General features: G+C 44.8%; 14 protein-coding genes across 28 annotated transcripts in view; 8 read left to right on the top strand and 6 right to left on the bottom strand.

Moving 5' to 3' along the window:
* The window catches only part of LOC121551240 (prostaglandin E2 receptor EP1 subtype-like), a 9390-nt gene extending 7401 nt beyond the window's left edge, over positions 1 to 1989 (bottom strand). The window contains exon 1 of the mRNA XM_041863800.1: positions 1745 to 1989. The gene's annotated coding sequence lies outside the window, so the exon portion shown is untranslated. The remainder of the gene's footprint in view (positions 1 to 1744) is intronic.
* Positions 1990 to 60537: 58548 nt separating this feature from the next.
* On the bottom strand, positions 60538 to 81803 carry LOC121551764. Of its 2 annotated transcripts, none has more exons than XM_045212392.1 (17): positions 81621 to 81803; positions 80848 to 81044; positions 80512 to 80695; positions 80105 to 80180; positions 79743 to 79891; positions 77891 to 79642; positions 75142 to 75591; positions 74582 to 74962; positions 71204 to 71323; positions 69070 to 69615; positions 68511 to 68954; positions 67881 to 68372; positions 67204 to 67746; positions 65197 to 65411; positions 64099 to 64390; positions 63840 to 64005; positions 60538 to 63524 (listed from the first exon to the last, which is right to left on the bottom strand). In XM_045212392.1, the coding sequence occupies exons 2-17, from the start codon at positions 80971 to 80973 to the stop codon at positions 63155 to 63157; spliced, it is 6306 nt and encodes a 2101-aa protein (XP_045068327.1). In that variant the 5' UTR covers positions 80974 to 81044; positions 81621 to 81803; the 3' UTR covers positions 60538 to 63154. The 2 variants fall into 2 exon arrangements, with proteins under 2 accessions (XP_045068327.1, XP_045068328.1); XM_045212393.1 differs by having other exon boundaries at positions 74594 to 74962.
* Positions 81804 to 84470: 2667 nt separating this feature from the next.
* On the bottom strand, positions 84471 to 88714 carry LOC121551010 (N-acetylmuramoyl-L-alanine amidase-like). The gene is made up of 5 exons (XM_041863518.2): positions 88556 to 88714; positions 87440 to 88285; positions 87009 to 87219; positions 84982 to 85276; positions 84471 to 84552 (listed from the first exon to the last, which is right to left on the bottom strand). The coding sequence occupies exons 1-5, from the start codon at positions 88635 to 88637 to the stop codon at positions 84538 to 84540; spliced, it is 1449 nt and encodes a 482-aa protein (XP_041719452.1). The 5' UTR covers positions 88638 to 88714; the 3' UTR covers positions 84471 to 84537.
* Positions 88715 to 89307: 593 nt separating this feature from the next.
* LOC121551011 (trafficking protein particle complex subunit 5-like) lies at positions 89308 to 91617 on the top strand. Of its 2 annotated transcripts, none has more exons than XM_041863519.2 (3): positions 89308 to 89392; positions 90086 to 90373; positions 90501 to 91617. In XM_041863519.2, the coding sequence occupies exons 2-3, from the start codon at positions 90104 to 90106 to the stop codon at positions 90795 to 90797; spliced, it is 567 nt and encodes a 188-aa protein (XP_041719453.2). In that variant the 5' UTR covers positions 89308 to 89392; positions 90086 to 90103; the 3' UTR covers positions 90798 to 91617. The 2 variants fall into 2 exon arrangements, with proteins under 2 accessions (XP_041719453.2, XP_041719454.2); XM_041863520.2 differs by having other exon boundaries at positions 89327 to 89392; positions 90101 to 90373.
* Positions 91618 to 91992: 375 nt separating this feature from the next.
* Positions 91993 to 106724, top strand: LOC121551009 (mucolipin-1). Of its 3 annotated transcripts, none has more exons than XM_041863516.2 (14): positions 91993 to 92291; positions 95210 to 95445; positions 95548 to 95709; positions 95918 to 96074; positions 97206 to 97290; positions 97541 to 97637; positions 99825 to 99924; positions 100091 to 100197; positions 103534 to 103683; positions 103817 to 103918; positions 104069 to 104191; positions 104314 to 104520; positions 104766 to 104928; positions 105027 to 106724. In XM_041863516.2, exons 1-13 carry the CDS (start codon positions 92258 to 92260, stop codon positions 104895 to 104897), a joined length of 1692 nt encoding a protein of 563 aa, XP_041719450.1. In that variant the 5' UTR covers positions 91993 to 92257; the 3' UTR covers positions 104898 to 104928; positions 105027 to 106724. The 3 variants fall into 3 exon arrangements, with proteins under 3 accessions (XP_041719450.1, XP_041719449.1, XP_041719448.1); XM_041863515.2 differs by having other exon boundaries at positions 91993 to 92297; positions 104766 to 104938; XM_041863514.2 differs by having other exon boundaries at positions 91994 to 92297.
* A 4906-nt stretch (positions 106725 to 111630) lies between these two features.
* On the top strand, positions 111631 to 140364 carry LOC121551012 (mucin-17). Of its 8 annotated transcripts, none has more exons than XM_045212391.1 (6): positions 111631 to 112005; positions 125253 to 125969; positions 126340 to 126427; positions 135328 to 135554; positions 135862 to 136310; positions 136362 to 140364. In XM_045212391.1, the coding sequence occupies exons 2-6, from the start codon at positions 125348 to 125350 to the stop codon at positions 139332 to 139334; spliced, it is 4359 nt and encodes a 1452-aa protein (XP_045068326.1). In that variant the 5' UTR covers positions 111631 to 112005; positions 125253 to 125347; the 3' UTR covers positions 139335 to 140364. The 8 variants fall into 8 exon arrangements, with proteins under 8 accessions (XP_045068326.1, XP_041719461.2, XP_041719459.2 ...); XM_041863527.2 differs by adding an exon at positions 113017 to 113099 and having other exon boundaries at positions 111632 to 111857; positions 135862 to 140364; XM_041863525.2 differs by adding an exon at positions 113017 to 113099 and having other exon boundaries at positions 111632 to 112005; positions 125258 to 125969; positions 135862 to 140364.
* A 12974-nt stretch (positions 140365 to 153338) lies between these two features.
* LOC121551016 (serine/threonine-protein kinase N1-like) lies at positions 153339 to 185156 on the top strand. 3 transcript variants are annotated; one of them, XM_045212390.1, is made up of 23 exons: positions 153339 to 154162; positions 171989 to 172110; positions 172218 to 172399; positions 172551 to 172693; positions 172917 to 173037; positions 174128 to 174273; positions 174476 to 174689; positions 174932 to 175123; positions 175204 to 175313; positions 175631 to 175774; positions 176889 to 176961; positions 177595 to 177727; positions 177862 to 177949; positions 178621 to 178700; positions 179024 to 179096; positions 179191 to 179282; positions 179571 to 179747; positions 179974 to 180036; positions 180160 to 180236; positions 180489 to 180631; positions 183331 to 183438; positions 183696 to 183776; positions 184014 to 185156. In XM_045212390.1, the coding sequence occupies exons 1-23, from the start codon at positions 154139 to 154141 to the stop codon at positions 184215 to 184217; spliced, it is 2790 nt and encodes a 929-aa protein (XP_045068325.1). In that variant the 5' UTR covers positions 153339 to 154138; the 3' UTR covers positions 184218 to 185156. The 3 variants fall into 3 exon arrangements, with proteins under 3 accessions (XP_045068325.1, XP_045068323.1, XP_045068324.1); XM_045212388.1 differs by lacking the exon at positions 153339 to 154162 and adding an exon at positions 169501 to 169866; XM_045212389.1 differs by lacking the exon at positions 153339 to 154162 and adding an exon at positions 169502 to 169806.
* A 14484-nt stretch (positions 185157 to 199640) lies between these two features.
* On the top strand, positions 199641 to 213464 carry LOC121551612 (transforming growth factor beta receptor type 3). The gene is made up of 18 exons (XM_041864314.2): positions 199641 to 200114; positions 201420 to 201535; positions 203967 to 204136; positions 204232 to 204369; positions 204605 to 204779; positions 204879 to 205044; positions 205213 to 205357; positions 205839 to 206031; positions 206234 to 206406; positions 206566 to 206721; positions 208623 to 208709; positions 208846 to 209037; positions 209454 to 210005; positions 210096 to 210174; positions 210298 to 210357; positions 210665 to 210766; positions 212628 to 212712; positions 212927 to 213464. The coding sequence occupies exons 2-17, from the start codon at positions 201469 to 201471 to the stop codon at positions 212708 to 212710; spliced, it is 2538 nt and encodes an 845-aa protein (XP_041720248.2). The 5' UTR covers positions 199641 to 200114; positions 201420 to 201468; the 3' UTR covers positions 212711 to 212712; positions 212927 to 213464.
* A 781-nt stretch (positions 213465 to 214245) lies between these two features.
* LOC121551432 (zinc finger protein Gfi-1b-like) lies at positions 214246 to 218825 on the bottom strand. Its single transcript, XM_041864083.1, has 5 exons — positions 218276 to 218825; positions 216295 to 216467; positions 215798 to 215941; positions 215513 to 215678; positions 214246 to 215297 (listed from the first exon to the last, which is right to left on the bottom strand). Exons 1-5 carry the CDS (start codon positions 218661 to 218663, stop codon positions 215101 to 215103), a joined length of 1068 nt encoding a protein of 355 aa, XP_041720017.1. The 5' UTR covers positions 218664 to 218825; the 3' UTR covers positions 214246 to 215100.
* A 14392-nt stretch (positions 218826 to 233217) lies between these two features.
* On the bottom strand, positions 233218 to 238508 carry LOC121551018 (SUN domain-containing protein 1). 2 transcript variants are annotated; one of them, XM_041863536.2, is made up of 16 exons: positions 238430 to 238508; positions 238073 to 238175; positions 237864 to 237985; positions 237321 to 237530; positions 237072 to 237149; positions 236881 to 236981; positions 236679 to 236732; positions 236347 to 236400; positions 236100 to 236173; positions 235659 to 235797; positions 235433 to 235555; positions 235248 to 235323; positions 234622 to 234737; positions 233979 to 234149; positions 233762 to 233851; positions 233218 to 233421 (listed from the first exon to the last, which is right to left on the bottom strand). In XM_041863536.2, the coding sequence occupies exons 2-16, from the start codon at positions 238171 to 238173 to the stop codon at positions 233308 to 233310; spliced, it is 1623 nt and encodes a 540-aa protein (XP_041719470.2). In that variant the 5' UTR covers positions 238174 to 238175; positions 238430 to 238508; the 3' UTR covers positions 233218 to 233307. The 2 variants fall into 2 exon arrangements, with proteins under 2 accessions (XP_041719470.2, XP_041719471.2); XM_041863537.2 differs by having other exon boundaries at positions 236881 to 236978.
* Positions 238509 to 239325: 817 nt separating this feature from the next.
* LOC121551765 (volume-regulated anion channel subunit LRRC8D) lies at positions 239326 to 244685 on the top strand. The gene is made up of 5 exons (XM_045212387.1): positions 239326 to 239529; positions 240232 to 241325; positions 241432 to 241682; positions 242079 to 242456; positions 242586 to 244685. The coding sequence occupies exons 2-5, from the start codon at positions 240399 to 240401 to the stop codon at positions 243706 to 243708; spliced, it is 2679 nt and encodes an 892-aa protein (XP_045068322.1). The 5' UTR covers positions 239326 to 239529; positions 240232 to 240398; the 3' UTR covers positions 243709 to 244685.
* An 8681-nt stretch (positions 244686 to 253366) lies between these two features.
* Positions 253367 to 259336, top strand: LOC121551019 (ATP-dependent RNA helicase DDX39A). Its single transcript, XM_041863538.1, has 10 exons — positions 253367 to 253471; positions 254421 to 254633; positions 254908 to 255035; positions 255143 to 255419; positions 255675 to 255793; positions 255939 to 256070; positions 256169 to 256278; positions 256464 to 256608; positions 256788 to 256935; positions 259100 to 259336. Exons 2-10 carry the CDS (start codon positions 254426 to 254428, stop codon positions 259114 to 259116), a joined length of 1284 nt encoding a protein of 427 aa, XP_041719472.1. The 5' UTR covers positions 253367 to 253471; positions 254421 to 254425; the 3' UTR covers positions 259117 to 259336.
* A 698-nt stretch (positions 259337 to 260034) lies between these two features.
* LOC121551020 (CCN family member 1-like) lies at positions 260035 to 268860 on the bottom strand. The gene is made up of 5 exons (XM_041863540.2): positions 267915 to 268860; positions 266581 to 266794; positions 265475 to 265891; positions 264919 to 265097; positions 260035 to 262542 (listed from the first exon to the last, which is right to left on the bottom strand). Exons 1-5 carry the CDS (start codon positions 267963 to 267965, stop codon positions 262237 to 262239), a joined length of 1167 nt encoding a protein of 388 aa, XP_041719474.2. The 5' UTR covers positions 267966 to 268860; the 3' UTR covers positions 260035 to 262236.
* Positions 268861 to 280742: 11882 nt separating this feature from the next.
* On the top strand, positions 280743 to 283427 carry LOC121551021 (thioredoxin, mitochondrial). Its single transcript, XM_041863541.2, has 4 exons — positions 280743 to 280847; positions 281437 to 281699; positions 282828 to 282951; positions 283226 to 283427. The coding sequence occupies exons 2-4, from the start codon at positions 281437 to 281439 to the stop codon at positions 283340 to 283342; spliced, it is 504 nt and encodes a 167-aa protein (XP_041719475.1). The 5' UTR covers positions 280743 to 280847; the 3' UTR covers positions 283343 to 283427.
* The last annotated feature ends 3246 nt before the right edge of the window (positions 283428 to 286673 follow it).

Genomic DNA, 286673 nt, shown 5'->3' with positions numbered 1-286673 from the left:
TGTCGTTTATTAGGCTACGCATTAAATAAATGATGATGAACTTCAGTGTGGTGAAAGCGCACCGTGACGCTCTTGATGCTCCTTTCCAATAAATATCTAGGGTCTTATTCTGGTGACGTAATGATGATGCTTGGCTGCCATTTGACAAATACAAATAATCTCGCTCTTCTCTATAAATAATTGCATCATGTAGGTAGTCTACCGGACTGTAGGCCTATCTGGGAGCTAGCTAGTGTCCTTTAAATAGCCTATTGTAGACAAATGCCAAACAGTTTCCCCTTCATGGTACTCTGCAACCTGAGAATGCAGGACAAGTCAAGACAGTTCTTGTGAAAGGTGCTCCATCAAGTCTTGACCATGTCTGACAGTCACACAGCACACATTCTGTGAAAGGTGCTCTATCATGATAGCAGACCCGTAGGCCTAGCAGCTACACGATGACAATCAAATCAAAATGTTCCTTCTTCTTCACACCCTTCAATGCAGAACAACAGAACAGAGAGTCACAATATTTATTCCAAAATACATAAAATCCTATACTGTGCCTAGTCTGTGTAGGGTGTGTTTTCTCATGAGTTACTCAGAATCGATGTAGCAATGATTTCGGATTGATTGTAGCAGAGAGACCTTACCATTGTTAATGAGAAACACACACACACACACACACACACACACTCACACAAAGGTAATGCCCCTGCCTTGCCAAACGCCACATAGGCTACTACAGTTTTATAGGGTGCATTTGCAGTCCTTGTTCTTTGGCTTTTCTAATCGAAAACAAAAATGTCTAACAAAGGGTGCGTTCGTAAATTAACTCTGTCTCTCTACTCCGAGTTCAGAGCACTCTCGTCTGAGTGTGCCAGAGCACAGAATAATTGATTAATTTACGAACGCGCAACACCCGTTGAATATGACCGGTGTCAGTAAAGGTCTTCGGAAAAAACGTAATTAAATTGTTGCCAGCAGCACAGTTACAGTCACTAACGCTCTAGATAACATGAAAACAGCCTAACCAACTCTGCTAGGGTGAGTAAAATGGTCAGAGTGAGGTGTTCTCTCGTTTTTGTCTGGAAGTAGCAAGCAAGCTAGCCAGCTTTAGCCAGTTAGCTTAGGTGCTTGACTGCCGTTGTGAGGTCAGAACGCTCGGATCAACCCTACTCCTCGGGCAGAGCGTCCAGTGTGGACTCTGAACGCTCCGAGAGCGAAGCGCTCTGAATTTATGAACAGATAATCTGACAACACTCTGAATTTATGAACGACCCAGAGCCATTCTGACACACTGGAGGCAATTTACGAATGCACCCAAAGACATTGCTGAATGAGAGAGTTGAAAACGATTTCTTCTCATGAGAGAATTTCAGGTTTAAAAAAGAAATGAAATCATACTAATTCAGCACAATACATGTGCACTTATTATTGGTAAAACAAAAAACATGTATAGTTCTTATAAAAAGCCTTATTAACATGAACAGTGTATGTAACTACTAATTACATGGAGTGTACATTTTGACCAGGGAAAAAATATTTCCCCCTACTTTCACCCATTTTGTTCGAAAAAACAAACAAACAATTGTTCATTGTAAATATCCTGAATGATTTATAAATATAAAATGACCCAATGTGCTATTCAATTAATTTGCCATGTACAAATTAAAAGGGATCTGTGTGCATTATCAAAGCTAGTTCAGCAGTATAGGCTACAAGAAGATCATTAATGTTGTGAAATAAGTAATAATGATATTACCTGACCAAACAGTGAATCCATAGACACAAATGAAGAGTTATTCCTTCGGTTTTCAAATGTTAAATCCTTTCACTGTGAACCATGAAATTCAAATGTTCCTTAAACTCAGGGATTAATCCACGAGAATGTTACTTATTATCAACAATGATTCACCTGAGCTGATAGTGAAGTCATGTATTCCGAGTGCCTCATTCTCTCCTAAAGAAAATAAAACGAGCAACAGCATGAGAAGTCCGTCACCAAGATCAAGACCCAGTCTCCAAAAGGTTGCACAGCCAACCATGTACTATTCAACATTTGTTTCGTTGCTCAGCCCTCTTTATAGACTTGAACCGCGTCGACGCAGCCCCTGGGCGTCTTGGAGTCCGCGAGATGAATGCATGTATCCTTATCACAGCAGTTCAGTGAAAGGGAACGGGGAGTGCTACCCAATAACTTATTGGAAACTAATTAGATATTCCATTAATGCTGCCATTTTATATAACGACCAACTTTACACATTGACATGTAACTATAACATCCAAAGATCATGTAATGTAGCCTAATGTCAAAGTACAGTATCTTACAGCGTTAAAACAAAACAGGTGGCAGGAGTTTGACCAATGTTTAGTTATTACAACATTATTAAAGGGCAATTCCGCCACTTTTCAACCTTATATTCATTATCTCCAGCACCAAACCAGTGTCTACATATGTGAAAACAGCGGGTTTCTATGATCTGTGGTTAAAAAGATAAGAATAAAGGTCTTTAAAAAATTTCTCTGTGACATCACAGGGTAGCATTAAAAGTAAAAAATAAATAAAATTCTTGCTCTCCACATCACTGCAGATATCATAGTGTTTTAAAATCACAGTTATTTTTGTGGTACTTTTTACCTATTTTTATCCCTAATTTTGTGATATCCAATTGGTAGTTACAGTCTTGATCTCGCCATCACGGTTGACAACTCCGTTGTGTCCTCCTCCCAGAGTGCGAAGAGCCTTGGCGTGACCCTGGACAACACCCTGTCGTTCTCCGCTAACATCAAGGCGGTGACCCGATCCTGTAGGTTCATGCTCTACAACATTCGGAGAGTACGACCCTGCCTTACACAGGAAGCGGCACAGGTCCTAATCCAGGCACTTGTCATCTCCCGTCTGGATTACTGCAACTCGCTGTTGGCTGGGCTCCCTGCCTGTGCCATTAAACCCCTACAACTCATCCAGAATGCCGCAGCCCGTCTGGTGTTCAACCTTCCCAAGTTCTCTCACGTCACCCCGCTCCTCCGCACACTCCACTGGCTTCCAGTTGAAGCTCGCATCTGCTACAAGACCATGGTGCTTGCCTACGGAGCTGTGAGGGGAACGGCACCTCCGTACCTTCAGGCTCTGATCAGTCCCTACACCCAAACGAGGGCACTGCGTTCATCCACCTCTGGCCTGCTGGCTCCCTACCTCTGCGGAAGCATAGTTCCCGCTCAGCCCAGTCAAAACTGTTCGCTGCTCTGGCACCCCAATGGTGGAACAAGCTCCCTCACGACGCCAGGACAGCGGAGTCACTCACCACCTTCCGGAGACATTTGAAACCCCACCTCTTTAAGGAATACCTGGGATAGGATAAAGTAATCCTTCACCCCCCCCAAAAAAAACAACAACAACAACAACAACATTGTAAAGTGGTTATCCCACTGGCTATAAGGTGAATGCACCTATTTGTAAGTCGCTTTGGATAAGAGCGTCTGCTAAATGACGTAAATGTAAATGTTGTCCCATCGCTGCAACTCCTGTACGGACTTGGGAGAGGCGAAGGTCGAGAGCCATGCGTCCTCCGAAACACGACCCCGCCAAGCCGCACTGCTTCTTGACACACTGCTCGCTTAACCCGGAAGCCAGCCGCACCAATGTGTCGGAGGAAACACTGTACAGCTGGCGACCGAAGTCAGCATGCATGCGTCCGGCCTCCACAAGGAGTCACTAGAGCGTGATGGGACAAGGACATTCCAGCCGGCGAAACCCTCCCCTAACCCGGACGACACTGGGCCAATTGTACGCCGCCTCATGGGTCTCCCGGTCGCGGCTGGCTGTGACACAGCCTGGGATCTAACCCGGATCTGTAGTGACGCCTCTAGCACTGCGATGCAGTGCCTTAGACCGCCGTGCCACTCGGGAGGCATCACTGTTGTAAAAATGTTTAACGTTTTGATGATGTCATCGGGCAGAACTTTTTAACTTCATATTTTTTTCTACCAAACTTGCTTTCACATACACTTTACATACAAAAGTATGTGGACACCCCTTCAAAATAGTGGATTCGGCTAATCAGCCACACCCGTTGCTGACAGGTGTATACAATTTCACACAAGCCTAAGATCACCATGCACAATGCCAAATGTTGGTTGAAGTGGTGTAAAGCTAGCCGCCATTGGACTCTGGATCAGTGGAAACGTGTTCTCTGGAGTGATGAATCATGCTTCACCATCTGGCAGTCCGACTGATGAATCTGGGTTTGGCGGATGCCAGGAGAACACTACCTGCCCGAATGCATAGTGCCAACTGTAAAGTTTGGTGGAGGAGGAATAATGGTCTCGGGCTGTTTTTCATGGTTCGGGCTAGGCCCCTTACATCCAGTGAAGGGAAATCTTAACACTACAGCATACAATGGCATTCTAGACTATTCTGTACTTCCAACTTTGTGGCAACAGTTTGGGGAAGGCCCATTCCTGTCTCAGCATGACAATGCCCCCGTGCACAAAATGGTTTGTCGAGATCGATGTGGAAGAAATTGACTGGCCTGCATAGAGCCCTGACCTTAACCCCATCGAACACCTTTGGGATGAATTGGAATGCCGACCGCGAGCCAAGCCTAATTTTCCAACATCAGTGCCCGACCTCACTAATGCTCTTGTGGCTGAATGGAAGCAAGTCCCCGCAGCAATGTTCCAACATCTAGTAGAAAGCCTGTTCGACGAGCAGATGACCACATGTTTTTGGTCATGTAGTGTATGTTGGTATTGTGCTGGAGATAATGAAAATCAGGTTGAAAAGTTGTGGAGTTGCCCTTTAAAGGTGTAGTAAAGTTTCCACATGCAAATAGCCATCATGTTTATACTATCTATTTTAAAGGAATTCAATTCCTTGAGAGAAAATATTCAAAGTGGTTGGTCCAAGCACCTTTATTGTATACAAACATTACCTTTCCGGATTCACTAGCATATTGGTTCTGCTTTTGGAAACCGAAAACATAGCCTGGATAACTTTTCATGCTCTGCAAAACATTTTTTGGGGTTATGGTAAGGAAGAGGTATGCAAGGTACAGTATATTTTCAGTAAAATGAAAATAAAACATTTTACAGATGTCTGTCACAGATGTCTGTCAGGTGTTATGTTGAGCAACTTTATAGTAACATAAGATGCCACATAATGTTCAGTGGAAAAATCCCATTCCAAAACATCCATAACAGCTCGACCTCCATCTAGCTTTTTGAAATTAGTGCTAATGAAATTCTATTTAGACGATGTTCTCCCATCTGTATAGAGGTTGAAGAGGATCATCAATGCAAACCAGATCTGCCCCTGCCTCTGCAAACATCCCTAGGGTGAGTGCCTGTAGTTACAGCTGTGCTGTGCATGTAACCTGTGTTAGCTTGCCAGAGAGTCAATTCAGCCTTTGGCCTTGTAAACATTGGGGTAATACAGATTTTCCGGGACAGAGATTAAGCCTTGTCTTGGATTAAAAAGCATCTCCAATAAAGATTCTACATTTCAATGTATCACACTTCCTTTTTAAGCAAGTAAGTACAATATATTTTCATAATAAGCCACGGGCTGACAGTGAACCTATAAGGCCCTCAGACATAGTCCTATACACAGTACTATGTGTGCTCTTTTTGAGTAGCAGGGGAACGCCTCAGATACCCCATGTCCCCATCATCAACAATTAAGCATTTATTTTCTACTATATCGGAAATCCGCAGAAAAACAAAGGTTGGTTTTGATATGCCATTCTATGTCAAAACAGCAGAGGTCTATGGTATATAAGATATATTCATCTACAGTATAGTCTTTCAGCTACTACAAAATCAGACAGAGAAAACATTCTCCTTGACTGACAGCCTAATGAAGCAAGCAATGGAATCCATCAGGTTATGTGAGTCCGCCAGCCAGCCAGCCAGCACACTACACAGACCAACATCAGAGACAGGTGAAGCTATTTGCTTGGTTTAATCAGGCCCAGAAACTGACAGGTCAAGCCAGTATGGAACCTGGAAGGCAGCTAAGATCAACACCTTATAGGCAGGGTATTAACTCTGTGGTCATGGAGGAAAGAGTAGTGAAAAGAGAGGGAGCAGAAAGGAGAGGAGGCCTTTTCACCCTGCAAAAGTGCTCTACTCCAAAAATTTGCAAGAAAAGCTTTTGTTCAAGTACAAGGTGTGCTTATTAGGTGTTTAATGTTATATTTACACAGCTAGAGCAACATAATCATGACTACCACAGCTGAGACTCCAAAGACAGGTGGGAAAAGGCTAACAGCTATTACTGTCAGACAAAAAAACCTTACTTTTCTTTAGGTGGTAGCCCAGATAAATCTGCTATGACAGGGCCTTGACTGCAACTGAGCAAATGCTCTGCGGTATTATGTCCCAATGAATGTTTCTTTGCACCAGCGAGGCTTTGATTAACTCGCTGGCACACTTGCGAAGGAAGCATCTTGGGCACTGGTAGTGCTTCACTTTGAATGGTAGGAGAGGATTCGTGTGGTGCAGGCCAGGATCTGATAGCGAAGGCAGATATCGCATCACACCAGCTTTTACCGGGACCATCATCACTGAGAGGTTACGCTCAGAACGGCACTGGGTGCTTTTGGTTGTTGACATTGGACCCTAAGGCGAGAACCTTCTGAAACATTGCTGGTTTCAATGTTTGTGGTCTTCAGCCACAAGCCCCAGAGCCACTTTGACCCACTAACTTTACTCCAGAAGTTTAGGATAAACTTAAGCTGGAGTCTGTATTACTTGGCCTCAGACAACATTTTCCACTGCCTCGTTTTGTAGTGGACGCCATTGTTCCATCTCTCGCCATAATTAGCGATTGAAAAAATCAGCATTTGGCCCCAATAACCCCAGGGTCCTCCAACAGCATGTCAAAGTCTTGTAACCTAACTCCTCTAACCCTGTCCCATTCACCAACCACTACTACATGCAGGGCAAATCTCTGTTTCTTTCAGGACCTCAACCTGCTAACATACAAGACATATAAGAGAGGATGGTCAAAGTTAATCAGATTGTTCTTCAATGCCTTTGAAGTGGTATTTAAATATATTTGACAAAAAAACGGTCCCTTTGCTTTTGGTCTTGCAAGCACAGATCCTAGATTGCTGTTTCGCCATTGAGAGGTGCAGTTGTTTTTTGGCATGAGGCTCAAATCCCTAATAGAGGCGGTCTTGAGTGTTGCTACTGTGATGTGTATGATGTACAGGACCATAACGGTATCACAACAGCAACACTCTTGACACAGTTATTTTCATATGCTGTGGCAAAATCAGAGACAACTTGTAAACTTGTAATGCAAGTTGTGTAACTCTCCACATTTGTAAGAGAAACACATAAACATGCCTGTGTTTTTTACAGTATTACTTATTTTGTCCTCTGAAGCGCTGCCTTGTCCTCATTTCAAGACCTCAGACTGAGAGGCAGAAGGCCAAGATCAGGGCCACATGTTTTAGGGGTTTTGGAGCTGAATGACTCACCTGGACGACGCATTATGGCGTCTCATCTCGTCTGCAGCAATCGTTAAACAGCAACCGAGCGGAGGAACACGTCCTATTGCTTAGTGAAACACCCAAGTGTCCAACAGTAACTCTGGCCCTGGGGATCCAATTGGTAGCGGAGCAACATTGGAAGAAAGCCATATGTTCTTGAAAGTATTTTTATTGATGTGTTTCGATGTGCACTGTATTTCACAATTTATCTCGTGCTCTTCTAAGTCTGTGAGCTCATATTCCACTTTTTGCAGTTTCACAATTTTACCCAATAATATACTGTTGTGACAACGCTTCCTTAGTGTCACAATGTCCACTTCCTGAGGGCAGAAAAAATACAGTTTGGTCAAGTCAAGTAAGACACTGCTCGATGAGCCTCCATGGTTGCAGTATCTCATGGTGTCAGTACCTCTTTATGGTGTCAGATAGAATATATGGTTAATCGACAAAAGTAATCATGACACCAGACACTTTATAGCTGCATGTCTGGCTCATGGACCTTCATGCCATTCATACTCACTCACTTTGGGGAATTTGGTCAATGCAATCTGGAACTGGACACTGGAACGCCTTGATTTGTGGTAAAAGGACAGGACCAAAAATACTCTCTAGACATGAATGTTATTTCCGCTCACCTAGATCCTTCTATTTCAACTATCTGATGGAGATACTTCTGTGCCTGGATAAGAAAATGTGTTTAGTGGGCGTCCACTGTGACATTCAGGCCATGAGGTCTGTAGGCTCTTCAACTTCTTGTGTGTATCCAAACGAGTGCATACTGTCATCTCACAGAACACCTTTTTCACACAAATTATCCACTTGTGATAGAGGCTTGAGCAGGAGGTGCTGTAGGCATTTCTTGGAGACAGAGTTAACAGAAAGCTAAAATGTCTGCAGTTCCACGCCACTGTCCTCCTCCCCACAGATTCCTGACAGTTGCACTGAAGCTCCACTAACCACCCGTCGGTTTACCACTACGCAAAAAAAAAAATCCTTCCCATGCTGGGCCCTAGACAGAGAGCCAATGTGGTTGTGGGGTCTGGAAAAGAGGGCCGATGGAGGGAAGGGTTGGTGGGATGCCAGGAGATGAGGGCTGTTTAGATCTGCAGAACTGGTCAGAAAGTCAGGGGTGACTAAAATATTTATCTTTAAGTAATGGGAAGAAGAATAAATAACATGGACTGAAGTTCTATTCATAGAAAGATCCAGTTACACTGTAGTTGTTGGATTGATAATTCAACTCATAAATGTAGGGTGCAACAGAGTGTCTATGTCTGCAGTGGTGGAACAAGTACCCAATTGTCATACTTGAGTAAAGGTAAAGATAACTTAATAGAAAAGGACTCAAGTAAAAGTGAAAGTCACCCACTAAAATTGGGTACTAAAATACTACTTGAGTAAAAGTCTAAAAGTATTTGGTTTTTAAATATACTCAAGTATCAAAAGTAAATGTAATTGCTAAAATAAATGTAAGTATTGAATGTAAAAGTACAATTATAAATCATTTAAAATTCCCTATACCAAGCAAACCAGACGGCACCATTTTCTTTTTTATTTTATTTACGGATAGCAGGTGGCACACTCCAACATTCAGACATAATTTACAAACGAAGCATGTGTGTTTAGTGAGTCCACCAGATCAGAGGCAATAGGGATGAGAGGGATGTTCTCTTGATAAGTGCATGAATTTGACAATTTTCCTTTCCTGCTAGCCACTCAAAATGTAACGAGTACTTTTGGGTGTCAGGGAAAATGTATGGAGTAAAAAGTACATTATTTTCTTTAGGAATGTAGTGAAGTAAAAGTAAAAGTTGTCAAAAATATCAATAATAAAGTAAAGTACAGATACCCAAGAAACCAATTAAGTAGTACTTTAAAGTATTTTTACTTAAGTACTTTAATCCACTGTATGTCTGTCACCAAGAAGCTAGCACATGGTCACAGAGAAAGATAAACAGAGTTAAAAGGGAGGACCTAAGGATAGGATGAATAATACAAGATGTGCCAGGAAGTTTAGAAGTCACTGTTGAAGGGGTAATTTTTGTGGAATTGTGAGCAATTCCAATGTACAGTGCCTTGCAAAAGTATTCATCCCCCTTGGCGTTTTTCCTATTTTGTTGCATTACAACCTGTAATTTAAATGGATTTTTATTTGGATTTCATGTAATGGACATACACAAAATAGTCCAAATTGGTGAAGTGAAATTAAAATAACAACTTGTTTCAAAAAATACTAAAAAATAAATAACGTAAAAGTGGTGCGTGCATTTGTGTTCACCCCCTTTGCTATGAAGCCCCTAAATAAGATCTAGTGCAACCAATTACCTTCAGAAGTCACATAATTAGTTGAATAAAGTCCACCTGTGTGCAATCTAAGTGTCACATGATCTCAGTATATATACACCTGTTCTGAAAGGACCCAGAGTCTGCTACACCACTAAGCAAGGGGCACCACCAAGCAAGCGGCACCATGAAGACCAAGGAGCTCTTCAAACAGGTCAGGGACAAAGTTGTAGAGAAGTACAGATCAGGGTTGGGTTATAAAAAAATATCTGAAACATCCCACGGAGCACCATTAAATCTATTATTTAAAAATGGAAAGAATATGGCACCACAACAAACCTGCCAGGAGAGGGCCACCCACCAAAACCCACGGACCGGACCAGGCAAGGAGGGCATTAATCAGAGAGGCAACAAAGAGACCAATGATAACCCTGAAGGAGCTGCAAAGCTCCACAGCAGAGATTGGAGTATCTGTCCATAGGACTACTTTAAGCCGTACACTCCATTGAGCTGGGCTTTACGGAAGAGTGGCCAGAAAAAGCCATTGCTTAAAGAAAAAAATAAGCAAACACATTTGGTGTTCGCCAAAAGGCATGTGGGAGACTCCCCAAACATATGGAAGAAGTTACTCTGGTCAGATGAGACTAAAATTGAGCTTTTTGGCCATCAAGGAAAACGCTATGTCTGGCGCAAACCCAACACCTCTCATCACCCCGAGAACACCAGTCGACCAGGTACTGGAGAGACCCCGCATGACGCCTTAAGCCCAACAGGCTGAGGACGGAGTACGCCGGAGCTCCCTCGATGTCCAAGGGAGGGGGAGGTGCATCGTGGGGTCCAGCACTAGCCAAGGGACCAGCTGCCACCGGCCTGAGGAGAGATACATGAAATGAGGGTGAGATACGGTAACTGACGGGGAGCTGTAATCTGTACATCACCTCATTGATTCTCCTCAGGACTTTGAACGGCCCCACAAACCGAGGGCTCAGCTTCCGGCAGGGCAGACGGAGGGGCAGGTCCTTCGTAGAAAGCCAGCCCCTGTCACCGGGGTGAAAGACCGGGGCCACACTGCGGTGACGATCGGCCTGCTCCTTCTGCCGGAGGATGACGTGCTGGAGACGGGTGTTCGCTGTGTTCCATACCTCATCGGCGTGCCGGAACCAATCGTCCACCACAGGAGCCTCGATCTGACTCCGGTGCCAGGGTGCCAGGGCCGGCTGATAGCCTAAAACACACTAAAAGGGTGTGAGGTTAGTGGAGGAGTGACGGAGGGAGTTTTGTGCATATTCTGCCCAAGGCAGAAACGCAGCCCACTCCCCCAGCCGGTCCTGACAGTAACTTCGAAGGTACCTTTACCCTTTCCACCTGCCCATTAGATTGGGGACGGTACCCGGAGGTGAGGCTGACCGTGACCCCCAATCATTCCATGAAGGCCTTCCGGACACGGGAGGTGAACTGAGGACCATGGTCAGACACGATGCCCTCCGGGATCCTGTAGTGCCAGAAGACATGTGATAAGAGAGCCTCCGTGGTCTGCATGGCCGTAGGGAGACCAGGCAGAGGAATCAAACGACAGGCTTTGGAAAACCGGTCCACAACCACCAGGACGGTGGTGTGCCCCTCCGAGGGGGGAAGGTCTGTGACAAAGTCCACGGAGAGAGGGACCAGTGTCATTGTGGAACCGGCAGAGGGTGGAGTTTGCCATAGGGGAGGTGTCTCGGTGTCTTGCTCTGTGCGCAGGTGGAGCAGGTAGAGACGTAAACCCGGACGTCCCAGGCCAAGGTGGGCCACCAGTACTTGGCGGAGAGACAGTTGATAATACGGACTATACCCAGGTGCCCTGAGACAGGTGCTGTGTGTGCCCAGGTGAGGAGACGATCCCGCACCTCAGAGGGCACGTAGATATGCCCCTCGGGACAGTGGGCAGGAGAGGGCTCCTGTCGCAGGGCTCGACGGATGTCCGCATCCATATTCCACACGACATTAGCCACAATGCGGGACAGGGGCATAATGGGTGTCACTTCCTCCCTTCGATCCTCTGTGTCATGCACCCGGGACAACGCATCTGCCTTAACATTCTTAGATCCCGGCCGATAGGAGAGGGTAAAGTAAAATCTGGTGAAGAATAGGGCCCACCTGGCCTGACGCGGGTTCAGCCTCTTCGCAGCTCGAATGTACTCTAGGTTCCGGTGGTCCATCCAGACAAGGAATGGGTGCTGAGCACCCTCCAGCGAGTGCCGCCATGCCTTCAGCGCCTTCTTGACGGCCAACAACTCACAATCCCCCATGTCGTAATTCCACTCCGCGGGAGACAGCTTCCATGAGTAGAAGGCGCATGGATGGAGTTTAAGCGGCGATCCAGTACATTGGGAGAGAACAGCCCCTACTCCAACCTCGGAGGCGTCCACTTCCACGATGAAGGGCAGAGACGGGTCAGGGTAAGCCAGAACCGGTGCATTCGTAAACTGTTCCTTGAGCGCACGAAAGGCTTCATTGGCCTCCCCAGTCCAGCGCAGGAGGGAGGCCACTACTGTGCTGAAACCCCTAATGAAGCGCCTGAAATAGTTGGCAAAACCTAGGAAGCACTGCACCGCCTTGATGTTGGAGGGAACAGGTCACAACCGTACTGCACTGACCCTCTGTTCTTCCATCTCCACTCCCGCAGTGGATATCCGATAGCCCAGGAAGGAGACCGCCTGCTGGAAGAAAAGGCACTTCTCCGCCTTGGCGTACAGGTGATGCCCTATCAGCCTCTCCAAAACGGACCTGACAAGGGACATGTTGCTCGTGTGTAGTGGAGTACACCAAGATGTCGTCTATGTACACCACTACATAGAGACATGTTGGGTCGCTCAACACCTCGTTAATGAAGGATTGGAACACCGAGGGTGTATTTGTCAGGCTGTAGAGCATTACCCTGTATTCGTAGTGCCCGGTGCTGGTGCTGAAGGTGGTCTTCCATTCATCCCCCTCTCTGATGTGCACCAGGTTGTAGGCACTGAGTAAATCCAATTTGGTAAAGTACTTTGCACCGTGCATCTGTTCAATCACAGTGGGTATGAGAGGCAGGGGATAACTACATTTAACAATAGCCTTATTCAGTGTCCGGTAATCGATACAGGGGCGGAGACCTCCGTCCTTCTTCTTCACGAAAAAGAAGCTGGAAGAGGCCGGAGAGGTGGACGGACGGAGGAATCCTTGGGCCAGTGCCTCCTAGATGTAGACCTCCATGGCTTTGGTCTCTGCATGCGAGAGAGGGTAGATGTCCCCCACGGGAGGGTAGAACCAGGCAGTAGGTCGATAGTGCAGTCCCATGGGCGATGAGGGGGCAGGCACATGGAGTCTTCGAAAAATCCACCTGTAGGTCCCGGTATTCCTCCGGGATAGGGACGTGGATGGCCTGGTCTGGACTTTCCACGGAGGTGGCACAGATAAACACAGAGCGACACCTCCCCTGACACTCCTGCGACCAACTCAACAACCTCCTCTCTGTCCACGATATACTAGGGTTATGCAACTGTAACCAGGGGAGACCTAAAACTACAGGGTGTGCAGGAGAGTCAAAGATGAGGAACGTGATGCGTTCATGGTGGTTGTGATCAACTGTGAGGGAAATGGGAATCGTGGTCTGGCTCACCAGTCCTGTTCCTAGGGGACGGTTGTCTAGGGCATGGACTGGGATAGGGGGTTGTAAAGGGACTAGTGGAATGTGTGGTCCTCTGTAGCTCAGCTGGTAGAGCACGGCGCTTGTAACGCCAAGGTAGTGGGTTCGATCCCCGGGACCACCCATACACAAAAATGTATGCACGCATGACTGTAAGTCGCTTTGGATAAAAGCGTCTGCTAAATGGCAATAAAAAAAAAAAAAATGCGTAATGATAAGGCCACTGACCGGTCTAGGAAATTGCCTGCAGCACCTGAGTCCACTAGGGCAAGACTCAGTGGGGGACCAGGATAGTCTGGGAAGGTGACAGGGAGGAGGATGGGCTGGGTGGACAGAGAGGAGCAAGGCACGTCCACGCCTACCTGGGAAGGTGCAGGAGTGCTCCTCGGCCTGTCGCTTCCTCGCCTGGTTCTCCTTCTGGGACAGGTGTTCCAGGGGTGGACCGACTCCCCGCAGTAGGAGCAGAGACCCTGTTGACGGCGGCATTGACGTTCCTCTGGGTTCAGTCTTACTGGAGGTTCCTGGGAGAGACCCAAACCGCTGGGATGGGCGACGACGGGCACGCAGGAGATTATCCAGGTGGATGGCCATGGCGATGAGCTGGTCCAGCGTGAGGACCTCATCGCAACAGGCCAGCTCGGTCTGGACGTCTGCCTGTAGCCCGCTGTGGAAAACCGTAAACAGGGCCTGGTCGTTCCAGCCAGTGGACGCAGCCACCGTCCGGAAATCCAGAGCGTACTCAGACGCTGTCCTCCCTTTCGACCCTCTGTTGGGTGGTCGAAAAACGGCACGGAAGAGTTGGGTGAAGCGCTCACTGTACTTCTGAACCATCCCTCTCCCAGACGGCGTGAGCCAACTCCAGAGAACGGCCTGTCAGCACTGAAATCACCAAGGCCACCATGTCCCTCTCGGAGGCCGTCCCGGCATGATGTGCAAGGTGGAGGTCCCACTGCAGGAGAAACCCCCTACAGTGAGCTGGGGTGCCGTCAAACTGCTTCGGGAGGGGCAGGTGGACGTTGCTGATCGGACCGGGTGATGTAGATGGTGGTGGGGTGGCTAGAACAACCGTGAGGAGCTGGGAAGGTGTAGGTGTAGCCGGCAGTTGGCATACGGTCTGGATCACCTCGTCCATGGCAATCCCGAGGTGCTCCAGGCACGAGTTGGAGAGGTCGGGATGTCCTGCTGCCTCCTGTTTTCTTGGGTTGGTCGTTCTGTAGAGAGGAGTAGGCAGGATGCAGTCGCAGGTTTAGAACTACTGAATTTATTAAAGCGCCATAGCTTAAAGCAGGACGAAACCCACAGTGCAAAATATAAAGTACTCAGGAAATAGTAGGAGAGATTCCTCTCAGTAAAACAAGCAACATATACAATGACCGAGAAAGACAAATGACAGAGGGAGTATATATACAGTGATATAGTGGGGATTGGAACCAGATGTGTGTAATGATGACGAGACAAGTCCGGGGTTGATGAGTGAAGGGCGTTTGCCAGCAGCAGGTTTGGCAGCAGCTAGAAGGCCGGCGACGCCGAATGCCTAAGCTGGACAGGAGGGGGAGCCAAAGCGAAGGCTGGTGTGACATTCTGAGTGTACTGCCAATTGGTCTGAGGAGGAGGTCACAGTCACCTGCACGAACCAAGATAGAGGGAGTGCTATCCCTGTAGACAACCACATTTTCCCTCACATTAGCCTTCTGATTTCCCCAACTTATCAACAGACGCCCAGGAGTTAGAAGCATGTGCGGGTTTCTTCAGAAGCCATTTCCATTTCCCTGTACATAAGGTGTCATGATTGCTTTGAATATTGACATGTCTCTTCTAACCAGCCAAACTAGCACATTGAAAAGAAACCCCTGTCCCTGAGGCTCTCGACTGAGTCCCGAAAGTCAGGAAGAGCATTTGTCCTAAATTCATTCCATCTGTATGGAGTGATTGCCCAGGTAATGTCAGGTCATTTTATAGAGCCTGTGCTTGCATAGGTCTTGGTGACCATGCGTGTAGGTGTAAAATCAAACATAACCTTAGTCACGCTGCATGCACTTCTTTTTGGTTTTCTATTCTACAGCAATGTTCCATGAATGATGGATCCCTTTCCTTTATCATGTCTATCATTATTGTGATCTGTATCATGCTAAGTTCCATCCTGTTCTCTGAACTCCTGAGTGGCGCAGTAGTCTAAGGCACTGCATCGCAGTGCTAACTGTGCCACTAGAGATCCTGGTTCGAATCCAGGCTCTGTCGCAGCCGGCCGCGACCGGGAGACTCATGGGCGGCGCACAATTGGCCCAGCGTCGTCCAGGGTAGGGGAGGGAATGGCCGGCAGGGATGTAGCTCAGTTGATAGAGCATGGTGTTTGCAACGCCAGGGTTGTGGGTTTGATTCCCACGGGGGGCCAGTATAAAAAAATATATATATGTATTCACTAACTGTAAGTCGCTCTGGATAAGAGCGTCTGCTAAATGACAAAAAAAAAAAAAAAAAAGCAGGACAGTAGTCTTTTCAAGACATGCTCCGGAAATTTGGTGACTACTAAGTATTTTTTAAACCTCCCGCTTTGGCCTGGATGTGTCAATGTGTAGTTCATACATGCATAATCTATGAGCAGAATTACTGTCTTACCTCAATTAGCCACAAAATCCCTAGTTTGAAAGCAACTGTTTCTCTGGAAGCTGTGCTGTGCCATTTTCCCTAGATTTTCCCCCACGTGGGCCAGAATTACTGTCTAAAACAGGGATAGCAACTGGCCCCCCTTTTGTAGTCCTGCGGACCAATAATAGTTTTGGTCTGAGTACGCAGACCCACGAGCAACTGCGGCCCCTCATGATGAGTTCTGTTTTTTTGTGGCACCCACCCCCATCAAAGGTGCCCATCCCTGGTCTAAAAAGTATACAAAAGTACCGGAGAATCTCTTTAATGTCGTATCCAATGCATTCCATTCTGCATGATCAATGCTCAGTCAGGGAGTGCAGGCAGCATTATACTGTATATGATATCCATAAAGCACTAAACATCCTGTCTGGAGATAGGGCTCTAATTCAGATTTGTGTTTTTTCAGTTCTCTTATTAACCACAAGATCAATTTGTCATCCATTTTTCATAGATAAATGTGCCCCGGTAAGCAGAAACTGCCTAATGTAATCTCTCTTTGAAGCTGTCCAGGAGAAGACAGATAGCAGCTTTCAGAAGTCAATACATATCCTCACAGTTCAAACTAAACTCTCCAATATTAGTAATCTCAACGTGCATGGTTAGAACCAATATGAAAAGTCACAATACAGTGCCCTGCATATCAATTATTCTCCTCCTATCTCCTCCCTCCACTCTGTCCCTGTCCACCTTGCCTTTTTGGCATGTCGACAATGTAGTCTGAGGTGCCTGAATGAACCACAGTTATTGAGATGACAACATTATCATTCCTGTCTTTCACCAAACCTGTAATGAACAACCTTCTCCACTGACTCACTGGAGTGTGAAATAGCCAGAATGCAGAGCAAAGACCCTGCAATCATTAGGACATAAATCAGCTGAAAATGTCATCAGCAGCGGATCTGAATGTGAATGTTGATTAAAATAAACTCAGGCTGAATAAAAGACTGGGAAACTGCTAAAGGTCAGCCAGAGAGAAGTGGCCTGTGGCATAAAGCTGAGATGAATAATAGTCCCTTCAGTCCCAAGTAGCTCTCTCTGTAGTTAGGGCTCAGGCTCGCTCTGGTAGCTACACTGATAGACATGAGTAATAACATTGGTTTATGGAACCAGCGATAAACGATCTCTGATAGTGTTTTGTGACGTCAACCACTCAGGACCTATAACGTATCAAGTCCCATGGGAAAGATACTGTATGTACTTTGGTCTGGAGTCCAAATTTTAGATTTTTGGTTCCAACCACTGTGTCTTTGTGAGATGCGGTGTGGGTGAACGGATGATTTCCGCATGTGTATTTCCCACCGTAAAGCATGGAGGAGGAGGTGTTATGGTGTGGGGGTGCTTTGCTGGTGACACTGTCTGTGATTTATTTAGAATTCAAGGCACACTTAACCAGCATGGCTACCACAGCATTCTGCAGCGATACACCATCTCATCTGGTTTGGGCTTAGTGGGACTATCATTTGTTTTTCAACAGGACAATGACCCAACACACCTCCACACATTTTACCATGAAGGAGAGTGATGGAGTGCTGCATCAGATGACCTGGCCTCCACAATCCCCCGACCTCAACCAAATTGAGATGGTTTGGGTTGAGTCGGACCGCAGAGTGAAGGAAAAGCAGCCAACAAGTGCTCAGCATATGTGGGAACTCCTTCAAGACTGTTGGAAAAGCATTCCAGGTGAAGCTGGTTGAGCGAATGCCAAGAGTGTGCAAAGCTGTCATCAAGGCAAAGGGTGGCTATTTGAAGAATCTCAAATATAAAATATATTTTGATTTGTTTAACACTTTTTTGGTTACTTCATGATTCCATATGTGTTATTCCATAGTTTTGATGTCTTCACTATTATTCAACAATGTGGAAAATAGTAAAAAATTAAGAAAACCCTTGAATGAGTAGGTGTTCTAAAACTTTTGACCGGTAGTGTGTTTTTTTTAAAGGCAGTAAATGAGGCTGAATGTACTGTTTCGCTGCCAGACAAGGCTCCGCTGATAGCCACGTGTAGCGGTGGTAAAGATTTACTCCATGGTGCTGAAAAGAAAGCTCTGCTGTTGGGACAGCTTTATGTAGGCCCTAACAGTTTGTGGGCACCGTTTGTCACCGTTATAGTGCAATTAATGTATTGTTTAGTATTGTGTTGTGTTGTGTAGTGGCTTTGCTGGCATGCATCAAAAAAGAAAATGTTGAGTTTGCCCCACCAAGATTCACATGCTAAAATCGCCACTGGGAATATGGAACCAAATTCTTGACTTTTGACTGTTTTAATACACTATAAGTGAATTTGTCCAAATACTTATGACACCTTCAAATGGGGGGATTAGATACATAAAGTGCTTTAATTTCTAAGCGGTAAAACAGATATGTATGATAATACCCTCAAATAAAAGGTGGCATTCTGTACTGTCACCTCAAATAAAGCAATTGATCTCAAATCCAAAATGCTGGAGTATAGAGCCAAATTAAAAGTTTTAGCTTCACTGTCCAAATAAATATGAAGGGGAGTGTACATTGCAAATGGGTGGTTCAATAGTGTTCCCAACCTTAAATGGTGTCACGATCGTCATGAAAAGTGGACCAAGGCGCAGCGTGATATGAGTACATACTTTAATAGGTACTTTTCAAATACAACAAAACGATACGTGAAGACCTCGGTCAATAACACAAACCTACACGGAACAAGATCCCACAAAACAAAAGTGCCAACAGGCTGTCTAAGTATGGTTCCCAATCAGAGACAACAAGCAACAGCTGATTCACGTTGCCTCTGATTGAGAACCACCCCGGCCAACATAGAAACACATAACCTAGAACAGAACATAGAAAACGAAACATAGACACTACACAAAGAAACTAACACCCTGGCTCAACATACAAGAGTCCCCAGAGCCAGGGCGTGACAAAAGGGGCCACACTACACAGCTCATATAAAGTCATTGCTAATGGAGAATTAATGAGTGAGTTGAGATAGCAAAGAGTGTTGAGACAGTACTCTTTGGCATACCGTGAACATAGCCCGGCATGGGAACCAGACGAAGAAAGATTAAGAATCTAAGTTCCCCAGAAACATGAACGATCATTGGTCGTGTTTGTTTTCTCACACACCACCCCCTCATTTATTTTTCCACAGAAAAACATATTGACGGGAGTTAGAAAGGGTGACTGGGGGCCTTCATTCAACATCATCAGTCAATGCATCAAGCTGCTCCCATTAAAACACATATCCATCCACTTGCTTCATTTTTTTGTGTACAATTATTATTATTACTTTTTTTTTTACAAAAGACAATAGACAACTTCACATTTCATAGACACGGACCCACTAAACTAGACATGACATTTCCCATAATTCTATGGGAAAGCTGTCCATACCTGGTGCTTTTCTCCGCTCTAATATTTTAACAGTGTATAATATTTATTTTTGGGTGATTTCTGTTTTTAGTGATTCCTTTTTGTCTGCTGATAGTTGCTTCAGGGTTGTTGAGTCTAAGAAGGCTTTAGGATCAGTCCAACTGTTGTTTAATTCTGATTTATTTTCATAGCCACTTTTAAAATGGTAATTAATAGTGTTGTTGTTTCCACTTTGTCACGCCCTGGCTCTGGGACTCTGTTATGTTGAGCCAGGGTGTGTAGTTTCCATGATTTTGTGTTCTAGGTTCATTATCTAGCTGATGTGTTTTCTATGTTGGCCGGTGTGGTTCTCAATCAGAGGCAACGTGAATCAGCTGTTGATTGTTGTCTCTGATTGGGAACCATACTTAGGCAGCCTGTTTGGCCACAGTGTTTGTGGGATCTTGTTCCGTGTATGGTTTGTGTCTGTAAACCAAGGACTTCACGTATCGTTTTGTTTCGTGGTGAATAATAATTAAAGTATGTTCACTCATCATGCTGCGCATTGGTCCACTTCTATCGACGATCGAGACAGAAGATCCCACCATAACTGGACCAAGCAGCGTGTCCAGGAGCCAACGCCAGAGGTGAATCTAGCGGATATCCACCTCGACTGGGTCAAGCAGCGTGAGGAGGAGAGAGGTTGGACGTGGGAGCAGAGGAGCGAGAGTCTGGCGAGAGCCATGGAGGCCTGGTCCACGGGGAGGAGAGACGGCCAGAAATTTTTTAGGGGGGGGGCTCACGCCTTGGACGACGGGGCAGCAGGAGGTCGGGATAGAGTGGTTCAGCGGGTTGGCAAGGGAGGCCGGCAGGTTACGGGAGTCACTGGTCACCAGGGGGAAGGAGAATGTAGAGGCACGGCGAGAGGTACTGGGGTGTGTTGCCAGTCCGGTCCGGCCCGTTCCTGATCCCCGCGTAGGGCCAGTGGTGTGTGTCCCCAGTACGGTCCGGCCCGTTCCTGAACCCCGCGTAGGGCCGGTGGTGTGTGTCCCCAGTACGGTCCGGCCTGTTCCTGCCCCTCGCACCAAGCCTATGGTGCGCGTCGCCAGCCCGGCCCGGCCTGTTCCTGCCCCTCGCACCAAGCCAATGGTGCGCGTCGTCAGTCCGGTCCGGCCTGTTCCTGCCCCTCGCACCAAGCCTATGGTGCACGTCGCCAGCCCGGCCCGGCCTGTTCCTGCCCCTCGCACCAAGCCAATGGTGCGCGTCGTCAGTCCGGTCCTGCCTGTTCCTGCTGCCCGCACCAAGCCTGTGGTGCGCGTCGCCAGCCCGGTTCGGCCCGTTCCTGCTCCCCGCACCAAGCCTGTAGTGCGCTTCGTCAGCCCGGTTCGGCCTGTTCCTGCTCCCCGCACCAAGCCTGTGGTGCGCATTGTCAGCCCGGTCCGGCTCGTTCCTGCTCCCCGCACCAAGCCTGTGGTGCACGTCGTCAGTCCGGCACAGCCCGTGCCTGGGTCACCGGTGCCTGGTCAGGTACCGGTCAGCTGCTCCACATCGGAGCCTAAGCAATCCGCTCCACCGATGTCCAGTCCAGCTCCAGCCAGCGGGGCCAGACCGGACCAGGGCGCTACGGGGGATTGTTGGAGGGTGGTGGTCAAGCCCGAGCCGGAACCGCCTCCGAGGAGGAATGCCCACCCGGCCCTCCCCTGTTCGGTTTATGTTTGGCGCGGTCGCAGTCCGCGCCTTTGGGGGGGGGTACTGTCACGCCCTGGCTCTGGGACTCTGTTATGTTGAGCCAGGGTGTGTAGTTTCCATGATTTTGTGTTCTAGGTTCATTATCTAGCTGATGTGTTTTCTATGTTGGCCGGTGTGGTTCTCAATCAGAGGCAACGTGAATCAGCTGTTGATTGTTGTCTCTGATTGGGAACCATACTTAGGCAGCCTGTTTTGCCACAGTGTTTGTGGGATCTTGTTCCGTGTATGGTTTGTGTCTGTAAACCAAGGACTTCACGTATCGTTTTGCTTCGTGGTGAATAATAATTAAAGTATGTTCACTCATCACGCTGCGCATTGGTCCACTTCTATCGACGATCGTGACACACTTGCTTTATATACTCCATGTTCCCATCTGTCTCTGCTCTGGGCGATGATTTATCTACTCCCTCCTCGCCCATAACCAGCTTCCCATTGCAGACAGGCTGGCACAGAGGGTCAACCAACCATGTCTGCGACCAGCCTCCTCAAAACCCACTTCCTCCACCCTGACCCCGTTCCCAAACCATTTCCCCATTATTCAGACAATGCCACTAATGCGGTAATACTATTGATATCAGCCCTCCCATTCTGATTGATCAATCTATAATTCTCCATTAGGATTAGTTAGGATTCAGGCCACAGTTCATACGCAGCACAGAAAATGACAATCAAGGCCTGTTTGTCATAGGAAAAGTACTGGTGACTGCTCCAACATCCTGCTGGTATGCCCTCTTCTCCCCCGGGGTTTACGGGAGTATGTTTGCTTTGGTATTATGTGAAATAATAGTAACATATACAAAAAGGAATAATAACTCTGCTAGTTTAGTGCCAGATGTACCATATGTGGATGAAGCCCATGGTAGGAATTACCCACACTTAGTGCTCATATGTGATGTGTAATAATAATATTTCTCTCTTCCACAATGAGCCATCAGCAGTGAAGTGCCCTGTAGGCCAACAATCTGAGTGGATAACTCATAAAGGCATTGAGTCACTCACTATCCAAGGCTACAAATCCATATAAGCTTGGAACTTAATGACAGGCAGTGCATACTCAGCCAGATAGCCCAATATGCTGGCAGAGGCAGGGTAGCGCAACGTTCCACAGGACTCATACAGCCCCAATACAATAATGAGCCCGTGAGGAATCTCTGCAGTGACGTGTTGACACACATAAGCCTGCATCTGTTCCCAAGAGATAGGCCTGTGAATTGTGGGTACATAAATATATACCTTCACTTTTAGGGCAAAAGAGGCTGGGGTAGGAGAGGCCACCGCGGATAGAGTTCCAGTTGTATCCATCTGAATATACACCATTTGCAACATTTCCATGTTGGGAGAAATTATGGATAGTTGTATTTGAGATGCCTCATACAATGGTATTAACTAGTGAGGTTGGACCAGAAATCTAACTTAGCAGTTGCTTGAGGGTGAGGTTTAGTTACAGGCCCATATCGGCCGCCAGGATATTTTAAATTCTGGAAAGTTTAGTTTAGAACACTGGCATCATGATGTAGTATTAAATTATTCCATGTCTCTAAACTGTGCCAGTAACAGAACTGGGGGAGGTCCGACTGCATGGGCTAGAAATGGTTGTTGTTCAGACTGAACTTGAGCCAGGCGATGTTATGCATAATAGGGGTTTTCGAGGGGTAAAGAAAAACAAATAAACATCTCAACTCAGTCTGTACCAGTGAGGTAATAAACCCCTTTCCCGCATTTTAGTTCTGAAATGTTTCTGGCCTTTCATTTCTGGTGGAAATACACTGAGCTTGTGTACACCACCCAACCAGTCAGTGGCTAGGTTCCAGTTAAGAGAGGCACACAGATGCTGCTTGTTTAATTCCAAATCTTATGCATGGTTCCATTGTTCCTGTCAATATTAACTTATTAGTCATTAATTTATTTATTTTTAGCAAATAAACACACTCATGGGAGATGATTACGACACTGTACGTTTTCATACTCCATCCTCTAGTCCCTACCCCTTAAAACACTAAAACATACTGTATCTCTGAAGCTGACTTACTTGCTTTTTTTGTGTGTAATCTTTTCCCGGAGACTACATAGGTTTATACATACCTTCCGAGAACAAAATTCCAACATGAATGCATCTTGTATCTGATTGATGGAAATTCTATTTAAATGGTCTTGATGCAAGTACGGGACCAGAAAACGTGTCAGGATGGGTGCATTTTCCTCTGCGGTGTTCTGTAAACACTCTGTGTTTTGGCTTGTTGTAATGGGATCCATGTATCTCTCCGCCTGTCTAACTTTCTCTTGATACTGTACAAATGGCCACATTGTGTGCTGTTCTTTCAAAATATGAATCAGCTTCAGAAGAGATGGGGACATGAATGGCACTGCACATAAAAACCCAGGATGGATATTACAGAGGTATATACTACAAAGCAGGATCAATGAGCTAGCCAGCTGACTTAGATAAACAACCAAAAATAACTATAGATTTTCTGATTCATTAACAAAGCTAAACTTAGATATGTGTTTTTGGTTGTTGAGTCAATTGGACCATGCCCATTTCAAATGTATCCTTCTTAAAAAATAAAAAGTTATTTCAGGATATTTAGGCAAGTTAACTGGCTAACTCATTGCTTCTGCTTTGTAGTATACCCCTCAGGCCTTGACTAAAATTGTTTGCTGTTGTTATAAGGATGACTTTGTGCTGACACATTAAAGGGCATTGATTATAGAAATGAAAGTGCTGATTCTCACTCAGCTGTGTTATGATACATATAAAAGGAGGTGGGATATTTCAATATAAGTGGTATTTCAGCCTCCCATTGTGTTATGTAATAAGATCCTTTCCATCCATCTCTCCTGGAGGAGATGACATCGCACAGAGTTCACTTAGTCTGTGTGACTGGTCTGGGAGTTAGACGCACTCCTCTTCTGCCCTGGCACTCTGTTCCTCCTCCCCAGAGTCCTCCCTAAAACCTTCTCTCTCTCTTTCTCTCGCTCTCTCTTTCTCCATCAGATAGACGGGCCGCCATTCCACTCCATCCGCTGCCAGATAATTTGCTGTAAATGCCTGTGATATCAGGGGCATTATAACTTCTCAAAAAGGAGAAGTGCCAGGCCGTCATTGTACATTTGTTCTTAATTGACTTGCCTGGATAAATACACACAAACAAAAATTATTGAACACAAACCCAAATCTTTGCTGAAGTGAAAACAAACTTTGAATCAACAACTCCAGAGTACCCACCTTTCCACAGTTTGTTTGTGCCAGATTCTAAGTATCTATATATCTGTAAGCCAGATAATTATGTTGTTCTGTGAATAAATGTGAATAAATAGCTTTTATGATTCACATTACAAAACAGGAGCCAGAGAACTGTATAAACAAAGTTGACCCTGGACACACTGTTATCGAATGAGATCTGTGAAACTCCTCAATGGATCTTTTTTGTCCAAAAGGTTTTCTCTGTTTGAACAGATTCCTTGCATAAAGTGCAATCTTGCCGAGTTATTGGGATCTATTGATAATATGTTGATGTCATAGGAAGTTGTCCTATTGTTCCCCTCTGGGTTATCTACTGACTGTACCTGTGCTCATTATGTACAGTAGTTAACCTGGATTCTCAAGGGAACATAATCTGGTGTTCTGTGGTAACCCTGGGTCATCACAGAGCATTGGTCCCTGTGGTTTTATTTCACATGGATATTATGTGGTATTAGTGGTTCTGGTTAAATCATCTATTAGCACCAGTGGGGAAATGGAGCCGGAGCTACCCAGAGCCAGGCTCCTGCACTTTGGGTCAAAAACAGAGCCAGGCTCCTGCACTTTGGGTCAAAAACAGAGCCAGGCGGACACCTTACGGGTACAAATAGGTACTAACCCAAAAGTACTAACACTAACCTTAATCTTGGCATAACCCTAACCCTAACCCTAACCGTATGTTCAACCCTGGCTCAACCTTTACCCGAACCCCTACAAATACGGCTCCTCCACCTCTGAATTCCCAATTTAACCCCTGATTAGCGCCATTACATTGCCATACAATGTCCAATGCCATACAATGCTGGGACCTAACCAAAAACCAACCAAGACATTCAAGTAAGGTTTCTTACTAAAACCAACAAAGACATTAAAGTAAGGTATCTAACTAACAGAGACTGCAGATTAGTATTTGATGATCCAGACATTTTCAGTTTCAGGTTCTAATAGACTCCATCTACAGGAAGGATTATGGCTCTAAAGTCTCTATTTTGACAGTATTTCCCAGGAAGTCCTCTTGTTGTGACTCCCTTGTGTGACACTGCATCCATACAGGATATTAAAAACCACAGGTGTGCACACAGTCCTGCTTGTTCGGCACACAATGCACCGCTCATGTAATTTCTTGGAATAATGCTCAACGCACTGTGTAGGTGGTCTTTGATAACCCCATGAGGCAAATACATTTGTAGAATCATAAGAGAAATCTGGCTTTAGCATTGACTGATGAGTGGAGGGGAGTGAGGGTCAAGGTGTGTACTGGACTATTACCGGAACTGTGGATTCTGCACCACAAAAACACACTTAATAATACAGACAGAAAGGAGAAGCACATTTACACATTCAACACGCCATTATATCTTAATTCATCCCCAGTCTGTAGAATATACACTGCAGCATCTGTACAGTGAGGGAAAAAAGTATTTGATCCCCTGCTGATTTTGTACGTTTGCCCAATGATGTCAGGGACAAGATTGTAGACCTACACAAGGCTGGAATGGGCTACAAGACCATCGCCAAGTAGCTTGGTGAGAAGGTGACAACAGTTGGTGCGATTATTCGCAAATGGAAGAAACACAAAATAACTGTCAATCTCCCTCGGCCTGGGGCTCCATGCAAGATCTCACCTCGTGGAGTTGCAATGATCATGAGAACGGTGAGGAATCAGCCCAGAACTACACGGGAGGATCTTGTCAATGATGTCAAGGCAGCTGGGACCATAGTCACCAAGAAAACTATTGGTAACACACTATGCCGTGAAGGACTGAAATCCTGCAGCGCCCGCAAGGTCCCCCTGCTCAAGAAAGCACATATACAGGCCCGTCTGAAGTTTGCCAATGAACATCTGAATGATTCAGAGGAGAACTGGGTGAAAGTGTTGTGGTCAGATGAGACCAAAATCGAGCTCTTTGGCATCAACTCAACTCGCCGTGTCTGGAGGAGGAAGAATGCTGCCTATGACCCCAAGAACACCATCCCCACCGTCAAACATGGCGGTGGAAACATTATGCTTTGGGGGTGTTTTTCTGCTAAGGGGACAGGACAACTTCACCGCATCAAAGGGACGATGGACGGGGCCATGTACCGTCAAATCTTGGGTGAGAACCTCCTTCCCTCAGCCAGGGCATTGAAAATGGGTCGTGGATGGATATTCCAGCATGACAATGACCCAAAACACACGGCCAAGGCAACAAAGGAGTGGCTCAAGAAGAAGCACATTAAGGTCCTGGAGTGGCCTAGCCAGTCTCCAGACCTTAATCCCATAGAAAATCTGTGGAGGGAGCTGAAGGTTCGAGTTGCCAAATGTCAGCCTCGAAACCTTCATGACTTGGAGAAGATCTGCAAAGAGGAGTGGGACAAAGTCATGTTTTGCAGAGGGGTCAAATACTTATTTCCCTCATTAAAATGCAAATCAAATTTTTTTCTGGATTGTTTTGTTGTTATTCAGTCTCTCACTGTTCAAATAAACCTACCATTAAAATTATAGACTGATCATTTCTTTGCCAGTGGGCAAACGTACAAAATCAGCAGGGGATCAAATACTTTTTTCCCTCACTGTATATACATTTTACACTACCATCATTGGCACTGTTGTTGGGAATGTAGTGTGCTTGAGTGTATATCACATGTACACTGAACAAAAATATACTGTAAGTGTTGGTCCCATGTTGGTCCAATGCCCCTACCTTTGTTTTTAAGGTAGCTGTGACCAACAGATACATATCTATATTCCCAGTCATGTGAAATCCATAGATTAGGGCCTAATGAATTTATTTCAATTGACTGATTTCCTTATATGAACTGTAACTCAGTAAAATCTTAGAAATTGTAGCATGTTGCGTTTAGATTTTTGTGTATATCCGAATTTGTATATCCGAATGTTTTTTTGTTTTGTACTGTATGCATCGTGAGATGTATAGGGTATGTGTGTGTCTGTGTCTGTGTGCACAGTGCATGCGTGTTAATGGTAAAGTGCTTATTTGTATATATCAGAGTGTGGCTTGAACTGGGTGTTTGTGCTGTGCTGAGTCCAAGCCTCCAATAATAGCCCCATTCATCAGGTGCCAGCCCTCTCCTACCTGCAGGGTCCCTGGGACAGACTGAACTGAAACCAGATGCTCTGGCTCCTCCACTGCACTGTGCATCCATGTAAAACTTCCCCTGATTCACTCTCATCTACTCTGAAGTGTTTTCCACACGCCTGTTATTTTCCCTTTATCCCCTGTGATTGGTTCACTCTCTGCAGTACCTTACAGTGGATTAAAATGCTGGGTCAACATCGAGGCTGCACCTGAGGGGGTTTTGGGGTTAGCCAAACTAGGCCAGAGAGATGTAATGGCAAAATGATCACTGTCTGGTTTTTACCATTCGATGACGTGTCCTGAGTGTTGCAGTCTGTCAAAGTTGTGCCTGATTGTAAAGTGATTGAACATTGTGGATACTTAGATACTTCCTCAGTCTACTCCCTCAGTCCCCAGAGGAAAGCTGGGTCCTATAGCATTTCTAAATTATGTGTTCAATGATACATCAATTAATCAATGATACATCTTCATGGTTATTCATTCCTGCTTTTAGTCCACACATAAGTCATCATGTAACCAAATAAGTTGTCATATATGCCTAAGACATAATATTAGCATATGTGTGGAAGCAGGAAGCTTATAAGAAATCCCGCTATGCCCTCCGACGAACCATCAAACAGGCAAAGCGTCAATACAGGACTAAGATCGAGGGGCGGCAGGTAGCTTAGTGGTTAAGAGCGTTGTGCCAGTAACCGAAAGGTCGCTGGTTCTAATCCCCGAGCCGACTAGGTGAAAAATCTGTCGATGTGCCCTTGAGCAAGGCACTTAACCCTAATTGCTCCTGTAAGTCGCTCTGGATAAGAGCGTCTGCTAAATGACAAAAATGTAAATGAATCATACTACACCGGCTCTGACGCTCGTCGGATGTGGCAGGGCTTGCAAACTATTACAGACTGCAAAGGGAAGCACAGCCGCGAGCTGCCCAGTGACACGAGCCTACCAGACGAGCTAAATTACTTCTATGCTCGCTTCGAGGCAAGTAACACTGAAACATGCATGAGAGCATCAGCTGTTCCGGACGACTGTGTGATCACACTCTCCGAAGCCGATGTGAATAAGACCTTTAAACAGGTCAACATTCACAAGGCTGCAGGGCCAGACGGATTACCAGGACATGTACTCCAAGCATGCGCTGACCAACTGTCAAGTGTCTTCACTGACATTTTCAACATGTCCCTGACTGAGTCTGTAATACAAACATGTTGCAGACCACCATAGTCCCTGTGCAAGAACACTAAGGTAACCTGCCTAAATGACTACCGACCTGTAGCACTCACGTCTGTAGCCATGAAGTGCTTTGAAAGGCTGGTCATGGCTCACATCAACACCATTATCCCAGAAACCCTAGACCCACTCCAATTTGCATACCGCTCCAACAGATCCACAGATGATGCAATCTCTATTGCGCTCCACACTGCTCTTTCACACCTGGACAAAAGGAACACCTATGTCAGAATGCTATTAATTGACTACAGCTCAGCGTTCAACACCATAGTGCCCTCAAAGCTCATCACTGAGCTACTACACCTGGGACTAAATACGGGCCGCCCCCCAGGTGGTAAGGGTAGGGAACAACACATCCGCCACACTGATCCTCAACACGGGGGCCCCTCAGAGGTGCGTGCTCAGTCCCCTCCTGTACTCCCTGTTCACTCATGACTGCATGGCCAGGCACGACTGCAACACCATCATTAAGTTGCCGATGACACAACAGTGGTAGGCCTGATCACCGACAACGACGAGACAGCCTATAGGGAGAAGGTCAGAGACCTGGCCATGTGGTGCCAGGACAACAACCTCTCCCTCAACGTGATCAAGACAAAGGAGATGATTGTGGACTACAGGAAAAAGAAGAGGACCGAGCACGCCCCCATTCTCATCGACAAGGCTGTAGTGGAGCAGGTTGAGAGCTTCAAGTTCCTTTGTGTCCACATCACCAACAAAATAACATGGTCCAAGCACACCAAGACAGTTGTGAAGAGGGCACGACAAAACCTATTCCCCCTAAGGAGACTGAAATGATTTGGCATGGGTCCGGAGATCCTCAAAAGGTTCTACAGCTGCACCATCGAGAGCATCCTGACTGGTTGCATCACTGCCTGGTATGGCAACTGCTCGGCCTCTGACCGCAAGGCACTACAGAGGGTAGTGCGTACGGCCCAGTACATCACTGGGGCCAAGCTTCCTGCCATCCAGGACCTCTATACCAGGCGGTGTCAGAGGAAGGCCCTAAAAATTGTCAAAGACTCCAGCCACCCTAGTCATAGACTGTTCTCTCTGCTACCGCACGGCACCGGAACACCAAGTCTAGGTCCAAGAGGCTTCTAAACAGCTTCTACCACCAAGCCATAAGATTCCTGAACATCTAATCAAATGGCTACCCAGACTATTTGCGCCCCGCCCCCTCTTTTACACTGCTACTCTCTGTTTATTATTTACATTTAAGTCATTTAGCAGACGCTCTTATCCAGAGTGACTTACAGTTAGTGCATACATTTATTTTTATACTGGCCCCCCCTGGGAATCAAACCCACAACCCTGGCGTTGCAAATGCCATGCTCTACCAACTGAGCTACACGGACTATGCATAGTCACTTTAATAACTCTACCTACATGTACATATTACCTCAATTACCTCGACTAACCGGTGCCCCCGCACACTGACTCAGTATATAGCCTCGCTATTGTTATTTTTACTGCTGCTCTTTAATTATTTGTTTATTTTATTTCGTATTATTTTATATTGTATTTTTTTGTGTGATTTTTTGGGGGTATTCTTTCTTAAAACTGCATTGTTGGTTAAGGGCTTGTAAGTAAGCGTTTCACTGTAAGGTCTACACCTGTTGTATTCGGCGCATGTGACAAATACAATTAGGTTTGATTTGATTTGATTTGAATTGTGTGTACTATGAAATTGGTCAGAGACAATTCTATGACTTCAAGGTTCAGCTATAGTTGAGGTAATCAGTGAGGTTTTCCTGGCTTGATAAGTGCAGTTACCCCCCATCCGTATAGGCTATTTTTGGCCTCTTCAATATCTGGCTCAACCTCAGTGCTTGAACAATGCACAACAAAAGCACATCTAAACAATCAAGGGAAGGGTACAGTTCCCCTTCCTTGTAATGTCACTAAGTCTGATTAACAGTCACTCTCCATTTCTATATAATATAATCTTTCATTTGATCTAGCAGTGGCATTTCTTCTCGACCCCCGAGGTCAAGGGGCCGTCCCGTGGTCCTCTGTAGCTCAATTGGTAGAGCATGGCGCTTGTAACGCCAGGGTAGTAGGTTCGATCCCCGGGACCACCCATACGTAAAATTGTATGCACACATGACTGTAAGTCCCTTTGGATAAAAGCGTCTGCTAAATGGCATATTATTATTATTAAACAACTCATCCTGCGCTGCAAACATGGGACAATTTGGGAGCTTCCAGGACATCCTATTTGCATGGGTTTGTGTATCAAGGGACGCAAGCTAAATCTTTGTTTATTCCAGATGATGCAATCTCTATCGCACTCCACACTGCCCTTTCCCACCTGGACAAGAGGAACACCTACGTGAGAATGCTATTCATTGACTACAGCTCAGCATTCAACACCATAGTGCCCTCTAAGCTCATCACTAAGCTAAGGATCCTGGGACTAAACACCTCCCTCTGCAACTGGATCCTGGACTTCCTGACGGGCCGCCCCCAGGTGGTAAGGGTAGGTAACAACACATCTGCCACACTGATCCTCAACACGGGGGCCCCTCAGGGGTGCGTGCTCAGTCCCCTCCTGTACTCTCTGTTCACCCATGACTGCATGGCCAGGCACGACTCCAACACCATCATTAAGTTTGCCGACGACACAACAGTGGTAGGCCTGATCACCCGACAACGATGAGACAGCCTATAGGGAGGAGGTCAGAGATCTGGCCGTGTGGTGCCAGGACAACAACCTCTCCCTCAACGTGACCAAGACAAAGGAGATGATTGTGGACTACAGGAAAAAAAAGAGGACTGAGCACGCCCCCCATTCTCATCGACGGGGCTGTAGTGGAACAGGTTGAGAGCTTCAAGTTCCTTGGTGTCCACATCACCAACGAACTATCATGGTCCAAACACACCAAGACAGTCGTGAAGAGGGCACGACAAAGCCTATTCCCCCTCAGGAGACTAAAAGATTTGGCATGGGTCCTCAGATCCTCAAAAAATTCTACAGCTGCACCATCGAGAGCATCCTGACTGGTTGCATCACCGCCTGGTATGGCAACTGCTTGGCCTCTGACCGCAAGGCACTACAGAGGGTAGTGCGTACGGCCCAGTACATCACTGGGGCAAAGCTCCCTGCCATCCAGGACCTCTATACCAGGCGGTGTCAGAGGAAGGCCCTCAAAATTGTCAAAGACTCCAGCCACCCTAGTCATAGACTGTTCTCTCTGCTACCGCACGGCAAGCGGTACCGGAGTGCCAAGTCTAGGTCCAAAAGACTTCTCAACAGCTTCTACCCCCAAGCCATAAGACTCCTGAACAGCTAATCATGGCTACCCGGACTATTTGCACTGCCCCCCACCCCATCCTTTTTACGCTGCTGCTACTCTGTTAAGTATTTATGCATAGTCACTTTAACTCTACCCACATGTACATATTACCTCAACTACCTCAACTAGCCGGGTGCCCCCGCACATTGACTATGCAACGGTACCCCCCCTGTATATATAGCCTCCCTACTGTCACTTTATTTTACTGTATATATAGCCTCCCTACTGTCACTTTATTTTACTTCTGCTCTTTTTTTCTCAACACTTTTTTGTTGTTGTTTTATTCTTACTTTTTTGTTTAAAATAAATGCACTATTGGTTAAGGGCTGTAAGTAAGCATTTTACTGTAATGTCTGCACCTGTTGTATTCGGCGCATGTGACCAATAAAATTTGATTTGATTTGATTTGTATCAAAACAAGAGCAGGGGGGAAATAAGTTCTGCTGGCTGGAGTTTGCAGGCTATGGGACGCCTGTGAAGAGCCAACCAGCCCAAACAAACAGCAGTTCCTCTGATTGAGTCACCGTCCCTGGGAATCTGCTGTAAACAAGGCTGTCAACAGCAGCCGAGGCTTGATTGATCAATCATAATGTTCTGACACCCTCCAAAATCTCTCTGTGATACCTAGAGCTGGAGGACTGTAGCACAGCAGGTGTAAAAGTGTGTGTAATCAGAGGTGTAATCAACTACTGGGTCCATTCAGAAACGCCTTGAGAGATGATGCCACCAATCAAATATGGCTTGGCTACAGTAGTGAAGGCCATCATACTGAACCCTGTTCTGCATCGGGTGCCCATCTCTTAAATACGCTTAGGCTTCAGAGTGAGAGACTATTTACGTTCAAGGGGCTTATCTAACTGAGTGACTGCAGATGTCAATACCACTTCCAAAGATTTTCACCCCTCGGCAATCAAACACCTCAAACTGAAAACACATAACTTATCAACGTCATTAGCATTGAGCATAATGTGTGAGCAGGTCATTTGGGGAAACATAGTCTGACAGACAACTGCTCAGCGGATGTATCAGTCCCAGTTCCTTGGTGTGTTGCCAACCATGATAGGATCTCTCTTAAGGCACTTTCTAAATATCCATAAAGCTCTCTATGAAAGTTACTCCACTGACATAACCCTTGTAAAACATTAATGACTCTAGAAGCTTCTTGACCATCAGTCCCATCCAAAAACCTTAGCCTACAGAGAACATCTGACACATGTCTCCTATTGGAATGCGTGTCTGAGTTCTTTTTTTGCAAAAATACTGGTGGGGCTCACAGCCTTGCACTTTGAACCGCTCTTTTAACTAGGTCTGAGGAACACGTCATGGTGTGAGCCTGTTTTTCCTATGGGGAACTGGCCATGCCTCCAGATGCCTTGGCATTTAGCGCTGATGCAGTAAATCATCTAACGGCTGAGAGACGATCAGAGTATGATGATGAGCTCATTTGCCCTGTACCACCTGGGTGAGGTAACTCATGCTTTAATCTGCAACATCATCATAGGGCATGTCATCATGATGCTCTGTTGTCAGCATTGCTGCAGGTGCATTATTGGAAGGATAGGCCCATGCACAGCATTCGAAACAAAGCGGCACTAGAATAAATACTGTACCTATGAGATGATGGGCAAGCCGGCCAACAACTTGAGAGGAGAGTTGAAAAGGTTGACATTGGTTTCTTTGACAGGCTCTTGGCTTAAGTGTTTATAGTTATTCACCCTGTGTCTCTAGACTTCAGTCTGTCTTGTGACCAGAGAGGACCCATCAACAATTAGGCACCGTTCACATTATGTCCCTTTAAGGGTTTCGGGGAGACGTCATCTCACTGACGTTCTGAGAACGTTCTAGGAACATTAAAACATGACATTAACCTCTGGACCATAAGACGACATTCAGTGCAGGTCCCCGTTTGGTTGCAGTATAACGTTATAATAAGGTATTTTGATGTCCATTAAGGAACGTTACGAAAAGGTTCCTATTTGGGTCTGATAGGATGTTATCCATGGGACATTTCATTATGGTCAAGGGGACGTCACATGATGATCCATTTTCTCTGGGGAATATTTGTTTAGTTCCCTGTAAGTTACCAGGACATCATTGAGGACCATGTCAGGACCTTTTTATGATGTTCTCAGGGCTTTCATTTTACTAGTCTTCAGGACGTCACGTGATGGTCCCAGGTGTCCCAAACCGTTATAAATAAAGTAAGGAAATAGTATGGGGGGTTTTAAGGTAAGTGGTATACTGTTCGGCTAAAATAGTGTGAAAAAGCTTTAATCAATGACTAAATGTCACGCCCTGGCTCTGGGGACTCTAGTATGTTGAGCCAGGGTGTGAGTTTTCATGTGTGTTGGTTCTAGTTGTTGTATATCTATGTTGGCCAGGGTGGCTCCCAATCAGAGACGGCTGTAGCTCGTTGTCTCTGATTGGGAGTCATACTTAGGTAGCCGTTAGGCATTCATTCATTGTGGTTTCTTGTTCCGTGTTGGTTTGTGTATGTAACAGGGACGTCACGTTTTCGTTTTTGTTCGTGTGATCATTATCTAAATAAATTTGTTCGCATTCAACGCTGCGCCTTGGTCCTCCTCTCTTAACGACGATCGTGACAGAAGAAACCACCAAGACTGGACCAAGCAGCGTGTCCAGGAGCCATCGCCAGGAGATCTCTAGCAGATCTCCTTCGCCTCCTCGACTGGGTCAAGCCGGGTGAGGAAGAGAAGGGCTTGACATGGAAGCAGAAGGGGCGAAAGGCTGGCGAGGGACATGGAGACCTGGTCCACGGGTAGGAGAGACGGCCAGAAAATTTTTAGGGGGGGGCTAACGCCGTGGACGACGGGCCAGCAGGAGACCGCGGCAGAGCGGCCCAGCGGGTTGGCAGAGGAGGCCGCCAGGTTACGGGGGCCACTGGTCGAAGAGGGGATGGAAGGTGTAGAGGCACGGCGAGAGGTACTGGGGTGTGTTACCAGTCCGGTCCGGCCCATTCCAGATCCCTGCGTAGGACCAGTGGTGTGTGTCCCCAGTACGGTCCGGCCCGTTCCTGCTCCCGCACCAAGTCAGTGGTGCGCTCGTCAGCTCTCGGCTCGGCCCGTTCCTGCTCCCCGCACCAAGTCAGTGGTGCGCTCACGTCAGCCGGCTCGGCCCGTTCCTGTTCCCCGCACCAAGTCAGTGGTGCGCTTCGTCAGCCCGGCTCGGCCCGTTCCTGCTCCCGCACCAAGTCAGTGGTGCGCCCGTCACAGCCCGGCTCGGCCCGTTCCTGCTCCCCGCACCAAGTCAGTGGTGCGTTTCGTCAGCCCGGTTCGGCCCGCTCCTGCTCCCCGCACCAAGCCAGTGGTGTGCGTCGTCAGTCCGGCACAGCCCGTACCTGTTCCACTGGTGCCTGGTTCAGCACGGGTCAGCTGCTTCACGCCGGAGCTAGAGCAATCCGCTCCACCAGTGTGCAGTCCAGCTCCGGGCAGCAGGGCCAGACCGGACCAGGGGTACCTTGGGGGGTTAGAGAGCGAGTGGGGAACATGCCCGGAGCCGGATCCGCCGCCAAGGCGGAGTGCCCACCCGGTCCCTCCCCTGTGGTATTTGGTTGGCGTGGTCGGAGTCCGCGCCTTTAGGGGGGGGGTACTGTCACGCCCTGGCTCTGGGGACTCTAGTATGTTGAGCCAGGGTGTGAGTTTTCATGTGTGTTGGTTCTAGTTGTTGTATATCTATGTTGGCCAGGGTGGCTCCCAATCAGAGACGGCTGTAGCTCGTTGTCTCTGATTGGGAGTCATACTTAGGTAGCCGTTAGGCATTCATTCATTGTGGTTTCTTGTTCCGTGTTGGTTTGTGTATGTAACCAGGGACGTCACGTTTTCGTTTTTGTTCGTGTGATCATTATCTAAATAAATATGTTCGCATTCAACGCTGCGCCTTGGTCCTCCTCTCTTAACGACGATCGTGACACTAAATAATTACATTTGACATGATCACTTAGTACTGACTTTTTAATATGACCCACAAAGCACCACAAAGTCTGTAGTATTCCCAGAAGTCCCCTACATATTCATTACCTATAATACATCTCTGCACTTAGCAAAAGAGTGCTATCTGCACTGCTATTTTAGTTATCAGTTAATCTGACTATTCTCTCATCATTTATTGAATTTACTTATGTCAGCAATTTGAGAGTTTTCTGTATAGTTGTTTAATGTTGGTGGGGCATATGATTTTGTTTTAATGTTACTCCTGAATCACTATGATAAATGTAATAGGTTTTCTTGAGTGTATTTTTAACAGCTTTACTTTGAAGTGCAAAGTGTAGTAACACAGGTGAAATCAGTCATTGAAACAGACGGTGGCGGAGCAGGAAGATCGGAATGCCGTGATCCAAGAAGTTGTGAGTTCAAATCCGACATGTTAAATAATAATTACTGTATAAATAATCATTTTCAATGTAATCGTGTGTCAAATATGTATGTTAAATGCACAGTTTGTGTGTGTGGGGGGATGTCCCTAACATTGCCAACAGGCAAAGAGATGTGAATGGATCAGTGGTTCACCAGCATGGGCTTGGCAACAGTAACAAGGGGTGATGTGTAATGAAACTAGTGCGCGTGTGCCCTAGGTAGAACACCTCCATGTCACCATGACCCAACGTCCTGAGAACGTTCTAAAATTATCCTTGGGGACGTCCCCGGAACAAACTGGGAACTAGACAAAACCTCCACAGGACCATAACACAATGTCCCGAGATCATCCTAAAATCGTCCTGGGAACTAACCGGGAACTAGACAAAACCTCCAAAGGACCATGAAACAAGGTCCTGACGACTTTAGGTGACCATTTCGTGAGCTTCCGGGGACGTCCTAACAACAATTGTTGTTTGCAGGGCAATAATAGGAGTGCAACCTGATGAAAGAGTACACTTCTTAATGAATCCTTAAATCACACAAACATCATTTACTGTAACTACTGGAAGACACTGTTGAGGAAGTGGACCCCAAAGATTTCATCCATCATATGACATCAACTAAACTAAACAAAGTCAAATACCAAACTATTTCCTGCAGGAATTAGCTCCTTTTTTTCAGCCAAAAGTCTGAGTGATGGAATCATTTTATTTGTGCTCTGTTCTGCAGCCCATTCCCTTTGGCCAGACCAACTGTTCTCTAAGCTTCTGGACCAGACCCACATCTGTCCTTCCAGATCCCCTGATTTCAACAAACAGGCACACTCACAGTAGAGCACAGGTGTCAGTCCATTAGATCTGTTATCAAAAACAAATTGTTTTGATTTAGGTCACAAAATAAAATGTGCATATTGCTGAGTTCTGGTTAGTGTCACACAGTTTTAAACAGTGTCACATGCACTTCCTCTGAAACACTTGGTTCAAACCAATCATGGAAAAAACTGTATCAAAGATTATGTTGAAAAGACGTGCAAACCATTGACCATTCAACTGTTGTGATTCTTGTCTGCTAAATGGCATATTATCTCTCCCACCTGCATAGCTTTATGAATCAACATGTGACTTCACCCTGCATAACCCAGTGACCCCATTAGTAGGCCTAAGGCCTTATGGGAAACGGATAAGAGTGCGAAACAATAGTCATATGAAGACAATATGCACTTAAGAAACAGTGGCTTGCGAAATTATTCACCCCCCTTGGCATTTTTCCTATTTTGTTGCCTTACAACCTGGAATGAAGATGGAGTTTTGGGGGGTTTGTATCATTTGATTTACACAACATGCCTACCACTTTGAAGATGCAAAATAATTTTTTTTGTGAAACAAACAAGAAATAAGACAAAAAAACAGAAAACTTGAGCGTGCATAACTATTCACCCCCCAAAGTCAATACTTTGTAGAGCCACCTTTTGCAGCAATTACAGCTGCAAGTCTCTTGGGGTATGTCTCTATAAGCTTGGCACATCTAGCCACTGGGATTTTTGCCCATTCTTCAAGGCAAAACTGCTCCAGCTCCTTCAAGTTGGATGGGTTCCGCTGGTGTACAGCAATCTTTAAGTCATACCACAGATTCTCAATTGGATTGAGGTCTGGGCTTTGACTAGGCCATTCCAAGACATTTAAATGTTTCTCCTTAAACCACTTGAGTGTTGCTTTAGCAGTATGCTTAGGGTCATTGTCCTGCTGGAAGGTGAACCTCCGTCCCAGTCTCAAATCTCTGGAAGACTGAAACAGGTGTCCCTCAAGAATTTCCCTGTATTTAGCGCCATCCATCATTCCTTCAATTCTGACCAGTTTCCCAGTCCCTGACAATGAAAAACATCCCCACAGCATGATGCTGCCACCACCATGCTTCACTGTGGGGATGGTGTTCTCGGGGTGATGAGAGGTGTTGGGTTTGCGCCAGACATAGTGTTTTCCTTGATGGGCAAAAAGCTCAATTTTAGTCTCATCTGACCAGAGTACCTTCTTCCATATGTTTGGGGAGTCTCCCACATGCCTTTTGGCAAACACCAAACGTGTTTGCTTATTTTTTTCTTTAAGCAATGGCTTTTTTCTGGCCACTCTTCCGTAAAGCCCAGCTCTGTGGAGTGTACGGCTTAAAGTGGTCCTATGGACAGATACTCCAATCTCCGCTGTGGAGCTTTGCAGCTCCTTCAGGGTTATCTTTGGTCTCTTTGTTGCCTCTCTGATTAATGCCCTCCTTGCCTAGTCCGTGAGTTTTGGTGGGCGGCCCTCTCTTGGCAGGTTTGTTGTGGTGCCATATTCTTTCCATTTTTTAGTAGTGGATTTAATGGTGCTCCGTGGGATGTTCAAAGTTTTGGATATTTTTTTATAACCCAATCCTGATCTGTTCTTCTCCACAACTTTGTCCCTGACCTGTTTGGAGAGCTCCTTGGTCTTCATGGTGCCGCTAGCTTGGTGGTGCCCCTTGCTTAGTGGTGTTGCAGACTCTGGGGCCTTTCAGAACAGGTGTATATATACTGAGATCATGTGACACTTAGATTACACACAGGTGGAATTTATTTAACTAATTATGTGACTTCTGAGGGTAATTGGTTGCACCAGATCTTATTTAAGGTATTCATAGCACCACTTTCTGTTATTTAGTTTTTAGAATATTTTGAAACAAGTTGTTATTTTAATTTCACTTCACCAATTTGGACTATTTTGTGTATGTCCATTACATGAAATCCAAATAAAAATCCATTTAAATTACAGGTTGTAATGTAACAAAATAGGGAAAAACGCCAAGGGGGATGAATACTTTTGCAAGGCACTGTACAGTATACACATAACTGCCTACTTTACCTCCTCATTCCATTGTTTTCCTCTCACCCAGGTAATGTGATAAGTCAGAAGCAATAACATCGCTGATCATGGGAGCCTTGTTTAGAGATAAAGATAAACAGAGCAGGGTGGATCTGTGGATTAGGCTACACTTCACTCAACAGCTCTAGCTGCGCCTACGACTGGCACTGGATAAAGGCTAAATACTAAATGGAAATGTTTTAGTACTTATTTTTAGTAAAGAGAACAAAGAACAAAGAGAGTAAGGTTTTTAACGGGGAGCACTTTCTGGTACAACGAAACATGATGGTAAATGGTTTAGCTTAGTTACTATAATGTGAATGTATCAGTTGTTGACATTTTAAGTACAGAAAATTGTCGTTTTCAGCCTCAGGGCTGTGCACGTTAAAGCTGGGCACGTTCTGAATGGTGCACCAGCTGATCCTGGAATGGGGATTCTGTGTAGAAGTGGAGGTTATGGAGGATATGGCTGGGAGTGAAGGTTACAACTTCAAAGAAACCACTAAGAAAGTTTTGCTCTAACCTGTTTAAAAGTCACCCTACCAACTCTTATGTCATATAAATCTGAAATCTCAACTCCAAATAAAGAAATCATTTTTGACATTTACAGCATTGATATTGAAGTCCAAAAAACATTTATGAAGCGCAAGAAGCCCTTTGTATTACTTTAAATCAAACGTCTTTACTAGAATTTTCCATTTGAAAAGACTCTTCTATTGAGGATGACATGTTAAAAGCAATATTTCCCAATTACTTCATGTTTTCAATACTTTTGGATTTATGAGCGGTGGGCTTCCATCTGTCTGTTCAGGAGCTCAACGATTGGATGTCCAAGTCCCTTGTAAATAACATGGAATCGTAAAGCTTTTCACTCAGTATTGCATGATAGCAGACACACCAAATTCTTCAGTACATAATGTGCTCATCTGGAGTTAAGAAGCTACCACTGGGTCACAGTGAAAACGGCCAATAATGAATCTCTAGTCTGTTACCTCAGGCATACAGTAGCACTGAAACCTATTGAACGATAGCTTTGAAATAGATAGACCTTCTAAAAGAAACAAAAAATTAAAAAAAAATGTAAGTGGGCAAGCAAATATATAGATTAATGTCTGCACGGAGGAGGGAAATAATACACAATATCTATACAGTACATAGTGTCTACAAAGTCTGACATAAAGATGGGCAACATTAGGCAGGTTTGGACGCCATCTGTATTTTGTGGTGCAATGCATCATTCTAGCCTTTCTGGAGATTGATGGGTTCATAGTGACCACCAATGCTCCTGTGCGTGTGTGCGTGTGTGCGTGCGTGTGTGTGTGTGTGTGTGTGTGTGTGTGTGTGTGTGTGTGCGTTAGTCATGGATGGAGATAAGTCTCAAGTGAGAGGAGGCATGGGGAATAAGGAATGAGGAGATACGGTATTCTGGAGACATCCTCTACAGTACATGATTTACATCAGTGAAGGTCTCTTACTGGGGAACCCACACTGTTCTTACCATCCTCCATGGGAGTCATTACATACAGTATATCCATATCTTTGGACCCAGTCCTGATATGAGTATAGACCAAAACAGACCACTGATAACACTAAAATATGGCTCTAAATCTGTAGTGATCAGCCTCTCTCATTGACTATGTGTTCCTCGTCCTTTTGTGGTCAGGCAGCGGTCAGAGACACCCTACTAATCCACACAGCTGGGTAGTGTCATTCAGGCAGACTTCTGTGCAACGGCACATAAAGAAAGAAAAAAGAGAGCAGAAGGCTAACACTGCATCCCACACAGTGTTCTGAGTCGGGGGAGGACTGACGAACAGAGACATTTAGAATCATACTTTTCTGGCGCAACCTTATATGGACTTCATTCATCAACAACCACGCATTGACCAACATCTGTGTCATTTTGTAACTGAAGATTCAAGAGGAAGCATGTGAAAACTATGACAAAATTAAGAGGATATAAATACTCAACAGAAAAATGTTCACAGTGTGACAGAAAATCTAAATAGGACTAGTCACAGGGGTTTGATTTAATGGTCTTTAAAAGTTCTGCTGGCTATTCTGTCCACACACATTGTTCCCTGTCTCTCACGTACAATCAATATTCCTCTCCTCAGATCCATCGACTGCCATTGACTGCACCTAAATTACAACTGTCTGTCAGCAGTTAGCCAATAGACCAGGCTAAAGGACTTATGCACAAAACATTATCTTCAATCTCTGGGTGAATGGATGGCAGCGATTCACTTTTCACATTCCTTCTTACTTCAGAATCACTGAGTTCGTTTTTGGCATTCCTCTATTTCAATGTGGGAGTTTATATTTAACTATGCATCAAGATACCTACAGTATCTATAAATGATGGAATAATGGCTACGCAAATTCTCTGAATAGACTCTGCTACGGTAACAGAGTAGGCTGTAGGGACTGGGTGTTACATATCTGTGCGGAATGTTTCTGTGTTAACATAGAGTAAACACCCCAAAATACAGCACTCTTAGGAAGTGTTGTACTTTGAGATTTTATCACCTCCTGTACTGGTTTTAGTTTTACGCTTTGTGTTTAAAACTGTGCAGTCCTGTTTAAAGTCTCAACCAAGGCACCCGCTATGTGTCACTGTGATGTAGCAGTAGTCCATTAGGGAATTATAAGATTTACGTAATCTATTTTTACCAGAAGTTCCATACAGTCTCGCTTTTATTCCTTCCTGAGGGAAAGATTTGGGTTCATCCAAGGATACAGTACATGGCAAAACTTTGCATACTGAGCCATTCCTGGTTTGATTTTGAAGTTATGCATTTATTTTTTATTCTTTTTCATATTGAATCATTACTTTAAACTAAATGCTTCTCTTAGTTCCCTCTATTTAGTTGCATTTGACTGCCAGCTGCCTCAATGGCCTCACTATCCTCTGCAGTAGATGGGGGGGAACTGCAGTTACTGCAGTTTCTCAATAATTGGATTAAACACCCAAAAATGTATCACATTGTAACTAGATGAAGACAGGGCATGATCTGTCAATCAAACAAATTACATTAATCCAACATGAAATAAAATGTATGACTAAGTCAGTCAGTGAGAGCAGGAAACACCTCGACATATGACGTAATAGTAGTCAGAATGTTTTTATGACGGATGTCTGACAACTCTTCTCATTTGGCTCAGTAAAAAAAAAAAGAGAATCCATGGAATACGTTTCGCTCAATATCTTAAGCAACCTGTTTGGGCCTTGTTGACTCCATTTTAATGTAACGAGGCAGAGGAATTAAATAAATCAGGCACATGAGAATAACTTTGTGGTGAAGCAATATGAGGGTGTCACGATCGTTTACGGACGAGACGGACCAACGACAAAACAACAAACGAAACGTGAAGTCCAAGGTAGACAAATAACATACCTCACACGGAACAAGATCCCACCACTGACTGGTGCCAAAAGGCTGCCTAAGTATGGTCCCCAATCAGAGACAACGAGCTACAGCTGCCTCTGATTGGGAACCACCCTGGCCAACATAGATCTAAACGATCTAGAAACTAAACATAGAAATAAACACAACACGAAATATACACACCCTGGCTCAACATTTAAGAGTCCCCAGAGCCAGGGCGTGACAGAGGGTCAGAGGTGACTAGAAAGGGAAAGACGAGTTCGGCTGAGAATTTAGTAGAATCATTAAATCTATCATAAATAAACCCACATGCTTTTTCAGTCAAAGAGTAGAAAATAAGCACATGATAATCCTGTTGTTTATGTTCATATTGTTTTAATGGACTGTGATGAGAGAGACCATCACTACTAGAACAGTCCCAATTGAATCATGCCGAACTGTGAGTGACCACAGAAATATTGTTTAGAGATGAGCCTACCCACTGGGAAAAAACTGGTTGAATAATTTAAACCCAAAAATATATGCGATGACGTTGAATTAACGTGGAAAACTAATTGGAGTTGCAAAAAGTCATCAACGTAAGGGCATTTCATATTTTTTTCACCTAACTTTTAACCTAAATCCAATGACACAGTGACATGTTTTGTTGATTTCACATTGAATTCACAATGGTTGACAACTCAACCAAACGTAAATCAAAACTAGATGTTGAACTGATGTCTGTGCTTACATCCAACAACATAGTCAGTCCTAATTAAAATTTGCTCACAGGCGATTTTCATAAGCACTGAAATGCAGCATTCAGCAAAATGGAGCTGCTAAATACGACACTATCAATTATGCATGTTGAGGTAATGAGACATGGACTCATGAGAGCAGCAGCTAACTGGAACACTGATACTGTATGATGTCTCAATAGGAGTTTATTAGATTGCAGCTTACCATGGGGCACAACTACCTCATTGATTCCCATCACAGCCAGGAAGAAGCCCAGCCTATAAATAAAATATGGTGTCCCGTGTGGATGAGCCCCAGACAGCAATTAAAACAGGATGCGGAGAAGACCTGGAGGAAAAAGGTGTGGAGGACACAACTGAGCAAATTATCACAATCAGGGCTTTCCCAGAATAGGAATCATGCAGGGTGGCGTTCTGAACATCTTGTCAATGGGAACATCTGAGCGGATTGGTGTAAGTCGCTCTGGATAAGAGCGTCTGCTAAATGACGTAAATGTAAATGTAATTGGCTGCCATCCCTACAGGGGACATAGCATGTATCATTATCCCACATAGTACATGTACAGGACAGGTGTAGGATCTAAAATTGCGGCAGTTTGCTACAGCAGGAAAATAATCCTGCAGCAACAGGAAATTTGAATTATTATGTAGATTATTATTAATGGACATTTTTATAGGGGTTAATACATTTTTCGTAAGGGAAAATCTCATCTGAAATTTCAAAGTGTAAATTACAAACTTCAGAAGCCTTTTTAAACCTCAAATACACTACAAGTTTTAAATGTCCTGCATTGCAGGAAAGTTCTCCTGCAACAGGGTTGTGACGAGTACTGTACATCTGTTATATCCCACACATTAGATTTACCACCAGTGGGGTGTGAAGAAAAACAGGAAAAGGGCAGAAACAGAAAAATGTGTGGAAATCTCCACTGGAACAATATGTCTCAGCAGTGTGTTACCAGTTCCAATTGGATTTCATTTGGATACTCCCATCAAAGGCTTTCAAACGGTTACATTGATTTGGAAACACATCTAATAATCAGAGATCATGTTCACGAGTGCATGTGGAGAGGACTCATTACATTTATATTACATAGAAACATAAATGGAGCAAGTAGTTATTAACTTGTTTTTTAGCGTAGCCTTTGGTTTAGAGGGCAACAGAGACTGATGATCTGTACTATGGTGGAATCTAGCCCTTTATAGTGAAAGTATAAAGCTGAGGAGAAGCAAACAGGCCACATTAAGCCCCCTACTGAGTTCATGTATTTTGAACAGCATTATTACGCAGCATCGTAACACTGTCTATTCCATTCGTTTTCTATTCATTTCCAGTCAGAAAAGACATGAGCTCTGTGCTGTAAAACAATTTCACAAATCTGCATGATGTACTCTATACTGCCATGAGAAGAATCATTGTTTGACATGCAGAGAGGAGATATGTAGCTTCTGTTGACCCAACTCTCCATCCCAACTGTGATGGATGAAGCAAAAGCACACATATCAGTAATATCTGTATTGCATGAACTTTCCACACATACACAGTTCATGTATATGTATGACCAGTCTCTGAGTATGACACATGCCTTCATTTCCTCTGCTATACAACAATGGAGCAGAGAACATAATGATTTGAAGGCTTCCAGTCCTGTGTTCCAAAGGGTCTGGTCTGATGTATGGAAAAGGATTATCAAAGAGGGATCCCTCTGACTCCTGTACAGAGAGCCAAGAGCATGAATCAGAGTTACGAGAAATAGATCTGAACTCTGTTGCACTCAATGGAACAAGTGACAATTACTGAACCATAAAACTCGATTTCTGACCCTAATGTGTTGCTCTAATGTTCCACTCGAGTGATCACAGACTTGGCCCCAGAAAAAAGCTGATCATTCTGGGTTTTCTCTCCCAACCAGATGTAGTAAACCCCTCTGCATCTTGGAAAAGGCCAGTTCAGTTTGATAGTGGGAATACGAAGAATTTGCTTCACTATTAGCCCCTTGGTTGCTGATCCTGATCAGAAGTCCCTTACTACTGTCTTTCCCTAAAGGGTAATATCTAGAAGAGGTTAATGTTTTGAGGCAAAATTCACAATCAGTGAACTGCAACTCATGTGAAATTGATGGGTTCCTTCGAATTTCATTCATACGCCTGATGGGTTCCTTCGAATTTCATTTGTAAGCCATGGCGCATGCAAAAAAGTTTCCAGTGTATTTTCAGTTATACTGACAACAATTTAGAAGATATTACTGAGTTATAGTTCATATAAGGAAATCAGTCAATTGAAATGAATTCATTAGGCCCTAATCTATGGATTTCACATGACTGGGCAGGGGTGCAGCCATTGGTGGGCCTGGGAGGGCATAGGCCCACCCACTTGGCAGCCAGGCCCACCCACTGGGGAGCCAGGCCCAGCCAATCAGAATGTGTTTTTCCCCACAAAAGGGCTTTATTGCTTAGTTCTATTGATTTAAAGGACTACGCAATCATGTTTGGTCAACGAAAACATTTTCCATAATCCATTTTTATTTCCATAAGCAAAGAAAGCTCTCATACCTAAACTAATGTCAGAGCATCTCTCTACCCCAAAAGCAGGAGATGATGTATACTATCACCTGCTAAATTTAACAAAGTGAAGAAGCGATGAGCGACTATTTACTGAAGTGGATGCTGTTTCTCTGTCAGGTTTGTTTAGACACGAGACTATCCTCTCCAAACAAATGTGCTCTCCTGAGACAAGAAAAGTGTGTTTTTCTCTAAACAGAATGTAGTGTTTTCAGCACAAGTCACAGGCCCAGCATGTGGCCAGCATAAACACTTATTCCTGTGCCAAACTAAGAGAGAGAGAGAGAGAGAGAGAGAGAGAGAGAGAGAGAGAGAGAGAGAGAGAGAGAGAGAGAGAGAGAGAGAGAGAGAGAGAGAGAGAGAGAGAGAGAGAGAGAGAGAGAGAAAGAGAGAGGGAGACAGAGAAAGAGACAGAAAGACAGAGAGAGAGAGAGAGAGAGAGAGAGAGAGAGAGAGAGAGAGAGAGAAGAGAGAGAGAGAGAGAGAGAGCGAGCGAGCGAGAGAGAAGAGGGGTGCAGCTAGGTCATGACTGCGACATTAGATCCCCTTCACCTTCCTCCGCTTGGTGCCGGGCTGGGTGTTTTGGCGGAAAAGGAAACGGCAAGGCCTTGCGTCCTTGTACTATGTCCCAGGGAGTGGACAGCCTGTTTCCATTTAAGGGTGAGTTACCTTGCCAGTGAGCTTGCTGTCCTGAACTCCAGGCAGCCGTGTTGCTTTTGCATGCATTTCAGACTGAATGGGTGTCTTGGCTCAAGCAGAGGAAAGAGGTTGGAGGCACGGCACAAAAAATATTTGTTTTGTGTGTCCTATTAGACAACACGCCAGAAATGTCAAGTACACCTTCAGTTGGAGAAGATGCTGAGGAGAAGAGGAGGGAGAAGAGAACTAGACATCCTGAGAGAGAGAAACACATACAGGCTCAGGCTGACAGTGTGGAGGTTTAGTGTGTGACAAAGAGCAGGCCTTCTCCTCTGTCTGTCTGGAGGCGGACCGCATCAAAGAGACAAACAGATCCTGAAGGTTTCATCTTCACACTCTCTCTGTTTAGAAGCCTTGTCGGACAGCCCACTCACATAATCCTGTTTGATGAATGCTCTCACTGGGCCTCTGGAGACACCACTGCCAAACCCTGACTGGCTCACGGCTGAACTTCTTCATGCCAATGCTACGCTGTTGGTCTCTGTCAAAAAATGATTGAGATAAGAGTGGCAAGGCAAGGGGGACTCGTAGAGATTTTGAGTAGCAGAGTTTCTACCTCTAAGATGAGGTTTCAACCACATCTCTGCAAATTGCTATTTACAGAGTATTTCATTGGACACCTTTTCCAGTGACAGCATGTTTGATGCTTGTTGCCAATATGTGACAATATCTCAACCTATCCAAGCTGTACCAATGAACCATACATACAGTGGGGAAAAAAGTATTTAGTCAGCCACCAATTGTGCAAGTTCTCCCACTTAAAAAGATGAGAGAGGCCTGTAATTTTCATCATAGGTACACGTCAACTATGACAGACAAATTGAGAAAAAAAAATCCAGAAAATCACATTGTAGGATTTTTAATGAATTTATTGTCACGAACGCTGACAGATGAAGCAGACCAAGGCGCAGCGTGATAAGCGTACATTCTTTATAGAAGTACACAACACGAACCAAAACAATAAACCAAACGATACGTGAAGTCCTGGGTTAAACACAAAACCTTTCGGAACAAGATCCCACAATAAACAGTGCCAAACAGGCTGCCTAAGTATGGTACCCAATCAGAGACAACGAGCTACAGCTGTCTCTGATTGGGAACCACCCTGGCCAACATAGAAATACACGAACTAGAACACAAACCTAGAAAACTAAACAAAGGAAAATCCACACCCTGGCTCAAAATTCAAGAGTCCCCAGAGCGCGGACTGCAACCGCGCCACACCAACACAAGAGGGTAGGGGTCGGGTGGGCATTCCGCCTCGGAGGCGGATCCGGCTCCGGGCGTGACCACCCCTCTATCTCTACCCCCCCGTAGCGCCCCTGGTCTGGACTGGCCCCGCTGGCCGGAGCTGGACTGGACACCGGTGGAGCGGATTGCTCTGGCTCCGGTGTGGAGCAGCTGACCGGTGCCGGACCAGGCACCGGTGGAACAGGCACGGACCGTGCTGGACTGACGACGCGCACTACTGGCTTGGTGCGGGGAGCAGGAACGGGCCGGACCGGGCTGACGACGCGCACCACTGGCTTGGTGCGGGGAGCAGGAACAGGCCGGACCGGGCTGACAACGTGCACCACTGGCTTGGTGCAGGGAGCAGGCACAGGCCGGACCGGGCTGACAACGCGCACCACTGGCTTGGTGCGGGGAGCAGGAACGGGCCGGACCGGGCTTAAGACGCGCACCACTGACTTGGTGCGGGAAGCAGGAACGGGCCGGACTGGGCTGATGACGCGCACCACTGGCTTGGTGCGGGGAGCAGGAACGGGCCGGACCGGGCTGACGACGCGCACCACTGGCTTGGTGCGGGGAGCAGGAACAGGCCGGACCGGGCTGACAACGCCGCACCACTGGCTTGGTGCGGGAGCAGGAACAGGCCGGACCGGCTGACGACGCGCACCACAAGCTTGGTCGCGGGAGCAGGAACAGGCCGGACCGGGCTGGCGACGCGCACCACTGGCTTGGTTCGGGGAGCAGGAACGAGCCGGACCGGGCTGACGACGCGCACCATTGGCTTGGTGCGGGGAGCAGGAACAGGCCGGACCGGGCTGGCGACGCGCACCACAGGCTTAGTGCGGGGAGCAGGAACGGGCCTGACCGTACTGGGAACACACACCACTGGCCTTGTGCGGGAATCAGGAACGGGCCAGACCGGACTGGTGACACACACCACTTGCTTGGTGCGAGGAGCGGGACTGGGTTTCCTCATAAACCTCCGCTCCCTCTGCTGCCTACTCAGTTCCTCTCGCCGTGCCTCCACACTCTCCTTCTCCCTCGTGACCAGTGACCCCCGTAACCTAGCGGCCTCCTCTGCTAACCGGCTGACTCGCTCTATCGCGGCCTCCTGCTGCCTCGTCGTCCACGGCGTGAGCCCCCCCCTAAAAATTTTTGGGCTTGTCTCTCCCCCGTGCTCATGGGCTCCATCCCTCTTGCCAGACTCTCACTCATCTCCTCCCAGGTCAATCCTCTCTCCTCGTCACGCTGCTTGATCCAGTCGAGGTGGGATCTTCTGTCACGATCGTCGAAGGAAGTGACGGACCAAGGCGCAGCGTGATAAGCGTACATTCTTTATAGAAGTACACTACACGAACCAAAACAATAAACCAAATGATACGTGTTAAACACAAAACCTTTCGGAACAAGATCCCACAATAAACAGTGCAAAAAAGGCTGCCTAAGTATGGTCCCCAATCAGAGACAACGAGCTACAGCTGTCTCTGATTGGGAAACACCCTGGCCAACATAGAAATACACGAACTAGAACACAAACCTAGAAAACTAAACAAAGGAAAATCCACACCCTGGCTCAACATTCAAGAGTCCCCAGAGCCAGGGCGTGACATTTATTTGCAAATTATGGTGGAAAATAAGTATTTGGTCACCTACAAACAAGCAAGATTTCTGGCTCTCACAGACCTGTAACTTCTTCTTTAAGAGGCTCCTCTGTCCTCCACTCGTTACCTGTATTAATGGCACCTGTTTGAACTTGTTATCAGTATAAAAGACACCTGTCCACAACCTCAAACAGTCACACTCCAAACTCCACTATGGCCAAGACCAAAGAGCTGTCAAAGGACACCAGAAACAAAATTGTAGACCTGCACCAGGCTGGGAAGACTGAATCTGCAATAGGTAAGCAGCTTGGTTTGAAGAAATCAACTGTGGGAGCAATTATTAGGAAATGGAAGACATACAAGACCACTGATAATCTCCCTCGATCTGGGGCTCCACGCAATATCTCACCCCGTGGGGTCAAAATGATCACAAGAACGGTGAGCAAAAATCCCAGAACCACACGGGGGGACCTAGTGAATGACCTGCAGAGAGCTGGGACCAAAGTAACAAAGCCTACCATCAGTAACACACTACGCCGCCAGGGACTCAAATCCTGCAGTGCCAGACGTGTCCCCCTGCTTAAGCCAGCACATGTCCAGGCCCGTCTGAAGTTTGCTAGAGTGCATTTGGATGATCCAGAAGAGGATTGGGAGAATGTCATATGGTCAGATGAAACCAAAATATAACTTTTTGGTAAAAACTCAACTCGTCGTGTTTGGAGGACAAAGAATGCTGAGTTGCATCCAAAGAACACCATACCTACTGTGAAGCATGGGTGTGGAAACATCATGCTTTGTGGCTGTTTTTCTGCAAAGGGACCAGGACGACTGATCCGTAAAGGAAAGAATGGATGGGGCCATGTATCGTGAGATTTTGAGTGAAAACCTCCTTCCATCAGCAAGGGCATTGAAGATGAAACGTGGCTGGGTCTTTCAGCATGACAATGATCCCAAACACACCGCCCGGGCAACGAAGGAGTGGCTTCGTAAGAAGCATTTCAAGGTCCTGGAGTGGCCTAGCCAGTCTCCAGATCTCAACCCCATAGAAAATCTTTGGAGGGAGTTGAAAGTCTGTGTTGCCCAGCGACAGCCCCAAAACATCACTGCTCTAGAGGAGATCTGCATGGAGGAATAGGCCAAAATACCAGCAACAGTGTGTGAAAACCTTGTGAAGACTTACAGAAAACGTTTGACCTGTGTCATTGCCAACAAAGGGTATATAACAAAGTATTGAGAAACTTTTGTTATTGACCAAATACTTATTTTCCACCATAATTTGCAAATAAATTCATTAAAAATCCTACAATGTGATTTTCTGGAGAAAAGAAATCTCAGTTTGTCTGTCATAGTTGACGTGTACCTATGATGAAAATTACAGGCCTCTCTCATCTTTTTAAGTGGGAGAACTTGCACAATTGGTGGCTGACTAAATACTTTTTTCCCCCACTGTAATATCATGCTAAGTGAATGTTGGCTAAGATTTTCTTTAAAATAATTTCCCGATATTCATTCTATTATCATTAAATGCTTAGTAGGTTTCATTAGCTGCTATGAGCAAAGGGAAACTCTTTTGGACTCTCTCCCAAAATGTCGCCAAGAGAATGACTGGAAATCCCTCATGCTTTCCCACAGCCTTCTAATCGCTTAATTAAAACCAACTCTCTGACATCCTTCACATCTGCACACACACATGGTGAACAAATGACTTTCTCTCTTGAAAAAGAGTTAAAACAAGTGGTACTGGCACAAGGGTGTGTACTGGTGCAAGTTTGAAATATTACGTTGACATATTATACTGAACAAAAATATAAACGCAACATGTAAAGTGTTGGTCCCATCATCTCATGAGCTGAAATAAAAGGTCGCCAGGGTTGTGGGTTCGATTCCCACGGGGGGCCAGTATGAAAAAAATAAAAAATAAAATAATGTATGCACTCGCTCTGGATAAGAGTGTCTGCTAAATGACTAAAATGTAAATGTAAAAACACTTAATGAAGTATTCCTTAAAGAAGAGGTCTATCTGTCAGCTATCCCAGAGGATCTTCAGTAATAGCAGAGAGAGCTGAAAATACACCTGCAGCCAAGTCATGAAACTAATAAATCACTGTGGATTAAAACATGTCTGGTATCAAATGTCTGATGGCTTGTGTGTGAGAGAAGACACCAGAGACCAGCTTATCCCATGACATCCATCATACAACCCCATATCCATCTGAGACCCAGCAAATTATTTTTGTCCTCTCTAGTGGTTCTTGGTCCGTATCTCGGAGGCCATAAAAGCCACTGTATTAAGTCCTGTTGTCCCTTTGAGAGGACATTCTGGGCTTTTCAATTATATCACATGTGTGGGGATGTGAACTTGACAACTGTATCTTGCTGGTTCTTTAAAAAATGGCTGCCGTCAAAATTAGCACATTTTATGGACATTTTAAAAGAAGCGTGTATAATTATTAATTATAATTGTTGTGAGTTTGACATTCAAATTGTTTCTAGTAAGTGAATATCTCAGGAATAGTTAAGTGAGTTGTCAGGACTCCGTAATAAATATGAGCTTATCAAGAAATGTCCTCTGTAGTGGACATCCGGATGCCGCAACTATGTTTTTCACCTTCTGTACCCATTGACTGTAATGTTCATATTTATGTCCTAATGACCACTACAGAAGACAATTTTGCATTTACAATAAAAGATAAATAACAATATTGTTTTGGTTTTCTCTTTCTTGGTAACATGTTTTTTTCCACCCCAAACACTTAAGTTATGTAAAAAAAATAACAAATCACATAGTAAACTCTATTTAATCTACATGGTTCACTTCAAGTGGGAATTATAGGCCATATTTAATGAATTGTGTACATTTATGTGCAAACAGATAGCGACCTCAGACAATCTGCTGTGCATTCAGTTCACTGATGGCGTGTGCTATTTTAACATGGGACAAAGTAGTCACAAGCAGACCTTGTGTAGGTACCAGGTAGGAGTTGCGTGTCAGGGCATAGGCTAGGCTTTTATAGTTTCTGCTTCAAATGTACCTAGCAGATTGTCTTTTGTTTTGTTCTGCCTTTCAGATAATTCACATCTCTTATCGGAGTTTGAGCTGGTGTCCGTTTTCTGCAGTTCCTCCATTCACAGTCAACAGGCTGTAACATCTCAGATGTCCTCAAACATAATGGGGCTATATTCACATAGCTTGATTCAAGCATTGCTTTGTTCCATCCAGTCAATGGGAAAGTACACATGAGGACAACCCAGCTGGAACATAACGTTCTGAGAACCGTTTCTTAGAGCTTGGTGAGAGTGTGGCTGTCCTATGGTTATTTTGCATACAACTTTGCCTGAACTTTCTGGTAATGGTGCAGGATAGTTGCTTGGCTTAGGAACAATCTCAGCACATTTAAGGAACTTGACAAAAAACATACTTTTCTTGGTATTTCACTACTTTAACAGAACATTTTCAAAAATGTCAAACATTTAATTTCGATTTTGGTAATGTCCTAGGAACGTTCTCCAACTGGTTTTACATTGGGAATGTTCTCAAATTGTTCCAAGAGCATTAAGAAACAACGTTCTTCTGTGGGAATTTCAGTACTTCAGCATAATGTTTCTTACAGGTTTCCTCATGGTTCTATTTAAAGTCATGTTCTCAAATTGTTCCGAGAATGTTAAGAAAACGTTCCATAAAAACCACAAGAAAACTTTAGTAACGTTCAGAGAACGTTCTAAGAATGTTATTCAAATCAAATTGTATTTGCCACATGCACCGAATACAACAGGTGCAGACCTTACAGTGAAATGCTTACTTATAAGCCCTTAACCAATGCAAATAGTCTGGGTAGCCATGATTTGCTGTTCAGGAGTCTTATGGCTTGGGGGTAGAAGCTGTTTAGAAGCCTTTTGGACCTAGACTTGGCGCTCCGGTACCGCTTGCCGTGCGGTAGCAGAGAGAAGAGTCTATGACTAGGGTGGCTGGAGTCTTTGACAATTTTTAGGGCCTTCCTCTGACACTGCCTGGTATAGAGGTCCTGGATGGCAGGAAGCTTGGCCCCAGTGATGTACTGGGCCGTACGCACTACCGTCTGTAGTGCCTTGCGGTTGGAGGCCGAGCAGTTGCCATACCAGGCGGTGATGCAACCAGTCAGGATGCTCTTGATGGTGCAGCTGTATAACTTTTTGAGGATCTGCGGACCCATGCTAAATCTTTTCAGTCTCCTGAGGGGGAATAGGCTTTGTCGTGCCCTCTTCACGACTGTCTTGGTGTGTTTGGACTATGATAGTTTGTTTGTGATGTGGACACCAAGGAACTTGAAGCTCTCAACCTGTTCCTCTACAGCCCTGTCGATGAGAATGGGGGCGTGCTCAGTCCTCTTTTTTGTCCTGTAGTCCACAATCATCTCCTTTATCTTGATCACGTTGAGGGAGAGGTTGTTATCCTGGCACCACACGGCCAGATTCTGTCCTCATCGTTATCGGTGATCAGGCCTACCACTGTTGTGTCGTCGGCAAACTTTGTTTATTATTATTTATGTTTTTTTTCCCGCATATATATATATACATATATACACATACACACATATACACACATAAATACATATTCATACATATCCTTTAAAAAATATTTCCCTTTATTACTTTCCAACCCCACCACCCCTTCCCTAATTGGAGTAAACTAGTGAACAACAACGCTTAGGCCTCTACTTCCAGCTTATACATACTATATACATTTTATGGACACAGTCAATTTTGCAATCATTCTATTTTGTTTGTTTTTACTCGTGAACTTCCTCTACCCTCAATCCCTCCGATCATCTTCATAATGTCCATCCGGTTTGCCTCTACATGCCATATCTTTCTAACTGTGCTCTTTCACAAAAGCTCTCAACCTATAACCTATATACTTATTATGGACACAGTATGCTTTACATTAGTTATCTTGTTGTTATTAGTTGTTATTAGTCCCATCCTTCAGCTCCATTCAACACCTCCCTTCTATCTCTTAACACCATCCATATTGGATTTCTATTTGCCATATATTTTTTTACTGTACTGTGATGTTTCACAAAAGTTCTGAACCCTTCTATTCTCATTGTTTCTACAGATTGTAAATTGAATATAAACATTTTTGCTAAAAGTATTATTATATTATTGATTGATTGACTATGACTTTTCAGATCACCCAGTAGTGCTATCTGCAGGGTTAGCTCCAGGTAAATATTGTAATCCTTCAGCCATTCCTGGACCTGTGACCAAAAACAAGCTACAAATGGACAGTACCAAAACAAATGATCTAATGATTCTGTCTCTTCGCAGCAAAATCTGCAGAGCTGGGAAGATTGTATCCCCCATATAAATAACATTATATTGGTAGCAAGAATTTTGTATAATAATTTAAATTGAAAAATTATAAGTTTTGAATCCGGCATCGTTTTGCGTATCAGTTCATAAACACTATGCCATGGAATCGGTACGTCAAAAATCTCTTCCCAACTATTTTGCAATCTATATGGGACGGCTGTCAATCCTTTGATCCTTAAATGAAACTGGTATACTTTTTTATTTATCACAATTTTCTTTAACCAATGATGTTCTTTAATGCAGGGCCGACAGACAAGTTCCTTACTTTTTCCCCCTTCCACTTTCCTCTTCCATTTTTGCGGTAATGCTGCAATTATTTGGTTGTAATTTTGGGTCGTCTGCAAACTTAATGATGGTGTTGGAGTCGTGCCTGGCCATGCAGTCATGGGTGAACAGGGAGTACAGGAGGGGACTGAGCACGCACCCATGAGGTGCCCCCGTGTTGAGGATCATCGTGGCAGATGTGTTGTTACCTACCCTTACCACCTGGGGGCGTCCCATCAGGAAGTCCAGGATCCAGTTGCAGAGGGAGGGGTTTAGTCCCAGGTGTCTTAGCTTAGTGATGAGCTTTGAGGGCACTATGGTGTTGAACGCTGAGCTCTAGTCAATGAATAGCATTCTCATGTAGGTGTTCCTCTTGTCCAGGTGGGAAAGGGCAGTGTGGAGTGCAATAGAGATTGCATCATCTGTGGATCTGTTGGGGTACACGTCCTGGTAATCCATCTGGACCTGCGGCCTTGTGAATGTTGACCTGCTTAAAAGTCTTACTCACATCGGCTATGGAGAGCGTGATCACATAGTCATCCGGAACAGCTGATGCTATCATGCATGCTTCAGTGTTGCTTGCCTCGAAGCGAGCATAGAAGTGATTTAGCTCGTCTGGTAGGCTTGTGTCACTGGGCAGCTCGCGGCTGTGCTTCCCTTTGTAGTCTGTAATAGTTTGCAAGCCCTGCCACATCCGACGAGCGTCAGAGCTGGTGTAATACAATTCAATCTTAGTCCTGTACTGACTCTTTGCCTGTTTGATGGTTCGTCGGAGGGTATAGCGGGATTTCTTATAAGTGTCCGGGTTAGAGTCCCGTTCCTTGAAAGCGGCAGCTCTACCATTTAGCTCAGTGCGGATGTTGCCTGTAATCCATGGCTTCTGGTTGGGGTATGTACGTACGGTCACTGTGGGGACGATGTCATCGATGCACTTATTGATGAAGCCAGTGACTGATGTGGTGCACTCCTCAATGCCATCGAAGAATCCCGGAACATATTCCAGTCTGTGCTAGCAAAACAGTCCTGTAGCTTAGTATCTGCGTCATCTGACCACTTTTTTATTAACCGAGTCACTGGTGCTTCCTACTTTATTTTTTGCTTATAAGCAGGAATCAGGAGGATAGAGTTATGGTCAGATTTGCCAAATGGAGGGCGAGGGAGAGCTTTGTACGCGTCCCTGTGTGTGGAGTAAAGGTGGTTTTTCCTCTGGTTGCACATTTAACATGCTGGTAAAAATTAGGTAGAACGGATTTAAGTTTCCCTGCATTAAAGTCCCCGGCCACTAGGAGCGCTGCTTCTGGATGAGCGTTTTCCTGTTTGTTTATGGCCTTATACAGCTCATTGAGTGCAATCTTAGTGCCAGCATCGGTTTGTGGTGGTAAATAGACAGCTACGAAAAATATAGAAGAAAACTCTCTTGGTAAATAGTGTGGTCTACAGCTTATCTTGAGATACACTACCTCAGGCGAGCAAAACCTGAAGACTTCCTTAGTATTAGATTTTATGCACCAGCTGTTGTTTACAAATATACACAGACCGCCACCCCTTGTCTTACCAGAGTCAGCCGTTCTATCCTGCCATCTGTAAGTTATCCATGTCGTCGTTCAGTCACGACTCGGTGAAACATAAGATATTACATTTTTTTATGTCCCGTTGGTAGGATATCCTTGATCTTAGGTCGTCCATTTTGTTTTCAAATGATTGTACGTTGGCTAATAGGATTGATGGAAGAGGCAGATTATTCGCTCGCCGTCGGATCCTTACAAGGCACCCTGACCTATGTCCACGATATCTCTGTCTCTTTCTCATGCGAATGACGGGGATTTGGGCCTTGTCGGATGTCTGTAGAATATCCTTTGCGTCCGACTCGTTGAATAATTTTTTTCCGTCCAATACGAAGTGAGTAATCACTGTCCTGATATCCAGAAGCTCTTTTTGGTCATAAGAGACGGTGGCAGAAACATTATGTACAGAATAAATTACAAATAACGCGAAAAAACACACATAATAGCACAATTTGTTAGAGGGCCGTAAAACGGCAGCCATCTACACCGGTGCCATCTTTTCAGTCTTTCCATTCTCAGCATCAACAAAACTCTCTCTATCTTCTAACTTGTTAAATCAAATCAAAAAATCTAATTTTATTGGTCACTGTCACGCCCTGGCTCTGGGACTCTGTTATGTTGAGCCAGGGTGTGTTGTTTCTATGTGTTTTGTTTCTAGGTTCTTTATCTAGTTATTTGTTTCTAGGTTGGCCGGTGTGGTTCTCAATCAGAGGCAATGTGAATCAGCTGTTGCTTGTTGTCTCTGATTGGGAACCATACTTAGGCAGCCTGTTTGGCCACAGTGTTTGTGGGATCTTGTTCCGTGTATGGTTAGTGTTTGTAACCAAGGACGTCACGTTATCGTTTTGTTGTTTTGTTCTCTAATAAATAAATAAGTATGTTCACTCATCACGCTGCGCATTGGTCCACTTCCTCCAGCGATCGTCACAGTCACATACACATATTTAGCAGATGTTATTGCGGGTGTAGCGAAATGCTTGTTAAGTGTGTTCAGGTGTGTTGGCCGCGCCCACTAATTGGCCACACCTGATCTTAGTGAGTGCTTGTTTCCTTTGAAATGGGGTCTGTTTGAATATACTAAAATGAACAGCTTTGTATGCATAAAAAAACATGACATACTAGCTCCATCCTAGTGGCCCAGAGGACTAAGTCCATGGATAGAAAACTGAAGATTATAGGTTTGAATCTCATTGATGCTGTGTCACAATAAAAAATGTGTTTGAACGATTCATGTCTAAGGAAATTAATTTCTGTATGTTCTATCTGTGCTCGGAATTCAGAAAAGTTAATTCAAAATAAGATAGCAGTGTTATTGAAAGTTTTAAGGAAGTGATTCAAAAACTCAAAAAAACCAATAATTTCCTTTCAGAGTGTTAATAAAACCTCCCAGGAAAACTTTAAATTTGTACATTTGACATTTTAGTCATTTAGCAGACGCTCTTATCCAAAGCGACTTACAGTAGTGAGAGCATACATTTTAAAGGAATCAGAGTAAAACATTCTCAGAACCTCCCTGCAACCTAAAGACATTTTCGAAGAACAGGCAAAATGTTTACTTCTGTTCTCAGTTTTTTTTTTATTTATTTTTTTTTTTACAAATGTTCAGTTTTAAAGGTCAGGAAATGGATGGCTTCGTTCCCACAACCAATGTGAAACCAAAAACATACGTTCCCACAACTTCCAAGGAACCAAATGTGCTAGCTGGGAACGCTGCCTTGTGCACCAACACAGAATGCATTTGTAATTTACTGTGAGACACTTTATGAAACATATTCAGGAATTAATCTAAAAATAGGTCTGATCACATGGGCTTTTTACGCATTTTGCATGATGAAGGATTCATTGTGTTGTTTATGTATCATGCATACAAACGTTTTCTCTAGTGTGTCAACTGACAAATTACATCCTGGAATATATTTCTTCATATGTCAACATTTACAAAATGTTATAGAATTTCCTTGTTTACAAAAATGCTGAATTTTTCATAAATAAATACGGAGTATGCTAACCAATAAAAAAAACGTCCTAATATTGAGTTGCACCCCCCCCCTCCCTCCTTTGGGTGGTGGACCATTCTTGATTCACACAGGAAACTGTTGAGCGTGAAAAACCCAGCAGTGTTGCAGTTCTTGACACAAACTGGTGTGCCTGGCACCTACTACCATAACCCGTTCAGGCACTTAAATATTTTGTCTTGCCCATTCACCCTCTGAATGGCACACATACACAATCCATATCTCAGTGTGGATTTAACAAGTGACATCAATAAGGGATCATAGCTTTCACCTGGATTCACCTGGTCAGTCTATGTCATGGAAAGAGCAGGTGTTCTTAATGTTTTGTACACTCAGTGTATAAAACAGATTTATGACTAAGGTGCGGAGTTAAGTATAGAGTAATCTGTCTGACAGATACAGTGACTTCATGTAGTCTATGGATGTCGGTCAGATTGGTACTGCATCTTTCACAATTCAAAGGAAGGCCCCTGACCTTAGTGTCATCATCTGTTTGCGCGGGTGGCTGGATAGTCCTGTTGTTTACCCATCCTGTATCCACAGTACGTAGATCAATATTCCTGATTGTTGTTACACCCCCTCGCTGTTTTGGCTGCCTCTTTGTTTGGTTCAACCCATTCTATTCATTGCAGGGTTAGTGACCCTTTTATTTTCCTCTGAAACATCTCCAGTCCACATCCCATGGGTTCCATCTGTCAGAGTTTCACACTAACATCTGGTGGGAAACGCATCCCTCAACACAGGAATTTGAAAGGAAAGTTGACACGAGTGTCAACAAAAAATGGGAGCCTGAAGTAACAAAGCAATATTTAATGTAAACAAAAACCAAGTATGTATAAAAATGCTTTCCATCCGTCCCTATGTTTAGTTTTCATGACTGAATTCATCTTGTCAAAATAATGACTCTATTAAGATGTTGGTATTATAAACACGGAAAACCATATGCCAACAAACTATCTAAGAGGCTGGGAGGGAAACCAGAGGGTTGAGATTTAAGTACTTGTTCACACACCACAAAACATGGCCAACAGTAACCAACCATGGACAGTAGCTACAAGTTTGTGATCTCCACCACTTTCAGCACCTCTCTCCACAGTAACCCCAGCAGTTGATAGACATCTACTGTGTGATAAAGTTATTCACCATATGAGGTTCCACCTCTGCTAGGATTCCAGAAGGAGAAGTCAGAAACCAATAGAACCTACAGCAGGTGTCAAACTCGTTCCATGGAGGGCCGAGTGTCTGCTGGTTTTTGGTTTCTACTTTTAATGTGTCCAATTAAGACGGATTTGCAGTCAAAGAAAATGTCAATGCTTTCAACAATTGTACAGCCATTCTATTGTAACTCGTTACTCACCGCATTGACTAGCTAGCTACATTAGCTCATTGACTTGAAGACACTGGGTCACAATGTAGGTTAATTGGAATTGATCTAGGAAGTGGCTCCCTGGGTTTCAGGAAGCAAGAATGTTGTCTTTAAATACTTTTTTTTATTTTTTTTATCCCAATTGATTATGACAGTTGTGCAGAATCTCAGCATAATAAATTGGGGTAGTCAAGCCTGATAAATGTGTCACAAATCATACATAACATTTTCTTTCTTGACCTATTTTATAATCTTTCCTATTTTCTATATTGGATGTGCCTTCTGTTCTCAGGACAGAATACTGGTTGATCTTGTATTGTAAAAGCAGCTTCTTGATATTAAACATAGGGAGCCTCTTCAGGATGACTGTAACATAACCTGTCATTTAGCTCCTCCTGCTGGCCCAATACATGTTAGTAAAGTGTACTCCAACATTCTTTCCCTCTGAAGCCTTTTTGTCGGAAAGACATTACATTAACATGATCAAGCATTTAAGAACACTAAATTCAAAAGTGGCTGAGTTTGAAATCACATTTAATGTTTGTTCAGGAGCTGATTCACATGAACCTCAACCCTTTGTGTTCAGTACAATTCTTTAATCTTTTCATTATTATCATCAGATAATGGTCTTTGCTCTCCACAGACACTCACACACTCATTCACACACACACACCAACCCTCTGCAGCCAGTCATACCAGCTGAGGGGTATAAACAGGCAATCTTAAAGGGGACTTAGATGTAACACCAGCGGCAACTCATCTTACACGGTAACAGTCACATACCTGCCAGAGGCTAACCCTATCACGATGTGAACACTCACTGGTGGAGAAAAATCTGAACGTGCAAAAGTGGTCCCCTTTAAAGACTGAAGTATTTAGAGTCCTCTGATCTTGGGACATGACAATCACTAATTTTCTCCTGTCTTCAGTCACTCCCTATCCTCACCATCCCATTCTCATGAGCACCAATGTTCAGCTTAGAGAAACTAGCTAACAAAGAAAATAAAAAATACTCATCTAGGTTTCACCTTCCTGGACTGCAAATACAGAAATGCACAGAGCAATAAAAAATACATGGCATAGAAGGTTGAAACTAAATCACGATAAAAGGAATCAAGATCTTTTTTTTTGTAACTAGCTGTTAATATAACTGTTAATAGCTCTATTAGCATCAACAGTTTCATAAGTACATGTAGTTATATATACGTATCTATACTCCATAAAGGTATGGGGAATTGTTAGGGTCGAACAGTCATGTTTTCAACATAGTTTAATGCTGGACCAAACTTGAAAAGTAAATTTCACTACGGACTCTTCAGTTATTGCGTCACTCTGCAGGCAATATAAACAGTTATCTGAAGCAACGTGAAGACGCCCCAATTTAGAAGCTGTTCCACCAGAGGACATACGTAATACGTCTGGATTTAAGGGCACCACTACTTCACAGAGCTCTGATAGAGCAACGCGTCAGTGTCCTGGGTGCAATAATGCAGTAGTGTAACAGTTCCATGAAGCCAAGGCCGCTTATGTATGTCACTGCAACAGTCAGTCAACTCTGTGGTTCACATACTGGGAGACACTGGATCCAGATGTACACCGATACATGTCCCTCATCCAACGAGGAGCCTTGGTTGCTCCGTAGCTGTGCAGAGCTCCTCTCTATGAACAGGTCCCATGTAAACAGCTTACAGAGGCGAGACCAGGGAGTAAACACACTCTTTGGCACATCCTTAGGAGAATGGCGGATGCAGTCAAGTCCTGATCAGACTAAATATTAGACCAGGTCCCATGATTAGCTAGATTTGAGCTATGGAGAGGTCCTGTGTGTTAGCTACTGTTTACCTCTGTCTAGCATTTAAAAGTCCCTGACAGACATACATATGCACCTCTTGTGCAAAAAAACACACAAACAAACACACATAGCTTATGCACTTAGATAAAAGTGTCACTGACCTAATTTCAAACATTCCAATGTTCTAATTGAGCCTAAAAACAACCTAGTTCACCACATTAAAATGTATAATAAATAACAACCAAGGTTTTGGGTTTCATTGACAAGGCAAGAAAGAAATGGGAACATTTGTCCTCATTGAAATAGTGACCTTCAACATTTCTATGGACCCTTTCATCTAAAGAATAGATGAGTATCATCAAGAGCTTAAATGCCGTTAGCTAAACAGTGTTGGGGACATCAAACTATGCAATAACATAATGACCAATCAAATTTAACATGGCACAGTCATCTCAAAGAAGAAGTGCATTAAAAGGGATAGTTCACCCAAATTACAAAATTACACATGGCTAATTATGTAACTTGGGGGATCTATCCCTTTAACTACATTCAGAAAACGTTCAGAGTTACTGTGTGACTGCACCTGTCAGCTTAACACTAAGGTGAATGGGACGTCCCTTCAAGGTGCTGCTTCCTCTACAGGGTACTTCCTTTTCTCGCAAAGGGGCCTTTTCCCCGTCATCACTGCCCTAATCAATGTGGCATTTAGTTAAGTGCGCTGTGACATTGTCTACGTTAAAATTGCCTTATCAAAATAAAAGTGTAAATGGGCGTTTTAAGTCTGTACCATAGACTAAGCATTAATACAAAAACATTATTTAAACTCCTTTTAAAATGTTGGTGAGGGGACTAAAGCAGGAGCCATGAGTGGGCTCCTCTTAAGTGCTTCAAATATAAATGGGGGAGCCTCTCAGGTCTTTGTAAAGCACCATTTAGAGCAGGGAGAGAGGTCAAAGTTCAATAGGGTTTGAGTTAACCTCTCGGTTAACCACTGAGCGGCAGGAAGAGTAACTGACCACGTTACAAACTGAACATTCAGTTCAAACAAGTCAAAACAAAGACGAAACAGCAGACCCCAAAGCCCTGGACAGTTGCAATCACCCACTCTGGTCAGGGGATCTTGGGTTCCCATGGCAATGGGGCTTTGTAACCGTCTGCAGAGCTTCCTAGGAGAGGCTGGGGGTTGAGAGAGCTTTTGGGGGGAAAGCTTCTCTTTAAAACACTTCAAGAACAGGTTCCCAGTGTTGAGGCCAAAGGAACAAGTGGATGGAAAAAAGGCATGGCAAAGATGTGGCAGAACAAAAGGGTTAGAAGAATGTGTGGATTGTTATGGACCTGGGGGTTACAATGCCGGGGTGGGGATGGGGATCAGGATTGGGGTGAGGGTGGACTCTGCTGAGGCTGTTGCCATTAGAGTGGCAGTGACAATTGGAGCAGACTCAGCCATAGGGGGAGGAGAGGGGCTGCAAGGAGGGAGGACAGTAGGAGCTGTGGTGTGGGTGGAGGGTGGGGTTGAGGTGGGGGCAGGTGTTGTGGTGAACCTGGAGGTAGTGGCTGGGACTGAGGTTGAGGTTGGGTGGTGGTCTTGGGCTGGGGGGTCCGTGGCAGAGGGAGCAGGCTTGTTGTAGTTGAGGTTGAGGATGTGCTGCTGGAGGTGGCGGATCCAGTCCTCCTGCACAGAGAGAGGACCCTGGAACTCCACCTCACAGAACCTGCCGGAGAGTGGCAGAGTGCACACTGTTCTCACACAGAGTCATCATACAACCACAGCAGCTAGACTGGAACGGTAAATGGATATTTTCTTAAATTTCGTTTTAATAAACCAACAGATTATAATGATCATGAACGTTTTTTATGGCCCCTGGGCCGACAGACTATATGCAGTCATTCACACAACTTCCAAATCTCAAATGCCTCCCTATTCCCAAAATAGAGCATTACTTCTGACCAGGGCTATAAAGGAGTGCACTATATTGGGAATATGGCACACTTTGAGATTAGCCGATGAGTTCCCCAAAGAAACTCACCGGCACTTGAGGGAGTAGATCTTTCCCACCACTTTGACCAGGGGGGTGGAAGGGGGTTTGGGCACCAGGGCAGGAATAGTGCCGGTGCGAGGGGGCTTGGGGGTGCCACTGTCCCTCTCTCCTCCCTCTGAGTGAGAGGGGTGTTTAAGAGGTCGCCGCTCAAAGCCTGGACATGAGGAGGAGAGAACACCAGGCTGAGCATGAGATGGACAGGTATGTGTGTATGGCGAATAGTTGTGTGTGTTTGTGTCACACTCACCTCTGGGCAGGCGCACGTTGAGCTCGCTGCGGGCCACCTGTGTGTGGGGAGGGAGGGTGTTGGAGAGTTGGGCGGGGCTGGGACTGTGACTGCTATGGCTGGGTCGGGAGGGGGGAGTGAGACCGGCATCACCCTCTGCTGCCCGTGGTGATGCCAGGGTGAGCTCCCGGCCTACCCGTCTGGCCTGGGCCAGCCCCAGAGCCACCCACTGGGAGGAGGAGGAATGCTTCTGGGAGGGCACGGGGGGGAGGAGGTCAGAGTCGGACGATGGGGAGAGAGACGAGCTGCTTTTCTGCAACATAAAGGAGAGGAGAGGGATGAGTGCTTCTCATTAAAACAGCTGTCTCAATGTACTCTAATACAAGGACATTACAGAGTAAACTTCTAGTCTTTATGTGTGTCAACTCATAACAGAGGGAGTGACGCAAATACACAATGCTAATTCAGGAGGGATGGAAAAGTCTATTTTCTAGAACAGCAAAAGATAATTCATCTGAAGATGAAGGATCTATGCCACCCGGCACTCTGGTTACTATAGCAACTATTAAGTAATACCTAAGCCTGTTGTGTCCCCCACAGGGGAAATATGCTTATATGAGACTCTTTGTGTTGGGGCTACATGATAGCAGATCTGACTGAGGCATTTAAATCACAAAATGGCTGGTGGTGGCTGAGGCCAATTCTATTTTTTACGTTTAAAAGCTCATCTAATGGCAGGTGTTGTTAGTTTGAGAGAGCTAAAGCATTATGGTAAATAATACACTTGACCTTTAATGATATGGGTTGTCCTGGTAATGTTCTAAACAGCCCTCACAATGTGCCGACAGCCCTCATAGCTGTCCGAAACCCACAACTTAACACAACTTAAATGGACGGGGTCGGCACTAATAAAAAACGACTTTGTAATATTGCAGCTTGATTGTGCATTGTGTGCACAATGTCACACTGTTTACTCTAAATCAATATAAATAATTGCTGCCTTCACATGGACATTGGAAAATAGAACTTTCGAGATAAATCCCACTGCAAGTATTGTGAGTAACACAGTCCTTTTACTATCATTAGATAAACTACAAAATAAATCAATTCCTCCCTGACCTTCTTGGAGGTGGAGCGGGTGGAGCCCTGCATGTAGCTGCGGTGCATCTCCACCACCTTGTGGGGCCGGCTGCGCATCCAGGCACTCAGCGTCTCGATGGGCGAACCGTTCACACACCACTCTGTCACGCCAAACTGCCGCAGGTGGGCCCGCGCGTGGCTAGCCAGCGCCTTGCGGTTCTCAAAGTAGAACCCACACAGCTCACAGCTGGCATCTGGGGAGGGGGTCAGGGGGTGAGAGAAGGCAAAGGAGGGGTGTTGTCGGTCAGAGCTGGGCATAAGTTAGAGACATTTGATTAATGTTTCATAAAATAAAATGTATATAAGATAACATACAGTGGCTTGCGAAAGTATTCACCCCCCTTGGCATTTTTCCTATTTTGTTGCCTTACACAACATGCCTACCACTTTGACGATGCAAAATATTTTTTCTTGTGAAACAAACAAGAAATAAGACAAAAAAAACAGAAAACTTGAGCGTGCATAACTACCCCCCCCCCCCACCTTTTGCAGCAATTACAGCTGCAAGTCTCTTGGGGTATGTCTCTATAAGCTTGGCACATCTAGCCACTGGGATTTTTGCCCATTCTTCAAGGCAAAACTGCTCCAGCTCCTTCAAGTTGGATGGGTTGCGCTGGTGTACAGCAATCTTTAAGTCATACCACATATTCTCAATTGGATTGAGGTCTGGGCTTAGACTAGGCCATTCCAAGACATTTAAATGTTTCCCCTTAAACCACCTGAGTGTTGCTTTAGCAGTATGCATAGGGTCATTGTCCTGCTGGAAGGTGAACCTCCGTCCCAGTCTCAAATCTCTGGAAGACTGAAACAGGTTTCCCTCAAGAATTTCCCTGTATTTAGCGCCATCCATCATTCCTTCAATTCTGACCAGTTTCCCAGTCCCTGCCGATGAAAAACATCTCCACAGCATGATGCTGCCACCACCATGCTTCACTGTGGGGATGGTGTTCTCGTGGTGATGAGTGGTGTTTGGTTTGCGCCAGACATAGTGTTTTCCTTGATGGCCAAAAAGCTCAATTTTAGTCTAATCTGACCAGAGCACCTTCTTCCATATGTTTGGGGAGTCTCCCACATGCCTTTTGACGAACACCAAACGTGTTTGCTTATTTTCTTCTTTAAGCAATGGCTTTTTTCTGGCCACTCTTCCGTAAAGCCCAGCTCTGTGGAGTGTACGGCTTAAAGTGGTCCTATGGACCAATCTCCGCTGTGGAGCTTTGCAGCTCCTTCAGGGTTATCGTTGGTCTCTTTGTTGCCTCTCTGATTAATGCCATCCTTGCCTGGTTCGTGAGTTTTGGTGGGTGGCCCTCTCTTGGCAGGTTTGTTGGTGTGCCATATTCTTTAAAAAAATTTATAATGGATTTAATGGTGCTCCGTGGGATGTTCAAAGTTTCTGATATTTTTTTATAACCCAACCCTGATCTGTACTTCTCCACTACTTTGTCCCTGACGTGTTTGGAGAGCTCCTTGGTCTTCATGGTGCCGCTTGCTTGGTGGTGCCCCTTGCTTAGTGGTGTTGCAGACTCTGGGGCCTTTCAGAACAGGTGTATATATACTGAGATCATGTGACACTTAGATTGCACACAGGTGGACTTTATTTTACTAATTATGTGACTTCTGAAGGTAATTGGTTGCACCAGATCTTATTTAGGGGCTTCATAGCAAAGGGGGTGAATACATATGCACGCACCACTTTTACGTTATTTATTTTCTAGAATTTTTTGAAACAAGTTATTTTTTTCATTTCACTTCATCAATTTGGACTATTTTGTGTCTGTCCATTACATGAAATCCAAATAGAAATCCATTTAAATTACAGGTTGTAATGCAACAAAGTAGGGGAAAAAATGCCAAGGGGGATGAATACTTTTGCAAGGCACTGTATGTGTCATTCTCTACCAAATGCAATGAGTCTGTACTAAAAGACAGCCAGCAAGTTAAAGGATGACTGCAACTCTTCTGAGGATCTTTAGTAAGGTCATGGCTTACCCAGGTGCCCTCCCACATGCTTGTCTGGAGAGGACTTCCCTTTGACAGAGAGGTCATGTGGCTGGGGCGAGAAGGGCTGGGGGTGGGGTGGTGACCTCTCGACTGGACAGCCCTCCTCCGACAGGGGTCTCTTACCCAGCAGGGACACCGCAAAAAACGTCCCGGCGGGAGGGGTGGAGGAGAGGCCCACCGCCCCCAGGCCGTGCTTATGAAGCCGGGAGCCAGAATGCAGCAGGTTGAGTGGGGATTTGCGGGACAACTTGGGCGACTGGTAACCCAGGCCCCCCACCAGGCCTTCCCAAGTGGGGCTGGACCCCTGGCTGGTCTCCTTCTTCTGCCCCGGGGCCGGGGACGAGGTGCCCCCTTTCTTGTGCATGAGTTCTCTCAGGGTGTCTATGGGGGAGCCGTTGACTGACCACTCTGTGATGCCCATCTGGCGCAGGTGGGAACGGGCGTGGCTGGAGAGACCTTTACGGTTCTCAAAGTACTCCCCACAGAACTCACAGCGGATGTCCCGAGTGGGCTCTACTTCCTGGGCTGTGACTGTGGGAGGAACAAAGGGAGGGGGGAGGAGACAGAGAGATGGAAAAAGAGATAGTAGAGAATAAAAACAAGGCATCACTTCTGTATGGTTATTATCTCAATAACTACAAGATGGTCTTTCAACTTGGACTCACCCAAGTTAAGAGGGAGCATATTGTCAGAGCTGCTCCAGCTGCAATTCAGTGGCTCAGAGGAGTATCCCGCTGCTCCCCCCACCGCTCCTGGCATGGTGACTTCCAGCTGCATAGGCTCAGGCTTCAGCTTGACTATCAGGCCAGGGGAGGCTGGTGGAGCTGAGCCCATCTTACGCACTGTGGACTGGTGGCTGGGTGGGTGGGCGAAGGCAAAAGGGAGGCGACTCAGGATGCTGGGCGAGGCAGAGGAGGACAAGGGGGAGCGAGGGGGTCCGGGGGATGGAGGGGGAGATTTTAGGGGCTTGAGGGGCAGGGCGCAGGGTAGACCTCGACGTGTGATCAGCTCTCGCAAAGTGTCTATGGGGGAGCCATTGACTGTCCACTCTGTGATGCCCATCTGGCGCAGGTGGGAACGCGCGTGACTGGAGAGGCCTTTACGGTTTTCAAAATATTCCCCACAGAACTCACAGCCGATCTCCTTCACTGGTTCACCTGATGGAGAGATGGAGGGTAGAGATGAAGATCAACTTAAAATAAGCAAATCAAGAAACTGTACATCAACAAGTCACTGATGCTGTATTGCATTGAATGGAGTATGAATATAGTTTCCATCATATGACAAACACTCACTGTGGGGGATGGGCGTGAGTTCCCCGCCACTCAAACGGAAGACCTGTAATTGGGAGGACTTGGGACGTTTGGAGGGCGGGCCAAACATTGAGGAAGCTGAGGCAGAGATAGCTTTGGACCTAGATCCGCCTCCCATCGTAGTGACCTTGTAGAGGAGGGGTGAGGAGGAGGTGGTGAGGAGGGAGCGTTTGTGGGAGGAGAGGCTGGCTGTGAGGCCCCTGAGCCCCTGGGGCCCCTCAGGCTGCAGGGCGCTGGCTCTGTGCTTGAAGTCATCCGTGTGGATGAGCTGGTTTAGGAGGTCTATGGGGGAACCCTTGGACTCAGAGTACTCCACCCCAAAGTGACGCAGGTGGGCTCGGGCATGGCTGGACAGGCCCTTCCGCGTCTCGAACCAGGCGCCACACAACTGGCACACTATGTCCTTGTTGGGGTCCACCTCCAATGCTGCACAGATGAGGAAATGGGGGTATGAGGAAATGTTTTACTTCAGACACCTTTACAACCTGTGCATGAATCAGTAGGATATGAATGACCAGAGAGAGGGCACTGACACACTTACTGAGGTTGAGTGGGGCATCAGTCTCCTGTGGGGCCCAGAAGGGTTTAGCAGAGAGGTTAGAGGTGGTGCTCTTCATCCCTCCAGGCTTATGGTCCAGACAGCGCAGGGGGGAGGACACAGGCAGCAGGGAGGAGATGGGGGCCTTCCTCACCACAGGAGAGGGGGAGCAGGCCCTGATGAGGGAGGATGGGGGAGGGGAGGCCACAGGGGAGGGGGTGGAGGAGGGTGGAACTTTCACAGCTTTGGCCAGGATGGAGAGAGGGATGGGTTTCTCGTCCGTGTCTGTGTCTTCATATCTCTCCTCTTTCCGTGGGGTTGGCAGGACGTGAGGAGGCTTCTTGGCGACTGGGGGCCAGGGGAGGGGAGGGGGGAGGTGCCCATCCAGACCGCGCTCCTTGGTGATCTGGTAGAGCAGGTCGATGGGCGCCCCGCTGCTCTCCGACATGCCAATGCCCAGCTGGCGCAGGTGGGAACGGGCGTGACTAGATAGGCCCCGCCTTGTCTCGAAGGGGGCACTGCACACCTCACACTTTAACAAGTTAGACACTACAATACAGAGGACAACAGTGAGAGGGGAAAGGATGCAGCTGACCAGCAGACAGCAATACATACAGAATATGGAAAAATGTCCGTTTACACATTTTATTACAGCACTACTGTATGTATTATTACATCATTTATAGCACTTCAATTAAAGGATGGTGACAAAAAGAGCAGGAGGCTGTGTAGCTGAGAATTCTCAACTCCATGATACAATGGAGTTGAGTGGCAATGAGTTTGCTGCAATCCGTAGTTTTTGATAAAAATAGAATTTTACGCGACCTACACCGTTGTTTGTTAATGAAGAACAGCCCCGTCATTGCACAGGCGTTTTTTTTTTATTTTGGCAGGGGATGCATAGAATGCAATTGTTATCAAAAACTATGGATTACAACTCCCTCTGACAGCTCTATAACAATCTGGACAAGCACAGGTACACAGTAAGCGTTCAAACATTTTAATTTTTTTAAGTATCGAGTGGCAGTGCATGTTTGAAGTTGCTAACTTCATACTCCATTGGAAAACAGTGAATTAAGCGGCGCAATTTGACAGAGGTCACATTATAGCCCTATTCGGACGGGACTAGTATTACTAGAGACGATGGTTATGTAATTAATACCCCAGCATTTGTATCATTCCAGAGGACAATTCGCACGGTATACGTTTTTACAAACTGCTAATTCTTCATTTGTTGTCATTCAATTGACTCTTATGACTGAAGCCTGGAGGGTTTTATTCTAAGTGTGAAGAAACTTGCCAATTCCAAAACAGTTTAGCCCAGTGGGGAATCGAGGATGCCCTGCTTTGCAATCTATTGCCTACATCAACAGCCACGGTTTCATTAAATAGGCCTAGGCACAATACTTTTTTATTGCACATTTAATTAAACTGACGTATTTGGTGATGTTCAACTTCAATTCATTGGCACAAAACGTAGCCTATAAACAAAGGTATTCACTGTGAAAGTTGATCCATTTAAGCCATTCATTTAAAATATATGCGCAGCACTTTGTTTATGCATCAATTTAGCAAATCAGTTATTGTTTTCTTGCGCAGCACCTGTCAAACTCTGTAATGTCGTTATGCACAGGACTAGTATTATCAGAGGACCTTGGAGTTTGCCAAAAAACAGTAGATTATTCTGGCTGGAGTTGTTACTCTCCTGCCATGTAAAAATGACTGACATGGCAGATTCGGACGGGACTAAAATTACGTGGTGTTTTGTGCTCTTGCACATAATTACATTACCCGACCTCCCCTAGTAAAACTAATCCCCTCCGAATATAAATTATGTTTTAATCATAAACTACGGAATTCAGCACCCAAATAAAGAACACCTTGACACAGGACAAACAAGGTATGCATTAAAGAATGGCAATTTTATAGTCTGTTATCGACTCGATGTAGGTACACTCCGACAAAACTCATTGCCACTCAACTCCATTGAGACGTGATGTACCTATCGTGGAGTTGAGAATTCTCAGCTAGGGGCTGTGGTAACCTAAGCCACATCTGTCTGCCATCTAACAAAGCCTCCAGATCCCAGGGGACCTTTATGTCTCATCTCATCTTGTCCCATTTTGTTCAGTCTCACCCTTGATGTCAGCTTCATCCCTCGGGGAGGGGCTCTCTGGGTCCAGGGAAAACAGCCCCTTCCTCCCTGGGCTGGAGGTCAAGCTGTCCAGTGCTGGCATCTGCTCTTCCTCCTCCCCACCTGAAACACATTACACAACCAATTGAATGAGTCATTAATTAAATAGTCATTAACCTGGTAGGATGTGATTAAACATGTAGCCTAAGGTCACCAGGAAAATGACATAAGTATTAATTTTGGTAACTAGTAATGCAGGAAAATACACAACATGACAAAAAGTATGTTGACACCTGCTCGTCGAACATCTCATTCCAAAATCATGGTCATTAATATAGAGTTGGTCCCCCCTTTGCTGCTATAACAGCCTTCAATCTTCTGTGTAGGCTTTCCACTAGATGTTGGAAAATTGCTGCAGGGACTTGCTTCCATTCAGCCACAAGAGCATTAGTGAGGTCGGGCACTGATGTTGGGCGATTAGGCCTGGCTCGCAGTCGGTGTTCCAATTCATCCCAAAGGTCTTCGATGGGGTTGAGGTCAGGGCTCTGTGCAGGCCAGTCAAGTTCTTCCACACCGATCTCGACAAACCATTTCTGTATCGACCTTGCTTTGTGCACAGGGGTATTGTCATGCTGAAACAGGAAAGGGCCTTCCACAAACTGTTGCCACAAAGTTGGAAGCACAGAATCATCTAGAATGTCATTGTATGCTGTAGCGTTAAGATTTCCCTTCACTGGAACTAAGGGGCCTAGCCCAAACCATGAAAAACAGCCCCAGACCATTATTCCTCCTCCACCAAACTTTACAGTTGGCACTATGCACTGGGGCAGGTAGCGTTCTCCTGGCATCCACCAAATCCAGATGGTGAAGCGTGACTCATCACTCCAGAGAATGCATTTCCACTGCTCCAGAGTTTTACACCACTCCACCCGACGCTTGGCATTGCGCATGGTGATCTTAGGCTTGTGTGCGGCTGCTCGGCCATGGAAACCCATTTCATGAAGCTCCCGACGAACAGTTCTTGTGCTGACGTTGCTTCCAGAGGCAGTTTGGAACTCGGTAGTGAGTGTTGCAACCGAGGACAGACGATTTTATGCGCTACGCGCTTCAGAATTTGGCGGCCCCATTCTGTGAGCTTGTGTGGCCTACCACTTAGCGGCTGAGCCGTTGTTGCTCCTAGACGTTTCCACTTCACAATAACAGCACTTACAGTTGACCAGGGAACCTCTAGCAGGAAAAAATGTGATGAACTGACTTGTTGGAAAGGTGGCATCCTATGACAGTGCCACGTTGAAAGTCACTGAGCTCTTCAGTACAACCATTCTACTGCCAATATTTGTATATGGAGATTGCATGGCTGTGTGCTCGATTTTACACACCTGTCAGCAACGGGTGTGGCTGTAATAGCTGAATCCACTAACTTGAAGGGTTGTCCACATACTTTTGTATATATAGTGTATGCATAGGCAAATTAAATCATTTTTAAATAATACAATGTATTCTGTTTCTGTATGAATAACAAAAAATACATAAAACCTTTACAATGGAGTAGCTAATAATAATATGCTATTGATTAAAATAACTGCAATTTGCAGCGCTCATCAATTATTGGGGCTTCAGACATAGTCAGGCTAATAGTGGGCCCCTGTGTAGCTCAGTTGGTAAAGCATGGCGCCAGGGTTGTGGGTTCGATTCCCACGGGGACCAGTATGAAAAAATGTATGCACTCACTAACTGTAAGTCGCTCTTATCTGCTAAATGACTAAAAAAATTAAAAAATGTAATAAATCACCTCTTCAAGTGTGTAGACCTGTGATAATCGCAAAACACTGTTCGTTTTCCTGCTGTTGTACATTTCGTAACAGACACATGCCTTTCATTGCGATGGTGTATTTCTGGGACAAAACTACCATTTTCTGCGACAAAACGGTAAATCATAAGCGACGTGAGTAGACAATGCTTTTTGTCTGGTGGGTGGCTCTGCGCTTGTCAATTGATCTCGTCTCAGGGTGCGTGCAGAGAAAATGACACCTTTGATTCTTCTCGCTTTGTTTGCAGCATCAAAAATGTGATCACTGCAGCAAAATGATACCTTGATTTGATAAAACTATGAAAAGTAACAAAGTTACAAAATTCGGAATGCAGTTTTCATTATATAGCAGTAGTAGGCCTACAGTAACATCAAGTAACCTGACACTTAATAAAGTGACACTTCGATGTATTTTTAAGATCTAAATAAGTTTTGATATCATTACAGATTTGCAGTCCGTTATTCCTGTATTATAAGCATGAAGCAATGCATTAATAAAGAATGACACCAGAGCGACCACGTTCAAGAAATCAAAGGAAAGTAAAATGGCGAGGATTTGGGAACTGTAGGTAATTTTAGAAATCCTGCAGTATTGGAAATAGTGAACGTCATCCGAGACGCACAAAATATATCACACAAAAATAAATATGACAGTACGCATCAAATGTTGCAAAACACATTCCTGCGCGCGTAGCTACAGTGATACAAGCAACTCGAACAATGACAAGAATGACACATTTGTAGCCAATGCATTGACTTTGTCTATCGCACCTTTAGCGCGCGACAGTGATTTTAAATGGTCTCATATCATTTGAGTTTTTGATGGCTAATGTGTCAAGAGACAAATGTGACGTACCGCAAACAATACAGGCTACGACGCGACGTGCAACAATGAAGCCGATTAATGTTTAAAGGGCACGGGCGTTACGGTGCGTGGTACTCACCGGTCAGTAGCTGCGGTGCATCGGACTCTCCGCAGCTAAAGCCAGACAGTTTTTCCTCTATTGTTTGTGTCTGCAGGGAGGTGGAAGCAGCCATTTTGCCCCCATACACATGCACCGCTAAACTAAGGCGTGACCAATCGAGCAGAGGCTGGGACAAACGCACTGAGCACCACATCAACCAGGGGCATCAGAGTCTCTCCCTCTAATATGCTTGATTTACAGTAACACTTTGTCCCAAATACTGCAGTTCATCATAGATAAGAAATCTGCTGCATCACACAAGTCTCACAACCAGGGACTGATGTTACAACACCAACAGGCAAAGTGCCACATCAGGAGAGTATTTCCATAATACAAAATAGTTGCAAAACTATTGCACAGAATCGTTTTCAACATTCAATATCCCTTGTGCATTGCATTGCCACTGTAGTTACCATTGGGTTATCACATTCAGCACTGAGACATTTCTTTGGGAGTCTTATTCACGCTGACCAACCATCATGTAATCTACCAACAACCTATCAGAGTCACACCACAGTGTGTTGTATTCATAAACCACAACGCCAGCTCAAAAAGGCATCCTACAGTATACACACCAGGTACACACACACACACACACACACACACCTTCAGTCTCACCAACGCTGTGGTCTTTCTTCCAAGGCTGAGAAGGCGACGAAGGCAGTAGGTTAGAGACTGTAGCACCTGTTGCCTCTTCACTCCCATCCCCTCCCCCTGGTTCTTCCTCCTCCGTCTCCAGGTCTTCCTCCTCCTCCTCCTCGTCTGAGGCTGGGCTGCGTGGGGGGGCTGTGGGGAGGACCAGGTCTGGGCGGCTGGAGAAGAGCTCCCGAAGGATATGGATGGGCGAGACAGTCACCTCCCAGTTAGTAATCCCAAAGTCCCGCAGGTGCGCCCTGGCGTGGCTGGACAGGCCAGCCCGGGTGTCAAAGCCAGCATTGCAGAACTCACAGCGCATCACACTGAACGTATCCGGGTCAAAGTTGGCAACTGAAGAGAGAGAAGGGCACATAAAAGGTTAGCAGTTTACAGAGCGACGCGGAAGTTGTACATATCCTCTACCCTGACTGATACTTGTTGTTACTTTGTTACATTATAGTGATTTACAAATATACCGCATCATACACCAGACAAGGTTCTAACAATGTAATAACAAAGATTCAAGATACCTTTTTTCTTCTTCTTCTGGTAGAAGAACTTCTTCTCGATGGCATTGACCTCCTCAGGGGATATGAAGTGGCGTACGTTGTAGCTTACGCCCACTCGGTTGAGGTGGCCCCTCACGTGATTGGCCAGCCCGATGCCATTGTGGAAGCGATCAGGGCAGTAGGGGCATTTCCTCTCCACGCTCTTCAGGGTCCCCGTCTCCTCATCAATCTCCTTATAATCCTCATCTGATATGCCCTCCGCTAGGAAACGCCGGATCTTCTCCTCTTCCTCTTCTTCTTCTTCGTCATGATCATCGTTGACATCATCATCGTCATTTTCAGCAGCAAAAACCTTGTTACTCTTCTTTTCAAAAGCAACCTTTGGATCCCCGTCCTCTTCCTTTTCCTTCACGGGCTTCCCTTCTGAAGAGCATGAGGCTGTGAGGCTCTGTTGTTTTAGAGAGGAGTCATCTAGAACAGGAAGGACATGTATATAGTATGAGGCTGAGCTGAGACAGCCATTTAGTACACAGTATTATAATAGAGAAGTGTTCAATCCCAGTCCTGGAGAGCCAATGTGTCGCTGGGTTTTTGCTGTGCCTGTAACTGGCTCAATCAATCTGCAACAGCAGATAAGATAACTTTATATCACATCAATGAACTACGTGCTGTAGTGGCACATCAAGAATAGGCATCATATACAGAGACTCTTCAGCACAGGGATGGAATAACACTACAGAGGCCATTCACACAGACGCAACATGAAGAACACAGTGATAAGATGCAATGGGGTGAAATTAGAAACAGACATCTATTCCCCTAGCAACTGAGCCTTTATAATGATTAGGGGAGAGCGCAAGGAAGATAAGGCTGACTATATTGTATTTGGTGAGGGGAGCCATTCATCACTGTATGCTACTTTACAACAGCCTGTCACTCACCCATCGCCTTGTCTCCCTCCCAACGGCCAAGGTAAGAGAGGAGAGTTTGTGGGTCAAAGCGGATGGGCTCATTGAGGACAAGGGGCAGCGTGTGTCTTAGCTGGGCCTGCTAGCCCTCAGTCAGCCCCAGGCACTCTGCTGCCCCACGCAGGCTGGCTGAGAAAATGCGTTTCAGCTGATTGGCCGGGGCAGGCACCTCCACAGGGCATGGAGGGGAAGCAACGGGCGACCCAGGTTCAGTTATGGGCCAGGCAGGGACTGCTGGGCATTCTCAGTTATGGCCAAACCCAGTGACTGATCTGCAGGCTTGTGATGGTATTTGATAGCATCACAAGCCACATCCAAGACAAAGGAGATGATTGTGGACTACAGGAAAAAAAAGAGGACTGAGCACGCCCCCATTCTCATCGACGGGGCTGTAGTGGAACAGGTTGAGAGCTTCAAGTTCCTTGGTGTCCACATCACCAACGAACTATCATGGTCCAAACACACCAAGACAGTTGTGAAGAGGGCACGACAAAGCCTATTCCCCCTCAGGAGACTGAAAAGATTTGGCATGGGTCCTCAGATCCTCAAAAAGTTATACAGCTGCACCATCGAGAGCATCCTGACTGGTTGCATCACCGCCTGGTATGGCAACTGCTCGGCCTCCGACCGCAAGGCACTACAGAGGGTAGTGCGTACGGCCCAGTACATCACTGGGGCCAAGCTTTCTGCCATCCAGGACCTATATACAGGCGATGTCAGAGGAAGGCCCTCAAAATTGTCAAAGACTCCAGCCACCCCAGTCATAGATTGTTCTCTCTGCTACCGCACGGCAAGCGGTACCGGAGCGCCAAGTCTAGGTCCAAAAAGCTTCTCAACAGCTTCTACCCCCAAGCCATAAGACTCCTGAACAGAGCTAATCATGGCTACCCAGACTATTTGCACCCCCACCCCATCTTTTTACGCTGCTGCTACTCTGTTAATTATTTATGCATAGTCACTTTAACTCTACCCACATGTATATATTACCTCAACTACCTCAACTAGCCGGTGCCCCCGCACATTGACTCTGCACCAGTACCCCCCTGTATATAGCCTCCCTACTGTTATTCTATTTTACTTCTGCTCTTTTTTTCTCAACACTTTTTTGTTGTTGTTGTTTTATTTAACTTTTTTATTAAGAAATAAATGCATTGTTGGTTAAGGGCTGTAAGTAAGCATTTCACGGTAATGTCTACACCTGTTGTATTCGGCGCATGTGGCAAATACAATTTGATTTGATTTGATTTGATCCATGCAGCACAAGTTATGCATTCTAGGTGAAAATAATTTCAATATCGAAGGACAAATATCAACTGTGAATGTCCAGGGTGAAAATAAAAAATAATAATATTGAATTGGAATTTGGAGTAGCCTCAGGAGTCCAAAATATTCTGGACAGTAGAATATTTTTGCTTATGGATATGCATTTAGTGTGGTCATTCTCTAATGCAGTGGTTCTCAACTCCAGTCCTCGAGAACCCCAACCAGTACACATTTTTATTGTAGCCCCGGACAAGCACACCTGATTCAACTTGTCAACTAATCATCAGGCCCTTAATGAGTTGAATAAGGTGTTTTTTGTCCAGAGCTACAACAAAAATTTGTGTTTTGGGGGGTAGTCAAGGACTGGAGTTGGGAACCACTGCTCTAGTGCATCAGACCATTAACGATGAAAGGTTTGTCTCAGAATTAGCATGAGAGCAGTGCAATAGGTGAGACTCTTAAGAAAGTCTAAGGTACTGGCTTCTTCCAACTGTTTTCGAGATGGCTCGAGGGAGATACGTTCTGCATCTTAGTCTCACCTCGGAGGGATCGAGCCCTGGTGAGCGGTTTGGACCCCACAAGTGATTTAGTCTCTTTTTGGTTAATCTCAGTTGCCAGGTCAGGGCTCTGGCCCTGGCTTTGTGCATCGTCGGTCTCAGGTGGCCCGCTGTACAGTCTGGGATTTGGCCGGAGGAGTTCTGTCCCTGCCTTCCCTCTCCTATTTGCTCTCTTGTTCCCGATGGTCTTAAAGGCTATCTCTCTACGCTGGGGAGCTGTAGCAGTGTTTGATGGTTGGGGCTGTGTGTCACTGTCCTCCATGGCAGAGATCCAACTAGAGGAAGAAGACTTACTGGACTTTGACTGGCTTTGGCCCTCTGGTGGAGAGACATGCTTAGAAAGCTTATCAGAACATGGTGGAGAGGAGGCATCAATTCTGGACCCTGGACGGTTCATCTCTTCAGGCCCTTCCCCATAGATGGAGGTCTGCATGGGGTGAGCCACGTGTTGGTGCTCCTTCAGAGCAGTTTGACTGGAGGCCTGGAAGGCACACTGATCACAAGTGAGAGAGGTGGAGGCCAGGCCAGAGGCAGATCCAGGTGACTGGGGCGGCTTCACAGGAGTGAGCTTTGGTTGAAAGCGTGGAGAGGCTCGCTGCAGACCAGTAGGTTTCCTGTTGTGGGTCTTGGCATGGTTGGCCAATGCCTGTGAGGTGCGTGTACTGAAGTCACACTTGAGGCAGAGATAGCGACGATTGGCTGGGCCTTTGACCTTTGCTTTGACTGGGGTTTTGGCTTGAGCTTTGACTGGGGCCCGGACTGGAACTGGGACTGGATCTGGGACTAGCTCTGTGAATGGGACTGGAGCTGGGACTGGCTCTGTGAATGGGACTGGAGCTGGGACTGGCTCTGTGAATGGGACTGGAGCTGGGACTGGCTCTGTGAATGGGACTGGAGCTGGGACTGGCTCTGTGAATGGGACTGGAGCTTGAGTTGTGACTGGAGCTACAAATGGTTCTAGGACTGGGCTGGCAGGTTTGGTCACCTTGTTCGGCTTACCCTGCATAGTCTCCCCTTTCCCACTGTCGCTCAGCTTCCCAATCTCCTCCAGGATCTTCTGACGAGACTCCTGGTGTCGTCTGTGGTGGTCCGCCAGCACCAGCCTGTTTGACAGGTTCCATCCACACTCCACACACCGAAATCGCCTGCCCTTCACTCCGCGCTCCCTCCTGCCAGCCCCCGGCCTGCTCTGACTGTGCTCTTGCATATGATCCTGCAGGTAGACCTGCTTCTTGAAGTAAATGCTACATTCCACACAGGTGAAAATCTCTTCACCAAGCTCTCCCTCTCCTCCTCCTTCTTCTTCACCACCTTTTTCCTCTTCCACTTTCTCCAGATCCTCTGTTGCCTTTTCCAAGTCCTCCTTAAAGTCATAGACCCCTCCACTCACTTTCACTGGCCCCACGCTATTTGCTCTTGGGGAAGCACCCCGTGCCTTACTCCCAGCTTCTGTTGATGTACGTTCCCAGGTGCCCTGACCAGAGAAGGGCCTGAGCAGGGCCCTCTTCTTCTTCCGACGCTGGATGAAGGTGCAGTGTGCCCAGGGTGCTGGTGGGGTGCTCTCTGGGTCTGAGTCCCCAGGAAAGGTGTACACATCCCGCTCAGGCTCCTTGTCCTTCCCTGTCAGGTCCTCATCCTCTCCTTCCTCCTCAATTTGGTGCCCCTCCTTTGATGTCACTTTGGACTGAAACAGTCTAGCTTTCTCCGATACATTCCAGACTCTGTCATCTACCACTGTGGATGGTCAAGAGACAAAAGCATATTAGAAAAATAGTTATTTTGAAAAGAAACTACATTTTATCTCATGTTTTCCCTTGCTCCCCATCATGCTTACATTCCTTTGAACTGGGCTGGGCCTTCTTTGGCTCCTCCCTGTGTGTGCAAGGCTTGTCTTGATCCCGCTCCTCCACAGGGCTGGGTAGGTTTGACTCAGTGGGTAAGAGCTGCAGTTGGTCAGGTGCTTGGTCGTCCTCACTGTCAGGTCTGGACAAAATGATATAGAAAGAGACAGTTGTATGAGTGGGTCAGAAAGAACAATGAGTCCCTATCTGTCTATCTGAACATGTGTCCGCCTATCCTGTTAGTGTGTGTCACTTTATTTGACCACTCTGCTTTAATGTCTGTCTGCCTTGTGTGTTGTGTCCTATCACACATAAATATATTCTTGCTGGCTGCCCTTCTATTCCTCCATCTCACCTGAGTCCAGAGGAGGGGGATCCTGGGCTGTGGGCGGCCAGACCGTGAGGGTTAGAAAAGTGCTGTAGCTCCTCCTCTGACAGACAGCGCAACCCACAAAACAGACAACAACAGGAACATCACTTCACATGTCGGCCACTCACAGGTAAATTCACAGCCAAAGATATACAGTAGTCATTCCCAGTAAGAGACACAGTTCTGACTACAAGCAGACCGAGGAACATTAAAACATTCTGGAAGTGACAACAAATATAGCTGAGGTTGACAGCAACAAGTTTAACTGAGAGCATCACATTTAGGACGGCCCATAACTGCACTACTGACATAGACGGGACACACTTAAAAATGCAATAGTATTATTAATATTGTGCTCATACAAAGCTCAGTAATAAACCAGTCGTAGCTACCGTCTAGTGTCTCTTTCTCCGAGTCAGAGTCCCAGGTCAGGGAGGAGGGAAAGGCTGAGGGCCTGATGCTCCTCTGTGCACTCCTCCCTGGTTCCACCTGGGATAGGGGGCCTCCGGTCCTCTCAAAGTCCCCATTGCCACCACTGGACCATGGGCTCCCACTGAAGGTGAGTTCGTCTGAAACCTGTTGATGACATTGACACAATCTCACAGCTAGAGACAGCATTCTGAATGCAACTGACATTGATTCTGAAGTCTGTGATTTTCACTTATGTAAAAGCCTATGTTTCAGCAAATGCAGCATGTGGTGGTCGACCATGATAAGATTCTCCTTACCTGTAAGGTGTGATTTAGGAAGGTGTGGGTTGGGGTGTCCTGTGCTGAGAATGAGGGTGGGGGCCCATAGCTGCTCACAGAGGTGAAGGAATCCCTGGGGGAAAGAGAGTCCCCCTCCAGCTCCATGGTCCCCACAGCACAGTATGGCGTCCCACTACTGACCACTCAGTCTACATTATGTGTGGTGTTCTCTCCCACTGTTTTCATATACACAAACAGACACACACACACACAGGGTACACTTCTGTAATACTGTCATTACATAGAGATAAGCAGCTCTCCAGAAAAGGTGTTCTGATGCACACAAGACAAGCAATTTCAAGTCATTGGAAAAGCATGTCACTAATTTGGGGGTCTGGGTTGGCCACTTGATTTTCTGCTTCAAATGCTGCATTGTCAGTTATTCACAATATCACACCGAGACCTTGACGAATATGACAAATCGTAAATGCAAGAGTTGGTAACAAGCTTAGCGCAGTGGCGTCACAGGTTCAGCCCACTGCAATTCTTGGACTGACCCATTTTCACAATGTCTGGTGATATTGTGAGAATATATAATAGATTTCCTAAATGGCCACGTACAAAAGTAGACTTTTATTCAGGCCCTGTCTCGCTTGTTAGCTAAAAATAAACTCAAATGCAAGCAGCTAACACATCAAGGTGGAAAAAAATGCAATCTACCTGCAAGGACATTGTGGATGGATGTAGCAAGCATTATATGAATATGTGCAAAAATGTTTATAATGTTATAACGCCCGTTATTAAGTACTCACGGAAAACGGCCTGGCTTGTAGTCCGAGGAAAGGAGTTGTTTACGCACCGTTCTCCATGCTTTATATGGAACAAAGCTACGAATATCCTCAGTCCATTAATGCATATAGAGCGTGTTGCTATATTTTTATCACATCAGTGCTACATTTTTTTCCATGAGCCCGCTTGCAGAGACCACACACTCGACTCCACACCGCTACGTGTGTGACGTCGATTGAGAACCGCGGTCAGGCTATCCCACTCAAATCCATGTTCCAATTGACGTGCGCCACTACACTGAAGATACGGTATTATGCTGATAGCTTGACCACGGATAGCTTGATCGCAGTAATGGACAGTGGAAAAGAGTTTGGAGAAAACGTTCAAGATCAACCTCTGCGGTCAAATTGATTGCATTGCACTGGAAAAGTGTGGTGGTAAAATGTGTGTGTGTAGTTGGCTGAATATAATGATTAATTACGAATAGTTTAGATTATAATACCAATGTCTCAAATAAAGTCCAGAACTAAAATTATATTGAGGATTTTACGCACTAGTATGTTTTTGCATTTATGATTAAAAATGATGAACAGAACAGAACAATATCACAAATAGTATACTAAAATGTGTAAAGCCTTGTTTGTCTTTTAAAAAGCGGTACAGTAGGTGACACTAGTGAGCTGCCTGTGACCAACAATCAGATTATGTATTTAGCCTATGTCTACAGTGGGGGAAAAAAGTATTTAGTCAGCCACCAATTGTGCAAGTCCTCCCACTTAAAAAGATGAGAGAGGCCTGTAATTTTCATCATAGGTACACGTCAACTATGACAGACAAATTGAGAAAAAAAATCCAGAAAATCACATTGTAGGATTTTTAATGAATTTATTTGCAAATTATGGTGGAAAATAAGTATTTGGTCACCTACAAACAAGCAAGATTTCTGACTCTCACAGACCTGTAACTTCTTCTTTAAGAGGCTCCTCTGTCCTCCACTCGTTACCTGTATTAATGGCACCTGTTTGAACTTGTTATCAGTATAAAAGACACCTGTCCACAACCTCAAACAGTCACACTCCAAACTCGACTATGGCCAAGACCAAAGAGCTGTCAAAGGACACCAGAAACAAAATTGTAGACCTGCACCAGGCTGGGAAGACTGAATCTGCAATAGGTAAGCTAAGCAGCTTGGTTTGAAGAAATCAACTGTGGGAGCAATTATTAGGAAATGGAAGACATACAAGACCACTGATAATCTCCCTCGATCTGGGGCTCCACGCAAGATCTCACCCCGTGGGGTCAAAATGATCACAAGAACGGTGAGCAAAAATCCCAGAACCACACGGGGGGACCTAGTGAATGACCTGCAGAGAGCTGGGACCAAAGTAACAAAGCCTACCATCAGTAACACACTACGCCGCCAGGGACTCAAATCCTGCAGTGCAAGACGTGTCCCCCTGCTTAAGCCATTACATGTCCAGGCCCGTCTGAAGTTTGCTAGAGTGCATTTGGATGATCCAGAAGAGGATTGGGAGAATGTCATATGGTCAGATGAAACCAAAATATAACTTTTTGGTAAAAACTCAACTCGTCATGTTTGGAGGACAAAGAATGCTGAGTTGCATCCAAAGAACACCATACCTACTGTGAAGCATGGGGTGGAAACATCATGCTTTGGGGCTGTTTTTCTGCAAAGGGACCAGGACGACTGATCCGTGTAAAGGAAAGAATGAATGGGGCCATGTATCGTGAGATTTTGAGTGAAACCCTCCTTCCATCAGCAAGGGCATTGAAGATGAAACGTGGCTGGGTCTTTCAGCATGACAATGATCCCAAACACACCGCCCGGGCAACGAAGGAGTGGCTTCGTAAGAAGCATTTCAAGGTCCTGGAGTGGCCTAGCCAGTCTCCAGATCTCAACCCCATAGAAAATCTTTGGAGGGAGTTGAAAGTCCGTGTTGCCCAGCGACAGCCCCAAAACATCACTGCTCTAGAGGAGATCTGCATGGAGGAATGGGCCAAAATACCAGCAACAGTGTGTGAAAACCTTGTGAAGACTTACAGAAAACGTTTGACCTGTGTCATTGGCAACAAAGGGTATATAACAAAGTATTGAGAAACTTTTGTTATTGACCAAATACTTATTTTCCACCATAATTTGCAAATAAATTCATAAAAAATCCTACAATGTGATTTTCTGGAGAAAAAAAATCTCATTTTGTCTGTCATAGTTGACATGTACCTATGATGAAAATTACAGGCCTCTCTCATCTTTTTAAGTGGGAGAACTTGCACAATTGGTGGCTGACTAAATACTTTTTTCCCCACTGTATGTAGATTTATGAAGACCTATCTTCCAGCCCATTTACTAAACTACATAATTTCTCACATCACAAACTGCATCAAATTGTGTAGTCTGCCCATAGGGTCAACAGGTAGCCTCGAGGTTAGAGCGTTTGGCCAGTAAGAGGTTGCTGGTTCGAATACTGGCACAGAGAAAGTGAAATAATCTGTTGCTGTGCCCTTGAGCAAGGCACTTTATCCTAATTGCTCCAGGTGCGCTGTACAATTGCGCCCCTGGCCATGACCCCACTCCCTGCGGGTGTCTCAGGGGAGTTGGGATATGCAAAAAAAGATATATCCATTAACAGAACAAATATATTAACCCCATACCTGTAGCAAGTTTTTTTTTAAACATTGTCTGGTCACAAAGGTCACCAGGTGTATGCAATGAAAAAGCTATAAATGCTGTCAATTGATTGATTGGTGCTGACGCAAAACTGATAACAGCAGAATTTCCTAACCTAATCAGAGTAACTATCAGAAAGTAATATCTAACAGTTGTTGATAAAGAAAGGCAAACACTGGAGGCATTTTAGATATTCAATATTTATTCTGTGATACTGGTCAAGATTAGTCACTCTACTTTTCACCATATCTTCAGTTTTGAACCTCCTGGGGAAAATGGAAAGAACGAAAGTAAGTTTGTGAAGAGATAAGACCATTAGACATGAAATAACAAAAACACATAGGCCTAATCATTGTTAATAACTGCCAAATAACCCCCACATATACATTACTACATGTACATACAGATGTTATTTTGAGTCAGTTTGCTACAGCAGAAAAATAATCCTGCAGCAACAGGAAATGTGAATTATTATGTGGATTATAATTAATGGATATTTTTGTAGGGGTTGATACATTTTTTGTAATGAAAAATCAAGTCAGAAATTTCAAAGTGGAAATTACAAACTTCTAAAGCATTTTTAAACCTCAAATACACAACAAGTTGTAAATGTCCTGCATTGCAGGAAAGTAATCCTGCAACAGGGTGATCAAATTAAGATCCTACATCTGTACATACTGCACACACTCTCTTACCCCAAAGTGCTCCCAGCCTGTGATCTCTGAGTAGAAGGCGTCTCCAGGACAGGAAGTGTTAACCAGCTGTCTGTGGCCATACAGGGTGAAGTTGCCGACCAGTCGCCCGCCTCCTACAGCACAGGATGCCAGACGATCTCTCACCAGCTCCATGGTCTGCTGCGATGGCAAACTGGAGGTGTAGTCACCAATGAATGACACCCCATAGCCCTTGGAGTTGTAGCCCTTAGTGTGAGCTCCTTGCCAGTGCCACCCACGCCCTTCATAGAGGTACCCGTCAGAGCCTGCCACAAAGCTGGAGGCAAACATTGGCAAGAGATGAGTGATTCATCATTTCATCATGAGTGATTCGTCATCAAGTCACATTTTGCTTGGTAAACAACAATTCCCAGAAGCATTGGACAGTGGCTAATTTCTAACTCCTAATTATGAGAGCGACACAGACACACACATATTCTGTATACTCAAACTTGACACATACATAAGCATTGTGGTTTGCGGGGAGGCTGTGTAGTGTACTTGCCTTCAGAAAGTATTCACACTTTTTCCACATTGTTGTGTTACAGCCTGAATTTTACATTTATTAAATTCAGATTTTGTGTCACCGGCCAACACACAATACCCTATAATGTCAAAGTGGAATTATGTTTTTAGACATTCATTATTAATGAAAAGCTGAAATGTCTTGAGTCAATAAGTATTAAACCCCTTTATCATGGCAAGCCTAAATAAATTCAGGAGTAAAAATGTGCTTACCAAGTCACATATTAAGTTGCATGGATTCACTCTGTGTGCAATAATAGTGTTTAACATGATTTTTTAATGACTACCTCATCTCTGTACCCCGGCCCACACATACAATTATCTACTGTATAAGGTCCCTCAGTCGAGCAGTGAATTTCAAAAACAGATTCAACCACAAAGACCAGAGAGGTTTTCCAATGCCTCGCAAAGAAGGGCACCTATTGGTAGATGGATAAATCAAAACAAAAAAGCAGACATTGAATATCCCTTTGAGCATGGTGAAGTTATTAATTACACTTTGGATGGTGTGTCAATACACCCAGTCACTACAAAGATACAGGTGTCCTTCCTAACTCAGTTGCCGGAGAGGAAGGAAACCACTCAGGGATTTCCCCATGAGGCCAATGGTGATTTTAAAACAGTTACAGAGTTTAATGGCTGTGATAGGAGAAAACTGAGGATGGATCAACAACATTGTAGTTACTCCACTAACCTAAATGACAAAGTGAAAAGAAGGAAGCCTGTACAGAATACAAATATTCCAAAACATGCATCCTGTTTGCAATAAGGCACTCAAGTAAAACTGCAAAAAATGTGGCAAAGAAATTAACTTTATGTCCTAAAAACAAAGCTTTTTGTTTGGGGCAAATCGAACACAACACATCACTGAGTACCACTCTTCATATTTTCAAGCATGGTCGGTGGCTGCAACATGTTATGGATATGTTTGTCATTGGCAAGGGAGTTTTTTAGCATAAAAATAAATGGAATAGAGCTAAACACATGCAAAATCCTAGAGGAAAACCTGTTTCAAATTCACCTTTCAGCAAGACAATAACCTAATACACAAGGCCAAATATACACTGAAGTTGCATACCAAGACAACAATGATCAACAACCAACTTAACAGAGCTTGAAGAATTTTAAAAATAATGTGCAAATATTGTACAATCCAGATGTGCAAAACTCTTAGAGACTTACCCAGAAAGACTCACAGCAGTAATCGCTGCCAAAGGTGATTCTAACATGTATTTACTCAAGGGTGCGAATACTTATGTAAATTCGATATTTTTGTATTTAATTGTCAATACATTTGCAAGCGTTTCAACAACAAAAAAATCACTTTGTCATTATGGGGTATTGTGTGTAGATGGGTGAGATTCCTTTTTAAATGTAATTCATTTTGAATTCAGGCTGTAACACAACTAAATGTGGAATAAGTCACGGGGTATGAATACTTTCTGAAGGCACTGTATATCCTAAGACCTGTGTACTACACATACCTGTATCCAATATCGTCCCAGCCCCGGTCATCCTGGTGAAAGCGTTGCATGGACCTCATGTCTGCAGAGCACTGCTGAAAGGTGAGACAAGGCTGGCCAGGCTGGTAGGTGTGGTGGATGTACATGAACGAGAGGGGGAGGGACAGGGGGGTGGGAGTGCCCCGGTATGGTGCAGCCCCCCACTGACATCGCGGGATAATGGCTGGACAGTCTATAGGTAGGGAGATCCAGAGAGAGATTGAGTTTTAACATGTTTATCCACTCCTTTTTTCAACAATAAAAACATGTCTCAATTATTGTTACTATTTGTGCTTTCTTGGATCAAAGTCAAAATTATTCCAATAAATGTTGACCTATCCTTTTTAGCTTTCCTTGAACTACAGTAACCCTCTCTATCTCCACTGTCTCCCTCTGCAGTGGGGTTTACTTACCCATGTATCTGTGGACAAACTCGTTTATTCCTTCCCTCACCACAGCTGTCAGCTCTTCCTTTTCCTGTGCCAACATCGTAGAGTGGTCGATCAGTCTCCTCTGTAGGACCAGGGATCTCACCACCTGCCTCTGCAGGAGGGGCGGCCTGGCCAGTTCTCTGAAGTTCTCCCTGCGTAGTCGGCTGATCAGACGAGCAGCAATGTCCTGTCCTTCCCCCTCAAGACGGTGACAGTAGTACCTCCTCAGTAGGCTGCTCAGCTTGAGAGGACGCTGGGACTGAGTTGAGACCTCCATCCCCAGAATCACACCATCCATACCGCCGTTAACCAGGGCATCGGTGGCGAGGGAGGGCTTGTCGGAGAGGGTAAAGACCTGAGGTGAGGTCACGTCGTCCCAGCAGCCATCAGGGCCCAGTCGTTGGGAGAGGAGAGAGCTGTGGAAGCGCTGGAAGGACAGGCCCAAGTTCCTAGCCAGAGTGAGGGGGTACAAGCCACGGACAAGACACCTCGTCTTAGACACTAGCCCAGCTTCGATACCCAGGAGGACTGGGCTCATAGCAACCGTGGTGCCATCAGCAGTAAGGACAACCCCTTCCTCTCTACCTCTCTCTGTCACCTTGTGGCGCATAGCCCTGCCAATGAAATCTGAGAGATTGGAGTCCATGACTGGTGCCTCTGAGGTGCTGTCCTCCCAGATAGTGCCCAAGAAGTGCTGCATGAACTCATCTCTGAGACCGGCTGCCCTGCGCAGGCCTCTCAACACAGCTACGGGCTCCAGTCCAGGGTTACTGTCTTCTACCTGCTCCAACACTCTGATGAAGTCATCCATATGCTGGGAGGACGTGACTGAAATCAGAAAACACACTTGTTTACATTTGATAATATTCAGCATCGCTTTTCGATAAACAGAAACTACATATTGTTCTGTAATGTGTATTAATAACTGCACCCTATATTGCCTAAAATAGCATTTTCTTGCAATTTCTTACTCTAAGTAGCTGTAATGCATTTCCTTGCTGACTTTCTTGTTCTCTCTTGAAAAGAGTTTGACTGGTCACGACCTTTGAATAAAACTAAATAAATAGGAAAAAATTGAACACAAACAGATTCAGTTACCTTTGGTATCAGTGTGAGCACTGACCACGACCACAACAAGGGTCAGACACCATTTCCAGTGCGGTTCCATTGCAGAAATCATTGAGTCTTCAACACCCTGTGCTCCTTACATGTATTATCCATTGCCTCGGCTACCTTGAAACATTTATAGGAAGGCAAACACATCAAGTGAATTATGCAACCACTGTACAAACAGATAGGGTGCTGATTATTTTGAGCCATTTATTGAGGAACATGGTGTGGGAAATTGACAACTGTTAGGTAAGTGTGTTTGGACATGTGTGTTTGTCCTTATGGCTCAAGGTCTTTCTGAATTTAAATGTTTCATTGTTTACATTATTGCATTACACCAGTGTCACAATTACAACCTTTAGGTGGGCAATTTATTTTCCTCTTCTCTTCGAGTACTTTGCATAGACTGTTGTTTCATAATATCTCAATATTAAACAGTAGTCTGTTTAAAACTACTGTACAACAGCATCACATTATGTGTTGTGTTTAAGTAACAGTCTCTTTTTAATCATTGAAAGGTCTGTGACACATGAGAATGGCCCTGGAAATACACAGCAAGACCTCACAAAAGACATTTCCATGCATGCATCCTTTTACAGGAATATTTTTTAAACCATGCAAGTGACTTCAGGACATCGTGCATTTTTCTGAACTTTTTCAATGCATGTAATTTAGATTACACTTGAGGCAATGGCTATATGTCAGATGAGCAACAAAGATGTGCACATGCACCGCTGATCATAGATCAGTGCTTTACTAGGACAAGACACGTGACCAGAACAGGAAGTCACCAGCACAGCAGCAGGTTTAAAACATTGAAACAAGGTAAGGGGTTTAAGGTCCTTGTATAAGAATAATTAACGAACTAAAGAAATATGTTTAGCCTGTTAACATTGTGAGTGACTGAGTTTTGGTCTTTCTGTCGTGGAGTGAGTTCGCTAGCTTGCTTGCCAATTTTAGCAAGCTAAATTAGCACTAGCTTGCAGCTACATTAGCTGGCTAGTTACGCTATCATCCAATATACTGAATCTTCCAATTTCATCTGCGCTAGCAGCCCCAGCTGCCACTGTTGTTTCTTCAATGCAATTAGCTCCTAATCTTTAGCTAATATCTTTGCGTATGTACTGTATGTAAAGAGTTTGACAGTTGCCTGACTCCTAGCCGCGCATGCGCCGATGCTAGCCCTCTTGAGGCGCGGCTACCTGAATCGCAAATGAACCCCCATAGGCCCTACCCCTTAACTTGACTGACGCGCGAGCCACGTGACTACACACCAGACTACTACCCCCCTAGGCACTTGTTTAAATCTTTTTTTTAAACAATTATACTCATCCAATACAAACTTGTTAAGACTGATAGGTAAACATGACTGTGCTTGAAGATCCTGCCCTCTAGGTCAGTTAGCTAGCTATAGCTAATCCTCAGATCTTTACGTGCTTAGGGTAGTGGTGAGGGGTTGATTTGGAATTCAGATGGCTAGCATATTATCACATCAGGCTATTTTACTTCTATTTACAGATCACTCTCTTTCAGAAAATGGACACTCGGTTCACGAGAGGAAAGTCAAACATCCTGGAACGACCTCTAACCCGTCCCAAGACTGAAGTCAGTGTGAGTGCCTTTGCACTGCTCTTCTCTGAGATGGTGCAGTACTGCCAGAGCCGCGTGTACTCTGTGTCCGAGCTGCAGCAACGCTTGGCAGACATGGGTCAGAGCGTTGGCGCCAGTATGCTGGACGTGCTGGTGCTGAGGGAGAAGAATGGGAAGAGGGAGACCAAGGTGCTTAACATACTGCTCTTCGTCAAGGTATGTGCTTGCATGGGCTCAAGGTAGATAACAAGTTCATATGTAACAGTCTCGTAAGGTGTAAGACCACTTGTCATTATGCCAATGCATAAGTACATGTCTATAATTTTCAATCTGCTTCATATAGGTGTCAGTATGGAAAGCCATGTTCGGTAAGGAGGCAGACAAGCTGGAGCAGGCCAACGATGACGACAAGACCTACTACATCATAGAGAAGGAGCCACTGATCAACGCTTACATCTCTGTGCCCAAGGAGAACAGCACACTAAACTGTGCTGCATTCACCGCTGGCATCGTAGAGGCCATTCTCACACACAGTGGCTTCCCTGCCAAGGTCACAGCCCACTGGCACAAGGGCACCACACTCATGATCAAGTTTGACGAAGCTGTGATAGCCAGAGACAAGGCCCTGGATGGCAGATAGGGGAGACAGGAGAGAGTGTAGGTGTACACATGATAGAATAAGAGAATGATGAAGATGATCATCATTATCACTATTAGGTCTCAGTTTGAGTGAACAAGCCTGTAATGTGAGATGTGGAATGAGTGGTCTGTCTGTAGTTAAGTCTGCATATGAGTTGTTGAGTTGTGAATATACAGTATATTGAGAAGTGAAACAGAATGTCTTTATATCACCACATGAGAGACTAAATATGAATTAATGATTACTCGTTAAGCCCAATTCAGAGCTATTATATTTATTTGGTCCAAGAAAGGTCCATATGAGATGACATTTATAAAGGTCAATGTTTCTTGTGAATCTCCTCAGTCAGTCAACCCTTATCTAATGACTGACATTCTCACTGACAGTGTATCTTAAACCAGCTCTCAAGACTGCATAGGACATATGTGAATGTCATCTCTTTTGTTTTTGATATCTCAAGACATTTCAGAATCACACAAAGGACCAACACATTGAAGATATGGGCTGCAGTATAATACACCAATATGTGCAATGGTTTACCCTCCAACTTTGAGTTTAACATGGTGCAATTAAAGACTGTCATTTTGTTCCCTAAACAAATATGACATTTTAAGCTATTATTCAAAATATGTGAAATGTGAAAGTTATCAGTGGTCATTTCCAGAGCATTGTGCTGGCAAAAATGTCCTGAGTTAGGGGTTTGTAGGTGTAGTTTCATTCTTCACCTTTATTTGTATTGTTTCTATCTAGACACGTTTGAAATACGTTTACTGTTTATCACCGTGTGTAAGCATTTTAGCAATAAATTTATATTAAAAGACTTGAGTAATTCTAAAGATCAGGTGATCATGTGTAGAAAATCGATGTATCCAGGGGTGTGTTCAGTTCGTTTGAACGCTTGCTACGTTCAACGATTTGTACTTAACATTTACATTTTAGTCATTTTGCAGACGCTATTATCTACACGTTTTCCCTAAACGTTCTTGGACAGAGTTTGAAGTACATTTGCTCCGTACGTTGGGTGTCCCGGAGTGTAGCTTGAAGAAATAAGTGACATATTTAAAGGGCAGCGGATGCATTTTGAACCCACAACCCCTCCCTCTTTTTCAACTGGTCGTTCAGTATGGCACTGTTTCCGTTCAATTGAACGTTCTATTACGTTTTTATGTACTGAACGCAGCCTAGCTTTGATCATTTTACTATCAATGCAAGGGTGGTGCTAATTGGGGCTTACAAACGCTATCACGAATTAGATATTTTGAGACCAATTACTTTTCCAGACAACATGTCACATGGTGATTGTCATGTGACCATTGGAAGCTGCGGCTTTGTGATTGTCGGCAGAGCCCATATTCTCTTGTAATTTGTTTCCTCAATGTTTAGCTTTCGGACAGTCCTAAACAATAATTTCTTATTGTATTTACGCTTATGAATTCATTAATGTCCTGCAAAGCATCGCCATGGCATCATCGAACTGTAACTGCATCCAAGACGGTACAGGTTGGTCATGTATTTCAATTTATCAGTCTAGCAGAAGCCTAATTCTTAAACTAAAGGCGTATACAATAACTATTTTCATAAGGATAATGTATTTGTTGTATAGTGTTAAATGAGAAGGCTGCATGTCATCTGTGAGTGCTCAGCATTGCAATAGGTTGATAATAGGCTAATTGTATGGCAATAATGCTTCCATTGCTGTATCATACCTAGCCCAAGAATATACTAAATGTTCTTTTCAGAAGCGAATTGACTCTGGCAGCCAAAACAGCCAAAGAATCCATCTAAACGTGAATCGATTCGCAAAAACATTAAGCCCTCTACTTTCATATCACATCAAAATAATTTCAAAAATGCAAAATATACTCTTAACAATTGCAGCCGATAGTATTTTTCAGTTACAACACGTTTGTGGCGTCCTTGTTCCCACACAGGTGTTGGGAGACGCAGATACATAATTAGCAGAGGTAGTCGCCTCTGTCTTCCGTAAACAAGCGCTGTAACATGGAAATATGTCCGTGTGGGAACCCTAACCCTATAAAGGTGTATTAATTGTTTTTTGTTTTGTTTATGGAAAAGTATTTGTTGATATGAAAGTTAAGTTCCATATGTTTCCAAAACTGTATCCCTTGCAAGGCCTATTTGCTTTTAGAAAGAGCTTCAGGGCTCTTTCAGAGCCTTGGACGCCCAACTAACAAACGTTCCCACAACTTTAGAGAATGTTCCCTTAAAAGTCTCTTTAGGTCATTAACTCACTTTTTCATTGGGATGTGCAAGGAATGTTTCCAAGAGACCATCCCCTTAATCTCAAATAGAACTTGGTTGCCATGTTCTCCATAATTTAAGATATTAATGTTCTAACCACGTTTCATAAACATTCATGTGTCCAGTTTTCTGAGGGTTAGGAGAATATTCCATCAATGTCCCACCAAACAGCGCTGTATGGAAGCACAAAGCTGGTTGCCATGTTCTCAGAACATAAGTTAATGTTCTAGACGCGTTTCATGGGAACGTTGCAACAACATTTCTGTGTATCAGTTGTCAGGACATCGACAGATAGGCCAATAGTTTTCTGGAAAGGGCCTAACTATATTGGCCCATTAAGCACATGCCCTAGATATATCATTATTGGGACAGTTGTTGGGGCATTTGTCATTGGTAATGGAGGCCTGGGTTCAAGACCTGCTAGGAGAGTCACCCTACTCTCTCATTCTTAGCAATATACACTGAGTGTACAAAACATTAGGAACGCCTTCCTAATATTCAGTTGCTCCCCCTTTTGCCCTCAGAGCAGCCTCAATTCGTTGGGGCATGGACTCTACAAGGTGTCAATAAAAAAATTTAAAACAGAAATACCTTATTTACATAAGTATTCAGACCCTTTGCTATGAGACTCGTAATTGAGCTCCGGTGTATCCTGTTTCCATTGATCACCCTTGAGATGTTTCTACAACTTGATTGGAGTCCACCTGTGGTAAATTCAATTGATTGGACATAATTAGATAGACATGTCTGTGCCTTTCCTAAGGTCCCACAGTTGACAGTGCATGTCAGAGCAAAAACCAAGCCATGAGGTCGAAGGAATCCTCCGTAGAGCTCCGAGACAGGATTGTGTCGAGGCACAGATCTGGGGAAGGGTACCAAAACATTTCTGCAGAATTGAAGGTCCCCATAAACACAGTGGCCTCCATCATTCTTAAATCGAAGAAGTTTGGAACCACCAAGACTCTTCCTAAAGCTGGCCATCCCGGCCAAACTGAGCAATCGGGGTAGAAGGGCCTTGGTCAGGGAGTTGACCAAGAACCCGATGGTCACTCTGACAGAGCTCCAGAGGTCCTCTGTGGAGATGGGAGAACCTTCCAGAAGGACAACCATCTCTGCAGCACTCCACCAATTAGGCCTTTATGGTAGAGTGGCCAGACGGAAGCCACTCCTCAGTAAAAGGCACGACAGCCCGCTTGGAGTTTTCCAAAAGGCACCTAAAGGACTCTCAGACCATGAGAAACAAGATTCTCTGGTCTGATGAAACCAAGATTGAACTCTTTGGCCTGAATGCCAACCGTCACGTCTGGAGGAAACCTGGCACCATCCCTACCGTGAAGCATGGTGGTGGCAGCATCACGCTGTGGGGAATTTTTTTAGCGGCAGGGACTGGGAGACTAGTCAGGATCGAGGGGAAAAATGAACAGAGCAAAGTACAGAGAGATCCTTGATGAAAACCTGCTCCAGAGCGCTCGGGACCTCAGACTGGGGCCAAGGTTCACCTTCCAACAAGACAACGACCCTAAGCACACAGCCAAGTCATCGCAGGAGTGGCTTCGGAACAAGTCTCTGAATGTCCTTGAGTGGCCCAGCCAGAGCCCGGACTTGAACCCGATCGAACATCTCTGGAGAGACCTGAAAATAGCTGTGCAGCGACGCTCCCCATCCAACCTGACAGCACTTGAGAGGATCTGCAGAGAAGAATGGGAGAAACTCCCCAAATACAGGTGTGCCACGCTTGTAGCGTCATACCAAAGAATACTCGAGGCTGTAATCACTGCCAAAGGTGCTTCAACAAAGTACTGAGTAAAGGGTCTGAATACTTATGTAAATGTAATATTTCAGTTTATTTTTAATACATTTGCAAACATTTCTAAAAACCTGATTTTGCTTTGTCATAATGGGTTATTTTATGTAGATTGAGGGGGGAAAAAACAATTTAATCCATTTTAGAATAAGGCTGTAACGTAACAATGTGGAACTAGTCAAGGGGTCTGAATACTTTTCTATTGAATGGGCTATATCATACCTACTGATCCAATGCATGCTTGAATTATATAGTTCTAGTAAAAATATAATACCACATCACTTTTTAGATATACCTTCTCTATGTTGTATGTAGGAACCCATGTCTGTCATTAATTCTCTCTCAGAGAAGGATGAGCTGTTCTCACCTGTGAGCAACTACAGCTCCCATGACCTCAGTGGCGGGAACCCCCGGCTCACCGGTCTGGTAGGCTCAGAGCTCCGGCAACAGCAGGAGGAGGAGGCACTGCGGAGGAAGCTCAAGTACTTCTTCATGAGCCCCTGTGACAAGTACCACGCCAAGGGCCGCAAGCCCTTTAAACTGGTCCTGCAGCTGCTCAAGATCCTCATCGTTACTGTACAGGTGGGCCTTTACTGAACTGAAGAGTTGGTATTCATGATGGGGCTTCTCAGTTGATTTTGATGATTGTTTTAACCTTTAATCCCCTGTCACTCCCTTCTCTAGTTAGTCCTGTTTGGCTTGAGTAACCAGATGGTGGTGACATTCAAGGAAGAGAACACAGCATCCTTCAAACACCTTTTCCTTAAAGACTACCGGGATGGCTCTTCAATGGCAATCCACACACAGAGTGAACTCTATAGCCATATTTATTATGCTATAGATCAGGTACTAGTATCTCAGTACGCAACTCTAAACAGAGACAGGCAGATGAGTGACTTCTCAACCCTCTCATTTTGCTCTCTGTAATGCCTTATGTTATTGTTGTTTTTAAATTATCTTTTGTCTTCATTGTCTGTCTATATTATGTCTTGCTATTAGTATAACTGTATGTTATCTATTACATGCATCACCCTTTCTATTTTATTTTCCTCAGTACCTGGCTCTACCACAGACATCAGTGGGGCGGTATGCATATGTATGGGGTGAGGGTGTGAATGGGAGCGCCCTCTCTCTATGCCAGCGGTACTACAAGAGGGGCATCATCGACCCCATCAAAGACACCTTTGACATCGACCCCCAAGTTATCACCGGTACCCTGGCCGCATTCTCCTTTTTTTCTCCTTCTGTTTATTAAGTTGTCTATCAAATTCCCCCTTCATGTATTTCACATCAAAATCTGTCAGTCTTGGTTTTTTTTATCCACTGCCAGTTCTCTTTGGCCCGTAAGGAAGTGACTGTTAGTGAGTCAAAGCTCCACATATGTCAAGAGTTGCCCTCTAACCGTGCCCTACTTTCAGTGCTGAGAATAGATCCTGTCCATAAAAAGCACTAACCATATAAGTGCTATTTCCACTACCATCAGCAAAATAATAGTTGGAGAGCTGGCCAGATGGAAGTCTTCTGTTCAATTCACCTGCTGATTTCACAAAGATAGTTCATTAGCACACAGTTTTATGTGCTTTGGCAACGGACCATTGTTTGAAATGTTATCAGAAGTGTCAAGGTTGGCAACTTAACAGAAGTAGTTAAAGTAACCTTGTTTTTCAAAATGTTGAAATTGTGAAAGTCTATATTTTCCATTGGCTTTGGAAAAAAGTGAATAACGGAATACTTGCAAGTGTCAAATGTACACTGAGTATACAAAACATTAAGAAGACCTGAGTTTGAAGACTCAAGAGACAGATTCCAACATCTGTAAAATGTAATACTTCCTCCCCAAAACAAATCCTCCTCCAAATATGGTATTTTACAGTTAATACCTTCAATGGCACTCACACACACAAAGTCGAAAAAATATTAAAAGTAATGAGGAAATCTTGATGCAAGAGTGTGTGTGTGTGTGTAGAGTATGACCATGTGAGTCCAGGTGAAAGCTGTGATCGCTTATTGATGTTACTTGTTAAATCCACTTCAATCAGTGTAGATGAAGGGGAGGAGACATGGATTGTGTATGTGTGCCATTGAGGGTAAATGGGCAAGACACAAGATTTAAGTGTCTTTGAACGGGGTATGGTAGTAGGTGACAGGCACACCGGTTTGTGTCGAACTGCAACCCCGCTGGGTTTTTCACGCTCAACGGGGGGGGGGGGTGCAACTCGATATTAGGAAGGTGTTCCTAATGTTTGGTGTACTCAGTGTATATGGTTCTGGAAATGAAAATCGTCTGGGTTTTTGTTCCTCTCTCTCAACTTCCTCTTACTCCATCCTTCTGTCCTTTTCAGATTGCGTTGGTGTTGACCCACTACCAAACCCTCCTTCTCCTCCTGATTACAGTGACTACAAGAACTTCACTCTCCAGTTTCACAAGTGAGACACCCACACAATGGTCTCCCTCGCTCCCTCTCCCCCTTTTATTATTGCATGCAATTCCTCATGGGGTTTTGAATCCCATTTTTGTAATTTTGTCAGTCCTTTCTTATGCTAATGTCACGAGTCATTTCAGCATTGCATATCAACATAGATAGAACATTACTAGGTAACATCACTTCTCTATTGAGATTACATGCATACATTCCTCTTACTGGATCTTGTCTCTCTTCTTCTTCTTGGTCTCCAGGCTGATCAATGTGACCATTCAGTTCCAGCTGAAGGCCATAAACATCCAGACCATCATCAACAATGAAATCCCAGACTGCTACACCTTTGCTATCATGGTGAGATGACCTATCAATTTCCCCTGAACAGCCCAGTCTTTCCCCAATATGCATTTAAATCGTGGTTGCCACTGCAAAAAAGATTAAATGATAAAAACAACAAATTAAATACAAAAATGTGGGATAGTAAAACGTTTTCAGTGTAAACTTAAGCGACTAAATACAGATATAACATACAGTGGGGAGAACGAGTATTTGATACACTGCCGATTTTGCAGGTTTTCCTACTTACAAAGCATGTAGAGGTCTATAATTTTTATCATAGGTACACTTCAACTGTGAGAGACGGAATCCAGAAAATCACATTTGTATGATTTAAGTAATTAATTTGCATTTTATTGCACGACATAAGTATTTGATACATCAGAAAAGCAGAACTTAATATTTGGTACAGAAACCTTTGTTTGCAATTACAGAGATCATACGTTTCCTGTAGGTCTTGACCAGGTTTGCACACACTGCAGCAGGGATTTTGGCCCACTCCTCCATACAGACCTTCTCCAGATCCTTCAGGTTTCGGGGCTGTCGCTGGGCAATACGGACTTTCAGCTCCCTGCAAAGATTTTCTATTGGGTTCAGGTCTGGAGACTGGCTAGGCCACTCCAGGACCTTGAGATGCTTCTTACGGAGCCACTCCTTAGTTGCCCTGCCTGTGTGTTTCGGGTCGTTGTCATGCTGGAAGACCCAGCCACGACCCATCTTCAATGCTCTTACTGAGGGAAGGAGGTTGTTGGCCAAGATCTCGCGATACATGGCCCCATCCATCCTCCCCTCAATACGGTGCAGTCGTCCCGTCCCCTTTGCAGAAAAGCATCCCCAAAGAATGATGTTTCCACCTCCATGTTTCACGGTTGGGATGGTGTTCTTGGGGTTGTACTCATCCTTCTTCTTCCTCCAAACACGGCAAGTGGAGTTTAGACCAAAAAGCTCTATTTTTGTCTCATCAGACCACATGACCTTCTCCCATTCCTCCTCTGGATCATCCAGATGGTCATTGGCAAACTTCAGACGGGCCTGGACATGCGCTGGCTTGAGCAGGGGGACCTTGCGTGCGCTGCAGGATTTTAATCCATGACGGCGTAGTGTGTTACTAATGGTTTTCTTTGAGACTGTGGTCCCAGTTCTCTTCAGGTCATTGACCAGGTCCTGCCGTGTAGTTCTGGGCTGATCCCTCACCTTCCTCATGATCATTGATGACCCACGAGGTGAGATCTTGCATGGAGCCCCAGACCGAGGGTGATTGACCGTCATCTTGAACTTCTTCCATTTTCTAATAATTGCGCCAACAGTTGTTGCCTTCTCACCAAGCTGCTTGCCTATTGTCCTGTAGCCCATCCCAGCCTTGTGCAGGTCTACAATTTTATTCCTGATGTCCTTACACAGCTCTCTGGTCTTGGCCATTGTGGAGAGGTTGGAGTCTGTTTGATTGAGTGTGTGGACAGGTGTCTTTTATACAGGTAACGAGTTCAAACAGGTGCAGTTAATACAGGTAATGAGTGGAGAACAGGAGGGCTTCTTAAAGAAAAACTAACAGGTCTGTGAGAGCCGGAGTTCTTACTGGTTGGTAGGTGATCAAATACTTATGTCATGCAATAAAATGCAAATTAATTACTTAAAAATCATACAATGTGATTTTCTGGATTTTTGTTTTAGATTCAGTCTCTCACAGTTGAAGTGTACCTATGATCAAAAATTACAGACCTCTACATGCTTTGTAAGTAGGAAAACCTGCAAAATCGGCAGTGTATCAAATACTTGTTCTCCCCACTGTATGTAGAAAATATATAATGGCGCAATATATTTTAAAATAAGATCATCTTTGAGAACTAACAAACACCAAAATAAAAGTCATGGCATGTGGCCCCCATTTATTTTGTTATAATTTTTGTGTCACTCAGATAGCATAAGAACACGGCATAAGCCATGACAAAATGTGTAGAATTGCAGGAAATTAGCTTTAAAACAGGAAAATTGTCTCAGCGGCCAAGAGGGCCAATAAAACCGCGCCATTGGCCATGCCCACTAGAACGCCACACCCCCTCGCCCAACTTTCCCACCGCTGCTGAAAAAAATCCTAGGGGAAGCACTGCAGCCCCATACAGTCCATTGTATCTTTAGACAGCTGTTATAAAGCCAGGATTTGTGTTGTAGCTACGTTTACAGTGTGTGTATTGTGGCTGCTGTCAGGTTGTCCTGGATAACAAGGCTCACAGCGGCAGAGTGAAGATCAGTCTGCTCAACCATGCTTCCATCAAGAAGTGCAAAGACCCCAACGTGTGGGGACATGGTGAGAGAAGGAGGGATGGGGGGGTACTGACGTTTTGATTGGGAGGTAAAGCTTGAGATTGATTCACTTCTTTCCTGCTGTTCCTTACTAGCCGTTTGCCTCTTCCTTCCCTTCACTCCCTGACTTAATTCATTCAAACACCCCTCCTCTCTTCTTCCTCCCATAGCGGAGAACTATGCACGGGAGGCTTTTGATGTGCTGGTGGCCATAGTGTGTCTGCTGTCCCTGCTGCTGTGTGGTCGCTCCATCCTCAGAGGCGTCATCCTACAACATGTAAGACCAAGGCTGAGCCCCAAAAGTAAAAAATGTTGTTACATTGTAATTATACTGAACAAAAATATAAACGCAACAATTTCAAAGATTTTACTGAGTTATAGTTCATAGAAGGAAATCAGTCAATTGAAATAAATTCATTCATTCATAGGCCCACCCACATGGGAGCCAGGCACACCCTCTGGGGAGCCAGGCCCAGCCAGTCGGAATGAGTATTTCCCCCACAAAAGGGCTTTATTACAGACAGAAATACTTCTCAGCATCCTGACATATTTTCTCTTATCTTACCACCACTAATGAGATGGGTGTGCTTGATGCATGTTGAGTCGACATTCTCAAAGTCAGGGGGCGTGGTCGACAGTGCACACCTCATCTCTCCTGTTACATCCAACCTGGATCGATATTTGTTTTTAATGTAGACGAGAGCACTGAATCAGCGTACCATGAGTCCCTTTGAGTCAGGACCCAAAACTCCTCCATAGCGACCCGTGAATTCGTTGTCTGCAGCCTTCGATCACATGACCGCTCGATCAGCTGTTCGATTTCACTTACCGGCATGTCAACTGAGCCAGGATCACAGTCAAACGGACTTCGCTGATTCGGTCACTCATCTGTAGATTTTTGGGGGGTATTTCCCCTGCATGCTTGCGTCCAGATTGTTCAGTTTCCCAAATATGTATGTTACATAGGCAAGGAGACACATTTTCTATTCAATACACAAATTCAACAAAGTCTGTTTTTTACATCCATTGCGAATGACAACAGTTCCTTTCTCAATTACATATTTTTTTACAACACTCCCCCTCGATAACCACCAAGCCTTGGTGTAGGAAATAGAACATTGTCATGCTCTGATCCCATATCTCCACATAGGTTTGCGAACGGGCGTGCGCGATATAGTTTACAATCGAAGTTACCTGCTGCATATATCCGAGTTCTGCGCTCAGCTCTTTTGCCGCCAATTGCTCTTGGTGTATCCATTATAGCTCAGTGGGTGTATCATACAATGCATCCATATGGCAGAGGGAGACCCATTCATAACTAAAGTGCAGAGGCCTGCCCACTGTCCTGCCATAGATGGAGCCCCATCTGTGCAAAAGCCCACCATTCGATCCCATGCGATCTCTTTTTCGTCAGTATAGCCAGCACACATAAGGTGGAGTTTGAGTCATTCAGTCAGTTTACTCTTGACTGCTAGCTATAACATAAATTCTTAGTTTCACAGTGTTATCTGACAACGGTATTGATGTGTGTTTCTGTGCCTCTGTCGCCCCACAATTTGTTTTCACCTCATCAATTGCGGCTGGTAATATCAGTCTCTGCAATAGTGTGTTGTTTCATAGCATAGCGGGCTTAGCCATTCACCGTGGGAATGATTCCAGTGCAACGGTCAAGTGCAGCCTTTTCCCACGACCTAAGGGCGTTCTCTGGTCGAATTTTAACTTTTAGATTTGAATAATTTTCATTTAGATTTTTAATGTTAACCACATTACAATGATTTTGAGAGACAAAGACGGTAATATATACCGAACCAGTCAAAAGTTTGGCCACACCCACTCATTCAAGGGTTTCTCTTTATTTTTACTATTTTCTACATTGTAGAATAATAGTGAAGATATCAAAACTATGAAATAACACATATGGAATCATGTAGTAACCAAAAAAGTGTTAAACAAAGTAGCCACCCTTTGCCTTGATGACAGCTTTGCACACTCTTGGCATTCTCTCAACCAGCTTCACCTGGAATGCTTTTCCAACAGTCTTGTAGGAGTTCCCACATGCTGAGCACTTGTTGTCTGCTTTTCCTTCACTCTGCGGTCCAACTCATCCCAAACCATCTCAATTGGGTTGAGGTCGGGTGATCTGATGCAGCACTCCATCACTCTCCTTCTTGGTAAAATAGCCCTTATACAGCCTGGTGGTGTGTTTTGGGTCATTGTCCTGTTGAAAAAACTAATGATAGTCCCACTAAGCGCAAACCAGCTGGGATGGCGTATCGCTGCAGAATGCTGTGGTAGCCATGCTGGTAAGTGTGCCTTGAATTCTAAATCAATCACAGACAGTGTCACCAGCGAAGCACCATCACACCTCCTCCTCCATGCTTCACGGTTGGAACTACACATGCGGAAATCATACGTTCACCTAATCTGCGTCTCACAAAGACACAGCGGTTGGAACCAAAAATCTCAAATTTGAGGACAGATTTCCACCGGTCTAATGTCCATTGCTTGTGTTTCTTGGCCCAAGCAAGTCTCTTTTTTTTATTGGTGTCCTTTAGTAGTGGTTTCTTTGCAGCAATTCGACCATGAAGGCCTGATTTCACGCAGTCTCCTGTGAACAGTTGATGTTGAGATGTGTCTGTTAATTGAACTCTGTGAAGCGTTTATTTGGGCTGTAATCTGAGGTGCAGTTAACTCTAATGAACTTACCCTCTGCAGCAGAGGTAACTCTGGGTCTTCCTTTCCTGTGGCGGTCCTCATGAGAGCTAGTTTCATCATTGCGCTTGATGGTTTTTGCGACTGCACTTGAAGAAACGTTCAAAGTTCTTGGAATTTTCCGTATTGACTGACCTTCATTTCTTAAAGTAATGATGGACTGTCATTTCTCTTTGCTGTTCTTGCCATAATATGGACTTGGTCTTTTACCAAATAGGGCTATCTTCTGTACCCCCCACCTTGCTCTGGCACCCCAATGGTGGAACAAGCTCCCTCACGACGCCAGGACAGCGGAGTCACTCACCACCTTCCGGAGACATTTGAAACCCCACCTCTTTAAGGAATACCTGGGATAGGATAAAGTAATCCTTCTACCCCCCCTTACCCCAACCCCCAAAAAAATACATTGTAAAGTGGTTATCCCACTGGCTATAAGGTGAATGCACCAATTTGTAAGTCGCTCTGGATAAGAGCATCTGCTAAATGACGTAAATGTTGTCACAACATAACTGATTGGCTCAAACGCATTAAGAAGGAAATAAATTCCACAAATTAACTTTTAACAAGGCACACCTGTTAATTGAAATGCATTCCAGGTGACTACCTCATGAAGCTGGTTGAGAATGCCAAATCTAAAATATATTTTGATTTGGTTAACACTTATTTGGTTACTACATGATTCCATATGTGTTATTTCATAGTTTTGATGTCTTCACTATTATTCTACAATGTATAAAATAGTACAAATAAAGAGAACATTTTTTAACCAGGATTTTGGAAATTCTCCCGAGACCCCATTTTCATATCAGGCAACCCCACATAGGGTCGCGACCCCTAGTTTGAGAATCGCTGGTTTATTCTGTTAATTTGTCTGATCTGTCTCTTTGTGTTTGTCTGACAGGAGTATGTCCAGTTTTTCAGACACAGGCTGAATCACAGTGTGTGCTGGGCAGACAGGATGGAGTTCATTAACGGCTGGTTCATCCTGCTCATCATCAGTGACCTGCTCACCATCACCGGCAGCTTCATCAAGATTGGCATAGAGTCCAAGGTAATACAGAACAATGCATTGATTTTAGTTTTATATCTTTCCAGGCCTGCGCCAGTCCCCCCCACCCTTAGCATTAGACAGAGCAAATAATGTAATTATTAATACAAATAATTACTTTGACTCTGTCCTTCAGACCATGTCGTTGTATGATGTGTGTGGGATTCTGCTCGGTACTTCCACTCTGCTGGTGTGGGTGGGAGTCCTCCGCTACCTCAGTTTCTTCCAGAAGTACAACGTGAGTGACACGCATATTCAGTCACACAAAAATGCAAACATTGACATTTAAGCTGAATGGCTTTCTGAGGAGGTTTTGCATCACTTCCCACCTCTTTTTCTTTTTCCATGTGTAAATTAGTCTTACGTTTTCTCACTCCCTCACTCTCAGATCCTGATTGTGACACTGCGGGCTGCCTTCCCTAATGTAATCCGCTTCTGCCTCTGTGTAGCTGCCATATACCTGGGTTACTGCTTCTGTGGCTGGATCGTGCTGGGGCCCTACCATACCAAGGTATTTGGTCATGGACAGGACATACACACATATATATTTGTGTATTGTTAATGAATAATACAAATATATCACAAATAAACGTGTTCTAATATACCAATTCATCCTCCTCTCTGTCCCCGCAGTTCCGCTCTCTGTCCATGGTGTCAGAGTGCCTGTTTTCTTTGATCAACGGGGATGATATGTTTGTGACGTTTGCTGAGATGCAGAAGAGCAGCACGCTGGTGTGGGTGTTCAGCCAGGTCTACCTCTACACCTTCATCTCCCTCTTCATCTACATGGTGCTCTCCCTCTTCATCGCCCTCATCACCGGAGCCTACGATGCCATCATGGTACTGTGGATGGGAGGGGAGCGGGAGGGATAAAGGATGAGGGGGGTGATAGAAGGGGAGGATGAGTGATGGCGGGTGGAATGAGTGAATGGAGAAATGCAGGAGACATGATTTTAGGGACATTGAAATAAAGATGGAGTGTTGATAAGTGCCATATGGAGAAAATGGTGCAATGTACAGAAAGTAGGATGGAAGAAGATTCTTTACAGTAGTTTAATCGAAGCACTCTGTTTGTCTCTCTACAGGCCCAAACCCAGGAGCCGATGCACATCACAGACCTGCATGCATTCATAGCAGAGTGTACTGATACACCTTGCTCTGGAAAGTTCCGTGGCCCAGAGGCATCCTCCTGTTCATTCTGCTGCTGCTGTGACTGATGAGGAGGAGAGAGAAAAGAGGAGAGCGGGAGTATGTTCGTGTGTGTGTCATTCAGGGTTTGATGTTTTTGTCTTTGAAGTAATCTCCATTCCATTGATATAGATTGGTAATTTGTCTCTATATTTCAGATCCACCAGTGGGAGGATATCTTCCGGGTGATCTGACCTTGGACTACACTGTCCTCTGTAGGATGTGGCGCGCCAGTGCATTTAAACTCACATAGACTGGTACAGTACAACCTACATGTTACTAACTGCTGTAGATCGCACATTAATATTTAAAATGCCAGTTCATTGGGTTTTTATAGCTAACAAGTTACATTCGTATGGCTAGCACATTCTGCTAACTAATTCATGACTGTAATACAGCAATATAGCTAGCTGTCGTTTCAGAGAGGAAACTGATTTTGCACAACGTATATCTGAATATGTCTTACTAAATAGTTTTTTTTTGTTTATTTATGGTGCAATTGTTTTGATTTAAATTGTCGATAAGCCTTTGTTGAATTGGGTCTGCATGACCCTATGACTGAGGGACGGCAATGGTTTAATTGTGCTTTACTGTGCCTGGGGGCCCTCAACGTTATGATTGTCCTCTGAATCAAGTTTATGACAGATACACACTAACAGACAGGCTGAAACATGCACACCATTATGTACTGAAGGCTACTCCCTATTTTCCTCTTTGGTCCTTTGTTCCCTTCTCCTCCTCTGGATGGGATGACTACATGTTCAAGGACCTGCAACCATAGTTAGTCATCAATACGTATGAAGCCTTTGGTGTAAAGAGCCAGGTGACCCTGGCCTGTACACCAATGCACTGCGAGACAGAGCCATAGTGGGTTTTATAGTGCACTGTACAGACTCCATATTGTTGAGGAAAAGCCTTTTTTAACAATGTTGTTTTAAAACCACCCTTATGAATTATTTTGTTGGATGACTGTTGCACCAAAATACAAGGCCAGTAAGGGAGGTTCAGTCTTTATTTTATGAGATATGTCTGACATTGTGATATTGAATTCAGTGTTCATTTATTGATTATCTTTCTGGGCAAATTAATTCTGCAAACCAGTATGTGGTCCAAATCATGATTCACTGAAGGAACGGGACTGAATTATCATATTTTATCTGTTTTGTTTGAAAAACCTTTTGAAGTGATGATGTAATTTCATAGTATGAAAGCTCATAGTGATGTTCATTAGGAGAAAAAAGGACTCTCATTGCACAAGATTCATAAGGGATCAAAAGGAAGGGAAGAGTTGTCAGGATAGGACAAATAGAGAAATCATTGATGCCTACCCAGAATGCACTGTTTCTGGTGAAGGTGTGTTTTTCCATGACATGTTTACTTGAATAAATAATCTTTGTATGTGTTGACGACCAGAAAATATGTACATTTTTCAATTCTTTGAATGTTTTTACTTAGTACATTTATCTTGCTTGAGATTGTTATCAGGGACCCATATACGATGAGTCGTGATGACAGAGCTTGAAGCGGTGCTAAACGTCTCATGGCATACAGCACAGTGGAGCAGCAGAATACTTGTAAGGGGTGTAGTAGTACTGTATTTCTTAACTACATGTGTTTTATACTCTGCTAATGTGATAATTTCTGATGTATTTAATTGTTTTCCTCTTTTTTACAAAATGTTGTGGTTGGTTAGACTGACACTAATAATTTTGGATGAGCATCTCACTTGTACAGATTTGTTTACTTTTTTTAAAGCCGTTCTCGTCTCATGCACTTTTTGTTCAGTACATTGCATTTCTGTGCCACCTCTCTATCGAATGCCAGTAAACCTCCTCCAATTAAAACTATTGAAAATCGTACTGTTTATTTCTACCAAGCAGAGTCCTATTTTCTGTTGATGTGGTCCATGTTATTACATGTAGCTTTTCTGCTCTCTCGTGTCAAGGACATGGACATTTACATTTAGTCCTCTTCATAGTCACTGAGGCAGAACAACCATTTCCTTTTGTCAATTATATCGGTTGAGTGGTCGACCTGTTATGAACTTTTAAAGGGTAATGTGACAAACTTGCTTTAAGACAGTTTTCTATGTATATGGATTGATGGTGAATTGTGCTTGTTCAGATCATCATTGGTTCTCATCCTCATGCCAGGGCCTGCCCAGTACAGTGCCCCTGTGACTGTGGTGGTATGATAGCATCACTAGAGGGAGACAGGTGCCTCTTGTCTGATTACACAACCTCTACCAGCCAGCCAGTCAAAGGAAATCAATATCTAAGAGGCCATAAAGAAAGAAGAGGAAACAGAAACGAAGGGGATGAGAGAGGGAAATAGTTTAGAGTAGCTTGTTTTAAAGGGCCAAAATGTACCACATGCCAGTACACATGCACATCTCAAAACAAAATATAAGTGAAAGGAGATAACATGGCCTATGTGAGCTTAGATAAATGCACATAATTGAAAAAGTACACAAATATATCAAGATCAGTGCAGAGATCTGCACAGTCAGTGCTCTTAATGTAGCTTAGTCTGAGTGGTATAGAGGAGAGGGGCCCCTGTTCGATACCTTAGTAGCAGCATGCATTATTAACGGCAGGATACAGCCAGCCAGGGCTGGGAAGCACTCCCACTAACCCATCAACCAGAAACTAGCCTGCCTGGACATCATCAGGTTTCAGGGTAACAATACCAATTAAACAGAAAGTCCTCTAAAGCTAGCCACATGGGACACAAGGCCTCCTCTATTTTAGTGTTTAGAGTGAAACTAGGTGATAACATGAGCTGCGTGTGGATTTTACTAGGCTGTGTGCATAATGCAGATGTAAGATTAAGATTGCTGTATCTGAAATGTTCTATTATGACATTTTGTTTTAACATAAACGTTCAAGTCAGCATGTCGCAATGAGATTAGGTTATCATTGACTGTAGTCGAAGTATGTAAGTATACAGTGAGGGGAAAAAAGTATTTGATCCCCTGCTGATTTTGTACTTTTGCCCACTGACAAAGAAATGATCAGTCTATAATTTTAATGGTAGGTTTATTTGAACAGTGAGAGACAGAATAACAACAACAAAATCCAGAAAAACGCATGTCAAAGATGTTATAAATTGATTTGCATTTTAATGAGGGAAATAAGTATTTGACCCCTCTGCAAAACATGACTTAGTACTTGGTGGCAAAACCCTTGTTGGCAATCACAGAGGTCAGACGTTTCTTGTAGTTGGCCACCAGGTTTGCACACATCTCAGGAGGGATTTTGTCCCACTCCACTTTGCAGATCTTCTCCAAGTCATTAATGTTTTGAGGCTGACGTTTGGCAACTCGAACCTTCAGCTCCCTCCACAGATTTTCTATGGGATTAAGGTCTGGAGACTGGCTAGGCCACTCCAGGACCTTAATGTGCTTCTTCTTGAGCCACTCTTTTGTTGCCTTGGCCCTGTGTTTTGGGTCATTGTCATGCTGGAATACCCATCCACGACCCATTTTCAATGCCCTGGCTGAGGGAAGGAGGTTCTCACCCAAGATTTGACGGTACATGGCCCGTCCATTGTACCTTTGATGCGGTGAAGTTGTTCTGTCCCCCCTTGTGGGGATGGTGTTCTTGGGGTCATAGGCAGCATTCCTCCTCCTCCAAACACAGCGAGTTGAGTTGATGCCAAAGAACTCCATTTTGGTCTCATCTGACCACAACACTTTCACCCAGTTCTCCTCTGAATCATTCAGATGTTCATTGGCAAACTTCAGACGGGCATGTATATGTGCTTTCTTGAGCAGGGGGACCTTGCGGGCGCTGCAGGATTTCAGTCCTTCACGGCGTAGTGTGTTACCAATTGTTTTCTTGGTGACTATGGTCCCAGCTGCCTTGAGATCATTGACAAGATCCTCCCGTGTAGTTCTAGGCTGATTCCTCACCGTTCTCATGATCATTGCAACTCCACGAGGTGAGATCTTGCATGGAACCCCAGGCCGAGGGAGATTGACAGTTCTTTTGTGTTTCTTCCATTTGTGAATAATCACACCAACTGTTGTCACCTTCTCACCAAGCTGCTTGGAGATGGTCTTGTAGCCCATTCCAGCCTTGTGTAGGTCTACAATCTTCCCTGACATCCTTGGAGAGCTCTTTGGTCTTGGCCATGGTGGAGAGTTTGGAATCTGATTGATTGATTGCTTCTGTGGACAGGTGTCTTTTATACAGGTAACAAACTGAGATTAGGAGCACTCCCTTTAAGAGTGTGCTCCTAATCTCAGCTCGTTACCTGTATAAAAGACACCTGGGAGCCAGAAATCTTTCTGATTGAGAGGGGGTAAAATACTTATTTCCCTCATTAAAATGCAAATCAATTTATAACATTTTTGACATGCATTTTTCTGGATTTTTTTGTTGTTATTCTGTCTCTCACTGTTCAGATAAACCTACCATTAAAATTATAGACTGATCATTTCTTTGTCAGTGGGCAAACGTACAAAATCAGCAGGGGATCAAATACTTTTTTCCCTCACTGTATAGCCAGTTGTATGTGTGTGTTACATGTGTTCTTCAAGTGTGTTAGTATGCAGCGTGTCAATGACATGCTGTGTTGGCACATTCTGTTCTCCTGGGAGCCCATGCTCACACAACAGAAGCCGGTGCACTGCTGGCGTATGCTAACTTGTGAACATAGTATTCAGAGGCATGTAATGAAGATCAGGCTACCATGGACAGTGTGCCGTGTTGTAATGTTTACATCCTAGGTATTCGAAATCCATTTCTTGACCAGAAACACGTCTGTGAATCTCCTTTGAGGATATTGAGTATGTCTGATAAGATGGGTGCGTCTCCATCTTTAGTTTTTTGTTTTTGCACAATACCTGCTTCCTCCTTTGTGTGATTTGACTGATATGAGAACAGCCTGTGTTACAGCACTCAAGCTTGTATGTGTGTCACTCTGTGTGTCTGCGCGCAAGTGTTAGTATGTTTGTGTGTATTCCTTGTCAAAGTTAACACAACAACATCCAGAGGCTTGGCTTTGCTTGACTGAGTGTGCGCCAGTCCTTTTGTGCTGCGTTGCTCCAGCTGGGCTGCTGGCCAGGGGAAAACAACAATGAGATAAATAACAGGGGAACTGGGTGGCGAGTACACTGCCCTGCCCCTTCCTGTCTCCACTGCAGCACACCACAGCCTGTGTGGAAAAAAACTTCCTCTCTTTGTTGTGCCTGTTTCACCAAGCCAATACGTCCATCACTGGCAGGCCGACACTAGTATAGCACCCCCAGCACCTCTCCCTCTCTTTACTGTGTGTGGTAGTTCTTGTGTGTGTGGGCTACCTCTGTTTAGTGTTTTTGCTATGTTCCTACTTCACTGCTTCCCCCACAATACATTACCTTCACTACATTTCTACAGTCTGCTTTGGTCTGTTTGACAGCAGGGTTATATATGAGAGTCATGTTAGTGAAGCCTGTGTAACTAATTGTGTGGGCCAGAGCATGTACCTTCACTGATCATTTTGAGAGAGAGAGAGAGAGAGAGAAGTGCGAGAAGAGCTGTAGGGAGTTGGGGTTATTACATGATAGAATACAAAACAAGCGATATCAATCTCAGCATATCAACAAAGGCATAGCAGCACCAGGCTACTTTACATTGCCTAGTGACAGTGTAACCATAACACAACCACACAGGTCAGCGCACCATTGAGCAACTGTTCACCGAGGTAAACATCCTGGGGAAATGAAATGTGTGTGTGTGTTATGATGAATTCCACAGGGCTAGAGCTGAAGGGGACACAATGTGAAGCACAATGCTCCCTAGCCAGTGCAGACCCCGGCACAAAAGCCTGGCTCATGTAGACAGCTCTGGCTGCCACTGGGAGAGCTGAACAGCAACAGTGCAGACGGATAGGCAGCATGCCCACCGAGACTGTCTCAGAAGTCTGGTGTGAAGACAGGAGCGGCACACACAGACAAAGCCTATGAAAAAACGCCCACAATCAGTAGAGGGAGACAACAATTGTGTCTGGGGGAGAAACACTGTACAGACAGCGGCAGCTCCTTCAGCCTTCCTCTGTTTCTATTCCCTCTTCATCTTGTTTCTGTCTCCTTCGATTCCGCAATGTCTCTGACTGTCACAATCTGACATAAAATTGTGTATCTTTATGCACTGGTGATTCTCCTGGCAGCCTCCTCTTTGACAGGTCAAACATGTTTGGTCTAGTCTGTGTTGGCGCTTGTCTGCAACAGATTAGATATCTTGTCCTTACAATAAAGAATGTGCCACTGCAATAAACCTAGTGTTATTAATATTTCTGGAAGATAGTGTTTAGGGATATGATGACTATATTACCTGATTATTTAACCTTACCACTGTTGCTACAATGTGTCAATCAATATGCATTATGTATGTGCAGCAGGCCATTTTTAGTCCTTGTATAACCAATAAAGATGTTTGTTTCATCACCATATTAGAATAATATGGTAGTAACTAAAATGGCAGTAGACCTAAAGAAAATCAAAATATGACAGACTTGCTGTGGTACACTTCGTGGCTGAAATCTCAGCATCCAGTGGTCCTGGAGAACACTAACATGCCACCATTGTGTGGAGAGAATGCACGGTTGAAAGAAACGGCGGGAGGTGTGTGCAGGATGAGTGTTGAGTCGGGCATTGAGGGGGGGTGTGGGCGCGGGAAAACTGGTGGAGGGATAGAGAAGGGGGAGACAACCGGTGCAACTTGGGAAGGATGGGGAGAAAGAAAGTAGGGTGACTTGAGAGATGACATCATTCCTCATTTGAATAAATCCAAGCCGGCGTAGTGATTGGTCGTGAGCTGGAGAAAGTCGAGTTACTTGGCTATTCATCCCTTTCAATTTCACCCCTGCGCGCTATGCCGTGGTAAAACCCTCTCTGCCTGTCCATCCGTCCCGGCCAGTAGTGCGTGGACTGCAAATCGTTTTTCCTTTCTTTGGCAGGGACGTGCATCACTTCTGAAAACGTCGGTCGACATAGACGTTTCTTGGTAATTTGGCCTCTTTCTCATCTTGTTCGGTTTCATTTTCCAATTTGTTACACTTTCTATTCGAGGATTCTGAAAGGAGTCGTAGGATATTGTCAAACACTGGGCGTAGCTGGAGATCAAGCTATAGCTAGCTAGCTACACTGCATTGGTAAGTCTAGAGACTAGTTGAGAGTTAGCATGCTAGCTAGCTGTATAACTAATTTGAAGCTTGCATTTTATATTTTCTGTGATTTTAAGTTACGATGTGATGCTTTAACAAATGCTTTTCGTTTTATATTTAGAGTTTGGTAGTTGGTCTGGGTAGAATGGGTGAATAATCATAGATAGTGGGTGAATGTCTTTGTCGACATTGTAAGTGTAATTCATGAATTCATATTGGAAACGCAGGTTAGCGTTTTTCGTCATTAATCTAGTCCTTGAGGCAGGTCTGCAGAGTGGTCACTAGCTGGCACAACCAGTCATAAAATCTGATTTTACACCTACCCTTAACCACACTACTAACCCTAATGCCCAACCTTTCAATTAAGACCAAAAATAAAGTTTTTGTGAATGTTTAAAATATAGCCAATTTTGACTTTGCAGCTGGCTCATCTAGCGGAAAACCGCTCAGTTATGCCTCCAGGGCAAGATTCATGACAATAAACGTCAACCTGCATTGGAAACGGCGCCATACAAATACGCTTTGTTTAAATTGTTACTAACTAAATAGGCTACTTGCTAAGTGAACGATCCACGCGAGTATGTTGCGCCGCACAAAAGCGAGAATAGGAGCAAGGGAATCGTTGCTTAATGGCTATCTAGCTAAGTATTATTTTTTTATTTTTTTACGATGTAGCAATTGCAGTATCTTTGCTTTTCTTTCCTTGACTAGAGTTTCTGGATTTTCCTTCTGCCAGTGAGTTGCTCACGCCGCTCAGCCATAAAGAGGATGGCTAGATTCTGAATTCGATTGCAATGGAGGGGAGGGGGTGATGGGGCGGTGGCAGCCCTGTGTGGTGGCTGAAATTGATCACCAGCTATTTAGCTAACCGACGAATGAACTGGCTAAAATAACAGCCTTCCTTTTGTGAAGGGATCAGTGTGTAATCATTTGGATTATTTGCTTTTTCTAAATCAATTCGACGTATTCACTAAATTATATAAACTTTTCTTCTCTCAGGCTCTTCATCCTCCATTGCTGACGCCTATTGTTCTGTGCGGCCAAGTGGTCTCTAGTGAGAACGGCTTCGTTCTCTGCCCCAGGTGAAATGTTGGATAATTTAGGCTAATAATTATGTTGATGCCCACTATTTTTGCATTAGTATGCGAACATATAGCATAGGCTACTTTTGTAGGATTGCTTAAGTGCTATAGTTTTTTAGGTTGAGAGGTCTTTGAAGGCTCACACAATTTTTAGGATTATTAGAACCTGAGTCATGACAAGTGTTGTACTCTCAATGCAATAAAACACAGTTTGTTCAAACTGTATCATGTAGGCTAACATTGTGGCTTCAGACCATGAACTTGGAGCTATTTTTTGCTTGTATTAATATTATGCAACCAGACCACACTCCTCTCTCCAAAAGAACAATGGTGGAAAATGTTAGTCTCCAAAACCCTCAACCTGCAGTTACCATATACAACTAATCATTATAGATGGCCCACAGGCCTGACCTCTGGCCCTGATGTTCGGCTGACAATGAACGATATAGGGTGGTATCCGAGTGGGGTAGTGGGCATGAGTAGGTCAATATTCTACAATGATCTGCCATGAGGTATTGATGCCACTTGGGAATAAATTGCATCCCAGGGTGATTAATGTGAGCACTTTTCAGACATTGCCTTGTCTGGCTTAGAGAGGCTCCAACATGCTAGTCAACCCTCTGGTGCATTAATGAGCGAAAGGCTGACTCACAAAGCCAGTGATGAGGCAGAGCGATAGACATGCTCAGACATGGGACTAATGCATTCACGTGAAATTAAATGTAGTTCCTGTTTTATCCAAGTGCTTTTGACTTGTTACGTTTTATAAAAGTGTATCTATCATGTGTCTATGAATCTAATGACGTTATGACAGATTTGGTTAAATGGTTAAAGTGGCTTGTTTTAGCAAAAGAGCGTTCTTTTTTTTTACTTTCAACCAACGTGCAAGCATTGTGACATTTGGTACCAAATTCCCCCTGCCCACCTCACTTTTTCAATAGGCTGAAAATTGATTCCTCCTCCACTCGTGTCTCCGCAGGCATTTTGGTTATTACATTGTCTGTCACACCTATTTAAGTCTCTCCATTAATGCCATGCACATGTTTTAGTAAGCCTGTCGAAACAGTCAGGGCCAAAGGAGGGCGTAGATGTCTACGATCAGAAGAGATGCAATTCCATGCGGAATTCATGCTGTATCATTCTACTGTGATTTTATGACAGACAGCTCTTTGCTCTGCCCTTCCTCTGACCTATGCCGTGGGCTGTCGGGGAGATGCCTACAGTAATTTGTGCCTCAGGCGTAGTGGGCTAAATAGGTTGATTCAGTGACATCCCCAAACTGTGAATATTCTAATTGGTGTGTCCTCTGCCTGCCCTGGACTGGTCCCCTACTCACCAGATCCCTCCCAGGCGGAACCAAGGGCCAGGGTTCTGGTCTGGAAGCACGCGTTCGACTGCACCTATAGACTTGCTTCGGTACTGCAGTTTAACTGACGTCCGGCCCAGAAAGACAATTCCCATAGACGGCCCCATATAGAAGTCAGATTAGAAAATTCCTAATAAGACACTTTAGTCATCATTGGATGACGTGATGCTGTCGTCAATGCTCGAGTTGCTCCCTGTGCGCACTGAGTGCTAGTGCGCATGTGAGTTGGGCCGATTAAACCAGATGCAACCCGGATATAGATGGTCCATGAATCGGCCATCTTGGACGCTGTATGTAGTGCTTTTATTGCTCAGTGGGCTGAACTGTATGACCTTTGGCACTGTCTGTCACCATCGCTTATGAGTAAAGTCAGAGCTGACAACTGGCCTGCAGTCGTGAGATTATCTTAACCACAGACTTGGGACTGTAGTCGTGGTTTCTGCAGTGCCACACCATTGTTTGCTGTGGTCGTCACTACTGTAATGTGTACTTTCCAGATAAATGCCTGATAATTCTGCTACGGACATTGGTCCAGCCAAGATAGCTGCCTCAGTGGTATCACAGTTGTCAGTCCTGACAGTTGCTGCGCAGTTTTGAGGGTATATATGCCAGCAGCTGCAGTCATTTTCTGTGAGGCTCTGAATTCTTCCAGTGGGAGGCTGGATAATGGACATGGTTCAGAGCCCTGTTGCTATGCCCCCCTCAACACTTTCAGAATTTTGCCTGGATTGCTGTGGTCGCTGCAAGGCTGCGAAATGGCATAATGTCTGCTCAACATGGAAATGTTCTTAAATACTGTCAGAAACGAAAAGGTTGCTGGTTTCTAGTGTTTGCGCTTTGAGCTTCATTCCTGTAGCTGCAACAGTGCGTTCGGAAAGTCTTCAGACCCCTTGACTTTTTCCACATTTTGTTACGTTACAGCCTTATTCTAAAATGGATTAAATTGCCCCCCCTCCCTTCAATCTACACACAATACCCCATAATGACAAAGCAAAAACAAGTTTTTAGAAATGTTTGCTAATTTATTAAAAAATAAAAACTTTACATAAGTATTCAGACCCTTTACTCAGTACTTTGTTGAAGCACCTTTGGCAGCGTTTACAGCCTCAAGTCTTTTTGGGTATGACGCTACAAGATTGGCACACAAGATTCTTCTCTGCAGATCCTCTCAAGCTCTTTCAGGTTGGATGGGGAGCGTCGCTGCACAGCTATGTTCAGGTCTCTCCAGAGATGTTCGATCGAGTTCAAGGCTGTGTGCTTAGGGTCGTTGTCCTGTTGGAAGGTGAACCCTCGCCCCAGCCTGAGGTCCTGAGCGCTCTGTAGCAGGTTTTCATCAATAATCTCTCTGTGCTTTGCTCTGTTCATCTTTCCCTCGATCCTGACTAGTCTCCCAGTCCCTGCCGCTGAAAAACATCCCCACAGCATGCTGCTGCAACCACCATGCTTCACCGTAATGATGGTGTCAGGTTTCCTCAAAACGTGACGCTTGGCATTCAGGCCAAAGAGTTCAATCTTCATTTCATCAGGCCAGATAATCTTGTTTCTCATGGTCAGTCCTTTAGGTGCCTTTTGGCAAACTCCAAGCGGGCTGTTATGTGCCTATTCACTGAGGAGTGGCTTCCGTCTGGCCACTCTACCATAAAGGCCTGATTGGTGGAGTGCTGCAGAGATGGTTGTCCTTCTGGAAGGTTCTCCCATCTCCATAGAGGACCTCTGGAGCTCTGTCAGTGACCATCGGGATCTTGGTCACCTCCCTGACAAGGCCCTTCTCCCCCAATTGCTCAGTTTGGCAGGGCGGCCAGCTCTAGGAAGAGTCTTGGTGGTTCCAAACTTCTTCCATTTAAGAATGATGGAGGCCACTGTGTTCTTGGACCTTCAATGCTGCAGACATTTTTTGGTACTCTTCCGCAGCTCTGTGCCTCGACACAATCCTGTCTCTGAGCTCTACAGACAATTCCTCCGACCTCTGCTTGGTTTTTGCTCTGACATGCACTGTCAACTGTGGGACCTTTTATATAGACAGGTGTGTGCCTTTCCAAATCATGTCCAATCAATTGAGTTGACCACAGGTGGACTCCAATCAAATTGTAGAAACATCTCAAGGATGATCAATGGAAACATGATGCACCTGAGCTCAATTTCGAGTCTCATAGCAAAGGTGCTGAATACTTATCTAAGGTATTTCAGGTATTTATTTGTAATACATTTGCAAAAATTTCTAAACCTGTTTTTGCTTTGACATTATGGGGTATTGTGTGTAGATTTGGGCGGGGGGGCAATTTAATCCATTTTAGAATTGGGCTGTAACGTAACAAAAATGTGGAAGAAGTCAAGGTGTCTGAATACTTTCCGAATGCACAGTAAGTATTGGTTGCCATGGCTTCCACCTGTTTACTGTCAGTTGTTGGGTTGCATTTGTTCTGGCCGATGCAATCAGCATTATATCAGTGCTGTGGCAGCCTGTCTATATCACCGGCCAGTCTGGGATGACATGGATGCCTAAAGGTCTTGATGACAGAATGATGGCTACATTTATGACAGTTGACAGGGGGGATTTGTCAGACGTTTTGATGTCATTTGAAATGCTATTGTCCTGTTATTTCTATTTTAAGAAGCCTTTTGACCCAACCAAGTCCCAAATACCATGTCAATTTCTGGGTAAAGGCAAGGTACAGTTTTATGTGGTGTTAGCCCAGCTGTTATTTTGCTGAAAAGCCCTGGTTAGCCCTGGTGGTGTGGACAACCTGTGAGGGATCAGATTCCATCTGGAACGTGTCTGCTCTGCTTCAAACAGGAGGACATAATCCTCTTATGGCCAGAGAGCTGGAGCCTCAAGGGTATGTTTTGCTGTCCCGTCCAGATGCCTGCCTTGTTCCTCTCCGTCCTATCTGGTGTCATCGATCCAACCCACCAGCTGGCCCTATCTGGCCTAATGTCATTTACCCCCTGAGTGGAGTCTGTCAGTGGGCACACTGCCCATTATGGAGAAGGACCTGCTCTTCAAGTTACAAATTACCCTCTCTTTCAGTCCCTCCACACCAGCTTCACTGGTGGGTAACCCCCAGGCAAGGGACTCCATCAGTGGAACACGTCCCTGTGTCCCTCGCTAATGCACTGACTCCTATCCCCATCTGAGTAGCCCACATCCCCACTTTCTCCCCCACGATCAATATCGGCATGGTCAAGATCACACCCACCCCGCTGTTCCTCTCAGCGGTCTTCTGTAGCTAGACGTGCACTGTTGGGACCTTGTTTGTTGTCGGCTCTGTCTCTCCATTGTTGTGATGGACCCAGGTCTTTTTGTTTGGTTTCTGGGACACACTGGGCCTCTGTCCTGGGCTCTCTCTGTCTCTGTGGGTTGTCTCTGGGCTGGCGCTGGAGGACAGTCGGCCTGATCGTACAGGATTAGCATATCTCTTTGTCCAGGGTTAACAAGCTCTGTCATGTGTTAATCTCCCTGTCCCCAGGGGGCCGAGTCTCCTGAGGCTGGGAGATGGGTGACTCTGGTAAAGGGGGGGTAGTGTGTGTGTTTGGGAACAGCATATTCACAGGATGGGTCCGGGAGCAAAGGCATGTGACGAAGATTGGTGTCGCCAGTCTTTTTAGATGGTACCCTTCGCTCACTTGAAGTCTCTACCTGTCGTGCCATGGCGGTACAGACTCTAAACCTGCTTTTGGCTCCTACTAAACCTCTTCAGAGCACAAGGATTACAGTCAGTCACATCACATGGTTCTGTGATCCAGGTGTCTGTCACACAAGATGTTGCCTCGACTCACACAGGCAGCAGCCCAGTAAACAAGAGAAGCATATTCCTGAACTGAGTTTACTTGGGCCATTGTCTGTTACCAAGACCATTGCGTTGTCAATGGAAATCATAAGGTTGAAACCATTGTGCATTGTAGGCTATAGCCCAGGAGATGGCAGCTGATTTGGACAGTTTCTGCTCTGTCTGGGGAGTTAATGTGTCCATGGCCTCATTTGTCAGGCATGTCCTGACGTAACTGTCCGAGAAGGGCCTCACAATCCCTTCTCGTCTCCCTCCTACACCGTGTCCAGGGAAGGAATTCCGTGGAGAGGAGTCAACTTTGTTTGTAGAGTTTTGTTTGTGTGTAGGGTAGGGGTGGCTTTCTGACCTTTGGCCGGGCCTGTTTGGGAATGTGCGAGCAGTGATTAGTATCAGGGTGATGAAGGCAGCACACTGACTCCGCTGGGACGGTGTCATGCGTCTTTTGTACCCCCCCCTGGCTCCCCTTTCTTAGCTGGGCAGCGCACAGCAACAATCAGTCCCTCAGTCTCTTGTGTTCTTTTTAGATAGCCACCCGAAGGCTACAGAAGTGTATAATGGTTTCTATTAAAGCAGAGAGAGGGACTGTACCATGCAGGGAAAGCGTCCTGCTAATTGAGTGTAGAAATAGACTGGTGTGTGCAGAAGTTGCTGAAAGAGACTATGATGATCTTAGGTATGGTGTGATGTAATGCTTTTATGATGATGCTCATGACGTCTCTTGAAGCCTCGGGTAGCATGTATTTTTGGATGTAATCTATTGTAAGTTCCTGAATGACATTTAATCAAACTTGCAGATTTGTTATTTTCCACAATGTATTAATTGTATTTTGCAATAAATTCTGATATTAGTAATGAACAGCAGCTGTTCAGGGTTTAGTGCCAAGGTTTCCCTCAGAGATGATACATGATAGAGCGTATCAATGGGGGGCATTTTGCTTTTGGAGGCGGTGCTGTAAGTTTCTGTTTTAGGCCCTCTCCGTAGCACCCTCTAGCACTCATCAGTTTCCTTTCTCTTCTTTTGTATCAGAACCATCTGCCCCAACCCCAAATTCAATAATGTTGCCATGGGTCTAACCTTCACTTTTTATTCTTTGGGTAGTCTTGTCTTAGAACAAGATGTAAGACTGGTAGTACCTACCACCCATGTGCATTCTGGTTTCAGCTGCTACAGTACAGTCTCTTTCAATTCCCCAGACTTGCCTTCGGACTCAATGCTGCATCATTCAACAAAATGTTTCTTGTGGTCTGATCCTCAAAGTACCATGTCTGTTGTGTATGCCTGTCCTCCCTCAGAGGAATAGTGGAACGCTTAGCCTGAGCAGGCGGATTGGGGATGCTGCAGGGTTTCAGTTTTTGAGTGGGGCTCCTTAGCTCTGCCCCCACGGAACTATGCCAGCGTGTGGTGCCTCAAACATTTTAATGTTCACTGTAACATATTGGAATGTTCATTCAAATCGTTTAACTGAAATTAACACGTTCACTTCGAACAGAAGCCTTGTGGAACTCACCTCAGCAGTGTTGAATAAGAGCAGTGGTTTCTAGATGAAGACGCCACACAGTCTCAACATTTAAACTGAGAGATGGTCTGTCAACACAGGCACCAGGGCGTATTAACACTGGCCGAGGAGGAAAGACACCGGATCCCAGTGTTTGCAGCATGTGGCGATGAATGTGTGTTGATGATAGATTCAGAGGCCGTTAAACTGGCCTCTTCAAACCAGACTCCCGACCGTTAACTCTTGAATACTCTCTCTGGTGCCAGGGTTATCAATTCTATCGTTAGGCATTAAGGGAAGGTTACGGGAGTGTTAGGAAAAGCACACTAAACTGATCTCCTGCTCGCTTGCCCCAGCTTCCTTCCGCTACAATCCTCCCATTGACGGCTATTTCCAGCTGACCCTGGGGGACATGCAGGCACAGATAATGTATGTACACACAGCAGTGTAGTAGGAAAGCAGTGGCGGTTGCCATTGCGAGCTATTCATAAGTGCCTTTGACCGCTGTGATTTTCAGTAGCCAGTCTCTTGTTCCTGGCAAAGGGAGGCTCTGATTAGACATGCACACACAGGCCACCAGCAGGGCTGACATTAAGTTAGCATTTAGCTCACCCACTCCTGCTGGGGACATTAATTGGGAATTGAACATGTATAATTTACCCCAATAGGTTTTTGTCGATCATTTTATCAAACAAATTGACCAAATGCCCAAAAAGAGAACCATACACATGCAAAGGCTTGTATAGGCGTACACACTGAGACTGTATGCACAGTTTTAAAAGGAGGACAAAGTGAAGATTACCGTTAGAATATGCTCATGACCTGATTATCGAAGGAGGACTCTTACGCTTGTGTGTCTAGACAATCAGAAAGGCTGGGATCTCCCAGTGCTGTTGGAGGCCTGCCAGATATCTGCAGTATAGGCCTATACGTGTCTACAGAGACACACTGAGGCAGGTTAGTTTACATTGAATATGGGTCTTAGAGGACGATCACACTTTGCCCAGCTGGTGTTCTATTGTCAGCTGCTGAAGTGCATTAAGCATCTTGTCTATGATTGATTAACAATAATGAGATAAAGGTGTGTGTGTGTGTGTGTGTGCCTTCATCCTATTGTTTGCGTTCTCCTTGAGGTGACGGTGAACCCCTGCCCTTGGTGGTGTGTGTATGTATAATATTTCATGACCTCAGTGTGTGTGTGTGTGTTCTCTTTGTTCCCTGTAGCTGTGTTGCTCATCGGTGAGTCTTGTAGAGAATGTTATGAGTTATGTGGGATGCAGTTTGATAAGATGGGGTGGCTGTTTGGGAAGATATCGAAACCATCACTGTCCAAGGGACATTTTAAAAGCTAGAACTTAGTGGGGAAAAGTATTTAGTCAGCCACCAATTGTGCAAGTTCTCCCACTTAAAAAGATGAGAGAGGCCTGTAATTTTCATCATAGGTACACGTCAACTATGACAGACAAATTTAAAAATAAAATCCAGAAAATCACATTGTAGGATTTGTAATGAATTTATTTGCAAATTATGGTGGAAAATAAGTATTTGGTCACCTACAAACAAGCAAGATTTCTGGCTCTCTGCACCAGGCTGGGAAGACTGAATCTGCAATAGGTATGCAGCTTGGTTTGAAGAAATCAACTGTGGGAGCAATTATTAGGAAATGGAAGACATACAAGACCACTGATAATCTCCCTCGATCTGGGGCTCCACGCAAGATCTCACCCCGTGGGGTCAAAAATGATCACAAGAACGGTGAGCAAAAATCCCAGAACCACACGGGGGGACCTAGTGAATGACCTGCAGAGAGCTGGGACCAATGTATCAAAGCCTACCATCAGTAACACACTACGCCGCCAGGGACTCAAATCCTGCAGTGCCAGACGTGTCCCCCTGCTTAAGCCAGTACATGTCCAGGCCCGTCTGAAGTTTGCTAGAGTGCATTTGGATGATCCAGAAGAGGATTGGGAGAATGTCATATGGTCAGATGAAACCAAAATATAACTTTTTGGTAAAAACTCAACTCGTCGTGTTTGGAGGACAAAAAATGCTGAGTTGCATCCAAAGAACACCATACCTACTGTGAAGCATGGGGGTGGAAACATCATGCTTTGGGGGCTGTTTTTCTGCAAAGGGACCAGGACGACTGATCCGTGTAAAGGAAAGAATGAATGGGGCCATGTATCGTGAGATTTTGAGTGAAAACCTCCTTCCATCAGCAAGGGCATTGAAGATGAAACGTGGCTGGGTCTTTCAGCATGACAATGATCCCAAACACACCGCCCGGGCAACGAAGGAGTGGCTTCGTAAGAAGCATTTCAAGGTCCTGGAGTGGCCTAGCCAGTCTCCAGGTCTCAACCCCATAGAAAATCTTTGGAGGGAGTTGAAAGTCCGTGTTGCCCAGCGACAGCCCCAAAACATCACTGCTCTAGAGGAGATCTGCATGGAGGAATGGGCCAAAATACCAGCAACAGTGTGTGAAAACCTTGTGAAGACTTACAGAAAACGTTTGACCTGTGTCATTGCCAACAAAGGGTATATAACAAAGTATTGAGAAACTTTTGTTATTGACCAAATACTTATTTTCCACCATAATTTGCAAATAAATTCATTAAAAATCCTACAATGTGATTTTCTGGAATTTTTTTCTCATTTTGTCTGTCATAGTTGAAGTGTACCTATGATGAAAATTACAGGCCTCTCTCATCTTTTTAAGTGGGAAAACTTGCACAATTGGTGGCTGACTAAATACTTTTTTCCCCCACTGTATTTATCTTTCTAAACCTAAACTAAGGAGTAAAAACTAACTCTACATGACAGTAACAACAAATACGTCTGTACTCTTCCTCTCTTTATTGCTTCCCTAAATAACGAAGAGTCCTCCAGACTACATGGACAGGAAGTTGTTCCTCTCCTCTTGGGAGGTGGCGAGTGTCCTTAGGGTCATGTTGTGATGCAGCTGGTTGACCCTCCAGGGCAGGCCACAGACTCACTGCCTTGTCATCTTCTATCTGGGCTATAACTCACATCTTCTAGCCCAGGGTTCTTCAATTCCGGTCCTGGAGGGCCAAAACACTTCTGTTTTTTATTTCTACCTGGTAGTTAATTGCACTCACCTGGTGTCCCAGGTCTGAATTAGCCCCTGATTAGAAGGAGAGGATGAAAAACAGAGGTGTTTCGGCCCTCCAGGACCGGAATTGAAGAACCCTGTTCTAGCCGTTTAGCTACCGACAGCTTCTGATATACCACTCCAATGAACAAAGTATTATTGACACACTACCATCTGTGGAGAATAAGCTTGAGATGTTTTACGAACAGGGAATCCTAAAGCCATCCGTCTCTAATCAAGCATATGACTGCAAAGACAATCCAAAAATATTTCACCAAAGACAACTACAACATTGCAGGGTTGTCCAAAGTCAGTCAAAATATTGCCAATGCCAACATGTATCATTGGGCGTGGTTGTATATTCCGTACTACACAGGGTGATGTAGACGGGGCGAGGGCCGTAGACTAGAGCAGTGTAATCTCCCAGCTGGAGGAAAAAGAGCAGTGTTCCTCTGGCTGAGGGCTGGAGATTTATCACCACAACAGAGCAGAGCATGCCTGGGAAAAGCACAGTCAAGCCGTCTGGCTGTTCAGCAACCGCAGGAGTAGAACAGGACAGAACACAGGAAGGGGAGGTAGAGGGAGGAAGGCACCGATTGGACTTTACTTTACTTTTTCTAGTTGAGTTGTCGGGGCTATCGATGTGAGAGTCCCTGGTGTCAATCTGGAGTTTGATTTTGTGTTTGGTTTTCTTTTTGAAGGGTTGGTCAGGGCAGGGGTCTGATGTTAGTGTAGAGCTCTGTTATAGGCAGAGCAGCCTGGTGTGAGGTCTCGGTATTCTTGAACAGAGCGCCTCTGTTGGACTGAGCTTGAAATATAAATGTGTGAAACACGGTTGCTGTTGCTTTCACTTGCATCCAACACACACACACATCCACCTCATTCTAAATGTGACTGGTGTGTCACTTAATTAAGCTGATTGCCCTGTGCGCTGTGGCAGGGCTCTCCTCCCCCTCACTGCCACTATGTTGTCTGAGGAGGTCTGTCACAGTGTGTGTTTGTGTGTGCTGCTTGCGGTATGGATTATCTCCCCAGGGCTTTTCCCTCTCTCTTTCTCCTTCTCTCTCTTCCCCTCTGGCCTTGCTCAGCTGCTCAGGCCATCTGTGCGAACGCAAACAGAGAACAGAGGGGGAGAAGGAGAGTGCGAGGGTGGGGGAAGTTGAGGAAAAGGCTTGGAGAAAATGGGAGGTTTGGCAGGGGAATGAAGGAAGGCACAGTAACGTATTTAGTTTTAGAGGATGAGTAAGGGATGAGCGCAGAGAGAAAGGGGGTCTGTGTGGGGAGTGGTTCCAGGAAGCTGACCGCATAAAGACTGACTCTCTCCTCTATAAAGAAGGGGAGAAGCAGCATGTGGGAGAGGGAGGGGCTGAGTGGAAGTGGAGAGGCCTTCTGGAGTCCGAGCAGCGTACTGTCGTTCCAAGCTTTGCAGACTGTATCCCCACTCCGGTTCCCATGCTCCTCAAGCCAAGCCACTTCCTCTACCTCTGAGCTGGCCTCAGTGTTACTTCACTGTGGAGCCAAGTCTCCTGTCCTGTCGGACAACTAGGACTCTCTATGTTTCACTGTTATTAGGCCTCTGCTCCACACTGCAGGCCTTACCTCTCCACCCTCCCTGACAGCAAAGCATCTGTGTTTATGGTACGTCTCCAGCGTGACTGCCTACTAGTCAGTGCTTATGGCATTGTTGACATGCATGTCTTTTCCCCTCAGCGTGACCTTTACATCTCCATCGTAAGTGGAGGTTTGGTTCACCACATCTGAGTGGTGTGTGGTTACATAGCTTTGCTGTCTTGTCTGATGAACTAGAGCATGTTGTAGAGAGCGCGTTCTGACTCGGTTTGTTATGAGTAAGTGATTTTTGCGATTCCACTCGCTTGAGAGTTCAGTTGAAGGAAGGCTCGTCTTCCACACTAGTGAGTCTAATGCCTCTTCTGTATGTAGACCTAGCATATAAAGCACTCAAGTGTGTTCTCTGGCTTGTTAATGTTTTTTTTTAAAATTTTATGATTTGCTAGCTCTCTCTGTTTGCCTCGAGTTTGTACTTAGATTAGAATGTGTCTACATCGTTTTTGATGTTTGCTTCCCCAATAATATATTGTGTCACGTATCGTGTGTGAGTCCCCTCCAGGGTTGTTAAGCAATGAAGCTCTCTACAGAAGGGCACATTCTGTTCTGTCTGCTCCTAATCTGTTAGGATCATTGACCTTAAACACATTTGCTATACTTTCAAAACAATATTTCTGCATACACAGTATGTAGCGTTTGTCTGTATATCTGTGTCTGTAGGGAAGTCTTCATCTGATCCCTCTGTGCCCTGTCTGCTGATATGAAGGCTGTGTCATTCATGTCCAGTCTTGTCACAGCCTGACAATACTCTCCTCTTCTCTTTGCCAGATCAGACTCCACCATCGCCTGAGTGCACTCACCATCTTCAGTCTCAAGCTCTCCAGCCCTCCTCTGCAGAGACGGACAGCCAGGACTGAGGGGAGATGAAACCAGATGGGGTTGCCACGGCAGCGATGGAGCCAATGGAAGCACTGGAAGCTGATCCGGTAAACGAGCCCGTTGTGATGGGGGAGGAGCCTAACCAGGCGGTGCCAGCACCTCAGATGGAGGGAGTTGGCCAGCAGGGAGAGATGGGGCAGGGCGAGCCTCATCCAGAGCCAGCCCAGGAGGCCCCCACCAAGACGGGGAACAGCAAGTCTGCAGCAGACTCCAAAGCCAAGACCAAGGCCCCTGCTGCTAAGACGAAGCCTGGGACCACCGCCACAATTAAGACCACGACCGGACCAGGGTCTCGACCCAACACCGCCCAGAGCCGCCTGACCAATGGGGTTTCCAAGCCCCATGCCAACGGAGTAGCCAAGAAGACCACCACTGGGGCCCCAGAGAAGACCACGCCCAAGAGGCCCGTAGGCACAGCCGGCGCCCCCACCACTAAGACCACCACCAAAGTGGGTGAGAAGAAGCCTGCGGGCACCACCCGCCCCACCTCGGCTCCCGCTGCCACCAACGGGGTGAAGGCCACCACAGGAACAGCAGCAAAGAAGACACCTGCGGCGCCAACTAATGGTGTCAAAACCACCACCACCGCTGCTAAGAAGCCCACAGGTAGGCTAACATTTAGGACCAGTAGTTTTGAGTCACTGAAAGTTACATGAAGCCTTGCATTTGTCATCGGTTGCAAATTGTCTTCTGTACACAGCAAATGTAAATTTTCCCTGAGGCAAAGTATGACATTGTACTGTTTTGTATTGTGACGGTTGGCATACAGCCCCTCCAGATGGATTCAGTTCAAGATGTATGACACGCTGGAATGACTGCAACAAATATAGAAATCCATTGGCCTGGTTCCTCAGGAAATAAATGTTATGATATAAATCATTGGCTGCGTCTTTGAAATGAAATGATCTCACCCATGTCGTATATCTGGCTCTTTGTCCTTCTCTCTCCTTCACCTTCCCATATCTCATCTCCCCAGCTCCCCGGCCTGTCTCTGCAGATACCACTAAGCCCAGCACTGCCGCCGCTCCCAAGCCTGATAGGCCTCCTGTTTCCAAGACAACCAGGTAGGCCAACCATTGGTGTAGAGCTCGGAGCCCCTCCCCTGGGGAGAGGCTGTGGGAGTGTGTGGATAACATAGTAGGCAGTGGTACATAATTGGTCCTCACTTCAGACATCCTCCAGGCAAAAGCTGATTGTCTGTCTGTACCTAGCTGGGCAGCCTTTTGTTTGATGCCGATTTCAATTCACTACGCAGTACAGGTGCAACTACAACAGCAGTAATTAATTGTTCAATAAATTCAGCGTAACGCTCCAGTTGAGACTGAGAAGCCAGTTGCTTCATTTGGGGAATGTTACAGGCTGAAAGGGACTGGTTAAAACACTCTGGAGAAACGGGCACAATGTCCCTACACAGAGAGGGACTTTAAGAAGTCCTCAGAAGTAGGCCAGCAGTCACTCTGAGCCAGGCCTTGCAGCGCTGTTTTGGGTTTGCAAATCGCATCCAGAGATTACTCTGCACCCCTCAGAATAAATAACAACCAACTCTAGGAGACAGACTAGGCTGTTTTGGACCTCTGTTTGGCAGTGCGTACAATCAGGTCAGATTACCCCCTGACAGTACCTGAGTCACGCTGTGTGACCCCAGGGTGGAACTCCAGAGAGTCACGGGCTGCTGCGAGGTGGCTCAACGAGCCCTTTGTCTGTGAAGAGTGGAGGATGATCAGGGATGTCCTAAGGTGTTTGGCTGTCCTTTGAATAGGCCCTCACTCCCCCCGCCCAACCTCTTTCCCCTTTGTGTACCAAGGGAACTGTGGTCTCTTTCTTACTTTCATAGTTCCTTACTTACATAGCTCCCCCTCCAACAATCTTAACAGGATCTAGCGAGTACATACTAGTCAACAGATAGCGATTTTAGCATTTTTTTGTGAGTGCGACGATCTGTGGTAAAGTTAAACTATGAGGTAAGTGAGAACTTTATTCCATGCATTACAGAACAAAACAGTTCATTTTGCATTGTGCAACATATGGCTAAGGGAGATACCGTGGAGGCTGATGGGCGCAGAGAGCGTTGTGTACCCAGCCAGTCAGCCTGCGTGGGGGGGTGTAATAGACTGTGACAGGGCCATACATTTCAGCTTTAATTAGATTTATGCACCCTCTTTAATGCATGCCTGTATCAGATGAGTGTCTGAGTGCAGAGTGGATACGTTCTGGCATATCAGACCTAGCCTGTCTACCCTGGTCACTGAGACCACTGACTCACACACACACAACACCATTTATTCAACTTCACTCTCAGGAGATGTTTTGTTATCAGACCGAAAAGATGGGAAAGCAAATATAGTTGTTTTACGATCCTACAGCTACAAATGGCCTAAATCTAATTTGACTGAATCATATCATTATGGCTGTGATGATTATGGAATAATCAGTAGGCTAATTGTCATACAAATGGCTACTGTTATCATAATTGTGATTTTTATAAAACAAATGTTTTGAGCTTGTAATGCATTTTTGAAAATATCCTACGAGATGCGTAATGAATACAACAAAGCTTTGGTGACACTCCCATCTCTTTGACAAGAGCCATATGGAGAGTTTGGACATTGACGTTTATGCATTTTATGATGCATTTACATGACACTGCATTCCATGGCAGCCATAATAGCTCCCCATGGGCAATATTGACCAATAGCAGTTCACTGAACTTTCTGAATTTTAAACAATGCCATGTACAAGATTCCAAATTCTCGTCATGAATGGATAAATGGAATGCTCAAAGGCTTTAACATTCTAAAAGTTGGCCCAACTATAAATATATCACTCTGGTTTTGACCGCTTGGAACTTTTGGAAATGAAGTTTCTCTCCAACTGAGCTGTTTTGCTCGTAACATGATTAAGCTACCAACTTTACCCAATTCATGTAAAAATTAAAAACTGCTATTGGGTAAACTAGTGTACAAAACATTAGGAACACCTGTCCAGGTGAAAGCTATGATCCCTTATTGATATCACCTGATACATCCACTTCAATCAGTGTAGATGAAGGAGAGGAGACAGGTTAAAGAAGGATTTTGAGATGGTTGAGACATGGATTGTGTATGTGTGCCATTCAGAGGGTGAGTGGGCAAGACTATGGGAAGCATTGGAATCAACCTAGGCCAGCATCCCTGTGGAATGCTTTCGACACCTTGTAGTCCATGCCCCGACGAATTGTTCTGAGGGCAAAAGGGGGTGCAACTCAATATTAGGAAGGTGTTCCTGATGTTTTGTACACTCCGTGTATACTTGGAATATAAAGTTGAATCTCCTTTCACCTAAAAGGAAGGTATTAAGACGATATTTTTTGTTCCCGGATATTGCTCATAATTGTCGGTTACACAATTATACAATAATTATACCAGCCCTACGCGTCATGGCTATTTTGTTTTGTTTCCATTGACATTTAGCAAGTCCGAAATGTTTTTATTTTTTATTTTTTTTTATTTTTTTATTTTTTTGGTGTCACTGCTCTGACCCCATCCAAACACTAGATCCACTCTGCTGGTGACACATCTCAGATTTATTCTGAAATTCAATCTCAGACTTTCAGTCGGTGGCAGCTGAAAATATGGATTTTAGTTTCAGTGTGTGAAATGAATAGTCTGGAGCAGCCCATGATTTCTCTATTCCTCCACTCCCTTTACAAAAGCACTCCATTTAATACCGGTCACTACATCCTGGTTGGTTGGTGGGTGTAGTAGATGTGTGAACGCTATTTGGCCGTGATGTGAGTGTGACATTGTTTTTGCAGTACCAGTTCGGCTGTGTGATGAGGTGTGCACACATTTGCCCAAGCTAACACTGTTGTGCATGTAGGGCTGTGTTTGTACTCGCTGTGTGCCTGCCCGCTGTTTGATACTGATTGCCTGTATGACGTTAGCTATACAGCTTGTGACAGGAAACCTTTGCATCTGATTTAGTGTATGCTGAGAAAGAAGTCATTATGTGGTGTTGGACACAGTGTGTGTTGTGGGGGAAGGTATGTGTGTGTCAGTTTGTCGGCTTTTGAGTCATAGTTGAGATGATATCATGCAGCGCATATCATTGATCATTGGTTATGGGTGTTCTTGCATGCATATGCTAGTGTTGTGTTGTGTATATGCTGTGCAGGCCTGTATTGCTGGGAGGCTGTATATGTTAATCAGCATGCCTTATGTGTGCATGTAGTCAGAACAACAAAATGGCGATGACGATAGTTGCCCTGTTGCTGGCTCCTAGCCAACTTCACCAGTCTTATTTTAGTGTTCTTTTTTATTTATTTCCTCAATGTTTCTGGTATTATTTATTACTTCTATTTTTGACTTGACTCTTTTGTTGATATTGATTAAAACCTCAAGGATCGGACCCTTTTTTCAAATTTTCGCCTAAAATGTCATACCCAAAACTAACTGCCTGTAGCTCAGGACCTGAAGCAAGGATATGCATATTCTTGATATAATTTCAAAGGAAACTCTTTGAAGTTTGTGGAAATGTGAAATTAATGTAGGAGAATATAACCATTAGATCTGGTAAAAGATAAAACAAACAAAAAAAATGCATCGTCTTGTTGCATCGTCTTTGAAATGCAAGAGAAAGGCCAGACAGTGATGTAGGATTCTAGATTAAATGTAATGTTGTCCACCAGATGGCAGCAGTGTGTGTGCAAAGTTTCAGACTGATCCATTGAAGAATTACATCGCTACACAATATTTTGTATCAAGTCTGCCAGGAGTTTTCCCAAATGTGCCGAATTGGTTTTCAAGTACATAACTATAGAGAACATACAAAAATGCTATGGTAATACAACATTTAAGTTTGCACACCCCCAGGAATGTCATAAATGATGAATAATTAGCTTCCCTACAGAAAAGACACTAACCTTCACACATCTAGATGGCCGGGCGGGGTGGGTGTGGAGTAAGAGGTCAAACTGTAGAACCCAGTTCCTACATTTGAATATAAAAATTGATTTTTCAAACAAAAAGACACTACATTTTATCTCTGGGACCCTCAGGATGACAAATCAGAGCAAGATTACTGAATGTAAGTACATTATTTACCTTAAGAGTTGAATGTGCCAAACCAGTTGCCGTGATAAGTGTTTTATTGTTGTGCACTATCCTCAAATCATAGCATGGTTTTTTTTTTTTTTCTGTAATAGCTACTGTAAATTGGACACTGCAGTTAGATTAACAAGAATGTTAAGCTTTCTGCCCATATAAGACATGTCTATGTCCTGGAAAGTTGGCTGATGTTTACAACACCATTCTAGTCACATATGGCATTGAGCAACAACCGTCCCATAGAGGTTAATGTACCGCATTGTTGACGGATACCTGCTGTACACTATGTGACAAATAAAATGTGATTTGGTGGTATTTACCCAGTATGACTGTGAGGATGGGGGGAGGAGGAGGTGTAGTATGTTAGCTGAACATGTTGTACATGTCCACGTCCTGGCCTCACTTCTGCAGATGGCTTCAGTAGCGTGAACCACATAAAGGGCTGAGGAGGGTGGATGCTACACGGATGAATAAGGCATATGTCCTGTTGAGCACTGTCACTGCTAGGAGTGCATATGGACTGAGAGGGGACTGAACGCAGCGAGGTGGTGGGGGATCTAAAATAGAAAAAGGGAGATGTACCCCACGCACACTACACAGTACCCTGGACCTGGGCCCTAATGAACAGTGCAGTGTTGGGCCTATATTGAATGAGCGTCAGTGGTCGTCTATGAATTTACATTTTAGTCATTTAGCAGACGCTCATATCCAGAGCGACTTACAGTTAGTGAATACATATTATTTTTTATACTGGCCCCCCGTGGGAATCGAACCCACAACCTATCAACTGAGCTACATCCCTGCCGGCCATTCCCTCCCCTACCCTGGACGACGCTGGGCCAATTGTGCGCCGCCCATGAGTCTCCCGGTCGCGGCCGGCTGCGACAGAGCCTGGATTCGAACCAGGATCTCTAGTGGCACAGTTAGCACTGCGATGCAGTGCCTTAGACCACTGCGCCACTTTGGAGGAAGCCATGAAAGGCTAGGAGAAGAGGACAGGGGTGGTGGGTCTCTCTCCTCCCCAGTCCTAGTCATGCTGCACTGTCCAATAATAGAGCAGTAGGCTGCCAGTCATGTACAGTGTGATATAGCTGTGCCAGTCGTGTACAGTGTGATATAGCTGTGCCAGTCGTGTACAGTGTGATATAGCTGTGCCAGTCGTGTACAGTGTGATATAGCTGTGCCAGTCGTGTATAGTGTGATATAGCTGTGCCAGTCGTGTACAGTGTGATATAGCTGTGCCAGTCGTGTACAGTGTGATATAGCTGTGCCAGTCGTGTACAGTGTGATATAGCTATCTTTGCCAGTCATGTACAATATGAAGCAGCCCAGTTGTGCATGCTGTAAATCTCCTCCCCTGCTGGGCTGTGGGTATGACAGGCAGGCTAAGCAGACAACTCTGTGACGCAGTCTCCCATAGCCATGGTTTTATGGGAGGTGCAACCACAGACCTAATCACTTAAAGGATCTGATGGCAACGGGGTGTGTGTGTGTGTGTGTGTGTGTGTGTGTGTGTGTGTGTGAGCTCATGCTCTAGAAGTGTGATGGATGTTGCAGAGGGCTCTCTGGGAAAGCAGTGGTTTTATAGGCCTCTTCCTCACCACACTCGTACAGCCCTATTCTGTTCTACAGGGATGTGCATCGTCACCCACCCACCAGGCTCTACCTGCTCTTTATTCTCTCACTGGTTTCCTCTTTGTCCCTTTACTGCTAGGGGATGGAAACCATTTTACTGTTACTCGACACCTCAGTTGGTTGACTGGCCTTTTGATATCTTGTTATTTATTTTTAAACGTTATTTTCCTCAAGCAGAAACAACCAAGAAGCCAGCTATAGCTGGTTTATCAGGTTAAGGCGGCACCCTGTGTAATGTCTATCCTTTTGCTCAAAGCCCTTGAGTGCTGATGCGGCAGTATAAGGATCTCCCTAGCTCCAAGGCAACTAACTACCTGGTGAATTTCTCTTGGAAATGTCAAGGACTGATACCTTTTTGTTCCTGGGTTGGAGTGAGATTCCTGTGGTGTTCCCATATCTGCAGCCCTGTGTGGATGTCCTGGAGGTAGAATCCCCTCCTTTAACCAGGGTGAAGAGTCCCTCCCAGCCTTTCTGCTGAATTAAAACTATCTCTAATGTGCCAGTTGTCTCCCTGGGAGGAGGTCCATGGCCATGGTAGCTGGCTCTTTGCTGTTAGCTGGCTCTGCTGCAGGGGAGGCGCTAGCCTTGCTTACGCATCTCATTGACTTAATCGTAGCCCCACTTTGATTTGCCACAGGAAGGCACACCAGGCGACCTGATTTTTATGTTGATCACTACAAAGTTCCACATCGTTCCAGAATGCGTAATGAAACTAAAATGTTTTTTTTTTTTTACCTCGGGCGACTTTGGTGAACTTTAAGTGTCACTGCGCTCGTTTTTAAGCTTCAGTGCATTTCTAGGCTTTTACTCTACATTTGCTTTAACCCCAATTTGTGATGATTCTCCTAATGGCAAGGCCTTCAGCAAATTTGAGAAAAACAGTGCACAGCATTTTTCCTTCATTGTGGGCAAGTGCAAGCAATTGAGCTCTGATTAAGAGTCTAAAATTATCAACACTACCTCAGTCATTTGGGTGACCGTGATCTTAATTAGAGAATTTAAAAAAGCTTAAAACAATTCAAGCATCATTGCACTGTAATGCCTCAATGGAGTATTTTCATTGTGCCTACCTGCCAAGAAGCATGTATTAATTTTGTAACACTTCCTGCCTTTTTTAAATTGTTCGACCATGCCCCATTATTCTATAGCGGCCACACTGGCTCCTACAACAGTGAGAGGACCTCTTTGAGAAGCGACATTTGATATAAGTTGGTAGAGCATGGCGCTTGCAACGCCAGGGTTGTGGGTTCGTTTCCCACGGGGGGCCAGTATGAAAATATGAAAATATATGCATTCACTAACTGTAAGTCGCTCTGGATAAGAGCGTCTGCTAAATGACTAAAATGTAAATGTGATATAAGGTTAATGGTGTGTAATCGGATGAGCACTTCAGCGATTTTCCTTTCTCTCTCACTCCCTCTCTCCTACTGCCTTTGACGATGGCCTTCTAATCTCTCTTGCTTCCCTACCTAAATTGAGTCATCTTGTCATTTTGGATTAGCCATATTCCTTTCATCACACAGATGAAGATAAATATTCTGTCATAATCTCTCCTGCATTCTCTCTCCCAGCTGCGCTCTACCCTCTATTCACTTCGTCCTGTAATCTAATCTTTAATTCAATTTTTTCTGTCAGCACACGCTTTTACAAATCTTACTTATTATCTTTACTTTTATTTTTAGTATGTCCTCATTTACGTCTAGACCTGTCGGATTGGTACCGGAGGAAACCACAGTGAATGTCACATTCTGCTAGCTCGTAGTTAATCAGTTGAGGGTTCAGATAATTAAAACGCTATTCTTCTGGACTAGGTTATATCACGCATACTAATAGAGAAAATGTCCAGTTTTTGTGATCTAACTAAGGATGGAAACAATGGCCTTTTGTACCATGACCTAGGCTGTTAATGCTTTATAAGGAGCCTTATTCTAGTCTAGACGTCACCACACCAAACAATATCATTAACATGCACTTGTCTGCCAAGAGCTTGTAATCACTCTTATCATTACAGTAATAACAGGCTGTCTTTGTTTTGGTACAACAGGATCATCAGCTGTTTCCCTCCCTCCTCACAACTCTCTACCTATGACAACTCATACTGTACAAGGAAGGAAGCTGTGCGGTCACATTCTGACAGTCAATTTTGGACATTCTCAATGTTACTGCACGGTCTCCTCAAGTTGTAATCCATTGCTAGTGTCCAGTGGGCATTATGTTTAGGCTAGATGTTACCAGACAGGCAGTGTGTTTTTTCCATTAGGCCTGCACTTGGCAGGGTGTGCGTGGCACTCTGGACTTCCTTGCAGGGTAGAAACTGGCAGCGTTTGCACTTGTACAATGAATATGCTTTTAACTCCATCCATAGTTCCAACAGGGATTTGAATAAGTTATTTCTGTACTCTGTCTAAATTAAAGATGAACATGACCCCAGCGATTTTCCCTCTCCCCGCCGCTGATGCTAACTCTGTTCTTTATTTAGAGGCGGTGGTGCAGTGCAGCGTAGGCTAAGGAGATCTCACGACTGTGTCACTGGATGTCGGTTACTTTGCACTGGCCTGACGTGGAAGCTACTTGTCCAAGTGGGCTGCCAGGCAGTGTGCACATTACCCTTATGTCAGGAGAGGTGGGCCTGGATGTAGCACGGAGGAGGATGGAGATGGGGGTGGGCTCCATTATATATGTGTGGTGTGACTCATCTCCCAGACTGCACTGCTTCAGATGCCTCAGGGTGTTGTGACGATGTGGGGGTTGCTGTATTAGTGCCCTGTCAGGCACTGAAGAGATGAGGAGTGAATGGAAGTTGACTCCTCTCCCTCTTCTTCCTCTCATGTTCTTGTTGTGTTCTCTCCATCATCACTTGGTTTATGACCTCTCTCTAGTGTCTGGCAGGGCTGTAGAAGTGACTAACAGAATGACTTGTGAACACAGTCGACAGGGCCTCTTGCTCCCTGTCACAACCGCTCTGTGAATTTATGGCCCAGGGTTTACCAGCATGTGGAACTCGAGGGATATGGCGTTCTCTTGAAGATGCAAAAGAGTCTGTTTAAACATTGGTGTTAGTTTGTCACTTTATTTGTATTGATATATTTAGCACTAGCAGTCACGTCTCCATTTCAATATTTTATCACCTCTCCAGAAAATACTGCTCCACGGTGTCTGGTAGATGACCACAAAACTAATGTCCCCCCTGGTTTGAAAGCCGTGCTCAGTGATTCTGACCCCACCCGTCTCCTGTTCTCCCTCAGGCCTGCCACTGGTGCTCCAGGATCTCGCCCTGCCTCTGCTGCAGCCAGGCCAGCCACAGCCAGCACAGCCAAGAGCTCCACATCCACAGCCAAGCCTGGCGCCACCACGGCTAAAACCACCTCCACCACCCCCAGACCAGCCTCTGCCAAAGCCGGCTCTACAACACCCACTGCTGGACGGACCCCAACATCACAGCCCTCAAAAACCACAACTCCCATCAAGAAAGGTACGAGGGGGACATCAGTTGAAGTTCTAATTAGTAATTTTTAACAGCAACATTTTATTACTAGCATTACAAATTCTTCACCATTATTAAATATTAGATAATTTGTTCATCATAATACATGTTCCGTCCAACGCTTGTCCTTTTCATCTTCACAATCAGCTGCTTGTGTTATGCTCTTCCTCTAGATGTTACCAAATCAGCTGCTTGTGTTATGTTCTTCCTCTAGATGTTACCAAATCAGCTGATTGTTATGTTCTTCCTCTAGATGTTACCAAATCAGCTGATTGTGTTATGTTCTTCCTCCTAGATGTTACCAAATCAGCTGCTGCAGCCACCAAGAAGCCTGCAGCGGCTCCTCTCACTCGCGCCTCACCAGCCAAGACCACCAAACCTGAGACTCCCAAATCAGCCTCCACATCCAAGCCAGACTCCACCCCCAAGAAGCCGGCTGCCAGCAGCAAGGCCGCAGACACCAAGAAGACACCAAGCAAGCCCACGCCTTCAAAGGATGTCAGTGCTGGTCCCAAGACCCCTGGCACCAAGCCAGCAGGGAAGGCTTCCACCCCTAAGAAGACTGTGGGCAGCAACACCCCCATGGCAGTGAAGCGTGGCCCCAAGCCCACAACGGCGGCAGAGCCCGCAGGTGAGACGCAGGACGCCGCTGTGGCTGTGGCTGTCGCCATAGCTGCAGCTGCCTCGGCTGCTGTGGTTTCCATGGCAACATCGGAAGAAGCAGTGGTGGCTGCAGTCCCAGAGGAGAAGGAGACTGTGCCCCCTCAGGCCAGCCAGCCAGAGGAAGCCCCAGAGGAGAAGGAGACTGTGCCCCCTCAGGCCAGCCAGCCAGAGGAAGCCCCAGAGGAGAAGGAGACTGTGCCCCCTCAGGCCAGCCAGCCAGAGGAAGCCCCAGAGGAGAAGGAGACTGTGCCCCCTCAGGCCAGCCAGCCAGAGGAAGCCCCAGAGACCTTTATCCCTCAGCTGTCAGCTCAGCTGGACCTGGTCCACTTGGAAGAGCCAGCAGACACAGTGTCTCCTCTGGGCACCACAGTAATGTCCCCTCCATGCTCCCCCACCGAGCCCATGTCCCCAGTCAGGGAGCCCCAGAATGCCTCTGCTCTGCTGGACATGCACGTCCAGCCAGAACCCTGGTCCCAGAGCCAGTCTGCCATGGCGCCACAGAGCCCAATCCAGGAGGAGGTGAGCTTCCAGCCAGACCCCTGGGCCCAGAACCAGTCTGCCATGGCTCCTCAGAGCCCAGTCCAGGAGGAAGTGAGATTCCAGCCAGACCCCTGTGCCCAGAACCAGTCTGCCATGGCTCCACAGAGCCCAGTCCAGGAGGAAGTGAGATTCCAGACAGACCCCTGTGCCCAGAACCAGTCTGCCATGGCTCCACAGAGCCCGGTCCAGGAGGAGGTGAAATTCCAGACAGACCCCTGGGCTCAGAACCAGTCTGCCATAACTCCACAGAGCCCGGTCCAGGAGGAGGTGAGGTTCCAGCCAGATGAGCAGCAGGAGGACCTCCTCATTCCCTCCTCTACAGCACCTCCTGCATTCAGCATGATGTCTCAGCCCATGGATGACTTCACCTCAGAGTTCCGGGTCTCTCCCTCTCAGGACCAGGAGGAGGCAGTGGAGAAGGCGGATGAGGAGATCAACGAAGATGATGACGATGAGGAGGAGGAGGAGGAGGAGGAGGAAGAGGAGAGGACGGTGGGCAAGCCGACATCACTGTTTGACATGAGTAGCTCTCAGCCCTCAGAGGAGGCCAAGCCTTCAGGCTTCGGTGGTGCCACCGGTTGGCATGGGGAAGACCTCTTGTCAGGGATGGACTCTGAGGATGTGAGCAGCCGCCTGCAGGGGTCGTCAGAGATGAGCAACACCCAGCACACGGCCCTGCTGGAGGGAACCGAGAGCTCCGACGCCCTGGTAGACTCCAGCCTCAAGGGCTCCGAGGGAGAAGGGGCCTTTATGGGCTCCCCCAACGTGGAGACCCTGGCCAATGAAGATGAGGAGGAAGATGAGGAGGAAGATGAGGAGGAGGAGGAGGAGAAAGATGAGGAGGAGGAAGATGAGGAGGATAGGAAGATGTGCAAGCCGACGTCACTGTTTGACATGAGTAGCTCTCAGCCCTCAGAGGAGGCCAAGCCTGCAGGCTTCGGTGGTGCCACCGGTTGGCATGGGGAAGACCTCTTGTCAGGGATGTACTCTGAGGATGTGAGCAGCCGCCTGCAGGGGTCGTCAGAGATGAGCAACACCCAGCACACGGCCCTGCTGGAGGGAACCGAGAGCTCCGACGCCCTGGTAGACTCCAGCCTCAAGGGCTCCGAGGGAGAAGGGGCCTTTATGGGCTCCCCCAACGTGGAGACCCTGGCCAACGATGATGATGAGGAGCGAGTTGATGTTGATGATATGGACGTGAGCTCAGAGCGGGCAAAGGACCACCGGAAGGTGCGTCAGCAGGAGGATGAGGAGGATGATGAAGATGTGGAGATGCCCAGCGAAGGGGTGACTGAGAGTGGCCTGGAGAGCTGTGGGAACGCAGACGAGGACGACTACACAGAGGAGGACCGCTTGGATAACCTCAACCGCTCGCCCATCCCACCTTCCTCAGCCTGGGGTCAGACCAACCCCTTCACTGACCCCTGGGCCCAGCCCCCCCTCTCCTCCCCCCACACCGCCTCCAGCCCTCTGTCTGACCACGGGGCTGCCGACCCTGAGACGCCCACCCAGTCCTCTGCCCAGGCCTGGTTGGGTCTCAGTGCCCCCTCCCTGATGCCCCAGTCAGAGCAGCCCTCAGAGCCCCAGTCTGCCCCTGAGGAGATGGAGAGCTCCGCCCCAGTGGAGGCCTCTGCCCCCCCAGGGCCCCCTGCTGTGGGCATGTCTCAGTCCAGCACCCTGAGCGGCACGGCCCTGGCCGTCCACAGCAGCAGTGAAACCAGCACGCCCGAGGAGCTCCGCGACTACGACAGCAGCTCCGGGGTGGAGTCACGCTCTGACAAGCAGCAGACCCCCGTGCCCTCCAATGTGCAGCCCGACCTGGAGCAGGACTTGGGCATCCATCTGGAGCGAGGTGACGAGGAGGAGGAGGCTGAGACTCTCCCTGCTGATGAGGTCCTGGGAGCAGGCCCTCCTACTGCCCCCGCCTCTGCCCCCTCCTCCCCCTCCACCTCGGTAGACGAGGCCAGCGACATGGAGGGTGAGATGCAGATCAACGACCTAGATGTCCCCATCGCCATGGATGACAGCACTGAGTTCGACAGCCCACCGCCCTCCCGTATCCTGCCTGCCCTGGAAGAGGACGAAGAGGTGGTGGAGGCGCCGGCCGGAGAAGGAGAGGAGGACGGGGGTGGCGGCACGCCCCAGTCTGCCAACTCGGTGGCGTCTTACGGCTTCGACTGCACCATGTCCAACTCCAATGCCCACTCCACGGCCGAGAGCTGCGGCAAGAGCCCAGGCATCTTTTCCCTGGAGAACGAGGACCAGCTACCCGAGGAGGCCAAAGATCCCTCCCTCATCAAGGAGCTGACCCTGCCAGCAGCGGCCGCCCAGTCAGAGGACCTGCTGGGAGGCCCCGTAGACCTGCTGCCCCTGGGCCAGCCTGGGGACCAGCACCACTACATGCTGGAGGGGAAGATGGAGGCTGACGACCTGGAGGAGTCCAACACCCTGGAGGACGCCCTCCGCCTGGGGCCCCAGCATGCCGGGGAGGCCAGCGAGGGCCAGCCACCCTACTACTCTGCCATATGCGATAAGACTGATAACTTTCTGGCAGGTAACGTATAAGTCCCTCCCCCTGGAATGCACCTTCTCCCTCGCACCCCTCCCCCTTACTTGTTGTTGTTAGTTTTTCTCTCCAGTTGGGTTAGATGGTTTAGAAAAACAAGCAAATGATGGTAGGAGAAAAGAAAAGCAAGGGGAACGAAAAAGACTGTAGATCAGTGAAGCCTCCCTCTTTCATACTACTATTATGGTTATGAATGTATGGCACTCCTTTATGTACAATAGCTACTAGCTACCATTTTCTATTAGAATGTTCTTTTTAAGTAACACTGCATACTCCATAACCCCTGAGGGGGCATTGACTGACTGGTCCGTTGTGACAAAGCTCTTAAAAGAAAAGGAGACAAAACGAGAATGGACTCTACCTACATGTGTATTTATCCTACTGTTTTTACCAAACAAATGTCAATTATTTTTTTTGTACTTGTTTTGTTTGTTTTTTGTTGGAACCCAGTCCTCCCTACCCTATGTACACACACTCCAGTTTGTCCTGCACCATAGAGATAGTCCTACTCTCTCTTTTTTAAAAGTTTGTCTTCCTTTTTCAAGACTTTACCATTTTAGTATCGAATAAAGGCTAGATATTTAACATGGCTTTCCTCCCCTTACAGTTTTGTTGAGGTCGGTATGGGAGTGTTAGATTGAAGTTTGTCTAGTTGTAATTTGCGCTACAGGAAGTTTGCCTCTCCCTGCATAGATTATCATGGCAAGTAACGTTGTCATGTACAGTGTGTTTTGAGGCATCTGGTTTTAAGTGGTCATGCTTCATGCCTCTCTTAGTTGATCATTTGTGCTTCAGAACCAACTAACAACTATTTGTGGAAAAAACTCTGCATTCCTCTGCATTTAGAATGATGCTCACTGAAAACGATATTCTCACTGAAACGCTTTTAGTGGTATTGGAAATTTCAACTTGCATGTACTAACATTTAAATTGTATCTGATTAAACCATTATACACTAGGGATGTTCATAAATGAATGGTTCACACTAAGTAGGTTTTTCAAAATTCCATTAAACACCATTGCAAGGCACATTGTTCCTGTTTCTTGTTATTTCCCATTAGTGTAGCATGTCTCAATTGTTGTCTAGGTCAGTTTTATGTATTTAAATGACATTCCTATGATATCACTGTCCCCACCATGGTAATAACTTCCCATCAGGAAGTTACGTTTTATCTGTGGAATGGTGTTGATGCGCAATGGAATTTTGGTTAGGAGGCAATCCACCTGGTGTCCCATACCCTGTTTTCCAGCATGTATATGTTTCTCTCTGACTTCCATGGATTCAACACAGACCAACACCACATTTGTAAACATTCTTGGTAGGTGGTACTCTGCAAACAGACACCAGGGAAGACTCCTGCTCCTGGGTCCCTGTACTGTATGTCCTGAAGCTTTTACACCCACAGCTCCTCTTCCTCTGCGATGTGAAGCCTGCTCCAACCTGCCTGTATCTTCCCGAATGCTCCACTCACACAAACCTACTGGCATAACCCCACACCCACCTACCTGAATGCATCCTAAGAAGAAGCTGAAGCGGATGAGCGATCTCTGAATCCCTGTCCTGCCTGCTCCTGCTCAACCTTGACAAGGCAAACCCTTGGATCCCTGTGTTTGTTGGTACAGAAATCACAGCATCCCTTATTCCTCCTCTCCTACCTTCTGCACCATTATGGTCTTTCTAAAAAATGGTGGGATAGAATACTTTCAAAACAGTCCGGCGTATGTGGTGACCCTAAACATATGAAGAAGCTATATGGTTGGTCGATACAAGTTTTCAGAGTAGTTTATGATTTGGTTCTTAAGTAAAATGGTTAATCCCTTGTGTCCCTTTTTTTGTCAGGTCTTGCATGTTAATTCTCATGTTATCAAAATCTAGCAATTATGTGGTGATATTTCCCTGGGACATTATCAGATGTGTCAATTCACATTTGTATTAATGGTGGTTAAATGCCAGACTATAGAGGCAGGGGAGATGAATTGCTCCTAGTCATGCGATCTATATCCCTTATTAGGGATACATATAATTGTTCTGACATCTTGTGGGCAAAGACTTGAGCCAAAATGATTACTAACAATGTTGCACACCACTTTATTTCAGGGTATGAGTAGGTTGCAAGTGGATCTGAGTTACCTAAACTCTGATGCAATTACGTGAGATTTTATTCTGGGTTTCCGAGATTAGAATTATCAGACGAATTTGGGCAAGAGATTACATTTAAGATGTGATTGGCCACTGCTGTTACATCTGTTTCGATAATATCCCGTCCCGTGTCAGGAACTGTCTGAATTGTCATTGTATCACATTAAATGTATAGACTGTTGAAAAACGGCTCCACAATTTAACATCATCCTAGTTCAACCTCAGCTCAACGTAAGCTTCATAACCTTTTCTCCAAATTATTTGAGAGCAAACTCTAGACCTCATTTGACACTGATACTGAAAGTCAATATAGTTGATGGGTTATGTAATATGTATTAGATTAGGTCGTAGATGGTGGCAAGTACTCCAATCAGACATATGTAATGTTAATAATGAGAGTCATTGCATGTTCCAATAAGATGATTTAGGATGAGTCCAGGATGCATGCAAGCCTTTGTACTCGTGTTCTGCTACTCCGTTCGAGTTTACCCTCGGGGACATTTGAAGCCAGACCACAAAGATTCGATGTGACGGTCTGATCAGTAAGAATTTAATCTGTCCTCCCACACCACAAATGTATACCCCAAAATAACAGGATACAACAACTTTGGTTTATTCTGATATTTAGATGAGCAAATATATAACAGAATATTAGAAGATAACTGTGGTCAAATTTTTATTTATTTGTCCTTTTTCAACTGATTGAGACAGATGTTTCTGTTGTTTTGTTTGCTTTATCCCTTTGTGGAAAGATGTCAATCCCTCAGCACTTCCCTCTTATTTCGCTTTACGTCTTCCCTCCACTCCTTTTGATACTTCTCCTTGAATCCTCTGTCGCTGGCCCTGGATGCTGTCCTACCCCTCCTTTTTGGTGCATGCATCTCTAACGCACATCCCAAGTTATCTTGACTGTCTAGCAGGAGGGCTCAAGCGTGAAGAAGCGGAGACCGAAGAGTCACAACAGAGGCATAGAGAGCCACCCTTTGTCCTACGGAAGGAGGAGATACAGGATGAGCCAACCATGGGCCTACAGGAAGAGGACCACATCCAGCTTCCACCTCATCTCGTAGTGAACGGCCACTACCTCGCGGAGCAGCAGTGCAACCGGAGACCCACCGACACCTCCTCCAGGTCCCCCCAGTCTGCAGCTGTGGCCAACGGTCAGCTGTGCAGGCTGGAGCAGCACCAGAAGCACCTGAGAGAGTTGCAGCGGCAGGAGCAGGAGAGGCAGAAGAGGCAGTGGCTGGAGGAGGAGTGTCTGAGGCAGGTAAAGCAGATGCAGCTGGAGAGGCAGCGTCGGGAGCTCCTCCAGCTCCAACTGCAGCAGCAGCAGCAGGAGCACAGACACCGCCGCCAGGTGCTGCAGTGGCAGCTAGAGCTGGAGCAACAGCTCAAACAACAGCTCAGACAGCAGCAGAAACAGCAGCAGTTGAGGAGTCCGTCTGCAGTCATGCTCTCCCCGTCCTCCGGGCTCTGCACCATCTATGAGGCCATGGAAACCAGCGAGGATGAGGATGAGGGTGAGGAAAGGGAGCAGAACAGAGAGGGGGAAACGAGGATGGAGCAGGAGAAGTGGACATCCAAGCAGACCTGGCCAGAGTCACGCCAGCAGGGGCCGCGTCCTGTTCCTCCAATGGACCTGGACTGGAGCAAGAAGGTGGACATCGTCCAGCAGCTCATCAACCAAACCCTGCTGCTGTCCGGGGACAGGGTCTACCCCCCTCTGCTCCTGCTGCCTGTGGGGAGTGGGGGCACCCTGAGCCCCCTGGAGAGCAGCATGTGGCCCAACCTGCTGCTCCCGCTCAGTCCCCCCTCTGCCACTGTCACCTCTGTCAGCAGCTACTCCCCAGACAGCCAGGGCAGCTCCCCCCAGGGAGACTGGACCGTGGTGGAGCTGGAGACACAGCACTGAAAGCCAGGAAAGGAGGAGGACACACTACTCATCACTGTCATATCTATACACTGCATACTGTTTACACACGACACAAGTTTGCACTGCATCTCCACACTACAAATCCACGTCATTAACCAATATAACAGCGAGGTACACTGATTAAACCACACAATCTCACAAAAGAGCATGCTATACATTATAACCTCATATCTACAAAGAAATCCACATTCACTGTATTGTAAAACTAATCTTCAGAGAATGCAATATATTATTAATCTTCATCAGTGGAGAATTAAGAATGGCACATCCCCCATTGGTACCTCATCTAATATATTGTGATAATACACATAGGATACTATATATATATATATATATATATATATATATATATATATATATATATATATATGTATATAGTTTAACTCCTTTGTGTATTTCTTCAAACCGAAATCAAAATTGTATTAATAACTACACTATGAACCTTATTCTGAGAGATAGTTATGACAAATTGCACTTGTTGATCAATTTTAAATGTTACAGGTAAGTGGGACTAGATTAGACTTGGTTGTGTTAAGTTATCAGCTTCAAATCCTCAGAGAATATGTTTTGTATGTGGAGAAAATACTGCTGCTAGTTACGGCCTGGAGCAAATGGACTGCTTTGAATTGACGCAATCCTTTGTAGGAGAACAGCCTTTTAAGGAGAGCGCAATGTCTCTATAAAATAATTGGGCTGTCACTCACAGGAAAAAAGGGAGGGTGAGAGAAGGACTTCCTTGTTCTGCTCTGCCTTTCACACAGTGGTGGTGAGTGGATTGGTGGAAGCTGGGAGGGGGTGGGGGGGTCTCACCCTGCATTCCAAAGCTATAACCTCATTTCTCGGATCTGCCTTTATTCAATGGGTTTCCGAGGTTACCAATGATGTCATGATGGGAGAGAAACTGAGAAGTCTGAGACAGCGACCCTACCACACTGTGGGAACTTGCACATTCAAGAGAGCGCAACACTCTAAGCACTGACAAAAATGTAACTAACTGTTCAGAGAATTACATCAACATACATTGCCCTTTATTAAATACGTCCCAGGAGAGGGAGTTATTTGCGGTAGTGATGAGGCGATGTTGTGAGATGGGAAACTGGATATGAAGTGTTGGAAAGACATTAACATTGTACTAAAGAAGTGGCGTGTATGACCAATGCCATAATGGGTTAAAGGAGGGGGAAACAAGGTTCCTGAAGCCTCAAGCTTGAGTACATGTAGGCTACATTTGTCCAGTGGCGGCTCCTGAAAAAATTCTCAGGAGGGGCAATTTTTCTGATGATTTAGGTGACCTACACACATTTTTAAAAAGATATGTCCAGCAACAACATGAAGACAGGGGCAGCATATAAGTCAATACCAGAAGCATTTATTGACTGATCTCAAAAGTGTTGGCTTACAAAAGCAAAATAAGTTATCACAGTAAAAATAATCAAGGGTGTTCTTTCACATTCCTCAACACTGCATAAACAATATGTATGGCTTTGTAAAAATGAACAACCATATTCTGGCCAATTGTATAGATTTGTAAATATGAACAACCATATTCTGGCCAATTGTATAGATTTGTAAAAATGAACATGAACAGATTTCTTATTTTTTTGAATGGCAGTACCTTTCAAACATGTCTGCTTGCAGTAAGGTAGCACTCACAAGGTGGCCAGAGAAAGAGAACCTTTCTTTGGTGTGATCCAGGATGGTGTTGCAGACCTCTTCAGACAGCCTCTGCTTCTCCTCTTCTCTCAAAGCTGTTCTGGGTCTTTTGGCTCCTGTTGCTTCTTGCAGCTGCTGTTGAGAGGAGTCCCTGAAGGCAAACAGACCAATGTGTTTGTTGGCTTTGTACAGTATTGTTGTCTATGTGATGCACAGGTATATGCAATGTATCCATGTATAGTACAAATACTTCAGTTCCACTTAAAATGGGCAGGGATGCATAAAGTCTTTAGTGTTTAAGTTAGCCTTTGTGTCTCACATAGCCTGGATGTTCAGCACAGTATACAGTGGTGCTCATAAGCTTATGATCCCATGCTAAAGTTGACTAAAAAGAGGAATAAAAAAGAAAAGAAAATTGGTGTCCTTAAAGGTTGGATTTTCCAACTTTTTTAATTAAGTCATTAAGATCAATTTCCAAAAGATGATTTTTTTATTTTTATTCCTCTTTTTAGTCAGCTTTAGAATGTGTTCATACACTTATGAGCACCACTGTACAGTACACATAGTATATAAAATAAGATAGATTACACCACTGGCCATATATAATGACAATAATGTAATTTCAAACACAAATGCAGTCTCCTTTCATGCATACATTTTCAAATAAAGCTCTGCTTTGAGAAAGATCGAATGATATTGTTTAATCTTTATCTTACCTTATGGCCTGCACCAGTGGCGGCTCCTGAAAAAATTCTCAGGAGGGGCAATTTTTCTGATGATTTAGGTGACCTACACACGTGCACGAGTCCGTGCACGCGATTCCAGATATCTTTACCTCTGAATAAACTGCCTTTATTATACCATATCCACCCTGTCCAAAGTCTCTACTTGGTCTCAGTTCTCCAGTAAACTTGTGATTATCAACAGTACACAACGGTAACAAACAATTGGGGGAACTCACGGGGCAGATAGTAACCACTTAAAAGGAAGCGATTCCCAAACCTTCCATAACAAAGCCATCACCTACAGAGAGATGAACTTGGAGAAGAGTCCCCTAAGTAAGCTTGTCCTGGGCCTCTGTTCACAAACACAAACAGACCCCACACAGCCCCAGGACAACAACAACAACAACAACAACACAATTAGACCCAACCAAATCATGAGAAAACAAAAAAGAGAATTACTTGACACATTGGAAAGAACAAACAAAAAAACTGAGCAAACTAGAATGCTATTTGGCCCTAAACAGAGAGTACACAGTGGCAGAATACCTGACCACTGTGACTGACCCAAACTTAAGGGAAAGCTTTGACTATGTACAGACTCAGTGACCATAGCCTTGCTATTGAGAAAGGCCGCCGTAGGCAGACCTGGCTCTCAAGAGAAGACAGGCTATGTGCACACTGCCCACAAAATGAGGTGGAAACTGAGCTGCACTTCCTAACCTCCTGCCAAATGTATGACCATATTAGAGACACATATTTCCCTCAGATTACAGCGATCCACAAAGAATTCGAAAACAAACCCAATTTTGATAAACTCCCTTATCTACTGGGTGAAAAACCACAGTGTGCCATCACAGCTGCAAGATTTGTGACCTGTTGCCACAAGAAAAGGGCAACCAGTGAAGAACAAACACCATTGTAAATACAACCCATATTTATGTTTATTTATTTTCCCATTTGTACTTTAACTATTTGCACATTGTAACAACACTGTATATATACATAATATGACATTTGAAATGTCTTTATTCTTTTGAAACTTCTGAGTGTAATGTTTACTGTTAATATTTATTGTTTATTTCACTTTTGTTTACTATCTACTTCCCTTGCTTTGGCAATGTTAACACACGTTTCCCATGCCAATAAAGCCCTTAAATTGAATTGAATTGATAGTAAGGTCGCAATGACACAGAAAGCAGTTCAATGTCGGGGTACAGAGTCGCTCTCTTACCAGGATCGCGGTCCGCTCTGACCAGGGTGAAGGTGGCCGGCTCCACTTCTCTGTCCGGGACTCATCCAGCCAAGTCTCCCAGCTGTATTGGGATTCAGCTGCCAGCAGCGTTTCATTATTTAGTCCGTTCGTAGCGGGTATGTACACGATCAACAAGATCAGTCCAAAACCAACCACTGGAAATCCATGGTTGGCAGAATGTTTGTAAACTAAGTCTACAAATTAAAAACATAAAATAACGCCGCACTGCAGGTCGCAACAGAGACGCTGATAGCCGCCATTGTCTTAGTTACGTTCAACGTTACGTCACGTATGACGAAAGCGCGTAAGTGCAAGCCCACAGACACCCATAGAGAATGTATTGAAAGCTTTGAAATGTGAAAAAAATAGATTTTACATGACAGGCTATGAGAGACTTCTGGGCGATTTTCAACTTGACTGAAATCGCCCCAAAAACGGGCGGGGCCATTTGAAGCACGACTTTAGCCTGATTTGACATTTAGTGGCTGGCAGATCAGACGTGAACACTGATAACTGCTGTTGCCGTGATATAATTGATTAGAAAAAAAATCCCTTCCTTTTCCCGTTTGGCAGTGCGTCGCCCATATCGCCCTATTGAACAAGCCGTCCCTGCCCACATTGATAGCTGTTTGAGATTGTCTGCTTTGGTGAGAGTGAATATTGCCACTCAACTGGATGAGGGATACAGGCTAGCTGTCCGCCGCCACAACGATGAGGTTAGCAACAGCAGAGTCGTGAACACTGTCTACGAGAATCGAGACGACCTCATAGAATGTTTTGAAGCCATCCGGACGGGTTCATTGGGTTCATTTGACCAGCCCACCGTACCAGAAGCTACAGAATAAGGACATCGATGCTGTCTTTATCAAACGTGCCCTCGACAGCTTCGCAAGCAGTGTGCAGGCCAGGGACGGCTTGTTCAATAGGGCGATATGGGCGACGCATATAGTTTACAAACATTCTGCCAACCATGGATTTCCAGTGGTTGGTTTTGGACTGATCTTGTTGATCGTGTACATACCCGCTACGAACGGACTAAATAATGAAAACGCTGCTGGCAGCTGAATCCCAATACAGCTGGGAGACTTGGCTGGATGAGTCCCGGACAGAGAAGTGGAGCCGGCCACCTTCACCCTGGTCAGAGCGGACCGCGATCCTGGTAAGAGAGCGACTCTGTACCCCGACATTGAACTGCTTTCTGTGTCATTGCGACCTTACTATCAATTCAATTCAATTTAAGGGCTTTATTGGCATGGGAAACGTGTGTTAACATTGCCAAAGCAAGGGAAGTAGATAGTAAACAAAAGTGAAATAAACAATAAATATTAACAGTAAACATTACACTCAGAAGTTTCAAAAGAATAAAGACATTTCAAATGTCATATTATGTATATATACAGTGTTGTTACAATGTGCAAATAGTTAAAGTACAAATGGGAAAATAAATAAACATAAATATGGGTTGTATTTACAATGGTGTTTGTTCTTCACTGGTTGCCCTTTTTCTTGTGGCAACAGGTCACAAATCTTGCAGCTGTGATGGCACACTGTGGTTTTTCACCCAGTAGATAAGGGAGTTTATCAAAATTGGGTTTGTTTTCGAATTCTTTGTGGATCGCTGTAATCTGAGGGAAATATGTGTCTCTAATATGGTCATACATTTGGCAGGAGGTTAGGAAGTGCAGCTCAGTTTCCACCTCATTTTGTGGGCAGTGTGCACATAGCCTGTCTTCTCTTGAGAGCCAGGTCTGCCTACGGCGGCCTTTCTCAATAGCAAGGCTATGGTCACTGAGTCTGTACATAGTCAAAGCTTTCCTTAAGTTTGGGTCAGTCACAGTGGTCAGGTATTCTGTCACTGTGTACTCTCTGTTTAGGGCCAAATAGCATTCTAGTTTGCTCAGTTTTTTTGTTTGTTCTTTCCAATGTGTCAAGTAATTCTCTTTTTGTTTTCTCATGATTTGGTTGGGTCTAATTGTGTTGTTGTTGTTGTTGTTGTTGTTGTTGTCCTGGGGCTGTGTGGGGTCTGTTTGTGTTTGTGAACAGAGGCCCAGGACAAGCTTACTTAGGGGACTCTTCTCCAAGTTCATCTCTCTGTAGGTGATGGCTTTGTTATGGAAGGTTTGGGAATCGCTTCCTTTTAAGTGGTTACTATCTGCCCCGTGAGTTCCCCCAATTGTTTGTTACCGTTGTGTACTGTTGATAATCACAAGTTTACTGGAGAACTGAGACCAAGTAGAGACTTTGGACAGGGTGGATATGGTATAATAAAGGCAGTTTATTCAGAGGTAAAGATATCTGGAATCGCGTGCACGGACTCGTGCACGTGTGTAGGTCACCTAAATCATCAGAAAAATTGCCCCTCCTGAGAATTTTTTCAGGAGCCGCCACTGAATGTGGGTCTTTGACAGCTCATTTTTCTTAATCTTTTCTGAAAGATGGTGCATGTCGGTTACACCAGTCGCTGTCCAAGCGTTGCTGTCTGCCGTTCATGGTTACGTTACGTTACGTATGACGAAAGCGCGTAAGTGCAAGCCCTCAGACACCCATAGAGAATGTATTGAAAGCTCAGAAATTAGAAAAAAAAATATTTTACATTAGAGGCTATGAGAGACTTCTGGGCGATTTTCAACCTGACTGAAATCGCCCCAAAACGGGCGGGGACATTTGAAGCACGACTTTAGCCTGATTGGACATTTAGTGGCTGGCAGATCAGACGTGAACACTGAACTACTGTTGCCATGATATAATTGATTAGAAAAAAAATCCCTTCCTTTTCCCGTTTGGCAGTGCGTCGCCCATATCGCCCTATTGAACACACCGCCCATGCATTTGTCATATGAATATCCTTCATCTATCTCCATCATGTCAACAGTTGATCCATCAACATAAATTGATTCCATCTGTGAGCCAGCTGTCTCTGTTTTGGAGTTTTAAATACTAGTTTTGATTCCTGCTTGTACTACTTAGTGTCAGGTCTACTATAGTATGTCACGTATGTACATCATATTTAGGAAGGCTACACAACGGTTTGGTAGGGATTCAGTCGGGATGTAAAATGTAAAGCAATGTTTATACATTTTATATAATTCTACTGTTATGTGCAATCAGAAATGTATGGTGAATTGTGCAATATTACTCATATCTGTCACGGTTCAGACAGACGACAAGAGGACCACAATTGCGTCACACCAGAAAGTTTATTTAAACTTAAAGGGAAAGGGATGTAGGGAGTGAGTGAAGGCTCCAGGGGTTATCCCGTCCGATGTGCTGGGTCTGTGCCTCCCCCCAGTGGCAGCGATGCGTCCGATGACGCCGGTGGTTGGTGGTCCAGAAGTCCTGGGGGAGGAAACACAGACACAACGGGGCGGAATGAAACCAGGCAGCAGTACAGTTCAAGGGAATCCAAAATACGTAGTAGCAAGGCAGAAGGCTGGTCAGAGTTACCGGGATTGAAGAGTAGTCAGGAGTCGTAATGGCAGAAGCAGGTCTGGATCTCCTAAGGCAGAAGAGTATCCAACAAACAGGCAGGTCCGGGGTCACAAAACCAGGGTGAGCCAGAAGCGCGAGCAAACAGGTTCCGGGTGTGAGCTTTGCAGACGATCTGACAAAGGAGAGCTGAAAGACAGGGCTATAAATACTGGGAGAGGTTAGTGGGTAATGCAGCGCAGCTGGCAGAGTAATTAGAGCCGAGCAGAGCAGGGACAGGTGGAGCTAGTTAGGCTGAGTAGAGAGAGAGTGGTGAGCAGAGTGGAAACAACTTAAGGTGGTAACCCAGTGGAGTGAGAGGGCTCATGACAATATCAGTTGCACATAATTTAGTTTAGACTTGATTAGATATTTTTTGTTTATGTAAGTCTGTTCTAATTTTAGCATCTATACAGGTATATGTAGTATCCATTAATTTTGTATTTGCATTAATTATTATTAAAGGATGTTGTACTGTACGTCCTCTTTTAGTTCCGTTTGTAAATAGAGGTAGATGAACACTGCCACCTAATGGTTGAGTTAGACTACTGTAAACAAATACTGTAACCCATGTAATCTGTTTTATCCATTGTTATCAGTACAGTAGGATACAAAATATTAGTATTGTGCAAGCACATCTATGGAACTCTATTTTGACTGGTAGGTTAGGCTAATCTCTGCTTCATAATATTAGAAAAAGTATAAATGTATGTGATGCTGTGTATGACAACTCATTTCAGTTTGAATGCAGCATTTGTGAAAATGATATTTATGTAATACATTGTCCTTTAAGCCAGGTGTGTCAAACTCATTTTGCCTGTGGGCCGCATTCGGTCTTCACCGAGGTCCGGAGGGCCGCATTTAAAATGTATTATAGTCCAGTATCCATAAATGCTTGTCTAGCTTTCGTTTCAATTACTGTTAGCAAGCTGGACAGAGTGAAGAGACTATACATGTAGATACATTATCATTTCTACACAGTTTCGATTTGGTTTTAGACCTTTCAATGACGATTGAGATCATCCCCCCTCAAAAAAATAAATAACATAATTGCCGTCTCCGTTGCTGCAGGATTATTTTCCTGCTGTAGAAAACTGGCTCAAATTAAGATCCTACATCTGTATAGACTATGACTGGCCAATATCAAACAGTACAGTTCAAATAGTCACCAGAGGCATACCATTAAGTACATTATAGGTCAAATCAGAGTTAAGAAAACCTAATATTATTTTCAAGCTCCTTCATTGACTCTTGATACATTTTGCTAAAAGGATCTTATTATTAAACTGATGCTATTAAGTTGGTTGATATTGAGTTGTGGTTGTTGTAGACTGTGATAGGCCTACTGTATTGTAATTCACTATTTTAAGATTATTTTTAGGCTTGTGTCTGATACATGTATCACTGTTAAGTCAATTAATATAGTCATAATTTTGAAATAAAAAGACTTTCAACTAGCTTTTCTTTCTATTTTGTAACCAGGTTGGCAATGGCAACAAACACATTGATATGCTGACAGCATAACATTTTAGTCATTTAGCAGACGCTCTTATCCAGAGCAGTTAGGGTTAAGTGCCTTGCTCAAGGGCACATCAACAGATGTTTCACCTAGTCGGCTCGGGGATTAGAACCAGCGACCTTTCGGTTACTGGCACAACGCTCTTAACCACTAAGCTACCTGCCGCCAGACAGATGACATGTAGTCCCTCTTGTCTTGACAGAGGGGTTGCCTCCACTGAAGTAGGCTATATATGAACGCGATTGCCTCCCACAATGTACAAATGTTCAGGCTTCCTAGGGTCTGGGTTTCCAGGCTTTCCTCATAGACTAGAAGTAACATAGTAAACGGAAATCCGGAACACTTAAATTAGTATGATATGTTACATTTGGTATGGTTACATAAGACCGAAGGTTACTGAAGACAACAATAAAAGGAGGGTGGATGGGTGGGCGTATAATGTGAATGTCTAGCAATCCAATGGTTGCGTATTCAAATCTCATCATGGATAACTGTAGCATTTTAGCTAATTAGAAACTTTGCAACTACTTACTACTTTGCAACTACTTTGCCCTTTAACCTAACTCCTACCTTAACCCCTAGCCTAGCTAACTTTAGCGTTAGCCACCTAGCTTATGTTAGCGACAACAAATTGGAATTTGTAACATATCATACATATTCCAAATTAGTAACATATTGTCCGTATTGCAATTCGTTACATATCATATGATTTGTAATTCGTAGCATATCATACGAAATGGATGATGGACACCGACAAATTAATACATGATGTAACATATCATACTATTTGAGAGTCCCGGATTTCCGTTTACTATGTTACGTCTACCCCTGAGTCCAGGTTGCAACCTTTCGGAGACTAGATGTCATGTACAGTTTGAGCTACAGTTTGGCCAACTAACCACTAGGCTTCGCTAGTCTCATTCAGTGATAGCCAGAGTTGGACAAAGAGTTGCTTAGCCTAAGCCTACCCTGTACAATATTATGTGAATTAAGCATGTGGCTTCAAGTGTAACCATCAATTTATTATCGCATTATGGTTAACATGCCATTAAGTCTCTCTCAATCCATTTAGTTCCACTACAACAAATTAACAGTGGTAGGGTAGGTAGGTAGGCAGACTCGGCCCATATGAATAAGGCGATATCACCAATAGGTAGTTTTTAGGGTTGCCAAGTTGTGAAGGAGGGCTCGCTCTATGAAATTCCTAAAAAAAAAGGCGCGAAATTGTTTATTGCAATTGTAGTGATCACAATTGTAGTGATCACATGACCAATACGACGCGCGCCACCCCTCACTTGCGCTTTGCTACCCTCACTGGTTAGTTGCCGCCTCGAGCAACGAGCATCAGACAGTTTTTATACTGTTGATTGACGACCACGCATGCACAAAATACCTCTTAGCAAGGGAGGAGTGGCGTAGGATAGCATACATTTTCTCACAGTAAGAAAATGTCAGGTATTTATTTGTGTTTTATGGATATTTCGCCTGGACTTAAACTGGAGAGGATAAGGTGAGCGGTATGCTACGTAAGCGGTAGGCTATGTTATGTAGACATAACGGTACTTGTTCATAAACTGATGATAGGCTTGACGATGCAATGCAATTATGGAAATAATAGCCTAATAATAATGTAGATTTTCGAGAGTGAGTGAGAAATTGAACGATATCCATTTAGTATTATTTCTGTAGCTGTCTAGTTCTCCAATTACATGGGGTAGAATGTCATATGAACCAGCGAACGTCAGCCTTCAAACTACACAACAACATAGTTGAAACAGGTGGACACGGTGATACGTAACTTCTTGCTCTTTTGGAACATGGACTAAAGAAGAGAATGATAGGCCGACAATGTTTATTTTGTCGATGCTCTCGCTCACCTGGGCAGAGACACACGCCCGTCAACTCTCCGTACAGTTCACTGTCGTTTTAAAGTGCTGAGGATATTCGCCAATTTTGACCTGCTCTATGACTGCAAATAACTACATACGGACAGGAACTGATTCGAAGGTATCGTAGATCACTAAAATGATTTGATAATCAAGAATTCATCAGCTTCATTGAAGAATACTTTGTCATCCCACCACTGTGGTAGCCTGTGTGATACACAAGACACCAGATGGCTAACAACGACTCGATGCAAGTAAGTTTTCTAAGTTATCTCTGGACAGTGGTTTTAGGTTAGCCTGTGTTTGTCCTATTCGAAGAGATGCGTGCAGGTCATATTGTAGGCTATTTCTGCTAATTGGGTTCGTAGTGACGTCATTGCACGACCACGACTGATGGTGGACAGGTACCCTACTAGTTCAAAGGGCCAAAGTACCATGGTGGTTTTAGACAGGTAGTAGCCCACTATAACCTACTGATCCTTTAGTCCACACCCACACCATCACCTTGAAACTTCAGGTCTGTGTTTTCTGGCCCCCATGTTTGCAATGGTCAAACAGGGCATAATAATGGCAGGTGCTTACAGTGTGTTACTAAAGCAGTCTAACATATTTGTGCGGGTGTAGACAAAAGTAATGACGTATTGATGATGTGTAGACCAACAAATACTGTACACACATATGTCTACTTTTTATATCTCATCCACCATATGGTAGAGAAATTACCTGTATGTAGCAGTAAAGAGAGGGCCATTTCTTATGGTACGTAGTTGTTCCACTCAGGTGAGTTACAGTGGAGGGTGTCAGAACCAAGGACCTAATTAAACAGGTCATGTTACCTAATGCTGCTTACACAGGTGTCATCTCAGTTCAGGAAACTGCATAGGAGGGAATTGTTTCAAATTTAGGGTCAGGTTGAACTCACGCCAGAACCCAACACATTAATATCTGTCTGCTGCAGCCTTGCAGGTAACCCACTGAGTTTGGGTCAGACCAAAGTCAGTGGTCCAGTACAAAGTTCAAATAGTAAGATACATAAAACTACACAAGTTAGTGTATTACATGTAATCGACATTCAGTGTACAGATGTGGTCAAAAATACACGTTTACACATGCAGCCCGATTCTGATCTATTTTTCCAGTAATTGGTCTTTTGACCAATCACATCAGATCTTTTCATATCAGCTCTTTTTCAGACCTGATCTGATTGGTCAAACTACTAATTAATGACAAAAGATCCAAATTGTGCTGCCTGTGTAAACGCAGCCTTTTTTCTTCTAAAATAAGTTGAAATAGAAAAAATGTTAGAACTGCACAGAACCAAAAATAAGAAAATAAAAACGACTGAAATTGAGACTTTTTCACTTCAAAGAAAATAAAAAGTCATGGATTATATCATTCAAAATTCTAATTAATTTGGTTGGAGGCAGTGATTCTCATTTACTGTGTAATTTATTTAACCTGTGGTAAGTTGCAGGTACATACAGGGTAAAAATAGCCTTCAACCAGTTTTGAAAAGAAAAAATGGAACATTCTGCTCAATTGCAATTCATTGTAAAGTGCAAGGGTGCCAATATATTTTACCACATCTCTTACTACAAGGCATTTGTGCAACATCAGGGCCGGCCCTTGCCTTTTGAGGGACTTAAGCTAAATGTTGTTGGGGGGCCCCACCTCACGGAAAAAATATTTTAGTGGCCCCCCTCTTGACGGCGTAAAGAAAAACGTTTTAGAGATAATTTCCTGCAGTTCTACAAATGTTGCCATGGGGTGCAGAGAAAATGTTGCAGTTTTAAGGCAAGTTTGTGTAAATTTTTTACATTTTGCCATGGAAAGGAGAGGAAATTTGGCAATTTTATAACAAATTTCATGCAATTCTACTAATTTGCCATGGGGCGGAGAGAATTTTTTTCCGTTTTACAGCTAATTCCCTGAAATTCTAAACATTTTGCCATAGGGCTAATTGATTGACTTATGTCGCTTATGCCCAGGGCAGGCCGGTGCAACATCATGTAAAGTATGACCTACTGAACACTGAGGGTCAGCAAGTAGCCTAAGCCTATATCTCTAGGTATCAGTGTCAGGTAAGCATCCGGTATCAAGGACACATCTAGGCTACAGTAAGTTCCTTCTAGTGGTGCCACTGTCAGACTTCTTCCCCCAGGGATTTTCTTCCCGAAACTTGAGGTCAATAATTTCTTTTAAATGTTCTCAATAAAATAAAATGGCATGTACATAATAATGCTTATGACTATAAAATTGGGGGTGGCCTCTTGACTGACGTAAGTAGGACTAGTTAGTGTTTCCATGAAAGAGAAGGTTTCCTGATTCCTGGAAAGCTAGCACTGTGACTGTGGGCAACACACATCAGAGGAGGGTAACAGGGCCTAAATGGTAATTGTTCATGTTTTGTATTCTCTTGTTCTAGCTCTAGGCCTATGTTCTTCACTCTTCTTTTTCAGTTATGTTTTGCTTGTTTTGCAATGAGAGAGAAAATATTGCTTTGGATGGAAAATAAACATGCATTGACTTTGTGCAAGTAATAATAGGCCCTGCAGGACTTTCATATATTTTAGGGATCTTTACTACCCTTTTAGCTTATTGAAAAACACCCAGCATTTCAAGCATTTCAATGGGGTTTAATTTAAACAGCAAACAATCCCCAATTTCTGGTTTTACACTGAACAAAATATTAACGCAACATTCAACAATTTCTAAGATTTTACGGAGTTACAGTTCATACACGGAAATCAGTCAATTGAAATAAATAAATTAGGCCCTAATGTGGATTTCACATGACTGGGAATACAGATATGCATCTGTTGGTCACAGTTACCTTAAAAAAAAAGTAGGGGCATGGATCAGAAAACCAGTCAGTATCTGGTGTGACCACCATTTGCCCCATGCAGTGCAACACATTTCCTTGGCATAGAGTTGATCAGGCTGTTGATTGTGGCCTGTGGAATGTTGTCCCACTCCTCTTCAATGGCTGTGGGAAGTTGCTGGATATTGGCGGGAACTAGAAAACGCTGTCGTACATGTCGATCAAGAGCATCCCAAACATGCTCAATGGGTGACATGTCTGGTGAGTATGCAGGCCATGGAAGAACTGGGAAATTTTTTGCTTCCAGGAATTGTGTACAGATCCTTGCAACATGAGGTGATGGCGGCTGATAAATGACACGACAGTGAGCCTCAGGAATTCGTCATGGTATCTGTGTGCATTCAAATTGCCATCGATAAAATGCAATTGTGTTCGTTGTCCGTAGCTTATGCCTGCCCATACCATAACCCCACCGCCACCATGGGGCACTCTGTTCACAATTTGAAATCAGCAAACCGCTCGCCCACATGACGCCATGTCTGCCCGGTACAGTTGAAACCAGGATTCATCCGTGAAGAGCACACTTTTCCAGCGTGCCAGTGGCCATAAAAATATTACAATTTTCCCACGTTACGACGTTGAACTGCAATCAGGTCAAGACCCTGGTGAGGACGACAAGGAAGCAGATGAGCTTCCCTGAGATGGTTTCTGACAGTTTGTGCAGACATTTGTCGGTTGTGCAAACCCACAGTTTCATCAGCTGTCCAGGTAGCTGGTCTCAGACGATCCCGCAGGTGAAGAAGCCGGATGTGGAGGTCCTGGGCTGGCGCGGTTACAAGTGGTCTACGGTTGTGACGCCGGTTGGACGTACTGCCAAATTATCTAAATCAACGTTGGAGGCGGCTTATGGTAGAGAAATTAGCATTACATTCTCTGGCAACAGCTCTGGTGGACATTCCTGCAGTAACCATGCCAATTGCATGCTCCCTCAACACTTGAGACAACTGTGGCATTGTGTTGTGTGACAAAACTGCAAATGTTATTGTCCCCAGCACAAGGTGCACCTGTGTAATGATCATGCTGTTTAATCAGCTTCTTGATATGCCGAACCTGTCAGATGGATGGATTATCTTGGCAAAGGAGAAATGCTCACTAACAGGGACGTTAACAAATTTGTGTACAACATTTAAGCGAAATAAGCTTTTTGTGCGTATGGAACATTTCTGGAATCATTTATTTCAGCTCATGAAACATTGGACTAACACTTTACATGTTGCGTTTATATTTTTGTTCAGTGTAGATTGTAGCATGGAGAAGAATGCTGTCTCCAGGAGCAGTAGATTGGCTATACAGTTGAAGTCAGAAGTTTACATACACCTTAGCCAAATACATTTAAACTCAGTTCCTGACATTTAATCCTAGTAAGAATTCCCTGTCTTAGGTCAGTTAGGATCACCACTTTATTTTAAGAATGTGAATTGTCAGAATAATAGTAGAGAGAATGATTTATTTCAGATTTTATTTATTTCATCACATTCCCAGTGGGTCAGAAGTTTACATACACTCAATTACTATTTGGTAGCATTGCCTTTAAATTGTTTAACTTGGGTCAAACGTTTCGCATAGCCTTCCACAAGCTTCCCACAATAAATTGGGTGAATTTTGGGCCATTCCTCCTGACAGAGCTAGTGTAACTGAGTCAGGTTTGTAGGCCTCCTTGCTCGCACACGCTTTTTCAGTTCTGCCCACAAATTTTCTATAGGATTGAGGTCAGGGCTTTGTGATGGCCACTCCAATACCTTGACTTTGTTGTCCTTAAGCCATTTTGCCACAACTTTTAAAGTATGCTTGGGGTCATTGTCCATTTGGAAGACCCATTTGCGACCAAGCTTTAACTTCCTGACTGATGTCTTGAGATGTTGCTTCAATATATCCACATAATTTTCCTTCCTCATGATGCCATCTATTTTGTGAAGTGCACCAGTCCCTCCTGCAGCAAAGCACCCCCACAGCATGATGCTGCCACCCCCGTGCTTCACGGTTGGGATGGTGTTCTTCGGCTTGCAAGCCCCCCCTTTTTCCTCCAAACATAACGATGGTCATTATGGCCAAACAGTTCTATTTTTGTTTCATCAGACCAGAGGACATTTCTCCAAAAAGTACGATCTTCGTCCCAATGTGCAGTTGCAAACCATAGTCTGGCTTTTTTATGGCGGTTTTGGAGCAGTGGCTTCTTCCTTGCTGAGTGGCCTTTCAGGTTATGTCGATATAGGACTTGTTTTACTGTGGATATAGATACTTTTGTACCTGTTTCCTCCAGCATCTTCACAAGGTCCTTTGCTGTTGTTCTGGGATTGATTTGTACTTTTCGCACCAAAGTACGTTCATCTCTAGGAGACAGAACGCGTCTTCTTCCTGAGCGGTATGACGGCTGCGTGGTCCCATGGTGTTTATACTTGCGTACTATTGTTTGTACAGGTGAACGTGGTACCTTCAGGTGTTTGGAAATTGCTCCCAAGGATGAACCAGACTTGTGGAGGTCTATAATTTTTTTTCTGAGGTCTTGGCTGATTTCTTTTGATTTTCCCAGGATGTCAAGGAAAGGGGCACTGAGTTTGAAGGTAGGCCTTGAAATACATCCACAGGTACACCTCCAATTGACTCAAATGATGTCAATTAGCCTATCAGAAGCTTCTAAAGCCATGACATAATAATTTTCTGGAATTTTCCAAGCTGTTTAAAGGAACAGTCAACTTAGTGTATGTAAACTTCTGACCCACTGGAATTGTGATACAGTGAATTATAAGTGAAATAATCTGTCTGTAAACAATTGTTGGAAAAATTACTTGTGTCATGCACAAAGTAGATGTCCTAACCGACTTGCCAAAACTATAGTTTGTTAACAAGACATTTGTGGAGTGGTTGAAAAACAAGTTTTAATGACTCCAACCTAAGTGTGCGTAAACTTCCGACTTCAACTGTAGATACTGAGAGATTGCTGATTGAGATCAAGCAGGCACGTTGGCAATGATGGACGTCCCTGTCGCAGCAGACCTATACTCTGCATAGTGATTGGGCTTGATTGTTCTATTTCCCCTCAATGTCCCCTGGGTTTTATGGAAGGGATGGGGGTCACAAATGAGCAGAGCTACAGCACATTACTCAGTCCTTACAAGACCTCTCTCCTTCTTTCAGCCCATAAGACTGATCTCACTCTTCTCTTTCCCTCAGTTTCCCCCTCTCACACATTATCCATATTATCCAGTGCATAGGATAGGGCTTAGTCCATCATGGTGTATTGGTTTCTCTCTCTCTCTCTCTCTCTCTCTCTCTCTCTCTCTCTCTCTCTCTCTCTCTCTCTCTCTCTCTCTCTCTCTCTCTCTCTCTCTCTCTCTCTCTCTCTCTCTCTCTCTCTCTCTCTCTCTCTCTCTCTCTCTCTCTCTCTCTCTCTCTCTCTCTCTCTCTCTCTCTCTCTCTCTCTCTCTCTCTCTCTCTCTCTCTCTCTCTCTCTCTCTCTCTCTCTCTCTCTCTCTCTCTCTCATGTATTGATTTTATGTTTGTTTATTTGCTTACTCCCTGCTCCCCAGACAGCTTCACTGAGTGTAAAGCAAGAATCCCCCTAGGTATTTGGGTCTTGTGCATTGATAACACACCACCCTTATAGACCTATGTTGCAGCCATCCTCTCATGCATTTTTTAAAATATATTTTGGTTTTCTGCCATCTTTATCAATGCTCAAGAAGAGCTCTGTGAAATCTCTGTGAGTGGTTGCAGCCAGCTGGTCATTATGTATGTACAACGATTCTCTGCCTTTTTTTGCTTTTTGCCAAATGGCTTTTTATTGATCATGCCAGAGAGTGGAAACATTTTCTCTGTCAGTACATTTCTTTAATGGCATCGAAGACTTCCTCCACACTCAGGCCTACTAAATGTAAAATGTAAGAGAGAGATTCAGCCTCAGCTCAGGATTAGATCTGTCTTTCATACAGAAAAGTGAGAAATGTGCACCAACATGCCCCTCTCATCCTCCAGTCAAGTAACTGGCATTTCAACGGTATTAATATATCCTATCCTCCTTTAGACCACAAAATTTGAGCGAAATAAGCTTTTTGTGCGTGTGGAAAATTTCTGGGATCTTTTATTTCAGCTCATGAAACATGGGACCAACACTTGACATGTTGCGTTTATATTTTTGTTCAGTATATATCTTTTTTTTTACTGTTTGGACTAGTATACATGATCCCAACCCATGTCCCCATGAGCATGTCACAAAGCCAAACCTACCTTGCCCATCCAGTCAGTCTTAACAACAGCTGTTCCTTTGGCAATCCAGCTATAGTTCTGCTCGTTTTTATTGATTTTGTTGTCGAGCTGAGGAGCGTCGCGCAGCATGGTATAAATTGCAGTACATATTGTGCTCTTCTGGAAAAACGGTTTGCAGTAACGTCTTTGTTGTTGTAATATCGCAAACGGATGTGGCTGCTTCACCATTAAGGATTCAAGCTTTAAGTGGAAGCTATGCTGAGTAGCATTGTTTTGGTGTGCTCTTTGGCTGGGAGGGAGCCACCATTTTGAGGTGTGAAGGTGAGACATTCCCCAGTGCTGTGACCACTGAGTCTGTGAACAAGTCAGTCTGTACTAGGAAGAGAAGAGCAAGGCCAGGCCATGCCCATGCAGTGACCTGATTGTGGTTACCTGTTACAGGAGTGGGTCGCAGTTCCGGAGCGACCCACTAGCTGTCATCCTCCGACAACCTTAGGCACCTCCTCACTCACAGTCGGGACTAATCATCTTCCTATTGGTGTCACCTGTGTCGCTCTGATTCACCTGTGTATTTATGCCCTCACTAACCTTGCTCAGTTTTCTCTGCTAGTTTCACTATGCCAAGCAGTACTAATCAGTGTCTGATCGCGGGACGTATGGACAGGTACGTGAGAAGTGTTCTCCCTGTTTATTTATAATTTCAGTCATAGTTAGTATTTCGTATTTTTGCCTGTATGCCCTTTTTTTGGAGTCTTATTTGCTCTGCCTTTCTTTTTCGTAAAGTCCGTTATTTTGTGTCCTGGCTTCGGGACCACCAGTAAAGATCCTTGTTTCACCATCTCTGCCTACTGCCTACTGTCAAACCTGCACTGCACCTGGGTCACACCTCACACCAACCCATACAGTTACCTAGGGTGATGGTGATGAGGGAGCCACCCAGTGAGGTCATAATAATAATAATAATAATAATATGCCATTTAGCAGACGCTTTTATCCAAAGCGACTTACAGTCATGCGTGCATACATTTTTTTTTGTGTATGGGTGGTCCCGGGGATCGAACCCACTACCTTGGCGTTACAAGCGCCGTGCTCTACCAGCTGAGCTACAGAGGACCGTCATGTGATAGCGTCTGCTCTGTGGGAGTGGTGTAGGGTGTAAGAGGAGCACAGACGCAGTGCTTGATGGGTGCAGCGACGACCCTGCCATCCCAACAGTGGAGTCTGTTCTGTCTGCCAAGGGGCCATTAATGTGAGCCGAGGAAGAAAAACGGCTATTATCAGTCTCGGTCTAAAACTAGAGAGATATGTGAGAGGGAGACGTGACGTGGGTGGCTGTAAAACAACAGTAGAGCATAAGACCAACTGTACCTCTCATAATTGTCTTAAAACACAGACTTTCAGAGAGAGAGAGAGAGAGAGAGAGAGAGAGAGAGAGAGAGAGAGAGAGAGAGAGAGAGAGAGAGAGAGAGAGAGAGAGAGAGAGAGAGAGAGAGAGAGAGAGAGAGAGAGAGAGAGAGATTTCTGTTTTGTGGCGGATCTACTTTCAACACTTTGTTGGTCTGAGGAATGAGCAGCAACAGTATTGCTTCTCTCTATCCAGCCCTCTGTCCACATCTGCCTGGGTCCAGTATGAAAAATGTATGCACTCACTAACTGTAAGTCGCTCTGGATAAGAGCGTCTGCTAAATGACTAAAATCTAAATCTCCTGACTTACACCGATAAGGGATTCACTGACATGCTTTATAGGTGCTTAATGCTACAGCCCCCTCACCTAGAGGCGTCAGGCGAGGACGCTGCACACTGTACCAAAAGCTCTGAAAAAAGAAGGAATTGGAAAACAGATTTTTAATGGACACGAGAGCAGATTAAAAATGATTATGGCAGAGGGGATAAGAGCGCGTCCTATAAAGCTGATGATTATCCGTCTTTAGTTCTGCTGACGATTACGGCAGGCGTCCGCAAACAGGAGGGCAAAGACAGCACCAATATGTGTGCCTGTATGTTGTTGACTAATGTGCATAACTGAGTAATGAGCACAGTACTGTTGTGTGTACGAAGCTGTGAAGGCACAGCACTGGTGGATTGCACGTGCTATAAAACATGTAATAGTAATGTGCATAATTGCTTCCTCACAGTACACTAAAACAAATGCCTAGTCAACAGTGGGAACACCAGTTGAAAATACCGTAAGTATCCCTAGTGTGATTGATGCAAGGTGGGGTACAATTTGGGAGGAGTAAACCGAGCTATTCAGAGCTATAGTGTGGTTGAGACCCCACAGAAGCAGCAGGAAGGAGAGCTGGAGGGTGGTTATAACTGCCATACCACCGATATGAAACCACAGCAATTATCAAGATGACAAGCTGCAACTTCAGCTCAATTAGGAATCTGACTCACAACCAAACAGTCTCTCTCTCTCTCTCACAAACACACAAACATAGATTTTGAGTTATTTCAGTGGTATTCGGGCACAGTAACAGGCAGACGCCCTGAGTGGGGCATTAGTCATGGCTGAGCTGGAGCTGGAGTTCACATTCTAACACAGCGTGCTTCTCAGTCAGTCATTCAGACTCCTCTCTCTCTCTCCCTACCCCCCACTGGGCCTTAGTGAGTGGGAGGATGTATCTATCGACCCTGGACCGGCTCGCTGCGGAAATCCCCACGCCAGACCATCTGAGTCAGAGCCAGGAGTCACACAGCTTGGAGCCCCAGCCTGCCTGGAGTCAGAGCACAGAGACACACACAACCCCATGGGCCAAGAATTTGTCTCTCGCTCTCTGTCTCTGTCTCCGTGTCTCTCGCTCTCGGTCTCTGTCTCCGTGTCTCTCGCTCTCTGTCTCTGTCTCCGTGTCTCTCGCTCTCTGTCTCTGTCTCCGTGTCTCTCGCTCTCTGTCTCTGTCTCCGTGTCTCTCGCTCTCTGTCTCCGTGTCTCTCGCTCTCTGTCTCTGTCTCCGTGTCTCTCGCTCTCTGTCTCTGTCTCCGTGTCTCTCGCTCTCTGTCTCCGTGTCTCTCGTTCTCTGTCTCTGTCTCCGTGTCTCTCGCTCTCTGTCTCCGTGTCTCTCGCCATGTGCTAAGTTGCTGACTAGATAAGATCAAAGGAATGGCATCAGTTAACATGGCTGTGAATGCGTCGTCCCATAAATCGCCTCATTAATTCTCCCTCTGCTCTGTGTAATGACCTGATCCAGGATGTGTTGTAGGTCACCAACTTTGTTTGTATGTGCTGCTTTATGCAGGTGGGTGTTCAGTAGAGCATTAATAACGGAGTAGTCTACTTTAATAAATGATTCCCTGGTAATGTCAGAATTCTCGATCCATTGCTCTACATGATTGGGACACAGATAGAGAGACACATTTGTACTTCCCTTTGGGATGTTGTTTGGAAATGCAGTCTTCAACCCTCTGTGGCCTGAACAGAGACTGATTGTGGCAGTGCTCACAATGGACAAAGCCAGCAACAAACACATGAGCATTTATTGAAGTCTCTTGAGAAGATGGACCCCTCCACAATGCTGCTTTTCATGGGGATAGACTCTTCCCCAGCTGTGGACCGGGCACTCCTAGCACACACACACACACACACACACACACAGTCTTGTACAACAAACCTTGTGGGGACACAAAATTCAGTCACATTCAAAATTCTATTTTCCCTAACTCTAACCCTTACCCTAACCTTAACCCCAAAGCCTAACCTTAACCATAACCCTACACCTAACCCTAGCTCCTAACCCTAGCTCTTAACCCTAACCCTAAACCTAATTGTAACCCTAACACTAATTGTAACCTTAACCCTAAACCCCCTAGAAATAGCATTTGACTTTGTGGGGACTAACAAAATGTCACAAAATGTTTGTTTGTTTACTATTCTTGTGGGGACTTCTGGTCCCCACAAGTATAGTTAAACACGTCCACACACACACATAATCTCCCGCCATACTTACAGGTTAAAGTTGACTATTTATTGACACAGAGTTTGGATATCCTCTATTACACCGTATTTTTGATACAAAGCACACAGAAAAAGGCCAAAACATACAAAGTTCAAAGTTCAATATGCTGATTCAGAGGCTTAATTATACAGTCTCACCTAAACATTTCCACTGGTATATGGTATTGTAGGATTAGGAAGCCACTAGGCCTCACACATTAAGCTAATTGTCCAAGGTACTCTCTGTAAACCCTTTCATAAATACAGTGCGCTAGCATAGCCTTTCTCTACCCTGCAGTAATGACACCCCTCTAACTGTTTTGTACACTCTGTACTCCAACTCCGCCACTGGGAGTGTGTTGTCACAATTAGGAGTATTGATTCTCCACACTCAGCCTCACTACTCTCTAAGTTTCCACTGACATGGACTTCCATGCTGTTTTATTCATAACTCTTCAGTTGGTGTGTATATTAATTATCTGAGTGGTAGCGCTTTCAATGTGATTTGTTTGTCTGCTGTGAACAGTGGTTAAGCAGCACATCAAGGGAAGGGGAGGAGGGAGGAGGGGAGTGAGCGGTAATTGGAATTCTCTGTCGCTCCTCCCCAGGCCCTCTTAACCCAAATCCCAGCTACTGCATGCCTGCTGCCTGCTGAATGGGACTGTGTGGAGATGAGAGGATGTGAGGGGAATTCAGACAAGCTCACATATCTCTCCTATTTCCCTGGAACCTTTCGCTCTCTCTCTCTCCCTCCCTCATTCTGTCACTGTCTGGGTCTCTAGATGACAGTGCAAAGGGAGAACACACTATTAGACATAATGCCTCACTGATATAACTTTGGTAACAAAATCACTTGGGATTACAAGACAATGTGTAGTCACTAGGTCATGAAATTGATGGATAATTGTGATATTGAGAGAGTTCTGTACACTCTTTTAAACACTCTTTCTCTCCTCACATTTACTTTCTAACTATCTCTCTATCTCTTTGTTTTTTGGAAACAGCCGATGTTCCCTGCTGACCCCAGAGGTCACTGTTTCTCATCCCCTGACACTTGTAGCACAACACCATGTTCATTCTCGCTCCTTCAGCGGCAACCACTATCAGCACACCTGACCTTGTGGCACACCTCTGTGCTTTTAACAGCTTTCTCAAGGAAGACCTTGATGGATCATCTACAGGGCCACTGTCTGTCACCTACCTGCACATCCACTCCCACACAGTGGCTTCACATTGCTTCTGGTTTAATCCATGACCTCAACTCCAAAACATTTCATCATCATCATCCTTCAGCTTGTTCCTGGAACTGCCAATCCCCCAGCAGTTCCCCCATCCCTCATTTCTCTTCCAAAAATATATCCCATCAGAGCACACATGACTGAGCTGGAAAGGACATTGTTATTAAATGATCATGACTTATACATTAGTGCCTCATAGCATATTGCTGCTGCTTAATTGATAGGCTTTCTCATTTCCCTGTCATTATCATTACTGATATTTGCTTATGCATCACCAAGCATCACAGGTGTGAAGGAGTGAGTTGGGAGGGAAGTGGCACAGATAGACAAGAGTGCTTCCCTTAAAGTCAGCCCCAATGAGATGGGCTTTATGTTTATTTATAGAGGCAGGGGAGGCGAGCCGGCAGACCATTAACTTCATCAAAGGGATGGCTGCATCGAGCTGAGAGGAGCTACTCCACACAACGCCGAGGCTGGCCTAGGGTTGCCTCAATCAGGGCTTCAGACTGACACAACCTCACTGAATCAGTCACTGACAGGAAGAGGCTGGAGGCAACATGGACACTCTGGCTGTTCTGCTGGGTCACTGCTCTCACTGCTGTTTGTCTATAAACTTTACCTGTTTGCTATGGTTATTCATCCTCTCTAGTAGGGCTGGGCGATATATACAATTAATTTGATTCATTCGAATGTATGTTTTTGCACGATATTCCAAATGCCTGTATCTCAAGAATCAAGTTTCATTTTTATGAGCGTTTATGTCCGCTTGTTCTCATGTTGTGTTTTTGGTCTTGTCTTCTTCTGTGCTGTGTGCACCTTCCCATTTACATGCATTGGGCTTATTTTGGACAGATTTTGGCGAGAGTGAAACCTCGCTTCACGTCTTCCTCTCTGTTTACACACACACACCAAGCCCCTCCCCCTGCCACTCACACCAATAAAGTTGAAAGATCACTTCTGACTCTCTGACAAGCGGTTTCAACTCGCTATTTGCATTTGAGGTTTGGTCCAACAGAATCGGCCATATGGACACATTGAGACATTATTTTATTGTAATAGAGGTTAACCTTTAACGATACAATTTTTATGTCTCAACTACTCAAATTGCGAACAGAGCAGACACTACTAAAACAGGAGTAACATTGATTCTGGAAAATTCATGCTAGTTTTTCATGCGCGGCATTGCAGTACCACGTACCACTAGCAGCATTTTAGCCAAAGACTGTTATACTAGCTGTCTAGTCTGTGTTTTATAAATGTGCAATAATCATAAAACACAATTATATAAGCAATTGGCAAATTGTTCTCATTCTGAAAAATAAGGTAGGCCACTTGATTTCAACATCTGAACAAAGTGGACAGGATAGCATGCTGTTCAAACAGTTGGAGATGGATAGAAGGGTGTGTTCATAACAATTCAACTGTTCTGCCTTGTTAGCTGGCAAATAGATCCAAGTTGGCTAAACATGAAATATAAAGATTAGCTGGCCAGTCACTAGCACGTGGGCTTGTGCTTGAGAGATTGTTTATGAGACCTGTGTTAATTTTCTCTAATGCCTGCTACAAGAAGTGAGTCATTATTAGTGAATGTGCATTATGCATGGTTCTGGTTCTGGTTTGAACAAAAAGGCTATTTTCATAGACTTAAAAGCCAGATCAGTCATTATTTTTTGATAAAATAATTACATTATTAGTGGGGCTTATATTTAGCCTAATTTCACAGCCCTGAATTCATTTGATTATTGCTGACTGTTTGAAATGTAGTTTATTTTACCTTTAATTGTACAACAAAGCTTATTTAGAGAAAACATAAAAACAATTTAGATATATATTGTGAATCACCCACCAGCCTTACTCCCTAGGGTTGCAAAATTCCGGAAACTGGTTTTCCAGAAATCCTGTTAGGAGGATTACGGATTTCCTGCATATTCCCTATTGATTCCAGGAATCCTCCAACGTGATTTCGGGAAAACCAGGGAATTTATTGAAAGTTCCATGAATTTTGCAACCCTAATCCTCCCTCACTCTCACTCTCCGGTTCCCTGTTCTGTGAAGCAGCTGTGCCTCTGTTCCTCTCCATGGGTGTTCTTCTCCATGTGGCCTGATGCTATTTATAGACAACATGCTTCTGTTGTAACATGATCATATGACTGCTGTGCGTCAATGTTTCCCTGTTTAGGACAAAAGACAAGAATAGTTATTGATTCCCTTAGCTTTTATTATTAGGTGTATTTAACTATTTATGACTGATTTTTCAGTGACTGATTTGAAAGCTTTTTGTGGTTTCCTGGTTGTGATATCTTGGCCTTTGACCGTCTTCACTCAGCTGTGCTCTCTACATCCTCCTGTGCCTCTCACCTCTCCCCCAAATTAACACACACACACCGGTTGCATCACGGCCTGGTACAGGAATCGCTCCGTCCACAACTGCAAGGCCCTTTAGTGGGTGGTGAAGATTGGCGAGTACATCACTGTGCTCCCACCCATCCAGCACATCTACTCGAAACAGTGCCAGAGGAAGGCCCGCAGCATTATCAAGGACCCAACACACCCCAGCCACGAGCTGTTCACTCCCTTACAGTCAGGCAGACGGTATCGGAGCATGAGGTCTGATACCAACAGGCTCAGAGACAGTTTCTATCCAAAAGCCATCAGACTGCTAAACACTTGAACTGGACTGACCACCTGCTCTGATTCTCCACACCTTAGCACACATGCACTCACTCACTCACTCACTCACTCACTCACTCACTCACTCACTCACACACACACACACTCGCACACTCACTCATACACATATACATTCATGCTACACACACGCTGCTGCCACCAGACTCTTGTTATGATTGCCAAATACTGCACAATTTAAACACTTGCCCACCAATCCCCCCTTCCCCAAAACAGGTGTAAATATTGGACTATAAATTGTACCTTCCTGTATTATACTTATGCTAAAATGTTTATTCTATTCTAATGAGCCATTTACTTTATGTTCGTATTCTTATATTTTATTATTTCTTATTGTTGTTGCATTGTCGAGAAGGAACCTGCAAGTAAGCATTTCGTTGGACGGTGTATACCATGTGTATCCCGTACATACAACTAATAAAGCTTGAAGCTTGAAACACACACAACGTCTAGCAGTGTGTTTGAAGTGATCAGTGTCTATCACAGCAGCCTGTCGCTATGCTAAGAGCAGCCAACAGCAGGAAGCAAAGTGGCATTGCTCACTCGCTTACAAAACCACACCACTCTCCTCTGTGTGTGTGTGTTTCTGTAGTGTTACTGTTAGTCTCTCTCTAGGCTAGAGAGCAGAACAGGAAGCAGTGGGGTGGGGCTGGGGCTGTGTCGCTTTCTCTCTTCCTACCTCTTTCTCGCTCACTCACTTCGGATTGAGTCTCTTTGGATTCCTGGTGGGAAGGAAGCACATCCCGGATTTGAGGAGGCAGGAATAGCTCTCTGTACTTTGAGTGGCGGTTCTGGTGTGAGAGTGTGTAACGGGGCAGAGGGGAGGGGTTGGGCAACACAGAGAGCCAGGGTGGGCCATGGCCAGCGAGGGAGCTTTGGCGGACTGCCCAAGGGAGCACACTGCTGCAGACCACCCCACTCACACTGAACAGGACCAGGGGGACGCCGAGTCTTCGGTAGGCACACTCTGTCTGGGCACCATACAACATGGCTGCCTTCCACACTACAGTGTGTTTGTGAGTTTCCTCTCCGCTTTCTGCTTCATGTTCACTTCCTTCTCAAATCATGCCATTTCTGATGACTCATGTCGGAGCTGCTTTTAGTATCGTCGCATTGTTTTCAGCCCCATCTGAGTGGAGAACTGCCTCTATTTAATTGCTCTGTATTGTTCCACTGGAGGGCATTGCTAAATGGCTAAATGTATAGTAGTGAGTCACATCGTTAATGGTCCGGCCCTTTCCTCTTTCCTCTTATGTCATTGCCTCTCAGCTATTCTTCTCTCCTCTGTGCCACTGTTGCTCACCTCCTGCCTCAGTATTAGTGGCTGTTCATTTTAAGAAGAGTGTGTCTGTCAAACTAGTGTGTTGTATGTGTGTCTCAGTTCTGCTCAACAAGTGGGTGTTCTTCCTGTCTTAGTCCTAAATCTCTCTATTCCTCCCTCGTCTTTCTCTCTCATTGTATGTTCTCTACCTCCATTTCTAGATGAGTTTAGTGCAGAGAAGGGCAGGGCTGCGAGCACAATGAACCTATAGCCTTGGTGTTGTTACGACAGTAGCACCATGCTCCATTTGGCCCACAACTTGTGATCGCGTTGATACCTACAGTACTATTTCCGCTTTATATCTACCTCTGTGTCCCTTCACAACAAATAGACAAACATTTCTGTGAGCAATTTGACACAACATTAGGTGATCAGGTCCGCTATGTGAAATATTCCCAGATTATCATTACTACTCTGCACTGTTGTTGTGCAGTGTTTCCTGTGTAATAGCCTGTGTAAGTAGCCCTCGAAAGCCCCATAGCTGGGCTTGGCCATGAGGGCTGGCTGCAGCCTGCAGCCTGCAGCCTGCTGTATTGCATTGCAGATGGATTATGGTTCTAATGAGAGTCTGCCTGGTAGGAGCCGGGCTCTGCTCTGTTCTGCCTGGCGTGGTGCTGAACAGGCCAATAGGGACACTGCTGTAATCAGATCTGCAGGCTGGAGCCAGGGCTGGGTCTCTGAGTGGCGTACAGCAGTCAGTCAGTCGTTATGTGAAGGGAGGGACTGGGACTGCTCTGTCTGTCTGTCTGTCTGTCTGTCTGTCTGTCTCCATGTTGTAGGATCTGGGCTCTGTTCAGCTCTAATGATGAGCTGACCTCTGTTTGATTGTTGCTAATGTCAGTTGTTGGGGATTTACTGTGATAGTGTTGCATGCAGGGTTTTGTGTGTGTGTGTGTATTTGAGTGCATGCATGCAAGTGTGTTTATATGCATGCAATGCCGTTGCATGCATGTATGTCTGTATTTGTGCCTAATGCCTAACACACTGTTGTGTGTTTGTGTGCTGTATCTGTCTGTGTGGCTGGCTGAGAGCTGGCGTGCTGACATCGTGTCTGTGTGTATCAGTAGCTCTGAGCAGGAACAAGCCCTGATAGATTGTAGACTCTATTAATGCTGCTCTGATCTGGTTACCATCAGGAGGGGACGTGATCGCTCAGGCCTTGACTCACTTAACGTCTCAGTCTCACTCTGCTGCTCTTGGAGACTCAGCTCTCTGAAGGGAACCGCTCAACTCACTGACTGCTCTTCTCTCTGTCACAACTCCTTTTTAAGTCACAGCCTCTCTCTCCCTGTGTCTTCCTCAGTCTGTCTCTTTCTGCTGCTGTCTTGGCCTGTTATATCTACTCTAGCCATGGATCTACAGTACTTTTACTCTTTGCTGCATTGCAGTCACACAGGATGTGAGCTGAAATGTTGGGCTCTTTGGTTTGGGCTCTTGCCTCTGGGACCAATTGAAACGCGTTAGCCTGCTCTGTCTCGCTCTCTCTCTCTCTCTTCCTTTTCCATGTACAGATGAATGCTCCTCTCTCTCCTAATGTTTGCTGCCAGCTTAGCGCTGCTCAGTTAGTCCCTCTGACCTACAGGTCTGTGTGGGAGGCATCTGGGGTCAAAGGTGAACACAACCTAGTCCCTAATTAGGCCCTTTTCCCAGAGAGTGGTTTTGCATCGAATTGGAAATACGGCAGACCTTTGGTTATTGTCTCTCTGCTATCACCGCAATGTCATCTTGGCACAATACATGTCGCAATGTATTTGACCAATGCTAACCTATTATCCATTCTCCCTCCCCCTCTCCTCCTCTTCCTCTCCCCCTGTCAGAGTGACCCAGGTGGGCTGTCAGTGCTGGAGCAGCTGGGTCTGGACCAGAGCTCAGACTTCTCTGACTCCAGCATTCAGCAGCACCTGGACGAAGAGAGGGATCGCATCCGCCGGGAGATCAGGTCAGCATTACTCATTTTCTATTCAATCATTTCTATGATGTATTGATTAGCTACTCATTGTGTGATACTACTACTTATGAAAAGTCCTTGTGATTTGACTGGATCAGGAAGGAGCTGAAGATCAAGGAGGGGGCAGAGAACCTGAGGAGAGCCACCACAGACAAGAAGAATGCCCAGCAGGTGGACAGCCAGCTCCGCAGCTCCAACCGCAGACTGGACAGCCTGCACACTCAGTTACAGGAGCTGGACGCTCACATCGTGGTCAAAGGAGGGGACGACAACAACACAGGTATCACTGACGGGGATGGAACTATGAAACGAATGGAGCGTAGCCTTATACCATTGGATGGATTCAACCAAAAGTTGTAATGTAGAAACATGTTGGCCATTGTTAATGATTATAATAACTGTCAGTTAATACCATGACCTTTGACCCTCAGATGCCCCCAAGTCTCCCGGGGCGCGCAGCCGCTCGGCCAATCAGGACCGGATCACGGCTCTGGAGCGCCAGCTCAACATCGAGCTCAAGTGCAAACAGGGAGCAGAGAACATGATCCCCATCTATGCCAATGGAGTCACCAAGGTACTGGACCTGACTGGACCACCTAACCCCTCTAATATATACATCTACTGTACCCTCTCTACAATACAGCCAGCCCCTTCACAATCTCTCTTTCTCATGTCTCTAGTCAGATCTTCTCCCAGCCTGTACCCTGATTCTTCTCTGAGTAGTAAAGGTTAGCAGGGTTGTGTATTTGTGAGCTGTCTGCTATTCCAATGTCCTCACTGTACAGTGTCCCTTGTAGGACAAGAAGATGCATCAGACAGCCCAGCAGATGCTGCAGGACAGCAAGACCAAGATTGACATCATCCGCATGCAGATCCGCAAGGCCATGCAGGCCACTGAGCAAACTGAAGATAACCAGGGTAAATATCTCTGTCTGTCTGTGTTTTTAACTGTCTGTCTGTCTCTGCCTGCCTGCCTGCCTGCCTGCCTGCTTGTCTGTCCATCTACCTGTCTGACTGTCTGTCTCTCCATCCCTCTGTGTCTGTCTGATCTAATCTGTACATCGATCGTTAAATATTTGATGAAGTGTGGGTAACAGATCAATGCCCTCCTCAGAAGTGCAGAGTGGACATTATTATAACCTACTCCACTCACACACAGTTTTGCATTACAGTCCACTCCACTCCATACACCACACACACACACTCTCACACACACACACACACACACACTCAGGCTCACTTCCATACAGAGTGCAGGTTAAGGCCTTATTGATGTTCCTGCATCCCTATGATGTTTTTTATTTGATAAAAAATATTATTTTTTATTATAAGGGGATAGATTGTAAATTCCATCAATGTAATTGTCTGCATCACTTCCAATCCCCCATGTTTTTCCCCACAGCAAGAAGTCCTGCTTCTTTTACCCGAGGTTAGAGACAGAGGGAAAGAGGGAGAGAGAGAAAGATGAGGAAACCAATAGTAAGATATGGAAAGCGGGGAGAGAGAACGAGAAAGCGAGTGAGAAGATGGGAAAAGCACAGGAAGCAAAGAGACAGATTTAGGCCCATATCGTTAATGGATCGCTGTGTCTATTTCCCTCTCCCTACCTTCTTCTCTCTACCTTCCTCCCTTCTTTGGTTTAAGAATAGATCAGAGCTGCATTTAGCCTCATGAGTCATGAACCATCCCTAATTTAGGACACACACAGATGCACACAAACCCATCAAAACCTCACATTATCTTGATTTTGATTTGCAGTACTGATTACTTTATCATATTATGAAAGATAACTATATACATACTGGTTTAAAGTTACAGAGTTCGATTTAATTTCCCCCACATGTTTTACTTGATCATATTATTATATTATATTATTATTATATTATTACATTATCCTTACTGAGTATTGTATACAGTATGCATTTTTTGTTTGTTTTTTATCAGCTGGCCATACAGTAAATGGTTTGTTATCGCTCTCTCTCTCTCTCCCCCCCCTCTCTCTCCCCAGGTAAGCCAGACACGTGTGGGGTGGAGCTGCGTGTGGAGGAGCTGTGGCATCATTACCGTGTGGAGCACGCCATGGCTGAGGGAGCCAAGAACATGCTGAGGCTGCTGGGAGCAGGGAAGGTCCAGGACAAGAAGGCCATGTCAGAGGTCAGAGTCCACATACAGGACTACTGTATGGATCTCACACATGAACGCACACTTAATGCACACATATACACACACACATACATAAAAACACACAAAAAACACACCATTTAGAGCACATTTAAATACACACACACACACACACACACACACACACACAAACACACACACCATTGTAACCCCCCTCTCTCCTCTCTCCCCCCAGGCCCAGTGTGGTCTGAGTGAGTCGTCCCAGCGCTGTGACCTGCTGAGAGGCTCTCTGGAGCAGCGTCTGCTGGAGTTGACGGAGGACCACCCCAAGGCCTGCCTCATCAAGGAGGAGCTGGTGCTGGCCTCCTCCTCAGCCTTCAGCTCCAGACACGGAACCCCCTATGTACACAACCAGTACAGCACCCTCTGCAAGCCCTCCCCACTCACTGGTACATACACTCATAATATATCACTGACTCTTACAGCCTCTCTATAGTCTATCACTGACTCTTACAGCCTCTCTCTAGTCTCTCACTACCCCTCTGTCTATACCTCGCTGAAGGCTCTAACGCATCAGAAACTCATGGATTCAATTGAATATCTCCCACATAACCAGTGTCTGAAGTTATAAACCGTTTGAAGCAGGTATGATACTCTCACTTCTACTCAAACATCTCTCTCTCTCTCGTAGGTACCCTGCAGGTGCGTCTGCTGGGCTGTGTGGGGGTGTTGGAGGTGGTCCCGGGGCGCAGTAGAGGAACCCCGGTGGTCTTGCCATGCTACATCCCAGGTGATGGACGCTCCTTCAAACTCAGTGGTCTCTACAGCCGCAGCACCAGCAGCATGAGCCTCAGGATCCCTTGCAAGACCGACGAACTCTCCTGTAAGTGTGTGTGTGGGTCACATATCTGTCCATTTGTGTTGTGTAGTGAGTGTTTAAAGATGTGTTATTGTGTTGTACAGCGGAGGTGAGTGCGGTGCTGAAGCTGGAGAACACAATAGTGGGACAGACGTGTTGGAAGACAGTGGGAGAGCAGGCCTGGGACCAGACCTTCACTGTAGAACTGGAGAGAGTAAGATACTAGAGAGAGAGAGAGAGAGAGAGAGAGAGAGAGAGAGAGAGAGAGAGAGAGAGAGAGAGAGAGAGAGAGAGAGAGAGAGAGAGAGAGAGAGAGAGAGAGAGAGAGAGACTGTGGTTGAAACAGTATGTATGTTGAGAGAGAGAGAGACTGTGGTTGAAACAGTATGTATGTTGAGAGAGAGAGAGACTGTGGTTGAAACAGTATGTATGTTGAGAGAGAGAGAGACTGTGGTTGAAACAGTATGTATGTTGAGAGAGAGAGAGACTGTGGTTGAAACAGTATGTATGTTGACCCGTCTTTCACCCCAGTCCAGGGAGATGGAGATAGCAGTGTACTGGAGGGACTACCGCTCCCTGTGTGCTCTCAAGTACCTGAAGCTGGAGGACTTCCTGGACAACCAGAGACACAAAGTTCAGCTGGAGCTAGAGCCTCAGGGCCTGCTGCTGGCTGAGGTACACACACCCCGCCCTGAATACACATATGTACATGCACTCACGCACATGCACGCATACAGAGACATGCAAACATGCACACACACACGCACCAACACATACATCCCTGCTCAATACTGAACTACACTATGTGTGTCAGTGGTGGTCGGTGCTATTTAAGATGAGGGAGGACGATTATTTTTTGAATGAGCATGGCCTTATTTCTATTACAGCATATTGGATGACTGTCATTCATATTCCATTCACCCAGCTCAATGTAACATTGATAGGTTTAGGCTACTACATGATACTAAAAATTTCCCTATACCCATCATGAGGTTTCTACAACCTAGCCTATGAATGAAAGTTTACAACGTAGGTGCACAGGTCGAGGGAAATTTGAGTAATCAAGGTAACAGACAATGACACATTCAATACCGCCTTGCACACTCTTGCCTGCGTCAAGCTCATCGAGGGTGTAATCATTAGTCCAACAGTTGCAAACAAGAGTTTCAATTGGACATATTCAGGTATGTTTATCCTACACACAGCCTACATCATTGTCACCATTATTAGCTAACGTCATAGTCAACATAGCTACTAAAACTAATGCGTTAGTAAAGGCGCTACAATCATGCAGTACACTGTAGTCAGCAAGCAGTTTAGCAGTTACACCGGCTGGCCCCGGTGGCAGTAAATTAATAAACCAAAAGCTTACCTTGACTTGGAAGAGTTCCAGTGTTGGATTGCCATAGCCAGCTAGCTAACATAGCATCCCTCTCTGTTTGAGCCGGGTGTTTAAGTAGGCTAGCTAAGTAAGTGAAAGTGAAAAAAATACAAAATATCTCTCTCTCTCTTGCTTCTTCATTTTTGAAGAAATGAATTTGTTCAAAACTGTTCAACTATTGTCTTTCTCCCTCTTTGAGTCAACTACTCACCACGTGTTATGCACTGCAGTGCTAGCTAGCTGTAGCTTATGCTTTCAGTACTAGATTCATTCTCTGATCCTTTGATTGGGTGGACAACATGTCAGTTCATGCTGCAAGAGCAATTTTTATTTTTATGAAATTCACTGTGGAGGATGGTCCTCCCCTTCCTCCTCTGAGGAGTCTCCACTGATGTGTGTGTATTTCAGGTAATTTTCTTCAACCCAGTCATAGAGAGAGGCCCAAGACTGCAGAGACAAAAGGTTTTCTCCAAACAGCATGGTAAGAGAAGCTATTCTCAGAACAGTGTGTTGTGTTAGTGTGTGTAACGTCTTAGATAAAGCCCCATCTTGTTCTGGATGTTGTCAGCAGCTGCCAAGCCTGGCTCCATATATCCTAGTATCCCTATAGGGCTCACACCTGCATCATCTGACTGACGCCCCACTGAGTAGCATGGAGTTGCCCTTAGACACTAATCTACAGTCAGTTTAGTGTTTCACCCCTAATGGGTCACATTAGGATTGGGGGAGGTCCTAGATCTGTGACTACAGGCAACCTCCACCCAGAACCCACTTTGTACCTCTCCGTGCTCTGTATTGCCATCTAGTGTTGGAATCGGCAGTGCTGTAGATTAATCTGATGGGTTGAGGTGGCTTTAATGCTTTGGAGTATGACAACCTGAGTGCATCAGGGTTGAAACTTCTTCAGTGCATCAGGACTGGCCAATCCTAATGGATTGAGTAAACCATGTTAAAAGCTGCTGCATGAACAGGATATATTGCATTTCAGGGGGATTTGTGTTTATCAGTATAACATATTGCCTTGTGGTTATGTTGTGTGTGTGTGTGTGTGTGTGTGTGTGTGTGTGTGTGTGTGTGTGCGGTTACTGCCATGTGTGTGTTGGGTATGTTACAGGTAAAGCGTTCCTGCGTGCTCGTCAGATGAATGTTGACATCGCCACCTGGGTCCGCCTATTGAGGAACGCCATCCCTTCTGGAAACAACATTCCCAGCTACACCCCACACACACACTCACGCTCACATTCTGGGTAAGGTGCACTTTCAGTACTGTACACACACAAAGAGATACCCTTTCTCACACCTCTTTAATACTTCAGACAGCAAGTACAACATATACTGTACATGGGGAAAATGTTGACTGCTATTTCTGTGTGTGTCGCAGGGAGATCTCAGTGGAGAAGCTGACTCTGGGGAGCGACTCTCCTCCGAGGCCTGACATCAGGGGAGACGTTGTTGACACACCTCACCTGGTGAGAAAAAGAGAAGGGAGGGATGAGGGAGGGATGGGAGGAAGCAGCAGTGGAGTGATAGCCATCTGATAGCCATCTCTGTAGTATCACATTCCCTTTGGCCATTCCCTCCAGACAGCCTTTGGCTAGAAAACAGTGGTCCAGTCATATTGGACTATTAGCCTAGGATGAATCTGGAGCTAGACAGAGCAGGGCCTGGGAGGGAGGAGAGGAGAGAGGGAACAATAAGAAGGGAAAGAGAGAAATCCACACTAATTAGAACAAATTGGATCGAGGGAGCTTTAATTCGATCAAAGCCCAATCTGTGTTAGATTCCCAGTGTGTAAAACACGATTGGCATGAGAGGGCAGAGAGAGAGGGACAGAGGGAGTGAGGGAGGGAGAGGTAGAGGGGGAAGACCTGGGTAACAGATGGTGTGGTCAGCGGGGCTGGGGGATTACTGGATTAATTACTCTGGTTTTTTAGATAACTAATTAACAGTAACGAGGGAACGAGGAAGAGAGGAGAGGAGGAGGGGATTGAGCAGCCAGCCAGCCAGCAGGGAACTGGCTACTAATAATGAGGAGGGTCAGAATTACTGTTGGCCTGTCATTCTCTCTATCTATCCCTCTCGCCTCTTTATATCTCTCTCTCTCTCTCTGTCTCTCTTTTTCTCTCACTCTCTGGAACAGCCTGTGATCGAGCCCTTCTCCCCTCCGGACCTTGCCCAAGAGCGGCCAACCAGAACCCTATCCACGAGTTCCCTGCGCAGGTACAGCACCATGCAGAGTTGGCCCAGTGTGTCCTCACACACACACCTGAGTACATCCTCTCACAATATGGCCCCCACAGTATGATGCTGGAGAAACACACCCACTCGCAATATGGCCACCTGACCTCACCTCCTCCATAACACGTTACTGTAGCCAGGCAGACATATATCACCGCAACATGCTTTCTATAGAAGTGCTAGGTAGGCACAAAACATCAGATAATACTGCATCCTATTCCTTCAACTAGCAAATGACCATTCAACATGAGTAAAGGCTATTTCAGTGATTGATCATTATTATGTTCTTTGTGTCCTGATATTAGACAGAGCAAAGGCCCTCTGTGTCTGGAGGACTTCAAGCTGATCGCTGTGCTGGGCAGGGGACACTTTGGCAAGGTATGTGTCCTCACATCTTTAATATCCTCCCTGTGTTAGGACGTTCTCTATCCAGAGGATTTAGAGATTTAGATGAACCCATGGTGTTTTCCAGGTGTTGTTGTCAGAGTACAAGAGGACAGGCAGTGTGTACGCTATCAAAGCCCTGAAGAAGGGAGACATTGTGGCGCGGGACGAAGTGGACAGGTATGGATCAACACTAGAATGCAACACAGGCCAAGACAGAACACAGGCAACACAGGCCTACTATATCATGCCTCTCTCAGACATTATATGACCTCCATCATGGTGAAAATACTACGACTGGATTGTCTAGTTTTATATATGCCACAAAATTATTGTCAACACAAAAGTGATCACCAACAAACCATGGCAAACATATACACTGTTTACATGCTGTACTTGACATTACACAATTGTCTCTCTTTCCTGTTGTCTTCTGAGTCCATCATTCTCTCCTTCTCCTCTCCTCAGTCTGATGTGTGAGAAGCGTATTTTTGAGACGGTGAACAGCTCCCACCACCCCTTCCTGGTCAACCTGTTTGCATGTTTCCAGACCCCAGAACACGTGTGCTTCGTCATGGAGTACACGGCTGGGGGCGACCTCATGATGCACATCCACGCAGACGTCTTTACAGAGCCCCGAGCCGTGTGGGTACCGCTGTGTTTTTGTGTGTATTTGTGTGTGTACTGTGTTCTACTGTATGTGTAACGGAACATGGGGGAGGAGCAGGCATGCTTTGAGTTATGTGTATTTGTGTTCATATGGTTGTATACTGTATGCGTACTCATATCCACCCACAGTCTGCTGTTACTGTCGTGTGTGTGTCCTGACTATTTGTGTGTGCGTCTGTCTGTTTGTCTGTCTGTCCTGAAGGTTCTACGCAGCCTGTGTGGTTTTGGGCCTGCAGTTTCTTCATGACCACAAGATTGTGTACCGGTGAGTACTCTGGGTAGACATGAAACACAGAACACATGAAAGACAGATACCCTCTCATCCTCCTACCCCTTCATCCTCAGAGTACTCATCCATTTTGAATGAATCTTCATCCCTCCTCCTCAGGGACCTTAAACTCGATAACTTGTTGCTGGATACACAGGGCTATGTGAAGATAGCAGACTTCGGGCTCTGTAAAGAGGGTATGTTCTCTATAACTTATTCATCATGTCTCCAGAGCTCTGTAAGGATGGAAGATCATAGCGGTTGTAGTTTGGAGTACTTTTTTATTGAAGCCTCTTTTTGCTACTGTGCTCATGTTTTTCGATATTTCTGACTCAGTTTGTCTCTCTCTCTCTCTTTCCTCTCTCTGTTTTTCTCTCACAACAACCTCTCTCTCACTGCTTCTCTTTCCTTCCCTTCTTCTCATTCCTGATCTCGCTCTACCTCCCCAGGGATGGGCTATGGGGACAGGACCAGTACGTTCTGTGGTACTCCTGAGTTCCTGGCTCCAGAGGTTCTGACAGACACCTCCTACACCAGGGCAGTTGACTGGTGGGGCCTGGGAGTACTGGTGTATGAGATGCTGGTGGGAGAGGTAAGAGACTTGACTCTAAAAACCACTTCAGAGAATTATATAAATATGACTCCATACATATTTAGCCATATTATTTAGACATGCTCCGTAACTTTGGCGACTACTTAAGTATTTGGGCTAGATGTGTCAATGTGTAGTTCATACATAATTAATTAGCAGAATTACTGTCTAACCTCAATTAGCCACGAAATCCCTAGTTTGAAAGCGACAGTTTTTCTGGAAGCTGTGCTGCACCATTTTCCCTCACGTGGGCCAGCCCCCTAGCAATTCGAGTTCGACCAATGAGCTTCAGCCCCTCGCCATATGAGTGACAGCTAGCAATATGCACATGATGCACCTACAGCAGAGCGAGAGAGAGATCAATGACGTAGTATGCAGTTTTCGGGGACCACTTTTGGACGCTACTTTCAGAACTACTGGCTAAAAAGTATACAAAAGTACCGGAGGATCCCTTTAATGGGCTAAGCCCTCACCTTTAAAATAATATATACTTTAAGCCAGTAATATATACTTTAAGCCTTTATGGTAATACAGCACTTTAGTCTATATTACATAAAGTGATGTGGTTTTGAGCCATATGTTACATAAACAAGTATAGTGTAACGACTCACTAGGCATGGCTGATAGGATGTCAATGATGAGGAACCATGACAGAAGTCCAACACGCAGGGGCACAGCTTAAGCCAGGCTGGCATATTTATTCAAAATAAAAGGTTCACAAAGATTGTTCTCAAACTGTAACTGAAACCCCCCCCTCCCAAAAAAAGTTTTTAAAAAACTCCCACACAGAGCTTAACTGAACTTAGACTACTACCCAGTTTACCAGCTTCACAATGTCCATGGGCTTCGAACAAATGTCTGTAGAGCTCTTCTCGTGCTGAACTGAACCAGCACCTTATACAGTGGGGGAAAAAAGTATTTAGTCAGCCACCAATTGTGCAAGTTCTCCCACTTAAAAAGATGAGAGAGGCCTGTAATTTTCATCATAGGTACACGTCAACTATGACAGACAAATCGAGAATTTTTTTTCCAGAAAATCACATTGTAGGATTTTTAATAAATGTATTTGCAAATTATGGTGGAAAATAAGTATTTGGTCACCTACAAACAAGCACGATTTCTGGCTCTTACAGACCTGTAACTTCTTCTTTAAGAGGCTCCTCTGTCCTCCACTCGTTACCTGTATTAATGGCACCTGTTTGAACTTGTTATCAGTATAAAAGACACCTGTCCACAACCTCAAACAGTCACACTCCAAACTCCACTATGGCCAAGACCAAAGAGCTGTCAAAGGACACCAGAAACAAAATTGTAGACCTGCACCAGGCTGGGAAGACTGAATCTGCAATAGGTAAGCAGCTTGGTTTGAAGAAATCAACTGTGGGAGCAATTATTAGGAAATGAAAGACATACAAGACCACTGATAATCTCCCTCGATCTGGGGCTCCACGCAAGATCTCACCCCGTGGGGTCAAAATGATCACAAGAACGGTGAGCAAAAATCCCAGAACCACACGGGGGGACCTAGTGAATGACCTGCAGAGAGCTGGGACCAAAGTAACAAAGCCTACCATCAGTAACACACTACGCCGCCAGGGACTCAAATCCTGCAGTGCCAGACGTGTCCCCCTGCTTAAGCCAGTACATGTCCAGGCCCGTCTGAAGTTTGCTAGAGTGCATTTGGATGATCCAGAAGAGGATTGGGAGAATGTCATATGGTCAGATGAAACCAAAATAGAACTTTTTGGTAAAAACTCAACTCGTCGTGTTTGGAGGACAAAGAATGCTGAGTTGCATCCAAAGAACACCATACCTACTGTGAAGCATGGGGGTGGAAACATCATGCTTTGGGGCTGTTTTTCTACAAAGGGACCAGGACGACTGATCTGTGTAAAGGAAAGAATGAATGGGGTATGTATCGTGAGATTTTGAGTGAAAACCTCCTTCCATCAGCAAGGGTATTGAAGATGAAACGTGGCTGGGTCTTTCAGCATGACAATGATCCCAAACACACCGCCCGGGCAACGAAGGAGTGGCTTTGTAAGAAGCATTTCAAGGTCCTGGAGTGGCCTAGCCAGTCTCCAGATCTCAACCCCATAGAACATCTTTGGAGGGAGTTGAAAGTCCGTGTTGCCCAGGGACAGCCCCAAAACATCACTGCTCTAGAGGAGATCTGCATGGAGGAATGGGCCAAAATACCAGCAACAGTGTGTGAAAACCTTGTGAAGACTTACAGAAAACGTTTGACCTGTGTCATTGCCAACAAAGGGTATATAACAAAGTATTGAGAAACTTCTGTTATTGACCAAATACTTATTTTCCACCATAATTTGCAAATAAATTCATTAAAAATCCTACAATGTGATTTTCTGGATTTTTTTTCTCATTTTGTCTGTCATAGTTGACGTGTACCTATGATGAAAATTACAGGCCTCTCTCATCTTTTTAAGTGGGAGAACTTGCACAATTGGTGGCTGACTAAATACTTTTTTTACCCACTGTATGCCCCAGGTGTATTGCAGCCTAACAAGGCTTAGTGGCTTCAGGTGTGGGGCGTAGCACTACAGCATAGCTTGCTGCAGCCTAAAAATGCTGGTTGTGGGGCATGGCTGACACTCCAAACAGTGGCATTCCCCGGCCACCACAATAGGTTAAATGGGTGGCTGTGAGCGTGACACTGTGACCTATGTGTGTGTCAGTCTCCATTCCCAGGTGATGATGAAGAGGAGGTGTTTGACAGCATAGTGAATGACGAGGTGCGCTACCCTCGCTTCCTCTCCACAGAGGCCATCGGCATCATGAGACGGGTAAGCTCCTCCCCCAACACTCACATCCCACCAATCACCAGTGGAGCAAGAGAGAATCACATTGATTGATGTGGTCAGTCTGGTCACTGTAAAGGTGGAGCCATGTTGCTTTTAGTTTTCAGTCAGTGGGTTTTCTGTGAAAGTGTTTCTGATGTATTTTCAGCTGTTTGCCATCTGTGTGTGTTTCTAGCTATTGTTTGGTCTGTGCTGTGAGTTGCTATGTCTGGGTTGAGGTGTTTGTTGTTTTCTTTTGCCAGTTGTTGAGGAGGAACCCTGAGCGGCGCCTAGGATCTGGTGAGAAAGATGCCGATGACGTCAAGAAACAGCCTTTCTTCAGGGTGAGTTGCTCTCTCTCTCTCTCTCTCCCTCAGACACAGACACACACGTCATTAGGTAACATTCTTGTTATGTAATCAATGAGCATGTTAAATAGTTTCAGCATCTGCTCCAACTCTATTTGGTACTATAACGTTAGGGGTTGCTGTTTTTAGTTGCATGAGCTGCCCAACAAGCATAGATGATTCAATTCACCTGGATTCTTTGAACCAATCCGGTCTCTCTGTTCCCCCTCTCAGGGTGTGGACTGGGAAGCGCTGCTGCAGAGGCGGCTCCCGCCCCCGTTTGTCCCCAACATCGGGGGGAGGGAGGACGTCAGCAACTTTGACGAGGAGTTCACCGCCGAGCCCCCCGCTCTCACGCCACCCCGTGAACGCCGCACCCTCTCCCGCAAGGACCAGGACTGCTTCAAAGACTTTGACTACGTCTCTGACCTCTGCTAAGGGTCAAGGTCAAACTCTCCCTTTAGACTGTGAGTGGAGCTGACGAGGGACTCTACACTGTGAGAGGGATGTTACCAGGAGAGGCTTACTGCTGTTCTGTCCTGTCTGAACCTTGAAGAGGCAGAAGAAAGTTACGGGAGGATGTGAATACGTGCTGCGCAGATACATTGTAAGGGATCTACTGACCTTTAATGGATTTCTGGAGTGACTTTTATAGTGGGCAGGATGATACATGAAGATAATCCGGATGATGTAACGCTCAGTGGATGAGTGCTGATGGGGCACAGTGTCTGTGCAGCATAGCAACACTGGAACTGAGTGAAGTCTATTTCCCTAAAGAATGAATGGAGCCCACTTACAAGATGAAAAGGATCTTCTCTGCAGACGATACAGTTGGTGCAGGGATCATCAGATATGATTAATCTCAAATGGACCTCTCTCTATTGCCTCTCTGCCTGCTATCTCTCCTCACCCTTTATCGTTTGAGGCTGCTTACTGTTTCTGTGTGTAAGTTCTGATCCTGCCTCAGTCTATTCCCATTGCTGTCATCTAAAGTCCTGCACCTCTCATAAATGACCACAGGTGGGAGCCATAGAAAAGGTCAAAAGTGTTCCAGAGAAATTGAGAAGATGACCAAGTGGGGTGCAGACTCAGTGTATGACGAATGTCAAGGGATGCTAGTGAGGGTGGAAGGAGGAGGGTTGAGGTGTTTTTCTGTGTGTGTTTGTGCTGGGTCACCACCATGTCATGTTACCCCTCGTCTTCAAATGGGATACTCCTCTACTCTCCCCGCTCGGTACGTCAATTAGTTTTATCTTCAATCATTTAGAATTATTTTTCAAATTGTTTTCTGTGATTTTAGTTTCATTCTGGTGTTTGATTTGTCAGTCATGCCGATGTTATGTCTGGAACTGTGACTTAGTAAAAATGTGAACCCAATGGACTGACTCACAGCTTTGTGACTCTTCAGCCCAATTGTCACGAGTTGCAAAGCCAGAACCCAGAAGCAGACCAGGACAAGGTAAGTTGAAACGAAGGTGAGTGTTTATTTACAAATTCAAGAGTGATGCTGAATAATCCAGGGAACAGAGCGGGCGGCGTTGATTTGTTGTTGGGGGTGCAGTGGTTGATCCCATCATGGCTCGGCAGCCGCCGACCACCAGGCAGAGGTTGGATGAAGGTTCCGGACGAGTGACTGCAGATGGAACAAAACGGAGGTAAGTCAACAACAAACCAACAAGGTGCAAAAACAACAAAACTACCGCTAGAAGCTCTAAGACTGATACTCTGGTAAACCTACTGTTCATGGCTAACGATCCGGCAGGGAATGGATGTTAGGCCAGAGCCTAAGAAGGGTGATGATCAGGACCAGGTGTGCAGATTGCTGATGGGATGCAGGTGCGGAAATCAAGAGAGCTCCCCGGAGCGTTCCAGAACCCTCGGGAAACTGGAGATCCCGAGCAGAAAAACTAGTCCACAGACAGGACCCGACTCAGACTGCCGGGATCGTTACAGTACCCCCCTCCGACGAACGCCACCGGGCGGACTCCCCGGAGCGCCAGGATGGAGGCGGTAGAAGTCACGGATGAGGTCAGCATCTAGGATCTGTCGCCGCGGAATCCAACTCCTCTCTTCGGGACCATACCCCTCCCAGTCCACGAGATACTGGAAACCCCGGCCCCGCCGTCTGGAATCCATGATGCGTCGCACCGTGTAGGCAGGACCACCTCCGATCATCCGAGGAGGAGGAGGAGGAGGCGGAGGAGGCAACAGAGGACTGAGGAAAACAGGCTTGAGGCAGGAGACATGAAAGGTGGGATGGACTCTGAGCGTCCTCGGGAGTTTGAGTCGAACTGCCACCGGATTGATCACCTTCTCCACCACAAACGGACCAATGAACTTGGTAACAACTTCCTAGACTCAGTCCGTAAAGGAAGATCCCGTGTGGCCAACCAGACCCTATCTCCGATGGTGTAGGTGGGAGCGGGGATCCGGCGACGATTCGCCTGGAGCTGATACCGGTCCGAAACTCTAAGGAGTGCCCTTCTGGCCCGATGCCAGGTCCGGTGGCAACGACTGAATATGGGCCTGAACAGAAGGCACTGAGAGCTCCTTCTCCTGAGAAGGGAACAAGGGAGGTTGGTAGCCATACAGGCACTGGAAGGGAGACATCCCAGTGGCAGATGTAGGGAGAGTATTGTGGGCATACTCAACCCAAGGCAACTGAGAGGCCCAGGAGGTGGGGTTGGAAGAGGCCAGGCAGCGTAGCGTGGATTCCATCTTCTGGTTGGCTCTCTCCGCCTGACCATTAGATTGGGGGTGAAAACCAGATGTGAGACTGACTGTAGCTCCAATGGCCAAACAGAAGGACTTCCAGACAGCAGAGGTAAACTGAGGGCCACGGTCGGAAACGATATCACTGGGCAACCCGTGGACCCTGAAAACCTCCCTAACCAGGATCTCGGACGTCTCCGAGGCAGAGGGAAGCTTGGCAATTGGCACAAAGTGGGCGAACTTGCTGAATCTGTCCACGATAGTCAGAACGACCGTGTTCCCCTCAGAAGCGGGCAACCCAGTGACAAAGTCCAGGGCCAGATGCGACCATGGTCGCCGGGGAATAGGAAGGGGGGTGAAGTAGTCCAGAGCTGGGCCGATTGGTACTCTTATTCTGCGCACACACTGGACAGGCAGCAACATAACCCCGAGTATCCTCGGCCATGGCAGGCCACCAAAAGCGTCTGCGAAGAAACGCCATCGTCCGAGCCACGCCAGGGTGACAAGCCATCTTGCTGGCGTGGGACCATTTGAGGACCGCAGGACGAACCGACTCAGGCACAAACAACCGACCGGGTGGACCGTTACCGGGACCGGGCTGCGTCCGAAGAGCCGCCATCACCTCCTCCTCAATCTTCCACCTAACAGCTCCCACGACGCAGTTCCGGGGGAGAATTGTCTCGGTCTTGGACCCACTCTCCTCCGTCTTGGAGAACATCCGAGACAAGGCGTCCGCCTTGCCGTTCTTAGATCCAGGTCGGAACGTCAGGGAAAAATTGAATCGTCCGAAAAACAACGACCACCTGGCCTGACGGGAGTTGAGACGTCTAGCCGATTGCACGTAAGCAAGATTCTTGTGGTCAGTCCAGACAATAAACGGTTGCTCCGCCCCCTCCAACCAGTGGCGCCACTCCTCCAAGGCAAGTTTCACCGCGAGAAGCTCCCGGTTACCCACATCGTAATTCCTCTCCGCAGGCGAAAGGCGACGAGAGTAGTAGGCGCAGGGATGGAGTTTACTGTCCGTGGAGCATCGCTGCGACAGGATGGCGCCAACTCCCACATCAGACGCGTCCACTTCAACGACGAACTGACGGGCCGTTTCCGGTTGAGAGAGAATCGGTGCGTTGGTGAATCGCCTCTTCAAATCCAGAAACGCTCGATCCGCCTCCGGATTCCACTTGAAGCTCCTGATACTGGAAGTCAAGGCAGTTAACGGAGCGGCCACACGGCTGTAATCCCGGATGAATCTGCGGTAGAAATTCGCAAACCCCAAAAATCTCTGGAGCTGCAATCTCGTACCGGGCTGGGCCCATTCCAGAACCGCTCTAACCTTCTCCTGGTCCATCCTAATCTCTCCCCTGGAGATGATGTACCCGAGAAAGGATGTCGTGTGGGCGTGAAACTTCGCACTTCTCGGCCTTCACGAACAGGCGATTCTCCAACAATCGCTGCAGAACCTGCCGGACATGCTGGACGTGGTCGGAAGGTTCCTTCGAGAAGATCAGAATGTCATCCAGGTAAACAAACACAAAGAGACCGATCATATCTCTCAGGACGTCGTTCACCATACTCTGGAATACCGCTGGAGCATTGGTCAGTCCAAACGGCATCACCTGATACTCGAAGTGACCCATCGGTGTATTGAAACCCGTCAACCACTCGTCTCCCTCTCTGATCCGGACCATGTGATACGCATTGCGTAGGTCTAGCTTGGTGAACACCGTAGCACTCTGTCACGAGTTGCAAAGCCAGAACCCAGAAGCAGACCAGGACAAGGTAAGTTGAAACGAAGGTGAGTGTTTATTTACAAATTCAAGAGTGATGCTGAATAATCCAGGGAACAGAGCGGGCGGCGTTGATTTGTTGTTGGGGGTGCAGTGGTTGATCCCATCATGGCTCGGCAGCCGCCGACCACCAGGCAGAGGTTGGATGAAGGTTCCGGACGAGTGACTGCAGATGGAACAAAACGGAGGTAAGTCAACAACAAACCAACAAGGTGCAAAAACAACAAAACTACCGCTAGAAGCTCTAAGACTGATACTCTGGTAAACCTACTGTTCATGGCTAACGATCCGGCAGGGAATGGATGTTAGGCCAGAGCCTAAGAAGGGTGATGATCAGGACCAGGTGTGCAGATTGCTGATGGGATGCAGGTGCGGAAATCAAGAGACCTCCCCGGAGCGTTCCAGAACCCTCGGGAAACTGGAGATCCCGAGCAGAAAAACTAGTCCACAGACAGGACCCGACTCAGACTGCCGGGATCGTTACACCAATAACCATTCAGCCAGCTACATTAGCATGAACTCTTTTAACTTATTTTTTCAATATGATGATATAAAACCTACAAAATGAGGACGGTAGTGTAGACTGTTCATGGATTGTCTCACACAATCCAAACTACTAGAACTAAAGTTGTTTGTCATCCAGGATTGTCTGAACTCCTTTTAAAGCAATGTTAATGGCTGCCATTACGTTCATTATGCTGAGTAATAGGAGAACAGAGCAGAGTGTGCTGCATGTCACCAGACACCATTAGCAGCGGGTAGACCATGAAGACACTATCATTCTTAATGGGCCAAACACGTCTACAGCAGGGCCTTTTCCATCGTGTGTGTGTTCTCTCCAGGTCAGGAACACTGTGTCATTTGGAGTCTCTCTGCTGTAGATTCACATAAACAATGAATGACTAGGCTTAAGGTCAACATAATGCAATATAATAAAATAGTCAGCATAGCCGTCAGCATAGCCCAGCGTGTTGTGCCTTCACAGAGCAATAGTTACAGCAGTGCTCAGTGATCTCAGGGGGCTGGAACTATGTCTGGAACAGAGAGTACCAGCAAGAAAGTAGACAAAGACGGTGACACAGTGGGCCACCAGTGCAGCTAGGTAGAGATGGTGACGCATGGCAAAGAAAGAGGAGAGACACTCTAGCACCCTGAGGAGAACAGAGCTGGGTCTGATACTGTACAGCAGGAGAGGATGTGGTCCCATTGTTATTATTCAATGTGCTAATGACAATACTGTGCCCTGGAGAAGAGGAACAGAGGAATGAAAGACAGAGGAATGTGTCAGATTATCACTTTGATGCAGAAGAGGAAAATAACAGAACAGGGAACATAATTGTAGAGAAAAAAAGGGAGACAAGATGTGAAGGAGGGAGTGGGGTTAGATGAGGAGAGATGAACGTGTTGATCTGTGTGTGGAGAGGGCAGGGTGTTCCTGGAACACACTGCTCTCCTCCTTCGTTCTCTCCCTCTTTCCCTCACTCCTTCCTTGCCTCCCATCTTCACTGGAGCCTAGTTTAAAAGGAGACACTGCAGTTTCCTTTTTTCCTACACTTTTGTGGTCAAAGCAGAAAGGAACAGAGACCAACAATAAGTGCATTCTTGTCATTGTTAGAACCAGGTTGGATGTTCGAATGTGGAAAATGTCACCGATCCAGAAGATATGATAAACGCACTGACAAACAGATGTAGATAAAAGCATCAGGTTGCTGCACATCAATGTCACCAACTTGGCCTGCTGAAGGCTTTACAGCTCAAATGCCCTCGCTGGATGTTCTTTAGTCTGTTTATCAACTCTGATCTCTTTATCTAAGAAACCAGGATTGATAAGTGGTTGTTGGAGCAATAGTGGGCCTTTAACCAGCAGCGGTGCGTAGAGCGACTAATGCATGTAATTATAGATATCTTCCATGGCTCGGTCTGCCACAGAGGCCCACTCACATTAACCTGGTGACCATCCTCATACACTTTGTCTGCATTTCCATTTGGCTCTTTCCTGGTTGTCTCAACATCTCTGCGCTGTGTTCATTAGTGGTAAAGCAAAAAATGTGTTTTGTGGTGTTCTCACTCACTCACTGACTCACTCTCTCGCACACACACACAAACACACACACACGAGCGCACAAATACTCGGCATGGGATAAACAGCCACTCATTACCAAAGATGAGCTTTTAGTGGAGAATGCTGATTTGGGATTGGACAATCTGGCCTGTATCCACGGAGGTAATGGCGCTCCATTATATCTGGACTCTGTCAAGACTGGTTAACTCTGTCCACTTTTCAGAAACCACCCACACACAAAGTCACCAAAATTGCACTTTTGAGTAGTTTTGGGCCAAAAGCGTCAATCCAAAAGTCCAGAAGTCCACAAAGTACAAGTAGACCTACACACACAGTAAATCAAGGAGAGTTTAAATGTAGAATTAAATTGACTACTGAAGTTATCTTAACCCTCAACAGAGTGATACACTCCCTGGAGTTAGTGCTGATAACTGGAGTTAATTGGGATTGAGTATCTTTAACTCCATTAAGAGTAACCAGAGACAGGGAGTTAAAACTATGGAGCATCCGCAGATGTGGGAGGGGCGTCATTGTCATATTTCTCAGCATACATGTTGCAGGTTGATTTTTTAAAATTGTTTCAATATGTTTTTTCACATGTACATTTATTGTTTTTTTATCTAATGCTAGTCAATGATATGTAACATACATTATCCTAAACTAATCTGTAAATGGTTTGGTTTATTACAACCGTTACTGAGAAGGCTGTTTCAGTTTATATGATGTAGGTAATACCTAACAACAGTAGGCTCCTCCCTGCTCTGACATGCATTCTGAATGTAAGTTGTTGGTGATGTAAAGTTGCTGGACATCCTCTCTCTTAATTGGATACCAATAGAGATTGAATGTCACATTGCAAGCCACCATAATATGACATGTTAAGAAATATGTAAATGAGACTTTACACCCTTATACCTCAAATGGGACCATATAAACTCCAAAATAGTGTTGTTAGACTACATAGGAGAATTAACTCTTGCGATTATATTAAGTGTAAACATTAATCTAAATAATTAACTCTAGAATACTGAACAACACTGCAGTGAGTAACAAAAGTTATTTTCAATTAATACTGTACGGAGTGAAACGCAATGAAGCAGAGTTAAATATCAACACTAAACAACCCTGAAAAAAGAACTCTATTGCCAGAGTACGTTTTACTCAGGAGCATTACACCCAGGTACTTGTACGAACTAAGCTGTGCTATGTTAGCATTGTGGACAACCACAGGCACATGGTTGCCGACAGATTTAGGGTCAAACACCATCTCCTCCGTTTTCTTTACATTGAGGATAAAATGGTGCTCATCACACCACTTGACAAACCTTTGAATTTCTGACCTGTACACAGTAGTATCAGCATCTTTATACATGAGACCAAGGATGGTGTTATCATCAGAAAACTTGACAATATATATCAGGATTACTGCTAGTGCATTAATTTGTGTACAGTATGAATAAGATGGGTGAACTCACACAACCCTGCGGGGCCCCTGTGCTAATGTCTCTATCCTCAGAGAGGGTACTGTTAACACTAACCTGCTGAGTACGGCTAGTCAGGAATGAGTGGTACCACCTTATGGTACAGGGGTTAACACCCATCTGCTTTAACTGGCTGAGTAGGACATGTGGCTGTATCGTGTTAAACGCTGAACTTAAATCAATAAATAACAGTCTAGCATAGGCCTCTGGGTTTTCCAGATGCTTAACAATGAGATGCACTATGGTGTTGATTGCATCATCAGTCCCACGACTTTGCTTATAAGCAAATTGATAAGGATCTAACACAGGGTTTACATCTGAACGGAGCTCGCACACCATTTTCAAAACATTTCATTACGATGGAGGTCAGAACAACAGGTCTATTGTCATTATTTTATTTTGGAAAAGGCTTTTTGGGGACTGGAGTGATAATGGCCTTTTCCTACAGAGATGGGACAGTGTGGGAGTCTACGGACCTCTGAAAGATGGGGCACCAAGCCGGAGTAAGTTCCTCTGCACATGTTTTAGAAGAAAAGCAGAGATTGCCATCAGGACCTGTTGCCTTATTCATACAGGTGACCTTGAAGACTCTAGTGACAACTATAGGGTTGATTTCCAACCTATGAACACAATAATCAATAACAATGGAGCCAATCACATTATCACACTCAACAGAGACGTCATGTACATGGCTTTGGTCAGCTCATCTGGTGTGTGCAAGGATTTCTTTTGCAGTGTTCATGTTGGTGATTGTTGTCATCAACTCCCACAGTGTTTTGGAGTTCACTGTAAGGAACTTTTATCCCATTGATTCCATGTGTTGTTTCCTTGTCTCTCTGAGCATGTTGTTGGTTCTTGTTTTTGAATGGTTGCCTCTTGCGGTTGACCCAGTCCTTTACCTCCTTTGTGATGTACGGGGTGTTGTTTGGGTATGCCTTTATTGTCTTTTTGGGTATCAGAGTCAACACAGAAATTGATGTAGTCTGTGACAACCTGTACTGACTTGTACATGTCTAACTCTTGAAAAATGTCCCAATCTGTACACAGAAAACATCCCTTAGGTGATTCTATGCTGTCCTCATTCCAGACATTCACAGATTTCACAAGGGGTTTACTGCTCTTGAAACCTGTACGGTAGGTGGGAATGAGCTGGACAGTGTTGTGATCAGAGTTAGACAGGGGTGGTTTGGCTCTAGCTGTGTAAAGGTAAAGGAGATGGAGGATGTACTGTGAGAGCACCAAGTGAACAGAGAACCTCAGACTAAATTAGCCTGCACGAAAAGGACGGCTATGGAAGGAAAAATATGTTTTCTATTCATAGAAAGGTGGAAATTAAAGAAGGCCTGACTGAGACTCAAAAGTGAGTTCGTTAGGACGAAAACAAGTAAGCAATGGTGATGTTTTTCATCCACCTAAAAACCTGTAAGATGAAAGCACTACACTCTTAGAAAAAAGGGTTCCAAAATGGTTTTCGGCCGTCCCCACAGGATAACCCTTTTTGGTTCCAGGTATAACCCTTTTTGGTTTCAGGTACAACCCTTTTGGGTTCCATGTAGAACCCTCTGTGGAAAGGGTTCTATATGGAACCTAAAAGGGTTCTTCAAAGGGTTATCCTATCGGGACAGCCGAAGAACCCTTTTAGATTCTAGATAGCACCTAGTGTATGGTCACATAAATTGCAGCCAAGGCTGGAATTTTCATTTCATTTCAGTGGCCATACTTCTTTTGATAGATAGATTGCATGTCTGCTCATTTAACCCTCAAGCTACCAACATAATATTTTACATACATTGTTTACCAACCAAGAAGAAACTATTGGAAAAAACATAAATCACAGCAAAATATCATCTTATCCTAAGACGTGATAAATGTTATCTGAAATGAAAGATGGCTAGAATAGACTGTTATCTTTGCTAAATTACAGTTAATTAGCAGTACTGTCAAACAAATATATAAATTTTTCCTTTATATAGTGTGCAGCTTTTTCCAAAGTACAATCCACATTAGTACTAAAAAGCTAAATTACCATCATCTGATTATAGTTGTCACGGATTCAGCCGAGGCTGCTCCTCCTCCTTGCTCGGGCAGGCTTCGGCGTTCGTCGTCCCCGGAGTACTAGCTGCTGCCGATCGATGTTTCGGTGTTTGTCTTGTTTGGTCTTTATTGTTTACACCTGTTTCCCATTATGTTAGATTGTATTCCCTATATTTACCCCTGTCTCTCATTGGTACTTTGTGTGTTATTGTTTGTTGTCATTCCGGCAGTTCTGTATGTACGGGTCTTTGTGCTTTCCTCCCTGTTTGGAGGTTTGTTGTTTGTACGTTGATTTTACTGTGTTCAGTAAAAAACGTTGCCAGCCGCTCTGTGTCCTGCTTTTGACTTCGCTACCGCATACACGTCGCATGACAATAGTATCATTTAGTTTTCCGAATTTTAAAGTAAATATTAATTGTGTCATATTTATGTGGTAAAAACAACTGCCTTTTACAGGGGCAGTACACCAACATTTTAAATATACTTAATTTTATTGACAAAAAGGATTCAATTCACTTCAAAAAGTGATTCTGAGCGACAATGACCAAAAATATTGCGAAAAGCATGCCCACATCTTCTAAGTCACTACCAACCAAATGATGTAGCACCACAAATATCATTACAAGTTGCACATATAGAATATTGGAAGATATTATAGGAATTCTGGTATTTATATCACATTTTCAGTAGAATAAGTATTTTTCAGAGAATACATACCAATACAGCACTATGTGTACATTTAAAGGGAAGCTGGTTTATGTATTACAGTTTTAACAAGTATTCATACCACTGACAGACTTTTATCAGCTGTTTTGACAACAACTAAGCATGTACATGGTCATACCTAGTTATAACCAGTTATAACCATAGGCGAGTACTTAAGGTGCTCAATCTCTGCAGGTGATCTGTCAAACTTGGCACAAAATGGTTGAATCAAAGTTGTTTCCACGTCATTTCAACTCTCAAAAATCTATGTAATGACGTTGAATCAACGAAGAAAACTGATTGGATTTGAAAAAGGCATCAACATAAGGGCATTTCATATTTTTTCACCCAACTTTGAACCTACATCCAATGACATGCATAGTCACTTTACCCCTACCTACATGTACAAATTACCTCGACTAATCTGTACCCCGCACATTGACTCTGTACTGGTACCCCCTGTATATAGCCTCATTATTGTTATTTTATTGTTACTTCTTTTTTTTTTTTTTTACTTTAGTTTATTTAGTAAATATTTCCTTAACTCTATTTCTTGAACTGCATTGTTGGTTAAGGGCTTGTAAGTAAGCATTTCACGGTAAGGTCTACACCTGTTGTATTTGGTGCATGTGACAAATACAATTTCATTTGATTTGATTTGATGACATGGTGAAATTTTTTGTTGATTTCAGATTGAATTCACTTTAGTTGACAACTCAATCAAATGTAAATCTAAACTAGACGTGGAACTGACGTCTGTGCCAAGTGGGGTCTATCTGGTGATAAAGGTCCCACCCTCTGATGAGTACTATTGTTTGTACAGATGAACGTGGTACCTTCGGCATTTGATAATTGCTCCCAAGGATGGACCAGACTTGTGGAGGTCTACAATTTATTTTCTGAAGTCTTGGCTGATTTCTTTTGATTTTCCCATGATGTCAAGCAAAGAGGCACTGAGTTTGAAGGTAGGCCTTGAAATACATCCACGGGTACACCTCCAATTGACTCAAATGATGTCAATTAGCCTATCAGAAGCTTCTAAAGCCATGACGTCATTTTCTGGAATTTTCCAAGCTGTTTAAAGGCACAGTCAACTTAGTGTATGTAAACTTCTGACCCACTGGAATTGTGATACAGTGAATTATAAGTGAAATAATCTGTCTGTAAACAATTGTTGGAAGAATGACTTGTGTCGTGCACAAAGTAGATGTCCTAACTGACTTGCCAAAACTATAGTTTGTTAACAAGAAATGTGTGGAGTGGTTGAAAAACTAGTTGTAATGACTCCAACCTAAGTGTATGTAAACTTCCGACTTCAACTGTAGATTCAGAGCCTATCTGAGTTCTGTGTTGCAGTATACCATAGGCAGACTTTGTATACCTTTGGCAAATTTCTATATACAAAAAATAAGGTCATTTTGGTTTTAAACACAGTCATACGATGCGTGGTATAGAAAAGTTCAATGGGGAGTTAATTTTATATCTCTGCAGATGATATGTCTATCTGGTCAAAATCACAGATACAGGTCCAACTCCACCCTCTGGTGGTATGGTTAACTTTTAATTGTCTCCAGAGAAACCTAGATATAAATAAGGGTCCTATTTATCCAATTACTATTGGCAGAATTATATGTTTTTGGCTGGGGTAAGAATTATCCCAAATGACTTGAATTTTTAAATAGTCCATATTGATACAGAAACACTAAACAATTACTTAGATTTGTTAAGAACAAGTTCATTGACAAAGTCATGAAACATTTGAAGAATTGAATAAACAACCTTTGGGCTATGATAAAAAAATATGCCCCTGGGGTCAAAATGACCCCAGTCGGTAGCTTGAGAGTTAAAAGGCTGACCTATTCTCAGACCGGTCTGGGGAGAGTAGAGAGCAACTTTACCAAAGAAAAAGAACATTCAAAATTGTTGTCCACAGAACAAACATACTCATTTCCCCATGATACATTTAAATGTAGATTGACATTCCAATAAAATGCTGAGAAATATGAAATACTGTACTGGACAGCCTGGAAACAGGCAAAGAAGAATTAAAAATGTGTATTTAACACCATCATTACATTGAGTACTTTCTGAATACTTTCTAAACTTTCTCAATTTAGGTAGAAATCTGTGTACCCACACTTCAGAGCAATTATGTGTTAGCCTATTCCGTATTTTAAAAAAAGCCAACTTAACCAATTACTTAATCAGCATTATTCTGTGAGTTGGGTGGACTTCAGAAGGACAAGAAATTGAGCTAATGTGTGAACATTTGTTCACTCAACAATCTTTGCTCACAGTGAGCTGAATGTATAAAAACTTGTTGAGTCGAATGACAAATTCATGTTTGCCTTTGGAAGGTAACACTGTATGTTAGTTCAGCTATATGCCCAAACGTTGAGCAAACTCACAATCCTTTTGCAGCCTTACAATTGTACATTGAATCAACAAACTCTGCTCGAAGTGAGCTGAATTTGAACAAGCTTGTTGAGTAAAATTACAAATGTATGTTTGCTCAAAACAATTTCCCAGCATGCTCTATTGCAGGTTGATTTTCAGAATTGTTTGTTTCAATACATTACCATTTTTATATTTTAGTCATTTAGCAGATGCTCTTATCCAGAGCTACTTACAGTTAGTGAGTGCATACATTTTCATACTGGCCCCCCGTGGGAATCAAACCCACAACCCTGGCGTTGCAAGCACCATGCTCTACCAACTGAGCTACACGGGGCTACTGTGTTTTTGCATTGATTGGTTGATTAATCTTATGCTACACAAACATAAATAACATTTATTTTCCTAAACTAATCCAATCTGTTAGTAGTTGGACTTTTTGCACCCTGAGATGGCTGTTACTGAGATGGCTTTTCCAGTTTATATGATTTAGGTAGTCTCAATAATCAATCTTCCCTGCGCCTACCCTGGCCATCATTCTCAATGCAGATAGGGGGTAAATAAAAGTTCCAATTGTTGGATATCCTCACTCTGGCTGGATTCCAATAGGAATTACACATTAGTTTGCAAGCCAGAATGTGACTTGCAGGCTTAATGTGGCCTATAAACCAGTTGTTTCAGACCACTGCATTAGGATGTAACTAGGCCCTCAAACTAAGCCTTATGATATACAGTACCAGTCAAAAGTTTGGACACACCTACTCATTCAAGGGATTTTCTTAATTTTGTACTATTTTCTACATTGTAGAATAATAGTGAAGACATCAAAACCATGAAATAACACGTGTGGAATCATGTAGTAACCAAAAAAGTATTAAAAAAATCAAAATATATTTTATATTTTAGATTCTTCAAAGTAGCCACCCTTTGCCTTGATGGCAGCTTTGCACACTCTTGGCATTCTCTCAACCTGATTTACCTGGAATGATTTTCCAACAGTCTTGAAGGAGTTCCCACATATGCTGAGCACTTGTTGGCTGCTTTTCCTTCACTCTGCGGTCCAACTCATCCCAAACCATCTCAATTGGGTTGAGGTCGGGTGATTGTGGAGGCCAGGTCATCTGATGCAGCACTCCATCACACTCCTTCTTAGTCAAATAGCCCTTACACAGCCTGGAGGTCCTGTTGAAAAACAAATGATAGTCCCACTAAGCGCAAACCAGATAGGATGGCGTATCGCTGCAGAATGCTGTGGTAGCCATGCTGGTTAAGTGTGCCTTGAATTCTAAATAAATCACTGACAGTGTCACCAGCAAAGCACCCCCACACCATCACACCTCCTCCATGCTTCACAGTGGGAACCACACATGCGGAGATCATCCATTCACCTACTCTGCGTCTCACAAAGACACGGCGGTTGGAACCAAAAATCTCAAATTTGGACTCATCAAACCAAAGGACAGATTTCCACTGGTCTAATGTCCATTGCTTGTGTTTCTTGGCCCAAGCAAGTCTCTTCTTATTATTGGTGTCCTTTAGTAGTGGTTTCTTTGCAGCAATTCGACCATGAAGGCCTGATTCACACAGTCTCCTCTGAACAGTTGATGTTGAGATGTGTCTGTTACTTGAACTCTGTGAAGCATTTATTTGGGCTGCAATTTCTGAGGCTGGTAACTCTAATGAACTTATCCTCATGAGAGTCAGTTTCATCAAAGCGCTTGATGGTTTTTGCGACTGCACTTGAAGAAACTTTCAAAGTTCTTGAAATTTTCCGGATTGACTGACCTTCATGTCTTAAAGTAATGATGGACTGTTGTTTCTCTTTGCTTATTTGAGCTGTTCTTGCCATAATATGGACCTGGTCTTTTACCAAATAGGGCTATCTTCTGTATACCACCCCTACCTTGTCACAACACAACTAATTGTCTCAAACGCATTAAGAAGGAAAGAAATTCCACAAATTAAGACACACCTGTTAATTGAAATGTATTCCAGGTGACTACCTCATGAAGCTGGTTGAGAGAATGCCAAGAGTGTGCAAAGCTGTCATTAAGGCAAAGGGTGGCTACTTTGAAGAATCTAAAATCTATTTTGATTTGTTTAACACTTTTTGGGTTACTAGATGATTCCATATGTGTTATTTCATAGTTTTGATGTCTTCACTATTATTCTACAATGTAGAAAATAGTCAAAATAAAGAAAAACCCTTGAATGAGTAGGCGTGTCCAAACTTTTGACTGGTACTGTATGTATTGTCATAAAGAGTTTCATTTTACACTGGGAAATATGCAAATAAGGTCGAATAAATTCTCAAGTTGAATTGTATGTTCACTCAACCTAAAATTCAAAGTGGAGTGAACATACAATTCAACTTGAGAATGTATGTTGGTTCAGCTATATGCCCAAATGTTCAGCACAATCCTCACAATCCTATTGCAGTTGGTTGCCTTACAATTATAAATTGAATACAAATAATTACAGTGTACTTAATGGTCTAATTATTTTCTCCATCCCTCATTTATCTCTCTTTCCTTTCTTTCCCCCTCTGCATTCCTCTCACTTTCCCCCTGCCTCTCCAACTTCTGAAGTCCAGCCTTCCTCTCCTATTTATTTACCCTCCCACTATCCCTCCTCTTCCCCTTTACGCTTCATCCTCTCTCACTCTTTTTCCTGTTGCCGTCTACGTTTCTGTGCGTCTTTAGAGCCTATTCCCTTTTCTCTCTCCAGTCTATCGCCCCATTCCTTGCTCCTCCCCTGGCTTTTATACTATTTCGCGGGAATCTTTTTAAATTCCGTATCCCACCTCTAAAAAAAATATTTGGCTTATCGGAAATGATGATGTCAAGGCAATATCCCATCTGAAATGCCATCCAGTGTGTCTCCGGACGCCTGAAACCGCACATAGATTTGGTAAAAGCAATTTTCTGTATATTTCCTCTAGTATTGGTCAAGTTAGTGGGTGTGTATTCTTGCACAGGGGGTGTGTGTCTGAGAGAGAGAGAGAGGGAGAGGTGAGGGAGGGTGTGTAGCCCACGGTGATATATACGCGGACACAGTCCTGTGGTCACTGGTCTTAACCAATGATTGATTGGTCTTAACCTGAGAATCAATAGTTGATCAACAGTCTGCTTTCAACGTGCAGCTCCACGGGGAACTGTCACAGGTGAGTTACGACATTTATTATAGCCTGTATTCAGAAGTTAGGAGAGATATTCGAAGTGCTGTGAGTTGTGGTCCGTGTAAATTGAACCGTTGTAGGTCTATTGCCTATTTGATGTGTTTTTCTTTTAGTTCTAGCCGCATTGAATTGTGACTGGGCTAATGCATTTCTTCTTCAAGTGAAGTTCTAAATATTTGTCATGAATTAGCCCAGGGATTCAGCAACATGAGACAAATAATATAAAAACTGTTTTAAATTACACTTTTAGAGAAAACAATTACGTGTATACCTTTGCATACTCATAGGCCAATCAATTTTTAAATTTTGGTTTCTGGCCCCAGTGGCGGTTGTTTTGCAGTTCGTGGTGTTCTTTCCTGGCAAGTTTGAATAGAATTGATTAGTGTTTTGCCCGCCAGTTAATGACTTGTCATTATCTCAATGAGTCGGTGTGTGTTGTCTGGACCGTCCTCTGATCCTTTTCGCCACCAAAGGACAATAAACTGGTCAACCGGTGCCGAACAACGACTTCCAATTCTGTCTCACAGCATTATATGATGTGTGTAGGCTATCAGACACAGAAAAAAGATAGACACATGATAATTATGAGATAAGTGGGAATAGGTCTTTGACTTTGATCATATTGCATTGTGTAAGCAACAAGGCTAAGGTCAGATGTACATACCTATTTGTAGTCTATGTAAACAAACAATGAATGGAGTCAAAATATGTTTAATACTATCATATCGATCTAATTGAATATCAGACCTGATTGCATGGTATGAAAAAATAAATAAATATGTATGCACTCACTAACTGTAAGTCGCTCTGGATAAGAGCGTCTGCTAAATGACTAAAATGTAAAATGGAAATGTATCTGAAGCTTCTACCAATTTGAGAGTGGTTACATTTCTGGAGCCCAATCCCTCATTTTATCTGTCAGGTGTTTCGAAATCACAGATTTAGCCTTTAAAGCATGTTATTGACAAATGTTTGACAGTTGAAATTGGCAGAACATAGAGAAGAAACATTTCACCAAGAGTGTGATACTGTCCAGAATGGGAGAAGAATGTGAGGAGGTTCTGATAATGCAGTGATAATGAGAATCCAGTGGGAGAGATTACTTTGTAATGTTGTTTGTTCCCTGGGTATAAACTCTGTCCTTGCTCTAGTGTGTGTTCCTCCTCTATTTGGATACATATTATCCTTCTCTCAGCCTGTCCAATATAATATTATGTACATGGAGAACTTGGTCTCTTGTTAAAGATTCCGTCTAGACCACTGTATTAATCACTCTCTTTTCCCCCTCAGGATGTTGCAAGAGGGACTCTCCCATTGAATTCACTGCTGGAGAACAGTCATGATGATGGTGTCAGGGGCAGGGTGGATTCTCTTCTGCCTCTTTCTAATGGGGGAGAGAACAGCAAGTAAGTGAAACAAGACATTTACATTTTAGTCATTTAGCAGACGCTCTTATCCAGATCGACTTACAGTTAGTGCATTCATCTTAATATAGCTAGGTTGGACAACCACATACAGTGGGGAAAAAAGTATTTAGTCAGCCACCAATTGTGCAAGTTCTCCCACTTAAAAAGATGAGAGAGGCCTGTAATTTTCATCATAGGTACACGTCAACTATGACAGACAAAATGAGAAAAGAAAATCCAGAAAATCACGGTTATTATGGTGGAAAATAAGTATTTGGTCAATAACAAAAGTTTCTCAATACTTTGTTATATACCCTTTGTTGGCAATGACACAGGTCAAACGTTTTCTGTAAGTCTTCACAAGGTTTTCACACACTGTTGTTGGTATTTTGGCCCATTCCTCCATGCAGATCTCCTCTAGAGCAGTGATGTTTTGGGGCTGTCGCTGGGCAACACAGACTTTCAACTCCCTCCAAAGATTTTCAATGGGGTTGAGATCTGGAGACTGGCTAGGCCACTCCAGGACCTTGAAATGCTTCTTACGAAGCCACTCCTTCGTTGCCCGGGCGGTGTGTTTGGGATCATTGTCATGCTGAAAGACCCAGCCACGTTTCATCTTCAATGCCCTTGCTGATGGAAGGAGGTTTTCACTCAAAATCTCACGATACATGGCCCCATTCATTCTTTCCTTTACACGGATCAGTCGTCCTGGTCCCTTTGCAGAAAAACAGCCCCAAAGCATGATGTTTCCACCCCCATGCTTCACAGTAGGTATGGTGTTCTTTGGATGCAACTCAGCATTCTTTGTCCTCCAAACACGACGAGTTGAGTTTTTACCAAAAAGTTATATTTTGGTTTCATCTGACCATATGACATTCTCCCAATCCTCTTCTGGATCATCCAAATGCACTCTAGCAAACTTCAGACGGGCCTGGACATTGCAGGATTTGAGTCCCTGGCGGCGTAGTGTGTTACTGATGGTAGGCTTTGTTACTTTGGTCCCAGCTCTCTGCAGGTCATTCACTAGGTCCCCCCGTGTGGTTCTGGGATTTTTGCTCACCGTTCTTGTGATCATTTTGACCCCACGGGGTGAGATCTTGCGTGGAGCCCCAGATCGAGGGAGATTATCAGTGGTCTTGTATGTCTTCCATTTCCTAATAATTGCTCCCACAGTTGATTTCTTCAAACCAAGCTGCTTACCTATTGCAGATTCAGTCTTCCCAGCCTGGTGCAGGTCTACAAATTTTTTTCTGGTGTCCTTTGCCAGCTCTTTGGTCTTGGCCATAGTGGAGTTTGGAGTGTGACTGTTTGAGGTTGTGGACAGGTGTCTTTTATACTGATAACAAGTTCAAACAGGTGCCATTAATACAGGTAACGAGTGGAGGACAGAGGAGCCTCTTAAAGAAGAAGTTACAGGTCTGTGAGAGACAGAAATCTTGCTTGTTTGTAGGTGACCAAATACTTATTTTCCACCATAATTTGCAAATAAATTCATAAAAAATCCTACAATGTGATTTTCTGGATTTTTTTATTTATTTGTCTGTCATAGTTGACGTGTACCTATGATGAAAATTACAGGCCTCTCTCATCTTTTTAAGTGGGAGAACTTGCACAATTGGTGGCTGACTAAATACTTTTTTTCCCCCACTGTATCGCAGTCATAGTAAGTACATTTTTCCTCAATAAAGTAGCTGTCAGCAAAGGAGGTGCTAGTGGGGGGGAGGGGTGCTATGGGGGTGTGCTAAGGGATTATTTAAGATATTATCTGAAGAGGTAGGAGACAGTTATAGAGGTACTATTAATTCTACGGGATGTTTCCATACTGAATAGGTCAACTTTACTACTTTGTCTCAAAAGTACCTCCCAGAGTGACTCTGCTTTCAAGAGCTATGTGTCAAAGGTCAGACTTTGGTTTAGCAAAGTGAAAGTGGAATATTCAGAGACTAAAGAAAACTGTTGAAAGTTCAGTCAGGGGGCACTCCCGAGTTAGCTCTGTTCAGTCCGAGAACATCAAGCTGTCTTTTAGTAATAGTGGGTCAACATCCACTTCAGGGAATAAGAGAGCAAGAACCAGAGACATACTGAGACGTAGACAGAGAGGCTGAGTGAGAGGGCTTGTCTGAGAGCAGAGCAGTCGAGTGGAGCAGTAGAGTATTTATGTGGGGGATTGACAGAGAATTGTTGCTCCTGTTTGTCAGTGAGATCAGAGAGTCTGCTGATGCTGCTGACCCCATCCATCCTGCCTATTACTAAACCTCATACCTAGTTCAGATGGTCTCTCTGAACTATTGTCTTTTTTAGGGACATCAAGTGTTTTGTTTCTCCCTTCAGGGACCCAATCTATATTAGTTTGTCCTCATTGTTCCCTGTAAACAGAGTATACAGCCGTAGCTTCATATTGAGTGACCTCTGGTTGTCTGCAACTGTGTAGTTGACGGTGGGGAGGTGCAGTGCTCTCTGTCTCCAGCGGGGGCACTCCACCCTGTGTGGGGGCTGTTGGAGCGTTTTGAGGCCGGCCCGGGCTGTGCAGCCAGAGAGAGCGGGGAGAAAGAGACCCATGTGATCGCTGTGGGGAGAGCGACACGTAGCCCTGACAAACAGGTGCCCCTTCTCTGTTCCTCACAATAGGACACACCCACAATCACACACCCAATACGTTGTGTCTGCCTCCCCTGACCCCATCTCTTCCCTTCTAGGTGACTGTGCTCCTGAGGCCCCTGTCTCTGTCTCGCCCCCCCCGTCAAACTCTCATCCTGGTACTGAGCTCCAAGCAGCCTGTGCGCTGGTGGTTGGAGGCCGAGAGACTACCCCCGGATCTGCCTGTGCTGGTGCAGGTCAGTCTGTGCGTGCGTGTTCGTGTGGTGTGTGTACCTCTTTTAGTAATTAATCTGTCATTCACCCCCTTCCTCCTGTGAGGAACTGATAAAAGTACTAACCCCTACAGTGTGTTTGTGTGTATGTCTGTGCAAGTGTGTTGTTTTAGAAACATAGTAATAGAAACATCCATTTGTGGGGGCCTATGTGTTATCATGTCTCTCTCTGTAACCACAGTGCACCCCTATGCCCCAGGTCTCTCCTAACTCTACAGTGCAGCCCTACAGTCTGGCAGTGCGGGTGCAGCCAGTGCCCTCTCTGCCTTTCCGCCCGCGGGCTCTGCTGCACTGGGCACTGCATCGCCATGGCTCCCTGTCCTCCCTCACACACACAGCCAGTGCCAACCGTGTCTACGTCCGCGTGGGAGAGGGTGAGCCAGCCCCACACACACGCATACAACTAATACACAACCCTGGTTTTTGTGTCTTTCTCTCTCCCTCTCCAACCAAGTCTCCCCTCTGCCCTCCAGATACCACCATGCCCAGCGTGTGCCAACTGCAGTCTCTGTTCCTGTCACACAACTACCTGACCTCTGACCTGCAGCCACAGGAAGTACAGGGCTGTGCTCCAGTTGGCGGAGGCGACCCAGAAGTACATGTCATCAAGCTGCATTCAGCAGGGTCAGAGCTTTGTGGGTAAGTTTAGGACGTCTCCAGCATGTGAAGAAAATCATGCGAAGAATATCAATCTCTAAAGCTGTTATAGTAATACAATTTTCAGTTATTGGGTTATCCCTTAATCAGTTTCAAAGCATTTTCTCCCACTCCATGCCTTTCAGTGACCTGTCTCTCCCTCTATCCCAGCTCTCTGCAGGTGGAGGTGACTGTCTCTCTGGTGCCCCCGGTGGCCAATGCTGGGTGGCACAAGCTGGTGCTGATCCTCAGTAGTGCCGTTCCAGTCAACTGGGCTCTCACAGTCCCAGGGCTCCGGGGACACATCTCTGTCTATGTGAGGACCCTATCCAGTAAAACTTGACACTTTATGGTATTTCACCTATCATGTGGGCTAGAATGGGTCCTTCACCTATTCTGGAGTTTGGTATAAAAGTCATTATGATGGACAAAATAACTAAATACATTAAAGGAGCAATACAATCATTGAGTGAAGGGCAAGGTAAACGTCAGTTCAAAATATCAATGGACATAACCTGAGAGATATCTTGTTGTTAAATAAACACATTCAACTTGGCTTTGACAGGGCTTGTCAGGTTATCTTGTACCGTGTAGCTCAGTTGGTAGAGCATGGCGCTTGCAACGCCAGGGTTGTGGGTTCGATTCCCACGGGGTGCCGGTATGGGAAAAAAAATGTATGCACTCACTAACTGTAAGTCGCTCTGGATAAGAGTGTCTGCTAAATGACTAAAAATGTAATCTTGTAACAGAAACATCCCTTTTTTTTGGACCATTTCTCTCTTGTTCTTTCCTCTCAGTCCTCCAACAGTGTGTCCCCACTCTACCCTCCGGAGCCTGACCTGACACTGACTAGCATGCTCACCTCTGACCTCTCTACCACCCATGACCTTTTGAGCTGGGCCAATCAGAGTGGCTTCCCCAAAGTGGCCTCATACACAGAGGCTGACCTAGCCAATCGCTTTGTGATCAGACTGGCTGGGGGTGGGACAGGTCAGGACCTGTGTGTGTCTCTCATTGTGTGAGTGCACTGGATGGTTTATTTTGTGTTTCCTAACAGTGTGTTTGTGTTGGTGTTTCTCGTAATTCATTATGTTGTCTCCCTAAATTGAAGGTCATGTTATCTCTAAAAGGTGCTATTCTATGTGTAAGCACACCTCCCTCTCTCTTTCTCTCCCTCTCGTCCTCCCCACAGAAGGTGGCCCCCCTGTGCGTATGCTGGGCGGCAGGCCCCCGTGGGTCCAGGAGCGCAGGCTGAGACAGTGGCTGAGTGGGGGAGGAGGAATGGCCAGTGGGGGCTGGGACGCCGTCAGTGTGCAGTGTCATGACGGACGACTCAATGTGGCCGTGGACAGACACATTCTGCAGGTCACTTTCACTATGTGGTTGTACTGGTAGTTTAGCGTGTTAGCCTGCTAGCGAGGTTATGGCATACAAATACCAATATACTGTATGTAAACCTACAGTGTATTGTAGGTTCTTATGATGGTACTTAGTGTCGTTTTTGTGATGCTCTCTTTCACACAGACCCTGTCTCTCCCGGTGTCGGAGGTGACGCTGCAGGATCCTCAGTGCCTGGCCCAGTCCAACAGCAGCCATTTCCTGTTGGCATTCCCGGTCATTTCCTGTGGGACTGAGGGGCTGCTGCAGGGAGAGCCCAGAGGGGTGCAGTACAAAAATGCGGTACGACAGAGAGGTGGTTTAAAGGGGTAAAATATCTGCAGAGAACATTTAACATGTTCTGTGAAATGTTTCTGCAATGTTTGTGTCTCACCATGTTTTTGGGATGTTCAACATTGAGTTGAAAATGGTAATGGAACCATGCGTCTGTGTGCGGACGTTTACCAGTGATTCTGTGCTAAACACAGTCAGCTGAAAATAGAGCAGAGCTGTGTAATAGGGACGTCCGGCAGCCTCATCACAGAGGCAGATCTGATGGGGAGATAGAGCAGGGATGGGCTTCCCTTAGCTGGGGAGGGGGAGAGGGACATGGAGGTCACTATGGAGCCCCTCACTCTGTGCCTCTGTGTCTCTGTGCCTCTGTGTCTCTGTGTCTGTCTCTGTATCTGTGTGTGAGTTTGAGAGAGATACAGTAGAAAGGCAGAGGAAGAGAGTAGAAGAGCAGTGCTGTAATTGTGGTGTTGTTGGTTAGTGTGATCTGAAGTGCCCCTGAGGTTGTGTAAGTAGTCTGTCTTATCTCCCCCAGACGCCACATGGGTGACCTAGGTCAGAGTGTCCGGAACACTGCTGATCAGCCTGACTGTAGCTAGGCCTGGGGACGGGAGTGTGGGAGCTGGGGGCTGGAGGGAGGGAGGGTAGTGGGAGTGGTGGAGGTCTGGGAGGAAAGGGAGCAGGAGAGGAGGGAGGGAGGCAGTGAGACAGACATGTAGCATGTGAATGAGTGAGGAAAAGAAGGGTTCAATTCTGGCTTTACTGGCAGAGGGATACAGTGAGCGTCAGGTTGCTTCCATCATTAAAATTTCAAAGACGGCGGTTGATAAGAACAAGGTCAAGCAGCAGCCCTTCGTCAATGAGAAGTAAAGAAGAGCCAGGCTGAGGTTTGCAAAAGACAATAAGGATTGGGCCGTAGAGGACTGGAGTAAGGTCATCTTCTCTGATGAGTCCAATTTTCAGCTTTGCACAACACCTTGTTGTCTAGTGGTTAGACGGAGACCTGGAGAGGCCTACAAGCCACAGTGTCTCGCACCCACTGTGAAATTTGGTGGAGGATCGGTGATGATCTGGGGGTGCTTCAGCAAGGCTGGAATCGGGCAGATATGTCTTTGTGAAGGACGCATGAATCAAGCCACGTACAAGGTTGTCCTGGAAGAAAACTTGCTTCCTTGCTCTGACATTGTTCCCCAACTCTGAGGATTGGTTTTTCCAGCAGGACAATGCGCCATGCCACACAGCCAGGTCAATCAAGGTGTGGATGGAGGACCGCCAGATCAAGACCCTGTCATGGCCAGCCCAATCTCCAGACCTGAACCCCATTGAAAACTTCTGAAATGTGGTCAAGAGGAAGATGGATGGTCACAAGCCATCAAACAAAGCTGAGCTGCTTGAATTTTTGCGCCAGGAGTGGCATAAAGTCACCCAACATCAATGTGAAAGACTGGTGGAGAGCATGCCAAGACGCATGAAAGCTGTTATTGAAAATCAGGGTTATTCCACCAAATATTGATTTCTGAACTCTTCCTAAGTTAAAACATTACTATTATGTTGTTTAAAAATGAACATGAACTTATTTTCTTTGCATTATTCGAGGTCTGACAACACTGCATCTTTTTTGTTATTTTGACCAGTTGTCATTTTCTGCAAATAAATGCTCTAAATGACAATATTTTTATTTGGAATTTGGGAGAAATGTTGTCAGTAGTTTATAGAATAAAACTAAAATGTTATTTTTACCCAAACACATACCTATAAATAGTTAAACCAGAGAAACTGATAATTATGCAGTGGTCTCTTAATTTTTTCCGCAGCTGTGTATCTACTGACGTCTCTCACTGACCTATCTGCTCTAGTGTATCAACTCATACTTACAGTATATGACTTGCCATGTTTTGTATCTATCCTCTCAGGTGTTGCTATGGAGAAACAAGCCTCTGGTTGCCGTGGGCAATGAGACAGACAAGGATCCCACAGAGTGGACTCCACTGGTCATACATGTGAGATGATATAGCGTGTGTGTTTGTTTGTGTGTGTGTCGTCCAATTTCACTCCATATTAGTGAGAGAGACATGTATATCTATGCTTGTCCTTATCATTCCATACATCTCCCTCTCTTTTCCATTGTCCTCTTAGTTCAGCTGTTTGGCTGCAGTCCCCAGCGCCCCCAGCCTTCCTGTGGAGCAGCCCACTCCACAGGGGCCGGGGCCTCTCCCCAGGGCCAGGGCCGGCCCACTGGTCTCACTGCAGCTGTTTGTTACAGAGGGCTATGAGCAGAGGCAGACCGGTCCTTGTGCCATCACTGCGTACAACCATGTCTATGTGGAGGTCAGTTTGCCTGGCTGTGTGTGTGTGTTTAATTGTGTATATGCCTGCCTGCCCGCCTGCCCGCCTGCTGATGTAGCTCCTGCTGCAAGTGTTACTTGTGTTTCTCCCTCTGCTAGTCTTCTACAGTATCAGCTGCCTCAAGGCCAGAACAGACTTCCTCCAGAAGGCTATTATAATCACATCTAGATATGTCACAATAAGGCCCTTCTGTAAGAGCTCTGTAGCCCTGCTATTACAGCAGTAGAGCACAGCAGGTCGTAGTTGGTAGCTAACACTTTACTTAACAGAGTACTACAAATTACAGTATTAGTGTAATTATAATACTTATTACCCTCTACTTACAAAATATCAGCACAGTAATAAGACCATGGTAAAGAAATGTGTTACCCATTTTTTCTCTGACTGTTTTTGCCAAGCTTTCAGCCAAGGGGGCCATCGGTGGGGGTGTGGATGTGCGGTCCTGTGTAGTGTCTCCTCTATCAGACCCCCGCGTGTCCCCTGGCTGGTCAGTCATTAGAGACGGCTGCTCCACTGACACCTCACTGACACTCAGCAAAATGACACATGACCAAGAGGAGGATGCTGAGGAATATTATGAAGAGGAAGAGGAGATACCTAGAGGCCTGTCGTTCAGGCATCCAGGAAGGGCTTGGAGGAACAAAGCAGGATTGACAACAGGACTGAGACAAAGAGAACACGGTGGGAAGAGGGGAAGAGGAGGACGAGCCAAAAGGAAGGAGAGCGATGGAGGAATGGGAGGAGAGGAGGACCAGATAAACAGACTGAGGTTCAGTTTTGTCCTTCGGCCCATCTACAACAACTCTGTCCAGTTCCTGCACTGTAGCATCCGTCTGTGTGGCCCTGAGTCAGTGACCCAGGGGCCTCCAACGGCCATGACACAGAGTGGCTGTCCGAATCCCTGGGGCCTCCGTATCCCTGCCCTCGTATCTAAACTACCCAGCCAACAGGTACAGTACATGTTCTATATTCATAATGGCTAGTAGTATTAATGACTAATAGTAATGACTTACCCTCATCTCTCTTCTCTCCTCTGTCAGTGTGAGTACAGAAACCTCTCCAGACCCATGCTGGTCAATCAGCCCGTTGGTGTGGCCAGACAGCTGGCGCCACCTGCTGGTGAGTAGTAGATGGTCAATGGTGGTGTGGTCCACCTCCTGTGGGCCTGAAGTAGTTCACTTTCACTCTGTGTAATGGGGTGTTTCTCTCTTTTTATCCAACTCTCTCTCTTTCTCTCTCTAGGTCAGAGAGGTCAAATGCCCAGTGTGGCTCAACTGCCCAAGCCTATCCCAGCCCACAGCAGTAAGTAACTGTAACCTTAACACTAGCCTCAACAATAACCCTAGCTTCATGTCCACACCTCGGTTCAACCCTAACCCTCAACCCTAACCCTAGCTTCATGTCATTTTTCATTTTTTTTCATTTCATTTTTAGTCATTTAGCAGACGCTCTTATCCAGAGCGACTTACATCCACACCCTGGCTCAACCCTAACCCTAACCATAATATCAACTCCTGGATGTTCCTATATGTGTGTATTATCACAACAGTGATAGTAACTGTGATTTGGCATAACTACTACTTTTCCTTCCCATATTTTTCCCTCCCAGGCTCTGGGGTAGAGACAGGCTCAGTGTTGGGGATTGTGTTTGTTGCTTTCCTTATGGGCATCAGCCTGATGGGGGCGCTGTGGTGCATCTACTCTCACACAGGTAAACACACAGGCCAGGTCCTAAGGTCTATCTCCTGGACCAAAGGCCAAAGTACTGAGCTATGCCACCATATTCACAAATAAACAGAGAACATTCTATACCTGCTGCTACTGTTTATCTGTCACTTTATTTCTAGTTATATGTAAACTACCAGTCAAAAGTTTGGACACACCTATTCATTCAAGGGTTTTTCTTTATTTTTACTATTTTCTACATTGTAAGGTAATAGTGAAGACATCAAAACTATGAAATAACACATATGGAATCATATAGTAAACAAAAAAGTGTTAAACAAAACAACATATATTTTAGATTCTTCAAAGTAGCCACCCTTTGCTTTGATGACAGCTTTGCACACTCTTGGCATTCTCTCAACCAGCTTCATGAGGTAGTCACCTGGAATGTATTTCAATTAACAGGTGTGCCTTGTTAAAAGTTAATTTGTGGCATTTATTTCCATCTTAATGCTTTTGAGCCAATCAGTTGACAAGGTAGGGGTGGGAAACAGAAGATAGCCCTATTTGGTAAAAGACCGATACCATATTATGGCAATCATTATGTCCATCATTACTTTAAGACATGAAGGTCAGTCAATCCAGAAAATTTCAAGAACATTGAAAGTTTCTTCAAGTGCAGTCATAAAAACCATCAAGCACTATGATGAAACTGGCTCTCATAAGGAACGCCACAGGAAAGGAAGACCCAGAGTTACCTCTGCTGCAGAGGGTAAGTTCATTAGAGTTAACTGCACCTCAGATTGCAGCCCAAATAAATGCTTCACAGAGTTCAAGTAACAGACACATCTCAACATCAACTGTTCAGAGGAGACTGCGTGAATCAGGCCTTCATGGTCGAATTGCTGCAAAGAAACCACTACTAAAGGAAACCAATAAAAAGAGACTTGCTTGGGCCAAGAAACACGAGCAATGGACATTAGACCGGTGGAAATCTGTCCTTTGGTCTGATGAGTCCAAATTTGAGGTTTTGGTTCCAACCGCCGTGTCTTTGTGAGACGCAGAGTAGGTGAACAGATGATCTCTGCATGTGTGGTTCCCACCGTGAAGCATGGAGGAGGTGGTGTGATGGTGTGGGGGTGCTTTGCTGGTGACACTGTCAGTGATTTATTTAGAATTCAAGGCACACTTAACCAGCATGGCTACCACAGCATTCTGCAGCGATATGCCATCCCATCTGGTTTGCGCTTAGTGGGACTATCATTTGTTTTTCAACAGGACAATGACCCAACACACCTCCAGGCTGTGTAAGGGCTATTTGACTAAGAAGGAGTGTGATGGAGTGCTGCATCAGATGACCTGGCCTCCACAATCACCCGACCTCAACCCAATTGAGATGGTTTGGGATGAGTTGGACCGCAGAGTGAAGGAAAAGCAGCCAACAAGTGCTCAGCATATGTGGGAACACTTTTTTGGTTACTACATGATCCCATATGTGTTAATTCATTGTTTTGATGTCTTCACTATTATTCTACAATGTAGAAAATAGTAAAAATAAAGAAAAACCCTTGAATGAGTAGGTGTGTCAACTTTTGACTGGTACTATTCAAATCTACCTCAATGACCTTGTACCCCTGCACATCGACTCGGTACTGGTACCCTGTAATACATAGCCAAGTTATCATTATCATTGTGTATTTATTATTACTTGTTTTACTTTTCTATTATTTGTCTATTTTCTTTCTCTCTATGTTGTTGGGAAGGGCCCATAAGTAAGCATTTCACTTATTAGTCTACACCTGTTGTGTAGACACCATTACGACTTTCTTACTATTTTTGAGATAAATAGTGGGTTTATTCAGCATGTATAAACGTTAGTGACACACTTGACATGTGATTGGTTGCAGAAGCTCCTCCACCAACCAGAAGAGGGAGCCTGCTCGAGAATACTAACCCTGCCTTATTAGACTCTTCCAACAGCTCTGTGTAGAGGTGAGATGGAACGTGATAAGAGTGGAGCAACACACACAACAGCTGGGGGACCACAAAGTAAAGAGAGTGTCAAATTTAGACTAGTATTCTATATGCTTATCATGGTGGCACTAGCGCCCTTTGTGAATTAGTCATGCACCTGCAGATTGCAATAGTGATATCTTGTATCATGTGTAAGAAATACGATGAAATTATCGTTCTCTCTCATTTTCAGGGATTTCTCTGGTAAATCTGAGTCCGAGGGTAAAGTGGGACAGAAGATTAAACATCTGGTGTGTGTATGTGAGTGTGTCAGACCTGGGTTCAAATACATGCGTATTTAAGTATTTGTTATTTAAATACTTATTTTCTGTGTATTTTAGTATTTTCGAATAATGTGGCCAAATCAGCTATTTCTATTTGAAGTATTTGAAATTATTTTCAGATAACTTCCTATAAATAGCCGAAAATGTTTTCAAAAACTTATTTCAAAATACATTCTTTCAAAAACCCCTAGGACCAAACAGACCTGGGTTCAAATGCATGCAGTATTTGAACATTTGCATTTCCAAATACATTCCAATATTTAACTACTAAAAAATATCCAAATACTTACTTCGAAATGTCTTTGAAAGTAATTGAAATACCCTAAATAGTTTTTGAACCCAGGTCTGGTGTGCGTATAGAAAACATTGAGAACTCCTGCTCTTTCCATGACATAGACTTACCAAGTGAATCCAGGTAAAAGCTATGATCCCTTATTGATGTCACTTGTTAAATGTACATTTACATTTTAGTCATTTAGCAGACACTCTTATGTCTTACAGTTAGTGAGTGCATAAATTTTTTTTTTACAACCCTGGCGTTGCAAGCGCCATGCTCTACCAACTGAGGACAATCAGTGTAGATGAAGGGGAGGAGAGAGGTTAAAGAAGGATTTTTAAGCCTTGAGACATGGATTGTGTATGTGTGCCATTCAGAGGGTGAATGGGCAAGACTAAATATTGAAGTGCCTTTGAACGGGGTATGGTAGTAGGTGCCAGGCGCAACGGTTTGTGTCAAGAATTGCAACGCTGATGGGTTTTTCACGCTCAACAGTTTCCTGTGTGTATCAAGAATGGTCCACCACCCAAAGGACATCCAGCCAACTTGACACAACTGTGGGCCAGCTTCCCTGTGGAACGCTTTCGACACCTTGTAGAGTCCATGCCCCAACAAATTGAGGCTGTTCTGAGGGCAAAAGAGGAGGGGGGTTACAACAGAAACAAGCACTACAGAGTTTAGAGAGGAGGAACACATGAAGTCAAAGATATGTCATGAGTAGAATACAGTATGTGTGAGGGGAATTGCCATTATCCAGACCCTTATTGTATATATCTATGTTGAATCTGTGACCCTTTGTTTGATATTATCTGTGCTGATCGCTATATAAATGAAATATCTGTGGCAAGAGTTTTTGTTTTATCTTCAAATAAAGTGCGGGTGAAAACAATGAAATGCTAAACTTAAAGTATTTAATTTGTAATATTTAATATTTAAATCTAAATCCCTTTTTATATATACTCATGCTGACCAGCCTGAGACACTGAAAATATACAGTCACGTTGTCTCGCCATAATTGTGGAGCATGATTTCAACATAATCATAGTCTCTCTCTACTCATACAGCAGTCAAAGACGTTATTTTTCACATGTTCCCCATGACCTGAATGTAAATTATCCCCTTGGGTGGGCTGCCTCAGTGAAGTGAAAATGGCAGCTTCATTCATACATCAACAATGGGAGCTACAATTGCACCACTCTCTGAGGAAAATGGCCAATTACAGTGGGAAATAGGGGTTTGCTTAGTCACGCTACAAACCACCTTTTTTTAATACGGTGTCTTTTTTAGACATACAGCACAGTAAAGACTAGAGCCTTAAGGGCTGGATTAAATCCGTAGCGCTAAAGTTCGGTGTTAAAAGTGTGATTGAAATTTAAAGGCACCGTTTCTGCGTTGGTGGAGACAACATTCACGGTAAACGCTGCATACTGTATGTCGGCTCAATCGAAAGTTACCTTTAAATTTAAACCGCGCTACAACGTTGATATTCTGTGCTATGGATTGAATCCAGCCCATACACTAGACAGTATATGGCATTGCTAGAGATGTTAACAAAGTGATCAGGTACAGGAACCTCTTCCCTTCAAGGCACTATCCAAAGGGTCAACCTGAAAAGCAGCGAGCGAAAGCAAATCCACAAAAACAAATGCCCAAATAACTTGAACACAAGTCATGTGCTTAGCCTCAATCACTGATCAAAGTACTATTTAAACACAAAACTGCAAATACCGGTCAACAATCTCTATACAAAGCACTCATTCTTGTGCTACATACAGTACTTGTGTAATACTAAATGTCCATTATGCCTCAGCTCTGTGAGTACATGCTGCTGTAGATACACTGGGTCTCCTGGTGGTGCTGTAGGTCCAGTCTGCGCTGGAAGCTGCGTTGGCAGTGTGTGCAGCTGAAGGGCCTGTAGCTGCTGTGCTTACGGCTGTGGGTGATGAGGTTGGAGCTCTGGCTGAAGGCCTTGCCACACACCTGGCATACGTGGGGCTTCTCACCTGAGACCGACAGGGACAGACAGCAAGACGTGACATGGAATTCAAGAAGAGAGATACTCTGAGAGCAGCCAGTGTGGGGCAGAATCCTAACTTCCAGATGGAAGCAACCTTTGCACAATGTGTAAGTTGTACTATAATGTACGCACACCTGCTGACCTATGTTCAACACACAATGCTCATTTGTGTATGCGTCCTTCCAGTGTACCTCCCCGCACCTGTGTGTATGAAGGTGTGTTTCTTCATGTCAGACTTCTGGTGGAACCTCTTGCCACAGTACTGGCAGGGGTAGGGCCTGGTGTCAGAGTGGATGAGCAGGTGGGTGGTCAGGGTGGAGGAGCGCTTGAACACCTTCCCACAAACCTTACAGCTATAGCTACGCTCCTGGAACACACACATTCACAGAGATGTGGTTAGGATTTTGCCATTTCGTTTTTTTATTTGTTTATAGTTTGTGTTGGGAAGTGGAGAGACCTCCACCAATGTACTTCTGCTAGATATACCTTTGGTCTTCCGTACATGCCCAGAGCTTGTCTGAACCTGTAGGGGTGCTCTCTGGCTTTGGCTGACGTGGCCAATGGGACTGCATGCACGTTGTCATGTGACCTGTGTAAATGAGTCTTCAGTACAGCTCCTGAGGACAAGACCTGAGAAAAAGAGAAAGCTAAGAGTAACAGCAGATGTACCTCATTCTCCCAGAGATGTCAGCCATATTCAACACAATTACCCCTCACAGCCTCTATTCTCACACCAAACAAATCTGCTGTTATGTCATTTTCTGACATGTCACAGAGCCCTGTCAAGTACAATTTCCACCACTCTACTGTCACTCTTGTCTCAGGTCACAAACACCAAACAGTATCTCATTTATTCTATTTTGGTCATGCCTGAAGTGGTTTGCATGGTTTGGAACCACACACCTTTGGTCGATACACCCAATAAGGGCGGACGTGGTGTTCTGATTAAATTGTCATTCCTGACCCTTGCTGGTTCCTCTTACCTTTTCACAGAGGGGGCATGGGCTGGTGGAGTTGTGGTCCATATGTGGCCTGTGGCTCAGTAAGACATGGACCAGTTTCTCCAGCTCCCTCTCTCTGTCAGGGCCCCGGGGCCATTGTAGGGACCAGAGCAGGGCAGACTCGGAAGGCTCCACACCATCATACCCTGGGGTTTCTGTGGAGTAAGTGACATACCAGTAGATTGAGTTTGAAATAGATAGTTGATAATTAGATTTGATAAAGATAGTTATGACAATCAAATGTAGGCAATTTGAAGTGTTTCACACAATGGAATACAAATAAATACAAATATCTATATCTACTTACAGTGAGGGAAAAAAGTATTTGATCCCCTGCTGATTTTGTACGTTTTCCCACTGACAAAGACATGATCAGTCTGTAATTTTAATGGTAGGTTTATTTGAACAGTGAGAGACAGAATAACAACAACAAAATCCAGAAAAACGCATGTCAAAAATGTTATAAATTGATTTGCATTTTAATGAGGGTAATAAGTATTTGACCCCTCTGCAAAACATGACTTAGTACTTGGTGGCAAAACCCTTGTTGGCAATCACAGAGGTCAGACATTTCTTGTAGTTGGCCACCAGATTTGCACACATCTCAGGAGGGATTTTGTTCCACTCCTCTTTGCAGATCTTCTCCAAGTCATTAAGGTTTCGAGGCTGACGTTTGGCAACTTGAACCTTCAGCTCCCTCCACAGATTTTCTATGGGATTAAGATCTGGAGACTGGCTAGGCCACTCCAGGACCTTAATGTGCTTCTTCTTGAGCCACTCCTTTGTTGCCTTGGCCGTGTGTTTTGGGTCATTGTCATGCTGGAAAACCCATCCACGACCCATTTTCAATGCCCTGGCTGAGGGAAGAAGGTTCTCACCCAAGATTTGGCCCCGTCCATCATCCCTTTGATGCGGTGAAGTTGTCCTGTCCCCTTAGCAGAAAAACACCCCCAAAGCATAATGTTTCCACCTCCATGTTTGACGGTGGGGATGATGTTCTTGGGGTCATAGGCAGCATTCCACCTCCTCCAAACACAGCGAGTTGAGTTGATGCCAAAGAGCTCGATTTTGGTCTCATCTGACCACAACACTTTCACCCAGTTCTCCTCTGAATCATTCAGATGTTCATTGGCAAACTTCAGACTGCCCTGTATATGTGCTTTCATGAGCAGGGGGACCTTGTGGGTGCTGCAGGATTTCAGTCCTTCAAGGCGTAGTGTGTTACCAATTGTTTTCTTGGTGACTATGGTCCCAGCTGCCTTTAGATCATTGACAAGATCCTCCCGTGTAGTTCTGGGCTGATTCCTCACCGTTCTCATGATCATTGCAACTCCACGAGGTGAGATCTTGCATGGAGCCCCAGGCCGAGGGAGATTGACAGTTCTTTTGTGTTTCTTCCATTTGCGAATAATCGCACCAACTGTTGTCACCTTCTCACCAAGCTGCTTGGCGATGGTCTTGTATCCCATTCCAGCCTTGTGTAGGTCTACAATCTTGTCCCTGACATCCTTGGAGAGCTCTTTGGTCTTGGCCATGGTGGAGAGTTTGGAATCTGATTGATTGATTGCTTCTGTGGACAGGTGTCTTTTATACAGGTAACAAGCTGAGATTAGGAGCACTCCCTTTAAGAGTGTGCTCCTAATCTCAGCTCGTTACCTGTATAAAAGACACCTTGGAGCCAGAAATCTTTCTGATTGAGAGGGGGTCAAATACTTATTTCCCTCATTAAAATGCAAATCAATTTTATAACATTTTTGACATGCGTCTTTCTGGATTTTGTTGTTGTTATTCTGTCTCTCACTGTTCAAATAAACCTACCATTAAAATTATAGACTGATAATTTCTTTGTCAGTGGGCAAACGTACAAAATCAGCAGGGGATCAAATACTTTTTTCCCTCACTGTATTTCTTATTTACAATAAATAGACAGTGTAGTGCCATAAAGTCAGGATCAGTTGGGCACCTGCAGACCAGCTGGTCCAGAGGTCAGCTGGCGAGGTGCTGTGTGGTCTGGTTGCCATGGTGTCCCAGCTAGGGCAGGGGTAGTCCAGGGTGTCTTTGACCTCTGACCCTGAGCACAGGTTGTCCTGGGCCTCCTGGAAGGGGCTCTGATGTGGGGACCTTACTTCCTGCCACGCCCTGTTCTGCCTGTCGTGATGATTTGTATGAGGTTGTGGCTGGTCAGGGTTTGTGTGTTTGGTGCCTTTAGAGAAGCAAGGGGGATGAGACCCTGGTCTCTTACTCTTGACCAGGAATGAGCGAGGCATGACAGAGCTGAGGCAAGGGGAAGGTGGAGAGTGTGAGCGAGATAAATACCTACAGAACAGACAAGAGACAAGACGAGGAGTCATTTGAAATTCACTCACAACTTAATGACAGATTCTTTGACAAAGTGTTCCTCTTTATTAAAGAACAACACCTAACTTATATTATTTGTAGATTTTTCATTTCATTTTCTACAAATACCAATGCCCTAAAGACATACATTGAGTATACCAAACGTTAGGAACACCTTTCAGTACAGCCTCAATTCCTCAGGGCATGGACTCTATAAGGTGTAAAAAGCGTTCCACAGGGATGCTGGCCCATGTTGACTCCAATGCTTCCCACAGTTGTGTCCTTTGGGGGGTGGCCCATGTTTATACACACGGGAAACTGTTGAGTGTGAAAAACCCAGCAGCGTTGCAGTACTTGACACAACCGGTGCGCCTGGCACCTACTACCATACCATGTTCAAAGGCACTTAAATCTTTTGTCTTGCCCATTCACTCTCTGAATGGCACACATACACAATCCATGTCTCAATTGTCTCAAGGCTTAAAAGTCCTTCTTTAACCTGTCTCCTCCCCTTCATCTACACTGATTGAAGTGGTTTTAACAAGTGACATCAATAAGGGATCATAGCTTTCACCTGGATTTACCTGAACAGTCTACAGTATGTCATGGAAAAAGCAGGTGTTCTTAATGTTGTGTACACTCAGTGTATTTATCCACAGAATCATTCACCTCACTTACAGAATTTCTGGAGAATGTGAAATGTGTTTGGATCGTAATGACATATTGCTGCAATTAAGTAACGCACATAAAATAGTTTTGATATACTGTATAAAGATGTTTCTACTGTAAGAGATAACGATATTAGAGATAATAAATTTTTTGATAACATTAACATTCATTAATTTATTTTCCACGTAATGTAACAGTCATTCACCAAATTTGTGAAAAAAACAATTAAAAAAATTACTCTGTGAAAATATACAATTACAGATTGCCGCACATTTACACACATCGCACTTATAGTAAGCTGTAATGTCACTCATGTTGCTCTGTATTAGTATTCCTTATCTTCTAATGTAAATGTTAAACACACACCTGTTGATAAATATTCAGTTAAAATGCCAAAGCTTGTGGGTTGGGTTAGAAATGCCACCTGCAAACTGTTTTTAAAAAAACTTTTCAAAAGCAGGTCTTTCTCTGAGGACTACCCTACTCTGCCATTGTTTTAAAGTCAAGCAATTCAAACTGAAATCTCACGATCTGTTGTGATAAATAAATAATTTTGAGCTTTTTACTAAATAGATCCACATCTCTATAATATTTCAAAAGGGTCTAAATATAACATATGTAACCAAATCATTCATCAAATAGCATACAATCCTACCATACAATGCAATCAAATTACAAATGCAACATATTTCCTTTGCAATTCTCCTAATGATATTCACAATTCTACACATTATCTGAATATATATTTTTTTGACCATTAATCACCTAGCTGTACATTCATAAACGACACAACCTTTTTCAAAAACAATAGCTTATTTTGGTCCATTTTCAGTCAAGACCAATCCTAAAAATATCTAATATTTTTTTGTGCTCATCAGTTAAATTTATTAAAATGATTTATATCTGTACTGAATTGATCCTCAAATTCAATACAAATAATGCAAAAGATGAAACACCAATCTCATATTATAAAGTTGAAATCTGGTAGAGAGAGGCAGAATTGTTTAACTTACCACTTGAATGCACAGTTGAATGTGTAGTGGTTGTTCTCTCTTTGGTGTCAGTAACATCCCCTTTTCTTAACCCTCCGTTACTTGATGACATGAGAGAAAACAATTGATTTGGTTTTATTTTGAAACAGTTGCTGAACAAAGGATTGTGGGAAAGCGCAACAGAAAACTGACCAGGCAACCTTTACAGTGAATTCAACCTCTCAGCGTACAATTCAAAGCATTTAGCTAAAGGCTAGAAATAAAACAACTACATCTATTAAACTCATACTGTAACATTAATTTCACTCTAACACACATAATACATTATGTGACAATGATGCATATTATTGGTCCTTTTTCAAGATTTATTCTAATCTACGCCAAATATTTTATAATCAGAAATAGTCTATCAGCTAGATAAACTGTTTTTCCTTTGTTTTAGTTTTTGATTGATTGAGAATACAAAATGGAAAAATTTGATATTCCCAACTGGTAACCAACTTCTGTAATGGAAACCTGTGCTTGATGTTCAGCTTGTTGTTTGCATCTTGCCTGTTGTCTTACCTCTAGAGAGGACTGCTCCTGCTACCGTGCACTAGGAAGGACCAAGCACACATCCAAACCTATCCATCTTGGTCTGAGAGTCAATGTTCTATGCGACTAAGTCACAGGTAACTTGGAGATACCGCTAGCAACAGTCTGACTGTAGGCAAGTGTGTACATTAAGGTCACTTCATTGTGTTTAAATACCAAAGTCTCAAATAAAAACAGGAACCTTTACTTTAACCACGTCATCTTGCTATCGGAGGTTATTGACACACACATCACTGGTGTCTATGCAGTGTGGTGTGTGTGTATAATACGCAACCCACACAACTCTCTTCGTGTGACTGTGGTAATTTAAGTGATCTCCACCACAGAAATAGAAACACTCTCCCACACTAGAACAAAGGTGAAAAGAGCTGCTAGAAGATGACCAGATTTGACTAAACAAGTGAAGTAAAGAGGTGAGATCAAATCAAATCAAATTGTATTTGCCACATGTGCTGAATACAACAGGTGTAGACCTTACAGTGAAATGCTTACTTACAGCCCTTAACCAACAATGCAGTTTTAAGAAAAAAAGTGTGAAGTAAAAAAAAGATAAATACAAAATAATTAAAGAGCAGCAGTAAAATAAAAGAACAGTAGGGAGGCTATGTACAGAGGGTACCGGTACAGAGTCAATGTGCGGGGGCACCGGTTAGAGATGGCCAAAATAACTGTGTGTTATCGCTGATGTTCATTGACAGTGAAAACGACATTGGAGATCACTGTATGACTCAGCACACGACACCTTAGATTGAAACAGGTCAGAGGCCCTCAGAACAGCCTCAATTCGTCGGGGCATGGACTCTACAAGGTGTCTAAAGCATTTCACAGGGATGCTGGCCCATGTTGACTCCAATGTGGACCATTCTTGATACACACGGGAAACTGTTGAGTGTGAAAAACCCAGCAGCGTTGCAGTTCTTGACACAAACTGGTGCACCTACACTGATTGAAGTGGTTTTAACAAGTGACATCAATAAGGGATCATAGCTTTCACCTGGATTCACCTGGTCAGTCTACAGTATGTCATGGAAAAAGCAGGTGTTCTTAATGTTTTGTACACTCAGTGTATTGTATCCTGTGAGAAGCAGACAGTGGAGTTGAGTGTGCCACTGCCTTGATGTTCTGGAGTGGAGCTTGGCAGAGCGCTGTGGTTACTGTGGCGGGGGGCTGGCAGACTTCTCCCCAGGGTTTCAGGGAGTGCAGACGAGGGAAGGGCAGGTTGTTGAGATGGGGTGGTGGGCTTAGTGGGTTTGTGTCTCGTCTCTGATGGGGGGGTTCAGGGGCTTCTCTCCCTACATCCGTCCCTCTGCTCCCCTGCTGCTGCTCCTGCCTTTCTAGGAACCTGAATCTCTGGGGTCTGGGGTGGAGGGGAGGGGGGAGGGGGAGGGGTTATGGCTGGTTGGCATTTAGTGTACTTTTACTTTTCTTTGTTTTTGTCTCACCTGTTCTTCTTTCCACTGTGATATGTGCCCTTGCGTTCCAGTATGCTCCTTGCTCTGAGCTCCATTGAAGCAGTCTGTATAAGGCTGTGGTTATGAAACCAGCATCACAAGAGCGAATGGAGTGACAGGTGGGGATGCAAACACAAGACTATATCTGGTCAGAGAGCGACTTGGGGTTGGACTCAACTAGTGAACACACAATGTTAGGACGCGGTCTAAGTGCCGTGGTCCCCCTTGTTTATCACAACTGAGCAAATTTCCCATCATGGCTCCCAATCTTGGGAGCTATGCAGCCCAACCTCAGCAACTCTGGGTTAGGCTGCATTTTGTTGGGGAAGAACAGGTGCCTAGTATAAAACCTACTGGCTGAAAACCTACTGCTCGACTCCCAGTGATTCACTGGGAGTCGTATGGTATGGCCTAAGGAGGTACAAGATCAGGACCAAGAGAGGAAAAGATGGTGAAGCTGTAGAGATCCCCAACAACATCATGCTGGGGCCACACAGCGGCAGAATCTTCTACCCAGGACAGACCACCCGCTGCTATGTCTGTAACGCCATGGACCACCAGGGGAAGGATTGCAAGACTGTCAAATGCTGGAGATGCAGTGAGTTCGGCCACAAGTCCAGAGAGTGCACGAGTGAAAGCAAGTGCACACTCTGCAATGGTGATGGGCAGACCTACTTCAACTGTCCACAAGCGTACAGCAACAGAGCATAGAACGGTGTAAGGGAAGCAGAACCTGAAGCTCAACAACTAACTCAGCCAGCAGACGAGCCCGATGACCCCCAGATGCCACAGCACGTCCCAAAACAAGATGAGCAGCAGAGAGATGAGGAAGAGAAACAACACCAACCTGAGAGCAACAGCCAGTCCTACAGCCAGTCCTACAGCCAGTCCTACAGCCAGTCTGACACCACACCAGAGAGCAAGAGTGACGAGGAGAACGATGACAGCTTTGAGTCCACCAGTGAAGAGCCATCCCAAGACTCTCCCCTCCCTGATGAAACAGGTCCTCCACTCAAATGGAGGCTCGTGATGACGACCCACCAAGCCTTGCCAGTACTCCGGCCGCCTCCCACCTCCCTCCCTGGTGGCTACCCTCCTCTAATAAAAAGAAAACTGCCCTAAATGAGTACCATTAAATAAACTGCATACAAGCAAAACTTAATCAATAATTACAGGACTTTCTTTATTATCAGTATTTATTATGATTATCTCTAATGACCAACAAATGTATGTATTTTTTAAATGTGTGCCTTCTATTTTGCAATGTGTATTTAAAAATATTGTCAACTCATGAATTGTATTAATTATTGATTGAAAATAGATACTTATATATACAAAATAAATAAAGATTATATTAAAACTAAAAATCTAAAATCAAAAAGATATGATGCAAAACAACATCTAATAAACGAGAAAAGAAACAGAAAGTAATTTTTTTAAGATGATCATATACATTTAAAAAAGAGCGGGGTGTGGGGCCAGAGTAGCGAATTCTGGGCCGAGCCCAGCGTCACTGACTATTGTGGTTTTAACACATCAATCAGAGATGGCCTTATGCTCTCCCTGAGACACAAACACATGAATAGATACACACACAAACACATGCAGGGAAACACATGCAGGGAAACTTAAATCCGTTCTACCTAATTTCTACCAGCATGTTAAATGTGCAACCAGAGGAAAAAAAACTCTAGACCACCTTTACTCCACACACAGAGACGCATACAAAGCTCTCCCTCGCCCTCCATTTGGAAAATCTGACCATAACTCTATCCTCTTGATTCCTGCTTATAAGCAAAAACTAAAGCAGGAAGGACCAGTGACTCGGTTAATAAAAAAGTGGTCAGATGACGCAGATGCTAAGCTACAGGACTGTTTTGCTAGCACAGACTGGAACATGTTCCGGGATTCTTCAGATAGCATTTAGAAGTACACCACATCAGTCACTGGCTTCATCAATAAGTGCATCGATGATGTCGTCCCCACAGTGACCCTACGTACATACCCCAACCAGAAGCCATGGATTACAGGAAACATCCGCACTGAGCTAAAGGGTAGAGCTGCCGCTTTCAAGGAGCGGGACTCTAACCCGGACGCTTATAAGAAATCCCGCTATGCCCTCCGACGAACCATCAAACAGGCAAAGAGTCAATACAGGACTAAGATTTAATCGTACTACACCGGCTCTGACGCTCGTCGGATATGGCAGGGCTTGAAAACTATTACAGACTACAAAGGGAAGCACAGCCGCGAGCTGCCCAGTGACACAAGACTTCCAGACGAGCTAAACCACTTCTATGCTCGCTTCGAGGCAAGCAACACTAAAGCATGCATGAGAGCACCAGCTGTTCCGGATGACTATGTGATCACGCTCTCCGTAGCCGATGTGAGTAAGACTTTTAAGCAGGTCAACATTCACAAGGCCGCAGGGCCAGACGGATTACCAGGACGTGTACTCCGAGCATGTGCTGACCAACTGGCAAGTGTCTTCACTGACATTTTCAACATGTCCCCTGACTGAGTCTGTAATACCAACATGTTTCAAGCAGACCACCATGGTCCCCGTGCCCAAGGACTCTAAGATAACCTGCCTAAATGACTACCGACCCGTAGCACTGACGTCTGTAGCCATGAAGTGCTTTGAAAGGCTGGTCATGGCTCACATCAACACCATTATCCCAGAAACCCTAGACCCACTCCAATTTGCATACCACCCCAACAGATCCACAGATGATGCAATCTCTATTGCACTCCACACTGCCCTTTCCCACCTGGACAAGAGGAACACCTACGTGAGAATGCTATTAATTGACTACAGCTCAGCATTCAACACCATAGTGCCCTCAAAGCTCATCACTAAGCTAAGGATCCTGGGACTAAACACCTCCCTCTGCAACTGGATCCTGGACTTCCTGACGGGCCGCCCCCAGGTGGTAAGGGTAGGTAACAACACATCTGCCACACTGATCCTCAACACGAGGGCCCCTCAGGGGTGTGTGCTCAGTCCCCTCCTGTACTCCCTGTTCATTTACATTTACATTTACATCATTTAGCAGACACTCTTATCCAGAGCGACTTACAGTTAGTGAGTGCATACATTATTTTATTTATATATATTTTTCATACTGGCCCCTGTGGGAATCGAACCCACAACCCTGGCGTTGCAATGCCATGCTCTACCAACTGAGCTACATCCCTGCCGGCCATTCCCTCCCCTACCCATACCCTGGACGACGCTGGGCCAATTGTGTGCCGCCCCATGGGTCTCCCGGTCACGGCCGGCTACGACAGAGCCTGGATTCGAACCAGGATCTCTAGTGGCACAGCTAGCACTGCGATGCAGTGCCTTAAACCACTGCGCCACTCGGGACTGCATGGCCAGGCACGACTCCAACACCATCATTAAGTTTGCCGACGACACAACAGTGGTAGGCCTGATCACTGACAACGATGAGACAGCCTATGTGGTGCCAGGATAACAACCTCTCCCTCAACGTGACCAAGACAAAGGAGATGATTGTGGACTACAGGAAAAAAAAGAGGACTGAGCACGCCCCCATTCTCATCGACAGGGCTGTAGTGGAACAGGTTGAGAGCTTCAAGTTCCTTGGTGTCCACATCACCAACAAACTATCATGGTCCAAACACACCAAGACAGTCGTGAAGAGGGCACGACAAAGCCTATTCCCCCTCAGGAGACTGAAAAGATTTGGCATGGGTCCTCAGATCCTGGTATGGCAACTGCTTGGCCTCCGACCGCAAGGCACTACAGAGGGTAATGCGTACGGCCCAGTACATCACTGGGGCCAAGCTTCCTGCCATCCAGGACCTCTATACCAGGCGGTGTCAGAGGAAGGCCCTCAAAATTGTCAAAGACTCCAGCCACCCTAGTCATAGACTGTTCTCTCTGCTACCGCACGGCAAGCGGTACCGGAGTGCCAAGTCTAGGTCCAAAAGACTTCTCAACAGCTTCTACCCCCAAGCCATAAGACTCCTGAACAGCTAATCATGGCTACCCGGACTATTTGCACTGCCCCCCCCACCCCATCTTTTTACGCTGCTGCTACTCTGTTAATTATTTATGCATAGTCACTTTAACTCTACCCACATGTACATATTACTTCAACTACCTCAACTAGCCGGTGCCCCCGCACATTGACTCTGCACCGGAACCCCCTGTATATATAGCCTCCCTACTGTTATTTTATTTTACTTATGCTCTTTTTTTCTCAACACTTTTGTTGTTTTATTCTACTTTTTTTATTAAAAATAAATGCACTGTTGGTTAAGGGCTGTAAGTAAGCATTTCACTGTAATGTCTGCACCTGTTGTATTCGGCGCATTTGGCCAATAAAATTTGATTTGATTTGATGTTATTGTGCATCTGCAAGCAGGTAAAGTCACATACACACGTGCATGCATTCAGTGCACACACTCAAACGTGAACAGTCACACACAGGCATATAGTCACACAGGCTACACCTTATCATTAAGGACACACTCTTGAAAACATACAAACAGTAAAACATGCCAGTAAAGGCATCCAAATTCTGTTGACAAAATCGGCCGATATAGAATAGAGGAGAAACAATAGGCGTTTTCACACTTGTACATTTTCCCTGCATGGGGCAACCACAGGAGGAAATTATCTAATGAAAAAAAACGCCCATCGCTGATAGCTACAAGGAGTCCAAATTTACCTCACTAATCACACATTACCACACATTAATCAATAAAACACATCCAACAAATGAACATGCAAAGAGAGAAAGAGGGAGAGAGAGATGGAGCTGGCCAGAGGGCTTCTGTCAACAGTAAGCCATGGTTACGGCTGACTGTGTGCATCTCTGTATGTGTGGTTGGTGGGTGGCTGTGGTTTCAGTCAGGGTGCTGGGTGTACTTTCTCATGGCCCACATCTTATTTTTCTCTGTCACCAACAGGACTCGCTCCCCACCCACCCATCTCACACATTAATTTCCCCTCTTTCTCTCTCTCACACATTACTTGGCAAATGGTGAGAAGGTGAGTGAGAGGGCAAGGAGCTTCTGACTACTCTAACAAAAAAACAGACCTGTGGTGTAACAATAAACATACTGCCTTTCTAGATGAAAAAATGTATTGAAGCGGTTACCTCAGGTCTCCTGGCCATGCCTACTACCAGACATCTCTAGACACATCTAAATGTCATGGCTGCTTTGTACCTCTGCCTTCCTGTTATATTCTCTTTCTCTCTAAATCTTTCTTCATGGCATTTCGCTCTGTTTCTAGTCTTGTGTATACGGCCTAGAAGCCTGGCATGTGATGCTACTCTCTCTCTTACTATGAAAGGATAGTGGGAGGTCAGAGGGTGTGAGAACTCTGAAAGTCTACGGTACCCAAGGCAGTCATACCTCCCTGTACACTACAACAGTATAATAACCTAACACCACCACCACATGGAAATTTTATGCATCCTAATTTATTTAGCATTTATCATCTGTCATACTGTAGATGAGTGAATAGGATGTGACTGCTCTGCGTGGTCCCATCTTAACACTTCCCCTTATTCAGAGCTAAGATATCAGTCATAGTGTTAAAAAGCACTTGTGTCACTGTCACGAATCTCGCTAATCTTGATCCAGCAAAAGTGTTATGAGATCAGAAAAAGGGACTTTATTATTTTGGCCTTGATGGTACTAAAACGATGTACAGTGCCTTCAGAAAGTATTCACACCCCTTGACTTTTTCAAAATGTTGTTGTGTTACATATGGATTACATTGGTATTTTGTGTCACTGATCTACACACAATACCCCATAATGTCAAAGTGGAATTAAAAATGAAAAGCTGTAATGTCTTGAGTCAATAAGTATTCAACCCCTTTGTTATGGCAAGCCTAAGTAATAAGATGCATGGACTCAGTCTGTGTGCAATAATATTGTTTAACATGGTTTTTTTTATGACTACCCCATTTCTGTAACCCACACATACAATTATCTGTAAGGTCCCTCAGTCGAGCAATGAATTTCAAGCACAGATTCAACCACAAAGATCAGGGAGGTTTTCCAATGGCTTGCAGAGAAGGGCACCTATTGGTAGATGTTTTTTTTTTTTAAAGCAGACACTGAATATCCCTTTGAGCATGGTGAAGTTATTAATTACGCTTTGGATGATGTATCAATACACCCAGTCACAACAAAGATGCAGGTGTCCTTCCTAACTCAGTTGCCGGAGAGGAAGGAAACCGCTCAGGGATTTCACCATGAGGCCAATGGTGACTTTAAAACAGTTACAGAGCTTAATAGCTGTGATAGGAGAAAACTGAGGATGGATCAACAACATTGTGGTTACTCCACAAAGTAACCTAAATGACAGAGTGAATATAAAAATATTCCAAAACATGCATCCTGTTTGCAACAAGGCACTAAAGTAATACTGCAAAGAATGTGGCAAAGAAATGAATGTTTTGTCTAAATACAAAGTGTTATGTTTGGGGCAACTACAACACAACACATTACTGAGTACCACTCTCCATAGTTTCAAGCATGGTGGAGGCTGCATCCTGTTATGAGAATGCTTGTCATCGGCAAGGACTAGGGAGTTTTTTAGGATGAAAAGAAAGGGAATAGAGCTAAGCACAGGCAACATCCTAGAGGAAAACTGGTTCAGTCTGCTTTCTAACAGACACTGGGAGACAAATTCACCTTTCAGCAGGAAAATACACAAGGCCAAAACTTCACTGGAGTTGCTTACCAAGACAACATTGAATGTTCCTGAGTGACCTAGTTACAGTTTTGACTTAAATCGACTTGAAAATCTATGGCAAGACTTGAAAATGGCTGTCTAGCAATGGTCAACAACCAACTTGATAGAGCTTGAAGAATTTAAAAAAGAATAATGGGCAAATATGGTACAATCCAGGTGTTCAAAGCTCTTAGAGACTTACCCAGAAAGACTCACAGTTGTAATCGCCACTGTATCGCTGCATTCTAAACTCTGATGGTGGATCTCTATGTGTATGAAGGGACTGTTGTTTTGGCTAGGTGACTCAGGTCTCTGCTCTCTACCCCGCATTGATGTTGAATGTGATATGTATGAATTGTAATATATTTCCTGCTAAAATAAAACATTATGGAGGGAGAAGTCAATTTACTGACACTCACAAGTACACACAAGCACTCACACACACATAAACACACACACACACCCAAACACACGGGGTGGATGTGTGAGGCCTCTGTCACACACACCACACCCAGAACACCAGTCTCTCTGCCTCACACACATGAATAAGCAAACACAAACACATAGCCTACACACCAAATATGCACAGCAGTTTTGCAGTCTTTTATGTCCAACTGACTTTGGAGGCTTGTATAGAGATACAATATCAACAACAGAAATATCCAGAATAGCAATAGTACATTCAATTACTATGCCCAATATGACATAATGTAAGGATATGCAGGTAACTGCCAAAATAAAGGAAACATTTGGGTAAATGAGGGATACGAAGTATAGCCTCCTGAGACCCAGCAATTCTTTTTTGTCCTCTTTAGTGGACATCAGTCCTTGGTCCTTATCTCTGAGGCCATACAAGCCACTATATTAAGTCCTGTTGTCACTTTGAGAGGACATTCTGGGCTTTTCAATTATATCACATGTGTGGGGGTATGACCTTGACAACTTTATCTTCCTGGTCCTGGAAATCTGAAAAGAAGTGTGTGTAATTATTAATTATAATTTTTGTGAGTTTGACATTAAAATTGTTTCTAGAAAGTGAATATCTCAGGAATAGTTAAATGAGTTGGCAGGACTGTAATAATTGTGTCACATTAAATAAGAGCTAAATAAGAGCTTATCAAGAAATGTCCTCTGTAGTGGACATCCGGATGCCGCAACTATGTTTTTCACCTTCTGTACCCATTGACTGTAATGTTCATATTCATGTCCTAATGACCACTACAGAAGACAATTTAGCATTTACAATCAAATATAAATAACAATATATATAGTTCTTGGTAACGTTATGTTATGTAAAATTAAATACATGAAAATAATAATAAAGGAGGGTCTCAGGAGGATATTGAAAGTAGGTGCTTCCACACAGGTTTGGTTCCTGAGTTATTTAAGCAATTAACATCCCATCATGCTTATCATGTACAGTACCAGTCAAGAGTTTGGACACACCTACTCATTCAAGGGTTTGTCTTTATTTTTACTATTTTCTACATTTTAGAATAATAGTGAAGACATCAAAACTATGAAATAACACATATGGAATCATGTAGTAACCAAATCAGTGTTAAACAAATCAAAATATATTTTATATTTGAGATTCTTCAAATAGCCACCCTTTGCCTTGATGACAACTTTGCACACTCTTGACATTCTTTCAACCAGCTTCACCTGGAATGCTTAACCAACAGTCTTGAAGGAGTTCCCAAATATGCTGAGCACTTGTTGGCTGCTTTTCGTTCACTCTGCCGTCCGACTCATCCCAAACCATCTCAATTGGGTTGAGGTTGGGGGATTGTGGAGGCCAGGTCATCTGATGCAGCACTGCATCACTCTCCTTCTTGGTAAAATAGCCCTTAAACAGCCTGGATGTGTGTTGGGTCATTGTCCTGTTGAAAAACAAATGATAGTCCCACTAAGCCCAAACCAGAAGGGATGGTGTATCGCTGCAGTGTGCCTTGAATTCTAAATAAATCATAGTGTCACCAGCAATCATAGCACCCCTCACCATAACACCTCCTCCTCCATGCTTTACGGTAGGAACTACACAGGCGGAGATCATCCGTTCACCCACACCGCGTCTCACAAAGACACGGCGGTTGAAACCAAAACCTTAAATTTGGACTCCAGACCAAAGGACAAATTTCCACCAGTCTAATGTCCATTGCTCATGTTTCTTGGCCCAAGCAGGTCTCTTCTTATTATTGGTGTCCTTTAGTAGTGGTTTCTTTGCAGAAATTCGACCATGAAGGCCTGCTTCACACAGTCCCCTCTGAACAGTTGATGTTGAGATGTGTCTCTGACTTCAACTCTGTGAAGCATTTATTTGGGCTGCAATTACTGAGGCTGGTAACTCTAATGAACTTATCCACTGCAGCAGAGGTAACTCTGGGTCTTCCATTCCTGTGGCGGTCCTCATGAGAGCCAGTTTACATTTACATTTTAGTCATTTAGCTGACGCTCTTATCCAGAGCGACTTACAGTTAGTGAGTGCCTACATTTTTTATTTATTTTTTCATAGCACTTGATCATAGCACTTGATGGTTTTTGCGACTGCACTTGAAGAAACTTTCAAAGTTCTTGAAATGTTCCATATTGACTGACCTTCATGTCTTAAAGTAATGATGGCTGTCGTTTCTCTTTGCTTATTTGAGCTGTTCTTGCCATAATATGGACTTGGTCTTTTACCAAATAGGGCTATCTTCTGTATACCTCCCTACCTTGTCACAACACAACTGATTGGCTCAAACGCATTAAGAAGGAAAGAAATTCCACAAATTAAGACACACCTTTTAATTTAAATTTATTCCAGGTGACTACCTCATGAAGTTGGTTGAGAGAATGCCAAGTGTGCACACACACACACAAACATACATTTACACAAGGAAAAGGGTGGCTACTTTGAAGAATCTCAAATATAAAATGTTTTGATTTGTTTAACACTTTTTTGGTTACTACATGATTCCATATGTGTTATTTCATAGTTTTGATGTCTTCACTATTCTTCTACAATGTAAAAAATACTAAGAATAAAGAAAAACCCTTGAATGAGTAGGTGTGTTCAAACTTTTGACTGGTAGTGTGTAGAAATGTTTCCCAGTTGCCCATTATCTTGGCTACCATGGCTAGAAGAAGAGATTTCAGTGACTTTGAAAGAGGGGTCTCAAAGGAGCATAGGGGCCTTAATAAAGGGTGAGTGCGCATATGTGTGTGTGTGTCTCAGTCACCAGATCTAAACCCAATTGAACACTTATGGGAGATTCTGGAGCGGCACCTGAGACACTTGTAGAATCATTGAAGCTGTTAAAGCAGCTCATGGTGGCCCAATGCCCTATTAAGACACTTACACTTTATATATTTATTTTGTCAGTTACCTGCATATAAGAATAGAGATGAATTGGACATGAATGTAGATGCACTGCAGAAAGCCATGCTTATCAGATGAGGCAGAATAAGCTATAAAATCCACCTCTGTCTCTTTCAGCTGCGATTCACAATGTCATGAGATTTTCTCTCTCTCTCAAGTTCACACATCCCTTTCACATCCGCACTGGTACCCATCACTGCAAGGTTGCACCCATCCAGTCCCAGCGTCCGCTTTTCTAACCTCTCTAGGCCATCACGAATAGACATACACCCTAAGAAACACACAGCTGTGTACAATAGGCTACATCATTTTGGCAATCTCCCTCCATTTAGTTACTGTAAGCGTTCTAAAACTCCACCTGACCCAGATACCACACACACACACCTACAAAATGGAACAAATAGAAGTTCAATAACATAAAACAAATGGCAAATCCAATAACCCAATCACATGCTATTACTGTACAGTACCCTATGCCTGATCACCAGGACAAGATAATGGACCAAGAAATACATTTCCTCCCACAATAATTTAGTGACTCTTTAACATAGTTAGAAGCTTATAGTGGTGGTGATTGACACTCTGGTAGTCTTTGCCTTATCATCAATGACCCCTGGTGGATATGGAGCATCAATGACCCCTGGTGGATATGGAGCATCAATGACCCCTGGTGGATATGGAGCATCAATGCATCTTATTATTCATCATCGTGTGTCAATACTATATTAGTGAGTTTGTACGCATTAAATCACCCCAGATTCGACCAAATAGAGAGATTTTATTTAGATTGATATCTTTGCTAGTTGCTAAATATACACTCCATTATGGAAAAGAAGATATTCTTGGGTTGTGGTACAGCGGATCTGTCTCACACAGAAGGCATCTTGCCGTGAACCCGGATGCGATAAACACATGTGTATTCCTGGTGACCCCAGTTGCTGAGGATGCGAAGCTCCACATAGTGATACACACTGTTAAGGTTCTGAGAGAGAAAAGTCCAGTGTTAGAATCATTTTGACACTTTTATTATTTCAGCCCGCCTGTTGCATAAACAATCATCCCAAAAGTTGAACTGCTTAAAGCCTAATTAAATTGGAATAATCTGAGTCATGGTCTGGAATTATGTCATCTGTATCTCTACCACGTGTATCTCTACCATGTGTATCCCCACTGGGCACAGACGTCAATTCAACGTCTATTCCACTTTGGTTCAATGTAATTTTATTGAAATTAAGTGGAAACAACGTTGATTCAACCAGTGTGTGCCCAGTGGGTCTCTTCCATGTGTATCTCTAATATCTCTTTGTTAGTATCTGACTCACAGGCAGTTTAAATGTCTGGACAGGATCCCCAGCCTGGTTAAACATGAAAGTCCCAAGCCGGGTTCCCTCTTCTCTGTCAGTAGCCATGCCCTACACACACAGACAGAGAGAGAGAAAGAGAGAGAGATAGAGAGTTAATTAAAGGTACTCAGCATAACACTCCAAAAACATCCCTGTGTGGTTCTGATCAAATATACAGGGGTCAGAGGTGACTCACGTAGACGGCGAAGTCCTTGGGAGCGCTTTTGATGTGTCCGGTGGCAGAGATGGCGGCGGAGATATGCTCCACAGTAACGTGGGTGACGTGGACAGGGTGAGACAGGGCCACGGTCATGGTGCCCTGGGCCCCGTGGAACCGCCAACACTTACCAGGCTGCACCCGCTGGCCCTTTGGAGAGGAGAGAAGGGGAAGAGTAGGGGGGAAGCAAGAGAGAGGAGTGTCAGGTTGATAGTGATCTTTAAAGTGCGGAGGGAGGGAGAGATTGAAAGTGTGAGTAGAGGAGTGAGGCAGGAGAGAGGAAGAGAGAGAGACAAACACACAGAGAGAGAAAGATGGAGACATGGCATATACAAACAGACAGAAAGAGAGAGAGAGAGAGAGAGAGAGAGAGAGAGAGAGAGAGAGAGAGAGAGAGAGAGAGAGAGAGAGAGAGAGAGAGAGAGAGAGAGAGAGAGAGAGAGAGAGAGAGAGAGAGAGAGAGAGAGAGAGAGAGAGAAAGAAAGAAAGAAAGAAAGAAAGAAAGAAAGAAAGAAAGAAAGAAAGAAAGAAAGAAAGAAAGAAAGAAAGAAAGAAAGAAAGAAAGAAAGAAAGAAAGAAAGAAAGAAAGAAAGAAAGAAAGAAAGAGAAGAGAGGTCCCTACCTGGATGACAGTCCGGGGGCTCTCTGATGGAAACCACAGGGGAATCCCCAGGAAACTCACGTGGGCCGAACCGGTTTTATATGTCTCAGAGCACCGACTGGTCACAATGCTGCCACCTACACACACACACGCGCGGACACACACACACACACACACACACACACACACACACACACACACACACACACACACACACACACACACACACACACACACACACACACACACACAGTGAGCTCTGAGCATATTCAATAATATAGTCTATACCAGGAATCATCAACTAGATTCAACCGCGGGCCGATTTTTTCGTGAGTGGATGGTCGGGGGACCGGAACATAAAAGAATCCCAAACAGATATAATATTTGACAAAAACATGATAATTTCAAAACTTGCTTACATTTGTATACAATCATGTGTCTCTCTATTATGCGTGGGAATACATGGGAACAGATTTCCAAAAGTAAAATAACTGGTGTTTATACAGTCTTTTATGTCCAAAAAAATAAGAAATATGTAAAAAAAAATTGCTCAGAAAACTGTGGGGGGGGGGCAAATAAAATCACCAGTTGGGGAACCCTGATCTATACAGTATACAATGGTGCTGAACAGTGATGATATCACAAACCTTGGGACTCGAGGGCGAAGTTGGGCATTTTGTCAGCCAGTGGACGACTGTAGTCTTTCACCACCTGTTTCACATCCTGACACACACACACACACACACCCACACACAAACATACATTTACACACGATTATATCACATTTCATGTTTATTTTGTGAGCAAATAATACAAACTATTTAAAAACTACCTGGGCTAGTCTATCTCTGAGCCATTTGCCCATGGCCTCTTTGAACTCAGGGGTCAGGTGTGTGTTGGTTGGTGTCGGAGCGGGAGGAGGCTGGTTCTTTATAGAGGTCACCTGATGCTGCAGCTACAGAAACAGAGATCACATACATTAGGAAAGAAAGGGTGTGTGTGTGTGTGTGTGTGTGTGTGTGTGTGTGTGTGTGTGTGTGTGTGTGTGTGTGTATTACCGTGTTGCTGACGTCCTCCAGGGCCCTAACTCTTCCTCTAGTAAGGAATTGGTGTTCTTGATGATCAGCCAACTGCTTGCTGAACTCTGTAGCTTCCTGATCCAGGCGACGATCAAAACTCACACTCTCAAAGCCCACACTAGAGACAATACAATACAATACAAACCAATACAATACAATACAACTTTATTTTCCATTTTGGGAGAGAGGTTTGTCCTCTAGAATAGAATACAACATAACTTTTAGGAGTAGGAGCTAGGGGCTAGGGTTTAGGGGCTAGGAGCTAGGGGCTAGGGTTTAGGGGCTAGGAGCTAGGGGCTAGGGTTTAGGGGCTAGGAACTAGGGGCTAGGGTTTAGGGGCTAGGAGCTAGGGGCTAGGGTTTAGGGGCTAGGAGCTAGGGGCTAGGCACTGAGCTAGTTTCAGGACTGGCCCACACTCACCTGTCAACGCTCACTCTCATGTCGTCAATCTCGGCCCTCACGTCCCTCAGGTCCTTAGTCATTATTTGCACCATCTGTAGGGGAGACAAACTCAATTCAGTTCAATTCAATTCCATTGCCTTAATTCATCCCTGAGCTGCAATTATTGACACCTAAATTAAAGAATATTGGACGAAACACAACGTTGGGCAGTGTTTTTAAACTTTCAAGGTATGCCAATTTAAAGGGATAGATTGAGGCGTCTCACCTCGGAAATGTCCCGTTGCTGCTTTTCTTTCTGTTTCATCATTTCAATCTCTCTCTGCAAGACACAAGTCAGATAACCAAATTAATATGTCCATCGGGGTTGAGGTCAATTCCATTTCAATTCTAGTCAATTGAGAAAGGGAACAAACTCCAATTGAAAATCTAAATGTTCCTAATTGAAAAGCTTTGAAGAGACTAGGAATTGGAATTTGAATTTTGGTGTACTTCCCTGAAATGATGGAATTTAAATGGAATTGATCCCAACCTATTTTCAGCATACTCTCTCTCCCTCTCATCCCTCTTTCTCTCTCTCTCTCTCTCGCTCTCTCTCACCAGTATACTATCCATTTTCATTTCGAAAGCTGAATTCATGGTAGGAGTTCCATGCTGTCGAAAGAGATTCAACAAGTCTTTATTGGACTATCATGCTCATAGCTTCAATGCCGCATTCACCCAATCAAGTCATAGATAATACAGACATGATATTTACAGTAGGCCTAAGTACAATATTAGACAGATGAAAAACAGGTCCTACCATAGTCTTTTGAGTCAGGTCAGGTCGAGGGTCAGGTTGAGTCGGTCGGGTCATCAGATTCATTTTCATGGTGGGGAATGCAGTTGAAAACAGGAATACTGCTGGGAAGATATTGTAGTACTAGTTACACAGAGGACATCTAGTTGATTAGGAGGACATTTAGATGTGTAAACATGTGATGTAACACTCACCGAAGGTCAGAAGAAAGGGGAGGAGGAAGAGCAGGATGGCAAACCAGGAAGGCAACCAGGAAGGCAACCATGAACGGGCTACATGGGGAGACACATAGAGCCAAAGCTAATACTAATGCTAACAAACAAGGCACAAGCAGAGAGAAAAGCTAACGCTCAGCTAATGCTAACAAACAAACTACGAGCATAGAGACCAGCTGTCTCTAATGTTGTCTCTCATTCACAAACACACACACACACTGTACTCACTGCAGCTAGCACCGGTCCTTGTGCTGATGCCACTAGAGAAGCTCCTGCTGGAGCGTGTCCTAAGCCTTGGTGGCTCTTCAGAGCAGTAGCCAGAGCTGTAGCTCATGCTGGAGAAGCTCAGGCTGGGCTCCAGGGCCACACTGGGGGCCACACTAGAAGGAGACAGGAAGGTCTGCCTTCTCTGGGTGGCCCTCAATGTCGGAGCCAAGCCTGACATAGGGAGGGAGAGGGGGAGAGGCAGAGAGAGGGAGAGAAGGGAGGTTGAGTATTTTAGACATTTACAGTATATTGTGTATACATATCAAATTATTTCCGATCGACACAAGTGTCGGGGTTAGGGGGTTGGTGCTTAGCCTGGTCCCAGATCTATTTGTGCTATCTTGCCAACTCCTATGGCCATTGCCATGGCGTGACAATGACCACAGGAGCTGGAAGGACAGAACAAACAGATCTCAGACCAGGCTACTAGTCGGCACAAGGGGCTAATAGAGGTTGTCAATGTGAACACCAACTAGCTAGGACAGGAAGTGATGTCTGCAGTACCAATGTCATCAGCATTGATGTTTCGCTCATTTGTGACGTTGGTGGCACTGACAGTGCCGCTGGCCTGACTGGATCGGGAAGAACCACCCTTACGCCCCCCAGTTCTCTTCTTATTGAAAACCCTGAGAGGGACACACACAGTTTTAACATTGTTCTAACACTACCGTACAATACAAAAAAGATCACACGCAAGATGAACTCATAATCACCTGACGGGGCTCTCCCTATAGGAGATGCTGGAGGAAGACTCTTCATCAGAGGACTGGTTATAGTACCCTACGGTTACCAGCCTCTCGCTTCTCCTAGGCATGACTGAGAGAGAGTGAGAGAGCAAGAGAGAGCATGCTGAAAATAGGTTGGGTCAATTCTATTTAAAATTCCATCACTTCAGGGAAGTAGCCTAAAACTCTAATTCCAATTCCTAGTCTCTTCAATGCTTTTCAATTAGGAACATTTTGAATTTCAATTGGAGTTTTATTGATTTCAAATTAACCTACTTTTAAACAAATAGGCCTACTGACTAAAACCAGGCATTTTATCACAGATATAAATAGCCTTCCACTTACCGAAGTCTTGCACTCATATGCTACAGTAATCTCAGTAATTTCGCAGTCTGTAAAATCAGATGTTGCAAGAGCAAGTGAAACTTTGCAAATGAGCCACTGTGTTGAAAACTGCAATGACATGGTTATTTACATTGTTGTGTCGATTGAACCCAAGTCACGTCATAATCGGCTCTCTGCGTGTCCTGAGCTACTTGATTGACGGGCAGTGCGATCCCTACCCTAAACCCTAACCTTAACCCCTACCCTAACCTTAACTATAACCCTTACTTAACCCCAACCTGAACCCTTACCTTAACCCTTTTAAATGTCAACTTCAATGGGGTATGTCCTAAAGTTCCCAGATAGCACGGACCCTTGATTGACAGTGGTCCTCCCGCTCATTCGTCTCCAAATTGATTGTTCGAATAAGTAACCCCATGAGTTTATTTTATTTATTTATTAAGTTTATTCAAAAGGGACCATGTACAATTAATACAAATGTCACAAGAAATGTGATGTATTGTAATTTGTATTAGATTTAGCCTAGCTAAACAGCTCATTTAGACTTCATCTCTAGTCCCTGGCCCGGGCAGCTGAACTATAGCCTTCATTTTTTAGGTCGATTGGAGTCTCATGATAAAAATGGTAAGCCTATAAACTACTGTAAGAGGGAACTTGTGCCAGCCAGGGTGAAATAAATAAGCACAATAGATATTGTATTTTTTTGTAATAATACTTTTTTAGTGGGGGGGGGGGCCTAGGCCTAGGCTACAGGCAGAGCTTTCTATTGCAATAAAAGGCTTTGGGTCCGGACTGTGCTGAAATGAATTAGATTTCTTCTCGACATCCCACTTCGTCATGACAACCGTTAAAGAGCCAAAACCCCGTCTTAGTCACCACTGCCGCGGCGCTCCACTCGCAACACCAGTCACCGCCCGCAATAGAAAGGTTTTTCATGAAGTTTAATTCTTGAGAGAACCGGACCGCACCGGACTAGTCACCCCAGAGCGATGCACCGCACAATTCACTGTTGTTTTTCTAGACACCGCTTGAGCAGCATACGGATAAGAAAACGTTTTTGTGAAAGAGAAAGCTGTCTGACAAACGTGCTGTGAATGCAGGTAAGTTTTATTATTTTTGCATTGTGTTATTTAACAACTCTTGAGAATACTTAACGCATCTGATTTAATAACTGATCAACTTTAAATGTAAATCTTAGCCTAAATATATGCTACTGAAATACTGCAGTCCAATGTCACACTCACATAAAGGTGTAACACAATGCGAATGACACTTCCAATATTTTGTTGTCCACTTTTCCTCTAGCCTACCCTACTTGTCATAACCAGGGAACACTGGTATACTGACTAGTCTACTACCTCATATCTGTATATGGCAGTGTGTCAATTAAAACTGCAGTCAACAAGATGTCACATATTACCCTATTACTTGGAACCATAGTAGCTCAGTTGGTAGAGCATGGCGCTTGCAACGCCAGGGTTGTGGGTTCGATTCCCACGGGGGACCAGTACGAAAATGTATGCACTCACTACTGTAAGTCGCACTGGATAAGAGCGTCTGCTAAAATGTAAACTATATTAGGCAAGTGTTTTTTAAGCATATTCTCTTTCAGAAGGGGAGGGTAAGCACTTTAAGTTTGTTTAACAAAGCTCTCTGGAACAGTTCTACACCACAAGACTTGCTGGTTGGGGAAAAAACATAGTGGGTTGAACAGGAGACCAGTCATAAATGAGTCTGTCTCCTATATAGTGCTATCTTTCCTCTCACTTCCTTTTCTGAATATTTTGTCACTTTCCCTACAGTCAAATCTCCTACACCAATGTTTGGTCTGGTCCCACTGGAGGACTGCAACTGATTCCTTTCAGGTCTGCAATTGAGTCAGGATCCTGGCACAAGAAGCATTGGAGTTGGTGACAGCAGAATCACGATTCCACCATTTTGTTAGCCAGCCCTTCACCCAGCATAAGCCATGTTCAGCCTGTCAGAGCTGGCCTCTCCGAGTGAGCGGCAGGGCAGCTCCAAGCTGCTGAAGCCCTGGTGGGAGGTCTTCATGGAGTACCTGGTGGTGCTGATGCTCATGGTGTCTGTGTTGTCAGGCACCCTGTTGCTGTCTCGAGACAGGGTGGTGTGTCTCCCCCTGGACCTCGCTACCACCCCCACTAACCAGAGCACCTCCTCCAGCAGTGGTGCCGTCCCTCAACCGCACCCCCCTAACAGGCCCCCCAACAAGCCACCCCCCCTACCAGCCAACCCCTGGAGCCCTGCTAGGGGCAGGCGCACCCACCTGGACTACCAGCAGTACGTCTACATTAGCCAGGTGTGCTACCACGAGGCCCTGCCCTGGTACTCCCGCTTCTTCCCCTATGTGGCTCTACTCCAGTCCCTGGTGCTATTGGCCAGCGGTTGCTTCTGGTTCCACTTCCCCCTCACCTCTGCCCGCATAGAGCACTTCCTGGCCATCCTGGCCAAGTGCTGTGAGTCGCCCTGGACCTCCCGTGCCCTGTCCCATGCCGCCCGCCAGGAGGAGGGAGGGGAGGAGACAGGACCCCAGGATCTCCAAATGCCTCCTCCTACTCTCCTGTCTTCACCCTCCATACCCCGCAACCGCCAGTCTAGCCTGGACTCGGGCACAGACAGCCCCCTGCTGGTAAGATCGGATAGCGCGTCCACTGCAACCCCTCCCTCGCCCTGCCCCTCCACTCTCTCCCGGACCTCCTCCCTGTCCTCCGTGTCTCTGTCCCGGGCCCGTGTCCCGGCTTCCAAATCCCCTGTGGTGCTGGATGGTTCACGGCGGGTTGCCAGTTTGGACCGGAGTGACGGAGAACAGGCCAGGGCACTGTTCGAGAGGGTGCGCCGCTTCCGCTCCCACTGTGAGAACTCTGAAGTAATCTACAAGGTCAGGGGTCATTTACTGAATGTCTCTGAACTCTTTTTTTATGTATCTGTTTATCATACCACACCTCCACTTCACTATCCCTGTTTCCTCCTCACTCCTGCTGTAGGTGTACTTGGCCCAGACGGTGTTCAAGCTGCTGCTGGTGGTGCTGATAGTGGGCTACACCACCCCTCTGATGGGCTCGATCTCGTTCACCCACACCTGCCTGCCCCAGGCCCATGCCCTGACTGGCTACAGTGCCTTTGAGTGTACCCATGCCCTGGCCTCAGTCCTCCACAAGTTGCTGCTGGCCTACATCAGCCTGGTGGGGCTGTTTGGCCTGCTGAGCCTCTACACCCTCAGCTGGATCCTCCACAGGTCTGGATAGCAGATTAGTGTCAAGACTTTTTTGAGTGTTGTGTCTGTAATTTGCATTTTATTTTCCCATCTGTTTTAATTGGCTTTGCTCTGCAGCCAGTGGTGTAAAGTACTTAAGTAAACATACTTTAAAGTACTACGTAAGTATTTTAGCAATTACATTTACTTTTGAGACGTAAGTATATTTAAAACCAAATACTTTTAGACTTTTACTCAAGTAGTATTTTTCTGGGTGACTTTCACTTTTACTTGATTCATTTTCTAATTAAAGTATCTTTACTTTTACTCAAGTATGACAATTTGGTACTTTTTCCACCACTGTCTGCAGCATAATACACTGTTAGTACCTTTACTGTTAACTATACAGTGCTCTGTTTGTGGTTGTCCACCCCTCAGCTGCCTGCGTCAATACTCCTTTAACAAACTGAGGGAGCTGGGCTCCATGAGGGATGTCCCTGACCTGTGTAATGACCTGGCCTTCCTGTTACATATGGCTGACCAGTACGACCCCCTGCTGGCCCAGCGCCTTTCCGTCTTCCTGTCACCCGTCAGCGAGACACGCCTGCTGGAGGAGAGCCTGGAGAGGCGCTGGGGGGCCGAGAGGCTGCGCTCCATGACCACGGTTGACCCCGAGGGACGGCCCCTGCTGCAGCTGGTGGCCCTGCCGCGCCTGCCCCCCGCCCTCTTCACCCTCAGCCAGTTGGTGGTACTCAAGCTGGAGCTCATCACGGACGCCAAGCTCCCCGCACAGGTGGCCAACATGACCTCACTCAGGTGAGCCATATAGCCAACAATGAAGCCACCAAATATTGAAAGAATGTTCATGAAATATACACTTTATACAAGTGTTTGGCTTGGTGTGTTCTAGACAAGGGGCTTCAACTGTTTTATTTGTCACAACAGGGAGCTTCATTTGTACCACTGTACTGCAGCCATGCAGCCTGGTGCCCTGGTGGTTCTGCAGGAGCGTCTGGAGGCCCTGCACCTCACCTTCACCCAGGCTGCAGAGATCCCCGGCTGGGTCTACTCTCTCCGCGGCCTGCAGCAGCTGCACCTGTCTGGCCGGTTGGGCTGTGAGGGCGGGGTGGGCCATGGCTGGGCCCTGGGAAGCCTCCGGCAGCTCCGTCACCTCCGTGTGCTGGTCCTGAGGGGCATGCTGCAGCGTGTACCCGGGGAGTTGGGGGAGGTGGCGGGAAGCCTGGTGAGGCTGGAGATCCACAACGAGGGCTCCAGGCTGCTGGTGCTGACAGGGCTGCGGCGTGTGGCCGGCCTGACAGAGCTGCAGCTGCAGGACTGCCACCTGGAACGCCTACCCTCGGCCCTGCTGGCCCTCACCAGCCTGCGCACCCTGGATCTGCAGCACAACAGCCTGCGCACCTTGGAGGAGCTCCTGGGGCTGGCGCACCTCCGCCGCCTCTCCTGCCTCAGGCTGGCCCATAACCGTATTCTGGCCCTACCGGCTAGTGTTGGTGTGCTGCGTGCTCTGGAGCTCCTGGACCTGGGGTACAACCAGCTCCAGAGCCTTCCCCCGGCCCTCTTCAACCTCCACCACCTACGTCGCCTCCTACTGGCTGGCAACCTGCTGGACAAGCTGCCGGCAGAGGTAGGGGCGCTGACATTTCTTACCGAGCTGGACCTGAGTGGGAACAGGCTGGAGAGCCTGCCTCCAGAGCTTTTCAGTCGCTGTTTGGAGCTGCGGAGCCTGAATGTATCCCACAACTCCCTGGGTTCCCTGCCTCCAGGGCTGAGCAACCTGAGCCAGCTGTCCAGGCTGGACCTGCGCAGCAACAGTCTGGAGGAGCTGCCCATGGAGCTGGGCTTCTGTTCAGGACTGCACGGAGAAGGTCTGCTGGTGGAAGACTGGCTGCTCCATGCACTGCCACGCCATTTGAAGGAGTTCCTAACCCAGCCTGGCTCTCCTACTGGCAAATCCTTAGAATCACACTCCCGTCCAGACTCAGATAGCTTCCCCTACTTCTCGGCTACCCAGTGGAGCTTCTCCTCCGCTCTGGAATCACGGATATAGAACTGGAGATGAATATTGTCTAACCAGTCATTGAATACATTCAACATCTTGTAGTGTTTGTATTGTTTCGGACAATTCATATATATTTTACTGCTTATTTCTGACCACTTCTTTTCTTTTTTACCACCTCTTTTTCTTCTTGACCATTCTTTTCTATGTTTATCACTTGTTGAGATTGTGGGGTACATCACTGCAGTGCTGACATCCACAATCTTCCTAGACAAAAAGTGATTTTACATGACAGTTCATAGACTTTGCTGCAGTGAAATGTTCGATGCCTTATGTCCCTGTACTGTTTATATAACATTAATATATATAACCCTATGGAAAAACTGAGAAGTCTTTGCTTCCACTATGAGAGTCCTCTATTCATTCACTCTCAAGGCAAAAACAGGCTTTTGGAGGAGGCTGCATAAGACTGGATGAATGCATGTGCTACTGCACTGGATTAGACATTGACATGGAACAATCTTTATTATCCCCATGGCGGAGCTCAGAGATCCCTCCACAGGCTTACTGAAACTTTGGGCTTTCTGGGACTTGTTTGTCTGAGGAGGACAATACCCTGAGCTCCAATGAGCTTATGAAGTTCAAAGGCCTAAACTGCACATGTGGAAACAGACTGAAATTGGACAGACTGAAAGGATTTAAACGACCAATAAGATTAACATTAACATTTATTCGTACTTGTTTTGCACATATTTAATCTTCAAAAATCTAAAATTAATCTTACTAGCATTGGGTGCAGCTTTTTGTGAAACTAATACTGATGTGAAACTAATACAATAGTATGCTTGTTCAGAGCATTAGCACTTTATTGTGACTACCGAAATGATTAAAACTTTAAATTAAATTTAAGTTAAATACTAATTACAGTACATGCCCTTATTGGTGCTGATTGGGACTATGTTATCATTAGACCTACAATGTAATACAAAACACATTCCAATTAATAATTGCAAAAACATTTGCCCCTTGAGGACAAATAAAGTTTATTGAATAAATGAAGTGTGTGTGTGTGTGTGTTCTACTGTACACAAGACCATGGTCAATCTTAGTGACTTAATTAATTTAATACACTAGGAAAGTCCCGCCTACTTCCTGGATCATCTCGCATACTGTTTTTGAATGAGATTCAACATTATATCATAAAATTCATAAAAACGCGATCATTTAAGATATGTAAAATTATATTCGTATTCGTGGATTAATTTACTTCTTCCCAATATGTTTTATAAGGTATTCGATTACAAAATAGAAAACGCAATCGAAAATGTTCATGAAAGACATCAGGTAGAAGTATCATTGCTATGTGGATGACACTCAACTACTTTTCTCCTTCCCCCTTCTGACACCCAGGTGGCGATCCGCATCTCTGCGTGCCTGGCAGATATCTCAATTTGGATGTCGGCCCACCACCTCAAGCTCAACCTCGACAAGACGGAACTGCTCTTCCTCCCGGGGAAGGCCTGCCCGCTCAAAGACCTCTCCATCACGGTTGACAACTCCACAGCGTCGCCCTCCCAGAGCGCAAAGAACCTTGGCGTACCGCTGGACAACACCCTGTCGTTCTCTGCAAACATCAAAGCAGTGACCCGCTCCTGCGGGTTCATGCTCTACAACATCCGTAGAGTACGACCCTACCTCACACAGGAAGTGGGGCAGGTCCTAATCCAGGCACTTGTCCTCTCAGGTCTGGACTACTGCAACTCGCTGTTGGCTGGGCTCCCCGCTTGTGCCATCAAACTCCTGCAACAGCCCGCCTGGTTTTCAACCTTCCCAAGTTCTCTGATGTCACCCCGCTCCTCCGCACACTCCACTGGCTTCCAGTCGAAGCTCGCATCCACTAAAAGACCATGGTGCTTACCTACGGAACAGCAAGAGGAACTGCCCCTCCCTACCTTCAGGCTATGCTCAAACAACAACAGTGTTGGTCCCATGTTTCATGAACTGAAATACAAGATCCCAGAAATTTACCATACTCATTTCTCTCAAATGTTGTGCACAAATTTGTTTACATCCCTGTTAGTGACCATTTCTCCTTTGCCAAGATAATCCATCCACCTGACAGGCCATATCAAGAATCTGATTAAACAGCATGATCATTACACAGGTGCACCTTGTGCTGGGGACAATTAAAAACCACTCACACAACACAATGCCACAGATGTCTCAAGTTTTGAGGGAGTGCCGCAATTGGCATGCCGACTGCAGGAATGTCCACAAGAGCTGTTGCCAGAGAATGTAATGTTAATAAGCCGCCTCCAACTTCGTTTTAGAGAATTTGGCAGTACGTCCAACCGACCTCACAACTGCAGACCACGTGTATGGCGTCGTCTGAGTGAGCCGTTTGCTGACATCAACGTTGTGAAAAGAGTTCCCCATGGTGGCAGTGGAGTTATGGTATAGGCAGGCATAAACTACAGACAACGAACACAATTGCATTTTATCGATGGCAATTTGAATGCACAAAAATACCAGGATGAGATGCTGAGGCCCATTGTGAGGCCTATTTTCATTAGGGTATCTGTGTTGTTATGTGTTAATAACATGAAGACTACGTTACCCAGCAGGCTATGCGAGAGGGGGGGGAGTTGAAGTATGCCTTGCATGGCTACACAAGGAGATTGCTAGCTGAAGTATCAGTTTATTATAAGTAGTTCAACCTACTCCCCGGTTTGTCATTATTCAAAGGAACAAACATAACATGGTGTCAGATTGGTAGTCGCTATGACGAGACAGAGAAAAGAAAGGAGTAACTCTGCAAATTTCCGCGACGAAAATTAAACATTCTACCACAAGTCAAGTGACGTGAGTAGTCGAAAATGCTAGCTTGCAAGAGCAATGCCAACGATCCGCAGCAGCGAGTGTGACAGCAGCGAGAGCGAGGCTGCACTGGAATCTGTTGACGAGCAAGTTGATGAGCAACCTACCGAAGTAAGAGAAATTGAAACTGTACCTGTTTCCCGTCATGGATAGGCTTAGTCCTCCTACTCCTATGCAGTTAACAGCCAATCTAGCTGACAATTGGAAACGTTTCAAGCAGAGATTCAATATCTACCTAGCAGCCAGTGGAGCAGGGGGAGATGATGACAAATTGAAAGCTTCCATTTTTCTGCATGTTATTGGAGAGGATGCATTGGACATTTACAATAGCTTTCAGCTAGACTAGGCAAACTTGACATCTGCGCATGGCTAAATTTGAAGAGTACTTTGTACCAAGCCAGAACGTCACGTTTGAGAGATACAAGTTTTTCTCTCATGATCAGAAACAGGGAGTCAGTTTTGACCAGTACTTGGCTGAGCTGAACACACTGAGCAAAACGTGTGAATTTGAAAATCTGAAAGACTCACTAGTGAAAGACAGGATAGTCTGTGGCATACTTGATAATGGACTCAAGGAGAGATTGCTGCGTGAGCAAGATTTAACTTTGGATAAAGCAGTGAATGTGTCGAGCAGATGAAACCACCAGAACACAAGCTAAAGAGCTGAGCAGGATGAGATGTCAGTGCAATAAAAAGAGAGGAGCAACACAAGGCTTTACAAAACAAAAACAAGCAAAAGATCAAAACACTACAATGTGGAAAATGTGGATTTATCCACAAGCCAAAAAATTGCCCTGCATATGGCAAATCGTGTAACAACTGTGGAAAAAATAAGCATTTCTCAAAATGCTGCAAAGCTGAGGCTACAAAGAAAAAGGTTCACACAGTCAAAGAGGAGACTGAAGAATTCTTTGTTGATTCTGTGGAAATATGCAATGCAGTAAAAGCTGAATGGATTGTGCCATTGACTGTGAATGAAACTAGAATACCATTCAAGCTCGATACTGGAGCTCAGGTAAACCGGTTGTCGCTGGATGACTACAAAACACTGAAAGTGAAGAGAAAAATACACCCTGTGAAAATCAAGTTACTGGTTATACTGGGGAGAACGTACCAGTTAAAGGAAGCTGCATGGTAACTTTACAGCACAAAGGAAAACAGTTCAAAGCACAGCTGCTGATCGTGGAAAATAGTGTACAGCCTATTCTCGGAATCAGTGCATGTGAAAAGCTCAATTTGGTGAAAAGAGTGTATGAAGTGACATCACAGACTGAAAATGACCAAGAATTGCTACTGGCTGAGTACGAGGATGTGTTTGAGGGTCTCAGATGTTTACCTGGAGAACACAAAATATGTACTGATGACAAAATTACTCCAGTTGTGCATGCGTGCAGATTGGGTAAGCTCACTGGTTATTGTGGTGAAAAAGAACGGCGATCTCAGGATATGTCTAGACCCGAGAGATCTCAACAAAGCTATCAAGCGAGAGCATTTCAAGTTGCCAACCAGAAAATAGATAATGTCGCAGTTTGCTGGAGCAAAGTGGTTCAGTAAGCTTGATGCTTCATCAGGATTCTGGCAAATGAAGCTAGATGATGCAAGCTCAAGGCTATGCACATCCAACACACCTGAGGGCAGGTACAGATTTCTTTGTCTACCATATGGGATTCTCTCAGCGCCAGAGGTCTACCACAAGACAATTCACATGATCTTCGAGCACATTCCAGGAGTAGAGACCATGATGGACGACATTATCATCTGGGGCTCCACAAAAGAAGAACACGACGCGCGAGTGAGACAAGTGCTGGACCTGACACGGAAAGTCAACCTGAAACTAAACAAGGACAAATGCGAGTTTGATGTGAAAACACTTACCTTCATGGGAGACGTACTTTCAGAGGATGGAGTCAAACCAGACCCGAGGAAAACATCAGCCATCAACAACATGGAGCGCCCGAAGGACAAGGATGACGTGAGACGCTTCATGGGCATGATCACCTACCTTGCAAAGTTCATACCTCAACTGTCAGCACAGTCTGCTCCACTCAGATGTCTTCTGGAACAGAAAAACGAATGTGAATGGTCCCATGAGCAGGAAAACTGCTTCAAAAACATAAAGAAGGCAATCACGGAAGAGACAGTGCACAGGTTCTATGATCCAGAGAAAAGCACAAGGATTTCTGCAGATGCATCACAGTTTGGCCTGGGAGCAGTTCTTCTGCAACAGAATGACGACACATGGCAACCTGTCGCTTATGCGTCCAGAGCCTTGACAGGCGCAGAAACAAGGTATGCACAAATAGAAAGAACTACTGGCGAGCACATACGCGTGCGAAAGGTTTCACCAATACGTCTACTGACAAGCCTTCCAAGTATAAACTGACCACAAACCACTGGTGTCAATCATGTCTAAGCCACTTAATGATTGTCCAATGAGAATCCAGAGAATGTTGATCAGACTGTAAAAGTATGACGTGAAGATGATCTACACCTCGGGAAAGTTCATGTTCGCCGCCGACACTCTTTCTCGAGCAGTCGACAAGAAAGAGAGCGCCGACACACAGAAAAACACTGAGATTCAGGCCTACGTCGACATGATTGTAGCATCACTTCCTGTGTCTTCTGATAGAATGGCGCAGATCAAAAGAGACAGCAGCTGACCAAACAATGACAGAGTTGAAAGAAACAATACTGATAGGATGGCCTGCACAGAAAAACAACTGTCCAAGGAGAATACAGGATTACTGGATGTGCAGAGTAGAGCTCACCGTTGTGGATGACATAGTGTTCAAAGGCAACAAGATTGTCATTCCCATGACACTACGCAAAGAAATGCTACAGAAAATACACGAGGGCCACTTGGGTGAGGAAAAATGCAAACGACGAGCACGAGAAGTAATGTACTGGCCAAGAATGAACCAGGAAATCAGCCAGACCACTGCTTCATGTGAACTGTGTTTGACCTACAGGCCAAAGCAGCAAGCAGAACCGCTAATGCCTCCTCCAGTACCCAACCGACCCTACTACAAAGTTGGAGTTGACCTTTTTGACTGCAATGGCAAAAGTCACATTGTTGTTACCGACTACTACTCAAACTACCCTGAAGTAGCAACACTGCCAACTACCTCCAGCAAAGCTGTAATCACCTACCTGAAATCAGTCTTCGCAAGACATGGGGTTGCGTCTGAACTGTACTCGGACAATGGCCCGCAGTTCAAGTTCTGAATTCCGATCGTTCGCTAATGACTGGGGATTCCAACACAACATCTCCAGCCCCAACTACCCAAAGTCCAATGGCTTAGCAGAAAGTTCAGTCAAAATAGTCAAAGGTCTGATGAAAAAGGCACATGATGGAAAGGAGGACTTCCTAAAAAGTCTGATGATCTACCGCAGCGCACCGCTGCAGAGCGGACTTTCACCTGCACAAATGTTGATTGGACGTCGCATCAGATCCAACCTACCCATCCATGAGGACTTGCTAACACCCAGAGGTGCTCACAACATCAAACTCGCAAAGGAAAAACAGAAAGACAAACAAAAACAGCGACACAACAATAGTGCAAGACACTTATCTGAACTGAAACCTGGAGATCATGTACGACTCAGAGACATCACTACAGGAACCTGGATGCAGCAAGGGTGCGTGCAGAGAGAAGTTGCACCGCGATCCTATGAGATCCAAACGGAGCATGGATCACAACTGAGACGAAACAGAGTGGATCTAAGGCTTCAGCCATTCACTCAAGGGACTGAGGATCATCAGGAGGATACTGCTGAAGTGTCAAATGCCTTTACCAATGGACAATTCAGTCAGAACACCCTGACTGACAATGAACGCTGTCCAACTGATTCAGGAAGCATTTCAGCAGAACGACCAAAAAGGACTGTCAGAGCCTCTGAAAGGCTTATTGAGAATTCCTACAAAAATATATATATGAAAAAAAAAGGGGCACCTGGATTGGATGTTTTTGTTTATGTGAAAAGAAATAGAGCCACAATAGAGTATTGTTGGACAGAGACTGCATTTAGTTGAGAAAAAAAAGGGAAAGAAATGTGTGTTATTGAAAATTGCATGTTATGCAGGTTGAGTAAACAAATGTGATGTGACATGTTTAGTTACAGAGAAAAAGTAGTTTTCTTTCAAAGGAAGGAAGATTTTTTATTGATGGCAATTTGAATGCAAAAAAATACCAGGATGAGATGCTGAGGCCTATTTTCTTTAGGGTATCTGTGTTGTTATGTGTTAATAACATGAAGACTACGTTACCCAGCAGGCTATGCAAGGGGGGGAAGTTGAAGTATGCCTTGCATGGCTACACAAGGAGATTGCTAGCTAAAGTATCAGTGTATTAAAAGTAGTTCAACCTACGCCCCGGTTTGTCATTATTCAAAGGAACAAACATAACATGGTGTCAGATTGGTAGTCGCTATGACGAGACAGAGAAAAGAAAGGAGTAACTCTGCAAATTTCCGCCACAAAAATTAAACATGCATATCTGTATTCCCAGTCATGTGAAATCCATAGATTAGGGCCTAATGAATTTATTTCAATTGACTGATTTCCTTATATGAACTGTAACTCAGTCAAATCAATGAAATTGTTGCATGTTGCGTTTATTTTTGTTCAGTATAATATAATTGTACATAGCTATATGACTGCATGTTCATAAATGTGATGCTATTATCTTGAATCTCATTGAAAAACATTTTGGGACATATGCCACGTTCATGTGCTAGTCGGAACTAGGAAACTCAGAAATGTCAGACTTGCTAACTGGTTGAACACGGCACGTGTATAACTACAAACAGCAAGTCTAAAATGGTTTCGACTACCACGTTAACTGTGTTTTGTGTAGGCTTACCCTGGCGTGGCGTTTTGATAACCATGCAAATCTCTCTAGGACAAGGTGATTTATCTATATATGCGCCTGTATTCCCGCCCAATTTTTTTGGGTTTAAATGCTAATTAGCTGTTAATGTGGCTATCATAAAGAACTACAAATGCCATGATGATCTGGATGAGAAGCTCTGGATTAACTATCTAATTTTAGCTAAATGTAGTAATGAATAATTTGGCTACATTTCTTTAAATGGACAATTATGTGAACTGTCTAGTGCAAGTTTTAATACCTGTTAGCAAAGGTGTCAGCTAGAGATGACGTGCAGGAGCTTGCAGGGATTTGTAGTTTTGCATGTCTACTTTGATGTTAATTAGCATTTTTGAATCTGAGAGTAAATAGAGCCAAATATATTGATAAATGTCACCTTGTCGGAGAGAGATTTACATGGTTATCAAAAAATCACGCCAGGGTAAGCCTACACGAAACACAGCCCTTATTTGAAGTGTTTCTAAAATCCCCTATAGGAAAAATGAATGGAGGAAAAACTATTGGAACCATTTCCCTGTTTGACCCTTAGGTTTTATGGGTATTATGACACCTCCACTGTGGGGCTCTATAGCAGGTGTAGAAAGACCGAGAACTTCCCACTTCTGCTTACCAGGGGAAACTGTAGTTAGGTTGAAAATACTGAGCGTGTTTGAGTGGTAAGCTGAAAGTAGAGCACTGTAGACGGAAGTTGACCAGTAAAGTCGGGGGAGATGCATACAGTACGCACGGCTGTCTGACAACTTCTGCTGTTTCTAGGAAACACGACAATAACCACATTTCCATCCAACCATTTCATGCAGATGAATGCATGCATGAAAAAAGTAACGACCGGGGTGATGGAAACATGAAATGCCGGTACAATTTTATAAATGCTGACAGACAATTTGTTCATTCGACATGGTGTGATCTTTTTGCGTCAGTAAAATCCATTGTGAGAAATGGTGGTGGAAATGCCTTTATGCTCAAATATTGATATAATAACCATCATATCGAAGTAAACTTGGAGTCAAGAAAAGCTATGTTATATATAACACAACCGTTTTTTGTGACATAGCTATCAGTAGAGTTGATAATGCGATGGAAACCCATTTAACTTGTATTTTGTATTCGGTACATGGTCAAAGTTATTTTTATGTTCACTACGTCATCACGCACAGCCTTTTATCCGCAAAAAGTCAGCTTGATGGAAACACAGCTCTAAATAGTCATCCACCCAAAACAGTAAACATAATAACCAATGATAGGTGGCGACATCAACCATTTATGAGCATGTAGTGCCTTTTCCTTACAAAAAACTGAAGGTTGTCTCCCACAATGCTTTGGTTCCGACTTCAAGTTGGTGAGGAGCAACTGCAGAAATGTCCAGCCTACTGCAGTCGAAAGTTCATGCATGTGGTTGTTCTAAAGGTCTTGCAGTCATGTGGCAAGTTGGAAAAATTTTATACCCATAATGAAACACACTTTGAAAGGTGGTGACCAAAGTTGGTCAACGTCTGGACAAAAGTGATACGCTGGAACGCGCCCACTGTATTGCGCTTTCAAGACAACTTGGAACGCGGAAAAAACAGGTCAAATCATGACGTCAGTGATCTTCAGGTCGGAAAGTCGGAGCTCTAGAAAGATGCCAACGTTTCGGACTTGGAATTCCGAGTTGGATGACCGTTCAAAACGATTTTTCCCAGTTGGAGGTCGTTTTTTCCCAAGTTCCAATTTATCTTGAACGCACTGAAGTCGGAAGTCAGAGATTTCCGAGTTCACAGTTCTCTGTTGTTTTGAACGCGGCATAGTATCCCTGAAAACCAGAAACATCCGCTTTCTTTCAACGCCGCTAAGGGTGGCAGCGCTTAACGTCACTGATGATTGACAGCTTGACTTGGCCAATCGTGATAAGGTTAGGAGTAGTTTTGTCAAAATGACGCGTAAACCAACCAATGATATTTCTGTATTTAGTGGAGGCGGAAGTTCCGGCTAGTCGTATAAACTGAGGCCTCCTCCCCATGTGGTTTGAGTAGCATTTTTCGGAGGTTGAATTGTAATATCACTGTAAGGTAAGACTGTAGATAATGTTGCTTATTTGTGTCATTTTGGAAATATTCCGGTTCTCGTAGCTTTATTAGAAATTATGAACTTCTTTTGATGGTTTGCTGATGAGCAAGATATTGGCAAATTAATTTTAAGCAGCGTTAGTTCTGAGAAGGCTAGTTTGCTAGCCAGGGCTAACGTTAGCTAACCAAAACCGGTTCAAGTCGTGCAAAACATTGGAATTAGCCACGTGTGAATGAACAGGTTGTGTAATTTGGACAATAGTCTGTTTCATAGCTCGCTACATCGTTAGTTTTATTAGCTAACGTTAGCTACCAGAACTGCTAGTAATTGAGCTAACTAGGTTGGCTTGAGTTGTGTGCGGTCAAAGAAGGCGGAGGCGATTCATGACATTGTTTGCATTACGGATGTAACGTTACCAGAGATATCTCTGACTTTAGTCGTTAGTTAGCTACCGAGCTAGCCAATCCCCGACTATTGTTGACGTTGACGGAACCTTTATTGTAGCTTGTTAGGCATTTATTACAAATTGCAAGTAACCATGGCCCCTGGCTTTGTTTGTAATAAATAGTTTATTTTGCTGTCGAACGTGGTTAGTAACTAACTACATAACTGGATAGTCATGGCTTAGCTAGTTTGACACTGTCATCGTCATTATTTATTTAAATGTTATGATTACTTGGTGTTACTGAATGCTACTTGTTGTACCTTTTTTATAGAGGGCTCTGATGTAGACTAACATTACCATAGATTAGCGGATTACTTATTTCCATTGTAAATAGTTAGCTAGTGGCGGTGTTAGTCTGTTAACCATCAAATCTCCTAAGTGAATACATTTTGTATTACAAAAAATATTGTCTCGGAGAGTCTTTAATCAAAGCAAATGGTGACAACCGTTGTGAATGACCAGCCATTATTGCCCCCTCACCCCCCTCTTTAAACATATCTCTGTAGACAGAATGGCTGAGAATGACGTTGACAATGAGCTGCTGGACTATGAAGAGGATGAGGAGCCTCAGGGAGCCCCAGAGACCGCTGCCCCAGCAGGCAAGAAGGAGGTGAAGGGCTCCTATGTCTCCATCCACAGCTCTGGCTTCAGAGACTTCCTGCTCAAACCAGAGCTGCTCCGTGCCATCGTAGACTGTGGCTTTGAACATCCATCTGAAGGTGAGTGCAATGGGTGGCTGTTTGGTGGATGAGTGCTGGGAGTGGCATAAATGGAAGTCATGAATAGATGAGTGGCATGTCTGTGGATACAATGGAGTGCATGTCTAGGAAGACATAGAAGTATAAATGGTCATTGGGTGTTGATGGACCACTTGTCAATTACAATGCATGTGTTGTCCAAGGTGTGATGGCAAATAATGCCTCTTTATTTGTTCTGATAAAGTTGGTGAAATTGCATTCAGGCATACTGACCAAATGTCTAATTGTTTTCCAGTTCAACATGAATGCATTCCTCAGGCCATCCTGGGCATGGACATCCTGTGCCAGGCCAAGTCTGGTATGGGCAAGACGGCAGTGTTCGTTCTTGCCACACTACAGCAGATCGAGCCCGTGGATGGACAGGTCAGTATATGCACTCTGAAAATGTCTCTGGAATGCCAAGTTTCAAGTATGTGTTATGCATAACCCACAAGTGATCTATTAGCATCAAATCCTCCTCTTTCCTCCAGGTGTCAGTTCTAGTAATGTGCCACACACGAGAGCTGGCCTTCCAGATCAGCAAAGAGTACGAGCGCTTCTCCAAGTACATGCCCACAGTCAAGGCAGCCGTGTTCTTCGGAGGCCTGTCCATCAAGAAGGACGAGGACGTGCTGAAGAAGAACTGCCCTCACATCGTGGTGGGAACCCCTGGCCGAATCCTGGCCCTCATCCGCAACAAGACCCTCAACCTAAAGAACGTCAAGCACTTCGTCCTGGATGAGTGTGACAAGATGCTGGAGCAGTTGGGTGAGTCCTGCTTATTATCCCTCTTCCTATTTGGAGATGCTTTTCATCCAACCTATTTTTGTCATTTACCCCCCCAGAACTGTGAATTATATCAATCACTATCTTGAATGTAACAGGTTTGAACAAGGGTTTCCCCCATGGAAATCTGTTATCACATCTAGACTGAATAGAATGATGTCCTGGTACTTGGCTGTTCTGGGGGGTAGTTTGAGGCTGGGCCGTTTTATCCCTGGTCCCATTGCTCTCGTGTTTCAGACATGAGGCGTGACGTACAGGACATCTTCAGGCTCACACCCCATGAGAAGCAGTGCATGATGTTCAGTGCCACCCTCAGCAAGGAGATTCGACCTGTCTGCCGCAAGTTCATGCAGGATGTGAGTACAGGGCCAGCAGGGGGTAGCAATGCCACTTAATGAGGTTATGGACTCCAAATGCTGTTTTACAAACAACTATCTTTGCATTGACTTCATAGAAAAGTTGATTTTGTGGTTCTGAAGTGACGTTCTCTGTCTCTTGTAGCCCATGGAGGTGTTTGTAGATGATGAGACCAAGCTGACTCTGCATGGTCTGCAGCAATACTACTGCAAGCTGAAGGACAGCGAGAAGAACCGCAAGCTCTTTGACCTGCTTGATGTGCTGGAGTTCAACCAGGTAAACCCACAGACTAATGGTATCATTTTTATCCCTGTAAAAAATAGTAGTATTTGTGCTGTTTGCTATAGGTTTTAATGTCTCCTGTGTGCCTCTAGGTGGTGATCTTTGTCAAGTCAGTGCAGCGCTGTGTGGCGCTATCTCAGCTACTGGTGGAGCAGAACTTCCCTGCCATTGCCATCCACAGGGGCATGGCTCAGGAGGAGAGGTCTGTCGCTCACACGCACACCTTTCTCTCACACATCTCCAATTAAATGGAGCCCCAAATGCTGACTTTATGGAGCTGAAAGCCTCTTAAATTAACTCAACACATTGTTGCCTTCAAAGGGCAGCCTCTACGTCCAGTAATACCTATAGCAGCTGTGTTAATCCTCTCTGGCTCGCTATCCCCAGGCTGTCCCGCTACCAGCAGTTCAAGGACTTCCAAAGGCGGATCCTGGTGGCCACCAACCTGTTTGGCCGAGGGATGGATATCGAGCGGGTCAATATTGTCTTCAATTACGACATGCCTGAGGACTCAGACACCTACTTACACAGGGTGAGTCACATAACTGAAGGAGCCTCAAACACCTGTCTTCTGGTTGTAAATGGTATTTCCAAATACCCATTTCAGTGATTGAAGTATCTATGATTATTTCATCAACTTGTCATTGACCTCTGTAGATCTCAGATATAGGCTCTGAGTTGTCACTCCCATCTGACCCTCTTGCCCCTCAGGTGGCCCGTGCTGGCCGGTTTGGAACCAAGGGTCTGGCCGTGACCTTTGTGTCAGACGAGACAGACGCCAAGACTTTGAATGACGTGCAGGACCGCTTCGAGGTCAATGTGGCCGAGCTGCCAGAAGAGATCGACATCTCCACTTACAGTAAGGCTCTCTCGATCCTTCTACATGCAGCCTCCCATGGAGTCTTTCTCTATTCAAACTGACATCACTTTTTATTCTTACAAGTTGAGTCATATTTAAGTCTTTCTGTCACTGTCTGCTGATACTTGTTTAATTCAATTGAAAAGGGAATTATGTGGAATGTAGTGAAGAGGGGCTATCATAATAAACCTCAATGTGCCCTGTGTTGTGCCTGGGGCATGCCACCTCTGTTAATCATTAGTACTCTAATGTTGGGCCTGAAAGGCCAGGAGGATATTGTCAGCTCATGGTAACCCCCAAGATAATTGCCTGGTATAATAACTCACTGAGTAATGGTGGTGACAAGAGACCATTGGATTGCCATGTAGGGCTGTCCTCCACACAAATATTTGCTGCCTGAAAGTCATCTGTTCTTTCGACCAATCAGTTGGTCAACATATTCTTTTTTTAAAGTGTATTTTTCCATAGATACACCATGTGTTTTAATAAAATCAACTATGCACTGCGCTTGTCTGATGCTTTAAGCCAGGGGTGTCAAACTCATTCCCTGGAGGGCCTAGTGTCTGCTGGGTTTTGGTTTCTCCTTTCAATTAAGACCTACACAACCAGGTGAGGAGAGTTCCTTACTAAACAGTGACGTTAACTCATCAATCAAGTCCAAGGGAGGAGTGAAAGCCCTTAGACACTCTGACCTCCAGGTAGCCTAGGAATGAGTTTGACATGTGCTTTAAGTGCACAATTTGATGAAATAAACAAATTACTCGGGAGCCAGAGATCAAGAACCTGTACCCGACCACCACATCATCATCCTCCTGCTGGCCTTCACAGATTCTGCCGTTATGCTCCTGAAGTTGCCGATAATAGGCTACACCAGGGGTCGGCAACCTTTTTTCATGTGGAATGCCAATTGAATCAATTTCTACCGATTTGGGTGCCAGTTATGGCTTTCATTTGTGCATTTTTGTGGAACCGTGGTAATAAATTATATGAAAATGATATAAATCTAATAGTAACTTCTATTGCAGCCTGCAGATAGAAAATATCATGATTTAAAAATAAATATCCTATAAATCACATTGGCTACGCATAGCCTGTCTGCAACAAACTCAAAACATTATCAACTGGGTCCAGCCCGACGCTAGCAAACTTGCAACATTGTATAAAATATTCTTGCTTCTGTTTCCTGCACCAGTGAGCTCCAAACAGACACGGCTGTAGGCTATTTGCGCAAGGGATAAGAAGTAATCGGGACGGCCTATTTTATGACGTTTCCGCTGGATCCGAGCATTACATTTTTCCCTTTCACTCAATGGTTATCAAAAGGGAGAGTGCTGGAAAGATTTTTCAAATACATTGAGGAACTATTGTCAATCTCAATGTATGTAAACAGACTTTGTTTACTTGCTGTTTGAGGTGATGAAAAGGTTACTTTGAAGCTCTACACCTCATTAGTGGTGGTGAGTTAAGCCAATCAGAAATACTATCATATCCCCAAATGGGCACATTTTATAGGCCTACATTTGCGCGTAGGCCAGGTAGCCTAGGCCTACTTCTATACGTAGTCAGGTGAGCGTCCTTACTCAACATTGACAGGAGCGCTTTAAACAAAAGACAATTACTAAATTGACAACTAGTAAATGGAATTAAATGTATCTAAAGTTGTTTCAAGTGTAGCATTGGTTGTGCACTCTGCAAATGTGTCCACTCTGACGAACGGTAAGACTGCAATAATATTGAATGCATTAACAGAAATTACGTTAAACAAACATTGTAGATTAGAAATTATGGGAATCAATGGTAAATGTACTACTGGTGAATTGATAGACACTAACAAAGGGCAAACAATTGACAGTGACGTTATGGAACAATTAATTGGCGGGAGAGCGCGTTCTGCATCTTAGCCACGACTCAAAGGTTTCTCGTGCCATAAAGAGAAACTGGTACGTATGACTGCTCAACCAAAAAAATATTGGATGACCAAACAATCGACCAGTCGACTAAATGGGATCAGCCCTAAACTGGGTAGGTCTTAGCGAGTGGAGACTACTTACATATTTAACCCTGCAGTGACAAGCTGGAATGCCCAGCTGTAGTTTATGGAGATTGTCTTCAGAAGTCTCTTCTCTCCTTCCTCACTCACCACTTTTTCTTTCTCTTTCTCTAGTTGAGCAGTCCAGATGAGTCCTCCATCCCAGAAGAAATGTCCCCTACCCCTGAATCGGTGTCCTTGTTTGGATGAAAAAACCCTCCTTGCTGTTTTATTTTAAAGCTCTGTTCCTTGACTATGTTCACCAAATGTTTTTTATTTTAATGTATCTCATTGGGGGTTGTCCAGTTTTTTTTATTGTCTTATTGTGGTTTGCTTTTGGTCAATGAAATTAAAACTTTTTATAAAACTCCAGTTTATGGTCTCATTTTAACTGATTACTTACAATGACGTGCACATTATGCAATTCTTCAAATGACTTTAAAAAAGAAAGTTAAATGGACCGTAAATTCCCCCCCCCCTCAGATTTCTCTTGATTGCATGCAAGCTTACAAAACGTTGGGCCAAATCTAAAACGCAACCTCAGGAAAGTGTATAAAGAGCTTTTTGGAAATTAGTCCCAAGCAAAATGATTGAACTGGCCATGTGGTGGTTGTACGTTGGCTCACTGTCAAAGCTGGGAAATCTAGGCACAACTTCATTCTCTGTAAGGGCTCGTAAAAGGAGGGACTATCCCGGCTTATAAGAAAGCCCCATAGTGTCTGCTGATGCATGACTGACACCAGTGATCATGGCTCTAATGTGAGCGGGGCATCTGTGGCATCTTTCCATTGGGTAATTGCCTAATGGAAAAAGTATTTATACAGGAATCAAAAGGTTGTAAGCATCTGCTATCAAAGAAAACAATCCATTCATGCTAATTGGCCACAGCTTGGTGTAGTGTTTGAACCATACTTTCCCTGCTATCTTTAGTGAAAAAGGGTTGTGACTAAAGGGAGTATAGCCCTTAACCATGACCCGGTTTCATTACAGAAGTCATTGGACGAAGGTGTGCAGGAGTTTTGTTAAGAGCCCTGACACTCAGTCTGAACATTAACACGCATCGCTTGTGGTATGGTTGAGTGAAACATACTTTATTACAAATGCAGCATGAACTCAATTAGCCTGTAAATCAAAGTTAAGACAAAACAACCAGATGTTTGCCTTTTTACAAGTTTTCATCAATCACTTGTTCAATAAAGCGCAGAGAGATTTCCAAATGGCAGTGTGCTGTGCTCACATCACAGAACCCAGACTTGCTCAGTGCTAGCTATACATGGACTGGTTAATTGGTTATAACTCAAATGGATTGGCCTGTATACAGCAGAAACGCTACAAACAAAAGGATGCATCTGTACATAGCTGCTCTATAGTGTCCAGTTATAAAACCAAATACTTTTCTCAAACCACAATCTACATGGGCAACAGTGATGGCAGTGTCTAACCAATCAGATGATAACGTCACTTTTTTTTCTTTTTACAAAGTAAATCACCTAACAGGCTGTGTGAGGCAACTATCAAAGCCTGTCCCAACCTAGAAGTTGTACAAAGTTTAATCATAGAAAAATACAAATCAACACTTAAACAAATACAAATAAAACAAGGCAGGTTAAAAAATCTCATGGACTACAATGTAATATGGGCTTCAGTACTTGAATCCTCTAATACTTTTCATGGAGTCAGAGGGAAAAGCATGTGAATTACACGTATTTTAGTCTGAGATATACCACTCCGATTCAGTAATGAACAAAGCTGCTAAGGTGCATGAATTATTAACCTGTCCTAATAGGGAAGAATTTGGCATTTTTGTAATTCTAAAGAGGTCCATGTCTCACCAATACAGAATCTTAACCTCCATCTTCAGACAACTGTTATGCTTATCTCTTCGAGGTGCTATAACAGACTACTGACGCATGTCCTTGCAAAGGAGCCCATTTGTAACTCCTGTGGTACTAACCCCTGACCCCTTTGTAGTGTCCTCATGTCCGCTTCAGTCTCTAATGAGCATGATGTAATAGTCGACATGTCAACCTTCAATGGCAGAGGGCAGAATTAGACTCCACATAAACATAAAGCAACATGAGTAAGAGTATTGTGAATTAGTTGCTAGATTTTTTAAATAACAAACCAGAGGGTGGCTGAGGCTCTTTCTACCCCTCAGTCAGGATTGTAATTTGCTTCGAATTAGCGACATTACTTCTCGATGCCAGAATCCGAGGCTTGTTCCGCTGGCGCTAGGTTAAATGTCTCACTGTTTCAGGGCTGAGGCATAGAGGAGTAAGAAATGGAGACTGGTCCAACTGTGTAAATGACCTTTGACCTATCACGCACACATAAAGTCTCTCTAACCATAACATCTCTCCTTGGGGAGTTGTCTTCGTCCACTATTGCTCAGGTAATGTGGCTGTTTGATTACAGTGAACACTTGTGTGACCAGGGGTCAGGTCCCAGACCTCCTGGAACTTCCCTCTCTGCTGACAGCTCTCAGCTGTTTTGTCTCTCTCAGGGCCCTCCCTCTCCAAACATAGCAGCATCGCTTCTCTCATTGGCAACCACTGTGTCATCGTCTCTGTCACAACAATAAATACCTTGGAATAAATATCATTACAAATACAAATGTCCCTTCCAGAGCATTCTGTGGAGGCTCCATATTTTGTCCCACCAAAACGTTGTCTTTTAGTGTTTTCATTTGGTTACGCAAATAGCAGGTATTGGAAATCTACTGGAGAAGTCATTCAGTTTTTTTGCGAGTCTGATTCTCCTTCCTCTCAAACCAAACCTGCTTGCCATTGACAGGCCTACTCTATGCTGGCAGTCACCATGAAATGTAACACCTTACCATCCCACGTCCACAAGTCTACTGGGTGTGTGCATCAGTTGGGTTGGAGTCTGCATTGGGTGAGTCCCACCTTTCTCTATCGTCCCCACAGTGCAGGTTCAGTCCCAGAGTACAGGAGTGCATGGTGAGTGACAAAATGGTGTCCGGTCAAATCCATGTTTGTCTATTTACACACTTTGGTGATTCCGGTTGGTGAACCACAATGGACCAGGTGTCTACTCTAAGGCCGGCACTAGTCACTCATCTCTGTCCAGAGTGCAGATCAACGTATCAGTTTCCTTCACCCAGGTCTCCCAAAACATGCTCCAGGAGGGTGGTGGGGGATTTGTGCATCTGGCTAGCGTCTACTCAAAGATACACTTAGGACTGCTACTCTATCAGGGACTTGGTTGGGGGGTAAAGTGATGGGGAGCGAGTGGGGGATTTGAGGGGGACGCTAGTCGGTGAACTTGTGTGTGTCTCCGTAGAGCCACTGCTGGGGCGGGAGGGCAGCCTCGTTCAGATGACTGCACTTATCACTGCACTTGCAGGACTGCACGAACATGACGGAGCGGTCGAAGCGCTCGCCATCAGGGCAGGCGAAGGTCACGGAGGCGGTGCGTGTGCGGCGGGGCGAGCAGCAGCGGCCGTCCACACACACGCCGCAGTAGTTGGGCCGGTAGAGACGCGTGCTGCGGCAGCCAGCATAGGACAGACGTAGGGGCTCTGGGGCCTTGTGGGTACGGGAGCACTTCCTCCCTTTCTGTGGAGAGTAGAAGAGAAAGACAGTGTGGGTTAGTCACTGTACAATCCCAGTGAACCACAACTGCAGTTATTATGCTGGCAAAGGGAGAGAAACTTTGACGAAAGGTCAAAACAACAAGACTAGGGCTAGAGAGGGGCACAGTTATGGTATGGGTGGGTGGGCATCCAACACCAACAGTTATGAGGTGGCATAGTGTCACATTAACGCCCCAACAACTCTCAAAAGACAGGAAGAACATACTAAGACAGGTGCCTGACAACCAGACTCATCAGTGAATCACTGCTCTGGTGAGATGTAGAGGGGGAGAGCGTTTTCAAGGGTGTTACATGAAAGGAAAGAAAGTGAGGGAGTGGGAGAATAGAGAGTGCTTTGCGTCATACACACAAGGGCCTATTAACACCTCACGGAGACTTGGGCAGAGTGGGAGAGGTTGGTAGCATGGTGGATGTGGCTACATGTTAGCTCCCACAGAACTACTACAGTCTCTACTTTCCACTGTCACCTGACACAACTATTTGGCCTTGTACTGTTGGTCTTTAGGTCTTCTAATGATGCCTTTTCCATTCACAGTTCAGTTGAACTTGTTCCTCAGCAACAGTAATGTGAATAGAGTGGGCTCAGATCCACACTGGGTGAGCTTGCCAGAGGGAGGGGCACTTAATACCATGATGTTAATATCGATGTGACCTCTCGTGGGCGCACCCCTGTCCACACAGTCTCTTAAGGTTTAGACTGGGATGCAGGCATAGACCTAAATACATGTATCTACAATGTATGAAGGCAGGGGGACTATAAAATGGTTGCCACACCAAAATGGTGACCACTGCCATCCCTTCCTTAAAGGCGGGCTGAACTTCCTGAATTAGCCTCGGTTTCAATTCTCCTCATTAGGAAATGCGACTGAGAACAAGATTTTGGTAATGGAGGCATGCTTTGATGTGGGTGCCTCTTTGTGTGTGTGTAAGAATATGGGAAGCATTTGTACTTTCACTCTGCCAAAACAGTACACAGTCACTCACTCTTCTAGATGAAGGGTTCCCAACCTTTTTTTCACGTAAAAAAAAAAAGTCAGGCCCCCCCTTGTTTAATGATATAGCCTATATTAAATACACAACAAGCTTGATTTGGTTTAATGTGAGAGATTTAGGGAAATGCTGTTATTTGAAGCTCATTTCCTGTAATTCTACGTAGTTTAACAAGACTCTTGACATCTTTTGATGATAATAATAGATAAGGAAAATAAGTTCTAGACCCCATTTCCCCAAATGTTATTCCGCTACCAAATGGGTTTTATGATATTTATATGAACTCTCAATTTAATTATACATATTCTCTTTTACACAAAGTGAATAGATCAATTGATAGCGACAGTCACACATTGTATAAGATTACTTTTCAAGCAAAGTCCAATTTCTTTGACTCCTCGACTTTAGAAGGTCGTAGCTCCGCTTCTGAATGTCATAGAGCCAAACCAAATATATTTCCATGTGTATCATTTGAGTGTTCCTCTGGCATTTTACTACTTGTTTCTAGCCTAAAGCATCGCAGATGTATGCGTCATCTCAAATCAAGGAATGTCCCACGCCCCTCCACGAAACGTTGGCGCCCCCTTTTGGGGGCCGTGACCCATAGGTTGGGAACCCCTGTTCTAGATAAGGTGAAACAGTCTAACCAGGTCTTGTCTGAAAGTAGCCTAGACTAGCTAGCAAGCTAGCCAACTTCTTTTGCCGATTAGCTTTAGCCGGCCAGTGTGCGACCGTGGCAAAGTTGGTTTGACTTTGGATAGCCTATCTGTGTAGCTAGTTAGGGACAGTCAATAAATTACACAATGTAAATGGGACAATATTTTCATGTTACATATCTGTCAGTTGTCTCATTAAATGCTTTCAATATTTGTATATGAATTTCTACAGCTTATAATGAAGTCAAATTTGGAGCGGTTGACATTTTTTTATATTGTCCCATGTACATTGTGTGATTTATTGATGGTCCTTAGCTAGCCCCATAGTGATATTGAATGTTAAACTAAATTTACCATGGGCATTACGATCGGGGATGCGTGCAGCTGGGTTCCGAATTGATGATTACTTGGGTGCTGTGTGCATGTGGGCAGGCTTGAAATAAACTCAACCCAAAAAAGATGTTACGGTACCCTTCATTCCTTGACATACCATTTTTTCCTAATTATCTCGTAAATCTCCATTTGGGAGGAGACTGACTTTATGACCCAAATGATCCTATTTAGACTTTGTAGTCAATTTTGACCCTAGAGTACATGTTTCTGACTCATATAGGCCGATTACTACAAGAGAAGTTGTTTATTACCTTCATTTGCTCTTTACGGTTTCTAGACCCTTCACACACACACTTTACCTTGACAGGGATGGACATGGAGCTGCAGGGCCGGATGTTGCACAGACGCGTCTCCTTCACTAGCTTACACTGGGCGTTGTCATTGGTGACACGAGAGGACACGGCCATCCCACAGCTGCGTGAGCACTGGGACCAACTTGTGGTCTGGACCACACACTGCCCTCCAAACTGCCTCCACGCTGGACAGAAGGAGAGGAAGAGAAGGATAGAGTGGGGGAGAGAGGACCAGGGAGAGGCAGAGAGAGATGTATGCACACTGGCCTCATTCACAGAACAGGCAACACTGACGCATAGAGAGGGTGATTACAGAGAAGGAAAAGCTGGACGACAGAGGTATTTGCTGTGTGAGAGTGGTGTGTGTGTGTGCCTCTGGTGCGCAAGTAGTCAGTGGAAAACATGGCGCACTCAAACACTGACACACACACAGATGCAGGGGAAAGGCTAGGGGTGGGTCTGTTTGAGTCGGGGGCTAAAAGGCTAAAACACAAACATGGCATTTTACTGTGGGGAGGAAACAGACGGCGCTCTGAGGCAACATCACGGCGCCCTCTCTTACCCGCCAGGTGCTTGTTCCCGCGCGGCTTGTCCCATTTCTTCTCTACCTCCACCAGCTCGTTTCCCATGGTATCCTTGGGTTTGTAGTGGTATGGCTTGGGGTATGGTTTGTAGGGGTAGGCAGGGTAGGGCATGAAGGGGAAAGGGGGAGAAGCTGGAGGCAGTGGGCGCCGGTGTACTGGGGGTACAACGGATGAGCCCTTGTGGCAGTCGATACTGAGGCAGCACTGCCCAGGCACCTTGACCAGGCGCGGTGCAGGGCAGGAGGGCGATGCCAGGGGCACGTGGCTGGGGCACAGGGGCACGCAGCCCACTGCCCCGTCGATACACGTACAGTGGTGCTTGCAGCCAGCCCGGAAATTCTCCCCATTCTGGTAGATCCGGCCATTGTATTCGCAGGAGCGACCCTCGAGCTGCGCTGTTAGGGGAGACAGATAAAAAAAGGATAGACTTAATGATGTCTGTATGTAGAGGGCTCTGAGGTATCACTAGCCAATGGCCATGCCTTTGGTTATATTGCTTAAAACACAATGAGTTCAGGTTGAGTGAGGTAATGAAGAAAGTGGAGGAGAGGGACAACAACAGAGACAAAGGAATAGAGAGAGAGAATGGGAACATCAACAAGAAAGGCCCAGAACTAATTGTGTATGAGAAGTAGGAAGTGAAATGACAGAAGAGGGGGTAGAGAGAGAAAGAGAGTGAGAGGGGAGCGAGACACTCTATTCACAGTTTTATGAAGGAGCCTCTATTCTTAGTCCAGGGAGGAATTTTGACTTGTTTACAATGTTGTTCCGCTTCAGTCCCTCTGCGGGACTCCCATACAACACCCCCAAATACCCCCCTTTATATAGAACCCCCCCCCCCCCAATAAAAAATACCTCTGTGTGCGCGCGTGCGGCAACACACGGAGCTAGATAAATTAATCCTGCCCCTTGCTCTCAGTAGTGTGGCTCATGAAGGTGCTCTCTCTTTTAAACATGGCACCAGTTTCAAACCCCAGATCCATATCAAAGACAACCAACATTCACTTTTCATTGAATCCATACAACCCCAGACTAAACCCAACCCTCATGAACCCTGATAACCCCGCTTGTATTGTGTACATACCCCTGCAGATGCCATGAGTGTGGCCCACGTCGTTGCCATAGTTACACTCCAGCCCCTTGTGGTGGTCACAGGGGCGTGAGTCGTGGCAGTCCTGGTTGAGCTGGGCAGCACACACCTTACAGCAGCCACAGCCGTCAGGTACAGAGCTGACCCCCGGGGGACAGGAGGGGGGGCCAGCCGGGCACTCACACACCACAGGGCAGCCAGCACTCACCTACAGGGGGCAGCATGGAGACAGACGGGTTAGAGGGAATGGCGCAATACAGAGGGTTGAAAAAAGGATTTCAATGAGGGCCGTTCATAGCCTAAACATTAATAAACTGTTTGTTTCAAGTGGAGTCAGGCTACACAGAGCACAGAAGATCTTCAAAGTGTGTTTGGTTTAAATATTCACTAAATACCCAGCATCACCTACCCCGTGGGACATTTTCCTACCCTCTGTCGCTTTTACCTTCCTCTTGGCAGAGACGAGCAGGGATGAAAGAGAAATTCAATGTGACCCCCTCCCCGAGTCCCAACACTACAGCCCCCCATAACCCTGCTAAAAAGGTTTTGGGTCTGCCTGTCGACAGTTGGATAAGATCATCCAAAGGATCCCTCTCCTGCCATGCCATCCTGGGTTCAGGGTGATTGGGTGGTGGGGGCTAAATTGTTTCCGCACAGCGGGCTGTATATATTTCCAGACCTGAATGTGTCACTTTTCATCTCTGTTTGGGAACCCTAACTGGGACCTTGTGTGCCACTGGGGTTTAAAGGGCAGCAGTGGTCCAATATTCCAATGGTATTCAGGAACCCAGGTAAAATATGAGCACTTGAGCCAGGTTAACGTTATCTGTCATGTAATCAATGTCATGCATTGGAGTCAGATAACTACACTGTTCCTTTCTGTCTCTATCGTAGTGTATAGAAGACACTGTGGTCAACATCACCTTCATTACAGAGTACAGTACCCTACTTTTCTTTTCTGGAAACAGATTCTAGTAGTGGGGTGGCCCCATCTGGCCATAAATGTACACTGTAAAGGTAAAACGACTGCATTTACTCTACTGTAACTTCAAATTCACACTGCCTTCACATTAACGCAATATTCAGAGACCCAAAGTTATTTATTTTTAACGGTGCAGACAGAGGACTAGTACGCTTGTCGGTGGTGCAGTCTGTTGACTACCCGCCACTGTGCTGACAGGAGACAGACCCGACACGTGAACTTCTATTTCCAATGTAATCAATGTCATGCATTGGAGTCAGATAACTACACTGTTCCTTTCTGTCTCTATCGTAGTGTATAGAAGACACTGAAGCCAAGATAGTACAAAAACATTGCATACACTTACCAAGGCAATAGTCGCCATTTGAAACAGAACAAGCAATATTAACGTCCTCATGTTGTCAAATGACAATTGAAAGAAAAAATAAAAATAAAGAAAATTTGAAATATAACTTCTGTCACAAGATGATCATTGTTGTTTTAGTCCACGAACAAAACCCCATAAAGGGAACTGTCCAACAAGGCGCAATAATTCCAAAGTTAATGTATAGTGTTCTTCATAGAACATCAACACCTGCACATTTAAATCTATTCATTTTTGCAGCTCGGTTATATATTGCCCCTGTGCTTTTTGTTGCAGCTCCGCCTACCACAGTCGGTCTAGCCAATTAAGAGGCGGGCATGAGGCCAGGGTATTACAAAGGGGGAGGAGAAAGGCGGGCCTTGGATCGCCAAAACGGATAGCTGGGGTTTGAGGCGTGGCCAACGATGAATGCGTTCATTCATAAAAATTCAGAATTACTACATTCCAAAGAGGACCTGGCTTTTGGTGTTTCTTTATTTATGTTTGAATTAAAATAATATTATTGATGCTTTTAAGTTGTTTTCACATGCATACCTCTGTCCAGATGCTGCTTTGTGAAAGGCAAGATAAATATGCTCAGCTGGCTAGTGTGTGCTACATTAATACTGGAACAGCCATAGAAAACAGCTAGGAATTTCGTCCCCTTCTTTATAAAAATACTTAACGAGGAGAGCGAGACAGATAAAGTATACATATAGATGGGCGTGTAGACGTTTCAACGGAATTAGCACTGATACACCAAAATATTGCTCAAGTCTACAAAGGTTATGGTGGAAATGATAGCGATAACTCCCCTTTCAATCCATCACTCTCTCCTCCTCCCATTTCCTGTCTGTTGTCAACATCCATTTTACTTTCCTCATAGGTTCCCATGGTGCCCCTCAGCTGGTAGAGCACGGCACTTGTAACGCCAAGGTAGTGGGTTCGATCCCCGGGACCACCCATACACAAAAAAAATGTATGCACGCATGACTGTAAGTCGCTTTGGATAAAAGCGTCTGCTAAATGGCATATTATTATTATATTATTATTATTCGTCGCTCGCTCTCTCTCACAGACATGTATTGAAGGAGGGAGTTTGTTAAAGGTCCAGTGGTGGTGAGTGCAGACCAAAGCAGAGTGGAACGGAGGTGAGAACAGTCGGGCTAATCCAGGGCTCGCTGCCATTGACACGAACACAGGAAGCTATCGGTTTACATGAGCTGGTACACACTCTGACCACATAGTGTGCCCTGTTACACACTGATACTGTGCTAGAGGCAGACAAACATACCACAATCCACTGACACACTGTTAAACTGTACAGCATATCATGCAAACATACACTGACACGAACTGTGACCACAGTGTGCCGCATTACACACTGTTTTAGTGAGTAAGACACGTAGACTGTACACACACACTCCTTTATCCTCTTCCCACTCAATCCATCTCTGTCTCTCCCTGACTGTGTAATGAGGTGATGCAATTGGTCAAGGTAAGAAGATCCCCACCAGCGAGAGAAAATGGAGGGGTAAGTAATAGATGGACACACTCACAGACGTGTTGTTGTTTTCATATTTCCTCAAAGCTTAGGCTACCATGACTCATCAAAGGATGTGTCCTTTCCACTGTAGTCTGTACTGGTCCCACCCAACGCACACATACACTTTCCAATATATAACACCAACAGACACACACATGCACACACAAACAGACACACTTACTCAAAATTCACACACACACATACCTCTCTCTCTCTCTAATGAGATGGATATTCACGCATGGATATTGGCATTGCAAGTAAGCAATGACCTTTCTGTTGACCTTTGCATTCTACGTTGACAGCAAACCTCAACTTGTACCTTAACTGGGGAGGACCGGCTTGTGGTAATTGTTGGAGCGGAATTGGTGGAATGGTATCAAATACATCAAACACATGGTTTGATGCCATTCCATTCGCTCCATTCCAGCCATTATTATGAGCCGTCCTCCCCTCAGCAGCCTCCACTGGTTTACACATGCAAGGCGAAGGGGGAGGATTAGAAGAGAGGGGGGACAGGTGTGGAGTGTTTGTTAAAGTCAGGAGGGAGCTCTTGCTTGCCACACCTGTAAGCCACACCTTTGAGGTGCATTCTGTTACACTAACACATTTATTTGCACTAAAACTGTATGGATATGGCCTGTGATTGCTGAAATCGTATCAGCATTGGGTGTGTGTCTCAATGCTGGCACATGGGTAGGGTGACTGGGAGCGAGAGAAAGAACACAGCCTGTTCCAAAACAAGTGAAGAGAGAGAGGTTATGGGAGTGGGAGGGAGAAAATAGGAAAGAGAGAGAGAGGAATTTAAGTCCCACAGTTATTTTAAAACCTAGAACAGGAACTCTTCTGTTGACTTCCACACAGATTGGTACAAGAGTAGAGCAGCACAGAGGAAACGGAGGGCAGGAACACAAACATATGTCCCTCATGCACTAACACACATGTGCACACCTCTACTGCTACACACTATCAGGTTTAGCTCCCTCCATGCATTTACATCCTTATGCAGGTACACTTTACTACAGCATGCACATAGTCACACTCACTCTCAAACACATACACACATTAACATTATACTGTACGTGTAAATATGCTTTCCTATATATCAACAGTCTGTGTACACTTTCATTCCGCACACTAAACATAGACCAAGTAGTCATTCATTTAAATCAAACAAAGCTCTTTTCAAATAGATATGCATTTGAAATCAAACAATCTCCTAATTAACGATAATTGAAGATGTATTGAGGGAAAATAAAGAGCAGAGATCTAAATTAGAGAGCTTGCATCTTGACAGAGAGAAAGGCTCTGAGTCTGTATACAGCACATATGACAGAGCAGAAACAGTGCAAATGAAGAGACTGAAAAAAATAGGACTTTGGTTTCTGTTTCACTTTAATTTAAATAAGTACAAGGCCAATTACTGTACTTGCCCTGTTGGGAACAATTTAACCTAACAACAGGAATTTTACTGTGCCATTTACTATATGTGTCACCAGGCCATTATGAGTAAGGACATTGGGGTTTGGCGAGGACGAGGCAAAACAAAAGATAGCACCATGTGAACAAAAAGCATACACTTTCTCATTCATTATTCCTTTGTCTGGGGCTGACATAAAATCTCAGCCTCATCAATTGTTGTACTGGCCCCACTGTCCTGTCTGTCCTGTGGAGTGAATGGGTAAGGAGGGAGAAGGAATGAGAGGAAACAAGATGGACCAGTTAGCAATCCAAAAAAGAGGTTGCTGCTACATGTGACACGGGGCCTTATAACAGCTACGTCAATGGTTACCATTAGCCTAGCGCTTGGGTCAGCTTGGTGACGAGCAAGGTCAGGGGTGGCTCGCACTGTGGGCTCAAGGAACGTAACAAGGTCAAAGGGCATAGAAAACTGGGTCACCTGTGCCTGTTGATCAGTCATGAGGAAGCTTACTGACTCTCCCCACCCCCCTGCCACCCAGCATCGCTCCCCCCCCCCCTCCCTCCCTCACCTCCAAGATGTCACAAAAAGCACCCTTGTTCTCGACCTCGCCCCCTGTCCGCTGGGACCCCTCAGAAATCCCAGATATCCCTGCAATTTCCGGTGCAATGTTTGTTTGGCAGCTAATGGGAGAGGGGCGAGTGGACTTTTAAAAAAAAGAGCCTGACTCACAAACATTTTGGGCTGCGTTTGAGAGTAAACACATAAACGGCAGGCTGTGTGAGGCGAGCAGTGAGGAGGACTGAGACGCCGGTGTTCTGGCCCTGACACGCAGCTACAACCACAGGCTGCACACAGAGCACAGCACTGTTCAGGCCCCAACCGACACCTCAAAAACAACATGGGCCTCCTCTCTGATCAGGGGAGGAGGCCCTCTGCGGGGGATATCTGGAAACGGTCTATAGACGGAGAGGGCAGGGCACACGCACTATTACCGAAACGCTGAGGTTGGTTCACTTGTTGACCTGGATCTTTCAAACTATAAATGCTGAATTTAATGCAATTGAAATGTGACAGGACAGCATATCCTTAGAAACTATTCCTGTGATTATTTGTAAAGGATATACAGTATAATAGGCTAGAGCAACATACATTATACCTGGATAAGCCTTGTTAAGGATGTGTATGCGTAAAGCGCTATATACAAATACATTATATAAGCTTACATAAGCTAGGTGTCAGTCAGAATATGCCGAAGTAACAAGACAGAAAACCGCATATAGCATAAACACAAATGGCCTCGAGTTGAGAGACCCCTTTCCTTTGCTGGACAATATCACTTCCTCCTGAAGGACAGAGGGTGGAGGAGGGGTACAAGCAAGGGGTGGAAGGGGGCATGTGGGGAGGTGCATGGCGAGGGTGGCGGGGAGTTTTCGGGAAGCAGCAGGGGTACATGTAGGAGGGAGCCAGACTGACAGATAGGCGGGAGGAAGTGGGGGCGTCTGTCTCTCCTGTGGTTGGCTGCTGGATGTGAATACCCCTCTCTGCGTCCAGCCATCCTCTCTCTGAACCCACTCTGCTGCTGTTTACTTCTGTTGGGGGAAATGGCCTCCTTCTCTCTATCTGTAATCCCCAGACTCTGTAACCACTGGCACAGTCCACCATCTCCCTCTGTCTCTGGGGTGAAGGACAGGGCCACATATCTGTCATTGGCATGGTCCTCTCCTTTACAGTCCACCCTCCTCCTTCTCCTCTTCCTCCTCTTCACCTTCTGCTTCTCTTTCACTCCTCCCTCTCCAGTCCCAAGATCCTCTCGCATTTTAAGAGGAGACTCTGCTCTGTCCCATCTTGCCATGCCTTTGGTATCGGTCCTTAGGGGTGGGGAAATCTGAGAAAAAGGCTGTCCGCCCTGCTGTCTGCTTTCAGCACTGATTATGAATGAGAGTGTATCTTTGAGAGGTCCTGTTGGTGGTTCTAATACAGTGAGCCCATGTCTCTTGGGCTGTGTTTGTGTCTCTGAGACTGTGTTTATGTGAACGTCCTTCTCTGACACTATGTCATTGTGAGTCAGTGGATGTGGGAGCGCGTTGATGTGGGTGCCTGACAGTAAATCTTGGAGGGTGTGTGTTCCTGAAACCTCACCGGCGTGTGTATTTGCAGGCAGCACCGCTCTGGACCTGTGGAATATGGAGCGGAGACGTCGGTGGGGTGGCAGGCTGGCCGACAGCCCCGACGATCCGATGCTGCGGAACAAAGGTGGGGGGTGGAGGGTGACCGAGGGTGTCATCTCTTCACCCGTCCTCTTGAACATTACATCTGCTCCTCTCTCCTCCTCCCCCTCTTAGAGGTGCCTCCAGCAGTCATCAGATCTGTCCCCCCGTTCAAACTGCCAGTGTCGGGAAGGCTGGCACATTCTCCCTTGTTACAGGTGGAGGTAGATGGGAGTCTGTGTTTAATGGTATTGGATGGGGTAAAACATTTCACTTGGTAAGATGACCACCTCTGGTTGATATGCTCTGTGAAGACCTCTTGTTAGACTTTTCCTAAATGTACTTAGTTTTAAAAAATCCTGAAGTCACTTCACCAATGTCCGGATAGGTCATAAACATCAATCAATCAATCAATAAATTTTATTTTATATAGCCCTTCTTACATCAGCTAATATCTCGAAGTGCTGTACAGAAACCCAGCCTAAAACCCCAAACAGCTAGTAATGCAGGTGTAGAAGCACGGTGGCTAGGAAAAACTCCCTAGAAAGGCCAAAACCTAGGAAGAAACCTAGAGAGGAACCAGGCTATGAGGGGTGGCCAGTCCTCTTCTGGCTGTGCCGGGTGGAGATTATAACAGAACCATGCCAAGATGTTCAAAAATGTTCATAAGTGACAAGCATGGTCAAATAATAATCAGGAATAAATCTCAGTTGGCTTTTCATAGCCGATCATTAAGAGTTGAAAACAGCAGGTCTGGGACAGGTAGGGGTTCCATAACCGCAGGCAGAACAGTTGAAACTGGAATAGCAGCAAGGCCAGGCGGACTGGGGACAGCAAGGAGTCACCACGGCCGGTAGTCCCGACGTATGGTCCTAGGTGCTCAGGTCTCTCAGTTGGCTTTTCATAGCCGATCATTAAGAGTTGAAAACAGCAGGTCTGGGACAGGTAGGGGTTTCGTAACCGCAGGCAGAACAGTTGAAACTGGAATAGCAGCAAGGCCAGGCGGACTGGGGACAGCAAGGTGTCATCATGCCCGGTAGTCCTGACGTATGGTCCTAGGGCTCAGGTTCTCAGAGAGAAAGAGAGAACGAGAGAATTAGAGAGAGCATACTTAAATTCACACAGGACACTGGATAAGACAGGAGAAGTACTCCAGGTATAACCAACTAACCCCAGCCCCCCGACACATAAACTACTGCAGCATAAATACTGGAGGCTGAGACAGGAGCGGTCCGGGAGACACTGTGGCCCCATCCGAAGAAACCCCGGACAGGGCCAAACAGGAAGGATATAACCCCACCCACTCTGCCAAAGCACAGCCCCCGCACCACTAGAGGGATATCCTCAACCACCAACTTACAATCCTGAGACAAGGCCGAGTATAGCCCACAGAGGTCTCCACCACAGCACAAACCAAGGGGGGGCGCCAACCCAGACAGGAAGATCACGTCAGTAACTCAACCCACTCAAGTGACGCACCCCTCCCAGGGACGGCATGAAAGAGCACCAGCAAGCCAGTGACTCAGCCCCTGCAACAGGGTTAGAGGCAGAGAACCCCAGTGGAGAGGGGAACCGGCCCGGCAGAGACAGCAAGGGCTGTTCGTTGCTCCAGAGCCTTTCCGTTCACCTTCACACTCCTGGGCCAGACTACACTCAATCATATGACCTACTGAAGAGATAAGTCTTCAGTAAAGACTTAAAGGTTGAGACCGAGTCTGCGTCTCTCACATGGGTAGGCAGACTGTTCCATAAAAATGGAGATCTATAGGAGAAAGCCCTGCCTCCCGCTGTTTGCTTAGAAATTCTAGGGACAATTAGGAGGCCTGCGTCTTGTGACCGTAGCGTACGTATTGGTATGTACGGCAGGACCAACTCGGAAAGATAGGTAGGAGCAAGCCCATGTAACGCTTTATAGGTTAACAGTAAAACCTTGAAATCAGCCCTTGCCTTAACAGGAAGCCAGTGTAGGGAAGCTAGCACTGGAGTAATATGATCAAATTTCTTGGTTCTAGTCAGGATTCTAGCAGCCGTATTTAGCACTAACTGAAGTTTATTTAGTGCTTTATCCGGTAGCCGGAAAATAGAGCATTGCAGTAGTCTAACCTAGAAGTAACAAATGCATGGATTAATTTTTCTGCATCATTTTTGGACAGAAAAGTTCTGATTTTTGCAATGTTACGTAGATGGAAAAAAGCTGTCCTTGAAACAGTCTTGATATGTTCGTCAAAAGAGAGATCAGGGTCAAGAGTAACGCCGAGGTCCTTCACAGTTTTATTTGAGACGACTTTACAACCATCAAGATGAATTGTCAGATTTAACAGAAGATCTCTTTGTTTCTTGGGACCTAGAACAAGCATCTCTGTTTTGTCCGAGTTTAAAAGTAAAAGTTTTCAGCCATCCACTTCCTTATGTCTGAAACACAGGCTTCTAGCGAGGGCAATTTTGGGGCTTCACCATGTTTCATTGAAATGTACAGCTGTGTGTCATCCGCATAGCAGTGAAAGTTAACATTATGTTTTCGAATAACATCCCCAAGAGGTAAAATATATAGTGAAAACAATAGTGGTCCTAAAACGGAACCTTGAGGAACACCGAAATGTACAGTTGATTTGTCGGAGGACAGACCATTCACAGAGACAAACTGATATCTTTCCGACAGGTAAGATCTAAACCAGGCCAGAACTTGTCCGTGTAGACCAATTTGGGTTTCCAGTCTCTCCAAAAGAATGTGGTGATCGATGGTGTCAAAGGCAGCACTAAGGTCTAGTAGCACGAGGACAGATGCAGAGCCTCGGTCTGACGCCATTAAAAGGTCATTTACCACCTTCACAAGTGCAGTCTCAGTGCTATGATGGGGTCTAAAACCAGACTGAAGCATTTCGTACACATTGTTTGTCTTCAGAAAGGCAGTGAGTTGCTGCGCAACAGCTTTTTCTAAAATGTTTGAGAGGAATGGAAGATTCGATATAGGCCGATAGTTTTTTATATTTTCCGGGTCAAGGTTTGGCTTTTTCAAGAGAGGCTTTATCACTGCCACTTTTAGTGAGTTTGGTACACATCCGGTGGATAGAGAGCTGTTTATTATGTTCAACATAGGAGGGCCAAGCACAGGAAGCAGCTCCTTCAGCAGTTTAGTAGGAATAGGATCCAGTATGCAGCTTGAAGGTTTAGAGGCCATGATTATTTTCATCATTGTGTCAAGAGATATAGTACTAAAACACTTAAGTGTCTCTCCCGATCCCAGGCCCTCGCAGAGTCTGTGCAGATCCAGGACAGCTAAGCCCTGGAGGAATACGCAGATTCAAAGAGGAGTCCGTAATTTGCTTTCTAATGGTCATGATCTTTTCCTCAAAGAAGTTCATGAATTTATTACTGCTGAAGTGAAAGCCATCCTCTCTTGGGGAATGCTGCTTTTTAGTTAGCTTTGCAACAGTATCAAAAAGAAATTTTGGATTATTCTTATTTTCCTCGATTAAGTTGGAAAAGTAGGATGATCGAGCAGCAGTGAGGGCTCTTCGGTACTGCACGGTACTGTCTTTCCAAGCTAGTCGGAAGACTTCCAGTTTGGTGTGGCGCCATTTCCGTTCCAATTTCCTGGAAGCTTGCTTCAAAGCTCGGGTATTTTCTGTATACCAGGGAGCTAGTTTCTTATGACAAATGTTTTTCGTTTTTAGGGGTGCAACTGCATCTAGGGTATTGCGCAAGGTTAAATTGAGTTCCTCAGTTAAGTGGTTAACTGATTTTTGTCCTCTGACGTCCTTGGGTAGGCAGAAGGAGTCTGGAAGGGCATCAAGGAATTTTTGTGTTGTCTGAGAATTTATAGCACGACTTTTGATGCTCCTTGGTTGGGGTCTGAGCAGATTATTTGTTGCGATTGCAAACGTAATAAAATGGTGGTCCGATAGTCCAGGATTTTGTGGAAAAACATTAAGATCTACAACATTTATTCCATGGGACAAAACTAGGTCCAGAGTATGACTGTGGCAGTGAGTAGGTCCAGAGACATGTTGGACAAAACCCACTGAGTCGATGATGGCTCCGAAAGACTTTTGGAGTGGGTCTGTGGACTTCTCCATGTGAATATTAAAATCACCAAAAATTAGAATATGATCTGCTATGACTACAAGGTCTGATAGGAATTCAGGAAACTCAGAGAGGAACGCTGTATATGGCCCAGGAGGCCTGTAAACAGTAGCTATAAAAAGTGATTGAGTAGGCTGCATAGATTTCATGACTAGAAGCTCAAAAGATGAAAACGCCATTTTTTTTTTTGTAAATTGAAATTTGCTATCGTAAATGTTAGCAACACCTCCGCCTTTGCGGGATGCACGGGGAATATGGTCACTAGTGTAACCAGGAGGTGAGGCCTCATTTAACACAGCAAATTCATCAGGCTTAAGCCATGTTTCAGTCAGGCCAATCACATCAAGATTATGATCAGTGATTAGTTCATTGACTATGACTGCCTTTGAAGTGAGGGATCTAACATTAAGTAACCCTATTTTGAGATGTGAGGTATCACGATCTCTTTCAATAATGGCAGGAATGGAGGAGGTCTTTATCCTAATAAGATTGCTAGGGTGAACACCGCCATGTTTAGTTTTGCCCAACCTAGGGTCGAGGCACAGACACAGTCTCAATGGGTATGGCTGAGCTGACTACACTGACTATGCTATTGGCAGACTCCACTAAGCTGGCAGGTTGGCTAACAGCCTGCTGCCTGGCCTGCACCCTATTTCACTGTGGGGCTAGAGGAGTTAGAGCCCTATCTATGTTGGTAGATAAGAGGAGAGCACCCCTCCAGCTAGGATGGAGTCCGTCACTCCTCAGCAGGTCAGGCTTGGTCCTGTTTGTGGGTGAGTCCCAGAAAGAGGGCCAATTATCCACAAATGTTATCTTTTGGGAGGGGCAGAAAACAGTTTTCAACCAGCGATTGAGTGCTGAGACTCTGCTGTAGAGCTCGTCACTTCCCCTAACTGGGAGGGGGGCCAGAGACAATTACTCGATGCCGACACATCTTTCTAGCTGATTTACAAGCTGAAGCTATGTTGCACTTGGTGACCTCTGACTGTTTCATCCTAACATCGTTGGTGCCGACGTGGATAACAATATCTCTATACTCTCTACACTCGCCAGTTTTAGCTTTAGCCAGCACCATCTTTAGATTAGCCTTAACGTCGGTAGCCCTGCCCCCTGGTAAACAGTGTATGATCGCTGGGTGATTCGTTATAAGTCTAATACTGCGGGTAATGGAGTCGCCAATGACTAGGGTTTTCAATTTGTCAGAGCTAATGGTGGGAGCCTTCGGCGTCTCAGACCCCGTAACGGGAGGAGTAGAGACAAGAGAAGACTCAGACTCAGACTCCGACTCGCTACATAATGGGGAAAACCGGTTGAAGGTTTCTGTCGGCTGAATGAGCGACACCGGTTGAGCATTCCAACAGTATTTCCCTCCAGAAGCCATGAGAAAGTTGTCCGGCTGCGGGGACTGTGCGGGGGGGATTTATACTAACGTTACTGTCTGTACTTACTGGTGGCACAGACGCTGTTTCTTCCTTTCCTACACTGAAATTACCCTTGCCTAACGATTGCGTCTGAAGCTGGGCTTGTAGCACAGCTATTCTCGCCCGTAAGGCGATCGTTCTCCTGTATATTATGAGTACAGCGACTGCAATTAGAAGACATCATGTTAATGTTACTACTTAGCTTCGGCTGTTGAAGATGTTGACGAACCATGTCCAGATAAAGCGTCCGGAGTGAAAAAGTTGAATAAGGGAAAAAAGTTGCGATGGAAAAAAGGAAAATAAAGTAAAATTGGCAGCTAAAACGCACAGGAAAATGACTCTTCTGTCTCGGGATAAAACGTCCGGGGTGAAAAAGTTTAACGAAAAAAGATGAGTGAGGACAAAACTAAAAAGTTGGTAAATTTGTTGAACACAGAGATTGATTAAACGTTTATTAAAAGTAAAACGTGAATAGTTTGGCAGGTAGCCAAGTAGCAACAAACAGCACAGCAGCACGGAGACAATGCGGAAGCATCACGGAGACATCCCGTTCAACAAGGCACCCTATAAGTAGACAGTGGATACACATTTACAGAGTTAACACAGAGCACAAGAGGTTGGCGGCACCTTAATTGAGGACGGGCTCATGGTAATAGTTGGAGCGGAATTAGTGGAATGGTATCAAATACATCAAACACATGGTTTCCATGTGTTTGAAGCCATTCCATTGGCTCCGTTCCAGTCATTATTATGAGCTGTCCTCCCCTCAGCAGTCTCCACTGACAGTTATTCAGAGTTACGTCATCAAAGCTATGGTATTGCACTACAGCCAAAGAAAACAGTCCATGTCCAAGAAATCAAGGTGACATAATAAAGTAGTTGTGAAACAGATGAGGCTGGTGGGAGGAGCTATAGGATGACGGGCTCATTGTAATGGCTGGAATGGAATGAATGGAAGGGTATCCGTTCTTTTAATTCCATTCCAGCCATTACAATGAGCCTGTCCTCCTATAGCTCCTCCCACCAACCTCCACTGTTGTGAAAAGACAGAATAATAAACACAGAAAGAGGAAAGGACAGTCAAAGAGAAAACAGTGAGTGCAGTGCAATGATTGTGTACAATAGCTAATTAATGGTAAGAAATACTACAAGTCTACAAAGAATATGTGAAAGCCACTCACAGGGTCAGTTGTACTCTCTGTGTTCTCCTCAGTCTTCAACTTCAGGAATTAGCTGGCTTTGATTGAATATCCATTCATTGTTAATGCAGCAGTCTGGTCCTCCTGTCCACATCATCATCAGCAATGCCTTGCCCCCATTTCTGGATCCATTGTCTGTCTGTCTGCTGTCTACTCTACTCTCTCCACTCTCCTTATCTAGTCTCAGTCTCCTCTGCACCCTTCACACACCCACATATCTCTCTACCTTTCATCCGGTGGCCCTCTGACATGAAAGGTGGTCGAGACTGCCTCACTTCTCTCTTTCATTTTAGTCTCGCCATCAATTATGAATGAATGGCTCTCTGAAGAGCAAGAGCCAGCATCGTACCCATACTGATAATTTAGCTTAGGTGAATTTATAGATGCCTGAGCTCAATGCAGTGACCTTTGTAGGCAGGTAGCCTATAGCGGTTTAGAGCGTTGGGGCAGTAACCGAAAGGTCGCTGGTCAGAATCCCCGAGCCGGCAAGGTTAAAAAATCTACCGTTCTGTCCTTGAGCAAGGCAGTTAACCCCCAACAACTGCTCCCCGGGCGCCGATGACGTAGAGTCGATTAAAGCATCCGCCCGTACATCTCTGATTCAGAGGGGTTAAATGCGGAAGACATTTCGGTTGAATGCATTCAGTTGTGCAACTGACTAGGTATCCCCATTCCCTTTCCATCTGTTAAATCTTCAAGATTGAAAGCAGCTCTTTGGGGTAGATTTGTATTGGTATCCGCAGTATTTTGCACCGTATGATTAATTGACAAAGGTAGAAAATAATATCTCCCTCTGTGTCAGATTCCATGTGGTGGGGTCGCCACGATTTGCAAATCCACCTCACCTCCTCTATCTCGAGGTCTCCCTATTGTTTTGCCAGATAACCTTTCATAACCCTTCAAGCGCATTGGCGCCACTGTAGTTCTGAATTTTAACTCGTGGCGGCGCTACTCGCCCAAACGTAAACATGAGACGCACAAATAATCTGTGCGGCCTCTTTTATATGAACTGTAAGCGGAAGTACTTCATATAGAGACCAGAACGATAGAGTACAGAACGGTAAGTGTTATGTGTCTGTTTCACTACAATTATTTTCTGGGTGACATTGGCACGTAATGGCAGTAGTTTTTCTCCGGTTTGTGGATGTGGGCGTTTTATAATGGGAGGACATAGGCGCGAGGAAGGAGAAGGAAGACGCGGGCAAAGTCACACGGAGGTTATTCGAAGAAAAAGCTGAGCCCAGTTCGTAAATACGCACACAGTGGTTGCGAAACACGACGCCGTTCTATTGGATGGTCAAGCCACTAGAAAAATAACTATCTACAAACTCTTTGTGGCGGTTTATTGCCCCTCCCCGTATCAGCAGTTGTCAGTGAAGTTTGCTAGCTAGCTAGCTAGCTAGGAATCTGTTTGAATCGAGTTCCTTGCTGTTCGTGTTATCCATAGCCACTAAGCCAGCCATCTTTCACACACACCTACATGTTACTGTATGGTGGTAAACAAGAATGTCTTGCATAGGTGTCCTCCCCCTGATGTCACAGTCCAACCATAGTAGCTCTGCCTGAGTAGTGGCCCTGTTTTATGGTGCCATGAAATTACATTTATTGATCAGTCTTCCGTTCTCTTCCCCAATTATGTCTTCTTTCAGATGGCTCACCGGCTGCTAGTCCGTAGAATTTGGACCCTCTCTGTAAAAGACTTCCGCTGTCTCCCGGCCTCCTCCTCCTCCTTCTCTACCTCCCTGCGTTCCTCCACTGCCCCTCTATCCTTCCTTTCCCCCAAACGCACTCTGTTCCGCTCCCTGCCCCACACTTCCCGCAGAGAGGTCTCCTTCAACGTGCAGGACCATGAGGACTTCACAGAGAGAGTCATCAACAGTGAGCTGCCTGTGCTCATTGACTTCCATGCCCAGTGAGTAGCTAATAGATGGATGAATGAATATGCTTCATGGACCCCAGAGGGGATATTAGGCTCCACTTATAGAATTTACAAACTACCCTCTAATGAGAAAGCAAAGGCCCTAAGAGACAATACATGGAGAAGCATCAATGTCTGCCTGTTGAAATTACACTACTGAGATAACAGCAGGAAACTGTATTTTACTTTATAGCTTTTTCAACTATGTACCAAACAAGTGAATTTATTTATCATCATATTGAATTGGCATAACATGCTCAACAGCTTTCCTATTGTAAGACAAAGCATAACGGTGAAAGTTGTGACTGAGTGCATATCACTACAGGTCCTCTGTAGCTCAATTGGTAGAGCATGGCGCTTGTAACGCCGGGGTAGTGGGTTCGATCCCCGGGACCACCCATACGTAAAAATGTATGCACACATGACTGTAAGTCGCTTTGGATAAAAGTGTCTGCTAAATGTCATATTATTATTATTATTATTATTATTGTTATTATTATTATCATTATCATGTGTGATAACACCTTACCCATACTGTATGTGTCTGGCTGCATGGCTTGACATCTGATGGTGTTTCCATTAGAGGTAGATCATGTGAGGTTACACAACAAGAGGCAATGCCAGGACAGCCACATTGGGTTCATGCTCTACAACGTGTCAAACTCATTCCATGTAGGGCAGAGTGTCTGCGGGTTTTCGCTCCTCACTTGGACTTGATTGATGAATTAAGGTCATTGTTTAGTAAAGAACTCCCCTCACCCGATTGTCTAGCTCTTAATTGAAAGGAAAAACCAAAACCCAGCAGACACTAGGCCCTCCATGGAATGAGTTTGACACCCCTGCTCTAGAAGATACATACATAGCCTGAATATATACAGTAAACATGATACACATGATCTTGAGTTGCATAGTGGTCAGTGTTGCCCTGGTCATTGTCAGTTTATGTTTTTGCCAACTTGTTGACATTGTCTTGCTAGGCAACAATTTAAAGTTATTATCCAGGTTCTATTCTGTACTCTTTGCTTCACAGATATATATTTTGTGGAGACTTTTGATTGAAATTTCACGGATACATTCAGTATTATTAGTTCTAACCAGACATCCCATGTTTGTTCTATAAAGGTGGTGTGGTCCCTGCAAGATACTGGGGCCAAGATTAGAGAAAGCTGTTGCCAAACAGAAAGGCAAAGTTGCCATGGCAAAGGTCGACATAGACGATCACACAGACTTGGCCATTGAATATGGGGTAAGTGGAAGCTGTTGACATTATTGATCGATATTGCAATTGTTAGGTCCTGTTAGAAAATTTAGAAAATGTGACCTTCTTTCCTCCCTTCCTTGAAGTAATTGCTGATCTAAAATGGTCAGATTTGTGAAAGAAGGGATTCCACTACATAGCTTACAGCAACCCAGTCATATCAGATCAGTGATTACTTTGAGGAAGGAAGGATGCATTTTGTTCTGGAATAGTGCCTTTGACTGATGTCATTGCGGTTACTGACCTTTACCTCTCTCTACAGGTATCGGCGGTCCCCACGGTAATCGCCATGCGAGGAGGCGACGTCATCGACCAGTTTGTGGGAATCAAAGATGATGAGGCGCTGGACTCGTTTGTCAGCAAGCTCATTGGACAATGAACATGTCAATCACATCCCTGTGATCCAACCCCTTATGACCCCATTGTTGTCTGAGCCTGGCCAGGTCCTCAGCGCTACACGGCCATGTTGAACAAGTTAAAACAACAACCAACCACCCACCTGACCATAACCCCACCTGACCATAACCCCACCTGACCATAACCCCACCTGACCACAACCCCACCTGACCACAACCCTACCTGACGACAAACACGCAAACGCTCACACCATCCCTAAACTCTGCTCTGTATTATTCTGTCTGTCTCTGTCTGTCTATGGTCTAGTGATGGGTGTGTGCTTGTGTGAACTGCATTTCCCCTCTTTACTCATATATTGCTTCCATCTTGCAGCGGTTCCCTCCCTCCATCAACCTGTGATATAATGGCCCAACCCTGTGGAAACTGGTAGAGCAGCCTGAGCCAGTGTGTACCAGTTTACTACAATAGATTGTTTAGAGTGGGCAACTACACCGCTGTACTTTACTGCATCGTACGGGGACAAGTCGTTTAGTATTATGTGGGGAGAGATGTTAACAGGAAATGTGATATTGGTGAATGAGCGGTGATGTCGCTCTCTGCAGTTCCTGCTTTTGTCCACACGAGGGCGGCCTTCCCCTAGCATTGTAGGCTGCACAGTCATTTAACACCATTATGCCTAATAATGAGAGGGTGGAATGTGTCTTTCATGAGTGTGTCTGTATGGATGTATAAGTTTCTCAGTCTGTATCGGTCTGTCTCTTGGTTTTGACTGAGAAATTTGAGATAAGCGGGAAACACAAATATGGTTATATGGGTTCGATTTAGATTTTATTTCTATAAACTATGTAATATGACCATGCAAAGGAATAAATAAAGGATATTAAAGGTGTTCTATATTTGGAGTGTGAATTGGTTTGTGGTATAATATTACATGTGGTAAAGGTCAAGGAGAATCATGAGGAAGTGGTTTCATAGTAATATTGGAGGACTTTAGACCTATATGACTTTAGCAGTAAAATAATTTTCTTTATAACTATCATTTTATGTTCGGTGGTATGTAAACTATAAAGTTAACATCGAATCAGTTGTCATATTTCAGCCATGTGATTCCCTTGTGTTAACTATGTGGGCAGTCTAGTTAGCAGAGTGGTGATGGAATGTTGACGTAGGATGATTGTGTGATGTTTGTTTGCCTGGGAGGTAGGAGGCAGGGATATTTTCTGTCACGCAGATTAATTGACATATTTCTTTCTAGTAGAATGGGTGTGATGTTCTCACCGTTACTGACAAACTTCTGTATAGACCTAATGAGCTGGAAGACTCTTCTGTCCATCAATCTGCCTTGTTACATTATTTTCCATTTCATTTATTCCTCATTCAGTTTCTTCCCCTTTTCCATTTCATGTCTCTCCATCCTGTATTTTCTCTATCAGTTTTATCATCCTTTACCTCACTGTTTCTATTTAATCAGTATCTCTCTCTGTCTCTTTATTTCTCTCTGTTTCTCTGTCTGAACTTGTTTCACCCCCCTCTCATCAGTGGACGGCTGTAGCATGCCCCACGCCAGCCTCCACAACACCTCTCTCTACCCCCCCCTCCCTCCCTCCCTCCACACCAGTTCTCTCCCCTACACCCTAACTCACCAAACTGTCTAGGTAGGCACCTGGGCTCAGACTCCCCATCTCCATTTATAATTCCTTCTCACATGACGACACACAGGGACATTCCCACACTGCGTGCCTCACGATCATAGTGTGTTATTACAGAATCACCACTGACATAGTCATGGCACAGGCTTCCAAGCTACTTATTTGCTACCCTTAAACAGCGTACATTTTACATGTTCCCGTCTGTAGTTTTAATAGCCTTGGATTAGATCATTGCCACACAAATAACGGCCCCCAAGAAATTGACTGAGTGTTGAGCTGTTCAGTAGCCAGTTATAGAGGATATAGATATCCAAGGATTTTCAACAAGGAATTCCATAGGTATTACATAAGCAGGTGTGAGTAAGCAGGAGGTACGGTTGGAATAGCAAATGGTCTCGATCTATAATCCAGACTGTTGTTGTACTCAATGAAAGACATTCCTCTTTGGACTCTATCACATATTTGAAATGGCTGGAATAGTAGTTCAGCAGTACCTTTGTTAATCATCTATTTTTAACCCGTCCTCCCTCTCCCCATCATGTTCTCTCTCCTCCCCCTCTCTCTCTCTCTCTGTGTCCAGTGTCTAGACCACAGTGCTGATGATAGGTATAGACTTATGTAGGCGTACTTGTTGCCTCCGCTTCTTTAAAGGACCAGTGCAGTCAAAATTATTTCCTGATAGTTGCTGGTTGAAAATACAATCTACACAGGTCCTTCTAATCAGCAGGTTTGCAATAGGTGAGAGTTTCTGACATCGTTATGCAGTAAATTGGTTAATAGACTAATAACAAAGAGAGTTTTAATGGAAATCTATTACAGTGATTTGATATTGATGTAAAAAAAAATGGCTACATTGGGCCCTTAACTACTCATTACATTTACATTTTAGTCATTTAGCAGACGCTCTTATCCAGAGCGACTTACAGTTAGTGAATACATATTTTTTTATACTGGCCCCCCGTGGGAATTGAACCCACAACCCTGGCGTTGCAAACGCCATGCTCTATCAACTGAGCTACATCCCTGCCGGCCATTCCCTCCCCTACCCTGGACGACGCTGGGCCAATTGTGCGCCGCCCATGAGTCTCCCGGTCGCGGCCGGCTGCAACAGAGCCTGGATTCGAACCAGGATCTCTAGTGGCACAGTTAGCACTGCGATGCAGTGCCTTAGACCACTGCGCCACTCAGGAGACTGACTTATGCTGCGTTTGTAACCAAGTGGGAAGTGAGAATTTACCACATACGACTGGGAAAAATCCACTGGAACGCCCCTCTAACTGGTAATCACTAGTGGGAAATGTGTCTATCATCCTGAGCTCCCACTTCTCCCACATGCTGACCTCTGATGTCACCTACTAAGGAAATTACCTTGAGAACAGCATTTTCGGCAGATAAATGCAATAACAAAACATTATTTATAATAAGCAATCTATTAATATGGTTTTTGAACACTAATTTATTTACCAGCATGATAGCTGTACTTAGTTTATGGTTTATGCAGCTTGTTGGTCATTAGCCAATCAGCGTTTCTCAACGAGTTCAACGCACATGAATGCACCCAACTTGTATTTACTTCTTCACAACTGGTAAATTCCCACCTCCCACTTGGTTATGAACGCAGCATTAGTCATAGGAATGAGGTGAAGAGATGACGGAATGCTGGAAAGGTTCATGAGTAGCGTAACCCTACACCTCTTCCGCCAA

The sequence above is a fragment of the Coregonus clupeaformis genome, unplaced genomic scaffold (genome assembly GCF_020615455.1).
Source record: "Coregonus clupeaformis isolate EN_2021a unplaced genomic scaffold, ASM2061545v1 scaf0010, whole genome shotgun sequence".
Classification (NCBI taxonomy): Eukaryota; Metazoa; Chordata; class Actinopteri; order Salmoniformes; family Salmonidae; genus Coregonus; species Coregonus clupeaformis.
The sequence above is the reverse complement of the archived record's forward strand: the minus strand, read 5'-3'. Positions and strand labels throughout refer to the sequence as shown.

Bases quoted from the DNA above. Each gene is read 5' to 3' on its own strand.
- LOC121551016 (XM_045212388.1), top strand. From the start codon at position 169,708: ATGGCCAGCGAGGGAGCTTTGGCGGACTGCCCAAGGGAGCACACTGCT. The intron at 169,867-171,988 runs GTGAGTTTCCTC...TCCCCCTGTCAG, and splicing joins TTCCACACTACAGTGTGTTT to AGTGACCCAGGTGGGCTGTC. The intron at 180,632-183,330 runs GTAAGAGACTTG...TGTGTGTGTCAG, and splicing joins ATGAGATGCTGGTGGGAGAG to TCTCCATTCCCAGGTGATGA.
- LOC121551012 (XM_041863528.2), top strand. From the start codon at position 125,348: ATGAAACCAGATGGGGTTGCCACGGCAGCGATGGAGCCAATGGAAGCA. The intron at 125,970-126,339 runs GTAGGCTAACAT...TCATCTCCCCAG, and splicing joins CGCTGCTAAGAAGCCCACAG to CTCCCCGGCCTGTCTCTGCA. The intron at 135,555-135,861 runs GTACGAGGGGGA...TCTTCCTCCTAG, and splicing joins CACAACTCCCATCAAGAAAG to ATGTTACCAAATCAGCTGCT.
- LOC121551612 (XM_041864314.2), top strand. From the start codon at position 201,469: ATGATGATGGTGTCAGGGGCAGGGTGGATTCTCTTCTGCCTCTTTCTA. The intron at 204,370-204,604 runs GTCAGTCTGTGC...CCTATGCCCCAG, and splicing joins ATCTGCCTGTGCTGGTGCAG to GTCTCTCCTAACTCTACAGT. The intron at 210,175-210,297 runs GTGAGTAGTAGA...TTCTCTCTCTAG, and splicing joins ACAGCTGGCGCCACCTGCTG to GTCAGAGAGGTCAAATGCCC.
- LOC121551019 (XM_041863538.1), top strand. From the start codon at position 254,426: ATGGCTGAGAATGACGTTGACAATGAGCTGCTGGACTATGAAGAGGAT. The intron at 255,420-255,674 runs GTGAGTCCTGCT...CTCGTGTTTCAG, and splicing joins CAAGATGCTGGAGCAGTTGG to ACATGAGGCGTGACGTACAG. The intron at 256,279-256,463 runs GTCTGTCGCTCA...CGCTATCCCCAG, and splicing joins GGCATGGCTCAGGAGGAGAG to GCTGTCCCGCTACCAGCAGT.
- LOC121551020 (XM_041863540.2), bottom strand. From the start codon at position 267,965: ATGAGGACGTTAATATTGCTTGTTCTGTTTCAAATGGCGACTATTGCC. The intron at 266,795-267,914 runs GTAAGTGTATGC...TGCCCCCTGTAG, and splicing joins AAATGGCGACTATTGCCTTG to GTGAGTGCTGGCTGCCCTGT. The intron at 262,543-264,918 runs GTAAAGTGTGTG...TACTCTCCACAG, and splicing joins CCATGTCCATCCCTGTCAAG to AAAGGGAGGAAGTGCTCCCG.
- LOC121551021 (XM_041863541.2), top strand. From the start codon at position 281,437: ATGGCTCACCGGCTGCTAGTCCGTAGAATTTGGACCCTCTCTGTAAAA. The intron at 281,700-282,827 runs GTGAGTAGCTAA...TGTTCTATAAAG, and splicing joins CTCATTGACTTCCATGCCCA to GTGGTGTGGTCCCTGCAAGA. The intron at 282,952-283,225 runs GTAAGTGGAAGC...CTCTCTCTACAG, and splicing joins ACTTGGCCATTGAATATGGG to GTATCGGCGGTCCCCACGGT.
- LOC121551010 (XM_041863518.2), bottom strand. From the start codon at position 88,637: ATGATTTCTGCAATGGAACCGCACTGGAAATGGTGTCTGACCCTTGTT. The intron at 88,286-88,555 runs GTAACTGAATCT...TTCTGATTTCAG, and splicing joins TGCTCACACTGATACCAAAG to TCACGTCCTCCCAGCATATG. The intron at 87,220-87,439 runs GTAAGTAAACCC...CCCTACCTATAG, and splicing joins GTTTGTCCACAGATACATGG to ACTGTCCAGCCATTATCCCG.
- LOC121551009 (XM_041863515.2), top strand. From the start codon at position 92,258: ATGGCATCATCGAACTGTAACTGCATCCAAGACGGTACAG. The intron at 100,198-103,533 runs GTAAGACCAAGG...TTTGTCTGACAG, and splicing joins GAGGCGTCATCCTACAACAT to GAGTATGTCCAGTTTTTCAG. The intron at 103,684-103,816 runs GTAATACAGAAC...TCTGTCCTTCAG, and splicing joins AGATTGGCATAGAGTCCAAG to ACCATGTCGTTGTATGATGT.
- LOC121551432 (XM_041864083.1), bottom strand. From the start codon at position 218,663: ATGACTCCTCGTCTTGTCTCTTGTCTGTTCTGTAGGTATTTATCTCGC. The intron at 215,942-216,294 runs GTAAGAGGAACC...TCTTTTTCTCAG, and splicing joins CATGCCCCCTCTGTGAAAAG to GTCTTGTCCTCAGGAGCTGT. The intron at 215,679-215,797 runs GTATATCTAGCA...TGTGTGTTCCAG, and splicing joins GCATGTACGGAAGACCAAAG to GAGCGTAGCTATAGCTGTAA.
- LOC121551765 (XM_045212387.1), top strand. From the start codon at position 240,399: ATGTTCAGCCTGTCAGAGCTGGCCTCTCCGAGTGAGCGGCAGGGCAGC. The intron at 241,326-241,431 runs GTCAGGGGTCAT...CTCCTGCTGTAG, and splicing joins ACTCTGAAGTAATCTACAAG to GTGTACTTGGCCCAGACGGT. The intron at 242,457-242,585 runs GTGAGCCATATA...TTGTCACAACAG, and splicing joins GCCAACATGACCTCACTCAG to GGAGCTTCATTTGTACCACT.
- LOC121551011 (XM_041863519.2), top strand. From the start codon at position 90,104: ATGGACACTCGGTTCACGAGAGGAAAGTCAAACATCCTGGAACGACCT. The intron at 90,374-90,500 runs GTATGTGCTTGC...TGCTTCATATAG, and splicing joins ACATACTGCTCTTCGTCAAG to GTGTCAGTATGGAAAGCCAT.
- LOC121551764 (XM_045212392.1), bottom strand. From the start codon at position 80,973: ATGGAGCTGGAGGGGGACTCTCTTTCCCCCAGGGATTCCTTCACCTCT. The intron at 69,616-71,203 runs GTGAGACTGAAC...TCTGTATTGTAG, and splicing joins GGATGAAGCTGACATCAAGG to TGTCTAACTTGTTAAAGTGT. The intron at 64,006-64,098 runs GTGAGTGTGACA...CCTCATGTCCAG, and splicing joins CAACGTGCGCCTGCCCAGAG to GCTTTGAGCGGCGACCTCTT.
- LOC121551018 (XM_041863536.2), bottom strand. From the start codon at position 238,173: ATGCCTAGGAGAAGCGAGAGGCTGGTAACCGTAGGGTACTATAACCAG. The intron at 237,531-237,863 runs GTACTGCAGACA...TCCCTATGTCAG, and splicing joins CATCAATGCTGATGACATTG to GCTTGGCTCCGACATTGAGG. The intron at 234,150-234,621 runs GTAGGGACCTCT...TCCTCTCCAAAG, and splicing joins GCCCCCGGACTGTCATCCAG to GGCCAGCGGGTGCAGCCTGG.